The sequence below is a fragment of the Peromyscus californicus genome, unplaced genomic scaffold (genome assembly GCF_007827085.1).
Source record: "Peromyscus californicus insignis strain IS unplaced genomic scaffold, ASM782708v3 Scaffold_11__1_contigs__length_118956290, whole genome shotgun sequence".
Classification (NCBI taxonomy): Eukaryota; Metazoa; Chordata; class Mammalia; order Rodentia; family Cricetidae; genus Peromyscus; species Peromyscus californicus.
Window position 1 is genome coordinate 48,356,200 of NW_026294402.1, and position 216,940 is coordinate 48,573,139.

Sequence of the window (216,940 nt, forward strand, 5' to 3'; positions counted from 1 at the left end):
AGGCAGCTTGTAATATTTTATATAAAACCCAAACTCCCCAGGGTTGGACAGTTGTTAGTTAACACATTTTTTTCATATATGTATTTTTAAAAATGATTTATTATTTTTACTTTATTGTTTATTTTATGTGCATTGGTATTTTGCTTGCATGTATGTCAGTGTGAGGGTGTCAGATCCCCTGGAACTGGAGTTACAGAGAGGTGTGAGCTGCCATGTGGGTGCTGGGAATCGAACCCAGATTCTCTGGAAGAGCAGCCACTGCTCTTAACCACTGAGTCGTCTCTCCAGGCCCCTCATGTATTTATACAGCAAACTCAGAGGCTGTTGATCACACACTGAGTATTACGTGACTAATTTGCAGGGTGAGAGACAGTCCCTATATAAGAAGGGGTGATGTCAGGAAGACTGGCGTTAACTCTGTGATGACCTCAGTGATTTTCAGAGCTGCATAGACCATGGAGAACTGTCCATCCTGACCCCAGCGATCAGGAAAGGGACACCTGAAAGTCAAGTCTACTTGTTAGTCATCATACCGGCATGGGTGCCGTTGAGCACGGACGAGGAAGTTCTCACCGAGGAGAACCGCATCAAACACGAAAGCAAAGTCTGAGAAACCCCAAGTTGCTAGAGAGAGCGCAGCGCAATGAGGCTAGAAGCAGGTTATTGTAGGATCTTGCCTTGAAAGACTTGGAACCTGATCTGGGAGCCGTGAGAAACCAAGGAAATAAGAAACAGGATGCTTCTCATCTGGAAGACAGAGAGCCTGTTTCACCAGCTGAAAGTTCACTGGCAGAGCACATGACGTGCTCCACGGTCTGTGCGAAGATGCTGAAGTGATGGGGTCTCAGCCTGAGTCTGGCGTGCAGTCTCAGGTACTAGCAGAATAGGCCCCAGGGAAGCCCACTAGTTTTGGGAGTAAAGGCACTTCCTGAAAGAGAGCTCATCCCGAGAGAAGGAAAGAGGCGTCCATTAACTCTGTATTTCCTGCCACACTTGCTTAACAAAGCATGTCTGGGCAGACCCTGGAGTGGAGGCAAGCTAGGTGTTCCCTAGTACTCAGGATGGCTACGTGTCAGGCTAGAGAGCTGATGGGTGAGTCTACGGTGCTTCTGGTAGAGATTACTCTTGGTGAACTGAATAAGAAGATGATTCGTCAGCCTACATGGTCTTTGCCAGTCCGCTGGGGGCCTGAGTCCAACAGGAGGGTGGGGGAGGGGTACCTAGCCTTTCCTAACTTTCTGATCCTCAGGCCCTTTGACTCTGGGACTTAAGCCATCGGCTTCTTTGGTTCTTAGGCCTTCAGATCAGACGGAATCACACCTCCAGCTTTCCTTGTTCTCCGGCAGATTGTGAGATATCTTGGTCTCTAGAGTCTTTGGAACCAGCTCCCATTATAAATCCCTTCACACACCTATTGAAGGTTGTCTGTAGAAACTGACTAGTGCTGACTGCTCCCAAGGGAGCAGCGATGGAGAGAGGTGTGTCTTCACACTCCAGAAGCTGTGGGACCCAGCAAAGGTGCTTGACGAAGGGCACTTTGTAGGCATAGGTTATACCCAAAGCAAATGAAGGAGGTGTTTGACAGACATATCTGTCCACAGAGGGTACATTGGGGTGGTCTGGTGTGCACACTGGTCTTTAGTGGGAGGGGAAGAAGACTGACTTCACATGCCTGCAGAATGCTGTAACATCTAGCAAATGAGAAGCAGACTAGGAAAGGAGGAAGATAATAGCTGATTCGATGTTTGTTAGCACAAACAGTGAGCTCCCATGAAAGCACAGATGTGATTAGTGGCGTGTGTGTGTGTGTGTGTGTGTGTGTGTGTGTGTATGTGTGTGTGTGTGTGTGCAGTGTGTGTATGTGTGTGTGTGTGCGTGTGTGTGTGTGTGCGTGTGTGTGTGTGTGTGTGCGTGTGTGTGTGTGTGTGTGTGTGTGTGTGTGTGTGTGTGTGTGGTTTATTGGTAGGTTCTGCTTGACAGTGACAAAAGGAGGCAAGACTCATTGCAATGCAAGCGAGAGTACGTCTGACCCCACTCCCTGGGATCAAGTCCCCACATTCTTACAATATTAGCAGCTGGTAGCAACTCCATGTTTGCCCTCACTGTAAAAGTGTAGAAAGTTAGGTTACTCTCTGGCCTGGTGAGCCTGTGCCCTGCTGCTCTCTGAGATGGTCTGTCCCTCAGTCAGAAGGACATGTGGCCTGTCGCTCGTCTCCTGCGAACCTTCTTCGGCAGCTGTGGAACTGGGCACTGTGGTTTCTCTTTACCTCCAGGGAGCAGAGATTTTCATGACTCACCACGAGTGTCCTGTCTGCCTTCACAGCTAAAGCCAAATGAACTCTTTCACAGGAACAGTGAGCAATTTTGTCTGATCCCCATTACTTCTTCCGATCCGGCAATCGTGTTGCTATGACTGACAGATTCTCAGAAGGGAGTCCGTGAAATTTTGTGGATCAAATCCAATAAAGAACAGGATGTTTCCAGTAGGTGTGTCTGGCTAGAACCTCCCAGAGCTGTTCGATAAGAGCACATCAAAGCCCTGCTGAATTCTTATTTTCCATCAGAAAAATAACAAAGCCAATCTGAAATCCAGGAAAATTTGGAGAATTTGGAGGGCAGATGGCGTTAGCTTAGTAGTAAATACGTTTTGGCTGCTTTTTACCCCAAGTAGCTGTTCAATGTGCTAAGAGAAAGCCATTTGTTTGCATAATCTTATTACAGAGCAAAAAATATACTCGTTCTAGGGAAAAGAAATTTAACTGGTTCTAAGTCAAACGCTGTTGAGTGGTGTAACCTCACCAACTCAGGTTACTATAAAGAGGACTCACACATCGGTTTTCGCCTTCTGCCTCTTACGCAGGACCGCATCCCTAGAATGTTCCCCGTAGTTCCAGAGCCTGCAGGGCACAGCTCAGGTGTGCTCAGGAGAGCGAGTGTTGCTGTTGTCTCATTCTTAGCTCTGGCCTCTCTCAGTGGTCATCTGCTCTTGACTTCGTATGAACTTCAGACAAGTGTCGTAAGTATTACTGCTTCTGCCAGGTGCCAAGACTCATCTCTGAAAGGACACTGCATTGCTGGGTCCGTGGGGACACTGAGGTCTGCGAGATGCCACACACATACAGGGGTTGTCTTTCCCAGTCAGTGTTACACACTGTTGAGGCTAGCTGTTGAAGGGTAAGGCGTTCTGGAGCTGTTACCCGCAGCTCTTTCTCCCCATCCAGCACTGCCCATTCCTCCTTTCCTCCCACCTCGCCCTCTCTCCCATCACTCTGTCTCTTTTATCTTCCGAGACTTTGAGACAGGATTGTACGTGCTCCAGGCTGGCTTCAAAATCGCTATACAGCAGAGGTTAGCCTTCAACTCCAGCTTCTCCTTCCTCGCCCGACCAGTGCTGGGATTACAGGTGTATGCCACCATGCCTGACTTTGAACTTTTCTGTCTTTAATTTTTAAAAGTTTTATTGTAAACTGACAATGTATAAGTGCATATGTTTATAGAGTGCAAAGTGATTCAGGATCCAGGGTGGAATAATGATATCAAGCTAATGAACATACCCATTGCTGAAAAGTACTTTATGTATGTATTTATTTATTTTATGTATTTATTTATTTTTTTCAAGACAGGGTTTCTCGTAGGGCTGTGGTGGTGCACACACTCGGGCTTCCTGCCTCCTTGTTGATCTGTGTGTAATAAGCCCACCTCCTAGTTCAGCTGTTTGCAGTAACCTTGCCTCCTTGTTCAACTCTGTAACAAACCTGCTGAGCTTCCAGGGGCTGCTGGTTCTCCACCGCCCAGTCCTAGTGCAGCTGATCCTAGCTTTCTGTCCATCTGTCCATCTCTTTGTCACTTCTTCCTTTCCTTGCCACCCTAGTCAGGTCCGAGTCCCTGGAGTCGTGTTGGGACTATCAAGGAGCACATGGATGACGAGAGAGCGGCCAGGGAAGCTGTGCTCGCTGAAACTCAGTTGACAAGCGGCACAATGTTACTCGTGCTTCTGGCATCTGACTTTGGTTTTGCAGGTTTTTGTCGTGGTTGTTATTTGGCACCCAGCAGTTAGTTGTCATTCACGTTGACTGTTGGTAGATTTTGTTATTATTGTTTTGAGACAGGATCTCACTATGTAGTCCTGGCTGGCCTGGCCCCTTTTTGTAGACCACACTGTCTTTGAACTCACAGAGATCCACCTGCCTCTGCTTCTGCCTTTCAAGTGCTGGGACTTAAAGGCAGGCGTACGCTACCACACTGGACATGCCTGTAGATTTTTTTAATGGGGTGACATGGACATAGGTTACCAAAGTCTAGAGCTTGTTTGATGACTCCTCATCATCACTGTATTTTTGGAAACAACACACATGGATACAACATGAGACATTTCCTCCTCCTCCTCCTCCTCCTCCTCCTCCTCCTCCTCCTCCTCTTCCTCCTCCTCCTCCTCTTCCTCCTCCTCCTCTCTCTCTCCTCCTCCTCCTCCTCCTCCTCCTCCTCCTCCTCCTCCTCCTTTCCTTACCTAGACAGCTTGGTTGAGCCTGTATCTGTACACACTTCTGAAGTCCCCATTTTCTTCATGGCAAATTTCTAGATTTCTGTGAGTACTCCTGGGACATGCTTCCTGGAGCCTGCTCCATAGGTATGCTTGGGAATGTTGGTAGTGTAATCTTTTTTTAAAATTTTTATTTATTTATTTTTATTTTATGTGCAGTGGTGTTTTGCCTGCATGTATGTCTGTGTGAGGATGCCAGATCCCCTGGAACTAGAGTTAGAGATAGTTGTGAGCTGCCATGTGGGTGCTGGGGATTGAACCCAAGTCCTCTGAAAGAGCAGCCAGTGCTCTTAAGTGCTGAGCCCTCTCTCCAACTCCTGATAGTGTATTCATCGATGTCAGAATGTACCCCCCCCCTTCTCTTGCCATTTTTCTTTGTAGGAGCCATTCTGACAGGCCCAAGTTAGAAAGGTGTAGTGTACGGTTTTCTGCACTATAAATGACTTTCCTCATTGCTCAGACAAAATACTTGACAAACACCACCCAAGGAAGAAAGGGTTTGTTTTGGATTACAGTTTGAGGATAGGATTCATAATGGCAAGGGAAGTATGGTGGTGGGAATGGGAGGCAGCTGGTCACGTCCATTCCAGGGTCAGGAAGCAGAGAGATCAGTGTTCACGTGGCCTCTTCCTTTTTATTAACTCTGGGACTCCAGCCCATGGGATGGTGCCACCTTCACTCTGGGTGGGTCTTCCTTCCTCAGTTAGACCTTTCTCAAAACACATCCCCACCAGGCAGTGGTGGCGCACGCCTTTAATCCCAGCACTCGGGAGGCAGAGGCATGCAGATCTTTGTGAGTTTGAGGTCAGCCTGGTCTACAGAGCGAGATCCAGGAAAGGCGCAAAGCTACACAGAGAAACCCTGTCTCGAAAAAAAAACAAAAAACAAAAAACAAAAACAAACAACAAAAAAAACCCCCTCAAAAAACCAAAAACACATCCCCAGTGAAGTGCTTACAGACACCACCAGTGATGTAGTAGTTCCTAGGTGATTTCAAATACAGGCCAGTTGGCAATAAAAATTAACCCTTATGTAAACTAAACGACACCCAGCCTATTCTCTTTTGGTCACAAGTGGAAGGAGAAGTTTTGCACCAGAGCTAAAGAAAGGAGTTCCTTGTCACTGATGGATTGTTTTTCAATTACGAATAACCCCCTTAACTTACAGGCAGGCATCTCTCTGCTCCTTTCGTACACAGTGGAATAGCATTGATTCTTATTAGTGCAGGGAAGAAAGCAGGTGACTTTATACATCTTACCAAGTGGCTTCTGAATGCATACACATTTTAAGAGGGAATTATCAATGTTTTTAATTACATTTATTTGTTTATGCAAGTACGATGGCACGCACGTGGAGGTCAAAGGACAACTTGTGTGAGTTGGTTCTTTCTTACAACCCTGTGGGTCCTAGGGATCGTCAGCAAGCGCCCTTATGCACTGAGCCATCCTGCTGACCCTGAGGGTAATTTCCCTAATATTACTTAGTAAGTAGAAAATTCAGAATACGGATACAAGCTTTTGTGACTCCACTTTCTACTTCCTTGCACCATTCCTTATGGTTTCCCTGAGACTTAGACTTCCTGTTTGAGTTGGCAGTTGTGCGTAGACCCTGAAAGTGCTCATTCAAGCACCTTCATGACCTTTGCGTGGGCTTCCCTGTGCCCAAAGAGTAGGTCTTCCCAGATGATTCTGGCAACAGACCCAGAGGGAGTGTTGAGAAGTGGGTTCCCGTTTTCTCTGGGCTTGTCTTCGTGCGTTAGGGAGGGGGAGTCATAGAAGGCTGCTGTTCTCTTCCTCAGCAGCTTCAGGACCAGCTGAGGATAACAAGGTGATGGTGGCGGTGCTCACCACTTGGATGTGGCAGGGAATCATTGCCATTGATGACAGCCTTGAAACATCTCCCCATCAACAAATGGTCTTGGAGCATTGCAGGGCTGATGTATTTTTTTCATTTTGCAAAAATCCGGATGGAAGTGGAAAGTAAACAAAACCAGTTAGCTTAACAGCAAACTGGGCACAAGAGCTCAGTGCTGCATCCCCAAGTCTATGGTATTTTATCCCTGAACGTGCATCTGTGATGGATGGTGGTAAGGCAGTAAATACTAACCGCTTCAATGCCGCTCTCAAGGCAAACACTACTTCATGACATTTCTGGCCTTTGACTAAATTTTAGACTAGTAGGCATAGAAATAATGTCAAAGATTGTTTAGTTATGGCCTACTCCTGACGGGCAGAACAACACTTGACTAAGAGGTTGATAAGGGAGGGATGCCAGTAAGCCATGAAGGAAGGTTAATAGTGCAGGGTGCATTGGTTTTTACCCATAGTGACATTAATGGTAATTTTTTCTTAAAAATTATTTTACATTTATTTATTTACTTATTAGTATTATTTTTCAAAGACTAGGTTTTCTTTGTGTAGTCCTGGCTGTTCTGGAACTCACCCTGTAGACCAGGCTGGCCTTGAACTCAGAGATTTGCCTGCTTCTGCCTCCCGCGTGCTGGGATTAAAAGTGTTTATTTACTTATTTAAAAAAAATGTGTGTGAATGTGTGTATGGGCACATGGGAGTTGGTTCTCTCCTTCAGCCGTGTGGATCCTGGGGAATGAACTCAGGTTGTCCGGCTTGGCAGCAAGCACCTTTATCCCCTGTCAGGCCCACATTAGTGGAAATTTAAATTTCTTATACGTTTATATGTTCTTAAATATGCTACCTTGAAAGTGTTACTCTTTAAGTGGACAAATAATAATTTTGAGTGGATAGGAAAAGGACAGCTGTGGCTTGGTGACCAGGAAAACACTCCCTAGCATTTGAAACAATCTGGCATGAGCTTGGAGGGAGGGAAGGACAGAAATCTGACGACAGTTACAGAGTTTGCCAGATGGCCACAGATAACAGCCAATGTTCGATTGTGCTATAATTAATATTCTCTATCTGTCACTTCAGCAAGCGATCGTTTTACAAGACAAATGGCGACAGAATGTTGTAATTAGATTACCCTTCGATGGGCTTATGTTGAAATGAAAAAAGGGAATGGAAAATCCTTCTTTTATTAGTATCTCTGGGGAGGCAGTGATGGTGAGAAAGGCTTGACCACACATACAAGTATGCAGAGAATCGTGTTTGCTCCTACCTTCTGGGAATGCCTTATTTTTATTGACCCTAACTAGGGACTATTAGGGGAGCTTTATCCTATTATCTCTAAGGACAGGATTTACTGAGCAGTGCAATTACTGGAGTCATGTTTAAATTCCTTAACTGATGATTTTCAGGTCCATTTAAACACATTAGAGGCTCCACTTACCTCCCAATATCTGATATGTTACAAACTCATCCTTGTCTGATTTGAGCCAGTGTCTGTGGTTGAAAATGATGTCATTTTATTCCTTTAAGATACATTCTATGGGCTGGTGAGATGGCTCAGTGGTTAAGAGCCATTCTACTACTGGTCTTGGGTTTAAATCCCAGTACCCATATGGTGGCTCACCATTGTCTGAGACTGGATGATGACCTCTTCCAGCCTCCCAGGGCACTACACACATGTGGTACACACACTTCCATGCAGGCAAAATATCCATATACATAAAACACAACAAAAAGAAATAAAAAGGATATAGTCTAGATATTTTTATCTACTCTAGAATTTACATTCTCACTGACCAGATCTACTTCCAACCCCTCTTTAGCCAAATGAATGGGTTCTTCTCTCTGTTTCACTGCCATGCTAGTTTGATTGACACAGATACAAGCTGTAGCTGCCACGGCTGTTTAGGGAGAAACCAGTTGGACGTGTGAACTTGCTGTACGTCTCTTCGCTGGAAAGTTATGTGTAACAGGTGATGGGTGGGGGTGGGAGCTAACTTCCACTGCTAGAACAAAAGTCAGTTTTGAAGGAGAACTTATAGTATTCTGGAGTGTGGTGTGGGGAGTGTGGGTACAAGGCAGAGAACTCTTCATGCTTCAAACAGCTAAAGATATGGGTGATGAAATGAAATCACATTTTCACAGCTTCATGTATTGGGCAGTGAAATCAGTATGTAGCAATTTGTTAAACTTGGTCTATTGCTCTTGTATCTCTTCAGAGGTAGTAGAGACATTTATAAGGTGCTAAAAGATGGGTTTAAATCCCACATCATTGCACCAAAAGTCAGCTGGGGACCAGAGTTTTCACAAATCTGCATTGTTAATTCAAATCGGCAGCCAAAGGAGCAAAGCCTTAGTCACCGTATTTCCATGTCCTCCAGAACACCAATAGGCTGGAACCTCCAGAGCTTGTCCCTTTAGATGTTTGACCAGTGACATCACAGTGATTGCCACCTCCCTCAGACTACTTTAGGCCCTGCCCAGAGTCCAGGAGCTCAGACGGGAGACAGCTGGAGCTGGAGAGAGTGAGGAGAAGAAGTCTACAGCAGCTTGGGTGTGTCCTTGTCCCTCTTCAGGTAACAACAGGATTTTGTACTTAGCAGTCTCTCTGTCTCTGTCTCTGTGTGTATGTAATTTTCAAATAAAAATATTAACTAAATGCTTACATTTCTCAGTGGAACAGGTAATGATAATAGAGCTGTAAAGTGAATATCTATTTCTGTTTTCCTCTGATATGTATTTTCTCTTTTTCCAGTTTTATATTTTTTCCCCACATCACAAAAGAAAACCAACGTCAAACTTCTTGTATAATTTTCTCCTGGTTTGTAAGGCTTTGGTTCATGTGTGGGCTAGTAGAGAGGGCAGAAAAGGAAGTCACAGTTCTGGGGGGCTCATGGGAGAAAAACGGAACAGGGACGAGTGAACGACCGCCTCACTTTGTTCGTGGATGTGTGTGAAAATAGGACCCAGCCTCCAGTTGTGCACCTTGATAGAACTGCACCAATTGGGAGTTCATTGGATTGCTGTTTTATTCATTTGAAAATACACAAAACAACAAATATTTAAGGTTGCCGTCCAAGTACAAGAGTAGCAAAGCCTAAGCCGTAGGAAGGAGTGTGTGCTCAGCCTGTCCATTCAGAGAGGCTAGAAAACATGGGAGCGTGTGAAAGAGGCAAGAAGCTAAAAAATGAATGATAAGAAACATGAATGTAACTATCGTTTACCGAGAAACAGATTATTGGCAGTGCCGCAGAAGTCCATTCCTGCCATCTGCCTTCTGCTTCTGTCCCCAAGTGTGGCGCTTGTCCACCCTTCTTTGTTTTGAAGTTTTATCACCCGTGTCTGTGTTCCTAAGCAACACAGTTAAGCTCCCTGCTCTGGACTTTGTGTAAATGGAGTCACATTCTCTGCTGCTCTTGCAAATCCCCCTTTTATCCCACAGTTATGTTGTGAGATCCCGCCGTCTTGTGCTGCGTAGCTACAGTATGTCATGCATTCTCTTTACTCCACAACATTCAAATGTATGTGAACACCACATCCATTCTGTGATTGGTGACCAGTTCTTTCCAGTTTGTGGTCCTGTGGGGCCATGTTCCGGGTTCCTTTGTTGTAAGCACTTCTTCTAACATGCTCCCCTCTCCTCAGCTCCTCTGAACACTCACAAACATTCTGTTCTCCTCTGTTACCCACTCATTTTCTTCTTCTTCTTCTTCTTCTTCTTCTTCTTCTTCTTCTTCTTCTTCTTCTTCTTCTTCTTCTTCTTCTTCTTCTTCTTCTTCTTCTTCTTCTTCTTCTTCTCTACTCCGGGAAACTGTGTGTAAAGATTTTCACTGGCAGTTGACAATTTACCTCATGCCAAAGGTTGAAAGGGGGATAAAATGGAAAGAGGAGGGGCTGGCAAGATGGCCCCGCAGATAAAAGCACTTGCTGCTTCTGAGGTCGATAACTTCAGTCCAACCTCAAGGTTCCCCAGGTGGAAAGAGTGGTTCTCTGACCTCCGCATGTGTACTGTGACACACATATGTACCTGCCCCAAATACAGACATAAATAAATGTAATGAAAATTAAGAATTAAAAGGAAATGAAATATAAATCAGTCATCATTGGCTGTATTTTAAAATGAGATCCTATAATCCATTCATTGATATAACATAGTATGAACCTATACATTATACTAACAATTATATAATAAAAGCTGATTATCTATGCAATTGTATCTGCTGGTATCTATGCAATTAATAATTTGGTACATTGACACTACAACAAAAATAACAGTTATAGTTAATTCAGTCAGGCTGAAAGGTTGCTACAAAGCTTTGATCTTTTGCAAACCAGTACCTTTCCATCTAAACTTTCTCCTTCCATGATAGAATTTTGTTCTACAATAACAGTATCTACTTAAATTATCTAAAATACAGAAGTTTTAAATTTTGTTTTGATGATATAAACCAAGCATCAGTTTCACTGCTTCGTCAAAATTAGTAATCTGATTGACAGTGTCATCTACGTTCTTAGAGTATATTTTCCTGCACGTGCAATCTGTATGCACGTTGAAGATATCATCTCTGCTGTCTGAAATGTTTATAATCTAGGCACATCCTGAGCTTGACTAAAAATAACTGGCACAAGCCCTTGTTGAAACAGAAATGCTCATGAGGTTAACACTTGTTCTTTGGACCGAGTACCTGATGTGCGAGGGACTTCTGGTTGACCTCTGCAGGCTTTTGCCCATGTAGGCTTGTCCAAAGCCAGGCAGCTGTTGGGGCTACTTTATCCTTTCACCAGGGTTGGATGAAGACCTAGGGCAGCTTTAAATCTGAAGGATGATGTTATCCTACTCCTAAATGTGATCCAAAGAAAGGGCAATACTAAACTATAATTTTTTTTTCTGTTTTGGTGTCCCTGCTTGCAGATATTCCAAACAGCAAATGTGACGTGTATACAGACATGCATAAGATAAAGTGAGAAAAATCTAATATTTTATTTCTTACCCAAAACAATGCAATTAATACAGGATAAATTTATTGGCCTTGGGATGTCAGTAGAAAGGGAAACTAGGCTGTCTGTGTTCATCCATGCTCTTCTGAGAAACACAGCTAACACTCTCTCTCTCTCTCTCTCTCTCTCTCTCTCTCTCTCTCTCTCTCTCTCTCTCTCTGCATGTGTGCGCGCGTGCGTGCGTGCATATGTGTTTGAGAAATTGGCTCATATCATTGTAAAGGTTGGCAAAGTCCAAAATCTTCAAGGTCCACTGCCAGGCTGGAGCCTCAGAGAGGAGTGCAGCTTAACTTCAAATGAAATCTGAGGTCGGATGTTGGAGCCCAGGGTATCAGCAAGGCTGGTTCCTTTAAGGCGTTTCTCCTTGGACTGAGGATGGCCAGCATTTCTGTGTTTCTGCAATGTCTTTCCTCTATAATGTTTATGTCCTGGCCTACTCTCCCTAGGACACCAGTCATATTGAATTAGGGCTCACTAGAGCAACTGCTCTATTTAGTTTCTCTCTCTGTGGTAAAACCCTGGCCAAAAGCAACTTCAGGTGGAAGGATTTATCTTTAGCTCACAGGTATAGTCCATCCTGGAGGAGAGCCACGGCAGGAACTCAGGGCAGGAACTCAGAGGCACAAACTGAAGTTTGTGTGGGGGTACATAAGTGTAGGTAGGTGCCCAAGAAGGCAGAGGCATCAGATCCTACCAGAGCCGGAGTTATAGGCAGTTGTGAGTCTCCTAATGTGGGAGGAATTATTCATTTGAGATCCTTCTTCTCAGGTGACTCCAGTTTATATCAAGTTGTGCTGAAGCTACCTGTGACAGTGACCTCATATTAACTTAATTACCTCTTGGAAGATCCTGTCTCCAAACACAGTCGCACTCTTAGGTATTGGGGACTAGGATTTCGATGTATAAGTCTGGGGGGAAGGGTTGGGCAAGTCAGCACAAACACTCTCCTCTTCCATAACACTTCATTTTCCTCCGAAGGAAGGCTGGATATCTTCCAGGAATATTCACCTATCCCCCAACTGTCTCTCTTACTTTGTTAGGAAGCAAGGACAAGCCGGAGGTCCTTAGTGTGCTCTCAGAAGTCTGTCAGGAGTCCTCACCCAGCAACTCAGAAGATGGAGCGGTCTACCCAGGAGCTGTTTCTCAACTTCACGGTTGTCCTGATCACCGTTCTCCTTATGTGGCTTCTCGTGAGGTCCTACCAATACTGAGGGGCCATGCCGCCCTCCTGGGAGTGACTGCTGTGTGCCCTGAGCTTCCGCTGCTCTTATTATTATGGGATGCCATTCTTGGCACCTCTAGCATCTCTGACCCACACTCACAATGCCTGACACACAGCAGCACTAGGTCCAACGTGTGTTTTCCAAAGATGCCGTTCTTGTGGGCTGCCAAAAGCTTGTCAGCCAGTGAGCCTTAGGCTTGTTCCCTAGCAAATGCACTATCCAGGCCACCAGGTTAAAATTAAACTGGATTCCTGATGATGCGGAATAACAACAAGCTACTGGTCTGTGTCAACACACATCCCCCCCACCCACGCTGTGTGCCACCAAACTAACTCAGCCCTTCAGAAGAAATGTACGAGGAAGTCTCTGCCAGTCCCTTGAGTTCCCATGTGAATAAAGTTAAGCTACTCATGAAAATGGCGTTCAGAATTTATTTTAGCTTCTGTGTGACCCTTGGCTGGGACGGAAGTGACAAATAGCACATTATTTCTAGCATTTGAGATTAGCCAAGATGCTCCAGCTGCCTAGGATCTGAAAGCAAGACAAGCCAGAGTGTCCCATTTCAAATGATTCCGTTGCCTCTCAAAGCTTTCCTCCACTAAGCCTACGGCCAGAGGGAGAATAATTCCAGCCTGCTAGAGTCTTGGGTCAGAGCCCAGCGTGCCCACAAAAAGCACAGGATTCCTCTCAAGTCTCGTGCTTTTTCCATAGCTCTCACAAGAAATGGGCTCAGGAGGTGATTCGGTTGGTAAAGTTTGTAAGTTTGTAAGTTCAAGGGCCTGAGCTTTAGATCCTCAAAAGCCAGGTGAAAACCCAGGGTAGTGGTGTGAGCTCGTAATTCCAGAGATGATGAGATAGGAGGCAGAGGCAGATCCTAGAGACTTTCTGGCATGCCAGACTAGCCTCCTTGACAAAGTTCCACACCACGAGTAACCCTCCAGTAAAAGATGGGGGGCACCTGAGTTATGACACCTGAGGGCTGTTCTTTAACTTTCACATGCACACCTGCATATATAAGTGTACCCCTAAACATGCACACAAACATACAAACACACACACACACACACACACACACACACACACACACATCCAAAACACATGCAAACATGTGAACATGCACACATATCTACATATGCACTACTCACATTGCTATGTCTGTCTGCAAGTACATGTTTAGAGTAGTTAAGCCCTGAGGAAAGCTAGAGCATGATCCATGTCCCTATGGTAGCATGTTCTAATTTGGTTCTTGTCCTTATCCAAACAGAGCTGGACACGAGGACAATTTCAGGAAGGGGAAATGGAAAACACACATTTGCATATGTGTTCACAAGGCAAACATAGCGTATTGCTGGTATATCCCATTCTAAATGGATGGACCATGAGAACTGGCTGCAGACAAGCCTGTAGGGCATTTTCTTAATTAATTATTGATGGGGGAGGGCCTAGGCCATTGTGGGTGGCTCCATCCCTGGGCTGGTTGTCCTGGGTGCTATAAGAAAGTAGGCTGAGTGAGCCATGATGAGCAAGCCAGTGAGCAGCACCTCTCCATGGCCTCTACATCAGCTCCTGCCTCCAGGTTCCTGCCCTGCTTGAGTTCCTGCCCTCACTGCTTTTGATGATGAAGTGTTATATGAAACTGGTAGTGAAATAAGCCCTCCCTTCCCCATGTTGCTTTTGGTCATGATGTTTCATCTTTCATCAAAGCAATAGAAATACACATCTGGAATCCCAGGACCAGGGATGTTAAGGCAGTAGGATTATGAGTTCAAGACCACCCCAGGCTATACATATTTTCTATCCTAAACAAACAAACAACCCCCTACAAAAAAAAAATAAACCCCAAACCAGAACAAGACACACACTTGCATTCTTGTCTCACAACTTCAGCACTATCTCCAGCTCTCACCTCTTCTCAATGGGGCTCTGGTCTAGTTGCCCCCTTAAAGCATTCAGATCAGTCCGTGTCCCAGCCCACAACTGTAAGAAGACTCCAAGAAACTGTGACAAAAAGATGTTTCTGGTTTTGCTTCACTCACGCAGACTGGAGTACATGAAGCGATCAGAAGATGGTGGTGTTTGCATGATTTTCTTATTGATTTTGGGGCTCTCAATCAGTCTACAAGGCAGCTCCGGGAGACAGTCTATTCTTCAAAACTCATTGTTTCCTATCACTTCCTTCTTCCTTTTGCATGGCTGGAACACAGCTCCTGGGCCACTTGAGTATATGGTCTGTGCCATACTTATATGGCACCCCTGAAGCCTTGCTCAGCTGGGAGGTGTATCTATCCCTACCCACAATCCTCTCCTGAACGCCTGGGGCACCCTATAAAGTAGTCAGGGGCAAAAGTCAGCTGCTTCTGCTCTTCGTTTTCCTCTGATGCTAGCCACTGTTCCAGGCATTTGGTTACCTTTTGGTCTCAGAATTATCATTATCATTTTGTACAGAAGGCCTCTCTTAGTGGGGCTATGGACACCTATAGTCTTTTGGTTGCCTGCCTTATCTGCCTCTCCTCAGCTCTCCTTTGAACCACTTCTTGCTATTTGTAGTTTCAAGTATGTCCTCTGTCTTCTCTTGCCACGACCTTGCAGAGCAATCAGATTGTCTGAATGTCCCACTGTTTTCCTGGCTAACTCCTGCTCACTCGCTAAGAATGCCATTAAGTGTTATTGCCTCTTGGAGACTGTCCCCAGATAATTCCCTTCTCTCTGGGCCTCATGCCCGCATTCTCATGGCACTTATCACATTGTGTTGGTTTGTTTGTGTCTCTCCTGTGTGTGCGTCTTCTCTGTGCAGACACCCTTCAATGCTTAATTTTAGTTTCCGGTGGTCCAGCATCCTCATTGGCTAAGTATCTGTTGACATTGTGACTGCCTTGCCAGAGAGTAAGTAAAGCTTTGGAATAGATAATGTTTTTATGACGAAATACATGGCCTGTGCTCCCCACCATACTTTTTAAAAACAGGCATGTGGGGGGAAAGAAAAACCTGGTCTAGTTCTAAAAGTTCTACCATTAATGAACAAACTAAACCTAAAAAAAAAAAAAAAAAAAAAAAAAAACAACCTTCCTACAGTTGGAACAGCCTTTTCAAAGGCCATTAGCTCCCCCATGAAATATTCATGATGCTTGCTTTTTTTGATCTTTCTCTATCACCACCCTGAACAAGTTGACAATGTTTATGAATTACTCATCAAAGCCTGATGTGTTGAGCATATTTTCAAGTTCATCTACCAACATGAGAAATTTTCATTATTCAAGCCGTGTGTAGTTGGGGTCGAACTTCATGCATCTATTCATTGGATGCCTCCTGTGTGTTAAGAACTCTCATGGGGGGTGGAGAGATGGCTCAGTGGTTAAAAGTACTGGCTGCTCTTCCAGAGGTCCCAAGTTCAACTCTCAGCTCCCACATGGCAGCTCACAACTGTCTGTAACTCAAGTTCCAGGGGATCCGAAACCCTCATACCAATGCTCATAAAATAAAAATACATTATTAAAAAAAAGAGCTCTCAGGGGTTCTATTTCATTTAATCACTTTTATCATGTGAAATATTTGCTTTTTATTCGAATTTTATTTATTTAGATTTTTTTTTAAAGACAGGATCTCACTATAGAGCCCAAGTTGGCTTCAAACTCACAATCCCCTGCCTCGGCTTCTCAAAGTGTTGGGATTATTACACCCAGCTTGTTTTGTAGTTAGAAATTTTATTTATTTATTTATTTATTTATTTGAGACACTGCTGTGTCTAGGCTGGTCTCTGGACTCAAGGGATCATCTTCTCTGAACCTCTGAATTACGTAAGTATGCAACACTGGGTGTGTAGAGTCAATGAAACATTTATCTTTGTTCTTATCTCAAAATTGAGAATATGGATGTTCAGAAAAGACATGTACTTAGCCCCAAGAGACAGAACATAAAAGCAAATTTAGTTCTATCCAGTTCTGAGACCAGGTAGCCACACTTCTCTCCAATCATGGATATTAGGTAGAGAGGAATTAGCAGGCTGAGAAGTTACTGAGGATGGACCCCTCCCTCATAACAAGGGAGAGGGAGAGAAGAGTAGAGGAAGGGGAAGGGGAGTGGGAGAGATAGGGAGAGGAGGAGGGGGAGCGGGAGAGGGAGAGAGACCCCAGTAGCCTCACACCATCAGGAGAATGATTCAGAGTTTACGTTAGTTTCCTTACTGTGGTCTGCAAATGCCAAAGGTATGGTGCACATGAATGCAGCCTCCAGGCAAATACTTCATTTGTCATACAGCTTAGCCACATAACATGTGCAACTTGTACAATTTTCTGTCTCCCAAGAAACAGAGCCCTGGAACCACATCTCTTTTTTTGTTTGTTTGTTTTGTTGTTTTTTGTTTTTCGAGACAGGGTTTCTCTGTGTAGCTTTGCGCCTTTCCTGGAACTTGCTTTGTAGACCAGGCTGGTCTCGAACTCACAGAGATCCACCTGCCTCTGCCTCCTGAGTGCTGGGAATAAAGGCATGTGCCGCCGCTGCCGCCGCCGCCGCCGCCGCCGCCGCCGCCACCACCACCCGGCAGGAACCACATCTTTCGTCTGGGCAGTGGTAAGAGAGAATGCTGGTGGCTGGTCAGCTGTGTCCAGTGTCTGTGTTAACTGTGGGGATTAATCGGAGATGACTCCATCTCCAGCATTAGCTGGGGTACACACTTGCAGGGATTTGTCATGTAGTAATTCTCATCTCTTACTCATTAGATTATTAAAAATAATGGTCTGGGAAAAGCAGCATCTCTGGATTCACAGACAGCATTTGGCTTACTAATACGTAACCCTCATGCAAGCCTCTGAGTTCTGTGGGCCTTTACTTCCTCAGCCATAAAAACAGGAGGAGGGCTGAGAAGAGAGCTCAGTTGGCAAGGGGCTTGTGTTGGTGACATGGAGAACCCGACTCCAATCCCCAGAAGCCATATGTGAAAGCTAGGAGTGGTCATGGATGCTCATAATCCCAGTGCAGGGGAGGCAGACCTCTAGGCGGTAACACCAGGGGATACCATGGCTCTGTAGTCATCACATCGAAATGGAACAGTACAATAACATCCAGGTCTATGATAAGGAGGCTTTAACACTCCTTCCTTGAAGGGAGTGGGGTGTCACCAGACCCACGCCTGAGATTTCACCCGCCAAGTGCACCCAGTTGCACACTGTGGTCCTGGGGTCAGGTTCTGTATTTTATAGGCTGTGGAAGGCTGACTAGGGGCAGGGGGGAGGACTCCAATGGATGTGGCTTTTGTAAATTGTCATCCTGGGATGAGGCTTTTTGGTGCTGTAACTGTTACCATCTAAGGGCCTTGATAGAGTTCATTTTTCCGCCAATTAAAGAATTACAAGGTAGGAAATCTCTCCAGTTTGACAGGCAGCAGCAGGGAAATCTTGGACATGGCATATAGCAGCAGTAGAAGAAAGGTTTTCATTGAGGGAGAGGAAACACACACATACAGCACCCCCACAGAGGAGAAGACCCCCTCACAAGCAGAGGAGGAACTTGGAAAGCCAAAAATCCAGTCTCTTCTCCATTTTTTTAAGCCTCTAAAGAATTTTCCTCCTCTAACTCAGGTTGGTCAGTTTGAAGACAGGTTGGCTGATTGGTTCACAATTATTGTGTAATATGCCCTAATCCAGCCTTGAAATTGAGCCAGTCCATCAGCAAGAGGCCTTCTGGCTGGAGAAAAAGCCGACATGCCTTTGTTTTAAGCTGCCAGGCTTTTGTCTCAGGTCAGGAGAGTGAGGAAGAAGCGGGCCATCTTGGAAGTCCAGTGTCTTTATTACCTGCCGGCCAGAGATTAACTTGGAGTCAGCCATGCTCCTGGAAGTGACCTTCCTTAAACTCATTGCTCCACCAGGCTGGACTTGTGGGCTGCTTTCTTTGGTCCGTGGTGATTAGACACTGTTTTCATCTCCCCAGGAGAAGTCACACCACAGGTGTTGGCCGTATGGCTGCTGCGTTGCTTCAGAGCTATTTTAGGAAAGACGATAATGAAACACTTTGCGGAAGTTGACGATTTCTTTAAACAGAGGAAAGAGGCGAGTTGTAGTTTCCTTTTCTCTGAAGAGTATAACAGTTCTCACATATACAAGGGCTACATGAATGACAGCATCTGGACTCCTTGCTCAGTTGCAGACTGCTGCACCCACCCCAGACCCCTCAAGACTGAGGTCTGGATTGCCACATCCATCATCCATCATAAATCCTCCTCCTCCTCCTCCTCCTCCTCCTCCTCCTCCTCCTCCTCCTCCTCCTCTTCTTCTTCTTCTTCTTCTTCTTCTTCTTCTTCGGCAGGATTTCTCTGTGTGGTTTTGGTGCCTGTCCTGGGACTCTCCCTGTAGACCAGGATGGCCTCAAATTCACAGAGATCTGCTTGTCTCTGTCTCCCGAGTGCTGGGACTACCGCCGCCCAGCATAAATCCACTTCTCAGGTGATCCTTTTACCCCTTAAGGTTTGAAGACCATTATTTACAGCACCCCACCATCTGCCCATAGGACTTGCATTCTAATTATTATCCGAGAAACTTGCACATGACCTCTTCGTCTGAGGGACCACTGACTTTTTTTAAATCCCATCCTCATGAACTACCAGTTTACGTTCTTGCCTTTTCTGCCTCTCTTGGCATCCTTAGCCTTGCTTCCTCGAGAGTCACACACAGGCTCACTGGTGTTGTGGAGGAAAGCAGGGAAGAGAGACGCCTTACGATAGGGAAGAAAGTAGAGATGGAGAAAAAGAGTGGACCCTTCCTCCGCAACCAGGACTAAGTGAAGGAGCAAGTGAGAGGGAGCTGAGCTACGCAAATCCGGGAGGAGAGTGCTGTGCCAATGACCTATAAAGAGCCACACTTCCACGCCTGGCCTTTCTCCCTTAATAAATTACTTCTTTTGTTACTATCCACTCATCTCTGTACAAATCTTGGTTGAGGGACTCGAGTGTTTAGAAACCCCCATGGGTGCCCTCCAGACTCCAACATCCACTCACAGCAGTTCTAGCTCAAACAAGCTTATATCGTTGTGCCAGGAAATTCCGACTGTGTCTATAGATATAATTAGTGAAAGGTGGGCTGGAGAGGTGGCTCAGTGGGGATGGGGATGTGACTTCTGGTTCCCAGCACCCACGTAAAAGCTGAACATGGCACACAGGCACCTGTAGCCCAGTACCTGGGAGTGTTGTAAGAGGCAGAGATAGTCAGACCCCGGAGCCTTGCTGGTCAGCCAGTTTAACTGACTTGGTGAGCTCCTGGTTTAGGTAAGTCAGGTGGAGGCGAACCAAGGAAGACATGTCACACTGGACTCGGCCTCCACATGTGTACTCTTGGGGATGTGCACCCGCTCACACACTGAAGAGTTAATGCTTTTTTTTTTTTTTAATTTAAGGAAACACGTTTATTTAGTGCACCGTAAATAGAGCAGACAGTGTGACAGCAACAGAGAGCTACCTGGCAAAAGCTAACACTTTCTACCCTAAGGTTATGTAATGTGTTAGCCTCTATGAAAGGGCGTGTTTTGACACATTTTCAGAGAACATAAAGGAACTGTCATTCAGATTTTAAAAGCTTTGGGAACATTCAGCACCAACAGATCTTCCCACACTCTCCCTTTGACCGACTTCTGCGTTTGTTTCTTTTCATTTTCTTGTGACAAGGTCTGAGGAAGGTACGGTCACTTCGGTGTGAAACCCTGGTTACCACTCCTGGGAGCCATGGAGGAGAGGGGTCCTGACCCCCACCTTCTTTCTGACAGCCGGATTCTACCCAAGGAGAGAGAAACAGCACACAACAGCCTTCTCTTTAGAACTCAGCATTTTAAAATCCAGAGCTGTGTTATTCTCACAGAGTCAGTGAGACGAAATGTGTTTCCTCAGCAGTACACATAGAGTCTGCACCATGTGACTGTGGTCTTGAGCAGTGTCAGCACACTCCAGTCAGTCCTGTGACCCAGATGTGACTGTCAGTTGTCAATCCCCCTGCCTCCCACCCGTTTTATAGTTTTTGGACATAGCCTTCAGAGGGTCCTGGAAAAAAAAGCTAGGCCGTTTTAATGGTCAACAGTGATGATGTATATAGTGATTCTCACCACACGTTTGGCCAGGCCCCTGTCAATTTGTCTTCATAAGAACAAACTCTTTGAGAACCAGAGGCTTCCTGGGGGTCATCGGAAGCTTCATAAAAGCTGGTCCTGACTTTGCTCTGTCCCCTCTGAGCCTTCCATTCATCCAGAATGATAAAGCCTTCTAGTGTCTTACCATCCGTCTTAAGACTTCTCTTTGGGGGTTGGGGATGTAGCTCAGTTGGTAGGGTGCTTCCTTGTGTGAATGAAACCCAGGGTTGGATCCCCAACACTGCGTAAACCAGGTGTGGTTGCATGCTCCAGTAATCCCAGTACACAGGAGGCAGAGGCAAGAGGGTCAGAAGTTCAAGGTTATTTTCAGCTACATACAAGAAAATCTTGTAAAAAAAAAAATCAACCAACTAGCAAAACAAACAAGGAACAAATAACAATAACAACAGCAACCACAAACCCATAAAAGGGAGTAGAGGTGATTTCTCTGTGAATGGAAGAGCCATGGTTGGAATCAGGTGACAACGAGAGACCTTTTCTGTAAGCCATTTCTCTCACCCTGTCCCACCCTATCTGTATGACAGGAGTCTCATTCAGAATACAGAGCAACAGAAAAAGTGAGAGACTGGACTTGGAGAATTGATTGGGTGGTGCGGTGGTTCCCATAAATATTGACTTGGGAATGAGAGAGCCGTATGCAGCATGAGGGACTGCCAGTCTGAGATATATTACACATTAGACTGTATGCTGTTGACTTCAAGGATGACTTTAGACCAGCTCGTTTTGAATGTCACTTATGAAAGATCGCGTCTTTGACTTTTAATATGATTGGTTAGTCTCTGAGCCATCTCACACATCCTGGAGCAGAGAGAGGCATGTACAGTGAAACAACTCTACCTAAGAGATCTCTGTGCTTGATTTCATCTTCCTTTTTCAACCTTTGCTGATATTTTTAGTGTCCCAGATTTGTTTATTCTAATATTACCTGGTTGATGCAGAGGAGGCTGCATTTAATAGATAAATTTATTCTTCAGAATAAAAAGATGCCCTTCTTATCTCCAGTGGAATGGTAAAACAAAAACAAGCCCAATCCTTCAGACCTATTTGTTCAAGCCACAGGGACACTCACATCTAGAAATGAGAATGAGAGGTTAGCTCTTCAGGGAGAAAGTGGTGTACAGTACCCAGCAGCTAGACACACATTTTGATAGGCTCAGTTTTCATTTGCAATTCAAAATTAGTGAATGTTCTTTAGAATATTAGTTATGATGACTTGAAAAAAAACTGATTGCTAGGAGATTTTTTTTTTTCCATCTAGCTGTCAAACAGAAAAAAAATCTCGGCCCTGAATATAAGATGTTTAGGGCCAGGAGAGATGGCTCAGCCATTAGGAGCCCATACTGTTCTTGAAGAGGCCCAGAGCTGGGTTCCCATCAACCACTCTGGACCACTCACAACTGCCTGTAACTCCAGCTTCAGGGGATCGAAGATCTGATTCTGGCCTTTAGGAGGCACTATGCTCACATTCAGAAACCCACACTCACATTCATACACATAGGGGTTTTCCTGTGTAGACCTGACTGTCCTGGAACTAGCTCTATAGACCAGACTGGCCTTGAACTCAGAGACCTTCCTACCCCTGCCTCCCAAATGTTGGTATTAAAGGTGTGCACCAGCATGCCTGGCCTAAAAATTAAAAAAATCTTAAACAATTATGAGTTGTTCTATGTTACTGTGTTGTTTAAACTATAGATAATTACATCATGATTTCTTACATGCTTTGGGAAAAGGCAATTAGCATTTTCTTTTTGGGGGGGACGAAGGAGGGCAGTGTGGGAGGGAAGAGCAGGAACATTTTGTTTGACTTGAATTTCCTTGTTTTAAAAAATAAAAACAATTTATTTTATTAATTATTTACACATGAGTGTGCATATGTGTTTGGGTGCCTGCAGAGGCCAGAAGAAGGGTGTTGGATCCCCTGGAGCTGGAGTTACCCAGGAGGCTGTGACCTGCCTGATATGGGTACGGGAACCGAATCCAGGTTCTCTTGTGAGAGCAGTAATTGCTCTTAACTGCTGAGCCATGCTCCAGGAATAAAGTTCTTTGTTTGTGCATCTCAAGACAAGGTCTCACTATGAAGAAGCCCTGGATGGCCTGCAACTTGCTATGTAGTCAAGGCTGACTTCAAACTCACGGCAATCCTCTTGCCTCCTTACTTCTGGGATAATAAGTGTGTGCCACCAAACCTGGCTTCCTTGACGCTTTTAAGTCAATTTCCTAAGTAAATTAGCTTCTAGCCACATTTAGTAAGGTAATTCTTTTCTTTTCTTTCTTTCTTTCTTTTTTTTTTTTTTAAGATTTATTTATTTATCATAGATACAGCATGTATGACTGCAGGCCAGAAGAGGGCACCAGATCTCATTACAGATGGCTGTGAGTCACCATGTAGTTGCTGAGAATTGAACCAGGACCTCTGGAAGAGCAGTCAGTGCTCTTAACCTCTGAGCCATCTCTCCAGTCCAATAACTTATTTAAATTTATTTTATGTGCATTGATGTAAAGGTGTCAGATCCCCTGGAACTGGAGTTACAGACAGTTGTGAGCTGCCATGTGGGTGCTGGGAATTGAACCTGTGTCTTCTGAAAAAGCAGCCAGTGCTCTTAACCACTGAGCCATCTCTAGCCCCGTAAGGTAATTCTTAACTCTTCTATAAACAAAAACTTAGTCATGTTTGATGAGTTTTCGTTCTAATATTCTACAACTACAAAATGTTTCAGATCAAGGCATTTGTAACTATTTATGTGATTAGGTTTCATGACAACATAGAGCAAAAGAGAAGTCCGGTCTATGATTTCTTGTTTCATTGTGGCAGATCCTGTTAACATGTGAACATGGTACTAACCTCAAGGGCAAATATGAGGTTGTTTATTCTGGAGCCAAATATGAATGTCCACAGACTAGTAACATGGGTGTAGATGAATTTCTAAACAGTTTTAGTAAATAAGAAACACAGAGCCAAATACAGGGGTAAAAGAGATCAGAGAAATAGCGAAGAGCCACTGACTAGCCTTAGCTTACCACCTCACCATAGCTTCCCAAGAGAGAGCTTCTTCCTGTCTAACCTGCGTCTTTATTGCCTTCCTGTTCTGTCTTCTCATTGGCTCTAAGCCCAGCCACATTACTTCCTCATCACTGCCTGTCTATACAGACCTCCAGGTCTCTATGGTTGGTACTGGGATTAAAGGCATGTGTCACCATGCTTGGCTGTGTCCTTGAACACACAGAGACTCTGCCTGCCATGTGATCTGATTAAGGGTATGTGCTACCACCGCCTGACTTCTGTTTATGGCTCGCTATGACCTCTGATCTCCAGGCAAACTTTATTTATTAACATACAAATAAAATATCACATTTCAGCACAAATAAAATATCACCACACATGGATACTGGCTATCCCAAATAATAGTTTCATGAAGTTTTTGTATTTGTTTATTTATATTATTTATGTGTGTGGGTGTTGTGCCTTCATGCATGTATGTGTGCCACATGCATGCCTGGTGCCCACTGAGGCCAGAAGAAGGCATTGAATCTCGTGGGATTGGAGTTACAGACAGTTGTGAGCTGCCATAAGGGTGTTGGGAACTCAGTTTCTCTGCAAGGGCAACAAGTGCTCTTTCTTGCTGAGCCAGCCCTTCAGCCTATGTCATGAAGTTTTTATCCTGACAGAGTAAAGAATGTTGTTGACCAAGTCTTTTAAAAAAATATTGGTAAGAACATGGATGGCTTGCTGGGTAAAGGGCTGGTTGTACAGTTATGAGAGTTTGAGCTTGGATCCCCAGCAACCACATAAAAGCCAGATAATGGCAGTGTGCATCTATAACCTCGTCTATAAGCTGGAATTGGAGAAATAGGGGTGTGTGGAGGGCTGTGGGGACAGGCAAGATCCCTACAGTTCACTGGCCAGCTGGTCTAGCTGAAGCTGTGAGCTCAGGTTCAGTGAGAAATCATGTATCAAAAAAAAAAAATACTGGAATCAAAAGTATTCTAAATTTCTCAGATTTTTTAAAAGATGGGAGGATCTAACCTAAAGCCCAGGCTGGCCTTCAACTCATGGTACTTCCTGCCTCAGCCTCCCGAATACTGGAATTACAGGCATGCGCTACCATGCCTGGCTGGGCAGCGGGAAGGACATTTCAGGCAGAGGTGACATTTTAGCTGTGTGGAAAACGGGCAGTTGCCATGACCTCTGAGATTCCTACCATCTGGTTGGCTGTTCCCCTGAGATCCTTACTCGTAACTCTCAGATGTTAAAACCAGCTGCTTACAAATATCTTCCCCTACTCTCAAGGAACATGATCTAAATGTGGATCATCACAGGCACCGAAATTTTTGGCTAGAAAATCCTCCTGCTGACACAGTATCCCATTCCCTGAGATGAGCCAGAGAGGTTCTTTCCATAGCCTCTTCCTCAGAAGAGAGGCCGTGGTGTAGCGCTGGCTTGGGTTTTAATCCCGACTTAGCCACTTAGTGATTGAGCCAAGGTAAGGAAAAGAAAGCCCCTGTGTCAGAGTTTTCTCTTCTGAAGATGGAGATGCTGGTATCTGCCTTAGAAAGTAGAGATAAAAAAGTAGGGTGAAAGTAGAAATCGTGGGTATAAAAACTAGATTGGAAGAGGCCAGCACAGGAGATTCTAGTCAAGCGAAAACTTTAACTGTGATGTTTAGTTTAGGCGTGGCTACTAGAATAGATACTGTATATACTTTCTATATAATACAAGCTGTGAGAGTTTATTAGCCTCCAGAGCTGTGCACACTGATGGGTATATCTGTATGTGCACGTGTGTGCACGTGTGTGCGTGTGTGTGTGCGCGCGTGCGTGCGTGCGTGCGCGCATGTTGGACTGGACGAGAAAAGACAAGAAACTGGTTCTTGTCTCTTGTCTTTTTACTACAACTTTAGCATTTTAAAAACATTTTTCTGTTTCTTTTATTTCTTATTTATCTCGAAAGTATGTACTTTAATAAATGCTGATACATTCTTATTAAACAATGTAAGCAGGAACAATCTTGCCATTCCCTTTCTCTGACTAGAGGAGAGTCATAACAGAGCTGCTGCTAAGCGATGAAGCTCTACCAGGCACACCGTCCAGGCTGGCCCTCCTGTGGGACGCACCATTCCCTAAAGCGTCTGCACACTTACTCTGTTTAGAATCCATTTTTTTAGAACTAAAATTATCAGAATATCAAATATTCCCCACCGTAAACAGAGTATTTCCTCCAGATTTTCTAATCTGTTCTTTTTAAAAACAAGATCTTCAGATCTGGCATGGTGTGCCTGCCTTTAATCCCAGTACTTAGGAGGTAGAAGTACTCAGATCTCTGTGTTTGAGGCCAGCCTGATTCACATAGAGAGTTCTAGGCCAGCAAAGACTATATAGTAAGACCTCATCTCAAAAGGGGGTGGGGTGGGCAGGACAGGTGCAGTGGTTAAGAGAATTGGCTACTCTTCCAGAGGACCTGGGTTCAGTTCCCATCACTCACCCACATGGCAGTTCACAACTGTTTCAGGGGGATCCAACACCCTCTGCAGCACTGTATGCATGTGGTACACACATACATGCAGGCAAAACACCCGTACATATAAAATTTAAAAAAAAAACTCTAAAAAGTGGGGCATTTCAATAAAATTTTTGGTTTTATGTAAAAGATCTCATATATTTTTTATTAAAGTTATTTCTGGTTCATAATTTTTGCAATTACAAAATAAATGATTTCTATTATTTTTAAAATACTTAAAAATAAGTTTGCCATCAATAGTGTGTTTATTAGTGTGTTTCTGCATTTGCTGTTCATCCAGCCACATCACTCAACTCCGAAGAGTGTTGCTCTCACTTTGTGGAGCACGTCAGAATGCCTGCGTTCAAGTTCTTGTCGAACAGTGTTGACATCTGGTCATCTCTGGGTGGCTGTCTGGTGACGGTCTCTCCTACTGAGTGTTGCTGTGACTTTCCCAATTATTCCTATGTTAAGTAAGTTTTAGTTATTTCCTGGATATTTTGAAGATTGCGTTACGAGCCTCTTAATTATGAGAGCCTGCATTCTCAGATATAAATCCTGACCTGCCATCTGTTCTTCGGTTCCAAAGACAGCCCAGTAAAAAAAGACTTCATCTTATTTGATTTTGTTTATGTATGTATTTATGTATTTATGTATGTATGTATGTATGTATGTATGTATGTATGTATGTATGTATTTATTTGTGTGTGTGTGTGTGTGTGTGTGTGTGTGTGTGTGTGTGAGTGTGTGTAAGCCAGAAGAGAGCCTTGGATCTTGAAGCTGGAGTGACAGGTGTTTGTGAGCCACCTGACATGGGTGCTGGGATCCAAATGCCAGTCCTCACGATTGAGCAGCAAGCCCTCTTAACAGCTGAGCCACCTTTCCAGCCACAGACAGTCTATTATTTATTTATCACCATTTCTTTTTCCTGGTGCTGAGGACTGAACCCAGGGCCTAACTTATGCTAGGCAAATGCATTATCGCCAAACTACAACCACCGAACAAAAAACCCCAAACAAACTCCTCCTCCTTCTCTTTTAATTTGAGACAAAGGCATGCTTACTCAGGTTGGTCTTGAACTCCTGACCCTCCTACTTCAGGTATCTGGGATTATAGGCCTTTGTCATGGGGCTCAACTTCTGGTGTAGCATTTCTTTCTTTCTTTTTAATTAAGAAAATTTTTTCATTCATTTTACACTAATTAAAAATCCCCCTCTTCCCTCCTCCTGCCCCCCCAGCCTCCCCCTCCCAACCCACCCCCACTTTCCCCCACAAGAAGGCAAGGCCTCCCATGGGAAGGCACATCCAGTAGAGGTAAGTCCAAGCCCTTCCCCCTGCCTCAAGGCTGCACTAGGTGTCCCATCATAGGTAGGGGGCTCCAAAAAACCCGCTCATGCACCAGAGATGGATTCTGATCCTACCGCCAGGGGGCTCCCCAAGCAGATCAAGCTATACAATTGTCTCGCCATGCAGAGGGCCTAGCATTTCAATGGTGCTACTTTGGTAAAGGATGGTGTGCTTCCCCAGAGGCTAGTTTGGGGCATGGGCAGTGGTCTACATTGGTTTGGTTTTCAAAGTCTTTGCCATGCCAGTTCCTTTGGGAATAAAGGATTGTTCTCTGAGTTTAGATGCCTGTGGGTCCCTGGATGCTGCACTCACAGTTCTGTGATTTACCGTATGGCGGAACCGAGAGGTTAAGAGTTAATTAAGGCAGAAGAAGAGGGTTTGTGGAGAGCTTTACTGTCTATTCCTGATGTGCAGTTCTACTGGCCTGTGGTCTAAGTTAGGACATATGGATGGAAAAGCACAGACACAGGAAGTTTATTCATCCACCGGTTGTCCTATGAGTTCTGAGGAAGAACTAAGTTGGGACAAGTTTACTCATTTTAGCTAAAATCAGAACTCTCTGAAGTCAAAATTGAAGTCTCTAAGTCTCTCATGGGTGAAGGTGATACAAGATGGATGGTGTCACAGTGGCCTAGCAAAGCACATGGAAACTCCCAGGAGAAGGACAGCATAACCACAGGCCCCAACTTATTGTTATTATTTTGCAATCTCGTATATTATATTTGGTATTTTAAAAAAAGCACACATAATGCTAGCATCCAGTGGGACACTTCAGGTTTGGCAGAGTAATGTTCTTTGAATATGATTTTGAAATTTGATGTTTATATTTACTTACATGCATATGTGTGTGAGTACATATGTGTCATATGTGGTTGTCAGAGGACAACTCATAGGCATGGATTTTGTTACTTCTACCATGTGGGTTCTGCAGATCAAACTCAGATCATCAGGCTTGGTAGCAAGCGCCTTTACCAGCTGAACCATCTTACTAGCACAGAATATGTTTTTAAGTGAAAACAAAACCCAAACCAGAAAATCTTAACCAAATGGTTACCCCCATGCATATTTCCCTTCTTATCACAGTATACAGTAGAAACTGCTAATATAGAAATGATTGTTGTAGAATATTAATTTAAGATGTGTTACATTTGTTTATGCTGTGGAACATTTGTTCAATGATGCAAAGATGTGTTGCATTCTTTTATGTTGCATTTGTTTAACTGTGTGAAGCTGTGTTACTGTGCCTGTCTAAAACAACTGATGGTCTAATAAAGAGCTGAATGGCCAATAGTGAGGCAGGAGAAAGGATAGGTGGGGCTGGCAGGCAGAGAGAATAAATAGGAGGAGCAAGAGAAGGAGGAGGACTCCAGGGGCCAGCCACCCAGCCACACAGTCACATAGCCACACATAGCCATGGAGTAAGAGTGAAAGTAAGATATACAGAAGTAAGGAAAGGAAAAAGCTCAGAGGTAAAAGGTAGATGAAATAATTTAAAGTTAAGAAAAGCTGGCAAGAAATAAGGCAAGCTAAGGCTAGGCATTTATAATTAAGAATAAGATTCCATGTGTGATTTATTTGGGAGCCGGGTGGCAGGCCCCCAAAAGAGCAAAAACAACCAACAACAAATGATGCATGTTTTTAGGTAGAAAGTTACTTTTCTCATAACAAAATACTCAATATAAGAAGGATCAGTGTGTGGTGCTCCCTACTGAAATCTCTCTGGAAACACTGTCCTCCCCTCCCCTGTCCAGGGTTAAAGGGGTTAAACTCTCCCACCCTCACAACTGAATTTAATTCTCTGAGAAGGGCAAAACAGGTGTCTCCCTCAACAAAGGGCCATTTATCCACAAGGCCCTTGCCTTCAGGGGAGGGGGAGAGAGAGAGAGAGAGAGAGAGAGAGAGAGAGAGAGAGAGAGAGAGAGAGAGAACAAACACAAGGTCTAAGTCAGCCTCACAGTGTCTCAAGGACAAATCCTGCAGCCCCCTTCTGAGTCACATTCGGACTTGCCCAAGCTTGTGCAAGTATGTCCAAAAATGATAAGACTAAACCTCAGCCAATTAAAAGTATACTAGCGTAACTGCTGCTCGCTTAACCAATTATGTATGAGATGACCTAACTGTCCCTGAAACTCCCCTTAACAGGAGCCTGCACGCTCCTCTCGGGGTCGTCGCCATTTTGTACAGGTGTCGACCCCGCATGCATGCTGGAATATTAATAAACGCTCTTTGCTTTTACATTCTATTTGAGTCTGGAGTGTAACTGCTAATATAGAAATGATGCATTCTTTTAAAGCAGAAAGTTACTTTTCTTGTAGCAAAATAATAAAAGAAAGACCAGTGCATGGTGCTCCCTAGTGAAATCTCCCTGGAAACACTGTCCCCTGCCTCATTATGTCTTTTAGGGGATTCTCACCAGTCAAGTTTACAATGAAACTTGTAACCATCACTAGTCCACCCCTTGTCAACCTGACTCCCAAACATTCTATTTACTTATTTATTTTTGAATCCAGAATCCATGCTGTCCTGGAACTGGATTTGTAGAACAGGCTGGCCTTAAACTCATAGAAATCCACCTGCTTCTGCCTCCTGAGTAGTGGTATTGAAGGTGTGCACTACCACACCCAACTCACCCAAACGTTTAAATCCATGATGTTCTACCCTTGGCTTTTAGAGTTAGTCTCATATTCATTTCATAATTCAAAACCTGCCAATTTGCCTATAGTTTCTAACAGTTCCAGCACTCCTCAAAAGTCCAAAGTCTCGTCTAAGATTAAAGACAAACGCTTAACTGTGTACATTTATAAAATCAAACACCAGTTGCATCCTTCCAGTATACAATGACACAGAGAAATATTCTCATTCTGAAAGGGAGGAACATAACCCCAACAAAAAATGATTGAGGCAAACATGAATGAAATCCATTAAAAAAAAAAACATAAAACACTAAAACCTGGAGCTCCATGTTTGGCAACTTGAATTTCTGATGAAATATCTGGGCTCCAGTAATCTTGAGTAATTCTTTCCTGCTACACACATGACCTCCCTCAAGTCTCAGTGGGTGTCTGTGCTGGCTGGTTTTGTGTCAGCTTGACACAAGCTGGAGTCATCAGAGAGAAGGAACCTCAGTTGAGAAATTGCCTCCATAATGTTGGGCTGTAGGCAAGCCTGTATGGCATTTTCTTAATTAGTGATTGATTGGGAGGGCCCAGCCCATTGTGGGTGGTGCCATCCCTGGGCTGATGGTCCTGGCTTCTATAAGAAAGCAGGTTGAGCAAACCATGGGGAGCAACCCAGTAAGGAGCACCCTTTCATGGCTTCGGCATCAGTTCCTGCTTCCAGGTTCTTGCCCTGCCTGTCCTGACGTCCTTCAATGATGAACAGTGATATGAAAGCATAAGTCTTTCCTCCCCAGATTACTTTGGTCATGGTGCTTCATTACAGCAATAGTAACTCTAACTAAGACAATATCTTATGGTCCTGGCATCTCCAACATCTAGGAGGCCTTTGTTGTAACTTGGGCTTTACCTTAGCGTTTCATACAGCGGCTTTTCAGAACCTTCTGGCAAGGAATCTGACTCTGCCACACATCGCCTGGCTTTGGGAGCTTGCTGGAGCATTGGTGCAGGCCTCTATGAATCCCTGACTCTTGCATGCCGCTTGCCTGCAAAACCAGCATGGTGTCGACAAGGTCTGCTGTCAGTTTGTAATGTAGCCTGGCTTCCATCTGTCACAGATGCGGTGGCCTCTGTTTGCCTCTGCTGTTGGACTTGGGAAACCACTTCCCTAGGTGGTTGCTTTTTAGTAGAGGACCGCTGTGGCTCCGCCCTCAGTCCAGACTCTCCTTTCTAATTAATTTGCATTTTCATGAATTAGGGCCTTTGGTGGGTTGGATCTTGCCCCATCGTCTCGGGGCAGAGCACAAGGTTTCTCTCCAATGACATTAATCCTTTTAACAGGTATATCTATTTTTATCTCATTCAAGTCTTTAAATGTGTTCTCTCTTCTTTCCTTGCTCACATGTACACATTCCATCCCTTTCTCCTTGCTCCCGTTTCTGAGTAAGCGCAACAAACAATAACCATGCTGCAGCTTGATCACTGTGCTGTCTTGAAATATCCTCTACTGAAGAAACTGGTCCATTGTCCTAAAATCCAGCCTCATTAAAGTTATTTTTTAAGGACATAGATAGAATGTAGTCAGGTTCTCCTCAGAGGGTAAAATGAACGGCCTCAGCCCAGCTCCCCTCTGGAACCTCATGAGCTGGGTCTCTTACTGTCTGAATTTTGTCGACATTCTGGTCTTCCTAACTCCCACCAGAATGGCCCATTAAGCCCTGCTTAGAGCATTCTCAGGTTTCTCTGGTCCACAACTGCAAACTCCTCCATCTTCTTCGCATAAACTGGTTCCAAAGGCCTGGTACACGGTGATGCGGTTTATCAGAGCAGTGGCACGTCCTAGCACCGGATTTATGATTTTCCTCATTGTTTTCCCAACACCCGACAAAAGCCACACAATGCAAGGGTTATCCTGGCGCGCAGCGTGAGGATGCTGTCGGTGATGGCAGAGAAGCTGGAGTGGGGAGAATGGCTTTAGTCTGGCGGCAGGAAGTGAGGTAGTTGGTCATACCGCACCTGTAGTCAGGAAGCAGAGAGGGACAGATTCTGGGGCAGCCAATTGCTTTCTTCTTTGTGTTTAGTTTGGCATCCTGGACTATGGGACAGTGTCACCCACATTCAGGGTGGAGCATTCTTCAGTTAAACCTCTGCCGCGCCTAGAGGTGTGTCTTCGAGGGATTCTACTCCTGGTCAAGTTTCATCACAAATATAGGTGATTTGTTTGTTAATTTTTGTTATATTTTATCTTTGCTGTTTTGATATTGATATGATTAGTAACGATGGCATATAATCTGGTTTATGTGGTATCTTTATGTGGTAATCTGTGGATTTCTTTATTCCATCAATGGAAACACTGCACTCAGATACTGTATGTAAGTGAACTCCTTTGTGTATAGCTGCTTTCTGTCTCTCAAACATGGCAGGTGTTCTATGTTTCATCTGTCATGCCTTCTCTCGTTATCCTTCACTATTTCTGAAGGGATTATTTATAATCTAAATAAGATACAAAGCCTAAACCAAAATGTTTTGTTGATTCAAACCACTCATGGGGGCAACATGACCTTGACAGTCGGCACGGTGACTTTAGGGACTGGTATTCTTGGACTTTGTCTGGGTGGTCCTGATCATGTCAACTCTGGGTCTAGACCTGTCCTTCCCCTACTTGGAGGGCCTTTGACTTTCTCCCCATTTGCCAGCTGCTGGACTCTGGCTACTGCAGGCTATCTCGAGGCCACTTTTCACATCCTCAAGAAAGACATCTGGAGCTACAGGGCTAGATCCAGAAGGACAAGTCTCTCCACCAGTTTAGCCAGCAGGGGGCTGACTGGCTGTTCTCTGACACCTTAACCCATTACTGCTGGGACAGCTCTTTCTTATTCCTCATTAAATAGTGGCTTTATTTTTCCACCAATGAGCAAGTATACATTAGTGGCAGCTATAAAAGGAACTGGCCCTGATTATGGCCTTACAAGGAGGCCCAGAACACCCATGATTAAGGAAATGGACCCTTTGCCTGGAATGAGACATTCTGGAAACTCTTTCCCTAGTAGTGTGCGAAAGACACATGTACACACAGCAGAGGGCGCCCCGGTACAACACAAGAGCCCTATGGCTCGCGTGAGTATTGGGCTTTTCCAAAGGCACCCAGTTCAGTGTTTGACCTTCATGATCTCATCTGCTCCTCACAAATAAGACTATTGCTATTCTTTAATCATGCTGAGAGATGCTCTAATTGAGGAAAGATAGTGCTTAGGGAGACATAAAGACAATAGGAGCCAGGCATGGTGGCACACGTCTTTAAACTCAGCACTTGGGAAGCAGAGGCAGGTGGATCTGTATGAGTTCAAAGCTAACCTGGTTTACATAGTGAGTTCCAGGCCAGCCAAGGCTACATAGAAAGATCATGACTCAAAAAGCTGGAAAAAAAAGGGGGGGGGGAATGTTTAGAGAAAGAAAGAGGAGAGTAGCATAATTAACTAGTTGACTTTCATTCACCTTTAATCTAGGGAGTGTACAGATGTACAGATGGCTGTATTCAATTCTGGCATCTCAGTGCCTTGTCTCAATAAATAACTGATGAATGGATGATCATGTTTGTTGACGGATCTTGAATGATGAGTAGAAACACAAGATAAGAAAGAGCAACAAGCCTCCTAGGCAGAGGGTACAGCATGCCAAGGCACTGAAATATGACTGTGAGACTCGGGAAATATTAAATAGTTTGAGTTGAATGAAGGGAGGTGGAGAAGAAGTTGGAAGATACATTGATGCCTCAGAGAGCAATTATTATATAACAAATCATCCTAAATGGAGAGCATTTTTTATTGTGGAAGATGTGTGTAGGCTAGCTCAAGTTTTCTGCTGAACAGGGCCAGACTTGGCTGATTTCAGCTGGGGTTGATCATAAGTAGGTGGTGACCTGGTGGGTAGGCTGGGAGCTGGCTTGCCTAGGCTATGTGGTTGGTTGGACATTGGCTGGGTGGATTGATGGGGCTGTGTGGTTCTTAGCATTTAGCAGAGTACCCTGGACTCGTTCATGTGTGTATTCTATAAAAAGGAGTGGGTGTGGGTAAGGCCCCCCAGACCTTGGTTTGGACTTGGTACTCTCTCATTTCAGCCATGTATTATTTGTTACAATGGATTTGATGGAGGCAACATAGAAGTAAAAGACAAAAGATGGGCATTTCCAGGAGCAAAATCATTCTTTAATCAGAACAATGGAAGGGCCACAGTCTCTTTGAGGAAGTTGAGGCTGTGCTGTGGCTCTGGGGGCTTGAGGTTCTGTAGGTATGAAGGGGGGAAGGGAAAGGGTATATTTCTAGGGGCTGAGTGGCTAATTTTCTGGCTTCAGCTCTACCTCTGCAGTTTCAGATAAGACCTGTCTGTGCCAGTAGTTATTCTTGAGCATGAGAAGTTTCTAGGCAAACACTTGCCAGATTGAAATGTTTTTACTCTTTATTATTGTTCAAAGAGACCAACACCCACAGCCTAAATTCAAAGGTGGGGAGATAGTCCTCCCTCCTTGTTGGGAAGAGATACGAAGTCAAATTGTAAAGGTGAGGTACAGAGAGGGGAGTAGAGGAGGAGACATGCTTTCATTGAAGCTATTCAGTTGAGGTCAGAAAACACAGTGTTACCACTTCCCAAATGCCGGGTTTGGACTTTATCCTGTAAGGATGGGGGACACTTAAAGTCATGATGCAGGTTTGGGCTTTAAAAAGATCTTCCTCTGTTAGTGGCATCATAAAAAATTTGAAGGGAGGAGAAGCTTGAAGCTAAAGGTCCTTTGGGGAAGTTACTGTAACAGTCTGCAAATGGGGGTTTGAACAAAACCTATGATAATTTATTTCATCTAGTTAGCCAAGTACAGTTGTTAAAGGAGGGTCAAACATTTGAATGCTTAGTCACCAGGGAATGGAACTGTTTGAGAAGGATTAGGAATTGTGGCCTTGTTGGAGGAAGTCTGGTTTTGTACGAGGAAGGTTTACTATGCTGTACTCATTGACAAATGTCTTTCTTAGCCGTCATCAGAGAAGCTTCCTCCAGAGAAGATGGGAACAAATACCGAGACCCACAGTGGGACAATGTGCAGAGTGAGAGACCTTGGAACACTCAGTCCTAAATGGGATGTTGCCATCAAGTCCCTCCCCTCAGGACTCAGGGAACCCTGTGGAAAATGAGGTGGAAAGATTGTTAAGAGCCAGAGGGGATGGAGGACACCAAGAAAACAAGGCCTTCTAAACACAGCAGGACAAATGCACATAGGAACTCATAGAGACTGTAGTAGCATGCACAGGGCCTGCACAGGTGTAAGTCAGATGGGGTCCCAGCACTGAGAAGAGACGTGGACACAAACCCCCATCCCTAACCCAGAAACTGTCTCCAGTTGGTAACTGTTCACAAAGGAAAAATTTGTTTTCTCCGATGGAGTCTCACTGGATATACAAACCATGCAAGTGTAGGCTCCACGCCTAGCAGTTGACAGCCAACAGAAAACAAACTCAATGGTATTTTTGGAGTTTTGTTTGTTTGTCTGTTTCACAATGCTTTGTCTGGGTGTTTTTTTCCCTTACAGGTCTTTTGCTTATATATTATGGTTTCTGGTTTGGGGTTTTTATGGGATTTCTTGTGTGCAAATGTGTGTATTTCTGTGTCTATATGTGTTTCTTTGATTTTACAGGGGTTATAGTTAAGAGGTGGCCTTGAATCTTAGAAGAGTCTTTGGCTTTTAAACAGTGTTGAAACCCTGAAAGACTATAAGGGACTTTGGAAGCTGGACTAAATATATTTTGCATTATGATGTGGCTATAAGCCTATTCCATTTCAGGGAGTAGAATGTGGTGGTTTGAATGAGAATGGCCCCATAGGCTTATATATTTGAATGCTTGGTTACGAGAAAGTGGAACTGCTTGAGAAGGATTAGAGACATTAGGAAGTATGTCCTTGTTGGAGGAAGCATGTTGCTTGTGGTAGGCTTTCAGGTTTCAAAACCCCCTACCAGGTACAGTTTCTCTCTCTCTGTCTCTCTTTGTCTCTCTTTGTGTCTCTCTGTCTCTGTCTCTGCCTCTCTCTCTCTCTTTCTTGCTTGTGAATCAGTGTGTAAAGCTCTGAACGGCTTCTGCAGCACTATGCCTGCCTGCCACCATGATTCCCATTGTGATGATATTGGACTGACCCTGTAAAACTGTAAGCAAGCCCCCCCCCTTTCTTTTCTAAGAGTTGCTTTGGTCATGGTGGCTCTTCACAGCAATAGACCAGTGACTAAGGCACCAAGTTCATCAAGGCCACATCCTCTGTTGCATTCCCCACTGCTACTGATTCGCTTTGCACAGCAATTTAAAGAGGTGAGAAAGAAGTGAGTTTAAGGCTCGAGAGATGGCTCAGAGGTTAAGAGCACTGATTTCTCTTCCAGAGGTCCTGAGTTCAGTTCCCAGCAACCACATGGTGACTCACAACCATCTATAATGAGATCTGGCGCCCTCTTCTGGCACAAAGGCAATGCAGGCAGAACAGTGTATACATAATAAATATATAAACCTGAAAAAAAAGGTGAGTTTGATCCTGTGGGTCTAGAAAATAATTTAGATGTCTAAATGTCGCCCCTGTGTTGTTCTCATCAGCCTAGGAAGAGTCTTGTCTATGATTATTGCAAAAGACGGAGGATAAGCTGTGTCTAAGAAGTATTATTTTACATAAAATGAACACCGCTTGGGCGGAACCGAGGCAGGCTTTGACTCAGTCAATAATACAATGAGCTCCACCTTTGATAGGTCAAATTTCACAAAGGAAATGGGCTACACTCATTGAGGAAGTTGTGATTGGGGGGCAATGTTTGCAGAATGTGGTGGTTTGAATCCAGAATGTCCGCTGAGGGTTTTTATGCTGAAGCAGCAATTCTCAATCTGTGGGTCATGACTCTTTTGGGAGTCGAACGACCCTTTCACAGGGGTCCCATATCAGATATCCTCCATATCAGATGTTTACAATACAGTGCATAACAGTAGCAAAATTACAGTTATGAAGCTGCAATGAAAATAATTTTATGGTTGGGGGTCACCATAACATGAGGCACTGTATTAAAGGGTCAAAGCATTAGGAAGGTTGAGAACCAGTTTAACAACAGTTAAAGGCTTCCTCTTCAGCCTGCTGGGCTGTTGGGACGCAGTGGAGCCTTAGGAGGTGAGGGCTCACAGAAGCCAGTGGAGCCCCTGGAGTTTGAGGCAGGCATCTGCTTCAGGCCCTTTCTCTTTGTTTCCTGACCAATCTGAGGCCTCCAGCCTTGCTTGTCACGTGCTCTTGTGTTATGCAGCAATTTCCCAGAACTGAAACATGGGACCCTAGAGAGTCTCCTTAAAGCTCAGGAATTTCTAAGTGAGAGCACTCCATCCAGGAAGGATGGGGAGGCTCATGAGAAATATCCAGTATCTGAAAAAGCTGAAGCTTTGAGAGTTTGCAAGGCCCCTCCCCAAGGCTAGAGAAAGAGCAAACAGCTGCTGAGGGAGGAGGCTGTCACCAGGGAGCGGCCCCAGGAGATGCTCAGACCTACCGAGCACCTGCAACGCCCGCAGACGTTCAAGGTTGTGGTTTTCCAGAGTCCTCACTCATGTTGGGGCTTTTCAGTGATGCAATGCCTTTGAGTGGTCCCTCCTCCTGTAAGGAACCCCTCCTATGTTACTGTAAGCAACCCCGTCCCATGTTCCTGTGAACAACCCCATCCCATGTTCCTGTGAACAACCCCCTCCCATGTTCCTGTAAACAACCCCCTCCCATGTTCCTGTGAACGGCCCCCTCCCATGTTCCTGTAACAACCCCCTCCCATGTTCCTGTGAACGGCCCCCTCCCATGTTCCTGTGAACAGCCCCCTCCCATGTTACTGTGAACAACCCCCTCCCGTGTTACTGTAAACAACCCCCTCCCATGTTCCTGTGAACGGCCCCCTCCCATGTTCCTGTAACAACCCCCTCCCATGTTCCTGTGAACGGCCCCTATAAACGCTCTGGTTTGCTGACTCTGACTGGTATCATCGTTTCTCTTGTCTGCCATTGGTTCCCTATCTGGGGTGAATAGACTCTTGCCTCTGGTCTCCCCAGGAAAGTCTCACACAGCACCCTGCCATGCTGTTCTGTGCGGCCACAGAGACAAGCAATAGGACCTCTCAACTGTGGCCTGAGGTGTCAGAAACTGGGAGACCAAAGACATCCTTCCTCTTAGCTGGGTTATCTTAGACATTTGTCACAGTGATGGACAGTATCAACGTAGAGACGCAGAAACAGCGTGAAACAGAACCCCGTCTTTCCACAAAAGGAACAGGGGGAAAGAGAAGAAAATTGCCCTCTCCTGTTTGTCCCCAGTTAAAATTGTGGAATGCTCCGTCCCCCGTGTTGCCTCTCTCCGTGGACGGGTCTGCCATTCTACGGCATTTTGAAGGCTGGACAAACACAAGCGGGTAATGGCTTTTCTCAGTAAAACCCCTTCCTCACTAGACACTTAACCTTTGTTGATATCTCTTTCCAGGAATGGGGACCAGGGCAGGCTCTATGTCTCAGTTTATCCTTGTGTAAACAGGAGATGGTAGTACTTCTCTCATGTGCGGCTGTGAGGCCTGACTTAGTGTATGCATATGTTGTGGTGTAAGCTCTCAAGAAGATTTTCTAGGAATATTGTTGTTATCAACATTACAACATCCTCACTTACCATTCTACTGTAGTTTTGGCCTATTTAGATCATCTTCATTTTGAAGTATTACTAAATTAATATTTTTTTATGTAACTCTCCCTCCATTTAGGTTACCTTTGATTCCAATTTCTCAGAAGTGCAAGCACTGTTTTGCACACAGTGGCCATGGCATTTGACTTCTGGGTCGGCTGCCCATGAGCTCCAGATTGTGCTGTGTGTGACTCTAGGGCTGCGATTCACCTCCTACGTTCTTTTTATTCTCTTTGCTTCATTTATTTCTCACTTATGTGGCATTTTGTTGTATCGAAGACTCAACTCTGTCCTGTGCCCCTCCCCCTCCCATCTCAGCCCTAGCAAGGCAGCTGGGCCCTGCCCCCAACTCCGGTGGATCTCCACTGCTCTGGAGCAGTCCCCAGCAGAGAGCCAGCCAACAGGTGAGAGACTTGCAGGCAGGCTGCATCACCACCCCCGGCACCCACTGGACTCTGTAATCTCTATGACCCACTCTGCAGCCAAAACCCACCGACTCCACCATCCTCCCCTTGGCCAACCATCCATGGCAACATCAGCAGCCCCTTTACAAGCACCACCTACTCCATCTGGAAGAACAGCAGTCCCTATAGGCACCAGCACCATCTACACCAGCTGGAAGAACAGGCACAGGCACATCCCACACCAGTAGGAAGAAGAGTCTCCATAGGCACAAGTAAGGCCCACCTAAGCCAGAAGAACTGGAGGATGTGCTGCATTTAGGCACCCAAACCCCCAAGCCTGAGCTGAGACAACCCCCTGGACCTGAGGACCAGCCAACCACCAGAACCCTTGTCCATTCAGCCCAAAAGACAATAAAGGAAACAGACAATAAAGACACCCCAAAAGACACCACAAGAATCAACACCTGCACCTATAATTGCCCCAAACCTAGATGGGTAAATGGCAGTGTAACATTCAACAACATAAAGGGAAATATGGCACCACCAAAACCTAGTAGTCCTACAATAGCAAGACCTGAACATCCCAATGCAGAGGAAACAGAAGAAAATGACCTTAAAATAACTTTATGAAGATGATAGAGGCCCTTAAAAAGGAAATGAAAAATTCTCTTAAAGAAATAGAGGAAAAGACAAACAAAAATTGGAAGAAATCAATAAATCCCTTAAAGAATGCCAAGAAAAAAAATCAGACAGGTGAAAGAAACAGTTCAAGACTTGAAAATTGAAATAGAGGCAATAAAGAAAACACAAACCAAGGGAATTCTGGATATGGAAAATCTGGATAAGCAAACAGGAACTATAGTTGCAAGCATCACCAACAGATGCAAGAGAGAATCTCAGGCATTGAAGCTATGATAGACGAAATGGATTCATTGATCAAAGAAAATGTTAATTCCAACAAATTCTTAACAGAAAACATCTTTGAAATCTGGGACACCATGAAAAGATCAAATCTAAGAATAATAGGAATAGAAGAAGAAGAAGAATTCTAGCCCAAAGGCACAGAAAATATATTCAACAAAATCATAGAAGAAAACTTTGCAACCTAAAGAAGGACATGCCTATGAAGACATAAGAAGCTTACAGAAGAACACCAATAGACTGGACCAAAAAAGACAAAAAAAAAGAGTCCCCTTGTCACATAATAATCAAAACACTGAAGATATAGAATAAAGAATATTAAGAGCTGCAAAGGAAAAAAGTCAAGTAACATGTAAAGGCAGATCCATCAGAATTAAACTCAACTTCTCAATGGAGACTCTGAAAGACAGACATTTTGCAGATACTAAGAGACCACGGATGCCAGCCCAGATGACTATACCAAATAAAACTTTCCATCACCATTGAAGGAGAAAACAAGCCCAAGTGAGGCTAGATAACAAGGAGGGCCCAAAGAGGGATGCATGGGTTTCCCTGGGAAGGGGAAATAGAAGATATCTCCTGGTTAAAGTGGGGGTAGGGGAGTGAGGAATGGAGGGATGGGAACTTGAGGGAGCAGGTTGGGATGGGCTGAGGGGGAGAGAAATGAAAGAGATGTCTTGATGGGTGTGGTATTTCAGGGTTTGAGAGAAACCTGGCACCAGGGAAACCCCTAGGAATCCACAAGAATAATCCCAACAGTGGAGAGGGTGCCTGAACTGGCCATCTACTGTAATCAGATTGGTGACTACCCTAATTGGCATCAAGAGATACTCTATCCAGTAACTGATGGAAGCAGATACAGAGATCCACAGCCAAGCACTGGGCTGAGCTCTGGAGTCTTGCTGAAGAAAGGGAGGATAGATTGCACTAGCCTGGGAGGTCAGGACAGGGGAACCCACAGACATGAGCTTGTGGGAGTTCATGGTCTCTGGACCAATAGTTAGGGATCCTGTATGGCACCGACCTAGGCCTTCTGCATGTGTGTGACAGTTGTGTATCTTGGCTCCTAGCAGTAAGATCAGGACCTGTCCCTGGCGCTTAGCTGGATTTTGGGAACCTGTTCCCCATGCTGGATTATCTTGTCCAGGCTTGATGCAGGGGGAGGAGCTGGTCCTGCCTCAACTTGATGTGCCATGCTTTGTTCAAGCCCATGGGAGGAGGAGGAGTGGAAGGGGAGGAGGGTTGGAGGACAGGGGACTAGGGACCAGGATGAGAGGAAGGAGAGGAAACTGCTGTTGGTATGTAAAATAAATGAAAAATAAACGTTATTTAAATTAAAAAAAAAAAACCATTCTGAGATCTGTGTAGGCAAAGAAAGCCTAGACCTCACTTTGAAGGAATGTGTAGTTCAGAGGCCCAAATTTACAATTTGATGATATTGTTTGAGTAGGACAGGTCTTGAACAAAGCAAACGGAGAAGTGGGCTTCTCCAACTAAGCCTTGGGATGTCAAGGCTTTCTGGAGGAAATAAATTCAAGGTGAGGCAGACAGCCAGACACTGACATGAAATTGAACCTGCCACTGTTGCTAGATGTAAGACTTGAGTCTTCAACTTCTTTGAGTCTCGGTTTACTTTTATTTAAAGTGGGTACGATTGTGCCTATTCTAAAAAATATTGTAACAGGCATAGGTAATTGTCTGTGAAGTACTTGGTACACAATGGCAGTCACCAAGTGATGGACATGAGTCTCATTCGATACATTATTGAGTTTCCTAAGCACTTATTCTCAGTGTGTTAGTCATTGTGCTATTGCTGTGAAGAGACACCATGACTACATCAACTATTAGAAAGAAAAACGTTCAATTGAGGCTGGCTTACAGTTTCAGAGGTTCAGTCCATTATCATCATGATGGTGAACATGGCAGCCTGCATTTTTGACATGGTGCTAGTGAAGTAGCTAAGAGTTATACACCTGGATCCACAGGCAGTAGGAATGTGGGACGTTTACCCACCAACCCCACAGCTCCCCAGAGTTTTCTTGAGTGCGAGCAGCAGGAAATATTAGATAGAAGGATTTATATTGCTGAGATAAACAGATAGAAAATAAAGGATAGCCTCCAGAGGGCCTGGAACCTATTCCAATGGGCCCTGACCGTCTCTGCCCCAGGGTATTTATAGAGACGCCAAGGGGTGGAGCAAAAGACCTCCTCCCCCAGCACAGCCAAGTGCAGACCATTCCAGACACCTGCACTCAGGCCCGTGGTCTTAATCATCCTCTATGTGGACCTGCTGGGTAAAGCCACGAGGAACCTGAAAATTGGCTCCCACATAGGAAGAGAGTGACACAGGACTGGCTGGGCTTCTGAAACCCTAAAGCCCACCCCCAGTGACACACTTCCTCCAACAAGGCCATACTTCCTAATCCCTCTCAATAATGCCATTCCTTGATTACTAAGCATTCAAATACACGAGCCTCTGGGGGCCATTCCTATTCAAACCACACTCAGGCACCGTTATTCACTGAATAGTCATAACGACTTTTTCTATTCTACTCTTTACACATGAAGACACCTAAGACATATTTGTGGCACTATTCCTGAGTAGATAAGGCAGGGTTGTTAATCTGAATTTTTGATTGTTACCCTAGAGTTCCCTTAAGTTGATGACTTTGGATGGGGTAGAATGGCTCCGTGGTAAGAAGAAGCCTGAGGATCTAAGATTAAATACCTAGCATCCACAAGTTGGGCATGGGCAGTGCTGTGGGAGGTAGAGACAGGAAAGGACCTCTGGGGTTTGCTGGCTTCCAGCTTAGCTACAGGTTCAGTCAGAGACCCTGTCTCAAGGGAACAAGGTGGAGAGTGACAGAGCAGGGCACCCAGCATCCTCCTCTGGCCTATGACCATGTGCCCATGGACACTGGACACACACACACATGTACATAAACCACACACACACACACACACACACACACACACACACACACACACTTCATTTTCTGTCTCTCTCTGTTTGTCATTTGATTAAATTAAGTTCACAACTTCCCTTTTAATCCTAGGATGGCTTTAACATGCCCTTCTCAGAAAAAAAAAAAGAAAAAATGAAAGTAAAAAGCAGCAATCTTAAACTGAAACCCATACTTATTACACAAACTAAATATACCTCCAAGCTTTTCCACAGCTACATCAATTCAATGAAATATGATTTAGGCTGGTACCACTCTCCTAAATTTTAAAAAGTGAAAAAATATTAACTGCATGTGGTGTAGTGCATCTGTAATTCTAGCACTGGGAGACAGAAGCAGGAAGATCAAGGGCAGCCTGGGCTACACAGACCCTGCCTTAAAAAAAGTGTCAAATACAGTGAGTTGTGATGAGTAGAAGAAAAAGGGAAGGATGCAGAGGAAACAGCCCGTTAGAGGACAGGAAGTGAGAAGCATCCTGACTCTGTGACTTATGCACGAGACTGCTTCTGCCAGGGTGTCAGCTGGGACTTTGATCTGCCAACAACAGCTTAAAAGCAAGGTGGTCTTCTAGCAAGGCCAGTGAGCATGCTCAGACAGAGATTTGGAGTTGAAGCATCAGGCTTTAGAAACGTCTAGGATTCATGGAAACTTACAGACGCTGCACCGAGGAAGGAAAAAGTTAATGAGAAGCACCTAGAAAGAATACCTAAAACCTGAAGTCTCCATTGGCCAACCTTAGTAATACGTAGCAAGGACAGAGAAGGACCGCCCGGGGAGCTGGTTTCCTGAACACATACTGAAGGTGGGCTATTTCCCCATCAGAAAACAGGCACGCTCTTTGAATGGTGGTAGATGTCAGAAGCTTGTTGATGTCTTGATCGGTTACTTTTATTAAGAGAGTGTTGACAACTGATCCAGACGTATCACTTCCATGTCATCAAATGAGTATTTATTTGAACCCCAAGGCTCTGTGTTCTGAGGAAAGGAAGATATTTGATCATTTTTTTCCTAAGAGTAAAAAAAGTTACCTTTGGCCTCATTACTCTTGGGAGATTTGAAACTTTTCTGGAAAAAAGTTAACAGCTCAGAGACCATTCTGTTCATCATGGAGTCGAAGCCTGACGCTTGTAGCTACCTTGCCCTCGGCGTGGGAATGAGACTTTGCTGCTTTTTTTCTCCCCTCTGAGAGCTCCCTGGTGAGGAGTGGATTCTCTGACCCAAATGAAGGCAGACGAGGATCCCCAGAATCTATATTTCTTCTTTAGGGAGGGCTCTTCTTTCTCAGAAGCAATTAGAAGATTATAGAAGCAGAGGAAATATCGGAGATTAGCTACCATCTTCACTTTAGGAGATGAGGGAACTAAGACCCAAATACTTCTGACCAAGCCCAAGTCAGGTGGAAGTGAAAGTCAGGTGACTGGTTAATGCTCTGCCTGCTCATTCCAGAGAACAGCTTGAATGAGCTGATTTTCTTCCAGGTTTTCAGAAACAGTTTATACCATTGTTCAGATTTTGGGCAAATCGTGCAAGCTTCCAAATGTCTAAGAATTCTATTCTTTCTAGATAGTAAACTGGGTTGGTGTCTCGCCTTCATTTTTCCTGCATCCCATAACTATAACTTTACTTTCTACCTCATTTAGTTCTTGCATCCTTGGTCCTATAGGAGGATGGTTATAATATACACTTGATCATGTCAGAAGGATGCTTATGTTCCCTGTGTGTATACACACACACACACACACACACACACACACACACACACACGCACCCTATTATATAACATTATGTACTTGCACACATGGTGTATACAGAATAATTACTGGAGTTCAAACTCAGAGTCTCACACATGCTAGGCAAGGGCTCTACCACTCAGCCCCAGGCCCAGCCCCAGCCCTATCCCCAGCTCTATACAATCTTAGTCATTAATGTCCTTTCTTCTGCTCCCTTTATCTTCACCCACATTATAGTGTACCACCTAACAGTATTTCAATAAATGTGTGAATGGAAACTTGTAGATTGATTGGTTTGATTTGCCGACCACTTTCTTCTTTTCTTCCAGCTTTTAACACTTGAAAGCCTTAGGCTGCCCATGTGCCCACTGCAGCAATCTACGTAGGCAGCAGTCACACGTTCATCTCTTGCTCTGTTCCCAGCCAACAAAACAACCTGTGAGTATCTTAGGCTTAGCTACCTTTGATCATCATTTCATTAGTCTCCTTTTGATACTGATTGGTACTTTATAAACCCTAAAGCTTAGCAACAGGTGACAGCTACATTTTGTTTTTCATGAGTCTGTGGCTGGGTACATGCTGCTCAGCATCAGGCTCGGCTGCTCTTGGCGAGGCTTGTGGAAGCTTCTGTGCTTAGTTCACAAGCCAGCTGGAGATTGGCTGATCTAGAAGAGCTCTGACACGCACAACTTGGCTTTCCCTACATGAAAGTCTTTAGTCTTCCAGCAGACCAACTCAAGCTTGCTCTCCTGGTGGTGGCCAAGTTCAAGCAGACGAACAGCAGGGGATTCAAAACATCTTCAAGTCTTTGCCTGTGTCAAGTCAATCTTGTCTATTGGCCAAGAGTAAGGCACCAGGCAGGCCCAGAATCAGTGGGAAGAGCAGAGAAATTATATTAAAGGAAAGGGGGATATTTGGGATGACTGGTCTAACCCATCCTAGCTGGAGTGATGTTCTAGGGAGAGACATTTGTGTCCCTCCCTCTGACTCTCAGACTGTGGGATAATGGATCCCAAGAAAGTGGAATTTCCCCCCCAAGAGAAGGAAAAGGCTGAAGCCTATTGTCAACCTGACGGGGGAGAGAAGCTTGTTTCCACCCAGTTCTCGTAACTTTTCAGGCTACCTTCCCTGAGATCCTGGAGCTGAGACAAAGATGGCTCAGTGACTGGCTGGGGATGGAGCAGGCAAGCTACATCTTGACCAGGATTGTTTACCTATTGTCCTCTATTTAAACCCGGACCTCATGTCAGGACCCAAGAGACAGACTTGGAGGAAGCATCATGGAACCTCTTTTGTTCCTCTTCTCGATGTGATCACATAGAATGAATCTCCACTCTCTACTTTTACTATTACCTGTCTCTCATTGGTTTGTTGAGGGTGAGTGTCTGAGCCTGGCTTGTAAGGACTGTCAGAGCCCGGGCTCTGACTCTACCAACTCTAGGAACAGTACAATATTCAAATTAAACTAGTTTAAAACTGTCTAAGTTGGTTGGTTGGTAATGATGTGTGTGTGTGTGTGTGTGTGTGTGTGTGTGTGTGTGGTTTTTAAACTACCAATAGAGTGAGTAGTAGCTGGTTTTGGGCATTTACCCCTTTCTTTCCATTTCTACAACTTCTTGCAAAGGAACCCGATTTCTTTAGTGGTGCATAACTCTCCCTGTGTAAGTGGGAGATGTTTTCAAAATGATGTGTAGCCAATCAAAGCATCATGCTCTCCTAGCAATGGTGATTGCTCAGGGATGGGCATATCCCAAATTGGGCTAATAAGACCCTTTAGTCTTTGTTTGAAGCAGCCTCCTCCTTGCCTTGCTGGACCACAAATCTCACAGTATACAGAGTGGGGACTGCTTTTGTCACTATGGAGCCAACGGATGGGGGCTGACTTAATCCAGCTGCTGATTCTTTGAGCTGCTAGATTCGCTTATGTCATGTGATACAGACATGACTCATTTTTTTCATTCACACGAGACAATACATCATTTATTTTTATTTAAATGAATTCAAGGTTTGTACATATCAAATACTTAGATCAACATCTTCAGGAAATACTCAAATATGTGCTATTATTTGTTTATACCAATTCAAGTTGTGTTTTCTGTCCTTTGCAATAAAAAGAATCCTAATTAATACAACTGATAAGAAAATAAGATGACAAAAGAATCCATTTACAAAAGAATCCTATTTATAGCAATAGGGGAAATTAAAATAGCAAAAAAAAAATAAATAAAACAAAAAACCCAACCCAGCTCTGTAGGTACTGACCTAAGAAATAAGAGGGATACACGTGAAGAAAATGACTTAAGTTTATTAAGTGATCTTAAGAAGTTCCGAATATTTGAAAAGAAACAGTCAGAGCCTGGATGGAAAGATGCCATATTTTTTTTTTCTTTTTTTTTCAAGACAGGGTTTCTCTGTGTAGCTTTGCGCCTTTCCTGGAACTCACTTGGTAGACCAGGCTGGCCTCGAACTCACAGAGATCCACCTGCCTCTGCCTCCCGAGTGCTGGGATTAAAGGCGTGCACCACCACCGCCCGGCGAAAGATGCCATATTTAAATGGATTAGATTTCCCTAAAACAACCTATAAAAATTTCTCTTCACGGGTTCTCACTCCACCTCACCCCCACCCCCACATTCTGATACCCTCCCCTCATCCTTCCAAATGGACATACTTCTCCTGTAATCACTGTTGTGGTTTGAATGAGAATGGCCCCCATAGGCTCATATATTTAAATGCTTGGTCCCCAGTTGGTAGAACTGCTAGGGAAGGATTTGGAGGTGTAGCGTTGTTGGAGGAGGTGTGTCACTGGGGATAGGTTTTAAGGTTGCAAAATCCTGTACCATTCCCATTTTTTTTCCTTTGTCTCTCTGCCTCTAGTTTGTGGATCAAGATGTAAGTACTCAGCTATTGCTCCAGAGCCATGCCTGCCTGCCTGCCACCATGCTTCCTGCCATGTTGGTCATGGACTCTAACTCTGTAACCACAAGCCCCACAATTAAATGCTTTCTTCTATGGGTTGCCTTGGTGATGGAAAAGTAACTAAGACAACCACGCACTATTTCCTTTCATTTTGGCCATATGCATATTTTCTGAATCTGTTTCTTCTACATACCCACCTCCACACTTCCAGTTTAGGCCTCTATAAACCCGGACTGCATTGCACTGTTAATCCCCCAGCAGTCTTGCTGCCGCGTTCAGATTCACCAGCTTTTTAACAAAGCAGCGAAAGCCACCATTATCTTGTCTCCCTTCCTATCCTATGTTCCTTTTCTCTGATAGCTCTGAATGGTTTGTAATACTCTGCTCTGATCACTTTTCCTCACTTCTGTGTCACTGTGCATGTCCTCAAGATTAGCTTCCCAAATACCATCCATGGTTCAGTAACAGTTAGGCTTGTTCATACATCTATCTCTCAACTTGACTTGAGGGCAAAAAATACATCTTACTCACCTTGGTAAACTGGCACCAGGTGAATAGATGAAAGAATAAATAGCTCCCTATATGTCTACTGCACAGGAGCAGGGGAAATGAGCATCTCCTGGAGGGATAGTCCACCTACACAATAGAGACAGAAGCAAGTCTGCTCTAGGGTATGTGGAACTCATGCCTGAGAGGACCTAGGCAGGATATTCAGGGTCGAACTAAAGCAGAATATGCAGGATTGAGCAGCAAGAGGGAAATGAATGCAGTCACTTGAGCTGAAACTGTCATTCCACAAAGCAGCGACAATAAGGCAAACATATTCATGATGTCGTTATCCTGAGACTTTATGAGGTGTTGGCAGAGGATGAACTTTCCCGGAATTTTCGCTTCGTTGCCTGAAATTATTACTGATAAAATAACAGTAATAACAAAACCTAACAAAGCAAAACCCAGTGGTCTCTGTGAGCCAATGAGATGATGAGAAACTCAAGGTAATGGAAATGGCTGAGCGGAGGCAGATTTGGGTGAGCACCCGCCCAGGGCTCCTGTCTGCCAAGACTTTTATTGGGAATATCCTCAGGCTTGGCTCGCACTCCTAGGCCTGATTGCTGAAGACAGTTTCTTCCTTGCCAAAGAACATGCATAATTTTAGACTCCCAAGGCTATGCTTGCTTTCTCAGAGAGTATTATTTTATTATTCAAATGAAACTATAAATTTCTTCAGATTATGGGTACCATATGTGCTCATGGAAGGAAACATGGAAAATATAAGATATGTATACAGTAAAAGTAACTCCTAATCCTATTACTCCAACACAATAATTTTGGCATATTTTTGTTCAAATCCTTTTCTCAAAAATACAGAGTAAAGCTTAGCAAGTGGGATATACTCTCTGGTTGCCTAATGAAGACCTGAAGAACAAGTGGGTTTGCCAGGTAGGAATTGGAAAGCTTGGAGAGAAGCACTCAGCCTTGCTTTGCCTCAGTTTCTCAATCTGTAAAGGATCAGTTGAAACAGCATTCCCCAAAGTTAGTTCTGAGGTGAGTGAGAGAATGGATGGAAATAACCTGGCTCAAAGAATGGCATGGAGTAGGTTGCTAGTGACTGGGAGCTGTTGCTATTATAACTTCCCTGAAGTCATTCTGGCCCTCTCTCCATAGCTAACTGTCGCATCCAGTTTCCAAACTCTAGTGATCTTACGTATTTCACACTTCAAATACCATTGCCTTCCTGGAGGAGATAAGATGCTTTATTTAATCCGCCCCTATGTCTGCTTTGGTGTAGGCCCTTGGGGTTTCTTGCTTGAGTACCCCATTCCTTTTATTTCTTTTCCTACTCACTTCCCAAATATTGATCATGCAGGAAGCAGAATTTCTTAAATGTGATCTGACCGTATCATATTCCTATGATAATCACTGGGCACTTCATTATCCCAAGGACTACCACCCAGCAGTTCTAACAAGGAGTGAACTATTGATGTATATAAAAGCATGAATGGGATGGATCTGAAGGGAATTATACTGAGTTATAAAACCAGTTTTTTTTTGTTTTTTTTGTTTTTTTAAAATCAGGGCTGGAGAATGGCTCAGGAGTTGACTGCTTGCTGCTCTATCAGAATGTGAGTCCTGGTACCCATGTCAGGTGCCTTATAGTGGCCTGTAACTCCAGTTCCAGGGGATCCAGTGCCTCCATGGGCACACACTCTCACAAGCTCCTATCCATACACAGACACACACATATTCATAATATAAAATAACAAAACACTAAAATAAAATAAAACCTCATACATACTGTGTAATCTCATTTTTAACTCTTGAGATGATCAAACAGTGGATATAGAGAACAGATTAGTGACTGCTAGGGCTTGAGACTGGGATTGGGGTAGAAAGTGAGTGTGGTTATAAAAGAACAGCACAAAACAGCTTTCTCCCCCAAATTAATTCATTTTATCCACACTATCCATAAAAAGCAATTACATGTTGCATAGTACTCTTAATACAGAGAATCGTTATGGTGATGGAATTGTTCAAATATTGGCACTGTTGGTGAGGATGCAAACCTGCTTTCGTGTTAAAATTACATAAAACTAAACAACAGACACTTTGGTTCATGTAAAAACTGGGAGAATCGAGTAAGGCAGGTGGATTGTATCAATGTTGGTTTTCTGATTGCCATATTGCGCTGTAATTACATATAACATCATGGCAGGAAGAGAACATAGGTTAGAAATGATCTGTTCATATCATTCATGAAAGTTGTTTGTTACAAGATTCTTAGAGGTTTCATAAAAATGCTGGGTTTAAAAACAATTATGTGATCTAAAAGTGTTAATAAATAAAAAAAATAAACCCACAGAAAATCAGGAGTGTTTTTGAAAAATCCCATTTAGGCCATTCATGCAGACTTACACTTGGGTAAACAGGTGTAATTAAGAAGAAAGAGCCTCACACACTTGTGTATTCACACCTGTTAATTCATCTATGTGGCTTACAGTACGGATAAATGTAACCCCAAACCTACAGTTTGATAAGAGCATTGGAATAGCTTTCCTGTAATCGGATAGTATTTTTAAGTTGAATTTACACACATCATATTAGAGATCACAAAAAAATCAGATTATCGCTAGTCTTTTGATTTCAATAGTGATTCTATCTTATTGGTAAAATATTTTGGTGCTCTCTTAAAACAGGGTCAGTAGAATAAGCAGAGTTCGTTGTTCTGGTAGAATTGGTGACTTCAAGGTTCTGGATCCACTCCAGGAAGTACAAGGCTCAGACTTCAACTAACTTCTATACAAAATTACTGCTAAAGATTGAATTGTGTGTGCCCCACACCCATTCACACACCGAAGGCCTAATATCTAATGTAACTGTATCTGGAAATAATTAAGGTTGAAGAGTTTGTAAGGGTGGGGCTTTAATCCAACAGGATTAGTGTCCTTGTAATAAAATATTGATAAATATCACTCCATGTGAACACACTAAGCAGGCCAAATGGGCACAAATTAGAAGGTGGCCATCACCAAGGCAAGGTTGTCCTGACATGCTGATTTTGGACTTCAGGTCTCCAAATCCAGGAGAATTAAGCCCCCCTGTCTATGGTACTGAGAATGCTGGTCCAAGCCGATGAAAACAGTTGCCAAGCTACAGCTGGATGATTTCATTACAATGGTTAAAATGTAGCATCTCCTTGTGTTTACCAGCAGTTAGGAGGCTGGCCATCCTGGCAGACACCTTGAGAGAAGCACACTTAAAGAAAGCCCTCCAGTGGGGGTCTGTGCCCGCTGCACCAGCTTCGCCTACTGCAGGAAACACCCTGGGGAGTGTTCCCATAGGAAGTGTGAACACAGTCTCCTGAAGAAGCTGTGTCTGCAGAGAGCGATTGACCGATCGGAATGTCAGGGCCGTGGAGGGGCGGGCATGCCCCAGGTGCAAAGGCTAGCTGCCTTAGCTTGGCCTAGTTCTAGCCCTCCAGAACAGCCATTCCTTGCCCACCTCTGTGTTGGTACTAAAATCTTGTGACTAGTAGTTTAAAACCCTTTGGAACCTATTAATTTAGTGGTCGATTAGCTTCTATCAATCCAAAAGCTAAGGAAGTCATCAGATACTGTCTTGGACCTATGTAGAACCTTGCCCCATCCACTATATTTGTCTCTCTGACAATGTATTTTAAACTTGCCATGATTTATAACTTCCTTTGTTCTAGAAAACTAGCCTGATGAAACTGCTTCCACGTTGGAACATGGAATATGGGGTAACCCAAATCTGTGTTCCTAGGCCATGGTCACTCGAAATGGTCCCAGAAAAAGACTATCTCTTATTCCCTTTAAGATGAGAACTCTGGTTATGGAGCCAAGAGAAAGCAAGTACTTGTTCTGGTGATGCCCCCCCACCACTCCCTTCACTATGCCCACTTGTTAGTACCACGAGAGGAGAGACAACAGAATACACAATCTTTTTATGGTCGTGGTTCTTGTGTGAGTTTTTCTGTGTGACGTGAACAAAGCCTACTGACACAGACTCCGTATGTGATCCCACCAAAATCTAGCTTAGTGAACTGGTGAGTTCATTGACGTTACTTACAGGATCAGAGGTGGAGGGTTGCTTGCAGGAACATGGGTGACTCAATGACAGCTGTAGCACCCAAAAGCCCACCCCAGAATGGATGGCGACTCCCAGAAAGCTGCATCGCTAGAGCTCCATGTACAATCTGCAGGCAGCTCAGTCTGCCAGAGTCTCCTTTATTCAGTTATTGTTACTGCTTATATCGCCGCGGGGAGAAGCCTTGTGAATATTGTAATTTCTTCAGCACTGGGAGTCTGGTAAGTCTCCTTTACCAGCTAAGTCTTATGAAGCCCCTCCCTGCTCCCAGGAGAGGATCTTCCAGGTCTGAGGAGATAGCTACCCTGCTGAGGGAGGCATAGAGTCAAGTTCTGACAGGAGTGGAAGGGAAACAGGGAATGATTGTTGCTTTTCTGGATCATTCACAATTGAAGCCAGACCTTGTCGGGTTTCATGGAGAGCCACCGGATCAATACCTCCAGAGCGGAGCGTCTCTGTTTTGTGTGTACACAAATCACCCAGAGAGGGAGTTACCAGGACAGTCTCATTCAGCAGGTCTGAGGGGGGCCCTAGGTTGTTCCTTTCTCTCAGCGTTTATGGTTGGGGTCCACACACTGGATTTGGAAAAGTTCCTAGTTTTAGACTCGGAGGCACCTAAGAGCAAAGCTACCATCTTGCTTCCCGTTTGATCTCCAGACTTGGCCTGATGCCCAGCACGGGAATAATTTCTCAATAAATATTTGCCTAAGTGAGTGAATGGGGAAATTGGCCATAAGGACAAATCTTATAGATTTTCTCTTGGTGTTAGCACCTAGCCAAAACCCAAATAGATACAAACCAAACCACAATTAAACATGTGTTCATTACTTGGAAGTCTCCAAGCGCTTTAATTAATAATGACTTATTTCATTCTCATGCTTTCCGTAATGCTCCCAGGAGGAATGGTCGTTATTAGTTTGTTAAGTGTATAAAAGTCAGACAGGTTGAGTCATTGCCCTAGGGAAGGCTAGCAGCATGGACACTAGAAAATTGACCTTCCAGTTGCCAGGAGTTTTCCTGCTATACTCTAGAGAAAGTCAAAACATAAGGAATTCCTTGTCGGCTTGAGACCAGCCATGCCCGCACTTCTCTGTGTTTGGTATACTCTCAGCACAGAGGCACCACCATGCAGAAATGTAGTCTGGGACGATAGGAAGAAGTTTCTCAAAAACTTTTTAAGTTCTGTTTGGGAGACTTGGACAAATCAGGAGCCACTGGTGACCCCTCGCTGTCCTAACAGAACACTTATATCTCCTTTTAGTTTCCCCCGAGCCCTGAGATGTATTTCCTTGCCCGGAACAACATCCTGCAGACGCCAGGCCCTCCAGGTGGAGTTCAGACAGTGGGCAACCAGGTCCAGCCTGCCTGGTTCGCTATAACTCTCATAGTTGCTTCCTTGCTTGTTCTAAAAGAGAAGAAAAGAAAAAACAAAACCCAAAAAACACGGGGAGGGGCTCTCTACATCTGAATTCAAATCTTATGCTTTCCTCATTTTGGGATTTTGGAATTAGAAATGTCCTGAGTAAAATCAATTCATCTGACCTTTGTATGCACTGTAGGCAGCAACCATCAAGGGACACGTTGACTTGCAGGATGGGGAGGGTTTAACTTTTTTCTTTTTAAGTGTGTGTGTGCGTGCGTGCGTGCGTGTGTGTGTGTGTGTGTGTGTGTGTGTGTGTATGTGTGATGTATGTTCACATGGGTGTGCAGGTGTGTATGCTTGTATGCAAATATGCAGAAGTCTGGGCAGGATGCCAGATGCCCTCTTCTCTGCTCTCTGAACCAGGAGCTCACCATTCAGCTAGGCTAGCTTGGCCAGTGAGTTCTCAGGGTCCCCCCGTCTCCATCCACTGATGCTGGGGTTGCAAGCATGCACGCAACTTTTTCCATGAGTTCTGGGGTTCAAACTCAAGTCCTCATGTCCGTAGAACAAGGCTCTTACTCACTCAGCCATCTCTCCAGGCCTGGTTTTTCCAAATTTAATCTTAGTTTTTCTCATCTTTGCTATGCTTCATAAATCGTCATGAATTTTCTTCTATGGCTTCCCCTGAAAGCATAATGCTGTCCTAGGTATTTAGGCAAAAAGTAACTTTTGATCTGTGACCTTGCTCTGACTTCTTTCCTTACCATGTCTGTTGTGTATCTGTGAAGTATCCCAAGGATATTAATGGATGACATCATACTCGTTAGTGTGTCTGTAAGCAGCAGGGTTCTGGAGGCTACACAAGGTCAGTGGGATAGGCGGGGGAGGGAGATGTATTATTAATGAAGAGTCCACATATTAACCATCTCACATATTTCTTTTTCCACAGACATGCCCGGTAGCATCTGACCTGAACATGACCCAGCCCAGGCTCTGCAAATCCATCTTGCTGAGGCTTCCACTGGGAAGCAGTAAGAAGGAGAGCCAACTTCTTTCCCCAGGGAGACAGGCGAGAAAGAACTTAAGAGACTGCCCCAATTGTTTGTGTATCAAAGTAGGGAATTCTCCAAAGGCAAATGGGAAATCGGAAAATTCAACAGCATTTGTAGGTATGAATTTACCTTGCAGGTATCTGAGTGGGAAATATTAACATGTTATCACCTAGGAGCAAGGTGTGAGCATCTATGGATGTTTACAATCCACCAGAAGCTTGGGCAGCAGGGTAGAATTCTAAGTGGAAGGTGTGGTGGTTTTAAAGAAAATGGCCCCCAAAGGGAGTGAACTGTTAGGGGGTGTGGCTTTGTTGGAGTAGGTGTGGCCTTGTTGGAGGAGGTATATCACTGTAGGGGTGGGCTTTGAGGTCTCATATATGCATGCTCAAGCCACTCCCAGTGACTCAGACCACTTTCTGTTCCCTGTGAGTCAAGACATAAGAACTCTCAGCTCCTTCCCTAGCACCACGTCTGCCAGCATGGTGCCTTGCTCCCCGCCATGATGATAATAGACTAAACCTCCGAACTGTAGGGGAGCCACCACAATGAAACGTTTTCCTTTATAAGAGTTGCCATGGTCATGGTGTCTCTTCACAGCAATAGAAATCCTAACTAAGACAGAGGATATAATGATTAGAAGTCTTGGCTTAGGGCCTTGGAGTTCAAGGGTTAGCTTAGCAACCCCCCTGCCACCCCCATCTTCTTCCACCTTTCTCTTCCCTTCCTTCCCTTCCTTCTCCTCTTCTTCTGTCGCTACTTTTGGATTTTGAGACAGGATCACACTCGGTAGCACAGGCTGGCCTGGAACTTGTGATTTTCCTGCCTCAGCCTCCTCAGCACAGGGATTATGGGTGTGAGCCACTATGCCTGACTCCTTTCCTTCTCTGTCTTGAGTCCTTTGGCACCGCATTGAAATCCTATAGACCTGCTTGTCAAGAAAAGCTGGGGAGGGGTAGGGAGTGGGGAACATGGTGTGTGTGCTGGAGAGATGGCTCAGAGGTTAAGAGCACCAGTTGCTCTTTAGAGGACTTGGGTTCAATTCCCAGCCACCACATGGTTGTTTACAACTATCTGATACCCTCTTCTGATATACATGGGCATCAAGCATGCATGTGGTACACGTACATACATGCATGCAAAACACTCACACATAAAATAAAATGAATAAATCTAGTAATTAAAAAAAAAAGAAAAGAAGAGCAAGTAAGAAGCAAACAAAAGCTACTGGACTTCCGATGCTGTCAAGGAGCTGAAACCATGCAAGTTCAGGGCTAGCTGGGTCCACACATGGCGCTGGAGCTCACTAAATGCTAGCATTAGAAACAGAACCCAAGCTGGAACCTCTTCCCAGGCCTTGATGGTGCACTCGGTTCTGCTTTTCTGCCCCATTTCTGAACTAGAACATTCCCGATTATGCTCCCAGGAGGACTGGAGGCAATGCTTTTGCAGAGGATGTATTACTGTCCTCCAGGTTCCTCCGTGGCTCTGGGCTCAGTGAACTGAGAATTTCTGCTTTTCATTTTCTCTATCCTCTTCCTCTTTTCTCTGGCACCCTCTATTTCCTTCACTCTCGCTCTTCCAACTCTGGTCCCATCATTCCTCCTATTCAGTCTGGCCTCCTCTATTTGCAGATCAGTATAGATTGCGCCCATGGAATTTGATTGTCAGGTTTCATTTCCCCATCACATTTTAGGCCCACTCTTTGCGGTTGAAATTCTCAACTCAAAAAATGATGTATCAAAAAAGACCCATACTTCTGATGTATTTATGACATACCTCTGATGTAATTATGACAGTATTTATGACAGGATCCCATGATGCACTTCTGCTAAAGCAGGAAAGCAAAGAGATGCACTTGTATCTGTATCATTGAGTTACGAGCAGACAGTTCATATTTATATCTGTCTTTTGGTCTACTTCGGTCATAGAACATCTCTTTCCTTAAACTGACCCTGTTTAGTCTGTTGTACCAAAGCAGTCAACAGCATCCTCTTTCTCTCTTGAACATTCCCTGATTTGGAATATGTATTATAAAGCCATCCCCTCCCGTCTTTGGAATGACGCCTATCTAGGCTTCTTTACAAATACAGACAAGATGATGGATTACCAGGAAATGTTTTTCTCCTCAGCACAATAACAACAACTGTGGAAGGCAAATCTACCCAAAGTCTCGTTTCAGAAATGATGCTTCAAAGAGTATTTTTTATTTCTTTCCTTGTAGTGCAAACTAGAAATGTTTTAAGAATCATATATCAAGTAGTGTTTTGGAAAACTCGAAGGAAATGTGCTACACAATTTACATTTTATGTGGTCAACCCTTGCTCAGTGGAATAAATATGAGCATGCTAAGAATACCCTAGGGAACCACATACACACACAGTATACATCCCACGTCTCTGATGCTCTTGAAACCTTCTCCTTTACTTCTTCTCACCTCGCTCTGTGTTACTGGGTAGACTGCATCTCCTACAAAGAGGTGTGAATGAGAAGGCTAATAATACCTTGAAGGAGCTGGCAGCGACTGTTCATCCTAAAAATGTGCAGCCGTGTTTAGATAATACCGAAAGCATCCAAGGAGCCGGGAGGGGAACGTCTTAGCTTGGTAACGTGAGCTATCTCTACCTGAGCAGAAGGGAATCACATGCCATCACGCTGCATTGCTGATACAGGACTACAGTAAATAGGAAGAGGCAGTGTACATATGTAGTTGGCAAAGTCTGCTTTGTATGTGGAGCAGTGCTTGGATCTGCAGGTACAAGTACTGTGTGCTCAAGACAGAGACCATCTACTCAGCTCGTGGCTTTCCCTTCTGAAGACATTGTTCTTCGTATGCAGTAAGCATTGACTGGCTCTCCCCTTCTCACTGTCTAACAGAGGGCACGGGTTGAAGGAGAGAGGCAGTAGAAATGCTACCACCCGGCTCCAGGACTGAGAGAGAAAAATGACAATCCTGGACTGGAGGAATCCTACCGAGCAACAACAGACAGCTGGGGTTTTTTAAAAAATCAGATGTCTTGCAGTAATCAAGGGAGATTTTATAGAAAGTAATGAAGAAAAAGTAAGAGGGTAAGGAATGGTGATACATGCCTTTAATCTTAATTTAACTGATGACGGAGGCAGGTGAATATCTGAATTCCAGGCCAGCCTAGTCTACACAGTGAGTTCCAGGTCAGGCAGGGTTACATAGTGAGATTCTGTCAAAAATTAAATAAATAATAAAAAAAGATCTTACTCATTAAAGCATCGTCAGAGCTTAAGATCAAGGAAATCTCTCAGCCATAACACCTTCTAAATTACACCTGGCTACTCTGAAAGACAGTAATTTATAACCAATTGTTTGTCTTTGACATTCCACCCACTCACAGATTTGCATATCTTAAGACCCACAGAGCACGAAGACATCCGAATGAAACCCACTCTCCATTACTGTAGAATGATATGTAATTTATTCATATACCGACAGTTAGGCAGTACTCAAAATTCATTTAAATAAGCAAGTGATTACACAAACATCTAATAATACTAAAATCGATAGTCCCAAAGTATAAAATACCATGGGTATGAAATACCATGGTAAATACTATTCAACAGACTACGATCATAATTCCAAACTAAATCACATTTTGAAGAAGATGATTCTTAGCAGTTTGAGGATAATTTCATTTTTTCTACTCCCAAGCAACTTCTTCCACTGTTATGAGGATTCTAATTTCAAGGAATAGTGCATGGTATCATTGCTCGGGTTCCTGTGTTGTAACACGTTTTCTTGCAAAAAATTAAAAATATCACCCCTCAACATAGAAAACACACCAGTCAGCCCCCAATCCCCTAAGCGAAGATGCTTGAATTGGGGTAGTGCTAACTCTGGGTTCAGCAAGGGGCAGGCAGTGAGAAACTCTTTGCAGCCTTGGAAAGATATGGCTTCTTTTCTGTAGCTCCAAGCATCATACATGTATTTAGACATCCAAGCCGTGAAGTGATGGGGATAAAGTAAGTTTCTAGCCTGATGACTGCGACACAGTTGCAGCTGTGGTTAAGTTAGGCTACAGGTCTGCAGGGTTTCACACAAGAACAGCTCCTATTTAAGCTAATTTCTTATAGCCTCATTACATTTTGGTGAAGTGCAGCTATATGTGCAGGAAGAGTTTGGCTTATCATGTGTCTGTCTGTGTTATTTTAAAGTCTTATACTTTCCCAGAATGAGGTCCAAGCATGAACCCAGTGTGAGAAGCTAGCCACAGTCCTCATGAAACATTTTAATAAATATGAACACAGAATGAGATTCAGTTAAATCTCTTTCATACAAATTACAGCTAGGGAATTATTACACATTTTTAATATTGAATAATGAGGAGGAGGAAAAAAAATCTAAAAAAATATAAAACTTTCTTCATACCTGGGTGTCAAGGACAGATGCTAACACTGCATAATGCCACAATATGAGCAGTCACTGGAGAGCAGATACTCCAGAAATAGTGGTATTTGGGGGATCTTGGAATTATGACCAAGAGATGAAAATACTGTACCAAAAGGCATGCATATATATATGTATATGTATAATCACTATGTGCATTCGGTGTGTGAGCTGTCACCTAAGCAGAGATCTAAGACAACAATGAGGCAGTGTTCTGAGGATCCGTTGAAACCGGCGTGGGCACTACATGTTGATTAAGCCCTCAGATGCAGCAAAATGCGGGCACAGCGCCATGTCTGGGTTCTGAAGCTGTTTTATGATCCTCTTGCGGAATTTCTCCCGCACGCGATTAAATTCCATTATGTCCATGGGGTCCTCCTCAATCCAAAACTTGTGAAACTCGTGCATCAGATAGCCTGTTGGGGACAAGACAGTGAGAAGACTGCAGGAAAACAGTCCTTAACCACCTTCCAAACCACCGTGGAGGAGTCAGACCAAAGCAACAGTCTCCGTGGAGTTCACAGGAAACACCGAGATTTAAAGTATGACCAGTGGAGTAGACGCTACCAAGCTGCCTATTCTGTTTCCTCTTTATGCAGCTAGTATTAGAGACATTTTAAGCTCCACAAAGCAGGAGGGCAAATCAATTCTGTCACTTCTTGAATATGAATCATACTGGGAACATACTCTCTTTTCTTAATTAAATTTTTTTTTATACGTTTATGAGTGTTGGCCTGTTATGTATGTCTGTGCACCACATTGTGCGGCTTCCCTTGGAGGCCAGAAGGGGGCACTGGATCCCCTGGAACTGGAGTTACAATTGTGAGCTGCTACATGGGTGCTGGGAATCCAATCTGGATCCTCTGGAAGAGCAAGCAGTCAGAGCTCTTAACCAATGAGCAATCTCATCAGCTCAACTTGGAGTTTTGGTTTCCTTCCTTTCTCTCTCTGTCTCTGTCTCTCCCCCTTTCTTTCCTCTTTTCTTTCAAGGCAAGGTTTCTCTATGTAGCCTGGAACTTGCTCTATAGACCAGCCTCTGCCTCCCAAATGTTGGGACTAAAGGCATGCATTACAATGCCTTTATTTTCAAATATTTCAAAATATTTTAAAATTCTTAAAATTATGTTTATTTATGCTTGTATTCAGGTATATGGGTGTGTGCACATGTGAATGCACATGTTTGTAGAGGCCAGGGGATACTATTGGGCATCTCTCTCCATCTTACATATGAAGGTGGAGCCTCTCGCTTCAACCCAGAACTTGCCACTTCAGTTAGTCTAGCTAACTAGCTTGTTCTGGGGATCACTCCTCTACGCCTCCTGAGCACCGGGATTGTGAATGGGCCATCATGTCTACTTGGTATTTATATGGCTTCTGGGAATCTGAGCTCTGGTCTTGCTTGCAGGGCAAGTGATTACCCAGTGAGCCACCTCCCCTCCCCTGAACTTATTCCAAAAGACCAACAATGACTCCTTCATCCTCCCTCCCAACTAAATTAACACAATGATCTAGTCCTTCAAAATTGCTCCACTCTGCCCTTTTTCCTCTTGGTATTCAATTTAACTAAAATTTTAAATTGCCCCAACATATCAGACAAATGCATTTAACCATCTAGTATGAGACAGTAAGAACTATAAATCAAATTTAAACTATACAGACTCGTGATCAGCTTCATGAAATTGCTAATAATACTTCCTTCCAAAGTAAAATTCCATATTCAAAAGCTTTTGTGTCTCAAAGTTGATGTCTATGAACACTCTGGAGTGGAAATGTTCTTAGAATAAGTGTTAAGCATTTGAAGGAAGAATCTGTTTATTGTTTTTTTTCCTTCCACATTTTGCCCCTCCCTTCCATCACATTGCTTGTTTTTACACACATCTAAAATAATTGAAACGTGAATACTTCCTTTAAAAGAAAGTATTTTATTTGTGTGTATGTAGTGAACCCCAATGCAACTGCAGGTCTCTCTATAAATTAGGAAAAAAAAAGAATAAAAGAAAAGAATCCCAGTTTAAAAAAGAAGTGAATGCTATATGAGTTGTTCTTTGTTCTAACTTTAGAAGGTGCAAGAAAATCCAGACGGAATGCTGGAGAGGATCCTGATTGGGCTCTCAGAACTTCTACTTTCGTGTATAAAGAGAATCTAGGAGGAATGAGCAAGGGAAGAAATGCAGAAATAGGAAGAGAACTGGGAAAAAAAAAACATACTCAGTGGAACAACTAAGGAAACAGCTTTTCCTCTGGTAACTAACAATGTGTGGAAATAGCTTCAACATAATTCTACAACAGTTTTAAAACATCATATTCATGTTTCATTATAACACAGTATTGGAGGTGTCCTTCCACAACATACACTGCTTGATGATGACCTGTTCACACAAACACACACCTTCATTACTCCTCTCACAGTGTGTGTAGGCACACTCACTTTTAAGAACTCAGTCACTCAAGTGTAGGAGAAAAGGTTGAGGAAGTAATTATTTTACATTGATTTTGGGTTGTCTATTCTGTTCCATTTCTTCTCTCTCTCTCTTTTTCTTTTGCCAAGGTCTCTCAACAGCCCAGTCTGCCCTTGAACTCACTGTGTTGCAGAGAACCTTGGACACCTGCCTGATTCTCCCATTTCCACCTCCCAGTGCATTACCACACCTGGTTTATGTGTGATTAGGGATCGAACCTATGGCTGACGTGTGCCAGGAGAGCATTCTACCAAGTGAACTACATCCCTGTCCCTATTCCATTTCTTCCAGGGCAATGGACAAGACTGTTTCTTAACATTTCTAATGGAGGCATTCATTCCCCTTATCCAGCTGGCCTTGAGGCTACACAAAAGCTGACTACCAGGAAAACTGCAAATGAGGTCGACCATCACGCCAGGACCTGTCTTCTCTATTTCCACTCATCCTACCCTTGGGTTCCCTGAGGGGGCACACGGCTGAGTCCAGGCCTGGGCGTCTCTGGGAGCAACACTGGAGTGACATAGATGAGGGGGTGATTTGTTTTTTTGTTTTGTATTTTTAAAAGGCTTTGGTATGGAGTCCTGGTTAGTTAGTCTCTAATATGTAATCCTCCTGCTTCAGCCCAAGATTCTTAGAAGGTTCCTGGGTAGGAAGCTGTTGGTCTGCACTTCATGGAACAGATATAATCCTTCTCTGACCCTTGCACTGTGCTTTGTGCCCAGCACTCATCTCTTCTCCAGGTTAAGCATCTGGCCTCTCCATCACAGCTCATGTGCAGTGTTAGTCCTACTTCCTTCAATACGTGATGACAGCGCTGTCTCTTCTGACCCCTGCATCGTACTGGCCCACAAGAACTCAACCCTCTGTCCATTTCAGTGAGTGGAAAAGCTCCTAAAACATCTCAGGAATAGCCTGGGGTAATTTGTTAAACATGCAGATCCACCCAGATTCAGCCAGATGAATCTCTGTCTCTGAAGCTTAAAACCTAAGATCTAGAAAACTCCATCTTTTTACATCCCTCCCTGGCCTCCTTCTAGGAATGTTCCAATTGATATGGTTATAAAAGAAATGAATGAGAATTCATAATTTCTTCTCTTCTTTTTTTTTTCTTCTCTTCTTAATATATAAAACACACATATACTTTTTCCAACTGGTCTTTGAGCTCAAAAAAGCATACTTGAGTTGTTTTGCTAGGAGAGTCAGATTTACAATATTATGAATTAAAATCATCCATGATGCATTCATCTCATTAGCATACTTCCATTGACATCAATAAAACAGGTACTGTTGAAACTAATTTTTTTAATTTGAGTTTTTGCTGTATTTATATGGTACAATGTGATAATTTGATGCATGAGTATGATATGGACTATCAAATCAGAATATGTAGCATGTTGATCTCCTTTTAATGAATAGTTTAATGAATATATTAACTTACACATAAAGATGCCCACTTTTCTACAGTGTGCAGACACCCTGGCATCTGACTCTGAAGGGGATGTAGTATATCACAGAGTTCTAGGAGAACTCAGACACAGTTGTTTCCCTCATTTTTCTATTTTATATACAATTGCAGATGACCATCTTGGAGGGTGATGGTGCTTCATAATCTGACACTATTTTCATGGTACTTCCTTGATAAGAACAAATGTAAACTGTAAATCCTATAGACAGATCCCCTGGGACTCTCACTATCTTATGAAAATGAGTAGAGACCACATAACATGATTGCAATAAAAGTACAGAAATGGTGACCTGGCTTCCAAAGTACATATCATAATCATAAAATTCCACTCATTTATGTATTATTACACAGCATTCAAATATTCATTTGGCCAGTTGTCTGGTCAACCCATCTACCAACCATGTATGTAACAGATACACTGTTAGGCACTGAAGATGGAGAAAAAGGTGGAGTTCTCATGTTTCCTAATTCTCTGTCTCCTGGAGAGAGAGAGAGATGGGTATTCAATTTCTGACAATGATTTGTTAGCCAAGAATGCTAACAAAGGAGTGTGGGAAGGGAGGGAGAAAACGGAGTCAATCCATTGCTTCTAGTCTTCAATTTTGTTCATGCCCCAGTGCTGTGGGTTGGCCAAGCAGATTTTATGTCTCTACCTTACAGATGTGGACACTGAGTTCAGCCAGGAAGCTCAAACAGTGCACACTCACACAGTTGACAGCGGAAAGCCTGGGCTGAAACAGGCCATCTTCCCATCGCTGCTACAGGCTGCTTCCTCTGGTGCTTATTTCTATGTTAACGGTTCTCTCTCTTGAAGGTCAAAGAACAGATAATCCGCTCCGTCTTCTGCACTTGTCCTTTCCTCTAACTTTACCCCATTACAGTCGGGCTGTGTGTTCAGTGGAGCTTTAGATTGGCTGACATTTTTGCAACAACAAGCCTTGGCAGCGCAGCGTTCACTGACTAAGACTGTAAAGTCAGGACGATAGAGCCATTACATTCTTATTTCCTTCCCTCTAGATGAAATACTTGTTTTGAATACTAATTTGGCTTGCCATCTGAAGCCTGATGCATATTTATTGCTGCTCAAATGTGTCTTGGTTTTGCTTCACTGCACCCTGTTGCTAGAGAGCAGGGACATGTGCAAGGACACAGATAACTGCAAGAATATTACGGGGGAGATTGCAGAAGTGACCGTGCCCACCAGAGGGGCAATGAATCCAGGGCATGGTTCGCCTCTTCTAAAGACACCCAGTCTCTCTGACCATAACCTAATCCGTTGGTGATTGCTGCTCTTCCTGAAACCCAAACAGTGTCCTGGGAAATAAGATAACCTGCTTCATGCTTACTTATCTGGGCTAGGACTCTCCTGAAAAACTATCAACTGGGTAAGGCTAAAACATTTCCAGATCAGCTACACCCTCTTTTTCCCTCAAAAGAATATCATTCAGTACTGTAGTTATCTTATCTGTCAGTCCATCCATCCACCCATTCATCTATCCAATATATAGTTACTAAACTCTCTACTAGGCTGAGCATTTAGCAATGAACAAAACATCTCCTCCTATCCTTAAATAAATACCAATTCTTTTCAGTTTAAACACGGGAGATGTCGGTTGCTGTGTGGTTCTGATTTTTAACTCCAAGCAGATGGATTACAAGTCTGGAGACAGAGCCCTTCTAGCCCATCAGAGCTCTGTGGCTTCTTACAGGAATGTCCATTTTTGTGGCTTTGAATAGATTTCCCCAAAGGAATTTACCTTCAGTTTGCCTCAAATTAAACTCATCCTGTTTTCCCTTATAAGAGCTTCCCTGATTTACCCAAGAAAGATGGAAACTGTAGAATAGGGCAACTTATACAAAGGGCTAACAAAAACATAGTGCAAGAGATTTTGTTTGTTAAAGCTATGTTCGTGCTCTCCAGCATGGCTCAAAGCTCTTCAGGGTCCATTCCAAATTCTTCTCTTAAACTTCCTGTATCATATCTAACCATACCCTCTCAGTATCGTAGCTAATCGTACCCTCTCTACTGTACTGTTTGGATCTGCTGTACACTCCCATCTTGTGGCCTGTGTCCTTACCACTTCTCTGGCTGGGTCCCTCAGCACCCATTGCTTTTTGTTCTGCTGTTCAGCCTTAGGTTTTCACTGAGAACGGCATTTGCTCTAGGGAGCTCTCTCTGCTTCAGACTCAGTGGGTGATGACGGCCATATGCCTTCGCAGTGCTTTAAGAGTATGTTGTACTTAATGGTTTCGATGCCGGCCTTCCTCAGGATAGACCCTGATTTGCAGTAAAATCCCAGTGATATTTGTTGGGAATAGAGTTGTTACAGGAGTGAATATAATCACCCATGGGTCAAAATGGGAGCTATAAAATGTCATGTGAGGAACTGAAGATTTTCGACTAACAAGTTATAAAGTAAATACTTTGAATATTGTTTTCATTTTTGCCAGTGATACTTGCATTGTTCAGCATCAGATATTTTAATGGGAAAACGAAGCACCATGAAGGCAGTAGCCTCTCCTATCCTAATCCTTGCTCTAAAGTCGCTCCGGCTGAGCTTCTGACTGCCAAACTCTGTAGCCCCATGCATGCTGCATTCCATTTCTGGGCTGTTTTTTAAACCCCTATTTACAGAAGATACAGGTCTAGCCCCTGTTCACCAGCCCAACCATACTCAGTTCCTTACCGTTTTTAATCTAGGACTAACTGCCTACTTTGTTCATTTACTTAGTTTTCCATTTAATTTAATTTAGATGTGTTCGACCATGGTAGATGTTTGCTCAGTTTCAGAGCTTTGTCAAATTCCAGATCGGTTCTTCTCAGCCTATTGTGTGGGATCTGCTTTGGGAGGGCCCCTTGCCCTCACCTGAGGATTCCCTTCTCTCTCCTCCCAGAAAGACTTCCTGTTGTCCAGGTTCATTTATTCTTTCTGGAATTACTCTCTTATTCTGTAGAAACATCTTATTTTTCAGGAGTTTCCTTGTCAAGTTATGGAGTAGCAAAATATTTAAGACCTTGTATTTATAAAAGAAAATGTCTGTCCTGTTTTGGTACTCAACACTCAATTGATAAGTTAGCCTGGGAATACAATTTGAAATTGTAAATCATATCCCCTTGATGCCATCTTAAGTTTTTGTAGTCATTATTCCATTGTGTTTTGGAATAAAAGGCTGCTCTCGAGAAGTCCAGTGTAATCTTGAGTCCAAAGTTTTTGTGTGACAGTTCTAGAAATTTTCGGCATCATCTCTTTACAGGGTCGTAGTATCTCACAGTGATCTAGACTTTGGTTTGGTAGATTTGAAACTATTATGTGGGTGCTTGGAACTTATGAAAATCTGCCCTTCAGGCCTAAAGTTTTATCGCATTTATTTATTTACTCAGTGTGTGTGTGTGTGTGTGTGTGTGTGTGTGTGTGTGTGTGTGTGTGTGTGTGAAGTCAGAGGACAGCTTGTAGGAGTTGACCCTTGCCTTCCATCATGTAGGCCTTGAGGATCAAACTCAGATCTTCAGGCTTGGCAGCAAGTGCCTTCACCCACAGAGCCATCTTGCTGGCCTGATTTTTTTTCTTGATTTGTAGATTTGTTTCCTTTCCCTGAGTTTCTCCTTTTTGTGACCCCCCCCCTTCAGGTAGGAGACGCCCCACAGTGGCCCTTTCATGTTTCAGCCTTGGTTTTACTTTCCATCAATACCTTTTTGACCTACTTTCTAGGGAAGTCTTTCAACCTTACTTTCTAATCTTCTCGTGAATTTCATTTCTGTCAAAACATAGGACCTGGCAGTCAACACAGGCTGTCTTTAGAGTTGCATTCTTCAGTGTTAAGCTGTGCTAGATCAAAGGGAGACAGACATAGTCAGACCTGAAGTTGACACACTGCGTATCACATAAGAGCCGAGAAAAAGAAAAATCCATGATGCCCAGAAATGTAAGCGTAGGTGTTGAAATGAGAAAATAAACAAACAACGAAGTTAGACCCCAAGGAACTTCTTCCCAGTCCTAATGTAGCTTCGTGACAATGATTTCTCAGCTTTGAACCTTGTCTGCTCTGTAGAAATCCATACTGAAAATTAAACAACAAGATACTTACAGAACGTTTGTTGGAAGTGAGACAGTGTTGGTGCTTCGGGGGCGATGTTGTAGAAATGGGTTTTGAGAGCACCACTCACGAGCAGATTATATGCCAGATCGGTGATATTGATGCCCACAATTGCAAAGGAGTACCTGCAGGCAGGACCCACAAAAACCAAAAGTGTTGCACATGAGGGATATAAGCACTTCAAAAATTGATACCTGAGTTCTAAATTCCTTTAAACCATCAGAGTGGCAAGCCATCTATCCATCTCTACCATATCAAAGTCTTGTCCTCTAAATCTACCACAAAGTTTTGGTAGCACATGCTAAGAGAACCGAGAGTCCACCTGCTTTGACTTGGTGATTCCATTTCCAAACATATGGATATGGCCAGTCAGTGTTTGAAGTGGACAAAACTTTATGCATAACAATATTTATTACAGCATTATTTATCACGGCAAGACATAGAAACCACTCAAATAGGCTCAAAAGACTCCTAGAGAAATTAATTATGGTAATTTTTGTGTTAACTAAATTATGGTAATTTTTTTTTTTTTTTTTTGGTCTTTCGAGACAGGGTTTCTCTGTGTAGCTTTGCGCCTTTCCTGGAACTCACTTGGTAGTCCAGGCTGGCCTCGAACTCACAGAGATCCGCCTGGCTCTGCCTCCCGAGTGCTGGGATTAAAGGCGTGCACCACCATCGCCCGGCTAAATTATGGTAATTTTATAGCTAACTAAAATTGCATTCTTAGAGACTTTAAGGCCTGTGAAGAACAAGCTGAGATTTAGTATAGGTGCACTTGGGTGTAGAGAGAAACATCTAGAATGAAAAGCTATGAGTTCTTACTATGGGTATGCACAAGTGATAGATGGGCTGATGGACTGAGTTCTGGTCTTCATTCTTGTGTTTTTCTAAATTTAAATTTTATGTGAGAAAGATTTAAGGTATTACTACAAAGTATATTTTATGACCCTCTTCTACAGAAAAGGGAATAGAATTCTTAAATTCTCTCTGTTCTTATAAATCCAGCATAGAAATATTTTTGAATAGCATAGGCCATTAACAACATTTATTAATTTGTTTGTTTACTTGTTTGTGTGTGTGCATGTGCCCTCATGTGTGTGTGCATAGGTCAAGACAATTGTAGCATCTTTCCTTCTACATATAGGTTCTGGGGATCAAACTCAGGTCATCAGGCTTGATGACAAGTTTGTTTACCTGCTGAGCCATGTTGTCAGGCATCTAATGTAAAAATGTGAAACAATTTTAAAATTTTATTTCATTATTTTATGAGTATTGATTTTTGTCCACATGCCTATCTATGTACCATGTGAGTGCCTGGTACCGATGGAGGGGCATTGGCTCTCCTGGAACTGGAGTTACAGATGGTTGGAAGTTATCATGTGGGTGCTGGGAATCAAATCCAGTTTTGTTGTCTCTGGGCTAGGGCTGACAGTCTTCATGTATGACCCCACACTTACCCAATTGCTTTATCCATCCTTTTCTTTTCCCATTCTGCTTTGCTGAATTTGCTGAAAGAAAGAATGAATAAATAAATGAACATTTAAAATTTAATTTGCTCTTACTCTCTTTGAATGCGTATATTCAACAAATAACTACACATAGGGATACCCGTAACTCTATTATTACACTAATCGGTCTGAATAGATCACTACTAAAGGCAGCAGTACAAGCGTGGTATGATGGTACACCCCTGGAATCCCATCAACCCCCACATGTACTGTTGCTTTTAGAGTTGATACATTCAAACTGATTAGTGTTAGATAGTGTACGTATACATACAGGTAACAGTTTTAACATAAGCCAATGCAGGAAGATGTTGAGTTCTAGGCCAGCGTGGCCTGCACAGTAAGACCTTGTCTCAAAAACAAGCTTTAGTATTGGTGCTACATACAATATTTAAATCCATCTAAGCAGGGAAAAGGAGAATTTTCTAGAACAGATGGCAAAAGGCACACTACAAACACTCACGTAATACCACAGCACACAGCCACAGAAACATAGTACATAATGGATATTTAAACAAATGTGCTTCCTACTCTGTGAATGACCGGCTACGATGCCAAGTAACTGCTGGAATTCATGTTAAAATATCCCACCTACTTTTCAAAGTATAATTTCTAACCAACAAAGGAAACTAAAGAGGCACCAGGACAGTTTTGCCTCTAGAAGATTCATTTTCAAAATGAGTTGAATTGCATGTGAAACTGAAAATTTTTCTAAGTATCCACTTTCTCTTCAACAGAGCTTCAAAAGTCCGCAGCATGTCTATATGTGTTAAATGAAATCTAATGTCTATATTTGTTAAATGAAATCTTTGCATTTGAAATACAAGAGAAGGCCAAGTGGCTTCCCCTCATTTGATAACTTATAAGATAGCTCCCAAGCAAACAACAGAAATTGACAGGCAGAATTCTCTTAAAATTACATCTACCTTTATCCCTCAAGTTACTTCAGGACTCTATGAATAGTCACAAAGGCAGAAATGTGTCATGCTTGCTGATGGACAGCTGTGAGCATGTCCTTAGTACATATACTCATGCCTCACTGTTGAATTCCTAAAATGTGTAGGGTCTGATAGAAGCTATGATGTTACCATAAGGGGTCAAACTATACCTCCTTCAGACAATTATCTAAGAAATAGATGAGAAAGAAATCAGAATGTTTTCGAGACATTCTGGTTCACACTTGGTGACCTTCACCATCAGTTTGAAGCAACTAATACAAAAGCTTCTTCCTCTTTGACTGGATTGTAGCTTGAGGGATACACTAGGTTCCTACACAGCACACACACAAAGGCCATTCTCCTTAAGAGTGGTCCACAGACCCTCAAGGCCTCTCTGATGGCTGTTGAAGGAGCCACAATTGTGTAGTCTCTGTCTACCCTCCCCTTGCTTGAGGATGGCTCACTGACAAAATTAATCTCCCTTCAATCGTTAGTCAAACAATATTTGAAGCTTATTGTTACTTTCCCAGGATCATGGAGTATCCATGATTCCTGGTTCTGATCCAGGAAACACCACTTGGAAACACATGCAGACTCTCAGCAAACTTTACTTAGGAGAGTTCAGAGGCTCCACAATGCAGAAGTATGCAATCCAGAAGATACAGTAGAAAAGTCAAAATAGCTTGAGTTTGAGCATGCAATCTATCTAGAAACAGCGAGATGATTTTGATGTTTTTCTTGAAATGAATAAAAGTAAAGGAGATGAATTTTTAATCTCATAAACGACTGCAAATGTGAGTCTGGGAAAGTAATGCAATTTAATGAACCTTAGTCAAATGGAGCTAGGAGGAGGATAATAGCAACATCAGTGAAATAAATCCAAGTCAACCGATTCCTGAATCTTAAGACTGCTACAATAAAACTGTAGGTTTATTTAGCCAGTAATAACTAAGTGCTATTAGGTAGAGGACAAAAAAAAATCTACTGGGATCAGGACAGTAAAATAGAGGGAATTCTCAGGAGAAGAGCCACTGACTTAACACATTAACTACCATTTATAGTTAACAAATTGGAAATACATCAATCAAGGCTAGAAGTGGTGGGGCACACTTTTAATCCCAGCTCTAGGGAGGCAGAGGCAGGCAGATCTCTGTGAGTTTGAGGGCAGCCTGGGCTACAGAGTGAGATCCAGGCCATCTATGGCTATGTGGTGAGACTGTGTCTCAAAAAAAATATTAATCAAAGATCAAATTTTCACTATGCAAGAAAATTCACAAATAAAATGTCCCTTGAGGGGATTAGGTTATGTGTGTGAGATGGTCACCTCTCTAGAGGAAGGGATTAAACATCCCTCAAACTGGGTATAGTTCCGGCTTCTTAACTCTTTCATTAGATTAGATCAATCTGGGTATTAGCTAATAAAAATGCAGCCCACAAATAATCAACCATATCAGATTAAAATTTGGTGAATGTTTGCCTTTGAAAGTGTTTTTCACAAATGTATTTATTTTAGAAATTCTTATCCTACTCATTCTAATACAGAATAAAAACAACAAAACACAGAAGCAAAGAAAAATACCTTATTTCCTCTTTAGTGATATCCCTTCATGTGTTCAGTCAAAGAAAAGAAATCAAGTAAACATAAATGCAAATGCAGTTTTGAACTTTAAAACAAAAGAGCTTTAGAAAGTCCAGCTTTCTCTGTGGGTCTTTGTCTTCCGAGCTTCCTGATGCCCACACCACACTCCCTTGTCTCTGAATTCTTTCCTCCATATCCAGCCCTCCACGCTCACCTTTCAATCTTCCTAGACACTCTTGCCACACATGTTGCTTGAAGGGCCCCTCTCTACCGTCTAAGTCCTGACCTGAGTATCTGCAGTATTAACCTTCCTGCTGAGCGCCCGTCAAAAGGGCTAGCTCCCGTCAAAAGGGCTAGCTCCCAGTGAGCTGGCTCTCCTGATAACACTTCTCTATAGATCCATGTGGGAAATGGTATTTTACCGATCCCCCCAAAAAACAAAACAAACAAACAAAAAAACAAAAAGCAAAACTAACCCATCTTTTTTTTGGAGCAATTACCTGCACTTTGGATGAAGAGAGTCAGAGAGTACCTGCTGAGCCACTGTGGCATCCCGTTCTGCAAAATATCTGCAGGCAGAGGGAAGAACACCATGACTGCACTGTCCACAAGACAGCCACCCTCATCTGGTGGGAGGCCACTTGGCACCCAGTGGTAGACACTGGCATGAGCTCACCACTCTTCCAGAGCCAACAGACTTGAAAACTTAATTATGAACTTCATTACTACCCAGAGAGCCAAGTATATAATCAAGCATTATAGATAAGGGGTCAGGTGACTCAGTGATGGAAGACCCCCCAGAAGCAGAAGCCTGAGAGAAGCAACGTGGGGAAGGGGAGAGGGAACTCTAGGTTCCTTCCCTTCGCTCCCTTCCTCACCTCTCCCCTCCCCCTTCTCTCTCTCTCTCTCTCTCACATCCTTTCTTTCTAGTCCTGTTTTTTCCTAAGACAGTGCGTCCTGCAGCTCAGGTTAGCACTGACCCCCATTAGACAGGCAAGGATGAGTCCTGATCCCCTTGCTTCTGTCTCCCAAGAGTTAGGATTACAGATGTGAGCCACAATGCCCAGATCAAATGCGTCTTTCTTAGAAATCTGTCACATTGTATTTGAATTCTTGATGATTAGAAAACATCTCACAGAACTTAATAAAATGAAGTTGCTACCTTGGGGGAAATTGGCAATGAACTTTCAGAATAAACATAAAAACTCACACAACCTCAAAAGCACTTCATAAAAAGTATTTAACACAGGCAATAATAAAACTATAACAAAATTGCTAATGTATGTCTATATAATTTATTACACAAATCTAAGGAGGGGGATACAGGAAAATTCAAAGCAGCAATTTTCGATTTGTTTATTTTGTGTGTCTGTGCACATGTGGAGGTCAGGACAACTCAATGGAGTCAGTTCTCGCCCTTCGCTATGCAGATTCCCAGGCTCAAACCCAGGCCACTGCATGTGGCAGAGGGCAATTTCCCCTGCTGAGCCATTTCAAGGCCCAGTATTGATATTTTTTAGAGGTACATATCGAAATGTGAGAGGTGAAATGGCAAATAGTAAAGGATTTTTTCATTAACTTTTTCTTTGTCTAAAAATAATGTTGCAATTTCTGAATATTGAATTCAGATGATAAATTATATTCATCAATATAAGAGGGTGTTTTTGCGTATGCTTGAAGTTTTTCATAATAAAAAATAAAAAAACATATCTAAGAGCTGCTTTAAAAATTTCTATGAAATCTGTTGAAATATAGGCAAGGTGCTGGCACGTTTTAAAACTGTATGAAGCCGAGTTGCCCCTTAGAGGATTGAATGTTCTTATGCCATTTTTTGGGCAGTGGCTTTTGAAAGTGCTAACTCTGCTATGCCATTTTAATGCCCGCTGACCAGAGAATTGCTCTAACGGTTAACTATTCTTTATTTTACTCACTGTAAATTATAAAGTCCCAGGAGACCCATTCCTCGAAAATCTGTTTTCGGATCATCACCTTGGAAACCAATCTCACACCACTGCTTAGAAATCCGAGCTTCCAGTGGTGTGTTGGGCTTCAGGAACTCCCATAGCTGCAGCAGAAGAAAAGAGAACCACTCTTGGGTGTGCACACACAAGTGTCCTGTCTTATTGGTTCAGATGCTGTGGGCTGTATTCTGACAAGGGGAGTTGCTGTGGGATGTCTTTCTGTATGCTGTGAATATGTGTTACTCTGATTGGTTAATAAATAAGCTGCTCTGGTCTATGACAAATCAGGTTATGGCCAGACAGAAAATCCAAGAGAGAGAGACAGGAAGGATAAAGGCAGAGGCAAGAGAGACGCCAGCTGTCACTCAAGGAGACGCAGGTAACACCACAGAACACGTGGCAAAACATAGATTAATAGAAATGGGTTAATTTAAGATATAAGAGCTAGCTAGCAAGAGGCCTGACTTAGACCACACAGTTTATAAATAATATTAAGCCTCTGAGTGACTATTTTATAAGCAGCTGTGGGACTGTGGGGTTGGACGGGACTGGAGAAACCTTCCAATTACGGGGAGTTGCAAAAGTGAGTATAGCACATATATTACAATAGCAGGTCTTAAAGGTGACCCAACAGGGTTGGATGATAAAAAAGCAAAAACGTTATTTCATAATAAAAGCAGGAGGTTATGAGCCTCTATGCTCATCTCAAGAGTGAACTGTAGAATGTTGTTATGGAGCTGTTGCTTTGAAGGCAATGGAATGCATACATGCATATCCCAGTGTTTTAAATCTTTATACTTTTGTTCTTAACCAATGAGATAAAGAGATAAATAATATCCTACAACGAGGCTTTCTTCAGGAGAAGGGGGCCTCTAAGATATTTAGGACTACAAAAGAAAAGGAGAATGGAAAATGTTAAGGTCACCTCTTGTTCATCTCCACAGAAACCTTTTTCTAACATTCCATTAACATGCTTAGCATGAGCACCATTAATAAAAACATTTCTTAGGTCTCACCTGTGACAGAAGTGAGAGCAAATATCATACAGCTAGATAAAGAAACATCAGCAGTGTTCACAAGTAAGCCTCAAAACACAACATCATCTTGAAGAGTCGCCTAAATTAATTTCATTCAAAATCAACTATATACCAGTGGAAAATATAGACTGAGAACATTATACTCTTCACTGCTTTATACATTTAGTTTATTTTCAGGGTTTTCTGTAGAGAACTAGGTTTAGCACACATCATGATTGGTAGACCGTTGGCAGGGACAGTGAGCCATGGTTCTATACAATACATAATGCTTAGAGGTGAATGCAGCTCTGAACCTCCTGACTCCGGGTGCTGGGAATTGAGTTTGGGTCCTCTGGAGGGAAGAGCAGAAAGCACTCCTAACTGCTGAGCCATCTCTCCAGCCCCACAAATATTATATAACTATAAATATTATATTGCATTTCTTTGTGTGTGTATTCTGTGTATGCATGTATGTGTTAGTGTGTGGTGTGTTTGTGTGTGTGTGTGTGTGTGTGTGTGTGTGTGTGTGTGTGTGTGTGTGTGGACATGTGTGTACCTGTCTGTTCTTTGAGTGGAGCTGGAGTTTGGTCTTAAGGGTCTACCTCAATTGCTCTTTATCTTATTTTATGTTTTTAACCTGGAGCTCACCAATTCGGCTAGCCTGGCTGGCCATGAGCTCCAGCAAGCCTTGTCTCTGCCTTCCCTGGTTTGTGGCTGCACAAACATGCCATCCCTCTTGACTTTTGTAGGGCGCTGCAGATTCAAACTGTAGGTCCTCGTGTTTTACAGTAAGCACTTTGCGACAGCCTTTCCCCCAGGCCCAAAGATTTTATTTTCTTCTGATTATTTCAGAAATGGTTAACCTTCCAAATTTTTATTTTATAATACAGGAATCTTAAAGTTTCAACAGAACAGTAAGATACAGTTATCTTGCTTTATTGTGAATTGTCACATATCAGGCACAGTGTAAAGCCTAATATTTAGTGGAAAAAGCCACAGAGGTCACAATTTGCAGTTCAGAGGTAGAGACAGCTCAGCAGGTAGAGTGCTGGTTACCCAAGCATGGGGACCTGAGGTCACCTCCCAGAATTCTGTACAAAAGCTTGGAGTGATGGCTCCTGCCTCTAATTCCAGTTCTGAGGATGTAGAGGGAGAGGAGAAACTCTGGAATTTGCGAGCTCTAGATCTATGAGAAACACAATCTCAAAAAGCAAGGTGGGTGAACTCTGAGCAGTGACACCTGAAGTTGACTTCTCACCTCTACAGTCACATGCATAAATGTGCACATGTGCCCACACTTGTGTGCACCCCCCAATCCTGCAGTTCATTTTCATATATTGTGGTTATTATAGATGTAACTCTAATATTACTTCTTAATAAGATACAATATTTGTGCTGGTGTCACAGCATGCCAGTTCAACTTATCTAGAGGTATAGAGACACAGAGACATTGGGCATGGTGGTATGTGCCTGAAATCATAGCACATGGGAGGTAGAGGCAGGTGGACCCAGAGTTCAAGGTCAGCCTGGTGACAACAATGAATTAAAGGCTAGCCTGGGTTAGCTGAGCTTATAAACTGGGTCAGCAAACTCTGTGTAAGATCTTTGTAGCTACTTTGGGCAGTGAGCTGTGTGTGCTCTGCAGCAAATTCTTCCTTTTGTCTTTGTAGTGGGATAGCAGCCTGGGACAACAGAAACACTTGCACATGGTTAGGTAACCATAAAACACTAACAAAAATGGGTGGTAGGCCAAATTTGGCACATGTGCTTTTGCTTGCTGACTCTTGTCCTAAACAACTTTGTGATGTAGGAAGCAGGGGTATCGTCACCCATCCTAAAGATGGGGCTTGAACTGGGGCAGTTAATACACCAGCCCTGGCCAGGCTCTGTGGATACAGGGGTAAACTCGGCACAGAGTCCTCTGAAGAAACAGTGCAGTGCTGTGGTTGGAGCGCTTTCTCAGCCTCGGGTTTCTCACCCCTATCTCCAAATGGAGAGTACATCAGCACAAGGTTATTGTGAGAATCAAAATGGAGAACTCTGCAGAATTTATTAGTGACCGGAACACAGCAAACATTCAGCAAGTGTTTCAATATTATGACTTTATTGCTCTCGTACTTGGAATTCAAATGCCCAGAAGGGTAGACTAAAGATCTCACCTCTGTGTATTTGGGGAGGCTAGAGACTATTTCAAAATCCAGTGAATAAGGATTAAGAAAGCCAGGTGGCTTCTTCTGTGGGGACAACAAATAGCAATGGGAAGAGCATGAGCAAATTCCTGGCACGTGGTTGTCACAGCCTGGCCTGCGTTGTGGTGCAGTGCTCCCTATGTGATGGAGGGGGATGCAGCAGATAGAGCTGAGAGAGATGCATCAGGAAGGGGATGCAGCGCTGCTCTGAGCAGTATGGACTCTGCTGTGGTCTGTGGGAAGTTTGAAGGTGTTTTGATTTGCTAGAGAAAGCATCTTGCCTATAGCCCAGACTGGCCTTTAAGCCCCAGGCAGCTTTACTTCAGCCTCCCTGGTGCTGGGATTCAGGTGTCTAGGGATGTTAATCCATCTTAATGGCTGGACTTGTCTCATAAAAACTTCTCTGTTAGTTAGAAGATGGAAGGGAAGCTTCTAATGGCCAGATTCAGGATTGGAAAACTGTAACGGCCACGCTGGAGAAGATGGTAAGAACAGGAGAATGGGCACAGACCCACCGGAGACATTTCAGTGAGTCACATGGATAAGAGTTCAGGATTTCTGTAGGTGCAGATCATGTCAAACCATGTAGGGTAAAAGGGAAAAGCCTGTCATAAAAGGACAGAACTCAGAGCCAGGAGTGGTGGCTCACACCTGTAGTCTCAGCATTTTGGAAGCAGAGGCAGGAGGATTGCCACAAAGTCAAAGACAGACTTGGCTACACAGTGAGTTCAGGACCAACTCACAAAAACATAGTGAGGTTTTGTCTCAAAACAATAAAAAGCAAAAAGTGCCAAATTCGATGGTAAAGAGGTCTGGCTTTCTTATTTCCTAGATATGTGACAGACAGACGGCCTGAACTAAAAGAAACGTAGTGTTCTCACCTCTAAAATAATCACTACCCTGATTCCTTAGCCATGACATCAGAATGATAGTGTATACATACTCAAATCATAACCCCTGATAAACGTTAACAGACTGATCAGAGGTTCTCATCCTTCCAAATGCTGTGGTGTTTTAATAGAGTTCCTCATGTTGTGGTGACTCCCAACCATAAAATTATTTTCATTGCTACTTTATAACTGTAATTTTGTTACTGTTGTGAGTTGTAATATCAGAAATATCTGATATTCAGGATGTCTGATATGTGACCCTGTGAAAAAATTATTTAAACCCCCAAAGGAGTCGTGTCCCACAGGTTGAGAACCACTGAAGTCGTCACATGTGTCTGAAGTGAGAGCATTACACTGGCTGAGATAAACTCAAAATTAACAAAATAGGATTTGGATGCCTGCCATGTGCCATCTTTAGCTGTTCTTAATATACAGCTAAGTGTGATGGCTAATCTTGGTTGTCACTTGACCTCATCTGGAATGAACAGAAACCCGAGCAGCTGGGAATGTCTGTGAGGGATTTTTCTTGGATGGATCACTTGAGATGGGAAGACCCATCCTAAATCTGGGCCACACCTTCTGTGGCAGCCCCCATAAAAAGGGCATGGAAGAAGGATGCTGTTGCTTTTGCCTGCTTGTCCCCACTCTCACTGGTGAGTTCATCTGTCCTGCTCCTGGGCCTTTGTTAGAACCACCAGTTCTATCAGTTGCTTCAGGATTTCAACACAAACTGAGAATGGCAGTCCTCTGGGAATTCCCTGGGATCCCAGCACCGGGTTGGACCTGATGAGACATCCAGTCTTGTGGATTAAACAGCCACAGGCTCCATCAGGAGACAGCCATTGTTGGGTTACTGGAACCATAGTTGGTAAGTCACTCTAATAAATCCCCTTTTAATGTATATATTCATCCTGTCAGTTCTGTGACTTAAAGAACCCTGACTAATACACTAAAGAATTTCAGTAAATCATGCATTTACCCCCCATTCCCCTTTTTGCTGGACACCTACTGTAAGCCAGCTCACACACCAGACAAGCCACAGAGCAAGCATCCAAATACCAATAGCTAGTTTTGAGTTTATCTCAGCCATTGTGAAGCATTTCAGACACGTATAAGCAGGCTGTTAATTGTGCTGATTCATTTCATTTTCATTCACCTTGATACTAGCTATTAAAGCATTTTGATGAGTTTGACAACCTCCATCAGCAAACGGTCAGGGGGACTGACAACAGGAGAAGGTGGAACTCAGCTAGAAGGCTAGCTAAAGTTAACAGGAGGGAAAGAGAAGAAGGCATGCTATTGCCAAGAATGAGGTTTCTTCAGTTTTTAGTGATCACCTCAGATCCAGCACTAATTAGCAGAGACAAATGAATCACCAGCTTAAGTACTTGCATACACAAAAACATGCACTCCTTCTCACAAAATATGAGATGCGTTAAAAAACAATTACATCTGCTGACATTTTCAGTTAAACAAAGGCAAGGCAGATAAACAAATGCTTCCTTCTTTTTTTTGAGATTTATTTTTAATTACATATATGTGTCTATTAGTGTATATACTTACAAGACTGTAGGTGCCTGAAGAGGCCAGCAGAGGGCATCAGATCGCCTGGTGCTGGAGTGATTGGCGGCTGAGAGCCACCACCTTCAGACACCTTGCTCTCTTGCCTGGACCACCTCTCCAGCCCCTCCCCTCATTCTGTCACGGCCTACTTGAAATTTAGGAAGAGGCAGAGACGCACCTGATGCCAGTGGAGGATCTATTTTCAGAAGTGAAGGTCTAAAACTTTCTAATTTAGTTAGTACTTCCAAATGTTGATCTGAATTTTATTCTTTGGACTTTATTTATCTCATACTTTGGTGTTTTGTGGAAAGTTTCATTGCTGTTTGATGATGATGCAGCATCAGCGCTCATAAGATTTAAAGCAAGGAATACTTACAAGTCCATATTACTTTCCTGGCAGTCTTAATGTGCCAAGTATAAACCTTTACCTCCTCTTTGAATATTTGCCAAGTCACATGAATAAATAATCAGCATGAGGATCTTGGGTAATTTCCCCAGAGGGCTATTGCTGAGGCAGAAATCAACATCATTGTCTTTGATGTGTATTAAAGTCGTAAGTAAAAACCCCATGACACTCTGGTAAATGCTGTCTCGTTTCTCCTGCAGCTTTCAATACATTTGAAACAATCCAAACCTGAGCCAAGTGTGAAGTGCCCCTCCCCCATAGAAATAACCTCTGATGTTTTCTCAGTCTATAAGTCAACCGGCTTTAAAGTTAATTTCTCATATGAGTTTTTGGATGAAAAATTTACCCCCAACCAGCAAGAGAACTCAGCCTGGCCAATCCGTCACAGTGCCCATGTCCTACTCTTCTTTGTATCCTCAAGGTACGGAGAATGCCTAGCCTGAGTGCTTGGCAGCCATCAGGTGATGTTAGGGAAGGGACTCACCTTCAAAAGCATCTCTTCGTGCTGAGGGTTGTCGGAGTCATAAGGCTCTCTGCGTAGTCTTTCCACATCTGCAATGAGGTTTCTGTAACCCACAATTTGCAGAAGGCAAGCCTGGAGAGAGATTCCCAGCCTAAAGTACAGAAGAATTGAGTGTGAGGAAAAACGGACCCAGGTGCTGTTGGCGTTTGCTCACCTGATGCTTGTATAAATCATAATATCAGAAATATCTGATATGCAGAGTATCTGATATGTGACCCTTGTGAAAGGGTCGTTCAACCCCCAAATGGTCAAGACCCACAGGTTGAGAACTGCTGTTCTAGGGGAAAAAAAAGCCCTATTCTTTCAATTCCCTCTCATGGGGCATAGCTTCTGATTCACATGGTACACATTCTGCTGTGAATGCACATCATGTTGAATATATCTATATCTATGCATATATATGTAACAATAACAGTTAAAGAAAAGGAAGCAAGCCAAGAATTTGAGAGGGATCAAAGGGCAGAGTGTGGGAGGGCTGGAAGGGAGGAGAGGAAGGGGGAAAATGATGTAACTATATTTTAATTAAAAAATAAAAATGAAAGCCAGTTTTTAAATTTTAATAAAGATTGATTTATTAATTTGTGCGTGTGTGGCTGTGTGAGTTTATGTGCAGCCAGAAGAGGGCACTAGATCCCTTAGAACTGGAATTACAGGCAGCTGTGAGTTGTTGCCATTTGGGTCCTGAGAACCAAACCCAGGTTCTCTGCAGGAGCATTAAGTGCTCTTAACTGTTGAGCTATCTCTCCAGCCCATGAGAAGATTTTAAAACTTTATTTGCTACATAATTAAATCAACCTTAATGTCTGAATGAGGCAAAGGTACAGCTTATTAGCTCATGAGACTGTAGAAAGATGCTGTAGAGACCAGGAGGAAATGGAGTTTTTTTGACTGAGCTCCTGGATAGATCAAGAGCAGCGCCTAGTATACTCTGAAATTCCCTTCAGCTCTGCCTCCATCTTTGTTATTAACAGTCTTTCTCAGTAGTGACTCTGAAGTCCTCATGCACATAGATCTACAAGACAGTTTGATTGTTACCAACCTCAAGCTGTCTCTAAATATACCTGCATTTAGAATTTATTCTCCTTAATGTCTTTAAGGTCCAAATTTTACTGAAAAATTGCTGCACCCAGTGGAAAATATAAAGCTAATTTTAAATGTCACGAACATTGCCAAGTGCATTTTAATACTTCCAAGATGAGAGGAATAAATTATAAAGTTCTAAAGTATTCATATAAAAACCATCTCTTCCTCCCACACACGCCTGTCTTCTTGACAAGCAGGTAGGAACTTTCTCCAAGATTATCAGCCCAGCATGATGGATGGAATATTCATGAGGGAACTGAAGGAATATTCTAGATGGAGCAGAATCAGCATAAGCCATTTATGATTTGAACATGTGCAATTAATGTAAAGTACAGAAATCAAGTAATGTCCTGTTGATGAATGTCCTTCCTTGATCTCACATTTTGATATCAGCTTGCACACCCCTTCTTTCCATTCATGGCCAGAGGAGCACAAGCTCACAAACTAGAAGCCTAAGATCACTGCTATTTACAAACACGAAGTACCTCCATTTTACTTATTATTCATTCGAAAGTCAAGACACTGCAGAAAATTATTTTTAAAGAGAAAGGGGGAGGGGGAGAAAGACAGAGAGAGAGAGACAGACAGACAGACAGACAGACACAGCTATATGATTTGTGCTCTGTATTTCTCACATGCAAGTCCAATTCTTACTGTGGGTTGATGTCGGGGTTAATTTTTTTCAGTTCCATGATGTCGTCAATAGTCTTTTCGATGGCATCGGGGTGGACACCCACTGATGTCTGCAACAGCTGGAGAACACCTTTCAGTCAGCTTCTCTCATAAGCATCAGTGGCTTGACTAATACCTCCAGGGATGGAGGCTTCAAGTACTGTACTTCTGTATGGAAGTAGGTGCTAAAAACAGACTGATAGAGTGCGTCCCATGTTTCGATAGCTGGGGTAGAGCCATTTTCCCAGTCGAGGTATTTGACATAAAGCAGGCATATAGAAGCTTTGCGCTTTGCCTCATTCTTTGCCTTGTCATTTTTTAAAGCTATTTATATTACACTGGTATAGTTTCTTTTTCATCTGATAGAATGAGGCCCTGGGGACATAGTCTAGAAGGTGCCAAAGCTAAAGAGGATGAGATAAAATTACCAAAAAATCTTGCAAAGTAAAGCATATTTTTCTCTTATGTAGATAGTCAACTGTGTACTACTTTAAAAACTATTTATTTTTTTCTATAGGTATAGGTGTTCTGCCTGTGTGTATGTCTGTGCACCATGTGTGTGCAGTGCACTTGGAGGTCAGAAGAGGGCGTCAGAGCCCCGACCGAAGACTGGAGTTACTGATGGTTGTGAGCCCATGTGGGTGCTAGGAATTCAACTTAGGTTCTCTGAAGAGCTTCTAATCACTGAGGGCTCTCTGCAGCCCTGTGTACTATTTTTACAGCTAGTAGAGTGTCTTCCCTTATTTCACTGGAAAATCTCAAGTATAAAGTTAGGTAGTTTGATTACTGTGGAAATACGAGGTAGCCAATGCTGCTATTACATTGTTTTTTTTCATTTTGATTTTTTGAGACAGGGTTTCTCTGTGTAGCCCAGACTGTCCTGGAACTCTGTAGACCAGACTGGTCTTGAACTCAGAGATCTGCCTGCCTCTCCCTCCCAAGTGCTGGGATTAAAGGTGTGCACCACCACCGCCTGGCTATTATATTCTTATTTTATGATTTAAGAGGTGGTACGAAATAAGTCAATTCAACACTGACTAAACTTTACAAGTCTGCCTAGAAACTGTCATATATGTAAAAACGTACGTTAACGAGGAGCTAACCACTTTCTGTTCACCTTAGCTTTTTGTCAGTGATACAGTTCGGTTCTTACCATTTTAATTTTAGTTTTTATTGTCTTAAAAAGTATTTTATTCCATTGTGTATATATCTGTGTGGGGCGCACACACTGCACAGCGTGAGCGGAAGTCAGAGGACAGCCTGAGGAGTCAGTTCCTCCACGTGGGACCTGGGGATCAAACCCAGGCCTGGTGGCCGCCATCTTTACCACCTGAGCCGTCTCAGTGTTCCACAATTTTTATGTTTTATGAGGCAAGCCCCTCAGTGAAAGTTACTGAAAAATAAGGAAACAATTTATTTACCTTGCTTTTCGAGTCCCTCAGTGACGTTTCTGTTAAAGCAATTAACACACACACACAAATGCCATTAGATACAATGAGCTATGAGTGTTTGACTATTACTTACTTAAATATCACATTGCATTCTCAATCCCACCAACTGTGAGTTCCACCCACCCTCCCACACTCCTCCTCGCTCACCGATTTTCATGGTTCTCGAAGCTCCAGGCTTGGTGCTGTAGCAAATCCTTTGCAGTTCACACCTTCCTGTGAGCTTCCGCATCACGAACTTCATGCAGCGCCACAAAAATTTACAGTAAAAATACAGGCACACCTGGATCAACATCCTGTGGGGAACAAAAGACAGCGCCCTTCCCATAGAAAGCTGGCAGAGAAGAGAAGGCAGCCACCACCAGCAAGAAAAGAAGCCGGGAAGAGAACCAACCGTTAGAGCTCAGCATCCACAGGTGTTCATCACTCCACTCCTGAGAGGGACAGTCACCATGGTTACACAACTCCAGCAAGCGGAGGGGAAAACCCCGGGGTTCTGTTTCTCCCACCTTTGTCTAAATATTTTGGAAACCAATCAGTGTTAATGTGGCCTCTGCCTCAGACATAGGGTGGGGGTGCCTCCGCTTGCCTAGATGAATGGCGATTCACCCTCCACTTGCCCACCTCCCACCCCCACCCCGCCTCCATTAATTCCTCAATGCCCTCCACTCATGCCCCATTGCCAGCATTTTCTCCTTTCCTGTCTCCCATCCTTTCCTGTCTCCCTGTACTTTCTTCCCCTGGCCTCTGCTCTTCTCTGTTGGTTGTGTGGCTACTGCCTTCCTTGCTGACCAATCCCAGCATGCCTTGCTTCTGCCCAAAGGCTTCCTCATCAATTTACAGAGGAGGCATTTTTGACCTTTCTTTCTTCCTCCAAGAGGACAATGTTCTGTGATTTAAATTTTTCAGAAACTTGATGGGAGTCTTTTCTGGACACCGACAAAGCAACACGTTCTTTACCATACATCCCAACTCACTCCAAGCACGCATGTATTCACATGTAACTGAACTTGTGACTTTGTTTTGTATGTAGATTTTTGATTTAGAAATAGAAGCGCCAGCTACTTTCTGCTGTTGTTCAGAATCTCACAGTGATGTGTGCTTTAGAGACAATGACAACCTGTCACCCAGAATGTTCTGTTCAGCCCCTCTTCACATTGTGTTCCCAGGAGACGATTATTCTATTACTTCCCATTGGTGTCATTTCTAAAAGTTTTTTTTTCAAATGTTCTCTGGTTCTCTCTTCTTCCAAAATAAGGTGTTTAGGGCTATTTGGATCACTTACAGTGGTTAGCATCCTTAACAATGTGACTCATTTAGTTGGCTGATTAGTCAACTAATTCCTTGGTTCCAGTCATGTGTTTGCATTGGTCTGGTCCTAATGTCGTCAACGGCCTTTGTTAAAGGTAGTCTAACGTGTCCAGAGGCACAGGGTTTAGACTTTATAAACACAAAGGAAATGGTGACAGGAAAGAGCACAGCATCCAAACTACCCCACAAAGAAAACACAACAGTGTACACCACAGGCAAGAAAATCACACCCTAGGAGAGCTTCATAGCACGAAAATGCTCATGATATTTACTCGATAGAAAAAACTGCACACAGATACACAAGCCATGACCTAAGTTTTCTCTAAGAAGTAAAACAGTCTGAATAGTGATACATAAACAACAGGAGGGGGCTGGCAGTCTACATGATGAAAATGTTAATAATGGTATTGCTAATTATTGGAGTCATCAGCAAAAATTTCTTCTTGATTTACTGAACACATTTTCTTTTATTATTATTATTATTATTATTATTATTATTATTATTATTATTATTTTGGTTTTCCGAGACAGGGTTTCTCTGTGCAGCTTTGCGCCTTTCCTGGAACTCACTCTGTAGCCCAGGTTGGCCTTGAACTCACAGAGATCCACCTGCTTCTGCCTCCTGAGTGCTGGGATTAAAGGTGTGCACCACCACCACCCGGCTTCTAAATATTATCTTAAGAATCGTGGAAATGATTAAAGCCCTAACATGTATAAAGTGATAACCAGAAGTCGTTATAGGATATGCTTTTCCTGTGGGCAGCCAGTTACTATGAAAGTGACAGGCTGCTGCACTTACTGTGTTAATTAAATCTGACATTTAAGTGTTCAAGTCAAATGTATTCTAAGCTCTGGTAGGATTTGGGTTAACAGATTTCAAAAAGAAAAGTTACCCTAAAGAATAAAGTTGGTGGAACATTTTAATTAGGCAAGTGAGAAGATTATGAAACCTCAGTGCGTTCATTTGGAAAGCGAATGCTATTTTCTGATTGTTGCATGACTATCCAAGAAAAAAATGGAGTTGTATCTTCGTTGACTGGTCTCCAGCCAAATGGCAATGACAGTAGTCTTGGGAAGTATTGTCCTGTTATACAGTAAGGGGGAAAGCCGTCATATCTGCTCTGTGTCCAGTTTTCAATGGCAAATGGCCTCAGAAAATGGATCAATGTCCAAACGAAGCACCCTTTCAGGTCTGTGCATCGGGACTTGACCACAGGATCTTTGGGTCCTTGTAGAATTTAATCTCCCAAGAGTTAAAAGGCTCTGAGAATTGCTTATGGAGTGCTATGGTTTCGAACTTGAACATACTCCAAAGGCCCATGTATTAAAGCCTTGGTCCCTAGAAAGGTACTACTGGGGCATAGCAGGAAGGCTTTATAGGTCACTGGGGGCCTGTCTGTGCAGGGGCCTGTGGGAGCCTGCCCCTCTCCTCTGACCCTCTCTTCTTCCTTTTCTGTGTGGTCAGGAGGTGAGCAGCTTTGCTCCGTGAGTACTTCCGACCTGAAGTGCAGCCTCACCCCAGGCCTAGAGTGACGGGACACAGTAGTAACTTCAAAATTATGAGTCAAGGAAATCTCATTTGAGGTTGCTCTCAGGTATTGATTGTAGCAAGAGCCACTTATTAACACATGGAGCTCCTTCATTGCCACTCTACCCAGGGTAAAGGTACCAGCCGTTCTACAGCTTGAATTAAGCTCCAGAATGTCTCCCCTGTGACTGTGGCATCAGGCCGACGTAGAGGTGTGGCTTGAGCCTTAGAAGTGTCCTCCTCTGTGTCAGGAAGTGTCTGTCTGTGCGGTGTCTTATAGCCCGGGTATCATTTCTTTCCCAGGTCTTGCACTGCAGAAGAAACACCCATGTGGCTTTCGTGAGCAGACCATTTTACAGAAGAGGAGAAAAAGACATCATAGTCTGTTTGCTTTTCTTTCTCTCTCTCTCTTCTTTTTTCATACCAACAAGGATATTTACACTGTCAAAAGTAATGAAATGCAGTCGAAATGTCATGGTGGGCCTTAGGACAGAAGCATTACTCTGAAGGTGTGCGGAAGTCTGTGACAGCCCATAGTCACATAAACCACACCACAAAACACCAGTGACAGACTCCCAGATGAACTGGCACTCACATACTACCTACTTGCTTAAAAGCTTCATGCTTGCAGTCTTTGTAACACTATTTGTTATCCAAGGTAAATTTAAATTTCCCCTTATTTTTCTCTCTGTTTTTTTTTTTGAAAGAAGGGAAGTTTGTTTTAAAGACTTATTTATTTATGTGTATGAGTGTTGTGCCAGCATGTATGTATGTGTACCACACGTGTGCCTGGTATCTGCGAGTTCAGAAGAGGGAGTTGGATCCCCTGGAATTGGAGTTAGGAATAGTTGTGAGCCACTGTGTGGGTGCTGGGAGCCAGACCCATGTCCTCTGCAAGAGCTACAAATGTTCGTAACTGCCAAGCCATCTTTCCAGTCCTTCCCTTATTTTTCTAATGAGCCAACATACAGACATTTCATTTAAAGAACAGTTTGCCGTGCTAAGTACTATCTTTAAAAAAAATCACCAGATCTTTCAATATTTTGTTAAACACAATCTACTTTGTGTTTAGTGTGTAGGCCTGGTCTAGGCAAGGCATCCTTGAAGGTAGAAGCTCCGAGTCCCTTCCTACACTGGCAGTCCTATTTTGAGAACAGAAACTATATCCAACTGTCTACCGGGCAGAAGGACCAGATAGGCAAAAATTTCCATATGCATGGCTTCAAGTCCCAAAGCTACACTCGGGGTGGTCGAGAGCAAAACAAATTTTAAAACAGTGGCAAGTTTTGTGAGATTCTTAACTGTTTTGACATATTACTCTGAGAAAGAAGAAATTAAGAAACAGATGAGTGAATATGTTTTTTCCTTTTTGATTGAGGAAGGAAAGAGAGGGAGAGAGGGAAGGGGCGAGGGAGGAAGGGTCTGTCTAGTTCTCAGGGTGGAGGAACTCTCAGATTCACTCTTCGCCATGTCCCGTTGTGGTTTGTGCCCTTGGGTTTGAGAGGAGGCGCTGCAAACACACTCGTGGGACAGACCTCATTGGCTTTCTCATTCACCATCACCCATCCTGTTCTTTCATCTCTCACTCCTTCCACTGATGACCCATGCTCAGGGCAACTTCTCCCAGCCTGAATCCACCACTGATAAAAGCTTAGTTTTGAGAATGTTTTCTTTTCTCCATTCACTCCTGATAAGTCTGTTAGATGTGGTGGGAATTCTCAGGACTGGAAGGCGAGGCCTCTGGCGGTCACCCGCGCACAGGCAGCAGGGTTTTGCACTTGCTTCTGATTTTTAATCTTGTCTTTCTGATAATGCTCCAGAATGAGGAGTGGCAGCTTCTGAGCAGGGATGCCTTGCTGAAGCACAGGAAACTCTGACTCAGTAGTAAGAGCTACTATATGTCCCTCGTTTCCAACATTTTCTGCTGTTTATTAACACACCGTATAGTAGGGGTTATGCCTGAGTTCACAGCATAGTTATGACTATGTTTAGTATGGGAAGTCACTCTCTAGCCTGAACCAGAATATCTATCTGGTATAAATTATTGAAAATGAATCATTTCCTTGTCACCAAATAAAAGTGAGCTCCTGTCGAGGCTGCTTCATTAGAGGGACACAGTCAGCAGGGACAGGGACTCAGAAAAAGGGGATTCAACTAGAGCCAGGTTGTACCTCACTCCGAGGGTGAGGGGTGGGTATCTGTGTTGCACACTAGTCCATCATCTTAAAGTTGGGGATCTGACATCTTCATTTGAAATAATAAGAGAAAACAGGCTTTAAAAATCTAGTTTCATTGAATATGCTAATGAAAGTCAATTCTTGCTTGAAGAAATCCTGCAATAAACAAGAAGTAGACTCTTGGTGAGAAAAAGAGACACCCAAAAGGGAAATCAGTGCTTGGCTCAAATCAGAGTTTCCCCAAATGAAATATTTCTCATGGAAATGAGCGTTTAGCCCAGCAAGCCACTCAACGTTCCCAGCATCACATACACACTCTAAAATGACTGAAGAAATCTGTGGTTGGTCTCTTGAAGTTCTTAAGTAGAGGTACTGGCAGTTGGTGTGGAATTGAGATGACAGAAGGTGTTTGACCTAGCGAAGGGGACCCTTTCCTACGTAAGATTTCAAAAGGGAAGAGAGAGTCAGATGATTTGATATGTGAACTGGAATGTGAAATCACACGTGGAAAACGTTCCCCTCCGATAGAGCAGGGGGGAGTCCCTGCCCTATCACCAGGTGGAGGGGGAACCGCAGTCTTTCTGAACATTTGTTGTCTGAAGAGACCATCCTGCCTTCCAAAAAAGTAAAAATTAAAGGGGCTGGTGGGCAACTATCTTCCGTGGTTTGATGCTATCGCTAATTCTGTTGCCATGGTGACGGGCATCGTGTTGAAGTTCGGAGAAATTTTGTTTGTGGGTTTAGAGCCCAAGCAGTGATCACGGTCAGTGAGATAATTAATTAATTAACGGCTCATCCTCTTCCATCCAAGGAGAAGGGGATGGAGGTTTAATTCAATTTATTAACAGCATCATTACCCAAATTAAAAATCTGAAGCGTAAAAGCCTTCCTTTTACAAGATTCACTTTTTTTTTTTGAAAGTCATAATCTTTTTTGTTCTGTGTATGCCACGTATGAGGGAAAGCAGCAAACACTACATATTGACATTCAGAACATACTTCAATGTCATCTCAACTCTAAACTTTTATTGGTAAATTAAAGTATTTTTTCTTTAAACTAGGGTTGGGGAAGGTGACTCAGTAAGTTAAGTGCTTTCCTCACAAGTGTGAGGACCAGAGTTCAAGCCTGAGCACCCACATAAAGAGCCCAGTGTGGCACTGGGCTCCTGAAACACTGGTGATGAAGAGGCAGAAACAGGACAATCGCTCAGGCCCGCTCTCCAGCTGCTCTAGCCAAATCAGTGAGCTCTGGGTTTAACGAGAGACTCTGGCTCAAAAATGAGGTGGAGAGTGACTGAGGAAAATACCCAATATTGACCTTTGGCCTCCACATACATGTACCACACATGTTCACACAAACACATCCACACAAAAGTATCTCTCAAATCATCAAAATTAAATAAACAAATACAGTATAGTCACTTGTGGTAGTGTGAATGTAATTGGCCTCCCTAAGTTCATAGGAAGTGGCACTATCGGGAGGTGTGGCCTTGTGGAAGGAAATGTGTCATTGTGGGGCAGGCTTTGAGGTCTCTTTTGTGCTTAAGTTTTCAAACAGTGCCACATGTCTGCCTGCATGCTGCCCTGCTCCCTGCCATAATGACAATGGACTGAACCTCTGAAACTGTAAGCTGACATCTCAATTAAATGCTTTCCTTGTAAGAGTTGCCATGGTCAAGGTGTCTCTTCACAGCAACAAAAACTCTCACTAAGACAGAAGTTGGTACCAGGAGTAAGGTATCGCTGTGATAGGCTGGACCATGTTTTTGTTTGGAGTAATGTGGACTTTGGTACTTTGGGTTCGGAAAGCAGTAGAATGCTTTAAGCACTGCTTAATGGACCCTCCTAGTAGGAGAATGGAAGAGAGTGGTGTTAATGCGATTTGATGAGTTGTGTGTGTGTGTGTGTGTGTGTGTGTGTGTGTGTGTGTGTGTACCTCAAGAGGCTTTAGAGAAGAATTTTAATGTGTTGCTTAGAGATTGTTCTTGTGATATTTTGGTGAAGAATATGGCTGCTTTTTGCCCTGTCTGAAAAGTCTGCCTGAGGATAAAGTGAAGAGTTTTGGATTAATTCTGTTGACAGAGGAAATCTCAAAACAGCCTAGTATAGACTGCCGTGTGGCTGTTGGTGTTAACTCTGATGAAGGTGTATAATGAAAAAGAGCAAGCTAAGCAAATAAAAATACAAGATGTATAGATTGAGAAAAGGGGCATCAGGAAGTGGAATAGAGCTAAATCCTGTGTTCAAGGAGATAAACAGATTAAGAAATGGAATAAAGGGAGTGGTGACCTCAGGGCAAGATCTCACCCAGCTAAATTTCCAATTTGTTGAAAAGGAACTAAAAAAAAAGCTTAGAGCTGGGTGTGGGGGTGCACACCTTTAATCCCAGCACTCAGATGGTTGAGGCTTTCCATCTGAGTTTGAGGCCAGCCTGGTCTACAGAGCAAGTTCAAGGACAGCCAAGCTTAGGTAGCAAAGGTAACAATCAAAAACAGAAAGCTGGTGAAGATGTGGTTGAATGAGGGGGGCCATGTTCTAGCCCCAGCAAGCAGCAAAACTTGGCAGATTTGGCCATGTGGTTCTGGCTTTAGAGTTAAGGACAGAAGAAATGGGTTATGGAATTTGTCCACTCCCTGTTGCCTTCTGATCAAGATGTAGCTAGCATCATGTCTGCCTGCATGCCACCATGCTTCCTGCCATAATGATAATGGACTGAACCTCTGAACTGTAAGCCAGCCCCAATTAAATGTTTTCCTTGTAAGAGTTGCTGTGGTCATGGTGTCTCTTCACAGCAATAGAAACCCTAACTAAGACATCATCTAAAGGTAACATTGATTCTTTATCATTCATTATAGGCCTCAAAATGTTCTTATAGGAGGTAAGAAATGGCCTCTTATTATTAATTTGATGTGTAATATAATTAAAAATTTTTAGACTAGGTCAGAGGATCATATTATTATTGTGAATAACCCAATTTCTGTTGAGTTAAAGACTCAACAGAACTCTGTCTTGGAGGACAGAGACTGAGTTCAGGGGAAGCAAACATTGCCCTCAGCTTATTCCCTCATGGAACTAAACACATACACAGTGGACCGAACTCCCAATGGCATACAGAGGAATGAAGAGGGGATTGTGGCAGAGGAGGAAGAGAGTCATATGATGTCCTCATCCCTAATGTATTCACAGTCTAGTAAGGACAAGGACAAGCAGAACAAAATATGGGGGCTGGCAAGATGGCTCAGTGGGTAAGGGCGGTGAAGCCCAGTGACCCGCGTTTGTTTCCTGGAACACACATAAAGTGGGATGAAAGAACCCACTCTGCAGAGCTGTCCTTTGACCACCACTGACACACACATACATGTGTGCACACACAGCGACAGTAATAATAAAGAAAGAATTAAAAACCAAAATACTGAAAAATAGTACAATAATTCTAGAGGAGGATATATGGTTCTATTCTCTGAGATGGAAGAAAAAAGCTAGTCTTGAAAAGATTCTTTAAAGACTGATTTTATTTTTAATTGTATGTGTGTGTGTGTGTGTGTGTGTGTGTGTGTGTGTGTGTGTGTGTGTGTGTGTGCAGGTGCCTGCAGAGACCAGAAGAGGGGGCAGGATCACTTGAAATGAAGTTACTGGTGGTTGTGGGTTGACAGATGTGGGGCCTGGGAACTGAACTATCCTGGGTCCTCTGCAAGAGCAGATGTGTTCTTAAACACGGAGCCATCTCTTAGGCAATAGAAAGAAAACCTTGATTGTTCCACAGGAGATAAGGAATGCCTGGGAGGTCCGTGTGTTTTCCTTCAGAGGAAGAGGGAAAATTCCAATTGATGAATAAAGAGAACCCAGAGCAGCTTTTATGGAGTGCCCCTGGCTTTCATTGATTCTGCCTCTGTAGAGAGAGCTTAACAGTCACATAGCTAAAGAGTAAGCCCCTGAAAAGCTGATGGAAAACAGCATACAGAACTGGCAACATCACACTCTGGAGGCATCACCCGGAGGGATTTACCTGGAAAAATATTCGAGTTAATAGATTTTACAAGAGTGTGTAAACAGCTGATCATTTGAATTCATGGAAAAAAATGTGTGCATATAGACATATATACATTAGTCAGTTATATGTGTACATATGTACACTTGCGGTCTGCATGTATGCTTTGTATACACATATAAACACGTTTGTGTATATATCTATGAATGTATGTATCCTGGAAAAGGGAAGATTAAAACAATGGATTAAAGAACCCAACTGATGTGAGAGGAATTGGGTGCATGGGCCATTCATTCACTTTTCTGGTTTTTTTTTTTTTTTTTTGGCTTCACTTCTCTATTTAATAAACTTCATCAATGCTTCAAGTGACACTAAACAAATTCAGGCACAACCACACATTTCTGTGCTGTTGCCCCTTAAAAACAGAAGAAATCAGTTGGTACTGAGTGAAACATTTGCCTGGATAGTCTAGAAATCAGACTTCAAATCTATTTGCAATTTGCCAGTATGAGCTGTGTGTCTTCAGAGGAGTTACTTTGCCTCTCTGGGTCTCTGCTTTCATCATGTTTGTGTCAAGGGAAGGGATTGGACTGGGTTTTTAGTTCTTAAAAAAGGTAGGGGGGACATGTTATAGCAGAGAAAAGGATTCTCTTCAGAACCTGCTTTGAATTGGAGTAAAAATGTTACCATGCATGCCGAGTAGTGGTGGCACATGCCTTTAATCCCAGCACTCGGGAGGCAGAGCCAGGCGTATCTCTGTGAGTTCGAGGCCAGCCTGGTCTACAGAGCGAGATCCAGGACAGGCTCCAAAACTACACAGAGAAACCCTGTCTCGAAAGACAAAACAAAATGCTACCATGCTTCTGGGCTGTTGGATGCTCCACTTGCAAATGTGTCCACAGATTGTCTCTACATCCCTTTACTTATCTAACTCTGCTCACTCTAAACGGAGTCCACGTCTCCTGAAGCGGACCGCTGGCGCTGCGGCGCTCCCTCACGCTTACTTCACTTTGCTCGCAGTGGCTTTTCCATCTCGTACACCTACTGTCCTTATTCTAAACTGCTACTGTCCTAGGCTCTGAGGATGGCATTCTGTGACCAAGCACATGCTTAGAACGTGAAGGCCCAGAGTTTGACTCCCAGCTCCAAACCACAACGTTTTAACCTCCGTTTGTCAGTATTACCTTAATGAAGACGTCTGTGAACATCCCTTCACAGAAAGCCTGCAACCTGCCACAGGCCACACCCTTCTTTCTATCTTAGCTTGGCGTTGCCTGTTGCTTGGATGCAGAGACCATCTCTCATCCATTCATCTCACCCACAAAGACTCACAGTGGCACACAGGAAGCGGGCACATAATACAGAAGCTATCAGAAATAGGTCTGGGTTCGGATATCTGCGTGCCTTTGAACAAGCCACCCACCTAACTGAACTCCCTGGTCTGCCTCTATAAGACGGCCCAGTAAGTCCTTTATCACAGTTGCTCAGAGAAGAAAAACTCTGTAATATGGGGGCCATCACAGCCAACTTTGACTGAAAGAATCAAACTGTTAGCCAAGCGTGAATGACTTACAAGGCCCTAAACAGTCACATTTGTGAGTGATTTAGCCAATCAGAACGGTAACATACTTTCCCCAATTACTTCAAAACTTGGAAGGAAGGACAGACAGGTCTGCTGATGGAGGTTTGAACTTGCCCGATTCTTGCCTTTCCTTGTTTACCACAGGACAAACACACACAGGAAGGGTCTCAGTGGACAAGGGAGAGACTGAGGCTGGGAAGAGTCAGTGGCGATTATTTATGAAGGGTGACTTTAAAATTCCCTTCATCAGAAGTTTTCAAAATAATGTTCTGGTGACTTTTTAAAAATCTAATCTCAAAATAATGAAATTCTAATGAGGGAAAAGATCTTCAGTATGAGTCTTGAGCTCCTTATTCGTGTATCTCAGTTAAATTAAAATAAATAAGGTATATTATAAAAACTAAACCCTAAGCCTTAGTTTCACTTGAAGTATAAAACACACTGACCTCTTTGTGAGATCTCAGAGGCACATTTTCCCATTCACTGTATCCTTTGCTTTCTTCTTATGCAGCTGTGGCTAAACGTCTGATTGAGTGACCATGGAGAGTTACTTAGTCAATATTCCACAACTGCATCCAATTACAACATATCCTCTAGCTGGGTGTACTCACTCTGTAGCAATATTTTGTTATCCCTGGTGTATTTAAAAGCACACGTAAGACATTTTCTCTATTTGGTTATGCTCTGAATAGCTCCACCATTGCTGTGCTCGAGGGCAGCAGCACAAGAGGCAGCTACAGCTGTGCTTTGACTGCCCGGCGCAGAACTCATGCTCAAACTGACCTCCACTGTAAAGTGTTAGGGCTGGGGCCAGGGGCGCCTTTCAGAAGTGACGAGGCCATGGATGTGCCACCCTCATGGATGAGTCCATTTATGGGTTAGTGGATCAATCCATTTATGATCTTGGAGTGGGGCTGTTATGTAATCTGGTTTGGGTGTGTATCAAGTGCCCCGTCACCACGTAGGCCTTTGTGAAGTCTTGGGATTCTTCAGAGTCTCTGGCAAGAAGATCCTTTCCAGATGCACTCCCTCAATCTTGGACCTTCCAGAATCATAAGCTAAATAAACCCTTTCTTATAAATTGCCTGGATCGAGGCAGTTAGGAAGAAAAGGACTAAGCTGATGTCACATATTTTAAATGTGAGTTAAAATTCATCCTTTCTTATGATCTGGATTCCTCAAAGTTCATTTAGTTTCTTCTGGTCTAGGCATAGAGTATTTCATTCCAGAACATTTCAGAAGTTTACAGATTAATCTGTCTGTGGCCTTTTAAATAATGCTGGAATTCTCAGTCAGCTCCTCATTCGACATAATGTGGAATCAGGAATCAATACTTGATTCATTCAGGCTGTGTTTATGTGACCTTCTTTTTGGTTGAAATGAAAGGATTTCCAAAGTTGCCCAACAGCTATGAGAATGGACTGTTTGGGGAATAAACAGTAATATAACCTAACAGTTTGTAAATCTCTTCATCTCTACCTGTTCACATTCCATATATATTAATATGAAATGAACTGAAACAATATAACAGTTAAAAGTATTAAAACAAAATCTAAAACAAAAAATCAATAATCAACTAAGAATGGGTAATGAATCTCCTTTTGTTATTTCAAAATAATCAATGGAAACTCTGTGTGTGTGTGTGTGTGTGTGTGTGTGTGTGTGTGTGTGTGTGTGTGCTTTGTGCATGTGTGTGTTTGGGCTCAAGTTTTTCTGAAACACATTAAGACACTGTAGAAAAAGTTCATCAATACAGGCTTGACACAAACCTCACTATCACATCACATAACCCCTGTGACAGAGGAAGCTCCTGAATGCTAAGCTTAATATCACATGGAAGCTTCCTGTTAGCATGAGTCTACAGCTAAAGGATCCACATTTGTGTTCAGGAGATAGTCACAAATACCAGTTTTCCTTGTTTGTATAAATAGGTGGGCTAATAACCATAGCAACCAAAAACATATCGGGTCAAATAAACGCATTAGTGATATTTCAAGTACTATTTTTTCACATAGCTGAGACAAACAGGTTAGTGTTTTTGTTCAACACAAACTCTGACATCTGGAAATGGTTTAATTGTGGTCTCCAGACAGTTTTCATAATCACCCAGTAGTCACCACTGACCATACCAAAGCACAGTGGATCCCTCACTCCCCTACCTAGGCCTCCAGAAACAACGATGGAAACAAAACCCGAGGGGTGGAGAGCGCCTTAGACTGCCCCCGACAGAGCCAAATAATTTCTTCAAAGAAGCAAGCCCACCTACAACTTGCTTAGAGGGTGACCAGAGTAGGACAAGGAATGTGTCACAGACAGAGGTCATTATCTCGAGGGAAAGAAGATCACGTTGGAAAACGTGTTGACTTTTCTAACACTCATACTAACTTTATTTGTCATATTTTAGTATGTTCAATATATTTCATGAATAGAAAAACCGATGGTAATTAGTAATCTTGGAGTTAGTCATGAGGTCCAGCCAATGGTTTCCGAGCAGCAGGACTGTCCAGAGAACCTATCACAGATACCCTGCAGGTCAGTGTGGGAGCTGCCACTAGACATTGCAGAGACATCACTGGACAGCAGGAACAAGCCAAAAGCAACTGTGAGCAGGGAGAGGCACTGGTGTGCACTGGTGTGTCAGTCAAGCCCCACATTTAAAATCCTTTATCTCAGAACAATGATTTTACACAAACTACATTAATTGATCCCTTAATAGCTGATTCATAGTTCTCAACTTTCAGGTGGCTGCATATCATTCTTAGGGACCCAAGTCTCCAAGGTTGTGAAGAGCATTCATGTGCTTGGGCTCAGGCTCTCCTGTCATCTCCAAGTGCTCTCTCAACACCAAAGTGTGGACAGGGTAAGAGAGGTGCCTCACGCACAGGTTACCCTCATTCAAAACACAAATCCAACGACCCTGTCTCGGGACCACTGAGGAGCAGAGGAAACAGCTTACTAACTGGCAAGGGAGTTTCTCCACTTGAGAGGGCTCACCCAGGGAGCCTCGGTCACTTACCTCAGGAAGTGCTTCATTGTGCTGCTGTGGATTCTCCAGATGCGATGCCAACTGTCTTCAAGCAACTGCTTCCAAATTTTCTTTTGCCAAAGTAAATGTGGGCTACAGGAGAAAAATCGGAGTTACCAGGATTTCCAAAAGCCATCTGCTTTGCTGGAGTAAGACAACATGCTCCATGCCCAGCACACCATCCCTAGGGCCACCCACAAAGGGGATTCAAGGGCTGGAGATGAAAGCCTCAGCCTTTTTCCATTTGAAGTCACTTGCTGGAGATGGCCTTATGAGCTTCAATAATAAGCCTTTTCTCCTTTTTCCTACATTTTGAGGAACAATACATATAAGAAAAATAAAATAAAGAACCATAAAAATTACTATCATGGTTTCCGGATATCCCATGGCCTCCGGCCTGGCAGCCTCAGCCTTCCAAAAGCACAGTTCAGAAAGAACTGGAGGGAACTGATATTATTGCTAAGCTCAGAATCAGTACAACTAGTATATGCTAAAAGAAGATTTTGAATAGTTGTTTAACAGTCAGGAACTCCAAACAAATAAATGATGTGCCGAGTGCCAAGTTCAAGTTTTTGTTTTTTGTCCCCCCCACCCCCACCACAATGAATAGAGTGGTAACAGTTCACATTACACAGCTCTTTGCAGTTCAAGCTTCTCTAAGGCTCAGGGAGTGGATACCGTAGAGGAGGGAGTAGAAAGAATGTAAGAGCAGAAGACAGGGTGAAGGACTGTGAAACGCCATCTTCTGGACATGACGTGGCCATGACAGTCACAGATGGACGCACAGCAGGTGTGGTCACATGCACTTGACCTGTGCAGGACTGGTCCCAATAGACACCCTAGTTAAAGTCAGTGGGTAACGAAATAAGATAGGAAGCCATGAATGTGAGAAAGGGATTCAGAGGGAGGAAATGGGCTGACAGGGGAGAAAGAGAGTGAGTGTGAAAATAATTAGAATGCACTATAGGCATGTATAAAATTGTCAAACAGCCAATTTAATCTTTAAAAGTTTCAAAAATGTTTGCTTTCACAAAGCCTACAACGTCTAGCACATCTTCTGTGGTGGTTTGAAAGAAAATGCCCCCCAAAGGGAGTGACACTATTAGGAGATGTGACCTTGTGGGAGTAGGTGTGGTCTTGTTGGAGGAAGCGTGTCACTGTGGAGGTGGGCTTTGAGGTCTCATATATGCTCAAGCCATGCCCAGTGAGTCAGTTCACTTCCTGTTGCCTTTGAATCGAGACGGAAGGACTCTCAGCTCCAGCACCATGTCTGCCCGCATGCTGCCCTGCTTCCCACTATGATGAAAATGGACTAAACCTCTGAACTGTGAGCAGGCCACCCCAACTTAAATGTTTTCCTTTATTTATAAGAGTTGCCATGGTCATGATGTCTCTTCACAGCAATAGAAACCCTAATTAAGACAATCCTCTCTCTTCTGGGAAGGATGACACATGGGGCAGCCTATGGAGAACCAAGGATGGGTGAGATGGATGAGACAGACTTGGCTGCAAATAACATCAGAGAGAAGATGCCCCTGAAGGAGGGGCAAGCGGGAAGCCCAGCTTCAGGAGGGGTGAGTGCCGCAGTGGAGGAAAGAGTCTCAGCCCAAAAGTCAGGGACGCAGCACAATTAAAGTCCAGTCTTCACCTTAACATGTATTTGCTTCTGCAAGTACTCTCTACAGGGTAGGGCCTACATGTTTGAAAAAGAAAATCTATGCATGGAGACTGTGGTTGATCGCTTCTGCCAAGATAGAGAGGAGAGAAATGACCTTTAACTTTTTAAGTGTTTGTCTCATAAACTATGTCTGAAGCAAAATTAAAATACTTGTTCAATTTGGATGGTTGGACTACTACATCATTCTTTGCACATATGTGGCTTCTAAATGAATCAAATCTTTAATTGAATTATGTAGTGCCTTGAGAGGTCTTACGGTTTCTCACTACTCACCTTTGAAAGGAGCCAGGGAGTCTTGGAGAAATGTTCAATCTAAGACTGGGACATAATGAGAAACATCATGTTGTACCAGAAAGTGACATGTTTAAGACAAACAAAATAAACAACAGATAAACATGGAAAGAGCCCCCAATGGCCAAAGAAGGACCAATCTGGGTAACAAAACAAAACAGTATTGAATTAGAAGGTCCAAGGTTCTGTATCAGTACTCTATCAGTACTGGATGACTGAATCAGTAAACACAAGGAGGAGGCTACACACCTATTACCTCTTAAAGGAAGGCTAGATCTAGTGTCTTCCTGAATATAGTGTGGAAAGACAGAGAAAGGAGGAAGTCATACAGAGAAACTTGACAAGCACAGGTCAGGGGCTAAAGGCAAATGCCACTAGTGAGAAGTGGCACGGATAGCACAGAGCCACATGTAAATGATACTTGTTCCCGTGGTTCCCCTCAATGCTATCACCCCAGTGCAACCAGGAGAGAAACATCAGACAAACCCCAGAGGGAGGACACACCATAGAATACATAACTGGACTTCTCAAAACGCTTAAGGTAATTAGACATAAGGAAAGTCCCATGAAGTATGGAAGTCAAGAGGCGTGTGCCTAAGGAGATTGGTCCATTAAAGGAGGTGTCCTAGGCAGGGTCCTGAAGCAGAAAAGGGATATGAGGTAAAAGCTAAGGACATGTGACGAGTGAACAGTCCTGAGTGTCCTAGCTCAGTGGGTGAAGGCACTGGCTGTGCATGGTGACCTGAACTCAGTTACCTGAACCCATGATGGAAGGAGAGAACAAACCCCTGGAAGCTGTCCTTTGACCTCCACACACATGTGGGTGACATGTGCATGCTTGCATTTACACACACACACACACACACACACACACACACACACACACAAATCATGCACACACACACACACACATATCATGCACATACCCACAGAGTAATAATAATAAAATAAAACTGAAAATACTTACAAAATATTATTTAAGAGAGAAAATATGGACTTGGGTTAATAATGAGATACCAACACATATCTGTTAGCTGTGGCAAGTATATTGCATCAATGCAAGATATTAACACTGGAAACTGGGTGGTAGTATAAAGGAACTATCTGCACTGCTTTTGCGACGACTCTGTAAACAAATACCATTCTAAACTTGTGTGTTTAGGGAGCTGTAATGCTTCTTATGCCTTAGACACAGAGTTAGGCAGTAAGGATACAGGATGAATTAGAGGGGCATGGCTGCATTCTTCAGACCTAACAATCTTGAGTGACAGGCTGACACAGGAAAGCAGATAGGTACCTAGGCACAGAACTACAAGGGGAAATGTCTCCTGAGACACCAAGTAAGAGAGACGACCAGCTTAAATGTAGGAGGTAGGGGGCTCCCCAAAGAGCACACGCAGCACCTCAGAAGTGAAAGAAAGCACAATGTGTCTAGAGAGGATGTTCCTGTGACGGAAGGCGGCCCTCAGTGAGAAGGCAGCAGGAGGTGGAAAGGTGAATAAGGTCGTATCAGAAGGCTTTGAAGCATCTCACATGAGCAGTGAGAACTACTGCAAGTTTTCAAGTTGGTATGTAACACAGCTTAATTATTGGTTAAAAAAATACTCCAGGGACTGGAGAGATGGCTTGTGATTAAGAGTGTTGGCTACTCTTCCAGAGGACCTGGATTTGATTCCCAGCACTCACATGGTGGCTCGGAACCATCTGTAACTCCAATTCTAGGGGAGCTGATGCACTCATCTGGCTTCTGTGTACATGAGGCATGCAAATGGTGCACAGACATGCATGCATGTAGACCATTCATACACATAAAATCACAGTGAAATTTAAAACATACTCTGATTGTAGTACAAAGAATGAGTTGTACTGGGGTGAAATTACAGGGGGCGAAACCATTTAGAAGCTTGCTGTGATGATCCTGACAGTGGTATAGGAAGGCAGTGGATGGAGATACAGCGTGAAGAATTTGAGAGATACTTAGCAGGTGGAGTTGGCAGGACTTTTGTGATCTGACCAGTTGTTGTTGCTGGGGTTGGTGAAGGAAAAGGAGGTGCCCAACACTGCTGTGGGATGTTCTGTATGGCAAATGTGTTGCTAATTAGTCAATAAATAAAACACTGATTGGCCATTGGCTAGGCAGGAAGTGTAGGCGGGACAAGGAGGAGAATAAAGCTGGGAAGTGGAAGGCTGAGTCAGGGAGACACTGCCAGCCGCCATGATGAGAAACAGCATGTGAAGATGCCGGTAAGCCACGAGCCATGTGGCAAGGTATAGATTAATAGAAATGGATTAATTTAAGTTGTAAGAACAGTTAGCAAGAAGCCTGCCATGGCCATACAGTTTGTAACCAATATAAGTCTCTGTGTTTACTTGGTCGGGTCTGAGCGGCTGTGGGACTGGCAGGTGAGAGAGATTTGTCCTGACTGTGGGCCAGGCAGGAAAACTCCAGCTACACAACACACGTCCCTGTTTGTGGATGGCAACTGGATAGAGAGTTCACTGAGATACAGAACTTTGGAGAATTGGACTTGGGAATCCAGGACATTCTAAGTTTTTAGGGCCAAGTGATGTCATGGAGACAGACGGATTTGAAGGTTAAGAGATCAGTCAAAATTCTAGATAAACACTTAGAATATAATTAGTACCACAGTCCAGGAGGAATTACTAAACAAGCCAGATATACAATCCATGTTCATAACAACTGTTCTTCATGAGGATGAAACTAAATTGGAGTTCTTATAAGACAGAGATGGTAAAGAATGAATTACAGCCAGGAATATGCTGTCAGACTTAACAATTTTGTCCTCAAGTAGTTCAATTTCAGGGGGCTATAACTTTGGTTTATCTAAAAAACAAACAAACAAAAAAACAACCTTTTATGTCCAGTTAGCAGAATAATAATAAGTTCTGCCCTGGGGACTACCTGTCTAGTCACAAATTCTTGGCTGGACACCAAGATGGGTGGTGAGGGGAGAGGGTTGGATCAGGGAGACATTGGGAGAGGGTGGATGCAATCAAAACACATTGTCTGCAATTCTCAGAGAACTAATAAAACTTTATAAGATAGGATGAAAATATATAGACTTCAACTCATAACAACACGGGAAAAATGAAATGATGCAACACTAACACTAAAGAAGAGCTAAACCTAAACCTTTCTGTGCTGACACCATAGTCCCTGAATTTACCCCGGGGAAGAAACTTCTCAAATGTGGATGCGGCCAGCACTGCACTGGACAGTGCAATGCAGTTTGGAACTATGAGGAAGACTTACTCTCCACGGGAAAAGTCGCCAGTGTGGTAGGGAGGGTACTGGTGGTCATGAGCGAAAGTTTTGGAGAGGAAGTTCATAGCTTGAATCTACAACTAGCCAGCTGATAGCTTTAGTCAAGCTGCTTAATCTGTGTAGGGTTCAGTGGGAGGGTAATTGTAGCTACTTTGTAAGGTAGTTCCAAGGACTGAATGGAGCAAAGCATGCAGATGCGTTGTATATATACTTACAGGTACAAAATGGGCACCCAGGACCTGAGCACCCATGGCGTTATTACTTTGCATTATTATCATATCTTCAACTAAAGTAAAAGATGATTTTGTCAAGGGTCACTTGAGAAATTGTTAAAATAAGTTCTGGTTTTGGTGACCTGCATTGACGAAATGATGGTGATACGAGAGAGAAGCAAATAGGTGAGGAGTGTTTATCAGACAGAATCAACTGGGTCCACTTATTGGTGGACAAAAGTGACGGAAACAATAGTCATCCGTTCTAGTCATCTGCCCTCCAAATAGGAGGAAAACACGACAATTAGATCTAATTTATGTACACACACCCCCACAAAAGAAACATCAACAATGGCCGGACGTAATGGGGCAGGATCGATGACGCTCTGAGCTGCTGTTGACAGCAAATATCCTTTGGTTGCTTTTCCGCAAGGGTGCCAAGTGCCACAGTCCTCCTTTGTGGCCAAATTAGCACTTTCTGGGTGTCTCCTCTTCGTCACCACTGTCACAACAGACATCGGTGCAACAGACATCTCGAGTGTCTGTGCACATTTGGCTACTAAGTTTAGTGATTAAATGTCAGTTCCCTGCTTGGTTATAGCTACTTCACTTGCTGACAAAGAAAAAGCTCACCAATTTTCTGGCTAGATATTATTGCCACTTCTTTCATGGGAAACATAAAGGAAAACATAGAAACATAAAAGCCATTCTGTGCACTATCCCTTACCCTGACTTTCCCTCTAGATGGAGGTTACTCAGGGGTGGACGCCAGAATTTTCTTTGTCTTCTGCATCCTTAATAGTGTTCCAAAACTTAAAGAAAAAGTTTTTCAAATGTGTGTGTGTGTGTGTGTGTGTGTGTGTGTGTGTGTGTGTGTGTGTGAGAGAGAGAGAGAGAGAGAGAGAGAGAGAGAGAGAGAGAGAGAGAGAGAGAGAGAGAGAGAGAGACCCATGTGCTTGCCTGAAGGCCAAAGGAGAATGCCAAATGTTCTGCTCTATGACTCTCTTACTTATTCCCTGGAAACAAGCCCCGGAAATCCTCCCATCTCTGCCCCGACCAATGTTGGAGCTACAGGTGCCTGCATCCCTGCCCAGCAAGAGCACAGCATGTGGGTACAAGGCATCTGGACTCTGGTCCTGATGCTGAGCAGCAAGCACTCCTATCCACTAAGCTGTCTACCCACCACCTACCCAGGATCCTAAACCGTATGATGCCTGGTATGTTGAACACTCACTGTTCCATTTGTCAGTGAATGCTGTCTTTTTCTTAGGAAAGTGCACTTTAAAAACATCAATCGATAATAACGCTAGTAAAACAAACTCTAAATGTCCCACCTGGAAGAAAAAAAATCATAGCTCTTACTTCCCTATAATAAAGAATACGATTAGAAACCAGGCTTGTTAAGCACGGTAGGGCATGGCAGTGATTTGTCTCCATGTGTACAGAGATGAACGGATCCAAAGGGGAAGATCAAATGATTGGGCTTGCTGATCAAACACCCCGAGAGGAGTCGGCACTTGGGTATGGGGCTGTGCTGTTATCTGCCTCTTCCCTCTTTTTCCAGCTGGGAGGGAAGGGATAGCGATGAGTGGTCCAAGACTTCTGAAAGGCTCCTCACTCCCGACATCAGGGGACTTGCCCTGCCTTCTTTGAGCACGAAGCTCCCGGAGGTTCTTTGTGAAGTACCACAGTGTAACCCCATCTCTTCCATCCAGCCCTTGAACACCCCAGGGAATGAGTTAGAGACTCCTGCACTAGAGGAAGCAAAGCTCCTTTCTTCAAAATCTTAATCTCTACGAGAGAGAGAGAGAGAGAGAGAGAGAGAGAGAGAGAGAGAGAGAGAGAGAGAGAGAGAGAGAAGCTACTTCCTGCACAGTCTTTAAAATTTAACTGACTGGATCCTCTAACAACCAAAATGCTTGTGGGCACGTGGTGCTTACACATGCATAAAAAGCAACCCACTGGGTTGGGGATTTAGCTCAGTTGGTAGAGCGCTTGCCTAGCAAGCACAAGGCCCTGGGTTCGATCCTCAGCTCAAAAAAAAAAAAAAAAAACAACCCACAAGGTGAGTGCTATTTCATTTTAACATCTGCCCAACTTGTGATTATCCCAGTATGTTTTTTAAAAAGTTGTACAGAGTACATTTAAAAATAAAGTTCTAATCCCAGCACTCAGGAGGCAGAGGCAGGCAGTCTCTGTGGGTTCGAGGCCAACCTGCTCTACAAAGTGAGTTCCAGGACAGCCAGGGCTGTTACACAAAGAAACCCTGTCTCAAAAAACCAAAACAAACAAACAAATAAGTAAATAATAAAAATAAAATTCAACCTGAAGAATTAAATCTCAGTTTAAGGTTTGGTGGGATTAATAACTGCTAATATTTGTATCCGCGCTACTAAGAGTTGGGCAACAGCCAGTGGGTTTTGTTTATATAAACTCAATCCTAGTCATTTCCTGAAGTGAATCATTAAGTGTGTCTCCTTTTTGGGGACACTGAGCTAGAGAGGTTAAGGGACCTTCCGAGGAAGGTCTATGGTTAGCACGAGGCAGAGTTGAGATTCAGGAGGCAGGGGCACTCGGCTCTCTTCTGTGCTCCCTCTAGAAGCCACTGGAACAAAAATTCCAGACAGACCTGGAAAAGAGAATGAAAACTCCATCTAACGGACACTGAAGTGCGAAGCGAGGAAGCCATCAAGGTGTGAGTCTGCACCTGTACCCCAAGCTTCATGGCATCCTTGGGGAGCTATCTGGGAGACCAACTGCCTTCCAGACACTACATCTTCTGACCTTATCTTATGATGCTTGTGGCCCTTCTAGAATGTAATGAAATCAGACTAGAGATGACATTCCTCAGTGGTTAAGCGCACTGGCTGCCCTTCCAGAGGACTGGCTTTGACTCCCAGCACCCACATGGTGCCTCAGCCTTACAACCATCTGTGGTGCCAGCCCTAGGGGACCCAACACCCTCTTTCTTATTTTGTTTTAATTTTAATTTTTTGAGACAGGGTTTCTTTGTGTAATAAACCTAGCTGTCCTGGAACTCACTTTGGAGACCAGACTGGCCTCGAACTCACAGAGATCCGCCTGCCTCTGCCTCCCGAGGGCTGGGATTAATGGTGTGCACCACCACTGCCTGGCCCAAGACCCTCTTCTGGCCTCCACAGGCACTGCACACATGTGGTGCACAGATACACATGCAGGTAAAACACCCCCCCCATAACAAAGTGAATACAAAATAAATCTTTAAAAAAGAAATAGATGTGTTTCTTTTTTACCCACCCCTTCCTCAGTGATGACATGTTTGCGTGGTAAAACGGAGGGAAAACATGAGTACTCTAGAAAAGGCTCACACTAGCAAATACCTGAAGCTGATGGAGTTTAAAGGTCAGATGAACTCAGCTCACATTAATTCTTTATTATGCTTTGCATGTATGCCCTATCTTCAGATGATTTCCAGTTCATTGGAAGAGAAAAATTCTACCCAAAATGAGCATGCCAGCAAGGAACACATCTGCACGGGACACAAACAAGGGCACAGATTGTGGGTAAAGGGGGTCGGGTAAAAACAACTTGCTGAACTGCCGGGCTCTGCCTGGGCAGAGCCACAAACCAAAGACAGGTGCTCTCACGGGTCCTTTCAGATCAAATGGGCTGTGCATCGGCCTTAGGTTGGGTGAGTAGATAGGTCTAAATTAGTGTGGTGGTTCCAAAGAAAATGGCCCCCAAAGGGAGTGGCACTATTAGGAGGCGTGGCTTTGTTGGAGGAAGTGTGTCACTGTGGGGGTGGGCTCTGAGGTTTTTTTTCTCAAGCTTCACTCAGTGTGACAGTCAGTTGACTTCCTGTTGCCTGCAAGATGTAGCACTCTCGGCTCCAGCACTGTGTCTACCTGGATGCCGCCATGCTCCCCTTCATGATCGTAATGGACAGAACCTCTGAAACTGTAAACTGTCACGTCCATTAAATGTTCTTTGTAAGAGTTGCTCTGGTCATGGTGTCTCTTCACAGCAATAAGAATCCTTAACTAAAGACAATTAGCAAATTCAGGTAATGTCTATATTTTCAGCCTGCTTCATATTTGAGCAAGTCCTGAGAAGTAACAAATCTATATAAAGAAAGATGAGAGACTTGTGTGTGGTGGCGCATGCTTTTAATCCCAGCACTCAGGAGGCAGAGGCAGGCAGATCTCTGTGAGTTCGAGGCCAGCCTGGTCTACAGAGTGAGTTCCAGGACAGCCAGGACTGTTACACAGAGAAACCCTGTCTCAAAAGACCAAAAACAAACAAAAAACAAAAAAAAAAAGATACGATGCAATAAAATATCAAATTGAATAAAAAAGACAGAAAATGGAAGGAATTAGTAAGGTGATGGAGGGATGAAATGGAATGGGGAAGAAAAGAAAAAAAATTCCTAAGGCTGTGAGCATTTGAAGTATGGATAAAATGTAATTTTGGGTTTAAGGTATTCACACGATGACAGAAAACTAGCAATATGAAAAATGACCAACCCGGAGAATGAAAAAGTCTTTGAAATTTTACAGTTACCGTTCACACATGCCACCCAGCATATCCTACTAGAGGTATAACGCTCACGGATAACCATCTCCCTGAGGCCACGATCCAGAGTCGCTCCTTCCTTCCTCCTTCCTCGGCAATTATCTTTAAAACCGACCCGCTGACATGCCCTAACATGACAGCCAGGAAGCCGTTTCCCTTCCTCAGACGTAAACACTCATCGGGGGTGATTTTGTGATTTACAGCAATGGCAGCAGTCCGTGTTCACCGCAGAAGCCAAGGCTGCCCATCAGTTTACTTCTGACCTGCTTCAAAAGCACATGGTTGTCTGCCTTTCCAGGCATTGAACGGTTGGCGAGCACAGTTGATGAGCTATGCCTCTGACCTTTAAAAGACTATGGAAATTTTAAAAAGTAACAGTCCATTTGACACAAAATGTCCTCAGTATTTTAGTTTTGAAAATCAAAATTCTAAATAAAAACCACTGTAAAAGACAGCAAAAATGTGGCCACAGTTTCTCACATTAAAAGTAAATGTGCTTTCCTGAGAAACACATATCTGGAGTGAATAAAGATGAGCTCTTAGGGACTGGAGTACCAAGTCTTACTATTCTGATGATTTAAGTAATGTGAAAGTATCACCCTGGTATAAATAAACCTTTTATTTTATGTATTTACTTTCTTACCTTTTTCTAGTTTTGTGTATTATGTGTATATGTGTGTATGGGTATGTGTGTGTCTGTATGTATGTATGTGTGGGTATATGTGTGTGTGTATGGGTATGTGTGCACATGTGTGGATGAGTGTGTGTGTGTCTGTATGTGTGTGTGTGGCTGAGTACTTGTGCCTCTGCGCGGCTGGAACGTGTGCATGTGTGTGGATAGGTGTATGTACATCAGTGCAGGTGGCCATGGAAGTCAGAGGCGTTCTCTATTGCTTGCTGCCTTATTTCTTGAGCTAGGGTTTCTCACTGAACCTAGATCTTACTGATTTGGCAAGGCTGGCCCCAGACGCCCTCTTATCTCATCCCTCCCTGCTCTGGGACTACAGGCACATGCCCCTGGCTTTTCACATGGGGATTCAGGCTCAGGCCCTCATGGTTGTGTGGTAGAGCACTTTACAGACTGAGCCATCTCCCCAGTTCCTTACTGAGCTTTTTACTCAGAATATGATAGTTTTTAATCAATGACATCCTAGGTTCAGTGAAATATAGATGGGCTGACCAGGAACAGAATGGTGATTAAGACATGATACACTCTAGAGACTTCTAAACTTTACATGTTAAAAAAGAAAAAAAATGTTGTCTCTTGAACTAGTTGAAACATAATATTTTTTGTCCTGACAAGTATCCTTTCTTACACCAACCCCCCCATTTTACTCTAAAGCAATCTTTAAAATCATTATGCTCCTAGGTTCACACATCTCCACCTAAGTTTGCTATTGGCATCCCCAGACCAGAAGCTTAGGCCAAGCAAGGTGACTTGTCTCACAAACACTAAGAAAACGAATAAACATCTCCCCATCTCATGCCTTTCAGAATGTTGTGCACTTAGTGGGTCCTAGTGGCTGATGACTGCCCCTCCATTAGCCTGGGATTAGTCGTGTGCTAAGCAGGGCTTACTGCTGCAGAAACAAAAACTAGAGGGCCATAATGGATCATTCCCAGAACCCCAACATTCAAGAGGCTAAGGCAGGAAGATCTCCAAGAGTTCAAGGCCAGTCTGGGCTACTGTCTCAAAAACCAAACCTCAAACCAAACAAACTCTCTCTCCTATTTAAGTAGAAAATGCATTTGTCATGAAAGTAATCCCCAGATTTCCAGGTGGGCAAGGAAATTAGGTTTGGACCAAGGCTGTAGAGCCAGAAAGAAAGAAAGGAAGGAAGGAAGGAAGGAAGGAAGGAAGGAAGGAAGGAAGGAAGGAAGGAAGGAAGAAAGAAAGAAAGAAAGAAAGAAAGAAAGAAAGAAAGAAAGAAAGAAAGAAAGAAAGAAAGAAAGAAAGAAAGAAAGAAAGAAAGAAAAAGCTTAACATGTGACATAGAAGCCCCAGAGGAAAGAAACCTCTACCGCCACCACCAGACCCAGGCTGGTACTGCTTCAGCACTGTTTGGCATTGGTAGAGGGGCTTTAATGGCTGGAACCCCACAATGGAATTTGGATGCCAGGAACAGGTCTCGGATTCAAAGGTGTGTGAAAAAAGAAACCTCTGGCACTTTCCACGCGTGTTGTGGGAAGTGGATCTGTTTTGTAACGCAGGGGAGTCTTGTGATGGTTGATTTCACACGTCAACTTCACTGGCCCAAGGAGTCCCAGGTACATTCTTTCTGGGTATGTCTGAATGTAGTTTCTGGATAAGATCAGTGTTTGAACCCCTGGACTGGATAAAGCGTATTTCCCTTCCCAGTGCGGCCAGCACTATCCAGTCTGCAGTGGGCCTGACCGGGGCAGAGGTGGGAGGAAGAACTGGTGTCTTTTGGCTCTTTGGTAGAATCACAACAACTTTTCTGGGTCTTTGGTTTGCAGACAACAGATTATGGACACAATTAAAAGAGCCCATCTTTTGTAATAAATCTCTTCATGCACACACACACACACACACACACACACACACACACACACACACACGCACACACACACACAACATGGGTGTACGTGTGTGCACAAATGTGCTTATTTCTTCTTGGTTCTGTTTCTCTGTACAACAATGAATACAGTCCCCAACATAGGACAGGAATTTTGAAGGCAGTGTTTAAAAAGAGTAACAAATGTCCATCCTATAGTATAAACAGATGTCTTTGAAAGCCAAAACATGATGCAGAGTGACACCAGAGACGGCACCCCCATTGTCATGCTCAATTGGATGTACAACTTAAGACACACGCCTAGTGTGTGATCATCATTCAGAAAGAACAATTTCAAATATGAGCTTATGTAATTAAAGAATATTCTGGAAATGACCCAGCGATAGTCGCAGAACAGATGCACTTATTTAACTTTTAATTGATTAGTTTGTGATTGTTAGTTGCCTAGGCAATAATTAAGTATAAAACAATGAAGTTATACATTCATTTTAAAACAAAGGACAGAAGTACACTAGTTATCTGTTACATATAGTTTATTAAGTTGAATTGGACAATGGCAGATCCATGTGTAAACACCTAGGAACTCAATTTAAAGTCCACAATCACATTTAGGTGGTGACTCTTAGGTCATCTGAGCCAAAGTCCTACTCAGGGAAATCATTCTTCTTACAGTCCCACAGGTGGTCTCAAGTGTGCCACTTTACAGACAATGTGCTGAATGTTTTGTTTCTGACCCTCTTTGATTTGAGCTTAGGTCATTGACGAATCCAACCCGAAGTTCTTCTGTTCATATTCAAGGAAAAAAATGTTTACATAATCCAACAGTAGAAAAACTGGTACTTCCACACTCTGGTCTTGGGAATTGATTTTAGGTCCTAAATGAACCTCACAGCCATCCCTTTAAAAACATAATCTTACTCTTGATTTTTTTCCTGCGCCAAGGAATATCAACTTGAATCCTGATTATTATCCAAATTCTCTATTTTTGAGATGTTCATGATGACCTATGTAGATTTGGATCATTGATAAAGTTGTAAAAATATTATGACTAATAAAGAATTCTAAAGAAAACCAGCAAAATCCACCTTACCCACCTTCTATGCTGGTTTCCACATTCTCTCAACATAGTTGGTTCACATGAGACCACATCTCAGATTTCAATTCTGTATCACACTCTCAGGTTATTCAAGGGCCCCACTGATAAGCTGTGTTCCAGAAGGATTCTAAACCTATATGTATTTTTTATGAATTATTATATATGTTTCTAGATGCACTATCATTTAAAGGAATAGTGGAGGAAACATCTGGTACCGTATAGAAGGACAGCTAAGACACAATCATCTGTATTGTTAAATCTTGATCTTATTTATTGCGTTCACACATTGGGCCATGTACACATTATACACAGGATAGAATATGAAGGCATTCTACATTAGGCATTTTAATAAAGGCTTTTAAAATTATGACTAATGATACATGTAATATGCATCTCAATTAACACAGTTTTAATGAGTGTTTATCACTTTAGGAGAACCTATGATTAAGCTTCACAACTAAAAATAACTACTTACATCTTTTAAAGCTAATTTAAATGGCCCTTTAGGTTTAAGACACTTTAAAACTAAAACCTAAGTGTCCCACATTAGTTGCAGGATCTAGAGAAATCAATCTGGACCTGACCAGTTAATTTCTTTCCTGCTGGCTAGCTTTTCAGTGCTAGAAGATGTTATGCAAGCCACCGGAAGAGCTCAGGAGACACTAGTCCTACCCAGCACTGGATCCTGCACAGTACAAAACCAACCTGCCAGGCAAGATGTGCTGCTGGTACAATACTAGTGTGACTCTTCTGCAGGTAACCAACCACTTTCTAATTGGATTTTAGGCCTGCTCACAAGAGGGATTTCATGCCTAGTACTGTAAGCCTGTCTCTGAGAGGGTCGTAGGCCACAGGAGGAACCCATCACTATTGTGTTGTTAAGTGGTCATGTTATCAAACTGCATTCTAAATATTTACGTTATGCCCATAGATTAGTTAGATTAGTGCTGCTCTCAACCTTGGTCAGAGGAGCTTCTTTTTGTATTGGACAGCAGTTAATACAGAGACTCAAAACTGGTCCAAGTGCTGGGACTAAGTGGCTGTGGGTGCTCGGGCCTAATGAGACAGCTATATCAACTGCTCCCCTCCCCAGACTCAGGAAATATCATGGAGGGGAGAACAGAAAGGATGCAGTCTCTGGAGGATGGGGAAGAGAGTTGTAAATGCTGTCTTCTAGACATGACATCATCACTGCGCTCCTGAACTCACAGCGGCTACACCGGATCAAGACAGTCAAAATTCCAGGATGAGTATGGGCAGAGCTCAGACGGCCTCATCTCTAGCTAAGGAGCTACTGGCAGTTAATGAGTACTGGAGGAGAGAGAGAATAATTTTTCTTTTGGGGTATGGCCACTGATTGGCTGCCCATGCTCCAGGGGATAGCTCCATATCCATGGGTAAACGCATAGCACTAATTTGATTCAGTGGATTATTAACGAGAGAGAGAGAGAGAGAGAGAGAGAGAGAGAGAGAGAGAGAGAGAGAGAGAGAGAGAGAAAATGAACTTGGGAGAGGATGTGTTGGTGGGGTTTGGTAGAGGTTGGAGGAAGGAGGAAAGGTGGGCTATCAAAACCTATTGTATGCTTGTGTGAAATTCTCAAAGAATAAATAAAATATTATGTTAAAAATATAGGGGTCAAAGTTGGGCATGGTGGTGCATGCCTTTAATTCCAGCACTTGAGAGACAGAGGTAGGAGAAACTCTGTGAGTTAGAGGCCAGTTTGGTCTACATAGTGAGTTCCAGGACAGCCAGAGTTCCATAATAGAGAGACCCTTTCTCAAAAAACAAAACAAAACAAACAAACAAAAAAGTAAAGGGTCTACTACACTATACAACTTTTAGAAAATTTATCTTTCAGATTTCTATAGGATAGCTCTCTGCTTCATTTAAAAGAAAAGTATTTATACAATAAATGCACTCTAGTGACTGATTTATACTTCAAATATTGACAGTGCCAATTGGTGGAGAAAAAAAAGATGTAGGGAACAGAATTCATGTCATTGATGATCTCTGTTAAACTAAAATGAAAAATCAAAACATCTATGAGATAAATAAATGATTAGCTTCACCATGAATAAAACCTTCAAAACATATGGCAGGGGCTGGAGAGATGGTCCATGGCACACACTACTCTTCCAGAGGACCATAGTTCAATTCTTTGACCCATGTCAGGGGTCACGCAACAGTCCTTAGCTCCAGGAGATCTGATGTCCTCTCCTGGCCTTTGAGGACACTGGCACTCACATGTATACACAGTCACACACATATTGTTAAAAAGTCAGCTTGTCACCACCTCGTTGCACACGGGAAAATAGGAAGGAGGGATACAGTGGCTTAAATCAGCTCTTACATCAGACTTTTAATTAATAAGTTCAGCTTAATAATTAAAATGGAAACTTCATTGCAAGAGTATGTGAGGAACTCCCAGTCTGCATCATTAGCTTGCTTGTGACCGGTTTTTAAAATTATACTTATTATTTCTTTAGTTTGTGGAGTGTGTGTGTGTGTGTGTGTGTGTGTGTGTGTGTGTGTGTTTGAGTGTGCACAGGTATTCAGCATAGTGTATGTGGAGAGCAAAGGACAACCTGTTGAAATAGGTTCTCATCTTCCCAGGGTCAAAGTCAGATCATCAGGCTTGAAGGCGAGTGTCTTTACTGTCTGATCTATCTCAACTGCAGGGGTGATCTTTCTTTCTTTCTTTCTTTCTTTTTGTTTGTTTATCTGCTTGAGACTGTTGTGTTTTTTTTTTTTTTTTTTTTTTTTTTTTTTTTTTTTTTTTTTTAGAAGTAGGGTCCCTGCCTGGACAGAAACTCATTATGTATACTAGGCTGGTCTTGAGCAAGTGGAGATCTGCCTGCGTCTGCCTCCCAAATGCTGGGACTAAAGGTGCACGCACCACCACCTCCAGCTGAGACTGATCTTTAAAAGCAGCTTAATAAATTCTTCTTAGGCAACAACCAAACTGCTTCACCTCCAAAATGTAAAAATTAAAAAAAAAATCCAATCTGTGTAATTGTTTCAACAGCATGGGAAACATCATATAGAGTATATTCATTTTATATAAATTTCTCATTTCTTTAAGAACAAAGCTATTCATCTGTTGAAACCACAGCAAGACCTCAGGTTTATTTTATAGATACAGACATCAGAGTTGGCATCATATCACTAATTTTTAACTCTCATGCCTTCCATTTTACAGCAGAGAAACTGGAGTAAGGTATGATGCTATTTGCCCACGGTCAGCACAAGGGGGCTGGAAGGTTACATGTTCATGGGATGCAAGGACATCCTGTAAGCAGAATGTTTGGATTCAGGATGTTTACTAAGGATTAGACAGAGAATGAGCATCTGGCATCACCCGAGGCTCTCTGGGTGATAGTCCACCTGAGTTGCCACTGGGGACCATTGCAGCAAAGCTTCCTGTAATAAAGCTGTGTGCATCCACGTGAAACCTCACTGAAAACAAGACCTAGGCTCTAATTGCCTTGAACTTGAATGATTTCAGTACGTTCCTTGGCCAGTTTTTTTTTTCTCTCACATAAGCTCAGAATTATAAGGCAGGAAGATGTTTGACCTTCTGCAAAAAGGACTGGCATACGTTCCTGAATTAAACTGTTTTCTGCTCTATCTTAGTGGATGATTTTTTTTTTTTTGATAAGACTATTTCACTAGACATCAGTGTAGGGTAGTTCTTAGGATTTTTGACGGTTTATAGAAGAATATGAGCTGGGCCTCATGGGTCAGACCCGTTGATCCCAGTTACTCAAGAAGCTGAGGCAGGTGGATCACAGGTTCTGGACCTTCCTTGACTACAGAGAAAGTTCAAGGCCATATTGAATAACTTAGTGAGACTGTCTCAAAAAAAAGTGGCTATTCCCTCCCCCCCCCCCCCCAGAGATGTAATACAGCTCAGCACTAGAGTGCTTGCCTGGCATCCATAAAACCCTAGGTGCACTCCCCAACACCTTTTTTTTTTTTTTTTTAAGAAAAACTAAAGTGAAAATTAGCCACACATATGGATAATTAAACATTTGAGGCTCTTCTGAAAGATGATTGCTAAGATAGTTAGGTTTCTTGACAGAAGGGTAATCTAGATTGGCATCCTATTACCGGGCATTGCAGTTTTGCCAACTAGAATCAGGAAAAAACAAGTGATGGTCTCTACAGGACCTGCATGGGTTTAACCTTCAACTTCCGGGCAGCACCTTCCACTGACCCTCATCGGTACTTCCAGCATCCCTGCAGACACAGTTGTGCTCACTGCGGTATTGTTTGGGAATTAATTTCCTTCCCAACACTAAGTAGGTACTCTCTAATACTACAAGCATATGGTCATTTTCACATGGCGCTATTTCTGTAAAATATGCTTTCTTTCCATCACCAGCATCTGCTTCCTTCAAGACAACTCAACCGAAACGAAGTGATAGCAATGTAATGTCTTTTCCCACTTGGAGCAACAGATTTGCTGAAACTTAAACATACGCTTCTCTTATTTCAAGAAAGTGTACCAAAAGAAACCGAATATTGATCGGCACCTCATATGAGACATTTAAGTATCTGCATTTATATAAAAGTAAAAATGTAAAGAAACAGTGTATTCCGATACTGTGTGGCGGCTTTTTATCTGAAGAGACCAGGATGGCAGTGGAGTAGTGAAAAGCACCCAGTAATGTTAGTCAAAGACAGGTGACCTGCTTTGTGATATGCAACAGGAGGTCCTGGAGAGATGGCTCACTGGTTAAGAGCACTGGCTGCTCTTTCAGAAGACCCAGGTTCAGTTCCCAGCACCCACGTGACAGCTCACAACCATTTGAGATTCCAGTTCTGGAGGATCCATCGCCCTCTTCTGGCCTCCAAGGGCACCACATACACACGTGCTGCACAGACCTACAGGCAAAACGCCCTCATACATTCAAAACAGTTTTCAAATTTTTTTTTTAATGTAGAGATCCCTATGCCTAACGGCCACTTGCCAGTCTCTACACTTGCCTCATCTTAGGGCCTTCTTCATTCCCATCAGCAGCTATTTCAAAGTCTTTCTTTGGGGGAGGAAACAATGGAAAAGTTGGAAGATGAGGAGGAGTGCTTCAGGACATGATAGGGCTGCTCTGTTTTTCTAACTGAGGCGATCAGCTACAGATTCTGAAACGTCTACCTTCATTCTCTTCCCATGACCATTTCTTTACACCTCTTCTCCGTGATAAGAATTCGTTCTCATATCTGAGGCCAGCCCAGTCGACACTGCTGGGGAGCTGACTATCTCATTCCTTGATGGAGATACCTAGCAGAATTCTGTGTCTTCCTCCAGGCTCTTACATTCCCCCCCCCCCCCCCCACACACACAAATACATGCCTCACACTTCCGACAAAGCAGGCCCTACATTGGTTGATGTAAATCCATCTCCAGCCCCCGCTTCTTCTCATCTTTGGATTTTTGGCAAACTCTCTCAGAGCCTAACAAGTAGAACTATTCAGTAAATATGTGCAGAACCGAGAATCCTCACTTTCAGGCCTGAGTTATTCTCAATAGCTCAAGAGCTGAGCTTGCCCCAGATTGTCTGCAGAGCAGCATATGACTTCTGTTCCACTTTGTTTTTTCAACCCATAGGCGACCCAAAAAAGGCGGAAAGAAACGTTTCCATTATGGGTTTGCAAGCGGCGGGGGTGGGGGTGGGGTGGGGGGGGGTGTCTGCCCAGTCCAAACTAAATTTCAGAGAAACAACTAATAATTTTTTAAAGTATAAGTCCAAATATCACACATAACATATTTAAATTAAAATAGTGTTTGCTGTTCATTTGAAATTCAAACTTAGTGAGGCAGCTTGAATTTTAATTTGCTAAATACAACAATCCTAAAAATGGTTTTAAAAAATTCTTGGAGGACACGGGGTCTGCTTTCTTGACACACCTGAAAGTTTGTGTCTGAGCTCTGCAAACTTCTCACCTATCCAGCTTTTACATCCGTGAACACAGTTGGGTTTATTCCTGAGCGATTTGGTGACATACTTTAGGAAATGTTGCTTGTTACATAATATTTCCCTTATTTTGTTAATTCCATAGAATTCCTTTATAATACCATCAACAATTTTTAGCACAGAAGATACTCTAATGCTGTCTTCAACAATCTCTTAAAAAGCTAACATTCATGTATTTTCAGTCGAACCAGCAAGACACAATAGAGAAAATGAGCAAAATCCCATTTCAGTGTTGTTTTCCTTCATTAATCGAGCACAGCAACACTCGCTGTCCTCAGACTGGGAGAAGCAGTCTGGCAGGCAGAGGTGGGGCCCGTGATGTAACTGCGGTAGTCTTTGTTGGAAAAGCCTTTCCTCAGTGTGCAACATCTGTAAACTGAAGCACCTCAGCCTCTTCCTTGTATGAGAGGACTTGCAAGAGAGAATTATTGCCTCATTACTCTTCACAGGGAATCTTGAGCTTTTGGTCAACAAAAGAATTCATTATAGATGGGTCAAGATTACCTACCTGTCTCTCACATGGGGGGGGGGGGTGAGGGGGCGCTGACTGACTTTGTCTGCAAATGAGTACCATCTTGGAGTACTGACAGCTACGCAGTGTGTCAGTTTATTGGTTAATTGAATGGTACAATGAGAGTTATAGCTCAAAGTGTAAGTCTGCTACAACCCAGGAAGTTCCCTGCCATAAAACATGATGTTGCTGTTCTTGACAGCGACGTCTTACAGAGAAAGCATTCGCATTTGTTTTTCCCATAAGAGAGAGGTCAAGAGGGAGTATCTCCCAATAGTGAGGAATAACAAGAATGTGTGCCTTTGGCAACATTTCAACTAGATTGACCTCAAAAGGAAACTTCTAGGGAGAGAATGGCTAAGACCGCTGTCACTCTGTGTTGTCAGAAGACAACAAGAAATTATGACGTTTATCCCAATGTGGGCATGCTACCTGCTTTCCACCATATTGGTAATACCAGTTAAGGACGGTTGTCAAGCGACCGACACAACACGCACACGCACGTTGCTGAGACGCAGAACAAAGGCGGAAAGCCTGCCTAAAATCGGTCTCTCCAAATGACAGCCTCAATTTATGACACCAATCTAGAGCTCGCGGGGATTTGTGACGTCTTTTTCTCGGTTTGCGGGGAGGAAGAGATGAAATTTGGAAAGCTCCAAGCAGTGACTGAGGCTTCCATCTGTGTGTGTGTGTGTGCGGGGCAGAAAGGCTCCCACACATATTCATTAAACTTGATCTGAAGCAAGCGAGTCTGTGAGGTCGTTTCTGAAATATTCATAAGGTGTGTTACCGGACTCGCCACTTAGAGGTTGAGCAGACACACCAAGAGGGGGAGTAGTCGGTGCCCACACTTGGAAATAAAGCCACTTGGAAAAACAGCATGCCTCACTCCACTGTTCTGGCTTTCACAGCTCCCGGGGCTGTTGTTCTCCGCCTGCCTGTTCAACTGCACCTGCCCCGGAGATGCTCCAAGAGTGGAGTTTCCCACAGTGGGAGGAGATGCAGCGCGCCAGCCTGGCGGACCTGGCTCGGGGTGGAGGCTCCGAGACCTCCGGTCTACAGCGCTGCCCCTCTGCCGCCTGGCACCGCCCTGGGGCCTGACCGGCAGGACAGAGGGCTCCCCGGGGGGCCAGGACCCCTCCACTTGTCCCAGTCAGGCCGCCCTTTGTCCCGGCTTCGGATCCCTCCCTAGGCACCTGCAGTGGCGTTCAGTCGCTAGGCGACCCGCGCCCCTGGGACGCAAACAGCTTCCAGCGCTGACCCGCAGCGCCGCGGGTGTTAATTTCCCGGCGCAGGGTGAGAAAGAGGATTTATAGTCTTGGGTGACCCCGGCGCTCCTGCACCCAGGTAGTGCGCACTTTCATTCACGTCCCTTCACCGTCCCCCAGCCCCGAGCATTTCTGCGGTACCCTACACAGCTCAGCAGCCGCCTCTCTCTCTTCTCCAAGGGCATTCGCCCCTCGCCTCCCCTAGGGTCGCGACTCACCGGGACAGGGACAGCGGTGGGCTCAGCAGCTCCGGGAGAGCGCCAGTGTGATCTCCATCTCCGTCTTCGCTCGGGCTACGCGCTGGCGACGGTGACCACCGCGGCTGGTCCCCGCTCGCAAGCTGGACAGAGGCGGCCGCGGCTGCCGCACTGGCTGCGGGCGCGGGAGGGGCGGGGGGAGGGGCGGGAATCTGGGTCGCGTGGAGCCCTGCAAGCCGGGATGCACCCTGGGCGGCCGGCGGCGAGGAGGCGACCGAGAGCAGCTGGGGAGGGCGTGCAGAGGTTTCCCTGGGAGCTAGACGCGGGCGGCTACTGAGCATGCTCAGTCCCGGAACCCCCCCGGGCGCGGGCGAGGCGGGAGGAATGAGAGCAGGGCCCGTGACTGAATCTGGGAGGAAGGGGTTAAAACTGCGGAGTTGCCCGCAGTGGCCCAGTTTCATTGCCCAGGAGTCCACCACCCCTAAAGAAGTCCAGGGCTGTGAACCTGGGGAGGCCTGTCAATGGGATTCCTTAAGAATCTAGGACAAGGCGTATTTCTCCACTCCGCGGAGGATTGCCCAGAAGTCAAAGTTTGTTTTTAGCTCATCGTCAACCTCCCCCCAGTCCAGATAACACAACCTTCACTTGCTTTTCTTGTGCTCTGCCTCCCAGGCATCCCCTGCCTCTCCTGATTTTTGGACAGGTCAGGTCAAGTTGTCAAAGACCCAGCTCTTTAATTAGGTGTAACTGAGAGCTCAAGTCAGTCTTCCCCGGTCCATACCTGTATTTCAACCAGGGCTTCAGAAACAACACCTTATCCCAGGCTTAATTATAATGGGATGAATTATATACATCCTGGCTTGCAGTTATTTGGGAAACACTGACTAACTCCTAAACACCCACCCCATCCCATCCCCAATCCTTTTCTCTCAGTTGCATTTTCTGTTTTATGAAGAGTATCTTCATAGATAAGAGTTTCTGGATAACACAGAGAAACAGCATGGCCTTTGAAATGGACTGTTCTTCATAAGGCTTTGTTTTTGCTCGTGGTGTTCTGTTCTTTCTGGTATACGTTTTTCTTTCTGTTCCACTTCACCAAGACCTACTCACTGTGATCAATGCTGCCCGGTTGTCAGAGATCACGCATGCGCACCGCTGTAACAGTACTTAACCCTAGTCAGCGACTGCTCTAAAAGAGCCAAATTATTTTGTGCGGGCCCTGAAACAATGTGCGGAGAAAGTAACAATCAAGACAGACAAGGTTTTCCTCCTCGGAGAACTCACACTCTGTAGTGCTAGCACTTGGGAGGCAGAAGCAGGTGGGTTTCCTGAGTTTGAGGCTAGCCTGGTCTACATAGTGAGTCCAACAACAACAACAAACAAACAAACAAACAGGCAATAAATACCTAAAAGAAATCATCACCAAGGACAGAAGCCAAGTGGTCATGACTCTGCAGAGACTTGACTCCTCGAAAACAATGGATAAAAGTATTATTAATGACCCAAGGCTGGCCAAACTATATGGATCCCTGCTAGTTTGTTTTAGCACCATTGATTTTTTGCTCCTTTTATTTGATTCCACTGGCTAAAATTGTTCTAATCTCAAATTATTTGTAGAAAGAACCTGTCATCACCAAGGGATGAGTAGGAGGTGTGTGGTGGGGGGAGACGGAGCATTCAGTCTCCACACTATTATATCTATCATCTAATTTAAGGGACAGTGTTTGCCAACTGGCCAAAGACAACCTAGATTCCCAGATCTCCTGAGTCCCACACATCTTCTAGACTCTTGTATCACTTTTAACCCCCAGACTTCTCACACCACCTATGCCTTGTATTTATGGCAATAGTTACTCTACAACATATATCTGATTCTTTGCATCTTCCTGCTGTCTGGATGATTTCAGTATTTCATTCTGATCCTGTTGTCCTCTGAGCCTGAGAACCAGCATTCCTGAAGCATGTTTGTATATGGGTATCCACGGTGATTAATGACTAATCACCTTGACACTGTATAATGTGGACACCTCCAGAGTAAGGTCTTATTCATCTTTTTATTATGGAATTTAGCAGATGACTGATATGTAGTGGATCCTTAGTGAGTTTACCAACTACAGGAATGCTGGTCCCTCAGACCATATTTCTTTTTAAGGGGTCTTCCTACTAACCCTGGGATGAATTCACCATCATGCAACTTAATTTGTCCTTTGCCTGGACTATGAATTTCCAATTAGCCACATCTACATGGTTTTGCTTCGGGTTGTGAGTTGCTTTTGGATTAAAAAAAAAATGAAGCCAAGTGCAGTGATTGATGCACACCTTTAATCTTAGCACCTGGAAGGCAGAAGCAGGCAGATGTCTCCATGAGTTTGAGGACAGCTTGGTCTACATAAGGAGTTCCAAGCCAGCTAGGATTACATAAGTTAGACCTTGTCTCAAAAAAAAAAAAAAAATCTGCTCAGAAGATTAACATGCAATCAACAGCAAAGAGATTGAGATCGTACGATTTATCATTTATAAACAGCGCATAAAGAACCCACAGAGGAGGGCTGTACCAGAGTCACAGCAGGAGAGCTGAAGAGGAAGGGGAAGAACTGGAGGCTGCTGGGCTCTGGCATCTACTCAGACTCCTGCTGATTCACCTTAGGGATGCAGAGCTCAGGTCTCTCTGGGATAATGGATACACTTCCTGGATGCCATCACTGACCGAACATTCTCTTCAGGAATTTATTTGACTAAGAATGTTCCCCACCCAAGGCTTCTTTCTTTAGCAAGATTAGATTGAGCAACAAGCCAGGAGGAATGTCTCATCTGGATCATTGTGTAGGTGGGGTGGATGCCATGGCCCATTTGTTGATTCTCAGGCTAGCCTGTATTGTGACTTGGAGAACTAGGGATCGGGAGAGAATTCATTGATGAATTTTCTTAGTAAAAAGGAAATCCATGGATTTAAAATGTTTGGGGTCTTGTCCAAGTTGCTCAGTTGTGTAATGTTGGTAAGTGAATAGAAGGTCACTGTGCTTTGCAGCAGTGGATTTTACAGACTGGCGGAGCTCTGGGCACAAAACTTAAGTGGTGGCTGGACTTAGTGTGCCTGTGAATATCTGTAAGTATCATCAAGGATAGTTAGTCCTGGAGCCCCAGAGGGTCAGGTTTGAAGGACATTGTCTGGGCTTTTCATTTACTCCTGTCACTGACTTGGAGGAGAGACCTAAGCAGGATATGATCAACATGGAAAGAAATGGTTCCTTTCTAATCTGCTGGGGAAGAACTCTCCACCCTAGAGAAAAGGTAGATCTAACACCTGGGAAGAAAACAGTTATCCATTTGGAAGAATGGAAAAAGAGGAGTTGTGGAAGAGAGTCAATAATCAACAACACAAAATACCCTAGCTGGTCCTTTTTCAGGAATGGACACCCGAATAGTCTCAATAATCCTGCTGTCACATACTATCTTCATGAACATCTTGCTCCTTCCCCGGCTCCCTTGTGTTTTCTGTCACAGTAAACTTTGTTGACTTTGGAGATCAATCTATATGGCCCCACAACATAGATATTATGAAAACTTAAGTCAGCTTTCTTGGGAGAATTCTGACAGACATTTAGTTCAGAACAAAGAAAAGTTACAAACAAAACCTCATGCAAAATTACATATGTGGTCATATAGAATCCTGGAAGAGCATTCCTGAAGGAGACTAACACATATACATTCCCCTACTTGGCAGTTTATTCCAAACGATGTTATGACTTCTTTTTTGGGGGGAGGGGTTGATTCTTTCTAAATATTTTTAAATATAAGATTAATATTTATACATCTATACATTTTGTGCAGGTATTGAGCAAAGACAGGAGGCTAAAATAACTGATGATGCAGTAACGTATCTTTGCCTTCACGTTGAAGGCCTTCTTTGCTTCATAATCAATGTAAAGCCTGCAGGTATTTGTATCTGTGGGAAGAAAAGTACTATGTGTGTTTGTTTGTTTGAAACAAGATTTCACCCCGTGGCAGCCTGGCCCGGAACTCACTATGCATCACAGGCTGGACTTGAACTCAAAACAATCCTCCTGCCTCAGCGGGATTAGAGCATGGTTCATGCCCTGCTTGTTTATTTTTGAGATAAAGTCTTCCTCTGCAGCCTGACCAGGCCTCAAACTCTCCATCATTTTGCCCCTACGGTCCAAGTACTGAGATGGCAGCCGGAGACTTAGCCAGAATCAGGAGTTTTTCACTTTTTTTTTTTTTTTAAATTTCAAAACGGAAGATTTCTGATTCTTTTGAATATCTATGTAATTAATTTCCTTTTAGGTGAGGAAACACTGAAGGCCAAGTTTGTTATAGGTATTGGGACCTTGAATTTCTTTTTTCTTGCCAGCTTGGGGTAGGAAGACATGAAATGGAATAAGGATATACATTCTTTGCCATGGGAGTTGTTTAGGTGGAGAGAAAATTTGATTTGGATTTTTGTTCAAAATTTCATAAAGGTTTTAAAATATGTCTGCAAATGTAATTAAAAGACCACATCATATGAGCTACAAAATATTATACTAAGACCAGAAAGATACAATTTTTGTCTCTATAATTATTTTTGAAATTTAAGTCTCACTTTATGTTGATGATGATGATGAGTAGTGTGTGTGTGTGTGTGTGTGTGTGTGTGTGTGTGTGTGTGTGTGTGTGTACAGAAATGCATTGGCCATGGCACCCATGTAGAAGTCAGAGGACAACTTGCTTCAAGAATTAAACTTACATCTTGAGTCTTCGAAGCAGATGCCTTTACCTGCTGAGCCATCAAGCTAGCCTTGGTGTGTGTGTGTGTGTGTGTGTGTGTGTGTGTGTGTGTGTGTGTGCTTATGTGATGGGTATTTTACCTAAACGCATGCATATGTGCTACATGCGTGCTAGGTGCTCGAGGAGACCGGATAAGGGTACCTGATCCACTGGAACTTGAGTTAGAGATGGTTGTGAGTCACCATGTGGGTGCTGGGAACCGAATCTGGGTCCTTTGGGAGAGAAGCAAGTGCTTTTAATCACCAAATGACCTCCAGCCTAGCCTTAATTATTTTAATAAGTCAAAGTAACATATTTATCCATATTTTTGGAACTGTGGGTTGGTAGCATACACTAAATAAGTATTAGACAATGAGTGACAGACATGCAGATAAGTGAGTGATGGGGAAGAGGGAGGGGTGAATGAACGACACAGCCAACCCATGGACAGGCGCTCATCTGTCTAGAATGTCCTGAGACTATTCAGATTTCAAATATTTTGTTTCATTGTCTGTGTTCCAGATGACATGTTTCATTCTCTCTGTCTCTCTGTCTCTGTCTCTCTCTCTCTTAAGCCAGGGTCTCACTGTATAGCATTGGCTGGTCTATAACTCTCTATGTAGACCAGAGGGCCTTAAACCTACAGAGATCTGTCTGCCTCTGCCTCCTGAGTACTGGGTTGGATCCCTAGGAACACACACACACACACACACACACACACACACACACACACACACACACACGTACTCATGCACATCTATCTATATAATTTACACATCTGATACACATACACATATATACATTGCTACATATGTGGGGACATTCTACTAACTTAATTCTGAAACTAAACAAGAGATGATTACTTCAACATCCTGCTGCTATTCCACGCTTTGGGGTGCTATATGCTTGGCTCTGGTGGGCACTAACAACATGCAGATGAACACATGGAATGTGCCCTCAAAGGGTTCATAATCTAATAGAAAAAGATAAATAGGAAGAGATCAACTTCAAGCAAAAGAGAAAGCTGTGGACTGAAGATTAGACCATTTTTCTGATGGAATTCCTTGGAGTGAATGTCTATGACCTTAAGTATGTACAGGCATTTCCTACACACAATGGCAATGCTCCACTCAAAAGCGGGTCAACTGTAGCTTCGCGTCTGCGGTGGCAGTATCCTGTGCTTCCTGCAGTGCCGTTCTGTGGTTCCTGTGAAAGTCAGTGGCTTCGCATCTTATTTAAGTGTATTAATTGCAATATTGAATAGCCTGGAGTGATGCACTTTTGGAAGTCTGACCTTTCAGCTCTTGGAATCCCACATAAGAGCCGAGCTTAGCGTACTTGTTCTTTTCTTTTGTCCTGTGGAAAGAGCATTTCTTCTATGAAGCACCTCTGAAGGACAGCGTCAGGAGCTCAGCGCCGTGAACATTCTTTACTTCAACTCAACAGGCAGTTTTCAAGAGCTTGCTATAAATGAGATTGGTTTCCAGGGGAGATTTCTATTCAGTTCCTGAAACAGTTGGAGCTCAGGGATATATATATATATATATATATCTCCTGTGTGTGTGTGTATTACATAATGTTTACATATTCCCTCCTTTTTTTAATTTGATAGATCACTCAGCCATGATTTCCTTAGAGCACATATAGAAAGGACAACAGATTGCAGAATTGGCGACAATTTATTTCGAGGTATAATTATGATTGTTATTTGCAGTGCTGGGATTGAGTCCAGGACCTCGTATCTACTAGGTTACTGCTCTGCCACTGAGCTACATTCCCAGGCAACAGTGTTTAGAGAGAGGCAGGAAAGTGTTCAGTGAAGGTCCAGGGAGCTTTGGAGCCTTAGGAGCCATCCACTATGACCTAATATCTGGTTTTTGTTTGTTTGTTTATAATTTCTATCCTTTTACGGGACTGAAAAGCATGATTTAGGCTGAGAGAGATAGCTCAGTGGTTAAGAACACATACTGCTCCTCCAGAGGACCTGAGCTCAGTTCCCTCCCCCATCAGGCAACTGACTGTAGCTCCAGCTTCCATGGATTTGACCCGCTCGTCTGCCCTCTGTGGGTACTCAGACACATAAATAAAAGTTAAAAAAAATCTCAAAAAAGTAAAAATATTAAAAGCACAATTTATTTACGTGGATAGAATTGAATTGCACTTTCCTGTTCTTTCTCCTACTCTTGTCTCCCAACTAAAGCTTGGAATGACTTGAGTCCCTCCAATAGAAAGGCAGTCAACTAGCCTAAAATTTAAAAGTTGTGAGCAAGCATCCAGGAGCAAACTAGATACTGCAGCAGCAGCCACACCACCACGTGCTCAGCATCCTCATCCTGGTGCAGCATCATCTGCCGTCAAAGGAGTCAGTCCCAGAACACAACTCCAAGGTTCCTGGTGCTGCTCTCATCCAGACCACAGGACATTCACTGGAAAGTCTTCTGGTCACTCAGTCCTCACAGAGCATCACCATAGTCGCATGGGATATTCAAACAAGAGAGGGTTTTCTTTTGTGAGTAGAGAACTTGAGAAGAAATGTCAATTAATGCTATACCTAGTTATATGAAAGTGCCATCATATAAAACTGTGGATAGGGCATATTCCGGTTGAAGCAGAGTTTTTATTTATTTGGTTTTTTTTTTTTTTTCTTTTTTAATGGGTAGAAAGGAAACAGGAAAGGTTGGACCAAGAGATTGGATTCAGAATTATCTGGATAAATGTTTTCCAAATAAACTCGCCGGAACACTACCTGGATGCCTTGAATCAGAATCCTTGAGGTGTGGACCCAGGCCTGTGTCGTGTGCAAACTCCCCTAGGTGGTTCTGGTGCATGTTGCTAATTAAGAAACACACAGGGTACGAGCCTCATTCTCCAGAAGTATCAACTGAGACTCACTAACTTGATATTGAAATGAAATAATAAAGTTTAGATGTTGCCCCAGGTGGAACCTTCTAAGCAGGCCTTCTCTGCATTATTTCCTTCCTTTGCCAGTGTGAAGTCAGGTCAGTGTTAGTGCGGTGGTGAGAGCATTTGATAGGCGCACCACAGAGAGAAGCCAGCTGTCCCCAAACGCTCACCGCTCTGTACCATTTATGTATTAGGCTGTGGTAGGCATGGTAAGGCCTCAAGGGACGGAGACGGTTCACTTTGAGGGAACATGAAGTAGCTGACAGAGACGGGGAAGAGCCTTCAAGTGATGCATTTAAAAATTAACATCAAGCCGGGCGGTGGTGGTGCAGGCCTTTAATCCCAGCACTCGGGAGGCAGAGCCAGGCGGATCTCTGTGAGTTCGAGGCCAGCCTGGGCTACCAAGTGAGTCCCAGGAAAGGCGCACAGCTACACAGAGAAACCCTGTCTCGAAAAACCAAAAAAAAAAAAAAAAAAAAAAAAAAATTAACATCAAACATCCACAGAGCCTGCCTCATGGCAGGCCATATCTCAAGCATCCCACAGCATCTAATTCCATTTTCATAACAGCCTGGAAGGTAAGTCTGTTACTGTCCCCATTGGACATCTAGATGAGGGACAGAGGCAGAGAGAAGCCGAGACGCCCAACCCAGTAATGACGTAAGAGCCCAGATTTCTACAAACAGGGACACACACACACATAAGTACTTATGGATGCAAACACATGAACCACATGCACATATAACATAGTTATGCACACATGACCACACATATATACAAGCATGAACATATGAATGCACACATGTACATATGAATATGAACTTCTTCAAGTACACATGTGTGCACACATATATATTCACATATGAACACACAAATGCACTTATGAACACACACATGGGCATGCACATACGAAATCACACTTGCACCTAAACATATTAACACATACACATACATTTATATATGAACACACACATGTACATATCAACCCAGACATTCACATGCACATGCATATGCACATAAAAACACACATGGACATATGAAAATAAATGTACACATGAAAATACAAACATAGAAATGAATACATGATTACAAATACACATACATATGAATAGAAACATATTCACATACCTATATACATATGAGTACAAAAACATTCACATGTGTATATGAACACACATATATGATACACATGGACATGTACATATGAACAGATATGCAATATGACCATGCACACAGTCACATATGAATACAGGCATGCAAAAGAATGATCACATGTACATCTAAATACACATTTACGCAAGCACATATGTGTGCACACATACACATATGTGTACACACCAATTCATGTCTGAACTTTTTAAAAAAGATTGTGCGTGTGTTTGTGTAAGAGAGACAGAGACAGAAAGACAATGAGACAGGCGGAAACAGAGAGACAGACTTTGGAGGCCAGAGGAGCGTGTTGGACCCACTGGAGCTGGAATTAGAGATAATAAAGGAGAGAACCAGCTGACAGTTTGTCCTCTGACCTCTCCATGCTCACTGGGACATGCATGTCACCCACTCCCCATTAAACAACCAATAAGTATCTCACACACGGCTTCCCCGCCCAGCCACACACAATAAACATCAGAGAAACATTGCTGACATTTTGACACAGGCAGCAGAATCCCAGTGAGAGCCACACTGAGAGGAGACGGGAGCAAGAGCGGGTCACGCTCTGTTCCTACAGAATCGAATCTGTGCGGTTCCGCACCACAGTCCAAGCCCACACGATGCCAGACTGTGGTCCTGGCACACGTGTCTAGACAGACTAAAGGCCTCTCCAGTTAGGAAAAGAAACACAAGGAAGTGTGTTTTGTGTTGTTTTGATTTTTGAGGCAGAGTCTGGGTCACCATAACTGGCCTGGACCTCACCAATCTCCTGGCATGTGCCTTCTGAATGCTGAAGTTAATATTATATAGTTGAACCAACCAATAACCATTAGAAGAGAATAAAGGGTGATTGGCATCTTACTTCATAACATTCACAAGAGTTAACTTCAAGGATCATACATTTACATGTGGAAAAACTCAGGCTGTAGAATTGAGAACATTCAGTTTTATGGGCTGGAGAGACGGCTCAGGGATTCAGAGCATTAGCTGTCCTTCCAGAGGACCTGGGTTTGCTTCCAGACCCTAAGTGGCTGCTGACAGGGGTCTGTAACTGCAGGTCCAGAGGATCCGATGCCCTCACCTGGCCTCCAAAGGAACTGCAAACATCTACACAGACCACGCACATAAAAGAAAGTTAAATTAATTTAGAAGGAGGAGGCAGAGGGGGAGAAGAGGGAGGAGGAGAGGAGGGAGGGCCAAGGGAGAGAGAGAGGGGGGCAAAGAGAACCAAGAAGAGTGCCAAGAGGGCGCCTGGCCAAAATGGCAGGGTTATATAGGAATGAGCCGCTGGGGGAAAAGAAAGCTGGAGAAGTTTAGTGGGAGAGGCAGAAGAGCGAGAAGAGCTGAGAGCAGTCACTTGGGTGCTGAGTGAGCCTGGAGGGCAGCAGACACTTGGGTGTGCTGATAGGCACCACAGCTAGCCATTGGTCCCGACTTTCCTTTGGACCTGACAGGTCCTATTGAGCTACATAGGGAGGGAGGAGGGAGGAGGGAGGAGGAGAACAAGAGAAGGAGGAGGAGGAGGAGGAGGAGGAGGAGGGGAAATGTCCCTTGATAGGTCATCTTTTTAGCTGTATGAAAATTTTTTGTTTTATATGCTCCATTTGTAAATCCTTGGCCTGTGTTACAGGGCAGATGGAGTCCTCTTCAGAAGGTCCTTTCCCATACCTGTACCCTGTGGCTATTGTTCTGTTTCTTCTAACAGTGTCTCAGTTCCACACTTATGTCTTTGATTAATTTAGAATTAGTTTTGTGCCTGATGATTGATACGAATCCAATTTTATCTTCTACATGTGGGCATCCAGTTTCTCCAACACCATTGTAGAAAACAATGTCTTTTCTCCAGTGTGTATTTTTGGCATCTTTATGGAATAGTAGATGGAATATGGTATACTTACACATATTCATGTTGGGGTCTTGGATATGGCTCCACCAGTCTATATATCTGTTCTTGTGCCAGGAACATATCATTTTAATGACCAAGGGCCTGTGCTATAACTTGAAGTTTGAAATGGTTGCTTTGGCTAACTGGGGTCTTTTGTCGTTCCACATAATTTTTGGTTAGTTTCCTTTATCTGTGAAGAACAAGATGGGGCTTTTGATTGGAATTGCACTGAATCTAATCATGCCTTCATGTAGGACTGTCATAGTCACGCTATTAACTCCACTGATCCAAGAGCAGGATATGCCCTTCCATTTCCCAGCATCTTTCTCTAGCTCTCTCCTCAGAAACTTTAAAGTTTTCTTTGTAGAGGTCTTTCACCTCTTGGGTTAGGTTTATTCCTAGATATTTAAATTTCTTTCAGGTTATTACAAAAGGGAGTTTGTTCATGATCTCCTTCCCTGTGTTTGTTATTGGTGCACAGACAGGTTCTGGAGTTTAGCCTGCTGAATTTATACCCTGTCACCCTGATGACATGGTGTTTCATCTGTAGGTCTCTGGCAGGAAACCCAGGCTCTCTTCCATGTAACACGTCATCTGCAAACAGGGATGCTCCATTTCTTCCTTTCCTACTGTGGAACTCAGGCTCCCTTCCATGTAACATGTCATCTGCAAACAGGGATGCTCCATTTCTTCCTTTCCTACTGTGGTCCTTGACTTTTCTTACCTTGTCTCACTGCTCCCTCTAGTGCTTTGAGCAGAGTCCTGAAAAGCAGACACCCCTGTCTGATTCCTGATTTCAGGAGCATTGCTTCAAGTTTTTCTCCATCTGGGCTGATGTAGGGCTTAGGTTTCCCATCTACAGATTTCATATGTAGAAAAAAAGTTCCCTCTAGTCTTCCCCTCTCTAGGACTTTTGTTACAAAGACATGTAGGATTTCACAGGAGGCCTTTTCTGCATGGAGATGATCATGCCCCCCCCCCCCCCCCCGCTTTCAGATCACTTATGTGGTTCATTACATTTAGTGACTTGCATGTGATGAATCATCCTTGCATCTCTGAGATAAAGCCAACTCAGTCATGGTGGATAATCTATTTGATGTATGTCAGATTTGGTTTTCAAGTATTTTACCGAGCATTTTAAAGTCTATGATTACCAGAACTCTCACTCACTCTTCCTCCCTCCCTCTCTCCCTTCCTTCCTTCCTTCCTTCCTTCCTTCCTTCCTTCCTTCCTTCCTTCCTCCCTTCCCCGCTGTGTCTTCACCTGGTTTTTATTAGCCTGAAACTGACCAATGAAAGCTTCACAGAAGGGGTTTGAAAGCTCTCCTTTCATTTCTGTATTTTTGATTTATTTCTTGACCTGTTGATTATGCAGTAATGAATGGGTTGTTTAATCTCCAGTTGTAGGGGTCCTGATGTCCGCTCAAGTCCTGTGAGGGCCATTGGGAACCCATGTGCTCAGACATAAGTGCAGACAAAATACCCAGTCCCATAAAAATAAAAATAAAAAAAGGAATGAGTCAATATACCTCATGATTATTCTTAATTTATTGTTAGTATAATTATCCTCATTTCTAACAAATAATTATTATCTGTTGCTAGGGCACCTACCTGCTCCTCCTGCCTGCCTGAGGGCCAGGATGCATCTCAGCGGAGAGCAGCCTGCCTCCTCTTCTCCTCTGACTGGGGCGAGTGTCTGAACTCTTACTGTAGCATATAGAACAATGGGTGTGATGGCTGTCGCTTCCTCTCTGACCCTTGTCGCTACCAAGTGCCCAGGCTAGAGAAGGGGACTCCTGGCATAACCCACAAGGAAGAGTTGCAAATGGAGAGCTGCCAGGATCAAACTTCTCAGGGGCAGGAGGGCCAGCAGAAGGGAGGGGGTTTTACATCACTTCTAAGTGTATTTCTCTATCCCTGCAACCAAAGTGCCTTATGTCCTTAGTAACAGGGTGTCAACATCTTGTTTGTGGTGGGCATGGGAGAGTGGTAGCTATAGTCTGTGTTTTCCATTTCTTTTGTGTTTGGTGTGCATGCATATGTGCCTGGTTTTGTCTGTCTGTGTCCTTCTTGACATGCACCCATCCTTCAGCCTCTCTCTCTCTCTCTCTCTCTCTCTCTCTCTCTCTCTCTCTCTCTCTCTCTCTCTCCTCTCCCTCTCCCTCTCCCTCTCCCTCTCCCTCTCCCTCTCCCTCTCCCTCTCCCTCTCCCTCTCCCTCTCCCTCTCCCTCTCCCCCCCCCTCTCTCTCTCCAGGCCCTGAAACTCCTTAAATTATGCTGTAGGTTGTAGTGATATTGTGTTCCCCAATATATTGTGCACCTTAATAAACTTATCTGGGATCAGAGAACAGAACAGCCACTAGATAGACATAGAGGCCAGAAAATGGTGGCACACACACCTTTAATCCTAGCATTCTGGAGGCAGAGATCCATCTGGATCTCTGTGAGTTCAAAGCCACACTGGAAATAGTCAGGCATGGTGACACGCGCCTTTAATCCCAGGAAGTGATGGCATGAAGCAGAAAGGTATATAAGGCGTGAAAATCAGGAACTAGAGCTGGTTAAGCTTTTAGGCTTTTTGAGCGGCAGTTCAGCTGAGATCCATTTGGACGAGGACTTGGAAGTTTCCAGTCTGAGGAAACAGGATCAGCTGAGGAATTGGCGAGGTGAGGTGGCTGTGGCTTGTTCTGCTTCTCTGATCTTTCAGCATTCACCCCAATATCTGGCTCCTGGGTTTGGTTTTATTAATAAGACCTTTTAAGATCATGCCACAGTAGGTTTCCTTAACCCACTGCGGCCTATCAACTACATGGATACTGGAATATAGACAAATGAAACTTATGACATGGAATTCTATTATCTCAAACTTGAATGAGAGAAAGTGGGACCTGGTGGCACCTGCCTATTGTACCAGCAGTTGAGAGGCAGATGCAGAATGACCAGAGACTCAAGGACATCCCCCAATCATAACACCTTGACCCTTTGCCGGAGACTGCGGGAAGCACAAGATGGCAGAGCCACAGCTGGACAGTACTGCTTGGATAGTCACAGCTCTTGCCTTCCGTTAAGCTTTACTTTCTTGTTGGGGGGTGGGGAGGGGAGAAGAGAAGCCTCCATGCTGGCTTCTAAAACCCAGCCTCTTAAAGGAAACTCTACACTTAAGTTCATTTTAGCTTATTTGAGTGTACTTCATTTTTAACTTGGTATGATTTAATTTTCTCTGGAGACCAGTAAGCCCTGCTGACTGTCCTGCCTCCCCTCCCCTCTGGGCTTCAGACACATTGTCTCACTGCCTGGCCCAGGACTTCTTCCTGAGCGCTGCCAGGAGAGGAGAGCCTCTCACAATCATTTTCAATTATTATCATTGTCAGTTATTAAACAAGCAAGTGTTATTGTCTCTTTAACCTTTACATTATTACTGGAAGTTGCTGGGGGGAGGGGAGAGAGGCCTGACAGGATCTCTAGACGGTCTTCCCAACGTGGCCGTACTGAGTTAATCTCCTCATTGCTGCTTCCCCTTCCGCATCTGCATGGTGTGTGATCCTTCTGGGTTTTTCTCATTTATTTATCTCTGCATTATGCATTCATTTCTACAAGAGGGCCTCCCTATCTATCCCTGCTAGGCATTGAACCAGCAATCAGAAACATGACTTGTAGTTACTGCGTATCATGGACACTAGATGGCACCAGTTCCCTTAAGATGGGATGAAGTATGGGCACATCTAGCTCTTTTTCTTTTCCCTCCCTCCCTTCCTCCCTCTCATCTCTTCTTTCTCTTTTATTGATTCTTTGGAGCTTAATTTTTCTTTTTACTGTGACTTTCTGTGATTTTCAGGCAAGCCTGGTCTACAGAGTATCAATCTGTCTCAAAAAAAAAAAAAAAAAAGAGAGAGATAAGAATGGTAAATTTTAAACAGCACACTAAGTGCCTGATATTTGGTAATGTCATTGACCTTAAAGGAAAATGATTTTACTCCATTCCAATTGGTGGGTTTCATGTTGGAAGAAACATTCCAGTGCATCGTTCTGTATTCTTTCCCCCTCATACCTACAAGTATTTGTTATTTGTTGCTTACTTATGTATTTAATCATTGATTTATTTAGAAAAGCATGTGTGCGTGTATGTGTGTGCGCATGTACATGTGTATGTGTGTGTGTGTGTGTGTGTGTTTTATACAACACCTAGAAAATGACCTAAACATATTATCTTTGCTTTAATTAGCTCATTTTCAAGAAGGTAATTAAAATGTTGTTTCGGTATCTGTAAAATAAGAACATCATAATTGTCACGGCTTCTGGTGTCTTTAATGCTCAGGCCTGGGTCTCCATTGCTCTGTTCCATTGTTAGGGTCTACACTGATGCTAAAAGAAAATGCCTATTGTGGAGATCAACGGGATTACAGTATTTCACAAGAAGTCACAATTTAGAGACTCATTCATGCGTTTGGTTTAATTTAGGTTTTGTTTTTGAGACACGTCTCCGTGTGTAGAGCAGCAAGCTGGAGCTCACAGGATCCCCCTGCCTTTGATTCCCTAGGGCTGGGATTAAAGATATGTAACGTTACACCTGGCATGCATTAATTCAAGAAAATCATTTAAATTAAAAAATTAAACTTTAGGGGCTGGAGAGATGGCTCAGAGGTTAAGAGCACTGACTGCTCTTCCAGAGGTCCTGAGTTCAATTCCCAGCAACCACAGAGTGGCTCACAACCATCTGTAATGAGATCTGGCGCCCTCTTCTGGCCTGCAGGCATACATGCAGACAGAACACTGTATACACAATAAATAAATCTTAAAAAAAAAATTAAACTTTACACACAAAATCAAGCACACACATTTCAGGTTGCAGGGAACACAGTTAATTTGGTAGGTAGTGTTGGAGAAAACGGAAGTTGTATGCCTTTGTAAGGTAACTCGGTATCCTCAGTTATGGAGAACGTCTGACAGAGTCTCTTGGTTTCCTGTGCGCTGCTAATTCGCCACCGCTAAACTGTCTTTAAAAACTGATACACGTTTCCCTTTGCTGATTCTCTTGCCTTCTGGTTCCACAAGCTGCTTCCATCCATGGGTCCATCTCATCATCCCTATCATGCAAACACCAGCTCCTGATAAAACTGTCTTCCGTTTCCTTCAGTGTCTGCTGGGAGGAGGTTGGGTCCTGTCCTTCTCATAATTTTTAATTTTAAAAACAGGTTCTCACTATGTATCCTGGAGGCTAATATGTAGACCAGACTGTAAACTGAAGTTTCTCAGTCCTGCCCAGTTCCACCTTGGCTGCAGCCATTTTTACAAAAGAATCACTCAGAGGCTTAATATTAATTACAAACTGTTTGGTCTATGGCTCAGGCTTATTGCTAGCTAGCTATTACATCTTAAACTAACCCATTTCTAGTAATCTATATCGCCACGTGTCTCGTGGCTTTACCTGTGTTCTATTACATCTTGCTCCCCTGGCGGCTTGCAGCGTCTCCCCGACTCCACCTTTCTTCTCCCTGTCTATCTCTTGGATTTCCCACCTGGCTATATCCTGCGTTGCCATAGGCCCACACAGCTTCTTTATTAACCAATAATAGCAACACATATTCACAGCATACAGAAAGACCATCCCACAGAACCAGGCTGTTCTTAAACTCATTCTAAGATCAAAGAATTGTACACTAGCCAATCTGGTATCAGCTTACTGCTCAGCCCATTTGCCTTACTCAAGTGTACAAATAATTGGTGTTCTATTTACATAGGTTTTTAAAAATTGCTTTACACAGGTCACACTATGTAGCCTTGGGAAGCCCAGGGTTTTCTACGTATGCAGATGATGTCTGTCTCGCTCTACTGGTTCAACCAAGTTCTGCCATTCACAGAACTTCAAACTCATACAGAATGGACAGCTCCACCCTTTCCTTGTGGAAAGTGTGTGTGTGTGTGTGTGTGTGTGTGTGTGTGTGTGTGTGTGTGTGAAGAACCAGCTGACAGTTTGTCCTCTGACCTCTCCATGCTCACTGGGACATGCATGTCACCCACTCCCCATTAAACAACCAATAAGTATCTCACACACGGCTTCCCCGCCCAGCCACACACAATAAACATCAGAGAAACATTGCTGACATTTTGACACAGGCAGCAGAATCCCAGTGAGAGCCACACTGAGAGGAGACGGGAGCAAGAGCGGGTCACGCTCTGTTCCTACAGAATCGAATCTGTGTGGTTCCACACCACAGTCCAAGCCCACACGATGCCAGACTGTGGTCCTGGCACACGTGTCTAGACCAGTGGTTCCCAACCTGTGAGTTGCAACCCTTTGGTGGGATGAGGGGGGCGTCAAACAGTCTTTCCACAGGGGTCACATATCAATTATCCTGCATATCAGATGTTTACATTATGATTCATAACAGTAGCAAAATTACAGTTATGAAGTAGCAACGAAAATAATTTTATGGTTGTGGGTCACCACAGCATGAGGAACTGTATAAGGGGTCACAGTATTGGGAAGGTTGAGGATTCCTTGTCTAGACAGACTAAGAGAATCTCCAACCAGCAACAGAAATATAGGAAGATTTTTTATTGTTGCTTTGTTTTTGCTTTTTGAGGCAGGATCTGTGCAAGGATGACTCACCTAGCTGTTGCTGTGTAGACCAGGCTGGCCTCGATCTCACCTATGTCCCCACATGTGCCTCATGAGTGCTGACATTAAAGGCATAGCCACCACACCCAATTCAGGGGATATGAAATATTTTCATGCCATCCAACATCCATGTAAAAGAAAATACAGGGTGGTTGGCATCTTTACAACACACATACGAACAAAATTCAGAGGACCGAATACCTGAACGCTGGAAAACTCAGGCTGTAGAATGACTTTGAAAAAAATCCAGTTTCATGGGGCTAAAGAGATGGCTCAGGAATTAAGAGTGAGTAAGAGCTGCTCTCCCCGAGACCTACATTCAGTAGCAGTCCCTAAGTGGTAGCTGACGGCAGTGGGTAACTCCAGGATCAGCACAGATGTTAGGCACAAACCTAGCTCCCCCCTTAACTCCAAGCCTAACTAGAAAACTAACCTTAGAAACAGGACCAATACTCTCCTTAGCTCCAACTGCAACCAAAACCCTACCTTTCACTCTAACAATAACCTTAAAAATAAAAAAGTGTCACTAGCCCTAACACTAACCATAGGCATCCTAACCCTAATCCTGTCTAACACTAACCTTGACCCAAACCCTTCATTCATCCCAATCAGGCAGTAGCCTACACCCAAAATCCTGAAACCTAAATCTATCACAAACTAATCATAATAAAACTTCTAATGGTAACTATAGCCTTAACCTAATGCTACACTGAGTACTATTTCTAGTCCTAGCTTCAAAACTAATCACAATTCCAAATCTTACCATAATCTCACAGGGCTCTATTTGTAAGTTTACATCTAGCCTGAAACCTAACTCTAGCTCTAACATTGCCTTAAGCCTACAACTAACCATAACTACAATTGCAGCCCAGACTCACCCTAAACCTAGAGTTAGAGTTAGTCATAATCCTAACATAAGAGCTAAACATAACCATACTCTAACCCAGCCCCAGTGAAGGGTTAGTGACCTAGAGCCTCAGGTGGACCGAGAAGCTCTGGAGAGGAAAGTTGACTTGACCAATGACACCCTGGTGTCAGGAGATGTCTGTCTTTCATTTCCACATTGCCCTCAACAATCCTGATCTAACACTAAACATGTCCACGATCTTAACTTTACCCCGAAACAAACCTCTACACCTACCACAAACACTGGATCCAACACTAGTCTTAACCACAAAAGGAATACTAACAGTCGTACTAATTCTAAACCTACCCCAAACCCTATCTCTAATCCTAGCTCTAACCCCAACCTAACACAAGCTCTAACCCTACACTAACTTGAATACCAAACTCTACTTTAGTTCTCACCTTAAATTTAACCATATATACTAGACCTAAATGTATCCCTAGACCTAAAAGGAAGTGTAACTCAACCTCCAGCCTGAACCTTAAATCTTGGTCTCAAACTACCCTTATCCCTAGTTCTATCACTAACTGTATACTACACTAACTGTATACTACACTAGTTCTATCACTAACTGTATACTATACTAGTTCTATCACTAACTTATACTAGTTCTATCACTAACTGTATACTATTCTAGTTCTATCACTAACTGTATTATACTACACTAGTTCCATCACAAACTGTCTACTACACTAGCTCTATCACTAACTATATACTATACTAGTTTTATCACTTACTTTATACCAAAATCTAACCAGCCTCTGTCAATAATCCAAACCAGGGCCCTGCGACCAAGCCTGAACTTAAACTTAAACCTAGCTCTATCCATAAATCCAGCATTAACACTAAACCTAATGAAAAAAACAACTCCTAACCCTAGCCCTATGTTTAATTAACCCTAACCTTGAAAATAATAGCAATACTGTCCTAAGCCATAACCCACACCCTAACCTACCTCTAACTCTAATAATAATCTCCTACTCCTAACTCTAATAATAATCTTAGAAATATACCTAAAATTGTTCCTAGTCCTAAAACTATTCCAGGCATAACACTAACCTTAAGCTTAACAACCCCAGAACTTCCACAAATCCCAACCCTAACCCTAAGCAAGCACTATACCTAACCCCAGAATTAACAATAACCCTAAAAACAAATCTAACTTTAAATTAATCCTAAATATGCATAAACTCTAACCCGAACCTTAGAAATAACACCAATGGTGTCCTTAATCTTAGCCCTAATTCTAACTCTAACATTAATTTTAGAAATATACCTAAAACTGTCCAAAGTCCTAATGTCAACCTAAGTACAACTATAACACTAAACTTATCTTTAATTCTAACATTAATCTAGATATAAACAGAACATCTTTTCTATCTCTAACACTAACCCTAGAACCCCTAATCATAACCATAACCATAACGATAACCATGTCCAAGCATAACCCTAATACTAGCATTAGCCTTAAACAAATCATGTATAGCAACAACCCAAAACCCAATCAAAAACAAAAATATAAAACAAATTATAACCAAAAACACAAGACTAATGTAACTACTAATGAACATCAAGCTTTAACCTGAAACCAGAGTGTGAATCTAACTCTAACATTAGAAATAATGATGTTTCTTCTCATTAAGCCAAGCTTGATTTTAACCTTAAGCCTAACCCAGTATCACCCTAACCCCTAACTTAATCCACATCTCTAAATTAACCCTTAACTTAAACCTAATCCTCATCCCTAACCCTAACCCCTAACACCAACCCTAATCCTAACCACTAACACTAGCCCCTAAACCTAACCCTAAGCCTAACCTTAACCCCTAAACATAACCCCAATTTTAAAATGTAACCATGCCGGGCGGTGGTGGCGCACGCCTTTAATCCCAGCACTCGGGAGGCAGAGCCAGGCGGATCTCTGTGAGTTCGAGGCCAGCCTGGGCTACCAAGTGAGTTCCAGGAAAGGCGCAAAGCTACACAGAGAAACCCTGTCTCGAAAAACCAAAAAAAAAAAAAAAAAAAAAAAAAAAAAAAAAAAAAAAAAAAAAAAAATTAAAATGTAACCATAAGCCCTAGCCCAAACCATAACCCCTAACCTAACCTGAACCCTAAACCCTAACAACTAGGCCTAATCCTAACACTTAACCTAACCCTAATGATTTAACACTACTCCCTAACCTAACCCTAATCCTTACCCATAACCAAAACCCCAAGCCATAACCCATAAATTTAACCCTAACTTCTAACCTTAACCCCTAACCTAACCATAATCTTACTCCTAACTCTAACCCTAACCCTAATCCTAACCTCTAACCCTAACTCCTAATCCAAATCCCTAACCCTAACCCTAACCCTAAATACTAACCTAACCCTAATCCCTAACCCTAACCTTAACCTCTAATCCTATCCCAGTATCATCCTAACTGTAACCCTGACCCTAACCATAACCCTGAGTATCACCCTAACACTAACTCTAGCACAAACCTTACCCTTCAGTAACTCCAATCAGATTGTATCCAAAACCTTAATGCTTCATCTAGCCACATTACTAAAACTAGGTTCAAAAAAACCCCATAAACTATTTCTAACACTAACTGTATCCTTTACCTTAATGCTCCCCCAAACTCTTCCCCCACCCAAGTCCTAAGTCTCACCCCTGATCTGTTAATCATTACTCCAAACCTAAACTTAATTCACACAAAGCTCTATTTGTAAGTTCAGATCTAACATCAATCCTAATCCTAGAGCCAACTTACCCCAAGACAATACTCAACAGAACTGCAAACACTGACCCACTATGAACCTTAACACTAGCACAAATCAAAACCCTAACTATAATGGTCACTATAGCCATGACTTAACCTTAACACTAACTGTATACATAACCTTAACTGTTGTGGAATATTAGTTTAAGATGTGTTACATTTGTTTATGCTGTGGAACATTTGCTTAATGATGCAAAGATGTGTTGCATTCTTTTGTGTTGCATTTGTTTAACTCCATGAAGCTGTGTTACTGTGCCCGTCTAAAACACCTGATTGTTTAAAAAAGAGCTGAATGGCCAATGGAGAAGCAGGAGAAACGATAGGCAGGGCTAAGCAGGCAGAGAGAATAAACAGAAGAAATCTAGAGAGAGATTTGAAACTTGAGAGAAGAAGAAGAGGAAGATAGAAGAGTTAGAAGTAATAAAAGAAAGAGAGGAGGACACTAGGGGCCAGCCACCCAGCCACCCAGCCACCCAGCCAGCCATGGAGTAAGAAGGAAAGATATAAAAAATAAAAGTTAAAAAGCCCAGAGGCAAAATGTAGTTAAAGAGAAATGGGATAATTTCAATTAAATTAGAAAAGCTGGCTAGAAACAAGCCAAGCTAAAGCCAGGCATTCATAAGTAAGAGTAAGTCTCCATGTAGTTATCTGGGAGCTGGGTGGTTGCCCCCAAAGAGTAAAACAAACAAACAACCAAACAAAACCCCCAAAACCAAAACAAAAAAACCCAACTACACTTAACCATAATACTAAAGCTATACACCTAATCCATGCATTGGCTCTAACCCTAGACTTAACACTAAACCTAACCCAAAACATAGTCCTAATTCTTACCCTAGCCCTAACCTACTTCTAACCATAGCCCAATCCTAGCCCTACCCCTAAACCTAACACTACCTCTAACCCTATAGCTAACTTCACTATTAACCCAAACCTTAGTTATCCCAGCAAAATCAACCCTAGCTCAGATATTACCTCTAATTATATCCCTAGACCTAATCCAACTTGCAACCATACCTCCAGCCAGAACCCTAAAATTAGGCTTAAACCTAAACTTAACCCTAGTACTCACACTAACTATAGCTCTTACATTAACTTTGTACCAATCTCTAACCCAATCTTATGCATAATCCTTACCCTGGCAACCAACCCAAATCCTAATACCGTGGTGGCTGTGCGTGTGTGTGTGTGTGTGTGTGTGTGTGTGTGTGTGTGTGTGTGTGTGTGTGTGTATGGTCGCCTGAGACAGGGTTTCTCTATGTAGCCCTGGCCATCCTGGAACTCGCTCTGTAGATCAGGCTGGCCTTGAACTCAGAGATTCACCTGCTTCTGCCTCCCAAGTGCTGGGATTAAAGGCATGAGCCACCACTACCTGGCCCAAACCCTAATACTAAACCTAGCTCTAACCTAATCCCAGGACTAACATTAAAAATACTCACAGCCTAACCCTGACACTAACCCTAACCAAACCCTAGTCAGAACCCTAACTTTAATTCTACATCTAGCCTGTACACTAAAACTAGTTTGAAAACACAACCATAAATTGACCTCTAATGCTAACTGTACCCACTACCCTACTGCTACACCGAGCTAATTCCCTACCAGAATTCTGTCTGTGAAAGAGTTTCAGAAGTCCATGAATCTCACCTAGTAGAATTTCTCATTACAATAGACTTGGAAGTTCGATTCCTGAAGATTCAATAAAGAGGAATGGTAGGCACTTGTTCTTATAAACCAAGACATTAAGTTTCATTTCCAAGCCCAACTGAATCTTCCAAAACAATACATTTGTAATCAGCTAGAAGCTCACTCCCTACAAGAGACATTTTCAATGTGTAATTAGAATTTCGATGCTTCAACTCTGTGCCCCAATGTTAGAATTATTTTGGATGGCCTATTGTGAACACTGTTTACCACACATGCCTTTCTGAAGTGCTTTGTTCTGGGAATCATTTACCATTGATTTGTGTCCAGGTGCAGTCATCATGTGAGCCCGGCACAGTCATGAAATGGCCGAAGTTGTTCTGGGTACGAATTCAGTGATCTCATTATCTTACTCAATTCAGAATCGTTGGCAAACTTGTAAACGCTGCGTCCACATAATCTGTACCCGCAGTAACAGTCTTACAATATAAATGTCTTTCATTTCCAGTTGTAGTTTCATCTGTTGTGGATCACAATATAGATTTGTGTGGTGGCGACATGGCAGAGCTGAGAACAACTAGTTTATAAGCCTTTGTCCCTTACCTTCAGAATGAATCTCACAACTGAGGATTGGACTATTTTATTTTTACATATTGAGATGGCTATAAAAAGTACTTTGTTCAGCTCTTCTGCTGCAGGGGGTGTAATCAACAGCCCCAGCGGATGCCTGTGGATCTACAACATTCTTCTAAGGCCCTTTTTGCATCTGCTCAAGAATGCCCATGTTATGAGCTATTTTTTTTTTGTTGGGCACAATGTTTTTAAATGCAGAAGAGGTATAAGAAGTGATGGTGTCTGTCTTGAGGTGCTGTGGACAACCCCATAACATCAATTGGAGCAAGGAAATGAGCAATGATACATTTTTACAGCCTCCTCCATGTGTGCAGAAGCATAAACAAAATGAGAATAAGTATCAATAGAAACATGTACAGATTGCACTCTCCCAGAAGACGAGACATGAGTAACATCTGTCTGCCAGAGAGCATTGGGAAGTAACCCCCCAGGGTTAAGGCCATCATGCATGACAGGCCAAAAAGGAACGCAGTGGGTACATTGCTTAACTATCTGCCCAGCTTGTTCCTGGGAAATAGCAAATTCCTTTCACAAAGAGGAGGCGTTTTGATGGGGCAGAGCATGACTCTCATGGGCCTCTATCAAGACAGACTGCAGAGCAGCACATATGCAGTGCGTCTTGTATCAGCTTGTACACGACCTTCAGCCGATGGCCCGGGGGGACTTGAGTGTGACCGAATATGCCAACACAGTGAGGATTCTAGAGACAACACAAGAGGTCCCGGGTCCTATGGAAAAGACGGTGTAACTCTTGATCTGGGGTTCAACCAACACTGGCTGTCTCCAAGGCTTGCGTTACTCCTACTACACAAGAGCAGACACCGTAAATATTGATGGGGAAAAGCAAACATCGCTAAAATCATTGGAACTGCAAAGAGTTCTGCTTGTTTGGCTGAAGTGTAGAATGCATTGTACTTCAGACCCTGAGGAAGAGTGGTAGGCAGACACGTCATTGCCAGAAAGAAACATCCATAAAGACAGTTAACCCAAACAAGGGGTTGAGACTGTGTTACCTTGGCAAAAGTAAGCCTGTGAGTGGATGCAAAACGTAACATCCTGAATGGTGGAAAATGGAAATCAAGCTGGGCGGGGTAATCAGCTGATTATTGCTAGGCAGTGGACTGCTGCCAAGGCTGACGTGGCTGATCTCCTGAATATGGGAATAATTATTTCTGTCTCTCTGCCTAGAATTTCTATAGTGCATTTGCACTCCTTCAAGATTAATTTTGCCTCCAAATCATAGTAAGAGTTTCGAAGCCTGGAGGTGGAATGTGCCAAATGCCACCCTTCTAAAATGCACTGCAGTTGCTGGAGTAGCCCACTAGGGGTCATAACTGCTTCCACTTCAGCTAAAGCTGCCCTAAGCCTCAGAAATGAAATGGCGTGGAAAAGAGGCTTGGCATTCATTCCCTTTTAAAATTTGGAAGGATGTAGAAAGTTTCTGGGTAGTAGGCTTAAGTGAGAGTCTGAGCCAATAATCATCTCCCAGTGGTTTTTAGACTCACTAAGAGTTTTGAGACAATCCTTGCAAATTTCTTGATTTTGAGGGCATAGAGAATATTCCTCTATAATTATACCTAGCTATTGGATTAGAGATGTCTTTTGAAACTTTTTCTGGAGTAATTTGAAGACCATGGGTCTAAAAGCTATTTTTTTTTTTTTTTTTTTTTTTTTTTTTTTGGTTTTTCGAGACAGGGTTTCTCTGTGTAGCTTTGCGCCTTTCCTGGAACTCACTTGGTAGTCCAGGCTGGCCTCGAACTCACAGAGATCCGCCTGGCTCTGCCTCCCGAGTGCTGGGATTAAAGGCGTGCGCCACCACCGCCCGGCTTCTAAAAGCTATTTTTGAGGTGGACACAGAGGGCTGCCAGTTCAGAAGTCAGGATGCCTGATTAGAATATCATCCATATAGTAGTAACACAAGTCTTAGGGTTTTTTCATACATGGGCTTGATAGCTTCAACAGATTCCTTGTGCATAGTAGGGCTGTTTTTCATACCCCAGAGAAGAATCTTCCATTGGAAGCAATGTGCAGGTAGATTAGGTTTAAAAAATTATGGAGATGAGGCATGAGCACCTTCTCTTGTTTAACATTGGGGAATATCATTAATGGAGCCGTTTTTAATTCATATATACTATCAAACTAAGTTTGGGGCAACCGAATCAGAACTTTAATTTCTCCTGTATAACCTTTATCTATTACCCCTGGGTGGAGCTATAGTCCCCATAGGGTCTGGTTGCTTCTTCCTAAAATAAGTTCTACTGTGCCAGTAGGGATGGCTTGGGGGTCCCACGTTGGAGGTTAGTTTAAGACATGTGGTAGAAATGAGGTACAATCCTCCACTGCCTGAGGTTGCCGGCGAGAGCTGGTTGTTGATGGACTATGGTGGCTGAGGGTCATCTGTCTGCTCTGTTGGTTCACAGGACCTCACCCCGGCAATAGCCTTGGCAATTTGATGGTGCTAGGGCAGGCCCCATTGCCAGCCCTGTCAGAGGTTGCCCATGTCTAGCTGTCTGTGAATGGAATTCATTAACCCAGTGGACTCTTCTCTGACATTGTGGGCACAGACCAAGGGGCCATGCAGGTCATCCAGATGATACTGGGGCCTGCTTGTTTTTTTAATTTTAAATCCTTGCGGTAATCACAAGCAAAATGTTCCATTTCCCCACATGTCTGACAGGTGCCCTTTCTCCCCAAGGCATGTAACTTCTTCCTCAAGGGCTGCTGGGAGAGCAATGCCTTGAAGGTGGCTAGGACCTATGTCTGCACACACACTAGTCATCTCTTGTAAATGTAAGTGCTGATACAATCCCCTAAGTGCCTCTTTACAAGTCTTGTTAGCATCTTCAAAAGCCAGCTGTTTTATGAGCACCTCCCCTGCCTCAGGACATCTGTTACATGCCCTTGTAAGAGCCAGGCCACAAAGTCTAGGTACAATGCTTCTGGGCCCTGGTGAATCTCAGTTATCCATGGAATTGTTTGCCCTTTGGTGGGCAGTTCTCTCCATGCCTTTAATATGTTAACAGGTTAACTCAGCAGGCTCACAAAGGTTAGTGTAATTGGCTGCTGGTCACTTCATAAGGTCCTGTACACAGGAACATGTCTTTGGTTATAGCAACTCCATGGGTGGTTGTTGTTCCTGGTCCCGATATAATTCTGTAACTCAGTTCTAAATGAATGGTAATGCCTTGGGTTGAGGCAAGATTTCGCCATGCTTAGCCAATCAGAAGGAGGCCATCCATGAACTGTCACTGAGGACACTCTGAATAGGTCCTTAGGTTTATGGAGCCTTAGGCCCATAGGCTGTACAGACTTGTTGGGTCTCATTTAAGGATGGAAAGGCACAGTCTCACGATAGCATACCATGTAGTTTGGATTCTGCAGATCAGGGTTGCTCAAACATGGAAAAGCAGTGAAAACCATTAGCACCTTCCTCCAGGTCTCTCTCCTTAGGCAGAGGAGTGAGACCGTTTCCCCCACAGTCTCTCAGTGGTGCAGCCCCAAGGTAAAATTTGGCATGGGTCAGGTGATCTCTTTCTCAGAATCACTTTCCTCCATATCAGCATCCAAGGCATGAGGCAGGGCAGGGCGAGCATGACCTGTGCATCAAATTTGCCTTTCTATCTCCGCAGGTTGTAGGGAGGCTACTAGAGTCACAGACGTGAACCCATCCCCTGTCGCTATTTGTGTCAGGGACAAGAGGTCAGTTCCTAGTAATCTAAGTGGCCAGGCCTACAAAGCCAGACTCCCCCACAATTCAGTGAGGCAGAGTCTCCCCTTTGGTATGAAAATGGCCAGAAATCTATGGAATCACATATGTGACTCCCTAAACCAAAAGTGAGAATGCAAGCATGTTTGGGTCCTTCAACGTAATAGCCACCCCCTAACTCTTCTCCTATCCTCTCCCAAATATCAAACTTACTGTCCTTTCTTTGGGAAACCAAGGGCATATCTCCTGGACACAGTCTAAGAATTAACTGATGGAGTGATAACGCTTTTTACCTACTGAGATTCCTCAGAGTCTTCAAGTATGAATATATAACTTCTTGTCCACAGACTTTCCTGGTCCCATGTTGTGTTCCCCACACATGGAGTTGAGCTCCCCCATTTACCTTCTCACTGGAGCCCTCCTTTGCCTGACCAACTTGAACTCCCCACAGTCAGGTGTCACTACTTTAGCTCCATCTGCCATGACCTTCACAGCTCAGGGATTAACCTAACTGGGACAATGAAGAGACAACAGATAGACATAAAGAAAAGCTAGGATTGGGCCAGGTGGTGGTGGCACATGCCTTTAATCCCAGCACTCAGGAGGCAGAGGCAGGCGGATCTCTGTGAGTTCAAGGCCAGCCTGGTCTACAGAGCGAGATCCAGGAAAGGTGCAAAGCTACACAGAGAAACCCTGTCTCGAAAAAATCAAAAAAGAAAAAGAAAAAAGAAAAGAAGAAAAGAAAAGCTAGGATTGGGCGGGCCATGTGCTCTGATGGAGACACACCAAAATCAGGCCTGAAATCCAGCCTGTTTATTATATACAGCTGAGCAAGGTCGTGAGTTTACTGCACACAGCTGAAGGAGGAGGCAGATTTAGCTTGGTAGGAGTTTCTGTTGGGGAAGAGTTCCATGCTGTAAACACCCAGGAGGAGGAAACTGTGGTTGACATTTTCTTCACATACTGTCAATATCCACACAGGGACCAGGGGAAGGCTTTGCCTTTCCCATGGTCTATGGCATTGGACTCATGTCCTTGACATGTCTGTGATCATGTCGTTCACTCAGGGCTTCTGCTCACCACAATGTGATCTTGGGTCTTTTCCACTCTTTTGCTCAGCCTTTCTTGAAATGGTGTTGTAGTTAGGTGCTGGGCAGCTACTCTCCTTCCACGGGTGCCGTGACTGTACCCCAGGCCAAAGGTTCTCCCCTCCTCCCCTTCACATTTTCCAATGCATTTCTGTCACAGCTAATGTTTCCATGTCCTCATCTTGAAGGACAAAAACTAATGGAACTTACCGTTAGAAAGTAATTCCTTAACATCAATTGAAGAACTACATACTAGTGCTCCTGGGTAGAGCGGCTCACATCCATAATTCCAGCACTCAGGAGGCCAAGGCAGAAGGCTCACTGCAAGCTTGAGGCCAGAGTAGGTTATTATTATTATTTTTTTTTAAATCCCTGTATCTGAGGAGTTGGACTTCTCAAAGCATTCTTTCCCCGCTTAGTGTAAAACACTTGTAACCAAATGCCATTACTAACTCACATACCTAACTTGTGGTTTTATTTCATACTATACATCACAGACTCCTAGGCAAGAAGTCTTGAGGTTTTTTTTTTAAGATTTCTGAAGTAATTTTATAATTATATAATTATAATTTTATAAGCATGAATAAGTCATAACTTAAGTGATAGCCTTTTTATTTCTTAATGGTAAACACACTGATTAAATTATAATAAAGGACATCTAAATTAGACACAAATCTTTATCTTCTCTCTACAAAGTGTTTGTATGTTCAAGTGTGCGTGTGTGTGTCTGTGTGTATATGTCTGTTTGTGTGTCTCTATGTGTATGTTTGTGTATGTCTGTATTATGTGTGTTTGTGTTATGTGTCTGTCTCTGCATATGTATTAGTGGGTTTCTGTCTTATGTGTGGTATGTGTGTGCATGTATATGTGTTAGTGAATTGTTGTGTTATGTGAATTAGTGGATGTCTGTTGTGTGTGTGTGCATGCATGTGTGTTAGTAGATTGCTGTGTTAAATGTATGTGTGTGTATTTTTAGTGACTGTCTATGTGTGCATGTGTGTGTGTTATGTGTGTGTGCATGTGTGCTAGTGGATTGCTGTGTTAAATGTATGTGTGTGTGTTAGTGGCTGTCTATGTGTGCATGTGTATGTGTGCATGTGTGTGTGCATGTGTGCTAGTGGATTGCTGTGTTAAGTGTATGTGTGTGTGTTAGTGGCTGTCTATGTGTGCATGTGTATGTGTTATGTGTGTGTACATGTGTGTTAGTGGATTGCCGTGTTAAGTGTATGTGTGTGTGTTAGTGGCTGTCTATGTGTGCATGTGTGTGTGTTATGTGTGTGTGCATGTGTGTTAGTGGATTGCCGTGTTAAGTGTGTGTGTGTGTTTTAGTGGCTCTCTGACATATGTGTACGTGTGTGTGTCAGTGGATGTCTGTGGCAGTGAACTAAATGTTTGTTCACTTTCTTTTCCCTCTGCTCAGTGGTATGTGTGATGGGAGAATTAGCCAGACTCCTCCTTTTTTTCAGTTCTGCTTTGCTATCTTCCTGCAATAATTCTCCCCTGGGTATTTTAAAGAAAAAAATTTTGTTCATAAATTTGAAAAACATGAATCCCGTAAGGTTTTGATCATTCTACTGAGTTGAGGCAGTTTGTGAATATACTGGGGACTTTCAAAAGCCAAAAAGCAGTGAGCTATTTTCATTCAATCAAATTCTTATTTGCTTCTAAGGAGCAAAAATTACCTTAGAAAACTTTATGAAAGTATCACCGTCATAGATAAAAATATATAAACTAATCTATTAATATGTAAGTTAAAGACCAAGATTAAAAGGGAGAAATTTTCTGATACTACTTAGTTATTGATAACATACAGAATAACTCAGCACACAACATACAGAGCTCAACTTTTAAGTTTATTTATGTTAGTTATCCACGTACTATGTAATTGATGAACTGCACTAAGTGACTTGATATACGTAGGCATGTATCTAGGTCATTCAGTTCATTAGTTTCGAGATCCAAAGCCACTCTTCCACACTCTGTTGTGTGGCATTGAGATCAGAACTCCAGAGCCATGTGTCTGCCCTGGCAGGTTTCCTGTTGAGCTCTACAGTTCGGGAGTTTGCAGGGCTTGAGCGGGGAGCGGGGAGGAGATAGTCTGCTTTTGTTGTTTGCTCCTGTATCCCATAGCAACACTTCTTTACTTCAGCAGCAGCTGCTGAATCTAGTTTGTACTTCTTCTAATAGTTGTGGACCAGCTTCATCATAGACTCTAAGTGCTCCAGCACCGGGCGGTTGGCATGATGCCTCTGCTCACAGATTGGCTCTTAGTCCCACAGAGTCTCTTCTGGAAACCAAAGACTTCAGCAGTAGATAAAAGCAAAGTCCCTCCCTAAGTGTCCAGTCGTCCCTTCCTTGGGGCCTCTCCTAATGCATTTTTAAATGGTTCTAACCTCGCATCTGTTTTTGCAGTCATTACCTGGTGATACCTGGACGTCTGTGCTGTTTGGGAGCTTACTTAAACCAACTTGCAGTAGGTGAACTTGCTGTTCACAACTTCCTCCACAAATTACAGCTAAACTGAAAATCAAATTAAGTCCAAGCTAATGAGCTCTTCTTAATTTTGTTTAATCCCAGTGTGACTGAAGAATTATGAAGGAAGGAAGGAGGGGCCCAAGAAGAAACTCAAGGCATTTCTTTTAAAATTAGGGACAAATCAAGTATGTCCACTTTCTCCCCCTCCTAGTCAATAGAATACTGGAAGTCTTCCTTAGCTTAATAAGACAAGTGAAGGTGATAAAAAGGATACAAAGACTTGAAGTATCCATATTTGTAGATGATCCATTCTGTACATAAAAAACCCTGAAGAGTCCATGAGAAATATCCCACACCTCATCAACACAGTTACAAAATAGCAGGATTCAAAAATAACACTAAAAAAAAAAAAAAAGATACAGAGCCTCTCTCTACACAAATGACGAGCACACTGAGAAAGAAATCAGGAAACAATTAAGTTTCCAACAGCGTTAATCATGGAATAAATCTAACTAAGGAAGTGAAAGACTTGTACAATGAAAACTTTAAGACACCGAAAAAGGACATTGAAGATTATATGGGAGATGGAAAGAGCTCCCATGCTCATGGATTGGCAGGACAGATACTACAAAAGCAGCCATCCCACAAAAGGCAACTTAAAGGTTGAATGCAATTCCTATCAAAACTGAAATGCAATTCTTTACAGAAAAAAACCTTAAATGTTATATGAAAATACAAAAGACTCATGACAACCAAAATCCTGAACATAAAAGCTTGCCTGGAAGTTCCACCAGCGCACATTTCAAGTTACACTCAGCATGTACTCAAAGGGCTCCATATCCTGTTATCTTGGTTTGCTTTCTACTGGTGTGATAGAACATCTTGACCCAAAGCAACTTGGGAAGGAAAGGGTTTATTTCTCCTCACAGATTAAAGTCCTTCATGAAGTAATTAAGTGTAAAACTCAGAGCAGGAGCCTGGAGGTGGGAACGAAGGTAGAGGCCCCACAGGGGGGCTGCTTACTGACTTGGTCCCCACGGCTTGCTCAGTCTGATTCTTTATACAACCTTGGATAGTCCACCCAGGAACGACACCATTTCCAGTGAGCTGGACCCTTCCACATCAATCACTGATCAAGAAAACACCATAGAGCTTTGCCTATAATCTGGTGTTTGCATTTTCTCCATAGTTAACCTTCTGCCCAGAAAACTCTAGCTTATGTCAAGATACTCAACCAAGACAACAGACCCCTTGTCATACTAAACACTGACATACTAAAATATTACTATTAATCCATAGCCTTCCCTTTTTTGCTTATCCCTGAGATCTCATCTTAATATCAATATCACAATATAAAGCAAGGTATAACTTTTAAAGTCCCACAGTGTTTAAAAATTCAGTCTCTTTTTAAAGTACCCAAAGTCTCTCTAAAATTCCAAAGTTTGGGCTCCTTTAAAATCACAGCAAGTTACATATTTCTTATTCCAAGAGGTAAGAACTAGGGCACAGGCACAATCAAACCAAAGCAAAATCAAAGTTACACAGTGGAAATTAAATCCGGTAGCTCAATGTCCCACATCTGGAACTGACTGAGATTGTGGCTGGGCAGCCCTACTTCTCTGGGTCTGCCATCCACGGCATGCACTGCTCTATTCATTCACTCTATATCACTATTAGCATCGTCAAATCGCTCAAAGGCAAATTAAAACATAATCCAAATTTTAAAAGGGAAAAGGTAAGAATAGAAATTTCTCAAAAAGAGGCATATGGATAGCCAAAATATTTGTAAAAACGATTAAAATCATTAATTATTAGGAAAATACACATCAAACTCACAGTGAGATTTTACTTCTCTGAGGATACAATGATAATACCCAAAAGACAAAGGATGACATGTTTTGATAGGAATGTGGAGGAAATGGAAATTTTATATAATGTTGCTGTAGATATAAAGCAGAATCATTGCAGAAAACAGAGTGGTTGTTCCCTATGAGGGGAGGAATAAAATGACCACCTAACCCAGAAACCACATTACTGGGTATATGTGCAAAGTAAATGGAATAGTCATGTGGAAAACAGGTATGGGCCGTCCCATGTTTACTACAGTAGCAATATTTGCAATAGCTTAGACCCAAAGCACCATCAGCAGATGAGCAGAAGAAAAAAATGACACTTGAACAGAACAGAATGTTTTTTATTGTAAAAAAAAATTCTGACATTTGCAGCAATATGGATAAAATTACAAAACTTTACGTGAAGTGAAATGAGACAGACATTGAACAAACACTGTGTAATTCACACACATGAAATACTTCAGAAGTTGATCTTTAAGAAATAAAAAGTAGAACAACGGTTACTACAGAATGAGAAGGGGAGGAAAGAGATGGGAGAAGTTGACAGTTACATCTACCCAGGAAAATTCTACTGCTTGATTTCATAACAGGGTCGTTAGAGCTAATAATAATGTGCTACATATTACTAAATAGCTAGAGGAGGAGGTTCTGAATAATCCTGCCAGAAAAAAATAAATATTTATGATAGATATGCTAATTACATTGATTTGCTAATACAATATATACATCTACTGAAGCTTTACACCACAACAGAGCCTTAGAAATATTACAGACCAATTATAAATAAAATTTTAGTGCAGAATCCTCAAAATCCGCAAAACAGAATTCATCCTCTCATTAGGGAAACTGAAAACTACTCATCCAAACGCAACATTTCTCATGTAAGACTTTGAAATGAAAGGGGGAGACATGTGAGGAAGTGAGTCAACGCAGCCTGAGAAGTGGATGGCTGTTGAACAGATGTCGCTGGAGACGAAACTGGAGAGTCTGAGGAACCGGAGAAAACCAGGAAATAACGAAAGCATTGCTCTTCCTAAACCGAGAGTCATCGCTGCAGTCCCAACAAGTGTCCTTAGTCCACGTGCAGAGTAAAGGGACAACGTCACCTTGACTCTCATTTCTCTCAAAGGTGGCAAGGAACTTTTCTTTTTCCTTTTCTTCTATTTTTTTCTCTCCTTTTCCATTTTCATTTCCTCAGAGTTTCCTATATAGGCCAGGTTTATCTCAACCCTATTCTTTCGTTCAGACTATCAAAAAAAAAATCATAGTTCTCATACCCCAGCCTCTCGGGTACTGTGATTATTAAATATGCCATGACAACTGACAACAAGCAAACACATCAATTATGACTAGTTAATACCCCATTTATTTATTATATACAGTCACCGGTCTCAGTTTCACAAAACCGTGCATGTGAGCTGTCCCATTCAGTCCCCACAACAGCCCTGTGAGGTAGTCAGGAAGCATCACGTCTTCAGAACACAGAAGATAAGAGTTCATAGTGGCAGGGCTGATATCCAAGCCCGTGTCTTCTGTGTCCTAATCCAGGATGCCTTCCACTTTAAGATGAACTGAGCTCACGGAAGCAGGCTCCCTGCTTAGAACCGTTGACTATTCTTTGGGCTTGCAAACATAGTTCATTTAGACTCGAGACCTCATGCCTGTGCACAGGGAGTCAACACACTAAGTCTGGGTTAGAATTGGCATCAGAAGGATGAAGAGGACATAACTAGAGCATCTTGGACAAGGTTTGCTGCTTGATTCTTACCGGACCAGGTTGGATGTTTTAACTTCAAAGCAGCGAAGTCCAGGAGAAGAGAAGCCTGTCAGAGGATCTTCTCATCCAACAGTTTATTGATTCCTTCACAAATCCTCTTGAGATTGGGCCTGCAGTTTCCACGTGGACCATAGAGAGTAGAAAGGAACTCCACATCAGCGAAGTGGTTGAAGACATGGTTGATGCGTCCATGGCTTCTGGGTGTCAAATGTCGCTGCACCAGCTCATGGACCAGGTCCTGGCACTCATGCAGCAGCTTAGACAGCACGTTTGTGTCGAAGGTGTAGTCTACTTCATAGAAACTGACCATGGTCATAGCAGTCTGGTTCAGCTTCTTCCGGAGTTTCTCCACAATTACAACCTCCTCTTGACTGAACTGCTTGTTCCGGTAGAGGATACCGATTTTGATGGCCACCTTGATTGCATCTTTCATGATCTTGTGGGCCTCCTTCTTGTTATGGGTGTGTTCTTCGGTGACTTTGTAGAGCTCATCAAAGATTTCACTGCTGGTGTCATCAATCAGCATGTTGGCTACAGTCTTGCTGGCTATTTTGCTCAGGATCTTCTTCTGGGCTTGAAGGGCAAGACTCTTTGAACTAAACACATTAGGACCTGTGGCAGAGAAGTAAACAAATGCAGGAATATGAGAACTGTTATTATTTTTTTTTTACAAGTAAAACACATTAAGTTGAACTTACATCCTTAGAACAAAAACTAATGTCTATATCCACAACCACCTAACTGAACTTCACCCCAGATTTTCCCAAGTGCTTAGATTATGGGTATGGGTCACCATGCCCTGGTCACCAACATTTTTATTAATTTTAAATTACATTTATTTGTGGTGTGTGTGTGTGTGTGTGTGTGTGTGTGTGTGTGTGTGTGTGTGTGTGCATGCACATGAGTGAGCACGTGTGTTGTGGTTACAGGGCAGTTTTGGGAGTCAGCTCTCTCCTTTCACCATGTGGGTCCCAAGGATTGAACTCAGTTTATCAGGCTTGGTGGCAAGCACCTTTACAACCACTGAATCAATCTCATCAGCCCTCACCACAGTTCTGGGCAGCATAAAGAAGGACACTTTATAGGAAACCAGACATCAACAATGCCAAACCACCAGCTGCCTTGCCTTCTCCACGTGGGCCTGTTCCTCCTGAGAAGTTTCTAAATGGCTCATGCTCATCCCTCTGGAAAAGTCTTTCTCTCTTCCAGACCAAAGCTTATTCTTTTAGACCTACTCCATACACGAGGCCTCTCTGACTCTACTACTTACCAAAGGTTTCTCTACAGCCACTGGCACCATGGAAACCATTCAGTTTTGCCACTTACATAGGAAGTATTGCATGATGCCCAGAATATAGTACATGTCCAGGGACAATGTTTTCTTCAATCTAAGATACATCTATTTTCACTTTCAAGGTCTTGGAAACTGTGGCATGCTCCAGATGCCAGGAAGCTGTTGCGCTGTATGTATTCATTACCTGTATGTACAACTTACAGAACAGATGTCAGGAATTTGAGAGAAAGTCAAAAGAGCTCTGTTAAGAAATATTACCCAACCCATGATTACTTGCTTGTCATTTATTTACTTATTTAGTTGTTCATTTTTATTTTTGAGATGGAGTCTCACAGGGGTGGGGATTCAGCTTAGTGGGAGGGCACTTCCTCAGCAAACACAAGGCCCTGGGCATGGCCCACAGCACCAGAAAAAAAAGACCCCCTCCCCCCAAAAAATCACAAAGACACAGGGTTTCGATATGTAGCTCAGGCTGGTTTGCAACTTCTTATGTAGCACAAGCTAGATTTGAACTCTGGATCTTCCTGCCTCTGCCTCTGAAGTGTTGGGGTGACAGATGTGTGTCTCTATGCCCAGGTCACTGATTCTCAAGGGCATGGAATGGCACTGTGTGGGAAACACAAATTACAAATGACAAATTAAACATGCTTTGTATGACTAGGACACTGAATGAAACTTAGGAAAACCACAGCCAACTTGTTTTGTTCTTTTTCACTTTGTGAATAAAGGAGAATATATGTGTTTTTTAATCCTATAACACGATGTCTACATAAGTCTGTCTTGAATTTGTTGAAATACTCTATAAAGTCTACAGCTGGCCTATGTAGCCCAAGCTGGCTTTGACCTTGCAATAGCCCATTTCTACCTCTTTGGTGGTGGGATTTTAAGAATGGGCTACCATACTTGGCTCACCCACAGAACTTTAATTTCATGTACATTCTTAATGCTTGAAAACACCAGGTTAACCCCATCATAATTACCGGCAACCAAAGTGTGTAAGTAAATTGAAATTTAAGGAATATTTTTCTGGTGATGATAAGCCTCCATAGATTGATAATTTTCTTCTATCAGGGCACAGTGCTCATGCCAAGGCTAGTCTGGGCTGAATATTTATTAATCTTTAAAAACTAAATTACATGTGGATGAATAGTGGGTTAAGGTACTTTGATTAAAAGATGTATCACACTAAAAGATGTGAGTTTCAGGTTGGCTCTTTGTCTGTCTGGGAAGGTTCTCCACCCCAGAGGTACAAGTTCCTTTAAATGTCTCTCTGGGAGGAAACATTAGCCACACCTATCTTCCCAGGCAAATGAATGTGTACGAAGTCTGAGGGGGGAAGGGAGCAAAGGAGAAGGTGTGAGACCAGGAACAGAGGCCGGGGTAACTGCTGGCTCTGCAGAGGGAGGTGAGGACATGAGCCAAGGGATCTGGGGGCACGTAAGAAACTAAAAATGCAAGATGAAGCATTCTTCCTTACACCCTCCCAAATCCCTGGGACCCTACTTCAGATTTCTGAGTTCCAGGTACATAAAGACAAACTCACAGCATTTCAAGTCTCTCATTTACGGTGAATTGTTAAGGGGACAGTAAGTTAACTCAGGTGGGTGGAATGAAGCCTTGCACTTATCTACTCCCACCATGATACGCAGCCCCTGGGTGGCTTCCCTGATGCTTCTGGCCATCTCTCTTGAATAAGAACTATTTATCTGCAAATAAACAGGGTTTACAAACCTCTATTCTGAGAACTCAAGAAAGGTAGGAATCTGAAAATCTCCAAATACTTAAAGATCACAAGTCTGGAGCGGAAGGAGCCAAATGTTAGGGACCATCTAAACCAGCAGGAAAAGAAACAGAACAAAAGAGAAAGCTGAGGTGAGAGTCCTGCCGGTAGGCCTTTCCACCAGTGCCACCACCCACTGGACACCGTAACCTGCAAGACCCACTCCCCTATGGTGGGGTCCCGGGGGGAGGAGCTTGGTCCGGCCTCAACTTGGTATGCCATGCTTTGTTGACTCCCATGGAAGGCCTTACCCTTCTGAGGAGTGGGTGGGGGAGGTAAGAAAAGAGGTGGAGGGGACGGAGTAGGAGGAGAGGAGGGAGGGGAAACTGTGGTTGGTATGTATAATAAATAAAAAGAAATCAATAAAAAAACCAAAAAGCCATATCACCAAGTAGATTCCCACATGACCACAGATTTTTTTTGCATTCAAAGTGATCATGAATGTGCCCCAACATAAATGCCCTACGCAGCTCATCCTTTAGATGCCCTGGGAGGAAGGGCTCCGTGATCATTCTAATGAGGTTCAGATGACCAGGTATTTTTGCTCTTGATGGTTAATACATAAGCTATTGTCAAGGCTTCAGGAAATCCTGCAGGAAAGATAATTCCATGGTTTTGTTTAGTCACCCAGTCACAAACTTACTGGGCACACATACCCCCACACACACGTACATGTAACTATGTAAAACACCCTGTGGGATGCATTATGGGAAACAGTGGAAAGGATTAGTAGAAGTCACATCAACACAATCAGGACAACAGGACACTTTCACAACTCCCAGAGCTCTATGGGCGAGGAGATCCACAACGCTACTAGTGATTTAAGGGAGTGTGTACACCCCAGGGCACAGCCCTAGTCAGAGGCATTTTGCACATGGAAATTTTGACTTTTTCTATCCATACTTCCATATTAGCGTTCTATAGAGGATCCATGTTGGTAATATACCAGGAAGAGACACCGCAGACTAGAAGGAAGACCATGAGTCAAGTTTTGGGAACCAAAGTCATGGGCGAGCTGATGAGGAAAGCGAGCTTCATTATGGCTGGCGGGAAACACTAAACTATCCAGAGTAGAGGTATTGACACAACTTTTTTTTTTCATTCCTATCTGAACACCTTAGGAAAGTGCTTTTGGCCGTGGATAACCCCCTTAATTGCCTCTGAATGCAAGTTCCCATTATCTAGCCATGAAGGGCAAGGGACCATTTATGAGGCCTAGGGATTTGTAACTACAGTGAGGTCATGGGAGTGAATGAGTTCAGAGAGAGAACACCGAAGATGCTCTACGTGGACACTTGAGTGCGTGGGAGAGGCCTGCAGCCACGCGGAGTTGCTGCTTTCAAAACAGTGCTCAGCCAGAGCCCAAGTGATGCTTCCATCGTTCCGGAAAACACGAAGCTCTCCCAGATGGTGAAATGGCATGCCCATAGTGACAAACAGTAGGAAAGTCTCATCAAGCTTGGTGAGTGGGCAGGAAAGAGGCAGAGGAGCCTCCTGAGACTAAGGTAATAAACTTTGGGAGAGAGGTGAAGTAAATGATGGTTATAAAAGACACCAGACCTTGAGCTGTCACTAGAGCTCAGGAAAGTGCTCCTGAGTGTCACCAGGCTGTGGGGGTAGAGGGGCCAGAGCACAGCTATTCTCTCCTCCTCCTCCTCCTCCTCCTCCTCCTCCTCCTCCTCCTCCTCCCAGGACTCTAATTCTCTACCCCTGTTGCGTCTCTAAAAAGTGAGTGGAACTTGCACAGACGTGCAGAGAGGCATATTGACATTACACAGCGGAGGCTTATTTGTAAGAGCAAGCAAACAGCATCACTCTATTTCTGTTGACAGCTCAAGATGACAGCAGGGGAAAAATTAACTGTGACTGTTCAGGAGAAGTTACAAATGGACATGGTAGCCGGGTGGAAGCAGTGTGTGCTGTTTGGGGAGCCCATCTGTGAAGGCAGGGAGTCAAGTGTACAAGGAAGGTGGGGGGCAAGACCATGGCCACAGAGAAGGCAAGACCCTGGTGGAGGAGCTCAGAAGAGTTCATGTTTCTGGTCACCAGTCACTCATCTTTTAGTCCAGGGACCAGGGAACATGACCATGGTTTTTGGGCAGGACACGCTCACAAACATCTCTGAACTTCAACTTCCTTCCACAGCGAGTTCAAAAAGTGTCTTGTCTGCAAGACACGGATCCAAAGTCCAGGAGCTACGCTCTTAGCATGTGAGTACATATGAGCAGAGGGGAGAAGGCAGCGTCGATGGCTGGTCTCCTCTTGGCAAGAGCTCTTCCACAGACACGTTTTAAAGGGAAGATCTGAGATAATCTGATAAGAAGTCAGATATCTGTAATTATAGCACCGGGAGGCCCTTTTGGGGTGGTGTGGGGCTTGTTTGGCTTTTTTCCCCAATATTTATCATTTTAGGTAAAATGAAGAGATTCTGGCAGAGACAGCTGTGAAAGTTTTCAGTTTATTACCGTATCTTTTCTCACCCATCCCCAGCTAACCACCAACCTCCACCGAGCAATCTGTAACTCGACTAGTGACTCTGTACCTGAGGGGCAGTGCACCATGTATCTGATCACTACAGTCCTGCAAGAGAAGGCCTGGGTGCTCCCGCTCATAAAGTAAGAAGTGGACGGCAGCAGTTCATTCAAAGACGTGTGGCTAGTCAGCAGCAGAGCTCCAGGGCCCGAGTTCACAAGACTCTAGACAAAGCCAGTAACCTTTGCCTTTGTACTCCAGGGCCCCGCCCGCTCGCCCGCCTGCCCGCCTGCCCGCCCGCCTGGCTACCTGTCACTGAGCTACTTGCTAGGATGGTCACGGACTCACCTCTGACACAGTAAGCAAGCTACAAGCCTCCCATTAAATACTTTCTTTTATAGGTTGCTTTGGTCATGGTGTCTCTTCACTTCTTACCCATGTGAAACATTAAATGGACCTCAATTTAAATCTCAATTTAGCTCGGAAAGCTAACACTCGTCAGTTAATAGAAAAAGGACAGCATTATGGCAAAAATGACACCACCTTTACCAGAAGCTAAAGATAGATACAGTTTTTGTTGTTGTTTTGTTTTTGTTTTGTTGTTGTTGTTTTCATTTTTTTCGAGACAGAACTTCTTTGTGTAACTTTGGTGCCTGTCCTGGATCTCGCTCTGTAGCCCAGGCTGGCCTCGAACTCACAGAGATCTGCCGGGCTTTGTCTTCCGAGTGCTGGGAATAAAGGTGTGCGCCACTACCGCCCAGCCTAGTTTTTGTTTTTGGGCAGAACTGTGTCTATTTTAACAGAGTTATGTATGGATTTTGTTTTTCTGATTGATTTTATAGTTAGCTCTGCAAAGTAAATGAGAATCTGATCACTTCCCCTTGCCAGAACTATCCGAAGCAGGTATTTATGAAGTCATTAGAGAATGGCTCATTTCCAATTTGACAGGCTGATTCTGATGATCCGAGAGAGACTTGCATACCACAGAAGAGCATCAGTAAAAGCCAGCATCTACTTACACACTTCCTTTACACAGAGCTGAGTCAACCTCCCTTGATAGGGTAGTCTTGCTGACTGGATTACTTTATGCACATAACCGATCATATCCTTGCAGCAATTCTATAATATACGCAACAGCAGCAGCATTTTACTCTCAGGGAAGCCAAGGCAAGGGAAAGTAGGGTTGCTTCTCTGAATCCACCACGCAGGAGGTGACCGAGCTGGGCTCTGCAGTCTGCCCCATTGCCCTGCACTTCACCCCCCACTAGACAGACACTCATTATTTCAATACGTACTAAACCTCCATGCACGAGTGATAAACCAATTAGCTTAAATGCTTTTTTGAATTACTGCCCACTTTAAAATAAAGATTGATCAGGTTTTATCTCCCTCAGGAAAATTATTTTTTCAAAAACGGGGGGGGGGGGGGGGCTGGAGAAATGACTCAGTGGTTAAGAGTGCTCACTGCTTTGTCAGAGGACCAGAGTTCAGACCCCCATCCCCTCATCAGGTGCTCACAAACACCTGTAACTCCGGCTCCAACGGCCAGACACTCTCGCCTGGCCTCCAGGGGCACACACATACTCTCACACAGACATGCACATATGCACACACAAACAATACAACAAACTTTTAAATCCACAAAGCATTTCAAGCATATAGATAAAATAGAAGAAAATATAACATTTATATGGCCAATATACAGAAAAAAACAGTTCTTTAAAAATTATTTAAAAAATGTATTGTTATTGAGTATGGGTGATGTGGGGGGTGTGGTTATGTACATGTGCCAAAGCCTACCTGCGGAGGTCAGAGGTCAACTTTGTGTCATCTGTTCTCTCCTCCACCTTTATATATAAGTCCTGGGGATTTAACTCAGGTCATTGTGAGGCGAGCACTTTACCTGGCAAGAACAGTTCTTAATATTTTGTCCTCAGATAATAAGACAGAGGGAAGTGAGATTCTTTTTGTTTTCAACTTCTCTCCTGCTGCTCTCCCCTTGAATCTTATCACCTATTCTGGAGACTGGTCTCTGATCTCTAGTGTTTGTAGTGAATGATTCTAAACTTTCCATAAAACGTGTCACGTAAACCCTTCAGAAACATTTCATTCAACATCGTGCTTTCAAGATTTACCTAGGTGACTCTGCATATTTCCTTTGCCGGACATTTGAATTCATTACATCTCCTGTGCACACACAGCAGTCTGCAGATTCCACATCTGGAAACTGCCTGCCAAGTCCTGGCAGAAGTGATGCCAATTGCTCTCCAAGGAGCCTGCTCTAATCTTCACTCCCAGCAGTAGTGAGTTCCTTAGGTTAAAGTTCCTAATCAATAGCCCGCCTCTTTAATTTTTATCTACCCAAATAGTACAAAAAGTAGTATTTTGTTTTTAACATGCATAGCTCTCAGCCATTGGTATACAGAAGATTTAAATGTTAACATACATAGGCCAATCATTCCCTTGATTTTTTTTAAATCTGATTTTTAAAAATGCCTTTCCTGCCATGAAGTAATGAAGACTCATCTATTTTCTAGAATGTTAAGTGTCTTCTTTCCTCGTTTAGGCATTCAACCCACCTGGAGGGTATCTGTGCATATCCTATGAGGTTTGGATTATTTGTCTCCACACAATTTATTCTTTTGGTTAACTAGCACATCCTTTCTGCTATCGATCTGTCAGGGCTCCTTTTTGTCATATCAAGTTTCCATATTTCTGAATTTTTTAGTGTATTCTTCAGTCTGTTGGTGCATTTCAATAACAACATCACATCTTAATGGCACACATCTTAATCACACAGTGGGTAAGTACCCTACTTTATTCTGCTCAGTAACTGTCTTAACCATTCTTTTCCTTCCTATATGAACTTTCAAGTCATTGCTCAAATGCATAAAATCTATTAGAACTAACGACAGAGTTCAGCAAGCTAGGTCACTTGGAGATAAATACAGAAGAACCCAACCATTAACAGCCATTTAGTTAACCATAAGAAAGGGCCAATGAGAGGCTGCACAAGCTGATGACCTGAGTTTCATCCCCAGAAGCTGTGTGGAAGCGGAGAACTAGGAAGTTGTTCTCTGACTTCTGTACATGTGCTATGATACACACAAGCCTCCTTCCTCCCTCTCCTCCCTCCCCTCCCTTCCCTCCCTCCTTCTCTCTCTCTCTCTCTCTCTCTCTCTCTCTCTCTCTCTCTCTCTCTCTCTCTCTCTCTCTCACACACACACACACACACACTCACACACAATAATAATCAAGAAGTGAACTATAAGCTGCATTATCAGAGGACAGAGAAGATCTGACCAAATGACGAGAGAATAGTGTTTAATGGATATGAAGTTTCCATATCAAAGATGACCTCACCTCTGCTTCTCCGTGATTTAGCTTGTTGGGCTCTGCTGTAGTTCTAGAAGATTTTACGCCACAACTCTTGGATATTGTGATGTGGCCAATGAAGCCTACACAAATTTGTCATCTTCTCCTCCTGTTTTCTTCTTTATTTGTTGTTTTATTGCTTCATTACAATGGTGGGAACATCCACCAGTGTGATCTTGGGAAATAAGAATTATTGGGCATTTCTGTCTCATTCCCAACTTCAAAAGGATTACCTCTACACTTCTCCCATAAGATATGATGTCTGCTGTGGTTTTCATGAAGTTTTTATAGTTTTATAGAACAAAGAAAGTCATAAACCAAGGCAAGTTTAAATACATTGGTGAGTACACCAGAGAGGTGGGTACAGCGAGATGGAGGGAGCTATTTTATAGGTTCAGGGTGCTGTATGATGACGTTCTGAGCTCTTGGGTTGATGGAAGCTAGTGTTCTGCTAAATTAACTGATAAAATTGGTAATTCATTGTATATATAAAAAAGGAACTCTTAAAAGATACATATGTGCTAAATGAGATGCTCAAACAGAAAATTAAAAGTCTTTTTAGAGCCGCTATTGAAACTCAGGCTAAACTCTAAAGTTACGGTCACTCACCTTTCTCTGACTTTGCTCATCCTAGAGTTTTCCTTGAGCAGCTTTTTGTGCTCACAGTGAAGTGTCTTTATCATACAAACCAGTCCCCAAACCAGTCCTCCCAGCCTCAAAGCCCAGAATCTCAGTTTGGCCCGCACTCAGGTTCCTATAGATTAGGGGAACTCCTCAGGCTGTTAAATCAAATGAGGTATGTCTGCAGAACCTCAACGGTATTCCTGGGGATTTATGCCGAGGCCCATCTTCAAGCTTCTTGGTGAGTTTCCCTGTGTTATTTGACAGGTCAATCCTGTTAGATGTGGGTTCTGCATTCCTTTGCTTCTGTTTTTCTAACAAACCCACAGAGACATCAGAGAGACAGGTGGAGCAAGATGGGGAACTTTCCACGAGCCCAAGATGCTGTCAGATGACATTCTTAGTTTTTGGTTTGTGGAAGCTAGTAGTCTGCTAAATTAATTAGTTCCAAAAGGTTTTAATCTATTAGTCACAGACTTAGTTCTGACACAGAGGTGGGCAAGGAATGGCTGTTCTGGAGGGCTAGAACTAGCCCAAGCTAAGGCAGCTAGCCTTTGTACCTGGGGCATGCCCGCCCCTCCACAGCACTGACACTCTGATCAGCCAACTGATCTTTGCAGACACAGCTTCTTGGGGAGATTTTGTTCACACTTGTGCTTGTTAGACAATGCACTTTGTGCCTGCAAGGTCACATATTATTTATTAAACATTTCGGCCCCTCATAGTTAGGAAGGCTCATCCCTAGGATCTGATGCTAATGAGACTGAGTAGCGGGCAAGACAGCAGTCTTCGGCAGAGAGGAATAGCCGGTAAAGGCCATTAAGAAAGAAACCCTTGCCGGGCGGTGGTGGCGCACGCCTTTAATCCCAGCACTCGGGAGGCAGAGCCAGGCGGATCTCTGTGAGTTCGAGGCCAGCCTGGTCTCCAAAGCGAGTTCCAGGAAAGGCGCAAAGCTACACAGAGAAACCCTGTCTCGAAAAACCAAAAAAAAAAAAAAAAAAAAAAAAAAAAAAAGAAAGAAACCCTTGGATCATATCAAAACTATTAGCCGTTGTGGTTTGGATCTGAATTGTTTCTATACCCTCTGCATCTGATATGACATACGTGATAGATTATTATACCTAAAATTAAGTAGTAACACAGTTTGGCCCAATGGAGTGAAGTTTATGGATGAATCAAACATCTAAAATAACCAAAATTTATATATTTTTAGTGAGATTGACTATATAGTTCTCCCTATATTTATAGTTACTTGTAATCTATGAACTATCTTACTTGTATTTAAATGGTTAGAAATGAGACTTTTAAAGAACTCACTACTGTAGTATTTTTTATTATTAAATACAAATATTGTTTAAGTTTTAAAGCAAAGTTAATTACATTATAGAACATTTTAGATACTAATTAAGAGCAAAAAACTTAGTACTTAAGATATAAAATATCATGAATGTTGTTATGAGACATTGATGTCTTTTGTATAATTTGGATAAGAAGAACTAACTGAAATCTTTAGGTATCTCTAGCAGAGTAAATGGAGCTAAAGTTTAACTTGAAACCTAGATTTTCTTTTTGCTTTCCCCAAATATACTGACATATATAGACAATGAAAACATTTGAATCTTTCAAACATTAGCTTCATATAAGGTTTAGTGTAACCAAACAGTCATAACAAAAAGGTATGATAAAATGAAAGACCATAATATTTTCATTTGTACCCTCATTAAAACCAAGACTAGTATTTTATCAATTTCAAATATACTAGGTGTAATATTAGATGTCATAAACAATTTTAAAAATCTAATTACAAAAATATTTAAGAAATATAAAAGGTTACTGGGTGGTGGTGGCACACGCCTTTTAACCCAACACTTGGGAGATAGAGGCAGGCGGATCTCTGTGAGTTTGAAGCCAGCCTGGTCTACAGAGTGAGTTCCAGGACAGCTAGAGCTGTTACACAGTGAAACCCTGTCTCAAACAAAACAAAACAAAACAAAACAGAGAGAGAGAGAGAGAGAGAGAGACAGACAGACAGACAGACAGACAGACAGACAGACATACAAGGTGAGAAAACTGTTTGCTGTCAGTGGATGAAGATAAGAACATCCAACATTTTTGCAGTTTACGTGAAGAAGCTCTCAGACGTGGGAATGTTGGCAGCCCTCCTAGGAGCGAGCCGCAAGTATCTGGCACAGTCCTCATCTTTATATCAGAAAGGAGTCCTTGATGTGATGTCCTTTTTGTTCTTTTAGTTGACCAAATCATCTGGTTTTTAATACTTAGAAGAAATCTCTAACTAATTTAAGCTTTAGTTAGCATAGCTAAAAGTCTTTTACAACACTATGTGTTACTAGTTTATCTACTAGACCAGATTTTATAAACAGATTTAAATATCTGTCCGTTAGAACAAGTGCTACAATCACTATATGACTCAATAGGACGATTCTAAGGAGGCACTGCTCTCTAAACAGGATTTTTTATACATTTAAGGCAAAGACTGACTATTCAAAAAGCAAAGGCGTTGTCCAATAAGAAAACATATTTTTTTTTCTTTTTTTTTTTGGCTTTTCGAGACAGGGTTTCTCTGTGTAGCTTTGCGCCTTTCCTGGAACTCACTTGGTAGTCCAGGCTGGCCTCGAACTCACAGAGATCCACCTGGCTCTGCCTCCCGAGTGCTGGGATTAAAGGCGTGCGCCACCACCGCCCGGCAAGAAAACATATTTAATCACAGCTCTTAAATGTTCATTTGGTAAAAGGAGACTAAGAACAATTCAATATTTAAGAAAAAATTATAATAGAAAAACAGGCGAGCTGGAGAGATGGCTCAGTGGTTAAGACTATTCTTCCAGAGGACCTGGGTTCAATTCCAGGCACCCACATGGCAGCTCACAACTGTCTATAACTCCAAGATCTGACACCTTCACATAGACATACATGCAGGCAAAACACCAGTGCACATTAAATAAAAATAAATAAATTATTTTTTTTCAAAAAGCCAGGTGGTGGTGGCGAATGCCTTTAATCCCAGCACTTAGGAGGCAGAGGCAGGTGGATTTCTGTGAGTTTGAGGCCAGCCTGGTTTACAAAGCAAGTTCCAGGACAGCCAGGGCTGTTACACAGAGAAACCCTGTCTCAAAAAAAACAAAAAAAAAAAGAAAAAAAATGCTGAAAAAAAAAAAGAAAAACAGGCATTAATTTTATCTAAGGGTATTGAATTAACCTTCAAAAATTTTATAGCCTTTGTACTATTTTTAACTTAGTTACACCCATATTTATTTTTACATAACTGTTTATAACATGCTTTTTAATCACATTATTATTACAAAATTTAGAAAACAATTTTTTTTTGTTTTTTGTTTTTCGAGACAGGGTTTCTCTGTGTAGCTTTGCACCTTTCCTGGAACTCGCTTTGGAGACCAGGCTGGCCTCGAACTCACAGAGATCCGCCTGGCTCTGCCTCCCGAGTGCTGGGATTAAAGGTGTGCGCCACCACCGCCCGGCTAGAAAACAATTTTAATGAGGTAATTTTAAATGAAAACTCAGGAGGCTGTATCTGAAACAAAACATATGGTGTCTTAGCTATCCAATAATTATAAACATAGGTAAAGTACGTAATAGTTCTTGTTTTCTTAATCAAATTTACATTAGTTACTTGTTAAAGATTTAAGTTATAACATATAGCTTGAAATGGATTTTTGTTAGAGAAAGTGTTTACCTTTTATTAATGTTTTTGAAGCATCAAAAGTAGGATAAAAATGTTGGACATTTATTATTATTATTATTATTATTATTATTATTATTATGAAATAATATAAAAATAGGGATGACTACTTTAAAAAATATATATATATCACTATGGTGTAACATATTAAGATGATATGTAAATTCTAAGATGTCTTACATAAGCCTCAAAGTAGGTTTTCAAAATGACAATTTAAAAATACTTGGAGTTTTCTCTTACCTAGGCTTGGCTAAAGTAAGGGTCTTGAGAACTCCATTTTTTATTTATTTGTTTTTAAAGAGGCAGTAGTGGTAAAAAAAATATCCTTAAAATCCTTAGAATGTGTGTGTATTTATACATATATACGTATGCAGCATATCTAAACACACAGACATGAGCCATCCTCTCAACCTGTGGAATAAATAATTTAGAATCTCAAGGGAGGGCGATTGCCAGTAAGAAGGACACATCCTGTAGTAGGAGCAATCACTTCTTCAAGCTAACTTACACCCTCAAGCAATGAGGACCATGCTGCAGACCCAGAACTGGAACACAGATCAAGAAGAGAATGTCTTGACTGGAATTGTAGGGTTATGCATATCTTGTCATTAAAAGCAGTTTCAAATTTTTTAAATTGAAAAACTCTTGTTGATTGTCCCATGGAAAGATTTAGGACTATTAGTCATCTCTATTTGTTTTGTCCATGTGTCACACTGATTAAATATACTTTATGTCTTTTACCACATTTATTTATTTTAATTTTAGTTTACTGTGAGCCAAAATGAAGTCAAGCCAAGTTAGTTTATAGGAACACTGACTTATAAGTCAATCTGGCAATAAGTACATTATGTAAAAATAAAACATAACCCAATATAGACCGTTTATAGTTGTAATCATACATAAAATAGATTTCAGTAAACCAAGATTTTCAACATAATTGTGTTGGGATTTTATTTTCTATAATCTTCATTATGAAAAGGAAAAGGCATAGAGATCTTCAGTAAACATATATCTCTATTAATTTATAGGTAGTCCAACCATAATAAAAACCTTACATTTAAGTTTTTTTTTTTTTTTGGTTTTTTCGAGACAGGGTTTCTCTGTGTAGCTTTGCGCCTCTCCTGGAACTCACTTGGTAGCCCAGGCTGGCCTCGAACTCACAGAGATCCGCCTGGCTCTGCCTCCCGAGTGCTGGGATTAAAGGCATGCGCCACCACCGCCCGGCTACATTTAAGTTTTATGTTAAGAACATTTTGAGGAAGCTGGAGGATGGCTCAGTGGTTAAGAACACTAGCTGCTCTTCCAGAGGTCCTAAGTTCAATTTCCAACAACTATATGGTGGTTCCCAACCATCTGTAGTGGGATCTGATGCCCTGTTCTGGCATGTAGGCATACATGCAGACAGAACATTCAGACTAAAAAAAAAAAAGAGTATTTTGAAAAGAAATCATTTGAATTTATGTACCCATTATATAAATGAAGATCTGTTTTGGAAGGAAATCCTTGTCAATATATATATATATTAAAGGTTTGTATGAAACATTTAACATTCCCAAAGATCATTTAAATATATAAATAGTATGTATTTATCAGATCTTAATATACGATCATAATTGCATGTGCAATTTAGTTGGGCATACCAAAAAATAATTGTAGCACATAATAAAAATTAATTTTAAAGAGAGAACTGAGATAGGTAGCCACAGTGTGTTAAAAAAAATCTTTGACACAAACAATATGAAAACAACCAAAAATATATAAAAACAATTATCATAGACACATGACACAATCACGTGAAATTAGGTGCACCCACTTTAGAAAAAACAGAATGTTTATCCTATTTCTTTAAGATGTGAGAAAGGCTTAGCAACAGAGGGTCAAAGGTGATGTCTGTCCTACAGACTTAAGGTAAACCCTCTCTCTTTCTCTCTCTAGCTGAGGGGGAGAGTGAATTTTTTTTGTGTGTGTCCTAGACTGATTTCTAGCAGGTAACTTGGAGGTCACAACTTGTGCCAAGCAGGTCTGACCACCCTTCCACAACAAGCCCATTAGATGAGCCACATTAAAAGTAGAAAGCAGAAAAAAAGATTTATTCAAGGTGCTCACATTGAAGGGCTGACAAAGACGGAGCAAACCTCTCAGGTCCACCTTTAGGGTCCTGAAGTAAGAAAAAGTTTAAATAGAGGGCCAAAGATAGGCACATCCCAGCAGCCCTGGTCTGGAGATAGGCACATCCCAGCAGCCTTGGTCCAAAGATAGGCATATCAGCAGCCTTGGTCTGGAGTTAGGCATAGCCCAGCAGCCCTGGTCCAGAGATAGGCATATCCCAGCAGCCCTGGTCCAAAGATAGGCATATCAGCAGCCTTGGTCCGGAGACAGGCATATCCCAGCAGCCTTGGTCTGGAGATAGGCATATCCCAGCAGCCCTGGTCCAGGTGATTACACCCACTGTACCTCATCATTATCTGGGTTTTAGTCTCGTCTGTGAGGTGGTCTGACCAGCTGCTAGAATTGTTTGAAATCTCTTTCAGAGATACAACTTGCCCTCCGTCTGTTTCCCTTCCTTTTCCCAGAATGAGATTCCTGGGGAAATCCATCATCCTTAGGACCCATTCTTTCAACAGTCTGATCTTCATACAACTGAAGGAGGTGGAGATCAGTTTATGAAGCTGCTCCCCAGAAAAGCCATGTGTTACTACACGTGACCCAGTAGCAGATGAGATGTGTCTAGAAAGTATCTGGTTTTGGTGTCAGTGGCTCTCAAATATTTCGTGGGTTTGTTAGAAAAGCAGAAGCAAAGGAATGCAGAACCCACATCTAACAGGATTGACTTGTCAAATAACACAGGGAAACTCACCAAGAAGCTTGAAGTCTTGGGTCTCAGCATAAATCCCCAGGAATATCCTTGAGGTTCTGCAGACATACCTTCATTTGATTTAACAGCCTGAGGAGTTCCCCTGATCTATAGGAACCTGAGTGCGGGCCAAACTGAGATTCTGGGCTTTGAGGCTGGAAGGACTGTTTTGGGGACTGGTTTGTATGATAAAGACACTTCACTGTGAGCACAAAAAGCTGCTCAAGGAAAATTCTAGGATGAGCAAAGTCAGAGAAAGGTGAGTCGGCAGTAACTTTAGAATTTAGCCTGAGTTTCAATAGCGGCTCTAAAAAGACTTTTAATTTTCTGTTTTAGCATCTCATTTAGCAATATGTATCTTTTAAGATATATATATATATATATATATATAGATATATAGATAGATAGATAGATAGATAGATAGATAGATAGATAGATAGAATGAATTACCAATTTTATCAGTTAATTTAGCAGCTTCCACTAGCTTCCACCAACCCAAGAGCTCAGAATGTCATCATACAGCACCCTGAACCTATAAAATAGCTCCCTCCATCTCGCTGTACCCACCTCTCTGGTGTACTCACCAATGTATTTTAAACTTGCCTTGGTTTATGACTTTCTTTGTTCTGTAAAACTACAACAAACCATGAAACTGCCTCTACATTAGAACATGGGATTTGGGGTGACTTAAATCTGTGTCCCCAGGCCATGGCCTCTCAAATGGCTTCAGAATAAACTCTCTCTTGCTCTCTCTAAGACGAGAGCTGTGGTTTTTATGTTGATACACATAAAGCCAGCTAGAGTACCTGATGGCAGTCTATCTCCTCCTCCTTTTTGCAGATCTTATTGTATACATGCGTGTGCGTGTGCGTGTGCGTGTGTGTGTGTGTGTGTGTGTGTGCTTTCTTTCTTTCTTCTGAAGTCCCCTGTCTATGCTGGGTAGGGAACCCATGTTTTAGGTCAGTTTTATGTGCTGCTTTTGGGGTTGACTTTCTCAGCTTTTATCCTGAAGTCCTCTTCTCTCACTCCTGCACATTTACACAAATACAAGGGGGCTGAAGACATTGGGGGACCAATCCCTCATGGGTGTCTTCCCAGACGAGCTAATACAGTTCCTTCAGACCCAGGAATGGGAGATGTTTGTTGGGTTTCCCTATGAGTCTGTGGAATATTGTGGGTGTCCCTCTGGTATCCCCACACCTTTGGGTGGGAGGGAGGGAATAGCCTCTTCTCTTTGGTGTCTTTATCATCAGGTGTGATAAAACCCCAAAGCTCAAGGCTTGGCAAGGTCAGAAGAAAAACAATGGACAAAGGGGCAGAATTCTGCATTTGAGGAGGAGTGTCAGGAGTCAAAGGTCAGTAAGTCAAAACATTTCAAAGACAGTGAAAACCAATACAAGCAACACAAACACCAAGATGCCTTCTGAGTTCCAAAAGCCAACCAGACACTGACTAAAATGCCTTTAGAGATAACCAGAAGCAAGCAAACCAGCCAAACCAAGCCAAATATCTACACCAAAATGTTTTCAAGGCAAACAAATTCATTAGATTTCTTAAATCAAATACACTGGAAGCAGACCAAAAAGGTGTCTATCAAAGTAGAACCCGTGTTAATCAGTTCAGAATAAACAAACTGGCCTGTCAGGGCAGCCCTGAGCCCTGGAAGGAACTCGAAACAATGCATTTGAGGAACTAGCACCAGATGGTCTGGACTCAGTGGGTCCATGCAGATACCTGGCTTCCACTCAGGTGATTCCTCCAGTGAAAAGTGGATCATTCTCACGTCCCACGTTGTAGCACCATAACTGTGGACCCCCCAAACACAGCTTTTGTCTTATAGGGAACCTGAGTTTATTATGGAGCCATTTTGAGTGACCATGACCCTGAGAACATAGATTTAGATGACCCCAAATTCCATGTTCCCTGCTGTGGGTTCCCGACAGACAATACCAGGTTAAAGAATCTTCAGTCTGCTCCTCATTCTACCAAGGCTCTTTGCTTTTAAGTGCAAATACATACCTGATTTTATTAAACGCCTTCTTTGTGTCTGTTGAGAGTGTTTATCTCACAATACAGGACTTGAACAATCATAAATGTTTTAAACATAAATCATCCTTGCATTCCCATAATAATCCTTACCTGGTCTGATGTATGTAGTTAATATGCTGATGAATTTTATTAGTAGATTTAGTATTTGACATTTTTCTGGAACAAACTCTAGGGAAAATAAATTATAGCCTGAGGCGGTGGGAATTTAAGCTCATAAAACTGAAGATCCTGAAAGATCCTATAATCTGATTAATTCAACATGTAAAACCCCAGTTTAACACACACACACACATACACACACACACACACACACACACACACACACACACACACACACACACACACTGTAAATTGAACTAGAGAGGCTGGAACACATGCAGGAGAAGCCAGAAGCGAGACAGTCTTGTAGACAACAGGGCATCTTATTTAACGTTCACTCTAGTTTGTTTGTTTTTTTTTTTTTTTGGAACTGTGAATTTTGTTTCAGTCAGAAGCTGAATATGGAACAGCAGGAAAGGGACACTTGTAACACACTGCTTATGAGATCCCTCGTGTATATGCTGGAGTAAAACGGGAACTGGAGTAAAAGCCACATTGGGATATTCATGGTCACTCCTGTCAACATCAGACTTACAGGCTAACAGCCCGGAGGGAGGTAGTTCATAGTGGAAGATGAGATAGATGATCATCCACAGAGTCTGAGGTTGGGATCCTGGACTTCGTAGACTGGCTCAAAGGGCTGACCCGTTCACATTTCTGTGGTAGTAGAAGCCTGTCTTCCTGAAAGTTTCTCAGCAGTACTCCTTTTTGAGGCTGCCCTTCTAAATCAAACCCTCCCTCTGTTTCTAGGACAGTAAGTGGTCCAGAAAAATATTTGTAGACTTTACAGTAATGCAAAATAGTACCAATGAAAGGACGGTGCAGCTGACTACCAGGTAGTCTTTCCAGGACACCAAGAACAACTATTCCATGGAGTCGAAAGGCCAGAGCTGGTCTTGGAGTCACTCCTCAAAGACGGGGAACACAGACTATTCATCTGACTCAGGAACAGGGCAAGCAAGAGGACAGCTGGCTTCCTGTCCCCTGCTGAGCGCCCCAAACTCTCCTGGGTGACAATCTCTTCATGCTCCTGGTTTCTTGGTCTGCTAAATAGGGAAGCAGCCTGGAGTGTTCTGTGTTCTCAGGTTAATAGGGATCCCCTTCAGAATCAGCAGTTGAGTTTTCAGCCACAAAATCCACCACTGGGCACACACTAAACATGAGTGTTCCTGGTGGAGTGGGTCAGCAGCCATTCTTCCCTCCAAGGCGGATTTGCACTGTCCAGACTCCTCCTTCTTCTGTGGTCTTTAGACATGGGATGCTGCCTCCTCCTTTGAAAACCCTGTGACATGGACCTCAGAGCCTACAGCGTTCCTCTTCTATGGCTTCCCTCCAGAGGGCCTTCTCCCATTTTTTTCTGGGGCTCTTAACTCCCCCAGCAGACCTCAGCATATGCCAACCACAGAACAAGCCATTGGCAGGATCTCTCCTAAAGACTCTTCCTGTGCCAGCCTCAGCACCCACAGACTAAGCCACAGACGGTCAGCTCTGCCAGCCTCTGGCTTGAGCAAGCTGCCCTGTGCTGTCTACGGACCATGGAAACTTCAGCTCTATTCCTCCTGTTAGACCCCACTATACGGTGCACTCCATCTCCCCTAAATCAAAGTTTATAAACTCACCACAACGGCACTGTGCATCTTCTCCACAGGCCCACACAAGTCCTGCTACCCTTCTGAACAACACCCCGCCCCCCATAGAGCCTAGTCAGGGAATTCCCATTGGCTTTCATTTATTTGTTCCTTGGCAGTTCCAAGAGGAATATCCCTGACACATGGCAAACACTTAATAAACTTAAACCTCAAAAATTAAATAATGACTGGTCAGCACAAGAAGATATTCACGGAGGAGTAGTCTTGTACTTCCTCATTTTCACTCCAAATTCAAATAGTAACTGCTGCTGCCAGGGCCACAAATAGCCTTTTAAAAATACAATTGTCAAATACAATTTAATTGTTATAGCCAATTTTCTGTTTTTTTTTATTAATTGTTCATTTGATGGCAATCAGTGTGATATTTTAGTACATGTGAGCAGCATGTGCTGATCAAATCCAGCTTCATTTTACCCATACCCTCCTTCCCAACTTCTAGCACTCAATATTCTACATTCAAGTGGACTTGAAATCCATGTATGAGACACACACAGTGCATGGCACTTGCCTTAATGTACCTGGCTTATTTCATTTAACATAATGTCTTCTAGTTCCATCAATTCTGCTGCTAATGACAGAATTCTATTCTTCTTTATGGCTGAAAATTACTCCACACATACACATGTGCTTGCATACACACACCCCCACACACACAAATATGTATGCGTGTGTGCATGTGTACATTACATTTTCTCTATCCATTCATCAGCTGATGAGTACCTAGGCTGATTTTTATCCTGCCATTGTGAAAAAAAATCCATGAAAACATGGGTATCCAGGTATATCTGGCATGTTGACTTCATTTTCATTGGACATATAAGTAGAAATTAGACTGTTGGATGGTGGTGGATCTATCTTTAGAATTACTTTTTATATGTTTGGGTGTTTTCCTTGCGTGTATGACTGTGCACCAAGTATGTTCAGAGCCTGGATCCTCTGGGATTGGAATTATAGATGGTTTTGAGCCACCATGTTGGTGTTAGGAATGACCCCTGGTCCTCTGGAAGAGCAGCAAATGTTCTTAACCTACAAGTCATCTCTCCAGCTCCAATTTTTTAAAAAATATTTTAAAGGAGCTTCCATAAACTTTTCCATAGTACCTATAGTAATTTACATTCCACCCATTAGTGTATGAGAATTCATACTTTACTACATTTTTTGCCAGTATTTGTTATTTTGGGCTTTTTGACAACCATTCTAGCTGTACTGAGATGGCTTCTCATTGTGGTTTTGATTTGCATTTCTCTAATGGCTAACGATATTGAACACTTTTTAAAATATATTTGTTGGCCAATCAGATCATCTTGATTGTCCATGTGGGGTGTCTGAAGTAAGGGAGGCACTTTTGTTTGTCACTGTGTGTGAGTACGGAGTGCTACAGGCCTTCCTGGGCAGGTCTGCTAATTACCATGTGGTCCAGGACAAGAAACGCCAAGAGCTCCCTAAGATAGGTTCCTCAGTCTTTGACTGTGCTGGCCACCAGCAGCATGGAATCCTCCTAAGGGTTAGGGTCTTTGCTTTTGCTCTCCAGAAAGCTTTTGCTTTCTTCACAGATTTATGCAGATTCCCAGGCATGGCTCAGCCAGGACGCTGCACTAATGGCCTATCTTCTGTTCAGTTTGTCTGTCTCCAAGCTCTTGACCTGGCATCATACTCTCAACTATACCATGACCTTTCATACCAGGGCCCCCTCTATGACTCTACCCATTCTGTTCCCTATGCTAGGATATCCTACACTCTTCTCAACCCAATTCCTACCCAAGCTCAAGGGCTCTACTTGAAGGACCTCAGACTCTGGGAAAATTTTTCCTGCAATTCTCTGCCTTTAGGCATTAATCATGGCTAATCACCCATCACCTGGATGAACAACTTTACCTCCCACCAGTCTAAACTCCTTGAGAACAGAAATCATGGTTCATGCTCCCAACAGCTACAGCCAGAACTTGAAATACAGAAAACTACCGTTACATGAATGAATGTCTCTCAGTTCTGACGTGTATTAGAATCACATTAAGAACACCAATGATAACCTGCAGCTGGCATATACTTGGGATCCTGAAGCCTACTTCCTCCTCCCAGGGTCAGAGGTCCCTGCATTGTGCTCCTTAGTCAGTGAGGGGGTTGTAGCTGTCACATGACTCTCTAGGCTGATAAACTAGGGTTTTTTTAATTTCAAAATAATACAGGTATATTATTTCAAAATCAAACCAAATCTACAAAACTTATAACAAAATGAAACATCTCCTGACCCATCTCTGATGCTGGCTCCTTAGAGACAAACCACTTCAAGCTATTTCAGCTGTTTCCATGACTAATGGCCTCCACTATTTAAATTGTATGCTTAAACTTTTAGTTCTCGGTTTTATTTGCTTTTAACCTCATCCTACAGAAGGTGAAAATTTCATTGTCTTCTCTATTCGTTTTTCCATCTACCTTCTAATTTGGTTCTCTGTCAACATTTGGTTAAATCACACTTTGGCAGTTATATTATTATGATTTAGATAACATTCATAGCTTAGTCAGGATGTTCTCTGACTTCTGACTGCATTTCCTCTCTTACTCATCTTGTTTCCCAAGGAGTTAACACAGCTTGTCTATCTTCTGGTCCATTTCCTATCTATCAAGAGCTAACCCCCGCTCCCCGCCCCCAATTCCTTCCTAAGAGATACAAAGTTCTCAGTTGGTCAAATCCATCAACTACTTCTCCTTTTTGTCTTGGAAGCCCCTTGGGAAGCCTTGTGTCTGCTGCTAAGATCTGAGCACACTTTCCTCCATTCCTGGCGTCTCCCTCCCCCTCACCACTTCTCCTTGGCTCTGTCTCAGTTCTCAGATTCATGACTTCTCCTTTTTAGTATACTTCCTGGTCCAGTGGAGTACTCTGTTTGTTACTTTCTCATTTTTGTGACAGAATACCACACAGAAGCATCACAAGGCAGGAAGGGTTTATTCAGCCCAGAGGATTAGTCCATAGTTGCTTGGCCCCAGGAACTTGGGAAGAGTATCATGGCAGCAGGAGCATGCAGAGGGTAAAGAAACAGGCTGTTTACCTCTACCTACGGGCAGAGAGGAAGCAAAGAGAAAGGGAAGGGCAGAAAAAGAGAAACCTAAGGACACAGCCTTAATGATTTATTTCATCTACCCAGGCCCTACCGCCTAACATGTCCAGAGCCTCCAAAAACAGTGCTCCCAGCTCAGGACATCCAACACATGAGCCTGTAGGAGACATTATTTTCAAACCACATTAGGCACTTTGTCTAGAATACATACCGGCAAACATCTTAAAAAGCCAGAGAACAAAGTGTCAAAAGGCAAAATATAAAATTTTATGTAGGTTTTTAAATAAACATTTAAACTGTAACCATTTAAATGTAAAGGCACCAAAAAAAGGTAGAAATTATATTGCACCTGAGGACCTGTTGGCTGATTCCCAAGCTCTGGTGACTCTCCATGAAAGGGGTCATGGAAATTTCCCCTGTTTCTGAGATCTAGCATGTCTCACAATGACTTTATTCCATCTCCACACTTGATGGATGATTTAAATGGGTCCAGAATTCTATCAAAATTCATTTACCTCAAGCATGCAAAGGACCATCCAACTCTCAAAGTCGTGTTTTTAAAAAACTGCTACAGCGCTACAGGCTTCTTTTTATTCTCTGGTAGGCTAAGATTGTGACTTCAGAACCAGTCTCTAGAACCAGCCACTGTCCCTGGAGTTTCTACTCCTTCTCCTTTGTTTCTACTGGAGGGCTTGTGGGGCTGGGTAGGAACCCAGGGTCAAGAAAATGGGAGGGCCAGAGATGCTGTAGGGCAAAAGGAGACAGTACATCTATAGTAATCTAAAGATTTGGGAGTCTGAGGCTGGAGGATCACAAGTTGAAAGCCAGCCAGTCTGGAAAACATAATGAGACCCTTTCTTAAAAAAGAAAAGCCCAGTGGCGGGGAATGGGGGGTGTGGTGGGGGTGGGGGTGGGGGAAGACACTGACCAGATGGTTCACCTGGTGACAGCATTCACTGTCAAGCCTGATGACCTGAGTTCAATTCCTGGAACTCATGTAGTGGAAGGAGAGAAGTGACTTCTGCAAAGTTGTCCTCTGGCCTCCACATCTGTGCCATGGCATGTGCAAACACTCTGCTACCACTCACCCCCTTTCTAACCATAGGGTCAGACGCTCTTAGTCCTTGTCCAGCCTTGCTCAGCCACTCTCACCAGATTATGACAATTAGACAGATACGAATATATGAGAGACAGAAGAGGTTTACACATGCTAAGCAAGTCTTCTAACAGCTATAGCTCCTATCCCTTCAGATTCTTTCTTTCTTATTTATTTATTTAGATAGTTTCTTACTATATTGTCCAGCGTGATTTCAAACTCCCGGGCCCAAGTAATCCTCCTGTCTCAGCCTCCCAAGTGCTGGGACTACAGGTCCTCATCACCATAATGAACTTTAGAGATTATTTTTAAATGTGTAAATGTGTATGTCTGTATAATTGTATGCTACATGTGTGCAGGTGTCCCCAGAGGCCATAAGAGCCTGTGAGACCCTTGGAAGCTAGAGTTACAGGCAGCTGTAAGCCACCCAATCTGGATGCTGGGCACTGAACACCCAATCTGGATGCTGGGCACTAAACACCCAATCTGGATGCTGGGCACTGAACACCCAATCTGTATGCTTGGCACTGAACACCCAATCTGGATGCTGGGCACTGAACACCCAATCTGTATGCTTGGCACTGAACACCCAATCTGGATGCTGGGCACTGAACACCCAATCTGGATGCTGGGCACTGAACACCCAATCTGGATGCTGGGCACTGAACACCCAATCTGGATGCTGGGCACTGAACTCCCAATCTGGATGCTGGGCACTGAACTCCCAATCTGGATGCTGGGCACTGAACACCCAATCTGGATGCTGGGCACTGAACACCCAATCTGGATGCTGGGCACTGAACACCCAATCTGGATGCTGGGCACTGAACTCCCAATCTGGATGCTGGGCACTGAACTCCCAATCTGGATGCTGGGCACTGAACTCCCAATCTGGATGCTGGGCACTGAACTCAAGGCTCTAGAAGAGAAGCAGGTGCTCTTAACTATGTAGCTATCTCTCCAGCACCAAAGAGTTTAAAAAATATTTATTCTTTGAGAATTTCATATGTTTATACAATATCTCTGGAGCATATCCACAACTCAGTTCATCTCTCCAACTTTCCGCAGGACATATCCCCATCACATCTCCCTCCCAACTTCATGTCCTTTTTTTAAACACTCTGAGTCAGATCTACTCATATGAACATAGGCATGAGGTTATCCACTGGGGCCGAGGGACCTCCCTGTGGCCACACTCCTAAAGGAAAGTGACTCTTCCACCCCTAACAGTTGTCAACTGCCAGTGTCTTTTCAGCGAAGATGGGGCATCAGGAGGCCCTCCTCAGCCCACGCTGGAATTCTTAACTGGCTTGATCAAACACAGATCTTGCCCCGGTGACCACTGCTGCTGTGAGCCCATGTGTGCAAAAGCCATGTCATGTCCAGTGGACAGCATTTCACAGCACTCCCCCCCCCCCCCCCCACATCTTCTAGCTCTTACACCCTGTGTCTCCTCTTACTCCGTGTCCCCTGGATCTTGGGGAGGGTTGACATAGATGTCTCACTGACTTAGTTAGGGTTTCTGTTGCTGTCAAGAGACTCCAGGACAACAGCAACTCTTACATAGGAAAACATTTCATTGGAGGTGCCTTACAGTTTCAGAGGTTTAGTCCATTGTCGTCATGGCAAGAAGCATGGCGGCATGCAGGCAGACCTGGTGCTGGAGAAGGAGCTGAGAGTTCTACGTCTTGATCCTCAGGCAATAGGAAGCAACTGTGACACTGGGCACAGCTTGGGCATAGGAGATCTCAAAGCCCGCCCCCCACAGGGACACACTTCCTCCAACAAGGCCACATCCACTCCAACAAGACCACACCTCCTAATAGTGCCATTCCCTATGGAGGCCATTTTCAACCCACCATACCCCCACCCATCACTGGACACTCACAGTTGCTTATTTTCAGGTTTTTAAGGCAGAAATTCACCCCCAGAGAGATTATAGAGTTTTTTTCTTCTCTGTTCCCCCACACACACTTTTAACCCTGGGCCGTGTGCATATTAGGCAATTCTCTACTAGTAAGCTCTATCCTAGAGAGTTTTCTAAGCTCTACGTCTAAACAGTTTTTAACAGCAAAACAAAACACTGAGAATGGTTGGAAACAGATCTCCTTGCTCACCTGTGAACCTTGGCCCATCCTGCTACTGGGGGAGAAGAAAGCCTGGGGTAGGGGTATGAGTGTGTATGCTGCTGGTCTCAGGAGGAGCTGCATGTTATTCTTAGCACAACATATGCTTCTCTAGGAATTTACCTCCATCAAAACCATTCTTTTCCTTATACTCTGTGCTCTCTTGTTTTAAAAGTCAAGTTGGTTATATTCACTTATGAACAATAGAATAACTGCTTCCGGTTCTTGTTGTTTGTTGTTGTTGTTGTATGTGTGCCTGCACTGGTGCTGTGAAGGAGTTTCCTCCAAGACTGAAACATTCCATCCTGCCGAGAAACTCCTTAAAGCAGAAATGAAACAACTCAAAATAGCTTCAGGAAGTCCCTGAAACTGACAAGCTCACTGGGCACCTCTCTCCCAGGAGTAAAATGACTGCTGAAAGCCACTCTCGGGCAATTAAGGTGCAAAGCTTCAGAGACCAGCCGAGCTGCCTGCCTGCAGGCTGTGCAGTGTATGACAGGCTCCCAGCTTTGTGAGCTGTCACCCATGCTGGGGTGGGTTTTGGTGATGCACCTGCCTTTGAGTCATTTCTGCCCCTGTAAGTGACCCCAGTAAAACTCACTAAGTTGGGATTTTGGTGGCATCAGGTGTGGGCTCCCTATCTGGGGTGAGTATGCATATGTGTTGTGTCTCCTTGGGAAAAGTCCTCTCAAACAACAACTGGAGATTCAACCCAGGGCCTCACCAACGCTAAGCGAGTGTTCTTAGTCATGGGCCACACCCCGGCCCCTAGATATCGTCTTAATAAGCAGGGGACTAAGTGATGGAACTGCTTACTTTGATTTCCACTTGAAAACTGAACGAGCTTCTTTACGTGGAAGAGAGAGTTCTCTGTGGAGTCTATTACAATTTCATATTTAAAAATGCATAAAATAAGCCATTTTTTTCACATCATAAATCAACAAAGTAAGTATAGACAAGAAATCCTGGCCAATAAGGAATGCTAATCCTTAACAGTGATTGAGAGAAATTTAAAACTGTTTTAACAATGCTGGTAAAAGTGAGTATTGCTTTTTCCTACCAGCTTCCTGATAGGCTGCCTTTGTTTGGTAGGCTGGAGTAGGACAAGATGGAGGCAGAGGACAGTAAAGAATACTGGGCTTACAATATTATCTCTTATTTTCAAGCTTCAAGATGCACAATAAACCCCTCAGTCAAATTTCTATCAAACTGCTTCAGAAACAGACACTATTTCTACAAATTTTACTCACTGTCACACAACTCCTCAATGATGAATTTGTTTTAGAATGATGGAATAATGGTAGAGGTGAGAAGCCTATAACATAATAATAACATAATCTGTGATACCGAATTTTAAATGTTCTTTTCTCCCCTAATTTTAAATGTAATAAAATATAAAGGCAAAAATATAAGCAAAAAAAAACCTGAAGATGAAAGTCAGTCCTAATTAGGATAAAGTCAAGGATAGAGAAAGTCTTGGAGTGGAGGTGGGGCCAGGTGTCCACACTGCTGGCCAGCAAGATGCTGCAAGGCTGTGCTTCAAGAGAGCCAAAAGAACAGAGACCACAGGCTCCCCCAGTAGGTCCTATCAAGCTCCAGTACCCATGGCCAGACTGTGCTCTGGGATCTATAAACTCACCATCAATCTGACTGTCTACACTTCTCCATGGCCAAGTGTGCTCAAGGAAGAGGGTGAGACAGAGGCCCCGGAGGAAGAGGGGAGTCAAAGCCGGGGGACAGTGGGAGGGAGAGGGCTGAGGGCAGGAGTGGGTTCACTCCCTCCAGCACCCATGGAGAAATGCTGAGAGGGAGAGGAGGGACTGGAAGAAGTCAGCATCCAGGGAAGAGGCAGGAGAGAACTGGAAAGATTGCCAGACAGTCAGAAGGAAGAGCCATGAAAATGGACATGGGTCACATTTGGATTTTATTTTAACTCCCACGTTTCACAAACGGTTGTGTGCATAGTTGTGTACATATGCATATGTTCATATATCCCTATGAACACATAAACAAAACTGAGATAATAGATTATTAAACTTTCTTTGTGAAGTGCAATAATGCAAATTCTTCTCTATATCCTTAAATATCCTTCAAACTAACTTTTCTTAAGAAAGAGCTTAATGTTGCACTGTCTGTACTCACCAAGTGTTTAATGTATAATTGTCATGTATTTAATGTGTAAGCGTCATGGACTTAATCGTTCAGTGACTGTTCAGTGAATCATTTGACTGAATATTGAAATTGTTTATTTTTGAGTTTTGTCTTTCTTCGGGGTCATCAGTTTAAAATAGTAAAAGTACACCCCACAATTTGTGATTGGGATGATGTAACCCTCCCGACACTGTCTGTTCATTGTAAACTGAGGTTAGTAATAGCTGCTTCACCCGTGTCTTGATTTTGCTACGAGGTGAGGTCCTATGTTCTTGTGTGTTCATGCTGAGGCTGTCATCAGAGCTGGGGAAAGATGAAAGAAAAGCAAGACCCAAGATATGGGTATCTCAAGGACTCTGTGGTCCAGGGAAAGAAGGCCTCTGGCTGATGAGTCCTGCTCAGGACCAGACTGAGTTAGACCACTTAGGGATCTTCAGCGTTGTGCTATAAGAATGAGTGGTATTTCCTTAAGGGAAGGGTTTTGTCAAAGAACAAAGTCAACCACTCTACCTCGGGGTGTTGGTACAGGAAAGAAAAAGGTACTGCAAGGAATACAATAGCAATAATTAAGGAAGGGGACAGGCGTATCAGGATTCCAGACGAATTAGTCAAAGTAAAAAGGAAAAGGAGTTAAGGCAATTGAGGTTTAATTTTCACCTCGTACTACTCTGGGCCTTGTACAAAGTTAGCTCTCCCTGTTTCTTTGATGAGATTGAATCAGTGAATTAGGAAGTTAATTCCTAAAGAGAGAGAAGCTTAACATAAGGAAAGTCATTTCCCAGTTTCCTTACAACAAATCTAATCCTTTAAATAAAAAAACAAAAACCATCTCAGGAGAGATCCGACAGAGCTGGAGAACGAGGGGCCGATACACTTCTTGAAGCTAACATCTACTAAGGCACAAAGCAAATCAGCCCTGTGACAGCTGTGTTGCTGGGTATTAGTGGCACGTCTCAAACACTCCTCAGGCGTTACAGATAGAAAAAGTAGTCATCCTAGAGGTACATTTAGGGTTCTTCTGAGAAAAGGGAAAGAGCCCGGCCCAGGGGAAGGAGATGCTAGGCAGAGCGTAGGTGTGGGCCATTGATGTGGGATGGTCTATATGTCAAATGTGTTGCTGATTGGTCAATGAATAAATCACTGATTGGCAGTGGCCAGGCAGGAAGTATAGGCGGGACTAACAGAGAGGAGAATGGAGAGAACAGGAAGCTGGGTGGGGGAGACACTGCCAGCCGTCATCAGGATAAGGAAGATGTAAAGTACCGGTAAGCCACAAGCCACGTGGCAAGGTATAGATTAATAGAAATGGATTAATTTAAGCTGTAAGTACAGTTAGCAAGAAGCCTGCCACGGCCATACAGTTTGTAACCAATATAAGTCTCTGTGTTTACTTGATTGGGTTTGAGCGGCTTGGGACTGGCGGGTGAGAGAGATTTGTCCTGACTGTGGGCCAGGCAGGAAAACTCAAGCAACAGGCCATGGTAGCCAGTCTTCTGGCAAATGTGCCCATAATAGGAAACCCAAGAGCAGAGAGGGAGGTGAGGGGGTTAGTTTTCGTCAACTTGACACACTTAAATACACCCTGGAAGCAGTAATCACCATTAAAGAACTCCCTCCAGCAGATCATCCTGTGGGCAGGTCTGTTGAGCATTTTCTTGGGTGCTAGGAGGGCTCAGCCCACTGTGAGCGATACCATCTCTGGGCACACCAGCATGAGCTGTGTGAGAAAGGTAGCTGAACATGAGCAGGAAGCAAGCCAGCAGGAACATTCCTCTGTGGTTTCTGCTTCAAGCTATCACCTCTAGCTCCTGCCTTGGCGCCCCTCAACGATGGACTACAAGCTACAACAAACCCTCTCTTCCACAAGTTTCTTTTGATTGTGGTGTTGAGCACAGCAACAGAAAGCAGACTAGCACAGATACTGGTATCAGGAACGGAGGGTATTGCTCCAAAGGACCCAACCAAGTCGTTTGGGGGTGAGGAATGTGGGAAGTATTTGAAACATTAGGCTGGAAGTTCTCCAAGTTGAATGAGCTGTTTGGGGAACTTGGAAGATGATGCAGTGCAGACAATGGAGGCCTGGCTGGTGATGTTTGAGAGGGAAGCAAACACCATCAGGGTTGTGCCTACGATATTATGAAGTGAGAACCTGTGGTTTCTAGTCAGCTGAGACTGGAGAACCAGATGTGACTGACAGAAGACCAGCACCACTGAAGTGAAACCTCTGCTTTACTGGGACAATTGGTGCTGGTTACCTGGGGCTGAAAATCAGCTGTCGTTAATATGACAGCAGCATCGCGAAGGCAACATCTTCTGGGGATTACGTTCTCAAAACAAGCGCACATAAGCTGTGGGCCAGTAGGCGACAAGAGATTCCTGTCAAGCTAGCAGCAGAACTCGGCAAATAACGTGTCTCTCACAGGGGACGGGCTTTGAAAACACGAAGGGGTCGCAGAGAGCAGCTGAAGGCTCTCAGAGTCAGAATCTCTTTGGAAGGTCCTTGGTGAAGGTGCATCCCTGGTTACAATGGAGACCCCAAGACACTGGAGATGCCAGGACTGAGAAAAGTCTGCCAGGGAGGTATAGAATACAGCCAACCTGAGCCTAGATGATAAGCTGTGTGTGATGCAGATGGGAGAACCGGAGACATGGAGCTGCCCAAGCCCTTTGGGGCCCAGAAAATCTTGAGTGAGTCCCAGATGTTGGGTTTACATAAATGTAATTGTTCCTATGGACTGGTTCCTCCCTCTTGGAGCAAGAAAATATTTAACTTTTTTTTTTTTTATTTCATAGGCTCATATAGTTAAAAAGACTTTGAATATTTAATAGAAATATTAAACTTTTAAGCTGCTGGATTTTTTTTAAGACAGTGGAACTTTTAGATGTACTATATTTTGTTGTTGTTGTTGTACAATTCAACAAATGGAATATCAAATCATGGGAAGTTTAGGAAATGCCATCATACGATGACACTTATGAACTCAGGACTTAAAAACTAGGGAACAGTCAGTTTTACCAATCTGAGAACTCAGCTAACACTTAAAAGACGGGATAAAAAGGAAGAAAAGGCTGTGGGTACTTTATTCATGGTATAAATTAACTCCACATGGAATACAAGAGCTTGTGCTTAGAGAAAAACCCTCCTGTATATAAAGGCTGAAGTCTGAATTGTAAGATTCTGAGGAAAAGGTGACCTCCTATAGAGAAAACTTAACCCTTTTTCCTTGGCTGTATATTCAAATGTATCCATGGCATGCTTTCCTAAGTTCTTAATGGGCAAAGTAGGCTCCCAACATCCACTTAAACACAGAAAGTTTACTATGTTTTATATTGATAGCAACATGAGATCTTGGAGACACACAGGAAAAGGAAGGTTATGGTGTGAAGTGATGTGTCTGTATATTAAAGTTGACAAGGAGTACATTGTACTGGTTAGTTTTTGTCAAGTAGACACAAACCTGAACCTAACTTGGGAAGAGGGAATCTCAATTTGAGAATTGCCTCCATCAGACTGGCCCGTGGGGATGTATGTGGGGCATTTTCTTAATTGCTAATTGATAAACAGAGCCTAACCCAGTTCGGATGATCCCATCCGCAGGCAGGTAAGCCTGAGCTGTGTAATAAGAAAGGCAACTGAGGAAGGAAGGAAGGAAGAAGCCAGTAACCCGTGTTCCTCCATGGTCTCTGACTTAGTGCCTCCAGGCTCTTGCCTCCTGCCTTGGCACCCTTGATGGTGAACTGTAACCTGTAAGCCAAATAAATGCCTTCTTCCTCCAGGATGCTTTTGGTCTGTGTTTTATCACAGCAACAGAAAGCGAAGTTAGGACACAGGTTGCTAAGTCAGACCCTAGAATAATTACAAGCCTTTGGGTAAAACACACAACTACATATAGTTTTAGGGAAGAATACTGGAGTCAGAGGACCTAGCCTACAATCCCAATTCTCAGCCTGCCTGGCTTGCAACCAGATCAGGTCTGGTGTTTTATTGTGCTTACATCCATGGGTACACACTAAAGAACGGGGACCCTTGTTCTCATATAAACACACTTCCCAAATAAATCTGTTTTTCAGCTCTTCAGGATTGCCTTGGGATAACTATTTCCTTGGGGAAAGCATATCTATTCTTCGGGTCCTGTCTAATATTCCTCTTTGCTCTATTCTTACATGATCTAGTGTGAGTTTACATTCCTATGACCCCCGAAAATAATGTTCCTAAAAAGTAGCAACTAAACTATGGTGCTAGACACCCAAAGCTAGGTTATAAGCTCCTTTTCTTGATAAATAACCCAGTTCTTGGCATTTTGTTATGGCAACAGAAAGCAGACCACTGGGACAGCCTTCACCAGTCCATTCTGTAGCCCATGTGGGTTGATCCTTACCCATGTGCCCATGTGTTATGACTAATGCAGAGTATGTCTATAATGTACAGCAGGGCTTGTGGAGAAACAATGTCTTAACTAATAGAGGAGGCCCAGTTGTCAGGGTTCTGGGTACTGGGGGAACTGAGCAGGATATGCAAAGCAACCTAGTGACACCTGTCAGTCTAACACACGGTCCTGGACTTAGGGCCAATCTAACACACGGTCCTGGACTTAGGGCCAATCTAACACACGGTCCTGGACTTGGTCTGGCCTCATCTCACTCACAGGCTGCACAATTTTGAGACAGTTACTTACACACTGTGCCTCTATTTCCTTGCCTAGAAAATCAGGCTGTTCCTAGTATTCAACCCAGAAGGAGGGTTAGTTTAAGACTGAATGCCACAGGAATAAGTAACCACATCCCTAAGACATTATAAGGACTTAGGTAAAATTTAAAAATTAAGTACCGTTCTAGGGCTGGACTTTGGGTGGCCAAAACCATCCTCCTGTCTGTCTCTTGTTTTACCTCTTCAGGTCTGCTCTTCTCTCCCCTCAGAATCCCTCATGCCAGCCTTCGCTCGCTACCTTTCTTCATTGTATCCCACAGAAACCAAGGAAGCAGGATGCCAAGGCAGCAGCAATAAACAGCTGCAGAAACAGCACCTTCCTCCCGTCCCCAGTTCGATTCCCTATTTTACAGCCTTCCAGCTGAACTGCAGGCCCCACATTGGGAACAGGGAACACACATGTGTGCTCACCAGTCACAGCACTTCCTGTCTCACACCAACAGTGGCTGCCTCTACCACACGAGAAATAAACTGGAGGTCTCCCCCAAAGCTGTGTGCCGTGACTAAATTTCTTCCATCTCGGTCTAGCGCAGTTCACAGGATGCATGTTTTACTTCTGAAATAGAATCTAGCAGCCAGCGGCGGCCTCTGTGGTTTCTCTAGTTTAGGCAATATTGGACACCACCGAAGTGCCTCCTTTTCTTCCCAGACAACTGAACTACAAAATCCTGGTTTCTATTAGGGTGTGTCCAGCACTCTCTGTGCTGCCAAGCCTTCCATTTTTATAGTCTGTACGCGGGGAGATTTTCCATGAACAGCCTCAAATTTATTCCCAAGCAATGATGTCTAAGAAACTCAGTAAGCATTTAACCAAAAAGAACATTTCTGATGGAAAACAAAAGTAGCATATTTTTATGCCTTAACAGAGATGGGAGTGGAAGGGTATGCATTCATCTTCTATGGTTTTTGTCCTGTGAGGGGCTGTTAAATGAAGTTTATTCTTTAAATTCTCTCCTTTTTCATTCCTTCTCTACCTCCCTTTCTTCCCTTTCCTCTCTATGGTGTTGGAAATCAAACCCAAGCACTTATTCATGCTAGGCAAGCACTCTACCACCGAGAGACACCCTCATGTTTTCTTACAGACTTACGTAGACTACACCCCAAACACCCACCTACACAGACATTTTATATAAATTACAGGCCAAGTAACTGAAAAACTAAACACAATTATTTATAGAGTATCTTTCTAGAGATTTAAACGTGGATTAAAGTAGAAGCTAGTGGTAATTGTGGAGGAGAATGAACCCATTAGAGAAAGTGCTAACGGAGAGCGTGACAAGGATTTCATTTGGCCGGCAAATGAAAACACAGGTACCATATTTCCTTAAAGAGAAAACTAACGCGGGAAATGGTTTCATATGTACATATTCATACACACTATTTCAGAAACTTCCCATGAGAACAAATCCTCCACTACATCCTGCTGGGACTGCCCAGTTTCACAGATTCAGTTTGGAGTAAGTCCTTCCTCCACCTGGCATGCTGCAAACAGTATGCTTCTTCTCTCCCTTCCCCTCACCCCTTCTTCTACAGATATGGATCCCAAAAGAAATTCAAAACCCAAATCAAACCAAACCAGCCCTCCCCCTGCCAACTTCTGCGGTGTGCTTCCTGGAGAAACAACCCACTACCCACGCACACATACATGACTCTATCTACCCAGCCATCTAGCAACCTGCCACTGGGTTTAGGGCACATAGGTGGTCTGGGGGTGGGTGATACCGATGAAAAGGAGCCAGCTCTAACCCTTAGGGAGCTCGCGAATAGAACAGCCCCGTACAGGAACAATCATAAAATATTGACTATTGTGGCCAGTGCTAAGGAAGACTACAAAAGAGACTGCCAGGGATATAATCCCCGGCAAGAGACATCTAGAATCTTCACACACTATAGCCATCAGGATCCCTAACATGCTTCCCCCATGCAATGTCCAACCCTGGGCGACAGAACAGACTGTTGTCTCTCTTCACAATTCCTCGTCATTTCTAACAGAGTCCAAGACAGTGCAGAAATAGCCCAACACTGTAAACAAAGCCCAAGACAACACAGTCAACAGTACTACTGTATAAGGAAGGCTTCTGCCACTGGCCGGGCCTTCAGTGTAAAGCTCCCGGGAAGTCCCTCCAGATGCTCAGATGTCTATTAAAACTTCATCCATAGAATCTGAGGATATGCAGAAATACAAGACAAGTTCCTGACCATCAAAGAGCTACAGCTCATTGTGTGGGCAGGACAGAAACCAGTTCAGGCTTCAAAAACAGGAACAAGAAAAGGAACTTGACAAACAGCCAAATGGTACAGCATGCCTAGGCCATCTCTGTCTTCAGCTGGCCGGTTCCCTCACCATTAATCTGTCAGCAAAGAGTGGTTAACAGCCACCACCATTAACCCAACACTGGGAACCAGCAGACCCCCTAACACTCACAAACAAACGCACCTGCAGAGTTTCCTTTAGATCCAAAGAAAAGATCCTTCAAACAAAACATTGCTGTCAAGTGCCTGAAGGAACATGGTTCTGGAGAACACTGGCGGGGTCCAGAGTCAGTCCCCAGCATTTCTCTGCCTCAACCAGCCCACTCTCAGCCCAGGCCAGCACTGTCTCCTTTCCATCTCCCTTCACTGCTCTGGTGCCATCTGTAACTACCTTCTGCTGCTGCCCCTCAGTGCCATTTGCATCCCCCTCTGTGTCCTGCATTCCCCGCCACTGCCCTCTCCAGTGTTGGGTTCATCCTCTGAAAGCAGAGTCTCAATAATCCCTGCATTTCTTCATCTCCGCAAGAAGGGATGTCTGGAGATGGCTTTCTGGTGGCCATGCCTCTGTCCAACACTCATGGGACACCCCTTCCCAAGTTTTCAAGACTTTCTAGTTAGTCTGCCCTGGACTGACTTTATTTTATTTCCTGTGAACTCCCAGGATCCCAGCTGCCTCCCTGTTGACCTGTTCCTCTGCTCAAACAATCTAGCTCCTGGAGTGTCTGTCTCCTGACAATTTACTGCATCTACCTATTGCTCATCACACGGACCGAGCTGAGGAGCCAGCGAAATGGGAAAGGCACTTGGGACCTGCCATTTTCCCAGTCCTTTTTTCTCTAGAAGCAACCATCCCCCACACAGACTCCATCACATGGAAGTGCTTTTCTGCAGCACCTCCTCAGGTACAATCAGCCTGACTCTCCTGGACCAGGGAGTCGGGGGTTCAAGAAGCCCTTTGCCTTTGGCTGAGTAGACAGACTCTCTGGGTTTTCCAAGCCAGAAAGGAAAAGACTGATATCGCTAATGCTACTCCCCTGTCACTTCTTAGGGACGATTCTCATTCCCTTTAGAATTAATACATCAAGCCTAGGATTTCTGAGCGATGGATGATAGATTTGCCCACCGGAAGACTGCCAAGTTGAGTCTCGGGAGCAAATCCAGTGTTCCATAATCTCTGCTGCTTTCCTAATCACAGACGGAGCCACAAAATGACAGAAAAGCAGGAGGGATGCAGGCAGCTGGCTGACATACAAACATCACCCTGTGCCTCCTGGAGGGGGGATTTCTACAAATATCACCCTCAAACATCTTCTCCCCAACCCCCCCCCCCCCCCCGAGCCAGGGTGTCTGTTACTCAATGAGTCTATGCCGAATAAAATGGGAGGAGCTTTCAAAGTGTCTCTCTTAAAGCTGTAAAAGGCAAGAAGTCTACAGAAACTGCCTCGCTCCTTGCCGAGAGGTGACCACCATGGGCAAGTTCAAGAGGGACATGAATACCTCCTGTATCTCCTGCCGCCTGGGCAGTGGTAAGAGGTTTATGGGGTGAGACCAGCGCTGGGGGGAGACTGCCACCCCTTTTCCATCTGGAGTAGCACAACACATGGGAGCTCCCATCTCTCCATCCGCAGGTGGACTGGCTGAGGTGGCCTCTGCCTTTTACAATGACCCCTAGAGCCAAAGAGAGGACGGTGAAAGCAGGGGGTCACCATGTCCCCATCTTGATGAGCTTGAAGGGGAGTGGAGGTGAGGAGTAAACTAAAAATCCCCCCTGCACTCACGTGTAAGCTGAGAAGACAATTCAAAATCCCATCAGCTAATGAGTGGAATCATGACAATTATATTGAATATATATATATTGAATACACACACAGACATATATATATTATATATATATAATATATATATAATATATATATATGCCTTGCAATTTTTACTCTACAAGGCACTAGGATCAATTATTTAATGGGGTTCTTAGAGATAACCCAGTTGGGTAAAGTGACAGCTGCCATTTACTGAAATGGCCAAGAACACTTTCCAGGTGTTATTTGCTAAGGTGGGAAGAGAAGTAACTCGCCCCGAGGGTGACACGAAGGCCTTTCTCATTCTGGAGTTTATTTTCTTGACCTTATCAAGGACATCTTACGTGCAGAGGAGGTGGCAGTCCTTACAGCTCAACTCCCTACAAAGCAGGCATGTGTGCGTGCACAGGAGCTCACTCTGCCGTCTTCCCCAGTTACAGGCTCCCACCTGGAGGAGATCCACTTTCTCCTTAGGACGAAGGTCAGCCTCCATGGGTGAGTGTCTGCCACTGAAGTTGCCCCTGACTCCGCAAAAGCACTGTCCGTTTGTCAGGATGCAAGCAAAGCGAGCTGGAGAAACAACACTAATTCTGGAGCTCTGTCACAAAGGGGAACACTTTCAGACTGAAAATAATGAGTGAGACTAAATGCCATTTGGCATAATGGCTCATGACATTAAAATAAATGTTCAAGTCGTGAGATTCGAGCACACAAGGAAAGAAGAAGTGACTGCAGGAAACAGTAAGATGCCAACAAATGGCGACAGCTTGTGGAAGCTGGCTGCCCTACTGTTGAAGGCGCATCTGACCGGAGTGATGATGCGCGCTGCTACCGTGCATTGCAGCAACCTTCTCACACAAACTGTCAGTCACCTGGACAGAGCTCAGAACTGCAGCAGGTCGGGGTGGTGGGGCATACCAGCATGTGCATGTACCCTTTCTCTCCCTTTTCCCTTGACTACCTGGAGTCTCCCCTGCCCCCTCCTCCTTTTTAAGGAATTTCCCTGCCCTCCCCCCCCCCCGCGCCGCCCCCCCCCACCCCCATCTCCTATCTTCCACCCATAGAATAAGTTGGTGGACGGTGGCAAAGTTACCGAGATTGCTGAAGTGCCCGTGACAACATGTCTGGCGTCCGTCTACTCCAAGCTCTGGAAATATACTTAGATACTCACAGATACCTATTAAATACTCCTATTGGATTACATGATTAGAGGAGATCCAAAAGCCACCTGAGAAGCAAAATCTTGGAGCCTTAAAGTCACAGAAAAACACATGCGTGCAAAAGGTTGGCGTGTAGGAACGACATCCACACATACTACACCGACAGGAGCCCTCGCACAGCCATTGGAATCCTCACGCACCTCCCTTTCTGCTTACCCTGCCCCATGAAACCTCCGCACTCTAAGTTGTGGACCATAGCCACCCTCTTAGGAGTAAGCACCAGCTCAGAAAGGTAAGTTCCAGGGCCCATGGCGAGGACTCTGAACAAGCCCTTTAATGAACCTCGACCTCTGCAAAATGGAGATTAAAAAATTAAAAACAGTGGTGGCGCACGCCTTTAATCCCAGCACTCGGGAGGCAGAGCCAGGCGGATCTCTGTGAGTTCGAGGCCAGCCTGGGCTACCAAGTGAGTTCCAGGAAAGGCGCAAAGCTACACAGAGAAACCCTGTCTCGAAAAACCAAAAAAAAAAAAAAAAAAATTAAAAACAAACGAGAATAACCCCCCCAGCCCCCAGCTAGAGGTCATCCTACCCTGATTCCTAAACATGTGTTTCCTACACCCACGCCTGATCTAACAGGCCTTCCACCAATAGGTCCTCACTCTTGGCACTCCAACATGCCTTGGAAAGTGTGAAGATTGTGTATAGGTTTGTGTGAGGAGGCTCCCAGCAGGCAGTCACAGTCTGTGGGGCAAGCAAACTTTCAGGGCTGTGCTAGGTGCACAGAACTATGCTTGCAGATAGAAAGTGAGAGATCCCGAGCCTGGACCCCGGGTGAGGGCCGGGAGGGGCGGAGCTGGCTGGTGGAGGTAGGCTAAGCCTGGTGGAAAATAGACCCACGGTCGTGGGCAGCTTCCTCCTGTTGCTCAGTACTGGGAAAAGGCGGAGGAGGACATTCATTTCTCTCCTAATAAGCAGCCACCTATCCTATCGCTTCCATAACTATTGATTATTAATAGCCCGTGGCGCCTCTTAAAGGGGAAGGCCAGCTCTGCGTGCTACGGAGGTCCAGGGCCCTCCACCGCTAGCCACGCCGCCACAGGGATGGGCTAACACTTCTGCACCGACTTGCCCAGCAGTCTCAAGAACCGCAGACACAAGCCGAGCCAAGAGTCCTGAGTTCTACCCACGGGTCTTTTCTTCCCACCGACTCTGAAGCATGCACGACCTCACAGCCCCCAGGATGGAGGACCCGGCAACACACGGAAAGTTACTTCAAAAGGGTTGCGCCGGTTTCCGCAGAAAACTACGAGACTCAGATTTCTCGAGCCCTCCCCCACCCCACCCGGCAGTGCGCCTCAAGGCCGCCCCTGAAGACCCCGCCACAGTGCGATCCATGGGCAAATGTCCCTCCCGTCCCTCCGACGCACCTAAGTGCAGTGGGGTAGGAGGATGCCCCAAAGCCAGATCCCAGTCTCGGTCTGCAAGAGCTCAGGCTGCTAGGGGACCGGCCTCCTGCCCCGCAGTTCCGAGAAATACTCTCTATTTCCTACGCTGGCCTCCCCTCCTCTCCAACCCCAGTCCTCCCGGCAGGGTTGCCCCTCGCTACCTGCAGCAGTCACAGGCTCGCCCTCGCTCTGCTCTCCAGAATCTGAATCCATACTGTGGGCTTCCGCCCGCCCGCGCATCCACCACCGCCCGCCTGCGGGGCGCTGGGGCCGGCGTCCCAGCTCGGATGGCCGCGCGGCACACTCGGTATGGGCTGCAAAGAGTCTGGAGCCGGGACGGTGCAGAGTGGGCAGTGTGTGGCCAGACACTAGGGCCAGGGGGCGGCTCCGCAGAGGCCAAGCCTGCTCCTGTGGCCCGCCCGCCGCCCGCCCGTGCTTGCACGCGAGGGTAGTGGGGCGGGGGGGGGGGGGGGGAGCAGGAGGGGGACGGGAATGGTAGGACGCGAGGGAGGGGGAGGAGGAGTGTCCAGTGCCCCACGGCTCCTGGCTGGGATTAAGTAGCCTGGGTTCTTCTACGCCCAGAGCCCTGGAATGGGAGCTTGGCGAGGTGGTGCGGGTCCTGGAAGTCAGAAGTCCTCTCTTTGGGTGTGGCAAAGTTTGCAAGATTCTTCAGTGAAAAATCACTTCTGATCATTAAAAAAGGAGTTGTTATTGTTAGGGTTTAGGGTTGTGAGGCTGCACGCGTTTCAGTACAACTTCCCCCCTTAGACACTGGAGTGAAATCTCCGTGTGTCTGTTTCCGTGGAAAGGTGGATGAATGGTCTTGCAGGAGTATTTTGGGATGTATAATGCCGGTTCACTGGTAAGGAAGCAAGCAGCGGGCCTTACGCCTAGTGAGGGAGTAAACAACTAGTCAGGTAGAGATAACTCCTGCAGTTCCCAGTTCTTACTCTTCTAGGCGTGGGCGTGGCCTGTCGAGCTGGTTCTGAGAGCTGGGTGAGGGCCCAGCCTGAGTTGGCCTGGAAGGCTGGACCCACCCTGCCAATCATGCTCCAGTGCCAATTTTTGCCTCCAGCTCAAGAGGCATGAATTGATTTTTAAAACGTTTTTTCTGGGGAGGCGGCTGGGGGTAAGAACGCTTGGTGTTCAAGCATGGGGAACTGAATTAAAACGCCCTGCATGGCCCCCACAGGTGCCTGTAACCCCATGAAGAGCAGCCACAGGAGGATGGGACTCGCTGGCTGTCAGCCTAGCTCTAGGTTCAATTAGAGATCCTATCTGAAGGGAGTGAGGTGAAAGAGAATGATGGACACCTGGTGTCCTCCTCTGGCCTGGGAGCTGAGGAGGAACCTTTTCTTGCTGATGGGATTAAATGCAAAGTACTAAACTTTTTCAACATCCCCTTTCATTTTCTTTTTTTAAAAAGTTAACTTATTATCTAATCAAGAGACCAAGCCATGGAGGAGAAGCACTGAGCAGGAAAGCCGTTGTTAATTTCTGAACACGCGGGGGCTTTCATTGTATTCCTCTATTACAGGCTTGAAAATTCACATAACCTCAAGCCTGCTTTTCTTGAGTCTAAACTGCCTACAGCGATCGCCAACTATTGACCCAAGAGAAAAGAAATCAGGAAGAAAACGCCCACTTAGAGGTGCCAGGTTCCCAGTGTGTCCTCCGAGCACTCATTTCTTCTGAACTAAGACCCAGGGATGAATTTAGGTCGAACCATTTGAAATTGCATTTTGGCGATGGGAAACACAGTTGAAATTTGGCTCTTGTATCGATTCAACCTATAGTCAAGCCCATTTTACAAATGCAGAATCTGGGTCTCAGCTCCAGTAAGCACACGAGAGAGGAATCTAATCAAGGCTGTGTGGAGTGGACAGCTGCTTCTTTCTGTTGTGGTCCAGCGGTACAGGCAAGCTTTGGCTTCTCATCTGGCTGCTAACTAGCTCATTTAGGGAGAGGTAGACCTCACAGAACATCATTACAGCTCTACTTTATGTTCTAGGGGCAAGTTTTCTGTAAGACTAGACTCACTAGCCTCAGTGATGAGAGTTGGATTTGATGAAATGCTGGGGGGGCGGGAAGCCCCTATATAAGAAGTGTACTCTTGGGCAAATGGCCCAGCCTCCCTCAGTCTCCTCTTGTATCGGCATCTCCTTCACAGTCCCCTTGTGAAGGAGTAAAAGTGGTGGGTGTGGAAGCAACTGCCCAGTGCTGGTACGGGGTTAATGCTTGATAAGGGGAAGAACATAAATTCTTTGGTCTAATGGGTCTCATGTAGAAAAAGGTAAAAACAAAAGCCTATTTTAAAATAAAAATCAAAAGGGAATGGAAGATTGGGTCCAAGTGAATGCTCAGAAAAGAAATGACTGCGTCATTTTTCAAAGTTTGCTGTGCCAGATCTGACAGCTCACACCCATAATCCCAGCACTGAGAGGCTGAGACAGGATTGCTGGCTACAAGTTCAAGGCCAGCCTGGGCTGCATAGTGAGTTACAGGTCAGTCTGTCCTGAAGGGTGAGACCCTGCCTCAAAAAAAAAAAAAAAAGAGTAAGGAATTTTTACAAGTTAATTTATTATCTAATCAAGAGTTTTTGCTCTAGCCACTTCACAGAGGAAAACTGGATGATGACTTCATACAGTGGAGTGCATTGGGCTGAAGGCATTTGGAATGGGGAGCCTGTGGCTTAGGGGTAGACTGCTTGCTGAACATGTCTCAGATTCTGAGTTCAGTTCCCAGCACCACAGATTTCTCTCTGTCTCTGTCTCTGTCTGTCTGTCTGTCTCTCTCTCTCTCACACATACACACACATACACAGCATCTCTAAAGGCCAAGTCTAAATTCAACAACAGGAATACAAGTTCTTCTCTGTGCCATATACTTTGTTTCCTTATACTTGGTAGATCTGTTTTTGTTTTTATTTATTTGTTTGGGTATATTTCGTGGACAGGTGCCTTATATGAGAGTTATGCAGATACAATCAATGTCCAAGAGCAAAATTTTAACAGGAACTTTCTCGTGCTGAGAGCAGCAGAAAAGTCCCGGGGACACGTATTCCTGACACTTATCTGCCCGCCGGTCACCAAACTTCTTCAGAATACCAGCTTATATGAACTCAGAATGAGCGCTTGTGGGTGCAGAGAAGGAAGAAGTGCAGGAGGTTGAGGAAGGAGGAAGGATAGGAGAGACTGCCTGGAGCCGCCGCCAGGACAAGGAAGATGTAAAGTACTGGTAAGCCACGAGTCACGTGGCAAAGTAAAGATTAATAGAAATGGGCTGAATATAAGAGTAAGAGCTAGACAATGATAAGCCTGAGCTAATGGTCAAGCAGTTTAAATAATGTAAGAGTCTGTGTGTTTATTTTATAAGTGGGCTCCGGGACTGGCGGGACTTGGTGGAGGGAGCTGGAGAGAAATTCTCCAGCTACAGGAGGTAAATCTTTACATAGTGATCCCTATTCAGTTAGCCCCCTATTTCTGCAGAATGAGACAGATGTAGAATGAAATATTGTATGTAATTAAACAACGGAAGCTAGAGATCCAAACTCAATAATGTCTTCACTCTAGTCTCCTATGATGTGCAATGTGTTGTCGTGGGACAGACAAAGGGAACTGATTGCTGGCATTCTGGTGTAAAGAGAAATGTTAATAGAACACACAGTATCTGTGCCCCCAGATGGAAAAGCCATGCCAGAGAAACCCTTAAAATAATATCTCATGACCATCACCCCATGAAGACAGTGAAATCCAAGGTGTGATTTTTCTCTTTACAAACCCATCCTGGCATTTTTTTTTTCCTTACCAAAAAATAAAAGTCTTTGGGAACTGAAAGGGAACTAGATTTCAGTAGTGCCTTTGTGTATTTTTAGAAGAATGGCATCACTCTGCAGACTTGAGTCTAGAGTCGGAGCATTACAAACCACCTCCCTCCATGTTTCCACTTCATCTTTGGCTCCTGACAGCTCTTAAGACAGGGGAATGTCTAACTCCCATTGGCCATTTCTTAACGTCGGCAACAGAATTGTTCACTTTTTTTTTTTTAAAATAGGAACTGCCTATCTGCTGGGAAAATATCTATCTATCTGTAAGGTGTCAAGAAATAGAAAGTAAAGCAGATCCATTTCTGCTAAGGCAATACTACTCCTTTAAGCTGAGCCAGGGCTGTGACTCATCGGCCTGTCTCCTCTTGTGGGATGGAAAGGGAGTGTCTGCAAACCTCTTCACAGCAGAAGGGAGGGAGGCTTCAAGGAAGGTGGTTTCTAATGCTCCGGCTCCAGATTCAAGTGCGCTTTTCTCTGGGCTGAGGTGGCCTTGACCCAGAAGACAAGGAGTTGTCCAAGACAGCCTCATTACTAACAACTTATCTCAAGGTAGGCAGAAGGTAGCTTCTGCCAGAACCATCATGACTCCATTGGAGCTGCTGCTTGAAGGTAGTTTTGTCTTGATCTAACGGGACAAGGGGCTGGAAGACAGCCTAGCAAGAAGAGAGGGGCTTTTCATGTTTCTTTCTTTCCAGCAAAAATAGGCTTTTACAAATCCCACCCCTTCTTTCAAATGCAGTGCACTGTGACTATAGAAACCAGGAAAATATAAATAAGTGAAAAGGAGGAAAAATTTAAAAATCCTTAATAATTCCACTAGTTGTAGTCCCTGCTAATGGACTGTGATGGCTGATCAAATGGACACACACAAGAGAAAGGAGCCTCAGTGGAGATTTGCCTCCATCAGATTGGCCTGTGGACGCGTCCGTGGAGAATTTTCTTGATTGCTAATTGATGCAGGAAGAGCAACTTACTGTCCCATCCCTAGGCAAGGGGCAGGGGCTGTATAAGAACGGTGGTTGGGCTTGAGCCTGGGAGGAATCCAGTAAGCAGGGTTCCTCCATGGTTTCTGCTGCAAGCCCCTAGCCTACCGAAGTTCCTGCCGTGACCATGAGAAGAAGTACGCCCCTTTTCCTCTCAAGCGGCTTTTCGTCATGGTGCTTCTTACAGTGGCAGAAAGCAAACTGGAGTGTGAGTCTTTTGAGAATTTCCCCCTGTTGTCTGTACAGCATTCCACTTTTGTAAGCTTGTTTGTTTGTTTTCTTTTTCTTTCTTTCTTTTTTTTTTTTTTTTAAGCTGGCAGAAGACTGACGGTGGGGGGGGGGGCGCAAGAAAATGAGTATCAAATGCATTCTTCCCAGCCCTCTATCCCTGAACTTTGACTTTCTGATGGCAGCTGTGTCTCCTCTGTGACCCCCATCTTTTATCAGGTGATCCCAGCAGCTAGGTCACTGTCACAGCATCTCCGGTCTTAGGGACCTCCAGCACAGAGTGGCAATAGTTGCCTGCTGCAACTAGTGTTCAGATTGTCTCTCTGATTGTGTGACTTCTTCGCTCTCCCATTACCTGTGCAACAGAGTCCCCAAATTACTTCACCTTCTTAGAAAATGGATAAAATGCTTTCCTAATTGACTGACTTCATTAGGACCTCGTCATAAGAATAATGGTTCTGGGATACTTACTCATGGGCAGAGATATTGTGGGAGGCTGGAGCTCCAGATCTTTAGGATTCCTTTAGACTCACATTTCAAATACTACTGCAGATGTGGAAAATCCTCCTATAGCCAAGAATATCACATTTACTTTCATTAAGACATTATCCGGGGCTGGAAAGATGGCTTAGTAGTTAAAGGCATGGACTGCTCTTGCAGAGCACCTGAATTTGGTCCCCAGCATTGATACCCGTTGAAGCACAGGAGAAATTGCATGCCCAAGTTCTGGGAGTGGCAGGTGAGATTGGAACCCAGAGCTCCTGAGGTTTTCTCGACCAGAAGTCTTCATCTGAAGTTGGCTCCTTCCCCTGGATACGCCTTTAACAACCGTTCTCCATGGTTTATGTTAATCATCCCTCTGATCTATGGAAAGGAAAACTGAATGCCCTAAATTTTCCCGTTTTAATTTTATTATAATTATATGACAAACTAGTTCAATAATGCTTACTTGCTAATTATTATACAGAACAAATGTTGCTTGCCAAGTGTTGTGTGGAACCTTTTATTCTTCTCCTCAAAAATTTTATCCTTAGGAAAGCTAAATACGTGTTCCAATCTGGAAGGCTTCATTTATGTAAGTCTCCGATTTCATAATGTCTATGTTGAATAGAGGGGTGGAGAGCAGAAAAAGGGTGCTCAAGGTCAGTCAGCCTAACCTAGATAGGAAGAAGCACATCTAACACTCGTGTCCCGCCCAGAGTCAGGGGTAGGTGGGACTAGAACCCAGGTCGCTGACCTAGTTTTAATATGCACCATCATATTACCATCCTCCTTTGTGGGCCTTCTGCCGGCCAGCATTGCTCCCAACTTTCAGCTGGCATCACATATTCTTCCTCTAGTGCTGATCTTTCCCCTCGTTTTACCTCAGCTGCCAGCCTGCTTTCAAAAGCAGGGCTTAACCAAGACCTCTTTCCAGTGTCCTTGTCTCTCTCTCTCCCTCCCTCCCTTTACTTTCCTGAGTTTTCAAACTGTCCATCCTCCTCTTCAGTCTAGCCTATGTTTTCTTTCCCCAATCTTCCCTTGGCATTGTCCCTTCACTGATCCCTCCCTTTTGATTCAAAGCCAGTCTGTCTGGTGGAAGCCACGAATACTTCTACTGGAAGAAGCTGCTAAGCCCTGGGTCTGAACTCTGGTCGCCATGAACACTTGGTCGTTCTGAAAAAGGCCATAAGTTAATATCACAACCTTTTATCCCTGGGACCATCTCTGTACTATTGCCTGGCTTCCTGGCTGCTGATGTGAACATCTTTACACCTCAAATACAACTGTAGATGTGTCTTTAGCCTCCTTTAGCAAAAAACATCACATTTATTTTCATTAAGATGTATTATCCAGGACTGGAGAGATGGCTTAGTAGTTAAGGGCATGAACTGCTCTCGCAAGAGCATCTGAATTTGGCTCCCAGCATTCATTATCTGGTGACTCAACCTCCTGTAATTCCAGCTCGAGGGAATCAGATGCCTTCTTCTGGCATGCACAGGCACCTACAGTCACCAATCCCCCCCCCCCCCGCCCCCCCCACACACACATGCAGTTTTCAAAATATATCATCCATGGAAGTTTTCAGTGCTTCAGCAATTTTCTCCTTTGTCTGTTAGTAACAATCTTAGCTGGGTTTTAGATCTTTGCCAAATTTGTTTTATGTAGACATTTACGAGAGGTTGGATTTATTAAAGCTCTTTCAAGATAATGACCTTCTTCAAGTGTGCTAGCCCTCCCCCAGAGCAGAGAGTATTGGCACCATACTTCCAGTTGGCTTGTGTTCTTCTAGCCTTCTAAATTTTGTTGCTTTACTCAATGTGGATTTTGTCTCAGGCACATAATTGTTGAGACGTCAGGAACTCAGTTTATCTTCCGCATTCCTATAATTCATATATTAATTCCTCTTGATAAATTTGGTCAAATACAGTGATCAGATATTAAAGTTCGATTTGGAAAAAAGTGTACAGGACACCTGCTTTCTCCTTTCACACAAGTGATGCTTCAGCGGCATTACCAAGAAGGGGAATCGCTGGCAGAGGAAAAGGACAGCTTTGGGAACCCAAGAGCACAGTCTGGCGCGTCTTCCTGTCCTCTTGTGTGAAGGGTAAGGTCAGTGTGGTGTGGGCTTTCTTCTTCAGCCCTGAGCAATCTGTCTTTCTAAAGTCCTCATCGTGACCGAAGGCTTTGAGTTCCCAGACTCGTGCTCATAAGGTTTGCTTTCTTAGTTTTATATTCTTCCTACATTGGCAGCCAAAATTCTATCAGATTCTCACACCATTTCTTCCATGAGTCTCTTAATTTTACTTTTTCCTTCCTGTATCCAGCTCCTCATAGCTCTTGACCACGACTTTTAAAAGATGAATTCTTGCATGTTACCCTAACTGGATTGGAGTGATTCTCACATCTCAACCTCTAGCATGACTGGAGCCATAGATTCAAGCATTTCCAGACTGTCACATCACCCTCTTCACTGGCACTACTCTAACCAACCTTGTTCTAGTCCAGGGACACCAAACTAAAGCCTATGTTTCTTTTTCTTTCTTTCTTTCTTTCTTTTTTTTTTTTTTTTTGGTTTTTCGAGACAGGGTTTCTCTGTGTAGCTTTGCACCTTTCCTGGAACTCACTCTGTAGCCCAGGCTGGCCTTGAACTCACAGAGATCCGCCTACCTCTGCCTCCCAAGTGCTGGGACTAAAGGCGTGCGCCACCACCGCCCGGCTTAAAGCCTATGTTTCTTTTCCTAACTTTTTATGAACTGGATGTAATTCAACAGCTGCTTGTCTGTTTCAGATCTCTTCAGGTGCCAGTTCTGAGGACCAAATTGTCTGTGTGATCCTGAGTCAGTTCTGATCCCGTTCCCTTCCACTAGATGATGAGGGAGGAGATAATCTTGTTTGTAACCCAGAATGCTTTGTGCCCAGAGTCCTTATACATCCTCTAATCCAAAGTTCCCCTCCAGTGTAAGTGAGTTATGTTTCACTACTTTCATTTGGGTATCTCTCTTGGAAACTTAGGCCTACCTGTACCCTGATACTCTGGTATCTGGCCATTCCCTATCACCCAAAATAACAGAAAGAAGTCAGTATAAACCTCTGGAGAATTTGCCTAGCATAAGCTACCACTGTGTGTACTTTCACTTTGTTTAAAAAATTAATTTGAGGGCCAGGCAGTGGTGGCACATACCTTTAGTCCCAGCGCTTGGGAGGCAGAGGCAGAGGCAGATGGATCTTGTGAGTTGAGGCCAACCTGGGCTACAGAGTGAGTTCCAGAAAAGGCTCCAAAGCTACACAGAGAAACCCTGTCTCCCAAATAAATAAATAAATAAATAAATAAATAAATAAATAAATAAAAAATTAGTTTGATTGGCTTTTTTTTTTTTTTTTTTTTGGAGTGACTCCCAATGTTTTTAGACTATTTGTTTTTTTGCAAAACTTATTGCAGCTATAGCCAAGACCCAGAGCGAAATCAGGACGAAAGGGTCCCAAACTACTTGAAAATATTACTGGAAAGTCTCTTCAGCTCTCATTTACTGTCTAGTTTTCTTTCATTACCCCCAAGCTCTGTGAGGCATGAGAACAAGAGGGTGTAGTTGGGCACCACAGCTGGGTGCAATAATTCCTTCCCACACTCTGTCACTCATCTTCCTGCAACCTGGGTGGCTTTCTTCTTACTGAAAAGAAACTCCGGGCCTCTGAAAATAGAAGGGAAAGAAGATCCCTTAAATAACAGTGGGCAGAATGGAGACTAAGCCCGCGTTCCTCCTCCAGTGAGGGCCAGCTCTACACAGTCTTATAGAAGTCCAGGGCAATGAGCCCCAGATACCCTCAAGGTAATGCATCAGTGATGACTGGCTTCCCATTTTCCGCCCTGTGACAGCACCCACTGGGACATACTGGGATTACCTCCCTAGAAAATATGTTATCAGGTCTTTATGTCAGGGTCTGTTTCTGACAGAGCCTATTCTAATACAAGTTACAAGAACAAAGGCAACGAATGAGAGAAAGGAAAAAGCTCTTAACAAACAGAGATAGTAATGGAAGTGTATCAACACTGAGTCCATTACCAGGACCCATTGAATCACAAGCATATGTAACATACTGCACTAAAGTAGCAACCATGGTAAAATATATTTCAGAGAGTTCTAGAAGAGCTTTCTACATCAATAGTCAAAACCAACTGTGAAAACTGAAGTATCTTAAGGAAGAATTCATTGACTACCTGGAAGCTTGAGTTTCCTGAAAGACCCTCCCTTGGTAACAAGGATTTGCTGGATTTTCATTTGAACAGAAGTCATTGCCTTCAAGCTTCAAACCTCCTGGCTCCAGAAGTTTGAATTTTTATGGCTCATGTTCTTCATATTAGTTTTTGATTGTATCCCTTTTTTGCTTGCATAATAGAGTTCTTTTTTAAAAGTCTGCCTGCCCACAGAAGCCCCCTTTGCCCCTTGGCCATTTTAATGGCTCTTCTTTTGCCTCATGATCTCATTCCCGGGCTGTGGAAGTCAGCTCTGCATGCAGAATCCCAGGGGCCAGGACTCTGAAATCTGTACTTCTGTTTTGTTTTCAATCCAAATTGATTATTTTTTTCAGTTTTCATCCAGATGTTTAATATCATGTAAACACAGCTTGAAAGTGTCCCTGAACTGCTTGCAGATGTATGCCAGTGAAACACTTTCCAAATTACATATAATAATGCTCTCAGTCTATTTATATCTACGCCATAATCTCTGCCTAGAATTTTAGCTGTGGCATTAAGATGGAAAGAAAGTGAAAAATTCACATGTATGGGAGATTTGTCTATTTGATTAAAGACTCCAGATATTGTGGGAACATTCAGGGATTGACACTATTTCCCACGGAATGCTGACATGTCTAGGACCACACCCACCCCACCATTTCTTATGTTGGTTCTTGGCTATAGTCTTAAAAAGGTTTGCAAGGAAGCTAATAGTCTGAAAATATTGGGAGCCACTCCAAAAAGGTCCTATCAAAATAGTACAGACTAAGTGTCTTAAGAGGCCAGAATTCAGAATTAGAGAGCTTGACTCCTGCTTGCTGTGAAGGCATTCCTTTTGTTAGCTGGGGTGTGGAGGGGAGGCAGACCTGGTTTGTCTCTTTTGTAAGTGCATTAATCCAGTCACAAGAGGCCCACCCTCTCCAGGCACCATGGTGAATCCTGTTACTTGGGAAACCAAGGTAGGAGAATCACTTGAGTCCAGGAGTTGAGGCCAGCCTGAGCTACATAGCAAGATATCACCTCAAAAGCAACTCCCCGAAACAGACAAACAAGAACCAGCCTTTCCTCCCAGGCCATCTCCATTCCTCTCTGCCACCCACCAAACTTCAGAAAACAGGATCCATCTTCCTGCTGCATCCAGCAAACACAGCTTACCACCAAGGATAGACATCACTGCAGGGAAAAGAATGGAGAAATTCCAAGTAAATGGGCCCAAGAAGCAAGCAGGCAAAGCCATTTTAATACCTGACAAAACATACTTCAACCCAAAACTAATCAGAAGAGATAGGGGAGGACACCACATATTCAACAAAGGAAAAATCCACCAAGAGGACAGTGCAATTCTTAACATCTCTGCATCAAACACAAGGCCACCCACATTCATAAACAGCACTACTACAGCTGGAACCACATATTGATCCTCACACAGTGACAGTGGGTGACTTCAGTACCCCACTCTTGCCAATAGACCAGGCATCTACACAAAAACTAAGTAGAAATGCTGGCGTTATAATGTCGTAAGTCAAACAGCAAGTAGCTACAGAATACTTGACTCAAATACAAAAGAATATACTTTCTTTTCAGCAGCTTGTGGACCTTTCTCCAAAGCTGGTGACATACTTGGACACAGAGAAAGTCTCAACAGATACAAGAAAATTGTAACAACACCTTGCATGCTATCTGATCACCACAGATTAAAGCTACATATCAACAACACAGAAAGCTTACAAACTCATGTGAACTGAACAACTCTCTACTGAATGAAAAATAGGTCAAGGCAGAAATTAAGAAAGAAATGAAAGACTTTCTAGAATTGAATGAAAATGAATATACAACATACCGTACCTGTATAATAAAATTGAAGAAAGAAATTGAAGAAGATATCAGAAGATGGAAAGATCTCCCGTGCTCATGGATCAGTAGGATTAATTTAGTAAAAATGACCATCCTACCAAAAGCAATCTACAGATTCAATGCAATCCCCATCAAAATTCCAACAGAATTCTTCACAGAAATCACAGGACAATTTTAAACTTCATGTGGAAACAGAAAAAAAAACAGGATAGCTAAAACAAGCCTGAATAATAAAATAACTCCTGGAGGTATCATCATCCCTGACTTCAAGTTGTACTACAGAGCTATAGAGATGAAAAGCTTCTGTATTGCAAAGGACACCATCATTTGGGCAAAGTGGCAGGCTGCAGGATGGGAGTAGATCTTCTCCACTTTCACATCTGACAGAGTGGCAGTATCTAAAATATATAAAGAACTAAAAAACAAACTAGACACCAAGAAGTCCAATAAACCAACTGAAAAATGGTGTATAGAACTAAACAGAGAGTTCTCCAAAGATGAGGCACAAGTGACTGAGAAACACTTAAAGAAATGTCCAACATCCTTAGCCATCAGGGAAATACATATATAAAAACTCTTTTAAAATTTCATCTTTCACCAGCCAGAATGGTCGTAATAATAAAACAATTGACAGGACATGCTGTGGGAATGTGGGGGGAGGGGGAACATTTATTCATTGCTAGTGGGAGTGGAAACTTGTACAGTCACTGTGGAAATCAGTGTGACAGTTCCTCAGGAAGCTGGGAATAGATCTACCTCAAGATACAGCTCTATCACTGTTGGACATCTACCCAAAGGACTCTACATCCTACTACAGAAACATTTGCTCCTCCATGTTTATTGCTGCTCTCCTCATAATAACCAGAAGTCGGGAACAGCCTAGATGGATAATGAAGCTGTGGAACATTTATACAGTGGGGTATCATTCAGCTGTTAAGAAAAAAAGAAATAATAAAATTCACAGGAAAATGGATGGAGCTAGAAAAAGTCATGCTGAGCGAGGCAATCCACACCCCAAAAGAAAATATTGCATGTTTTCTTTTATAGGTATATGTGAGCTTTTAAGCAGTATTCATGCTAGAATCCATATAACAAGAGAGGTTAGGTACTTAGTCAGGGACTAGAGCGTAGAAGAGGATCTCCCGAGGAAGGGGAAATAGAATATATTGCTATGGAGAGGTGAGGGGGAAATGGAACCGGAGGACTAAATGGGGAGGAGGGGGAAGGAGAGAATGTGGGGATGGATAACTAACATGAAGGGAACTTTTATAGGCCATATGGAAACCTGCTACTGTAGAAGATTCCTAAGATATATACATATATTTAAAAAATCTGAATGGAATCACAAAATAATGGGGAGACTGTGCCCCAACTAGACATCTTATCCCACCAACTAAGACCTCCCGTGACAGGAATGGATTATGTATTGTTGAGTTGTTGGCCAAAGGGGTCCCATGGGAACCCCAAACATCTTGGGCTACTCTCCACAAACTGATAGAAAGGTTCTTTTGGTGAAGATTGCGCTCACATAGCTCCTTGAACACTGAGAATTCGAGCTGATGCCTCACTACAGTCTTCGTTCCTACTGACTAGTGTGTGTGGTATTGGAAGGTACTCTGCATGCTACAGGGAGAAAGGCAACCGTCAATCCACCCTACAGACCCTGTGACCTACAACTTTGACCTGCCTGCGAGATGTGCTGGTATAACAGTGGTACTGATATGATAGGACTAACAAGCCACTCTCTGATTAGATTTAAGGCCCACTCCATGAGATGGAGCCAGGCCCGACACTGGTGGAGTGGCCAAGAACCTGAGACTGGATAGATCACGGGCCTCACAGAAAGCTAAATACTATTGTTCTATTAAAGGAACACAGCAATAAAGTGACTCCTAATGACATTCTGCTGTACCCGGAGATTAGTGCCACGCTTATCCGTCATCAGAGAAAGTTCTTCTTGCAGTAGATTGGAACTGAAACAGAGACCCACAGTGTGCAGAGAGTGAGAGACCTTGGCATGCACCCTGTCATAAATAAGATGTCTTTATTCTACCCCTCCCCTCAGGGATCAGGGCTCTATGCAGAAGAGGAAGTGGAAAGATTTTAGAGCCAGAGGTGATGGATGACTCCAAGGAAACTCTTTCAGACACAGCAGGACTGATGCACATATGAACTCAGAGAGATTATGGCAGCATGCACAAGGCCTGCAATGTCTCAATACTGCAAGGAAGAAGTGGACATAGGTCCCATCCTAACCAAGAAGATCTCTGCAACTGATACCTGTTGACAAAAAAAAAAAGTTTTCTCCAATGGAGTCACACCAGGTATACTAACCATGCTTCTGGGTAGGCCCCATGCCCAGGAGTAGTTAGCCAACACAAAATGAACTCAATGGTGCTTTTGGAAATGGACTGGGACTCTTGTGATGAGGACATCTTTGCATCATATGATGTTGGAGTATGAGCATTTTACACCAGACGATGTGGACAGGTGTTGGACCAGATGTTCACTAGATTTCTTTCCCTCTCCCCAAAACTCTGCCAATGTCTTTTCCTAAAATTTCTTTTGTTGCTTTGCTGTAGAATAGGTGTCAGGATGCTGAAAATTCAAATATGAGAGGAATCTCAGGGAAATTATGTTACTAGGAAACCAGAAAGCCTTGGCATTCATTCAGGAGAATTTATTCTGCTACCATATACTGTTTCTGAAGTCCTGCCAAACCAAATTCTTCGTCTGTGGCCAGTCTTTGTGAGCTGGTTTCCCTCTCCAAATAGCCAAGCAATTTTTTGTCCTGTTCTTTAGGATACTAAAGTATAAGGCAAAGTGTCTAGTGCACTTATTATTCTAAATAAGAGTGTGAATTTATTCTGAATCTTTGGAGCTCTGTTGCCTAAATACATAAAATGTTTAGTCCAAGTTTTTCAACCTTAGCACGATAGCATTATGAATAGACAGCTCTTTGTCGCAGGGCTGCCCTGTGCACTGTAGACTGTTTTAGAAGCATCTTTGGTCTCTAGTTACTAGACTCCAGGAGTACCTCCCAGTTTTGACAACCAAAAATGCCTAAATAAAAACCCTGAGAGTAAATCATCCAGATGTTGTTAACCTAATAACCACCCAAGCTGTGTCAGAAGCCCACCCTTTCTGATCTTATCACCTGGACCTGGAGATAGGGACCTCATGGGATTAATATCAAGGACAGAAGCCAAATGACCTATGTTCAAATTCTGAGTCTCTTGTCTTCAACTTACCTCTCTAAGCTTTAGTTTCTCTATCTGTGAAATGGGACAATGACAATACCTTACTGGTCAAGAGAATGAAATCAGCTAACAGTTTATCACAGTACTACTGAAGAGTACCATTCATATGACTTATTACTGTTATTAGCCCCCCCCCCCCCCCCGCAGGCTGGGATGAAAATGATCATTTATTTCTTGACATGCAACTTAACCTGAAAGCATTCTGTATTGAACACATAGACTAACTAACTAACAACTCTGAGGCTTAAAGGCTGAACACAATGGTTTATTCTCGCCTACCTAATGGTCCAGGTGTTTCTAGTGGAGCAACTGTCCTGAGGAGCTCTTCTCCAAGCAGACTTGGGGACCTGCTAGCTCCACCACTCCAGCATCTTTCCTAAAATGCAAATGCTCTAAAGATTAGATGAAATTGAGAAGTAATCTACTTTCACACTGCCTTGGGGATTCAAAGTGATGGTTAACTTGTCTTGAGTATCTACAGTAAAGAAATATTTAATGAAATGTGTTTTGATAAATCAATTTTCAATTTTGATTTTTTTAAATCCTATCAGCTATTAAAATGCAGTGGAAGAAGCCTGCTCTGGGAAATGTGAGTGTTGGTTTGGAAAAGAAAAATGATATAGTTAAACTGTATTTCAGGAAGGGCTGTGGTGACACTTTGAGGGCTAGTTTGTAAAGCTGAATGATTAGACCAAGGAGGAAGAGCTTGCTGTCACACTCTAAGTGAGTGAAGAACTGGACTGATCAGGGACAATTCAGTAAACATATGTAATTTTCATTTGTTAATTATATCTCCATATAGTAGGACCAAAATAACGGAGAACTCAAAGGAAGTAGGATCAGTGGTAGAACATTTTGCTGACATATGCCAGGTCATGGATCTGATCCCTAGGACTACAAAACACAGAACAGAGACAAGAGGCATTAAGGGACAGAGTTATAAATGGCGAGGGAAGGGAAAGTGTCAGTATTGTCAGCTGGTGTGACAGAGAGCTTAGCTGGAAGAGGAAGCCTGGAGGTCTGGAGAAAGCTGCGGAGGCTGGCAGGTGAGATCATCAAGGGACGGACTTGAAAAAGGAGGACAGGAAAAGAAGCACAGGGTGGATTCCAGAGAGCAGCCCACCTGGGAGGGTTTGGAGAAGAACACGAGAAGAACGAGGAAGTTCAGATCTGTGCCTGACCCAGAAGCTGGGGGATGAGGGAGGGTAGACAGGAGGGACGTGGCAGATGCTGCATGAGTCTTCATGGAGTTAAAAGAAAGAGCTACCCCTGGACATACTGTAACAGTGGTTGTCAAAAGAAAGAGCTACCGTTGGACATACTGTAACAGTGGTTGTCAAAAGAAAGAGCTACCGTTGGACATACTGTAACAGTGGTTCTCAACCTTAGGGGGTTGTTGAATGACCCTTTCACAGGGGTCACCTAAAACCCTTGGAAAACACATTTTTTTTTAAAAAAAATGATATTTACATTACAATTAATAACAGTAGCAAAATTGCAGTTATGAAGTAGCAATGAAAATCATTGTGTGGTTGGGGGCTACCGCAACCTGAGGAACTGTATTAAGGGGTCACAGCATTGGGAAGGTTGAGAACCACGGCCCTCTAAGATGAGAACCATCAACATTTCAAGGTTTGTGAGGGCATCAAGGCAGTCATCGCTCTGGGAGCTTTAGCTGGATGGACTGGGAAGGACTTGAGAGGAAAGAGTTTCGAAGCACTCTACAGAGGAGGTCAGGAGTCTAGTTGGAGGAATGTAGTGGGAGTTTTTTGAGCCGTGCCCTGAAGCATCGCCCATAGTGAGGCAGCTGTAACTATTACACCTGCCTATGACCTTGAGGTACATGCCCCTGGGGTGTGGCCACTGGGGGACCCTTAAGACCTGGGATGCATGTACAGCTCTCTCTTTGCTACCTTGTGGTTTTGGATGCTGGAATGGACCAGGGCAGAGCTTGCCAGAGAACCGCATTGGACCGTGCCTCACCCTTCCAAGATCCTGCGACAAATTCTTTGATTCTGTCTTGTGAGTTAACTCCCAAATAAATTCCTTTGCTCATTAAATAGACTCTGTGGATTGCTAATGATATAATTTCAATAGAGGGAAACCAAGTATCTGAGAGAGAGGCCTAGGAATGGAAGGAGGAGGCCTTGTCCACTGAAAGGAGCGCAGCAGACAGTGTAGGGAGCAGTGCAGAGCAATGGGAGGCGCTCTGGGAAAAAGCAGGAGTGTCTTTTTCTCAGGGTGTAGGTAGTGAAGGAAATGTAGAAGGCGGAAGAAGGAATGTGTATGAAAGGAAGCTCTGAGGGGATGCCATGAAGCTGCCAACACTCATGCATTTATGTATGGTTACATATGTATGTGTGTGCACATGTGTGTGTGTTTATATGTATGTATACATAGGGCTGACATAATGAAAGCCATCTGGTGCCCCTTTGTATGAGAAACTCCAGAAACATCAAGTTTGAAAGGACCATGAAGATCAAGCTGTCAAAACATTGTATTTTGCATCATGGGACAAGAAATTCATCCAGGTCAGGTCATCTGCCCCAGCTGCAGTTAGCCAGTGGGTAGCAGAGCCAGGGAAACGTAAGATTCCTTAATGCTTCCTCTGCTGCTTCTCCCTCTGATAAATTGGAGTGGTTTTCCTTCCTATTATTTTAGCATAAAAAGAAAAGGAGCAGTTTGCCATGCAGATCTGGCAAAGTATTGTCATAAGAGATTTAATCCATGCTTGGGACCCTTGGCTTCACACTGTCAGAGGAATTATCAAAAGAAAATTACTGGAAAGAACTAGCCATGTATTACAGCTTCCAAGCCCATAAGCACAGATGTCCACTGGCAAAACTGAAATAAAATTGAAATGAATTAAAACTTGTCTTGTTTTTAGTTCCTGGGAATAAAAAATTCTTGCTACACTTGAGTGCTCTGGTTTGGTCTCCGCCCCCTTATTACTAAACAAAAGCAGAGCACAACGAAAATAGAAGTGAACACAGGAGTCTGCCCCCATTTCCTCCTTTGTATGACAATGCCTTTTTTTTTCTTTTTTGTCAGATCACATCATGGAGTATCCATCATAGCACTGTCTCCTTAGCGGCCTCAAAGAAACTGAAGTGTGTGAAGGGGTGGCCGTGGTCCTGTGACAGCCCATCTCTTTGGGTCCTTTCAGGCCTAAGTTGATGATGGATGGAGTCATTAAGCCCATTAGAGAATGAACAAGATGGGAATCTGTGTCTTCTGGTGGTTACGACGGTGGGTGGGAAGCAAGACGTTCTGGGTTCAAATTCCACCCCTTTCATTCCCTTCCAACAGCAGTTTTTCTTTTGGAAAGATCTTTAGTTGGTGAAACAAACTAGTGTCAACTGGTCCTGCACTCCAGGGTTATTTTGAAGGTCACCATGGAAAGGTAGTAAACCCAAGTGTGTGGCTTCATCGGTGTTAACTGGACCATTATGTCATGTGACAAGGACTCCTTGACCAAACTTCTGGCGAGCTCCTCTGAGCCTCGTTTCAATGGTCTTGACTTTGGGCTCCTGTGTCTGTATCCACCATTACCAAGTCTAGAAAGTCAGTCTAGAGAGAGTGCTTCACCCTTGACACCTGATCACCCTGGCCTACCCCCAGCAAGAACCCTTCTAAGTTGGCTTAGCAAGAGTCCACCTACCCCTGCCTTTTCCTCTTAGTGATTTTCTGTATCCAGCAGTCCCCATCTCAGCTCTTTGGCTATAAGTTACACTAGTCTCTGTGCTTAGAGCTGAACACCACTCCCCACCCCATCTCCTATGACAGCCCTGAATAAAACATTCCTTGTGCTTCCTTTAAACAAGCATGGGTGTAATAGTTTCTTCAACAAGAACAGAAGGGAGTTAATGAGGCCCTGATAGGAATGTTCTCTCAGTAAGATGAGAACGAAGGAGAAAACTAGTACGAGAAATTGGGGCTGGCTGCTTGCTAGTCCTCACAGGGTATCTGCATCCTGGCTGGGATGGCCCTGTGCCACAGCCAGCCTTTCACTCTAGCTCTGTAGGTCCAGAACTTTGATTTATCAGAGCCTCCAGGAGGTAAGCAAGGACAAGAATGTGAGGTCCAGAGCTCACAAAGACTCCTGTTTCATATTCTCTCAAATTCTGTTTTTTTGTGGTAGCTTTAGGACCTTGGTCCTATAACTTTTAGTTGGTTGTTATATGGAAATTAGGGATAATGAAGATTTCCTTTAGCTGTTCTGATTTAATATATGCTGAAAAGCCTAGAATGGTTAAGAGGCCAATAAATGGACACTATTCATTAGGCTTTGGAAATTGAGTGGAACCAAACTCATAGAGCCCCATCTGTAAAATAAGACATGAGCTTTCACTTCACAGGGATGGAAAACTTCACACACACCTAAGACCCGTGGCTATGCTCCAGGCCTCGCCTCCCCACCCTGGGGACAACACATCAATAATGTGAGGGCTGCAAAGCCTCCGTGCTCACTGTTCACACCTGCAGGCTGCCCTCTGCAGATACCTGCCACCCACAGCCAGGGGCTACGGTCAGTCTTGGCCAGTGGAACGCCCTCAGATCACATACAGAGAACAACATGGGAATAAATGTCTGGGAGTCGTTACTCCTGGCAACGGCCTCCAATCAGCACCATAGCAGAACTGAGCTCAGATGTCCAGTGACTCTTGCATGGCAGCCCACCCTTTACCCCCTGCTCTCCTCTCCCTGTCTCGTTCCAGCTCAGCAGTCACTTGTTCTTTGTCCAAGAATATTATTGGCCCTGGGCCTCGGAGACTCAGAGACCTCAGCCATGAGGCCACTAAGTACCTGAGCTGGAGGCTGTCCAAGCCAAGCTCTTCAATCAACAAACGAAAATGATATCAAGAGGCCACACTGATTGGTTCAGATTCCCGAAGAAGTGGAATTGGCTCCGAAACGAGCGCTCCTGATTTATTAGTCTATCTAATGAATAGATACTTATTTATCATCTCTGCACCAACTCTGTGGTGATCCCTAGATGTTACAGAAACCAGCTCTGAAGGAACAGCCTGGATCCCTAGCTTTACCATCAGAGCACAAGATAGATGCCCTTTCTGATCTGCTCTTCCTGACATCACAGAACAGCCCTTATTTTTAAAAATCTACTAGTCAGTAGGGCAGTCAGAAGAGGTCTTAGCACATGGAGGCCATCATCAGGTGCCCTCCCCAACCCTAGGTCTTTCTGGGGATCTGCTCCTTGCTCCTACCAGGAGCTGGTCTCAGTCATGTTCACTGCTTGCCTGGTCCACAAGCCTTGGTCTCTCTTCCAGATGTCTACTGGCTTCTTCTTTCTCAGCCACATCTACATTTCTAGAATTTGTCCCTCACATCCACATCCTCCACTTTCCTTGCTTTGCCAGCTCACTCCTGGGAGCTCTTGAGCCCGACTCTGTAGAGGTTTCAGCAGCTTATCCAAGGCTGCATAGGATTCACAGTAGGTGCTTGGGCCTCCGGAGTCCAGAAGGGCTCAGTCAGGGACGGGGGTCTATTATTTTCTGAAAACTTATCTGAAATGTCTCATATCCTGCATGCATCCATGACCTTTAAAATTTTGAACTTTTACAATGAATCTGATTTCTTACTATATTGCTTTTACATGCAGCTCGGTGTTTATACCATTTCTTTTCCAAAAGACACACTTGGTTTCCCAGGCTTATTTTCTGTCTGTCAGGGAGACCTAAGTTCCCATTTCAGTCTCATTCCTCAGCAGTGCTGTGGTTTGGGGCAAATTGCAGAATTAGCATCTTTGTACATCAATTTCTCTTGGCTTTCTATAAAATAGAAAACTCACCCACTTCACTGGCTTGAGTGAAAATACATATCAAGTGTGTAGTAAATATTCACGTCTTTCTCCTTTGCCTGTGTCCAAGGCTATCTCATAAAATGGGGGTACCTGTCTGTTTTTCCCCCATTACTGTTGCTCACCTTTTATGCTGAAACTGGGGTGCTGGTGATGAGGCTAGTGTTGAGAAGTAGTGCTGGGGTCTTGTCAGGTGGGGAATAGTGCTGAGGGGTTCCACAGGGACCCAAGAGACCCGGTGAGGAGAAAGGCCTTTCCCTCTTCTTCTGTGTAGCCTAGTCTCTAGGGGACACTTAGCCTAACTTGAGGAGTGGACATTTATGGCTCCTCCCTAGATCCCAGTGGCATATGTTCTCCATCTTCGGTTATCAGGAAGCCAATAATAATTGTCACATGGACAATGCCCAGAACTGAGCTCAGCCTCTGCTCCTGCCTCTTCAACAAGCTTCGGAAATCAACTGAACAACCTCTTCAACAACCATTCTGTGAAGCCCATGACCTTGTTCTCAGCTGGCTCATCTGCGTAGCAGGACTTGGTGTCAGTTTTGTATGGCCTAGAGGGTGTCCCGGCTCCAGAGCCAAGGAGGTCAGCCTGACCCTGACTCATGCAGGCCCTGAGTTTAGAGCTCAGAACCAGAGTTCTGGAGGATTAAAAGAAGGAGGTTCCAGTGAATTGTCAAAGAGCAGCTGTATGAGCTTGGTGGTCTGAGTGCCACCATCCCTCAAAACTGCCATCAAGGGAGTCTGGAGCTAGCCCAGAAGACCCAGGGCAGGCTTGGCATCCTTTCTGCTCACCCAGATATGTACCTGAATTCACTCTAAGTCCAGCATGCCTCCTCATTCTTCTGCAGGATCTTGAATCTTGAGCTCATTTTGTGACACTTGTGAATGACAAGATAGCTCTGCTCAAGGATGACAAACAAGTCCCCAACAGGCTTCAGCATGCCATCTGGAACAAGGAGATTCTGACATGACACCATTGCACAAGTTTGTGGGGAGTGGTAGCTTTGCATCTTGTCCTTAGGTGCATATGTCTCTGTATCCGTGTCTACTTTGAGAGGCTCTTGAAGGGGTCCTGGGTAGTAGTGGTAGTGGTGAGCCTTCCATGTTCCTGCACTGCCCATAATTCAGGCTCTGAGGGCAGCCCTCAGACCCAGCCACAGACTAGCCACAAACGATACTAATAGAGGCATGGTCCTCAGACCCTGGAGGCATAATTCTCCTACATATGAATCATTCAGATTCCTCCTTGTCACCACAGTGTCTATGGAGTGACCTTAATAAATGTATATTGAAGACATGAGTTTTAGGTGCCTGTTAAACTCTATCTACCATGTTTACTGTAGAGTAGTTTGTTTTTCCCAGTACATAAGTAAGTGACAAGGTTGGACATGGTAACTACAGGAAGCTTCCATCATCCTGGGACCTGTCAATGCCAGACTCACCCCTTTATCCAGGGGTGTCTGTGGTGTGTGATTTGTTTTAAATATCTGCAAGTCCTAAACGAAAGAGCCGCACATGCCCTAGTGAGGAGAGTTCAAACAGAATGATAGCCTATGTCTGCTGGTCTCAGTCACCTGGGGCTTCATTACAGATGTCTGTACAGCATCCAAAAATCACTTCCCAGGTCACTGCTGCATGTCCTGTGGGAAGCCTCCCAGATGAAAACTGGGGCCATGCAGCAGTGACCTGGGAAGTGATCATAATAAATACATATAAAATAATAATAAATAAATATATTTCATTGTATAATACATATATGTCACATTTTTTTTCTTACTTGCTCATCTATTGAACTCAAGTCAATCTATCTTTTGGTTACTGTGGGTTAATGTGAAATATCTCCCCCAAGGCTCATGTGTTGAATGCTTGATCCCCAGAGCAATGTTCAGTGATGGAGTATTTGCAAAGTGATTGGATCGTGAATGTTCTGACCTTATCAATGGATTAGTCTTTTGAGAGGTTTGTAATTGAGTGGGTACTTGAAGTGGAAACTGTGGTGGGTGGAGCCTGAGTGAAGGTAGTGAATCCCTGGGGGGGGTGTTTGTGAAGGGTATCTTGTCCCCGATTCCCGAGCAATGGATTCCATCAGGGCTGAACCATGTGAGCAAATAAACAGTTTCCACACTAAGCTGGTCCGCTGAGGTAGTTTGTCACGGTGATCAAAAGTGACTGGTACCATTTTGAATTAAGCTGCAGTGAACATTGGCATAAACATATCTGTCATGCCTCTACTTTTAATTCCTTCTTAGTTTATACCTAGTAGCAACATAGCTGGGTCACACTTTCTTGTTCTGTGTTTAGCTTTTTGAGGAACCACTGAGCTATCGCCACAGTAGACACACGATAACATTCCCACTAGCAATGCACAAGTGTTCCGCACCCCACAGTTCTCACTATGCCTCAGAGGATAGCCTTCCCTCGCTACCTCTGGGGCACTGGCTCCAGGACCTGCCAGATATGATAAATCTGAAAGTTTCACATCCCTTGCACAATGGTGTCCGTTTGTCAGAACCTTTGCACATCCTCCCATAAGTAAGTCATCTCTGTGTGACCTAACACAATGTAAAAATGCTATAGAAGCCGGGCGGTGGTGGCGCACGCCTTTAATCCCAGCACTCGGGAGGCAGAGCCAGGCGGATCTCTGTGAGTTCGAGGCCAGCCTGGGCTACCAAGTGAGTTCCAGGAGAGGCGCAAGCTACACAGAGAAACCCTGTCTTGAAAAACCAAAAAAAAAAAAAAAAGCTATAGAAATATTTATGGAAATTATTTAGGAAATATTTATGAAAATTATTTAGGAAATAATGACTAAAAAGGCCTTTACATGTTCACATAGACACTTTTTAAGGAGTCTTTCAAATCAGAGGTTAGATGAATGTGCAGATCTGGATGACCTGACTGCACAACTGTGTGAGGTGTGGTCTCAGGGCGGGTTTGACTTGCATTTCTCTAGTGATAAAAATGATGTTGAAGATGGAAATGCAAAGTCTCCTTTAACGACATTCAAGAATGCAATACAGTGCTACCAACTGTAATCACCATGGCATGCCACAGATCCGTGAACTTGCCTTCTTTTAAAATTGATTCTAGCTCTGTTCCATGATGGTCAGAGCATGTTTATTGCATGGCTTCAGCCCTTTGAACTGTGTTGAGACTAGTTTTATGTCTTCATGAATTCCAATTTTAGAATAGAAGGATTTGAAAAGGGGGGGGGTAAATAATGTGCATTCTAAAGTTGCAGAATGCAATGTTCTCTTAGGTCCATAGTTTATAAATTAATTATACATCATTGCATTTAAATCTTAAATATTTTTAGTGGGTTTTTTTTTTGTTTTTTTTTTTTACTGCTTCACCTAGGAATTATTGGAGAGATTTGTTAAATCTTTCATGATTCTGGGGTCTATTTCTCTTTATTCTGTCAAGTTTTGCTTTGCATTTGTGGGATTGTGTTTTTTTGGTGCAGTCAGATTTAGAATTATTAGAGTTCCTGGTGTGCTGAACTTCTATTGAAATAGTGTTTCCTTTTTATCTCTGAAAATGCTTCTTGCCCCAGAGTCTAACTTGCCTGACACTGGTTCAGCTCCAGCACTTTCCTTGAGTTTGTATTTATATGTCATGTCATTTTCCTCCTTTACATGGATAGTATTGAAACTTATTTTAATAAGCGTGGACTTTGTGATAATTTTGCCTTTTTGATTGTTGTATTAGGGCCATTTAAATTCAATAAAACTACTGATACATGAGTTCAATTCTACCCACATACTTTCTCTTCTATTTTTTTATTCCACCTGTTCTGTATTCCTTTTTCTCTTCTTTTTTTAAAAACTACATTTACTAGTCACATAAATATTTTGAGAACAAATATCTACCTTCCATTTCTGAATCCTCAACATAATTTATCGTAGGCTTTAATAAACTACCACAAATAACTAAGAGGAAAATGAATTTTAAAAACACAAAAAAGGTAAATAACCAGATGTGGACCACTGGCAGGGTGACTTTTTTTCTAAAGATTGAACCACTGATTTGCAACTTTTATTAAATAAATTTCACCTATAAATATGAGATAATTTGTAATGTGATCAT

The 216,940-nt window shown here is 43.4% G+C and overlaps 3 protein-coding genes across 4 annotated transcripts; 1 reads left to right on the forward strand and 2 right to left on the reverse strand.

Moving 5' to 3' along the window:
- Window positions 1-8,811: 8,811 nt before the first annotated feature.
- On the forward strand, window positions 8,812-13,034 carry Sln (sarcolipin). Its single transcript, XM_052729007.1, has 2 exons — window positions 8,812-8,978; window positions 12,441-13,034. Exon 2 carries the CDS (start codon window positions 12,516-12,518, stop codon window positions 12,609-12,611), a length of 96 nt encoding a protein of 31 aa, XP_052584967.1. The 5' UTR covers window positions 8,812-8,978; window positions 12,441-12,515; the 3' UTR covers window positions 12,612-13,034.
- A 45,254-nt stretch (window positions 13,035-58,288) lies between these two features.
- Window positions 58,289-118,589, reverse strand: Elmod1 (ELMO domain containing 1). Of its 2 annotated transcripts, XM_052760512.1 has the most exons (12): window positions 118,306-118,589; window positions 96,673-96,774; window positions 83,222-83,367; window positions 83,045-83,073; window positions 81,606-81,703; window positions 79,830-79,959; window positions 73,252-73,385; window positions 71,821-71,889; window positions 71,321-71,344; window positions 68,756-68,806; window positions 67,290-67,423; window positions 58,289-59,695 (listed from the first exon to the last, which is right to left on the reverse strand). In XM_052760512.1, the coding sequence occupies exons 2-12, from the start codon at window positions 96,687-96,689 to the stop codon at window positions 59,523-59,525; spliced, it is 1,005 nt and encodes a 334-aa protein (XP_052616472.1). In that variant the 5' UTR covers window positions 96,690-96,774; window positions 118,306-118,589; the 3' UTR covers window positions 58,289-59,522. The 2 variants fall into 2 exon arrangements, with proteins under 2 accessions (XP_052616472.1, XP_052616481.1); XM_052760521.1 differs by lacking the exon at window positions 71,321-71,344 and having other exon boundaries at window positions 118,306-118,587.
- Window positions 118,590-148,188: 29,599 nt separating this feature from the next.
- Tnfaip8l3 (TNF alpha induced protein 8 like 3) lies at window positions 148,189-192,609 on the reverse strand. Its single transcript, XM_052760531.1, has 2 exons — window positions 192,330-192,609; window positions 148,189-153,073 (listed from the first exon to the last, which is right to left on the reverse strand). Exons 1-2 carry the CDS (start codon window positions 192,406-192,408, stop codon window positions 152,511-152,513), a joined length of 642 nt encoding a protein of 213 aa, XP_052616491.1. The 5' UTR covers window positions 192,409-192,609; the 3' UTR covers window positions 148,189-152,510.
- Window positions 192,610-216,940: the final 24,331 nt, after the last annotated feature.

Bases quoted from the DNA above. Each gene is read 5' to 3' on its own strand.
- Sln (XM_052729007.1), top strand. From the start codon at position 12,516: ATGGAGCGGTCTACCCAGGAGCTGTTTCTCAACTTCACGGTTGTCCTG.
- Elmod1 (XM_052760512.1), bottom strand. The intron at 68,807-71,320 runs GTATTTTTCTTT...TCTTTCTTTCAG, and splicing joins ATCACTAAAGAGGAAATAAG to CAAATTCAGCAAAGCAGAAT. The intron at 67,424-68,755 runs GTAAGTGTGGGG...TCCTGCCTGCAG, and splicing joins AGGATGGATAAAGCAATTGG to GTACTCCTTTGCAATTGTGG.
- Tnfaip8l3 (XM_052760531.1), bottom strand. From the start codon at position 192,408: ATGCGCGGGCGGGCGGAAGCCCACAGTATGGATTCAGATTCTGGAGAG. The intron at 153,074-192,329 runs GTAGCGAGGGGC...TCTCTGCCACAG, and splicing joins CGAGCCTGTGACTGCTGCAG to GTCCTAATGTGTTTAGTTCA.